The following is a 281,580-nucleotide window of genomic DNA, read 5'->3' on the forward strand; positions in this document are numbered from 1 at the left end:
ACTCCTCGTAGTTGAGGCACCCAGAGTTACTAGTCACTTCTGAAAATTTTGACCTGTCCTATTGAAAGTCAGCGGGACTTCAGCCCTGAGGCACCTAGGTCACTGGTGAGAATGACGCTTGGGCACTTGATTGGGTTAGTTAGAAAGCTGTGCCCTGGTCACGGCCAAGTGGAACAATCCCAGCGGACTCTGTTGTTAAGCCTGGCTCTGGAATACCATTGCTAGTGCACTGAGTCGAGATTTGAGGCACTGAAGCCGATGGCCCCTCGTTGGAACAGGATGGGAGTGGGACTCCCGGCAGAGTGTTCTTGTGGAAGGGACTCTGCTCTGAAGCTTGCATCCTGGTCAGGGTTTAATTTCTAATGAAAGAGGTACCAGGGCTCAAGGAATCCTTTCACTTTTGTAACTGACACAGCAAAGCCGGAGGTACCAGGGCTATGAACTGCCGAGCCTGGAGTTGCGGGGCTCATCTGGCACGAATGAATCACTGATCTTGGTTCAGCAGAGTCCAATGAGTGCTGGGGAGCATCTGATTCCCCCTCGTTAAGATTGGGACCGTCTTGCTGCGCGCACACCTAGATCTATGTTAAAAGGTCAGGATGCAGTAGGATTTTCCTAAGTGTTGCCTGCTCTAGGAAGCCCCGCCCTCAGCACAGGCTGACCTTGGCACCCCTCTTCCCTCCCCCCCACCCCCAATCCAGAGAAGGTGCCACACAGCTCAATCTGGAGGGTCTAGAGTGCTGCCCGTAATGTGCATTGAATTGTTCGGCGCCATCCACACCAGGGATCTCCTGCTGGGCGAGGATGGTTTATCTTCCTGGCTATAAACAGGGCTGATATGAAGCATACTGAAGTCAATGGGAGCCTCCAGCAGGCCTCAAAATGGGGAACTGGGAGCTGCAAAATCCCCTTTTAGAGCCTCTCAGGAGAAGCTGAAGCTGCAGCACTAGTGGGAGGAGTTAGCAGGATTGGAACACCCCTTCCCTGGCCAGCGAGGATTCGAGAGCCGTGTTAGGCCCTAAAGCGATGAACTCCATAAGGGACAAATGTGTGCGGACTGGGTCTCAGACACACAGCCCCTGTGCCACTGCTCAGGGAAATGCAATTGGCACTGCTAGTGGTTCTTATCCTAGTGTGGCTGGGGCTTAAACTGGTGGGGGGAGAATGGTTGGGTTACAGGAGGGTTTCTGTGAGCAATTTGAGTGGCCCGTGAGGGCCTTTAATGAATAAACTTCAGTTCTGGGAGGTAGCAGAGACGAACATTTGGTTTATTATTATTTGACTGTTCTATTGTGCTAACGCCTAGGGTCCAGCTAGATTGGGAGTCAGTTGTTCTAGGCATTGTATAAACCTACCACATGCCCTTTTTGCAATCTAAAAGTATATTGGTGGTGGGAGGAAGCATCAGGAAATTCATGCTGTGGAGTCTATTCTGTTCTATTCTCTGCATTCTTAGACCGCCCTCATCGTCACTGTCGCATCCGAGCACCTTCCAGTCATGTATTAAGGGATGTGACTAATATCTGCCACAGGAGGCTTGGTTTGGCTTTTGCAAAGGCATCTCTGAGTTCCCGTCATGTGGTAGGACCTGATCTCTCACTTGATGGTGCTGTATGCTAAAGCATAATCACCTGCAAATACATCTCACTGCCAACTACACACCCTCTAGACCTGATATTCAGTCTGTCTCATTCCTGAAATCCTCAATCACTGAAAATGGTTGGGTATTCTGTTGAAATCAAACTCTGATTTTAAAATAAGAAATGAATCCACAGCCAGGCAGACTGATGCTGTTTAACCCAGTGCTTCTCCGGCTGCTGGTCTGCGGTGAGTTTCCTCATAAGAGCGTGGAATAAATAGGATAATATGGCACATTGGGGGGAAAAGAAAATGGCCGGTCCCCTACATCAGATGGCTTGAGAAACACTGGTTTAACCTCTTGCAACCTACCCAAATGGTATCTTGATATTTTCTCCAGTCTTTCTCATCTTCTATTACTGGCACTTGCAGACATTGTTTGCTACATCACAGTCCCCTAGAATTAAAATCCCTGTGTTTGCACAGCAGCTCTCATTCTGCACCTTGATCATAGTGGCTGTTAATTGGGCGGAGTGGGTTTCTGATGCTCACGCAGCTTAATGTCAATATTGTGGCGTATTCTTTTAATGTGTGTTTTCCAGGTTCAGTTCTGATTTCACAGAAAGATCACCCATTTTTTTTTTTTTAGTTTTTTTTTTTTTCCCCCAATCAACTGCCACGTGGCCGTGTCACAACCGACACAAGCAATGTGCTAAGTGTTTTCAGTTAAGACTCGACTCCCCTTGACTGGGGATCTGACTAGGCCAGACTTACGAGGCCAAATTTTCAAAATGTTTGGCACCCAACGCACAAAGTCCTACTGAGTGCCTGGCCACTCATTTTGGTGCTTACACGGGAGGTGAGCTCTTCTGTATATCTGGCTGTTTAGTACATGCAGTTAACCTCTGTCCATTGTGTCACAGGAGAAGTCTGTAAGGGGCATAGTGTATGACTGTTCACTGTAGGGTTGTGTGGGCAACGGCACCTGTTGGTTTTGACTGGGAGTATTTGCTGAAGGGAGATAATTGCATCTCTGCTGCTGAGTGTTTGTCAAAGAGACACTGGCGCTTCAAAATGGTTTGCTTCCCATTTCACCTTGACTGCAGATCTACCTGTCAATGCTGCTTTATTTACAGAAATCTGCTTGGATTGTTCCACCCACTCCCTTGTCTTCAGTGGGAGTTTTTTAAAGTGCTGTGGCTGGCCTGCGTCCTCACATAGGTGACTCGAAAGGCTGCAGGGTTTAAATGATGTGTTGTGCCAGTGAGCTGAGTAGAATTGGTCTGTTCTGTGGCAACGAAAGGCCAGATTGTATCCTTAGAGACAGGGATGTAAAGAGGGGCTAACTCTGCTGACTTTGATTGAATTACTAGCTTTCCTCGGCTGCGACTGAGAGCAGAATGGCGCTCTGGCTCACCTAATTCCATATGTGAATCTTTTGGCTCATTCTGACCATTTATTTCTCCATTCCTCCCCCTGCTTGCTGATTAATTTCACAGGCCTCCGGAAGCAGCTGTTCAAGAAAGAGACAGACGTTTGCTTCCTTGAAGCATTGACATTGAATAATTTAAAAGGGAAAGGAGAGCCAGACGGAGCTTATCCACAAGCTGTTTAGATAGTGGCAGTTCTAACACATTGAATGCAAAGGAAATCAGGTGAAAGGGGGCACGTGGACTGCGTGGTGTATGTGTGTTGGAAGGGGTGGGATAATGGAAGGATGATTAATTGATCCATCCTACCGCTAATTCGGAGAGTAAAGTTAGTGGAGGCTAGGGGCAGAGAATGAGCCTATGTTTGATCTGTAATTAATGACTCCCTGGTGGAGAAGCAGGCTATATTGTGAAGACCTTTTTATGATCAAGGTCATGCCCACACTAAGGGGCTGTAGCACCATCATAGCTATGCCGCTATAGCCTCCATAGTATAGAGACAACCTCAAGCCACGGCAGGGAGTTTTCTGGCAGCGTGGGAGTGCCACCTCCCTGAGCAGTAGGCGATGGAAATATTCTTCCGTCCACCTACCTGCATCTACACGTAAAACCTAGATCAGTTGACCAAAGTTTTAAGTGGAGACCAGGCCCAAGATCGAAATCCCACTGCAAAAGAAACACAATCTTCATTAAATGTTGCAGCGCAGTTGGTAATAGAGAAATCAAATGTGACTAGTAATATGGGTGACTCCATTTTGGGGGAGCCTCACCTTAGCCGCCTTAAAAAGCACTTTATTTTTCAGAAAGTGCAGAACCCCCTCTCCCTATCTCCCTGAAAATCAGGGCTCCTTTCAGGCATCTCAAATTGAGAACCCAGAAATAGAAGTGCCCCCAAATTGCTACTCACTTGAGAAAATCTTGGCTGTCAATTTTTTAAGGCTAGAAGGGACCAGTATAATAATCTAGACCAGTGGTGCTCGGGCGCCTCTGTGGCACATGATATTTAAACACTGTGTGATTGGTTAATAACTTGCATTTAATTAGTAACCAATCAGGAGGCTTTTGCTATGTTAACCAATTGTAGTTGATTTAATAATACTTGGTCAATCATTTTGCTTTGAGAATAATATACGAAAATAATAAAACATACTCAAATGAAACAATCAGTTCACGCTACTGTGGCTCTGCTGGGTACTGTTGATTGCTAATTTGGCTCCTGGACCAATGAGGTCTGAGTATCACTGATCTAGACTGACCTCCCATATAACAGAAATGCTAAACGATTTAGAAAAGCTAGCCTAAGAGGAAAGACTAAAAAAAAACTGGGCGTGTTTAGTCTTGAGAAAAGAAGACTGAGGGGGAATCTGATAAGTCTTCAAATATGTTAAGGGCTGTTATAAAGAGAACAGGGAATCTGCTGTTCTCCATCTCCATTGAAGGTAGAACAAGAAGTAATGGGCTTAATTTGCGGCAAGGGAGATTCAGGTTAGATATTAAGGAAAACTTTCTAACTCGTAAGTGTAGTTAAGGCTTCCAAGAGAACTGGAATCCCTTCACTGGAGGTTTTTAAGAACAGGTTGGACAAAGTCCTGTCAGCTTCTAGCTTGACATTTCGATGATTCTAGAACACAGGCTGTAGAATTTCCCTCTGTTTCCTGTGCCGAGCCTAATAACTTCTAGCTGAACTAGAGAATCTGTGTATCAATACTGAAAATCTCAGGCTGACTTCAAGTGATGGAGAATCCACCATGACGCTTGAGGAACTGTTCCAATAGTCAGTTACTCTCACTCTTAATAATGTGCATCTTATTTCCTTTTCGAATTTTGTTGAGTTCAGCTTTCAGTTTGGAAATGGTCTGTGCAGCCACCAGATGGCTGCTTTGGATTATATTCCCCACTCGGGTTTCACCTGGAACCATGGTATAAATTGATGGCAAAGCCCAGTGTAGCCAACTTCAAAAGCCTCTGTGAAAGAGGAAACCCTGGTCCGGTAACTTTTGGTTTATATGGTACCCAAAGGGGTAGATAGAGAATCTTGAGAAATGCCATTAATCAGGGGGTTTGCCTTGTCCGTATTTAATGATTTAAATGTGTAATCACTGAGATCAGTTAGTTGTGTGACCATGTTTACATTCCACAGAAGAGCTTGTTCATTATTACCGACGTCCCCATATTAAAACATGGGACTGACAAAGAGAGGTGGGAAACCAGAGTAGGAGGCAGCGTTACAATGCACTTGGAAGCCAACTTGGCCTGGTTCTGTTGTCTGTGAATTTGTAATAAACAGCCATCTTACGTGATCACCTTGTCTAGACTTTGTGTTACCATGGTTGCTTTTTGTGGGGCTGTATGGTCAAAAAATCACAAGACTGGCTTAAAAATCCATGAAAACCAACTGCCCAAAAGTGTTGGGTTCTTTGTGATTTGGGAGCGTTCAGGGTTTCCATTCTTAAGCATTCCTTTGCACCTTTTTTAATTTTTATTATTATTATTTTAAAGACAGCTGAAAGTCTCGTGTCATCATATGACTCCAGGAGCTGGAGCTTTAAGAAGCAAAACATGAACTATCACAAGAATTGCGGTTGAATCTATGGGCATTGGCAGCACTGCATTAAGAGGGCTCTGCTGGTGTTGTTTGCCCACCAGAGAATAAGAGGTGAGACTATTATCCCACCAAACAAACAATTTGCCTTTAGTAGGGAAGTTGTGGCTTGTGCATTTGCCCATTTTTTTGTTGATGTAGATGGTCGTGCTGAATTTGACTCCTGCTGCTATTTCAGGGAGAAAGAAGTCCTGGGGGCTAGTCGTAACTGTGCCACTGACTTGTATGTCACTTCCCCTCTCTGTGCCCATGTCACCAGCTGTAAATTCGGAGGTAATAATGTTGACCTCCTTTTGTAAAGTGCTTTGACGTCTATGGATGAGAAGTGTATGTGCACGAGGAAAGTTTTAAGGCATGTTTTCTACCTCTTGCTCATTGCAAGAACCTCCAAAGACGACGACTGAACAGACTGCAGACAAAAAGGCTCTGGGCCTGCTTCTCGTTTGCACTGGGGCCCTTTTATATGGCTCTGGCAGTGTCAAGGGGCCTTCAAGTGGAATTAATTCCATTAGTAACTCACTAGTATTAGAGTCAAGGGTTAAACATTGGATTATTCTGTGCGGTTGACAGCCCAAAACGTCAGTTTCTCTCTTCTCCTTGGGCAGTCTGTTTCCTCTGGTGTGGGAGGGGGTCCCCCTCCCCCCGCCCTTTAGCTGCATAAAAATAGGAAAATTTAATGTTTCAGTCCTCCCGTGGGGCCCAGATGCAGGGATCTGCCATTGCAGGAACCTGTGGCTATGAGACCACAAAATTGGCAGGGGGATGTAGAGCTGGTTATGGGACCTGAAACTACTCTAATGCCTTTTATTTAACTGATTGATTGCTTCCAAGTTGATGGTGTTGCTTTAATTGTAAAACCTCTATTCATCTGGAGGTTGCAAGGTGCTGTACAAAGGAAGTCCAGTGTCATCCCTCTTTTACAGAGAAACTGAGACATGCAGGCATAAAGTGACTTGCCCAAGGTCACCCACCAGGCCAGTGGCAGAGTAGAATCCTTGTCTCCTGAGTCCTAGCCCAGTGTGCTGTCCACTACGCTATGCTGCCTGCCTGCCTGTTGAGAGTTGGGATCCAGTCCCCTCTCTCTCTTCCCCCACAAGTAGCTGCTAATGATTGTTGTCTTAAACCTGGGAGAAGAATTGCACAAGCCAAAACAAAAGCTACATTCAAAGGAGCCTCTTGCCAGCCAGCATCATAGAATGTCAGGGTTGGAAGGGATCTCAGGAGGTAACTAGTCCAACCCCCTACTCAAAGCAGGACCAATCTCCAGACAGATTTTTTGCCCCAGATTCCTAAGTGGCCCCCTTAAGGCTTAAACTCACAACCCTGGGTTTAGCAGGCCAATGCTCAAACCACTGAGCTAAGAAGCAGGCACTGTTTGATTTCGCAGAAGCTGGGAAGACGGATTTGCTCACTACACAGGCAGGCGACTGCAGCTTGGAGGTTAGTGGTGGATTTTAGACCATGTTCAGAGAGACTCTTTGGAGCTTGTTTGCATGGGCCACTTTTCAAAGGGAAGCCATGAGAACACATCCTCTTCATGAATACGTTTTATTTGCTCCAGCAGCAGAGTCACGGATTTGCTTGGTTTTGTATTCAGTGCAGATGGAAGGGGTCAGATTTTCCTTTTGAGGCACAACCAGAGGGAGGGGGAGACGAGAAGTGGGTTGTTAAACAGCGGAACTTCTCCACTGCACATGTGGGAGTGGGAGTCCTAGGGCAAGTGACTGAAATTCGTGAATTGGCTCTTTGCGTGTCCTGTGTGTGTTTTCGGCACTCCGCACAACACTGCTGTGTGCCACAAATAAATCAAGGCTGCGACTTCACCAAATGTTCCCTCTTCCCTCTGTTGGACAGATGTAGATGCCATTGTTTATTTGTAAAGGGCTTTACATGTCAAGTATTAATGGTCGAGTCTGTAATTAGTAGGAATACTTCGTACGCCTGTTAGCGAAGTACAACTTAACAGAGAGTTGAAACATAATGGATCCTTAGCCAGAGGCGCTGTCGTTGGAGTGCCGGGTCGGCTTTGAAAGCTTTGGGTGGATGGATTAGTGTGCAGGCTCCTTTTTCGGGTATGTGGGTTTGTGAATTAGTAAAAATGAAGGTCTGAGATAGAAGGGCTCTTTTCCAGAATCTTTAGGCCAGGAGCAAGGTTATTTTGGTGACCTCTATTGTCCAATTCCTATAAAGGTGGGAGAAGGTTAAGTACACATCAGAAGGATCCTGCTGCCTTCCTGTTGTTGCCTTTCTCCTTAGGTAACTGCTTAACTACCTTTCTAGCGACAGTCATCCTCTTTTCTCTCTGTTCCTTTATTATAAATCATGTCCCAGCAACTGCAGGACCTAACCGCATTAAGGCTTTAATCTACAGTCGGGACTAGCCTGGATTCAGCTGCCCTGAAATGGAGACCAGGACATGCAGAGGGTTTGCTTCGGGTTCAGTTAGTGCGAACAGCTGCAGGATTTAGTCTGCACGGGGGGGACAGGTTCATGGAGGTTATATAGGTTGCTGAAGCCCGGATGTTTTTGTGTGTAGGCGGCCTTGGAGATTTTCTTAAGTCATTCCCCTTACGCAGACAGCAGCTGACGTCCTCAGGCTAGAGAGTGTCTCCGCTAAATGCTACTTTGGGGCAAAGCTCTGCTATTAAAACCAAACCCTCCCCTTCACTTCATGTTGGTGCTGCTTGATGGTTTTGCCTCTTTACCCACTTGGCTACTGGTCAGTTTCAATCTCTGGCATCTGAAGCAGGCTGCTCTTCAGCTTTCATAGAAATGGCGGGCTGGAAGGGACCTCAAGAAGTCATCTAGTCCTGTGCTGAGGCAGGGCCAAGCGTACCTAGACCATCCCAAACAGGGATTTGTCTCACCCAGAGGCGGCTCCAGGCCCCAGCACGCCAAGTGCATGCCTGGGGCAGCAAGCCACGGGGGGGAAGGGGGGGGCGCTCTGCCGGTCACCGCGAGGTCGGCAGGCAGGTTGCCTTCGGCAGCATGCCTGCAGAGGATCCGTTGGTCCCGCAGCTTTGGCAGACCTCCCGCAGGCGCGCCGCCGAATTCCTGGGACCGGGGACCTCTCGCAGGCAAGCCGCTGAAGGCAGCCTGCCTGCAGTGCTTGAGGTGGCAAAATACCAAGAGCCGCCCCTGGTCTCACCTGTTCTTATGCCTCCCCAGTGATGATACACATGCAAAATGGGAAAGGACTGCCTCGGAAGGAGTACTACAGAAAAGGATCCTGGGGTCGTGGTGGATCACAGGCTAAATGAGTCAACAGAGTAACGCTGTTGCAAAAAAAAAAGTGAACATCCTTCTGGGATGTATTAGCAGGAGTGTTGTAAGCAAGACATGAGAAGTAATTCTTCCGCTCTACTCCGCGCTGATTAAGCCTCAACTGGAGTCCTGTGTCCAGTTCTGAGCACTACATTTCAGGAAAGATGTGGACAAATTGGAGAAAGTCCAGAGAAGAGCAACAAAAATGACTACAGAAACCATGACCTATGAGAGAAGATTGAAAATATTGGGTTTGTTTGGTCTGGAAGAGAAGACTGAGAAGGGACATAACAGCTTTGAAGTACATAAAAAGTTGTTACGAGGAGGGAAAGGTTAAGAACAACAATTTTTCTGAGGATGGGACAAGAACCAATTGGCTTAAATCACAGCAAGGGGTTTTAGGTTGGACATTAGGAAAAACTTCCTGTCAGGGCAGTAGAGCACTGGAGTAAATTGCCCGGGGAAGTTGTGGAATCTCCATCCTTAGAAATTTTTAAGAGCAGGCTAGACAAACCCCTGTCAGGGATGGTCTAGATAATACTTAGATCTGCCATGAGTGCAGGGGACTGGACTAGATACCTCTCGAGGTCCCTTCCAGTTCTATGATTTTAGCACCAAATGATAGGAGAATCTCTCTGAACTCTACTGTCTGTATCAGTGTCCGCCACATTCATCCCACTCTAAAACCGTCTCCGCGCTGGCTGGGCATGGACTGCGGAGCTTGAATACCTGCTTAGAGTAGGAGCAGTTTACACTTTGCCATAGGTACCTTCTATTTGTCCAGGCTAGAGTCAAGAAAAAAATCAGTGTCTATTTCAGTGCTGGAGCAGACTCCGCAGTCCAGGGGATGCCCTAGGAACATCCCATCCTACAGTTTTAAAGGGGTTGAGCCAGATACACACAGGAGGCTGCGGCTCTTTCTAACCCTGCTGCTTTGGCTTTTGTGGCCTCTGCCTTTGGAGAAACATGCAGCAGGTGCAAAGCAGTTCAAGCTTCTGGCCTTCAGGCTTGTTCCAGGGGAATGAGTCACATCCTGCTCCACCTGGGCCAGGGTGGAGGCAGCGATGCTACAGAGCAGTAGCAGGGGATGTGATGCTTTCTTACCCGGCCTCCTCCAGCCGGAGGATTTTCTAGCCCCCGACTCTCTCTCTAATCACATGCTGTGTCCCCCCACCCGTACATTTATGCCCAGGCCAGTCTTGTGTTACTTGGACCTGCATCGGAGTGCTGTGTGGCATTCCTGAAAGAGGGGAAAGCGGGGGGGGCAAGCAGTGCTCCCTGAGCTATCGGGCATCCCTTCCCTAATTCCAGCTGTCCTGTTCACGCAGACAGTTCCTCTAATTCCTCACCCTGCAGCCTCTGTGATGCTGGCTGCTCACTCCGCCCCCGCTAAGCCTGGCTCCGTTTCGAATGACTAATGTCGGCCCTACTCTTGCAGCAGGAATGCCCTGAGCCCCCATTGCACCACCCTAAGTGAAGGGAAGCCCCAAGCGGGATGGAGCAGACATAGCCGAGTGACTGGACTTGCACCCTCTTAAAACAGCATCTGCTATAGGACTGTGTGCGGTGAGGTTTATGTTAACTCTTTACAGTCCCGTGTAAGAGCGGGAAAGGACATAGCAAACCACGCTGCAAACTTTATTGACAAGCCCCGGCTGGCTGCAACAAGGTGCAACGACTACATTGCTCAAAGTGCAGTGGGAAACGCCGCGACCGCCGGTGGCCGCAGCTGGAGAGGTGGAAATAGGTTCTGTGAGACAGCATCCGACGGCTGCTGCTGTCTTTCTAATTTCAGCTGGCCTGAGCTGATGAAGTCGAGTGGCTGATTTGGAGATCCACCCTGGCTTATGCGTGTGGGTTTTTTGTGCCTGCTTTGGTAGCCAGTAAGGTTTCCCATAGTCCCTTTGGGCTCAAAATACTTGGGAACCTAGCTGCATCCATCATGCAGCTTAGTTTACGAGCACTAGCAGGGTTACGGGATTAGCGTGCTCCCCCCCCCACAACCTTGGCACACCATCTTTTGAGTTGTGAACCCAAGCAGGAGGGGGTCCTTCTTCCGCTGGTTCTACTGTTGGACCCCATGTGGTACCAGCGAGAGAGGAAGGTGGTACGGTCCTTGGAGCCATGGGGGTGCCAAAGAAAATGTTCATGGGCTAACCGAGTAACGGTCTCTTCTGCTCCTCAGCCCAGCCCCTGCTGCTCTTCCTCGGAGGCAGGTGGGATCCGCTGGAGCATGGTGGGGCTTGAGAGACAGTGAATTTGTTGTAGCAAGGAACGGAGCAGGGCAGCCCCTGCAGTGTCACTGATCCTTCTCCTCTTCCTGGATCTTCCTGTGAGTAAAGAATCCAAGCTGCCAAGAGAGGGGAGAGGAAATTGATGGGTCACTGTGAATTTGGCCAGGGAGGTGTATCTATCGTTAAATAGCCTCAGCCTCCTGACCTTGTTCCAGCTGGATCCTGGGACTTTGCAGCTGTTGGGACTCAGCCACACAGGGCCACTCAGACAAATTAATATGAATGAACCTCAGCTGTGAATTTCTGAAGTGGACTAATGAAACCCCATAACATCTCTGTGTAGCTGTGCTCATTCAGAATTAGTGGCCTTAATTGGGTTTAGCTCAATTCACTTTGGAAACGCAGTCTAATTTAACTAACTCCGAAGTGAATTAAGCTAAACTTAATTAAGGCCACTGTAATTCTGAATAAGAGCATGGTTCAAGGGATTTAATAGGGTATTGCTAGTTTAATTAATGAGGTTTAACTTCCTTTGGGGTCCCTGTGTAAACCTGAGCATTTGAAGCCTGAAGGCCCTGTTACATTCCAACTGGCACCTTTTTACCTCGCTCTGCCAGCATAAAGGGGCCTGAAAAGCAGCTGTGGTGGGCAGGGCTGTAACGCAGCCTCTGGGTTCAGGGCACAGTCCCTGGGGCAACATTTCCACACCCACCCTCAAGTTGAAGTCCTGACAGCTGTTAGCAGGACAGCATCTGGTGTGCCAAAGTTCGTGCTACATTTCTACACGGCTGCCTACCTTCCACAGACAGAATATGATCAGCGCCAGTAGCAGGAGCCCTCCGATGCTGCTGCCGATCAGGATCCATAAGGAGATGGGGATGCGCTTGGGCTGGATAATCTCCAGGACTGTCTGCAAAGAGCTGCTGATGTTAGAAGCAAAGCCAGGAGTTCCCTGCCCGAGTTGGGTATTGAGACCTTAGTGAGGGTTAGCTGCCACGGTGAGGGGTATGGTATAAGACCCAAACAAACCACACCTTCTAAGGACTGTTTGCCTAGTGTGCCATACTGCCCATGGGCCAGCTCACATGCGAGTGACAGAGAGAGTGAGTGTGTGTTATTTCATTCCCCCCAAGGCATTTCTAAAGTGGTGGTGACTGAATTTACACAGACAGTGCTGTATAAGGCTTGTCTACATGGAGCAGGGGGGCTTAGCGGAAATGAGAATCGTGCCCTTAGGATTTAACCCTTTCTCCTTCCCCAAACCTACCTATGAACGAACCAGCTTACAAATGAGTGTTAGAAGCAGTGCCTGGCTTCTAGCCAGCTCCTGCCAACCCAGTTAATGAGCCTGGACAGCAGACACGCCACCCAAGCACTGAGACGATGCCAGGGTGATTTCCCTCCTACTAATTGCAGGGCTCAAGGACTCAACCTGCTATCTTTTGCCACTAACAGTCTTGACCAAATCTTGGCTTGTGAGAACATCTAATGCAGCAGCTGCCACTTGGGCAAATTCACCTTTCACTCAGCTGCTCCATTCCACCTGGCCAGCACCTCCCATTCCCCAATGGTATAAATGTGACCCCAACCAAGGCAGAAATCAGGCAGGGGTAGCCTGTCGTTTTTGCCACCTTGACTTTGACCGTATCTGAACGAGAAAATAAGGCTTCAGGCCCAGCTTGTCGCAGGTATTTAGGTGCCTAAATCCCCCGTCCCAAGGTGGGCTGCAGGGGAGGACTAGAATCCCAAACCACAGCACCGTAGGAAGTGTCCCGCTCTGGCCCCTTGGAGGGCTAGAAACCCCACCTCCAGCCTCCCACCCGCTACCTCTCGCCGGTGCGCTGATTCCTCGAGGAAGAGGAAGCTGTTCTCTTCAGTGACAATTGCAAACGTGCTGACGACTTTCACGGTTTTGAATTTTGCCTGTTGGGAAGAGTCACAAGGGCCAGGGATCAGCCTGGCCTGGTGCAGAGTGGAAGCAGGGAGCCATCAGTTTGAGCCTGAGACCTGGTTTATGCTAGAAATGTAGGTTGGCAGGGCTACAACCCTCAGGGGTGTGAAAAATCCACACCTGGGGGCTGCAACTATCCCAGCCTAACCCCCCATGTAGCCACAGCTGGGGCGCCAAGAGAATGTGGACATCAGCCTGAGCACTCCCGTGGTTTGGGGCGGTGGCACGACTCAAGCAATGGGAAAACCCGTCTATCGTCTGGGGTTACAGCAGCCCGGGTGCTGCTCTTGCCCTGTGCTGGAGCCAAGCCAGCGAATAGGAGGGACCGTTGTGGTCAGCTAGTCGGAGCTCTTTTAGGGATGGCCCTGATTTAATCTGAGCATGTCTTTTAAAGGGAACTTGCACAAGGCTACAGGGCGGTGCAGAGAAGCACACTGCTGGCCGTGGGAAACAAAGGGCCGGCTTTTATCCCCACAGCACCTCCGGGCCCTGCTCTGATGCCTCTTAGCACAGCAGAAGCCTCAGTCAAGATTGAAACTCCCCTGTGCTAGGCGCTGCAGCCACAGAGGGAGAAACTGTCCTTGCCCCCCACCCAGAGCATCCAGTCTAGACAAGATAAAGGGTGGAGGGGAGAGAGGAAGTGACTTTGCCCAAGCTCATTGGCAGAGCCAGGAACAGAACCTGGCTCTCCCATGTCCACTCGACCACACGGCTGCTCCCAGAAACGACTACAGTAATGGATCCAGCTACCCTTGCTTGCCCCAGTGCTGTGAGTCTGGGGTGCCGCCGGTCTGATGCAGCCGTACATGCTACAGATTGAGATGTAGATGGGACACTGGCTATTGTAGCTCCCCCCATATCACACGCACAACTGGGCGCACACACCCTCCTGAAGAAGTCATTGTGGATCACCCTCAGCAGATGGATGGACACCTCCATGTTCTTCTCCAGCTGCTCCAGCTCACACCTGACCATCTGGCACCAGGAGTTGCTGCAGTTCTGTGAGGGGAGCAGAGGCGGGGCCATGAGCACCACACTCCGAACTCGCACCAGCTGACCCCCACCATCACCTTAGGCAAGGGCAGGTAGGGGGTGAGGCTGGTGGTGTAGGTGGGGATGTCTCTGCCAGTGCTAGGACATAGCTAGTTGGATGGCAAGGAGATCACTATGGGGGGAATCCGTCCCAGCGCTCTTGACTCAAGCCAGTCTCACCAGCTCCTTGATGCTTCCCAAAAGAATTTGCAAAATTTGTCCCAAGCAAACATTTTTTTGCCAATAAATTGTCTTTCAAATATGTCACTGCTGGGTGAGTTCTGGGCAGGATATATTTTCCTTCTTTTCCCATCCCCCTCGCTCTCCCCACCCGGGTCATTTTTTAAAATAACCAGGGGGTGGAGGAGAGGAAATGGAAAATCAAACGAAGAAGCAAACGGGGTGCGTTCCAACAGCCATGACTGAAAAATGGAACAAGTTTGTAAAGAAAAACCCAACCACTTCACCCAGCTGTAGGGTAACATTTTCCAAAGTGCAGCTGGGACGGGCTCCTGAATCCCCTTTCTCAGGAGAGACGCAGGCACCTGTCTCCCACTCGCCGGCACTGGTGCTTAAGCTTGTAGGGCCTGGAGCCTCAAAGAGGTGCTGCAACAGCTTGGCGGCTCTGCGTCCTAAGTACCCAAGACCTTCTATAGCATTTTAAAAGCAGCAAAGAATCCTGTGGCACCTTATAGACTAACAGACGTTTTGGAGCATGAGCTTTCGTGGGAGCTCATGCTCCAAAACGTCTGTTAGTCTATAAGGTGCCACAGGATTCTTTGCTGCTTTTACAGATCCAGACTAACACGGCTACCCTCTGATACTTTATAGCATTTTAGCCAGCCGCTGTAGTGTAGACGCAGTTATTCTGCTCCAGAGGAGCGTTCTACCGGTCTAGCTGTTCCCATGCGGGAAGGGGAAGAAGTTATAAGGCACCTTTATACCAGCATCACTACATCCACTCTCAAGGTTGGCCTGGCATAGCTAAATCACTATGGCCACGTCTCTACGGTCAGCGCTGCATGGCCCAGCTGTACCGAGCCTGCTGTGCTGCTGAGGATGTCTGGTGAAGACACGCTATGCCACTAATAGAGTTAAACAGGTATAAACACTGGGTGCAGATTAGGCCCTTTGGAAAATGGGACTTAGATGCTTTTGAACAATGTCACCCACTAACCATTATGTTTTGGGCGGGGGGGGGGGGTGGCAGGGCATAGCAACAGCAGGGGGAATTTAAGGAGGCCCAAAGAAATGACCTGAGCTGGAATTCAGGCAGGACATCAATATTCAGGCTGTCTTTGCCAGGGTGTTGGTGGCAGGGGTGGTGTCCGCCAGCTCTTCAGATGAGCACAAGCCGCCACTTTAGCTTGGTTGAGCTGGACGGCACCTCCCATGTTGCGCGGCAACTGGCTTCGGCTCTGCTGACCTCCCCCGGCCCCAGGGGATAGTGCCCCTTTCTGAATGGACTCTCCCAGTTCTGGCACACCCAAGCTTTATTTGGGGGAGATGTCCCCTCCAAGCATGGATCGAGCCCATCTCTGCTTTGTTTGAGGTCCCTGTGTGAAGGGACTAGGGCCGCTGATGGTGCCATGCCACTCACCAGTCTGTCTGCGTGCAAGAGATCTTCAGGGTGAATAGGAATCACTCCAGCCTGGCTCCGTAGCGTTGCCTCTGTCAGGTTTTGCATGACACAGGTAACCTGAAATGAGACAGCACATGGCAGTATGGTCGCTACAGGGCCCGGTAGGAATAGGGCCTAGAGGGGGGATTTGGGGGCTGGCGCTGAACAGACAGACAGCCCGTTACAGGGCAGGGGATCCTACCAGATCTGCCCCCTTCTCTCTCTCCAATTATTTCAGGTGCAGCAGCACCAATGATGGAGAGCACTAGAGACTTTAGACCTGACTTCCTCTCCCATGCCTGAGCCATGAGCCCATTCAGCCCATGCTGCCAGCTGGAGCTGAGTGGGTCTAGCAGCTGTTAGCACATGGGGAAGGGCTGAGGGCTGGCCCAGGGCGAGAGGACTGCTCCTGCTTCTGTCTCACAAGCCAAGGACTCACGTTGTCTGCGATGATGTGTGTGACGGAGAGGAAGTAGCTGCGCCGGAAGGCCATGGCAGGGAGGTACATTATGACGGAGAGGTTCCTGACCGTATAGCAGCCGAGGTTCTGGACCTGCACGGAGACAGGAGCCATGCCGTTCGAGAGCTGGCAAAGGGCAGGGGCCAGCTCCTAGCAGTGCCAACCTTAAGCAGCCATCCAGCCTAGGCTTGAGGTCTATGCACCAGCTGTCCAGGAAAGATCCTGGAACTGCCCAGAGAAGGTTGCCTCCGATGGTTTGCTCTTGGGGGGGGCAGGGCCAGTTGGCTTATGTATTTGTACAGCACCTAGCACCGCCTCTGTGACTGCTCAGCGCTACGACTCTTCATGCACCCTGCTGGATAAAGCCTCCATTGGAGCCCTGGGCTTGGTTCATTAAGGGGATGCTTCGGATTGGTGACCCCTGGAATTCAAAGACCCCCGAGCTCTCCAAGTGGCCACGCTCCACTCCTAAGGGGTTTTCCCAGAGGCATGGCCGGAAGAGGAGCCGACGTGATCTAACCCCAGCCCCGAGAGTTGTAGGGCCCCCCCATTCCAACCAAGCCCAGGAGCTGCAGGAGGCATCCCCCGCTGCCCCTGGTCTCTTGGGAGGAGCTGCCCCTCTCCCCCGCGCATTGCTGGTACCTTGATGGTGGTCTTGAACTCCGGCCCGACGCTGCTGGAGAAGGTGCCCGCCGGGTGCACTTCATAGCGGTTCAGGGCGGCCTCGCTGCAGAGACACGGCATGACTGGGGGGGTGACATGGTGCAAAGCAGATCGTCCCCTAGCGCCCCGACCCTGCTGTCTCCAGACACCTCTAGCCCCCAGATCACAGGGCCTGCCGGAGACTGGGGGAGCCTGGACTAATTTGGGGGCAGGGGAGCACTGTCAGAACAGTCCCTACTCAGGTGGTTTGTGGGGCAGAGAGCCCGATTTATCCCCCGGGAATGGGCAGGAGCTGCAATGTGTCCTCCTGCGGGGACTGGCCAGTTGCAAACAGGCAGGTTTGGTGCTGGGGCTCAATCATCTAACTGGCCAGGAGGCCAAGTCTACTGGAATCTGGCCATGTTTTCCCCGGGGCTTGGCCCTGGCCCAAGCAATTTGGAGACTGCTTGGGACTCTGGGAGGCCCTAGTGCTGGCCTAGTGGGGGGATGGATTTCCCTACATCCCCCTGCAGCAGGGCCAGACTGGGGAGGCGGCGCAGGGTCTATTAGCCCCCCACAAATCAACTCAGACTTAGCCTCGGGGTCCCCTCCCCGCCTGCAGGAGAGGGGTGCCCCAGTTTAACTTCCAGTGCACCTTCAAACCGGTTTAGTTCTACCAATGCCAACAGCTGCGGTTGGAACACTCATTGGGGTTCAAATCAAGATCAAGTTAATTCGAAACAGGTCTAAACTCAACCACGCTAAGTCACTCTTAAACCAGACTGAGAGCCTCCACAGACACAGGGTGTAACGAAACCGGGCTGACTTCACCTCTAAAGCTGTGCAGGTTTCTCGTGTGGACACGGTCGCGGTTCTGGCTGCTTTAATCCCATGCCAACACTCGGGCATCCACCGCCAACCCCTTCCCTCCCCACCGCTCCTGGATCGGCTTCCCCCAGACGGTCTCACCTGGAGAGGAAGAGGTCGGGCTCGTAGGTGACGTAGGCGAAGGGCTGCACTGTGTTATCGTGCAGGGTCTCGTTCATTTCGATGCTGTCGCTGGAAGGAACAAGAGTGGATCGTTACAGCGGCCGGCTCGCGTACCCCGCCCCAGTTCCCAGCAGCTGCCCAGCCCTGGTGAAAGGCCCTGATCCTGGTCGGATCTCTCCCACTCAGAGGTTTAAGGCAAAAGCCCCCTCCGCATTCCTGAATCAGATGCTTGGCCCATCAGGGCCAGCCAGGGCTGATGCGGGAGGAACAAAGGGGGACAATTGTACCAGGGGCCCAAACGCCTCCCCTTCCTTCACCCCCCAAACATCTGTGCAAAGAAAGACATGGGAGGGGGTGAGCCCCAGGCAACATGATGTCCCGAGAGCCCCAGATTTCTCTCCTCAATCCTGGGGCCACCACCTGACTTCCAGCAGCCCCAGGCCGGATGAGGATCGGCGGTTCTCCTCACCACCGCCCCTCACAATCTTCACTCTCCAAGCCCCTCTGCAAGGCAGGGCCGGGCTGGGATCCCCACTGGGGCGCTGCAGCCCAGATCCACACAAGCTTTTCGGTGCCGAACATCCACTGCAGAGGTGCCAATGAAATCCGTGGGCATTAGGACCTTCGCTACCTCTGTGGAGCTGGGCCCGAAGTGACCTGCTCTAGGAGCCTGTGACTTAGCGGGGAATTGAAGCCAGCTGCCCCGCGTCCCCGGCTAGCGTTCTGTCCACTCCTTGGTGGTGATCAGCAGACACATGGAGGTGTGATTGCCCCCCCCCCCCCATCCTGCCCCAGCCTGTTAGCCCAGCGGGCTGGGGAGGGTCAGTTCGGCCAGCCGCTCTTACCTGCTGGCTGTGAGTTTCAGCTGCGCGCTGTTCAGAAGGAAAGAGCAACTGAACTCAAACTCGAGCAGGAACGCCACCTGGGGAAAAACACAGCTTTCAGCCCAGCCCCTTCCCCATCTCTGCAGCAACCCGGCGTGGGCCATGGCCAGCGCTGGGGTGGACGTGGAGACAGAGCACTGGGTGCATGAGGGGACAGGCAGGAGGGGGAGGTCCCATTTTCACACCAGTCCCCAAGGCTCCGGTTCGCTGTCCAGCGGCCTTGCAATGGTGTCAGTGACGGCGGTAGTAGGAGGCAGAGCTAGCGGTTAGGTCTAATTATCTCCTCTGCCCTCCTTTGTTCCAGCTGCTTCTCCTGCCAGGCGTGTGCCGCTGCGTCCCACTAGCCCCAGCTGCTCTCCTTCCTGCCCTTCTCTGGCTGCCTGCCAGATCAACTGCCACGCCCAGGAGTGCCGGGGCCACAATGGGTTAATAAGTCAGCCTGTCGCCTGCGTAAACCAAGGGGGGGGCCTCAGAGGACAGCTTCACATCCCACCCTGCCAGCAGCCCGCCACAGCTGGGAGGTGGAACCCAGGGCTGGAAAAGCGGGGGGCATGGGGTGGGATTGAGGGGCATCGGCAGAGGTGGGAGGTGGAACCCAGGGCTGGAAGAGCAGGGGGCGTGGGGTGGGATTGAGGGGCATCGGCAGAGGTGGGAGGTGGAACCCAGGGCTGGAAGAGCAGGGGGGTGTGGAGGGGCATTGGCAGTTCTCAGGTTGAAAGCGGGGAGGGGGCCAGGACTGGAGCTACACACCAGGAAAGCAGCCGAGGGGGGGTGCGAGCCAGGCTCTCGGCCCTTTAACCAGCAGTACGAATTCACTCAGAGCCAGGACTCTAAGGGCTCCGGCCCCACTCACCTTTGCCAGGGACCTGAAGACGGGGTAGCTCACGCTGCAGGCGCGGGCGTGCGGGGAGGGGGCCGCGCATTCAACCTTCACCTGGGTTTCCCCCTGCGGGAACAGACGAGCCCATCAGCAGCCCTGCTCACCCCCATCCAGCAATGGGGCCTGGGGGGGGGCCAGCCTAGGCCCAGTTCTTGCTTTACCCTGCCTGGCAGGAGAGGCGGGTCGCAGCCCCTTTCCCCCATGCACTAAACAGCGTTAGCCAACGCCTCTGTCGCCTTCCAGTTACAGGGGGCGGCGTGAGGCTGACTCCTGGGTCCAGGCACCCAGATGGGCCCATCCCCGCTGACCTCGCACGGGCAGGAGGCGCGTACCGGACTGGGAGGACCAGTGTTCCAGTCCAGCCCATCCTCATTCCTGTGCCCTGCTCTCTGCAAGGTGCCATCCCTTCCCCACAAATCCCCCGCCTCCAGCCCTGGCTCCCAGCAAGCGACTCACCTTGAGCGAGAGGCTGGAGAAGTGGAGGTTTTTGGAGAACCAGAACTTCAGGCTGGCGTTGTAGGCGTTTTCCTTCTTGTTCTCCAGGACCACGTCCACCAGAACCTTCCTCTTCCCCTTGCGGATAACGTGAGGCTTCTGCCTGCAACAGGAAAGGAGGCGACGATTCAGCGTCAGACTGGGGGCAGCTCTGGCTGGGCGGCTGCTGCGCCATCCTTCCGGGGGCAGTGAGACACGCCTGGGGCGAGGCCTGAACCCACAACCTCGGGATCTAAAGACCCTGCTACCTCAGCTAAATGGCTGAGCCTGACCACACGCTATACACAGATTGGCCTCTAGAGGGGGACAAAGCGTCATCCAGAGGCGCTGAATTTCGGCAGCATTTCGACGGCTGCTCATCCACCACCACAGTCCTTCGTCTGGCGGGCGCTTTAGGGCTTGCAAAGTTCCCTGCGTCTCGGGGGAAGCCAGGCTCAGAGCAGACAGTGGCTGGCCCAAGAGCCCCTGCAAGTCCGTAGCAGAGCAGGGAATAGACTCCAGGCTCCTCCATTCCCAGGGCTGCCATACCTGGAGCCGGCGAGATCTGTGCTAGCCTGGAGCACCAGGTCCGTGACGCACTCATTGTCCTCTCCGCAGTCCTTGAAGAAGGGGATCTGAAAGCAACAGAGAGGGGTCACTGTTGGCTAGGGCTCAGCGGGAGGCACTGGGCTGTTATCTGAAGCAGTGGGGGGTGGGGAAACTGTCTGCAAGGTGGCCGGCTCACACCTTGATGGAGCAGATGAAGAGGATTCCAGCTCATGCATTTTGCCCCACCCAGCTCAGACTCCCCCATCCTCTTCCTCCCGCAGAGCCTTCAGCGGCGGGGCAGTTGGGAGACGCACGGGGAACGCTCTGAGCTGTAGAGTTTAAGGCCAGAAGGGATCATCTTGTCTGAGCTCCTCTGCATCACCAGCTTTAACCCCCCCCGCACCCGCCCACTCAACACAGCCGCTGAATGTAGACCCAAGTATTGCAGCCAGATGACTGGCTTTCAAACCACACCAGGACACAGCCAGAGTCTAGAACTGTGCCCCTCATGCCCCAACAGAAAGTCTAGAACCACCCATCCACCCAGTCTAGAACCACAAACACTAACAGAGTGTCTAGAACCACCCATCCACCTAGTCTAGAACCACAAACACCAACATAGAGTCTAGAACCACCCAGTCTAGAACCACAGACACAAGTCTAGAAGAGCCCACAGGTTACTGGGATCCATTTCCCAAGGGCACCATCCTATGTTAGTTTCATCCTCCACATCTCTCCGTGTTTTTGGAGGCAACCCCCGCCCCTTTCTGCTGTCTACAGGAGGAGCTATCCAGCCTCCAAGGCAGGTGCCAACTGCAGAGAAGGGGGACAAATGGAAGCAAGATTTCAAGTGGCCGTATCCAAAGCCTTGCCCAGCTCCCAATCCCAGGCGGTGGAATCCCGGCCGCCCAGGAACACCGCAGCTTGTTAATGACCCGGAGCAAAGGGACAGGCCGAGCGCTCACCATCTTCTTAACAGTGGTGGATGATCTCTCGTCCAGCACGGGGCCCGGGTCAGAATCGCTCAGGGCAAACTTCAGCGTCATGCTGACCGGCCTCAGGTAGTCTGTCGTGTCCTGCCGGGAGGAAGGAACCTAGGCTAGCTTTAGGGATTCCTTAGCCACCCCCGTCCCCCGGGAAGGATGCCAGCTTTGCTTGAGACCCGCTGGACCGCATGCTTCAGGAAGAGGGTATGGGAACACTTCCTCTGGGGCATTATGGGATTGAGGGGGGTCACCTTTCTCCGAAGCATCCGATATTAGCCATAGCTGGAGGCAGGGTAGCTTAGCCAGGGGAAAGGTGGGATCCCTCTAACGAGATGATGTGACTTACAGATCCCTAAGTGGCCTGGGACTGGCCCTTCTCTCCATGGGCCGTACTCTCCAGCCTGGGTCCCCCTTGTCATAAAACAGGGAGCTGCCGGCCAGGCATTCCCTGGGAGCCTGGAATTTGCTCCTGCTGTGGTCCAAAATAACCCACATTTGGTGATGCTGCCAAAGCCCCCTTTTGGAGCGGCGTTCTGGAGCGGGCTGGAAGCTTGGTGGCTGGCTGAGTCCCCATGACTCGGACGATTTCCGGGCTGCTAAGGCTTACGTTTAATTGTACTTATTGCATAATTCATTATGCTAACAGACCTGGAGCCTAAGCTGGGCTCCTGATTATTTTAAGTTTAAATCAAGAACGAGTCAATAAATAACCCCCGGGCCAGGTAGCTCAAAGATGGGATCAGTCGCGAGAGGAAACTCAAACAGGACGACAAATGCTTTGATCCCCGGTGGCAGGACAGCGCCCCCCCCCTCACTGAGCAATGGCACATCGAGCAAGAAGGATCAGGCAGTCCTAAGGGAGACAGTGTGATCTAATGGGTAGAGCACCGGCCTAGGACTCAGGAGACCTGGAGCAAGATGTTTCCCTGCTCTGTGCGTCCGTTTCCCCTCCCACTCTTTCGACTGCCAGCTCTTAAAAGGGCAGGGACCACCTCTCGCTATGGGTCTGTCTACACTGCACTCGGTGGCGTGACTGCAGCACGGGCAGACGGACCGGTACCTTAGCCGGTTCAGGTACCAATAGCAAAGAAGCAGCCGCCAGGTCCCTGAGCATGCGCTTGATCTGCTAGCCCGTGTTTCCCGGCAGATAACACCTCTGCTTCAGCGCAGCGTAGCTGTCGTAGTATACTTCCCAAATCTGGACCTTAGCGTCCAAAATATGGGTACTAGCATGAATTCCCCTAAGCTTAATTACCAGCTTAGATCTGATATGCTGCCACCAATCAGGAATTTTCCAGAGCCTGATACCCTCTGGTCTCCACAAAACCTTCCCTGGGGACCCCAAGACCCAGATTCCCTGAGACTCACAACAAAGGGGAATAAACCATTCCCGTCCTCCTCTCTTCTTCCTTCCAGCCTCTTCCCGCCCTGGGAACACTAGGAGATTGCCTGATTCAACTTCTTGAATCATCACACCAAGAGGGGTGTTACCTTCCCTCTCACCCAGAGGCACTACAGATTCAAGCTGCATGAATCTAACACAAAGAGAAAATTTATCCTTCCCTTCTTCCCACCAATTCCCTTGAACCTTAACTAGGAGAAAAAAATTAACAGGTCTTACAAGCAAAACTTTTAATAAAAAAGAAAGAAAAAAGTAAAAGGTTTATCTCTGCACTTTAGACGGTAAACAGTTACAGGGCCTTTCAACTTATAAACAATAGAAAGAAACTTTCTCCAGCAGAAACACAATTTAAGCTACTTCCAGCAAGTACACATATGTAAATGAAAAAAAAAACAAATTAAAAGACTATGACCACCTTTTCTTACTTACAATTCTGAATAGATAAGAGACTGTAGCAGGGAGATTGGCAGAAACCTGGTTGCATCTCTAGTCCCGTCCAGGACCTAGAGAGAACAAAGCCAAACCCCAAACCCACAAACAAAGGCTTCCCTCCACGAGATTTGAAAGTATTTTGTCTCCTGATTGGTCCTCTGGTCAGGTGTTTGCAGGTCACTGTTTGTTAACCCTTTATAGGTGAAAGAGACATTAACCCTTAGCTATCTGTTTATAACAGTAGCCTCAGGGTCTGTGTGCAGCGGCAAGGACGCTGGGTGCTGTTGTAAGACTGATGCTATACAGCAGGAGGCAGGATGCTCCATCTCTCCCTTCCTACCCCTCCCAGAGTGGCCCCCCATACTCACGATCACGTGGAAGGGGAGCGGCTCGCAGGCTGCCCTTCCCACGCTGGCTCGGAGCCGCTTCTGCACCAGCTTCTGGGAGGTGTCGTCGAACACGGCCCTGGTGCCGAACTTCCTGTCGTCCAGAGACATGCTGTACGTGATCCCTGCGCCGACAAGGGGGAGGAGTCACGCCGGAGCCTCGGCACTTGCCGCGGGCCCACGGCACCGCGTACCAAGCCGGGGGTGGGCGCCGGGGCCCCACAGCACTCACCGAAATGCCTGTCCCGCTGGCCCGGGGACCTGGAGGTGGCGCGGAAGCAGACGGTGGCCGTGACGCAGAGGGAGTCCTTGCCGTGCCTCTGGCAGTTCTTCTGGAGCACGTTGATGGAGGCGGGGTTGACGGCCAGTGAGGCATTGACCTGAACGATCCTCCGCGACCTGGCCCCCAGGGACCACACATTCAAGACACTGGTTCCCTAGGGCACCCCGGCCTCCCACCGGGGCCAGCTCAGCCCTTCCTCTGCAGCCGTTTGTCCGGTCACGGGGGAAACTAGCGCACAGGGAAGCTAGAACTGGACACTCGATACTTTGTGCCCAGCTTTTCTAGGGTACTCAGCCCCCCCAAATGAGGCCTGAAGGTGGGTGGAACTGCCCCCTCCCGCCCCCCCCCCGAGATCACCCCTGCACGGGGGGCATCCCTCCACTCTCCATGCCTCCTACTCAGCATTAGCTAAGGCAGTGCTGCCTACTGGTTAGCGCACTAGACGGGGCCTCAAGAGCCCTGTGTTCTATTGCCCAGCCCTGCTGCTGGGCGACCTCAGGCAAGTGATGTCCCTGTCAGTGCCTCAGTTTCCCCATCTGTACAATGGGAATAATGACCCTGAGCTCCTTTGGAATGCACCACGGCCGTTGGCTGGTCCAACACACTTGCCACCTGTCCTGCTCGGCCCCTCCGCAGCGGGATGGAGCGACTCACCGCAACACCACAGCGGCTCCCTGGGCCCCGACGGCCAAGTCCACCAGCTCATCCCCATCCAGGTCCATCTGCCCGTCCACGCTGCGGCCGAAGTAGCTCAGACTCGGGTGGAGGGACGAGGCTTCGATCCGCTGGCAGGTAAGTGGGAAGTTAGCCACTGGTGGACCAATGAGCACAGCCAGGTTTAACTCATTCCTCCAAGAGGCAGCGTTGCCTAGTGGTTAGCACATTGGATGGGGACTCAGGGAGCCTGAATTCTATTCCCAGCTCTATCACTAACCTACTGGGTGATCTGGGGCAAGCCACTGTCCTGTTCTGTGCCTCAGTTTCCCCACCCATGCTTTGTCTGGTAGGCTGTTTGGGGCTGGGAGCATCTCATACTAGGTGTCCATGCAGCGCCCAGCACAATGGGGCCCGACCTTCTGGGTGCGCCAGTGTAGTAATAACAACACCCCCCAGGGCCCATTAGCACCAGGCCCCTGGGGAGCCAGCAAGGCGTTCAGGGAGATCCAGACTGCTCTGGACCAGCACCCAGAGAACCCCTAAGGTAGCTTTACACCCACCCACCCTCCTGCCCCAGGAGCTCCAGCTGGGAGATCCCAAAGTCTCTGCCTGGCCAGTGGGGAAGAACCTGTTGGTGTTTCTAACCCTGGAGCCCTGTCTCTTCCCAAGCATGAGGGGACACGGTCACCTCCTGGGACACCCAAAAACTGCCCTTGCTGGACCAGACAGGCGTCTGCATGATGGACAACCCCCCAACCCGCCTCTGCGCTGAATATGAGTGCAGGAAAATCCTTCGGCACCTCAAGGGGTCTAGCCACAGGGCAAGCGAGTGAGTCGAGAGGATTTTGGTGCCACCTGCCACCAGGGGGCAGCCCAGCCGCAAACAAAACCCCACCCTCACGCCTAAGGCTACCCTGCAAAGTTGAGGCTGGCGAATTCCTCCCCCATCGGCCCCACAAGCGGCGAGTGACAGAGTGAGACCCCTACACCCAGGGTCCAGATCCTCGCCCATGGAAATCAAGAAGCGTTAGGCATCTAAATACCCTGGAGCATCTGGGCCCAGATATTTGGTTTATTGGGGCTGGCGTTGGAGGAACGGTGCTTGGTGAGGGGCACTGTGGCAGGTGGATGGCGGGAGAGTCTAGTGGTTAGAGCTGGTGGGGGTGGGGGCTGGGAGCCAGGACTCTTGGATTCTGTTCCCAGCACCAGGAGGGAAGTAGAGGGGGGTGGGCACCAGGAGTCAGAACTCCTGCGTTCTCTTCCCAACCCTGCCACTGACTCACGCTATGACCTGGGTCACGTCACTGCCCCGCCCTGTGCCTCAGTTTCCCCATCTGGAAAATAGGGGTGAACATTACCCAGCTCACTTGGGGATAAGGGGCAAAAAGACTTTAATGAGTGAACGTTAACGAAGCACGTTGAGCTCCTCAGGGGCTAGCGATAGCTGTAAACCTGGCATTACATTATGCATCCATGATTAACAGCAGTTAACCCACTTGTTTACAGTAGGTCCTAGTGTAATGGAAGGATTGGTTTTAGGATCCATACAAGTCTCTGGATCTAAATCCTCCTTATCAGGGCCGGGCTATTTCTATAGGCCAGACATGCCGTGTTCTCGGACACCTTCCGTCCCGCCCAAGTCACTGACCTGCTGGTACTGCGGCAGGATGGTGCCCCGGGAGCCATGGTAAACATACACGGCCCCCCGGTGGCCGTCCTCCAGGGGCGCTCCCACCACCACGTCGTTAAAGCCGTCGTGGTTGAGGTCAGGCACGGCCGCCAGGGAGTAACCGAAACGGGAGTCCTGGGGCTTCTTGTCAGCACGCAGGGTCCCGTTGAATGTCAGGAGCAGCTGGGATGCAGGGAAGGAAGTGAAAGGGCCTTAACATCCTCCAAGTCAGATTCAGCCTCTCTCTGCACCTGCCAGGTCCCTAGCCATGTCTACTGGGAGCCTTTGATCATGTCGCCCTCCTGCGGCTAGCCCTAGCAATTACAACAGCCTACTACTTCCCTGCAGCCAAGAGTTAGCCACATCTACTCTGTCCTGCCCTCCCCTGCTCCACCACATCTAGAGGCCGATGAGCCTGCTACCAGAGTTGGTCTCTTAGATCAGGATGTAGAAACTCATGCTTTAAAATCCCAAGGCCCCAGGTTCAATCCCCCCGCTGCTGACATCCTGGGATATGGTGTTAAAATGGTAGGAGCAGAACTTCACCAGAGAGCGTGTTTGTTTGCGGGGTGAAGGGTGGGGTCTGTCAGCCCCAGGAACCAGACGCACGGCTTCTCTTTCCCCTCTGCAGGCTTGCATTCCCGTTCCTCCCCCTTGCAAGCCTGACAGCATGCTCTTTATATGCACAACCCTGGAACATACCCCACCCACCCACCCATGGAGCAAGGTAGGGCAGGCACTGTAATTTACCTGGCCGACTTTGTAGATATAGACCCGACCTGTTTCTTTGCTCTGACCTCCCAGGTACATTGGGGCGGCGACCAGCAGGACGTCTGTGATGCCGTCCCCATTCACGTCCACAGGGCACACTTCGCTGCCGAAGTATGAGCCGATCTGCAAAGAGGGCAGATTGGGGAAGGGGGCACGTCAGGAGGCAGCAAGCCCTCATTTTCCTGCCTCCCCAGCATGCTCAGTGCCAGCCTTTCTATCTGCACCGCTTAGGCCTTGTCTACACCGTGACGTGGCCTCAATTTAATAATTGGCGCTGAATTAACTGAAGCTGGAACTGGTGCCAGAGGCCATGTAGACGCTCTGTTAAGCCAGACATAAACTGGTTTAACTTCTGTTGATTCTGAGCCAAAATGGGTTCACCCAGATTTAGTTGAAATCAGCTTAAAACAAATCAGTTAAACCGGTTCCGCTTCCTCATGTAGACAAAACCCCAAACTAACCAACCCTCTTCGGGAGATTAACGGGTGGTGGAATGGAATGGAAAACTGCATTATAATGTTCTGCCACTAGGTGACACTGTGTAACTTTACCAGAGCCAGGACTAGCCAGAGTAGCCGTAATTATATCCTCAGGAGAAACCATCTCCATATATCTGGCATTAACGGGGGCAGGAAGGGGAGAATAATTCAGAGTGACGCAACACCCCGGGTGGAACTACCCCCTTTTTTACATGCTCGCACGTGCAATTGTGCACGGCGGGAATTTTTCACCAAATGCTTTTTTCCTTGAAAAATGCAGATTCACCCAACCCCAAACCTGATCCCGAAGCAGGGTCCGGCTCAAGGAAATCAGACTCAAAAAAACCGTTGTGGGGCAGGGGTCAGCATTCGCCCAGCCAGATGCTGGCCTTTTCCAGCTTTCCAATGCCAAGTGGCTTTTCAGTTTGACGTTTAAGCTGATTAGAGTGGAAAAAAGACGGGGCGGGGAGCAAACTTAAAAGGAAATGTTTGGATGGCCCCGGAAGGAGGGAAATGGCAGGTTTCTGGTTTGTGGCTATTTTCAAGTTTTCATCCCAGTCTGAGATGGGAAAAAAATGTCGAACTCTCAGAAATAGTCCCGGGCTGGGAAAACTGTCTTCTGCCCGGTTCGAACAGCCCACGCTTTCCACCTGGCTCCCATAACCCATCCCCAATGCCACAGGCTCTAGATTGACAGGCAGGTCATTGGAGGAGCACAGATTGGCCCCGAGGGGTTTTTCTAGAGAGACAGGCTCAGCTCAACCCCACCCTGGCTGCCCAGCCCCTACCTGCTCCCCAGTGAGGGCCTGGGATATGATCACACGCCCGCTATTGCTCATCTCGAACAGGATAACCTTCCCCTTGTGCTTAAAACGCGGTGCCCCCGCCACGTAGAGACACTTCTTGTTCCGGAGCCGGACCGAGGAGACAGCGTAACCTGTCGCGGAGAGAGGGGAGCCCGTCAGCTCTGCCTCTGGCACCCCGAGACACTCTACACTGCAGAGAACATCAAAGCTGTTCTCTGGGGCGGGCCGTGGGTTCCTGGGACAGGGCAGGCAGCTGGCCAGCTTTGGGGTTCGGTTGGCTGACACAGAGAAGTGGGTTTTACTGATCTGTGGCGCTGCCTCCAGGGGCGTTGGTCTGAAGACGACCCTTCCAGAGAGAGAAGAATGGGGCAGGGACTGTTTCTTTGGTCTGTGTGCAGCGCCTTGCACCGTGGGGGGCAGAAAGGTGCCACCACAATGCAAATGAAAACCCTGGCCTAGTCTTCTAGAGCCAGCCAGTTCTCCTTTTCCTTCAGGGCCCAGGGAGAGATGTGTTTCCCGTGCATTGTTCCCCCCAGTCCAGATTTTCCTAGGCCGTCCTGATTTGGACAGAACTGGGGTACAGGCAGCCATGGGGCACATACCTATTAGGGCTGGTACCTCACCCACTCGTGTCACAGAAGCCAGCTGGCAGCTAACACTGGCTTCCAGACCCAGCAGGGATTGTCCTTTTGTTCCGTTTGTACAGAACCCAGCACCCTGCCCCATGACTGGGGCTCCAGGCGCATCCACAATAAAAGTAATAAATCCCACCATCTTAGGGCCAGGTTTTCAAAGCTATTTAGGCACCTAAAGATGCAGGTGGGTGCACAGAGGGATTGGCAAGAGCAGCTACATGAGTCAGGCACCTAACCCCCTTGGGAAATCTGGCCCTTGCCTTGAGCCGGGCGACCTAGAGGAGACGGGATCTACAGCCCGGTATTGATCCCTCGAGACATTCCACGCCCTATAGCCCATGAGACATTTCCAACCCATGTGCCTTACGTGCTTGGCTCCGCCCCCAAAGGTCACATGATAATGAGAGGTGGGACAATAGAATCCCAAGGTTGCTCAGTCCCGGGAGAAGAGGGCTCGGGCCGATGGCGCCACCTCACCTAGGTAGGCAGCGTGGTTCTTCAGCTCCAGCGGAAATTCCTTCTCGAAGGCTTTCCTGGGCGGGATGATCTGGCCGTGTCTGCTCTCCTTGAGGACAGCACCATCCCAGTCGTACGCCCCGACGGTGCCAAAGAGAATCCCGTCCTGGCAGGAGCATGGAGGAGAGAAGATGGGAAACCGAGATGTTTCTGTTACACCAATCCCTTAGCCACGAGCCCAATTTACTTTCCCCTTTACAGCTCCCCCTGGAAGAGTCAGTTCCTTGTGCTGTTCCTCAATGGAAAGGAGATTCTGATGCACAGAGAGGAGAGGCTATTAGGATAACTTTCCACTTCTGCAATTGTTTTCTAGAGAAGTCCTTTGTAACAGAAGCAGGCAGTGACTGATATAAGGAGACAACATGGTCCAGTAATTGGGACACCTGACTAGGCCTCAGGTGGCCTGGGTTCTCTGGGTGACCTTGGGGAGGTCCCTTCCCCTCTCTCTGCTCCTATTTTGCCTTTGTCTCATCTATTTAGATGGCAAAGCCTCCAAGGACAGGGATAGCCTTTGTATGTACAGCACCGAGCACAGTGGGAGGTTAATTTAATCTGCCTCATTGCAAAGGGATGGATGATATGATTTTGAGCCCCCTTTTAGCCCTACAGGGGGAGAGGGATAGCTCAGTGGTTTGAGCATTGGCCTGCTAAACCCAGGGTTGTGAGTTCAAGCCTTGAAGTGGCCATTTTGGGATCTGGGCCAAAAATCTGTCAGGGACAGTACTTGGTCCTGCTGTGAAGGCAGGGGACTAGACTCAATGACCTTTCAAGGTCCCTTCCAGCTCCATGAGATAGGAATATCTCCATATTAAATTAAGCCAACCAGCAGCAGCCTTACCTCCAGCAGGTGGGCTGAGAAGCCAATCTGGGACATCTCCAGTTCAAAGGAGCTCTCGTTATATCCATGAGTCCCTGGTGGGGAGGTGGGGAGAGAGAAAAAATCAGCATCATTTCAGGTAACACAGCACAGGAAGATGGCCAGGGACATTCAGCTATGAACTCTCACGTTTGTCCTGGATCTTCTAACAGGATGCAGGGCCGGGAATGGCCACTTCACTCTGTAGAATGCTAAGGGGGAAATGGAGAAAGAAGGTCCATGTTTCAAGGAGGACTTAGCTTGGTGTGGGAGAAGGAGGTCAGGAAAGGCTCAGATGTGACACTGGCCTCTGAGCACATAGTATAAAGTTCTGTTTTCTCTTACACTGCTGGCAGCATCTCTGATTGCTAACGAAACAGAACCCACAAGCATAGGCATGGACCCTAGGGGTGTAGGAGGTGCTGCAGCACCCCCACATTTTGTGCAGGATCCTGGCTGCCAGCCCCACTCCTGGGGGCTCCACTGCTGGCCCTGCTCCCGGCTGCTGTCCCAGCTGCCAGCCCCATGCCTGGGTCCCAGCTGCCGGCCCCACACCTGTGGGGCTCTGCTGCTGGGCCCAGTCCTGGCTGCCAGCCCAGGTCCCAGCCTCCAGCCCCTGGGACGCCGCTGCTGCCCCGATCAGCCAAACGCAGTTACCTTCGAGGCTGAAGATCCTGTCCCCTAAGGCATCCACAATGTCATTCAGGGCCGCCTCGTCACTCACGTTGAAGAAGTATTTCTCATCGGGGTCGCTGGCGATGTATTTGATTTCGCTGATGAAGGAGTGGGGATCCTGCTGTCGGCGCATGTAGTGACCTAGGACCTGAGAAGCCAGGGCTGTTGAGGACTGTGTCACCTTCACCTGGTTACTCACTGTCTAACATGGCACACTCTAAAGGGGTCAGACAAGAACCCCTCAACTTGAGCTGGTTGGAAAAATAAGTTTTTCCCCTCTCTCCCAATGGACAATTTCAATTTGGAAATTGCGACCACAGTGGCTCATGGGAATTGTAGTTCAGCTGCCTCTTGCTCCCATTCTCCTCTATAAGCCAGGGTCACTGGTTGGACTACATCTCCTAAGATGCACCACTCTACACTCTTCAAGGAAGCAGTTGCACCATGGGAGTCTTTGGCCATGGTGCAACATGGGAAATGTAGTTTGGCTGCCTCCTGCTCCTCTACAGGCAGGTTTGGCAGGATTAGCTTTTTAGTGGGTAAATGTTGTTAAACGTTGACGTCCCCAAACACACACAAACCATGACAAAAATATTTCCATTGATGATAATTGAAATTTACAGCTGGGTAAAGTAAGAAAAATGTTGCTTGAGAACTTATTAATATTAAATTTAGGGCTATTTACTTTGTATCATTTGAGATGTGATGGTGACAATTTGTATTTTAATCTTTGTAAAGCTGTCACTTTTTCAATCTCCCGGTCATTAAATAATTATCACCTGATCCCCATGTTGTCTGACCCCTCCCAATGTCCCACAACTGTGAATATTTAAATGGCTAAAAATTGAAAAAGTGCTTCAAAATAAACATTGTTATTATCTGTCGAAAGTATAAAAATTAAAAATTGATTTTGGCCAAACCCATTTATTGGCTGGCAGCTGCTGAGTGGACTACATCTCCCATGATGCACCACAGTCTTTCCTCTCGTAGGCAGAAGTTGCATCATGGAAGTCCCTCGTCATGGTGCAACATGGGAAATGTAGTTCAGGTGCCACATGTCCCCGACCTCCTCCGTGGGTCAGGCTCCCATAGTGAGAAGAGTTGACACAGAAAAAGGAGGGAAGTTTCCCCGGATAAAATTCCCCATCACCATCAACCAGTCCAGAGCATGAGAATCAGACAAGCCGGACTGGCGCATTCACGCAGCACTAGCCCGTGCCCCAGGCATATCAAGTACCTGGGCGCTGCCCACTCACCGCAATCGCATAGCGCGTAATGTTGCGTTTCTCACATTCAGCCAGGGCCTCTGGCAGCTCATCCCCATCGTGGGACTCGCCGTCGGTCACCACGATCATGAGTTTGGTGGCTCCTTCCCGGCCCCCCCTCTCCGGGCTGAAGGCCTCTGAGCTGCCACAACAGCGGGAGAAGACAGAATGAGGTTCTAGCCCTGGCTGAGGCAGGGTCACACGCTGTCAGAGACCCAGTTCCTAACCCTGCCCTATAAGGCGCAGGGCCCATTCAGACTGCCAGAGAGTGGACCAATTGTGGTGGTGGACCCCACCGTACTAGGGGCTGTACAAACCCCCAGCGAGTGCCTGCCCTGACAAGCTTATAATCCAAAAAGAACAGACAAAATGAGAGGGGAAACTGAGGCACGGAGACAGGCAGCAACTCACCCAGGCTGGTCAGTGGCAGAGCTGGGCATAAAGCCTAAATCTCCAGAGCCCCAGTCCGATGCCTTCTGTGCCATGCTTGAACTGGGCTGAGACCCAGATTTCATTTCCACTTAGCAGCATGCAGCTCTTCTTCTGCAAACCCACCTTCAGGCCAGCTCTGCACTGCAGATGGGGCTCGGTCGGTCTGGAAGTGTGATCCCCCGACTGACCCAAGTACCCTCGCAGTAGGCACAGCTTACGCCAGCAAAACTGCACTTTGGCCTCGGCAGTTTGCTCCGTTCAGAGGATGTGGAATAATAACCAGGCTGAGAGAAATTTGGGGGCCCGGTAAATCATGTTTGCTGGAGCCGCACCCCCGTTATTTCTGGAGAGCTCAGGAGTTAATTTACTCAGACATTACTGATGTTTTGGGGTCCCTCCGGTCTCGGGGAGCTGGTACAATTGCTGCCTATTAGCCCTGATAACAACCATACTAGCAAAAACACGCCTTTACCCATACAAGCTATATCTACGCTAGGAGAGCGTTGCTGGTATAAGATCTAGCTACCCAGGGCAAAGTGCTCCTGGCACGCACGTGGCTTCAGTCATGTCTCATCCTAGAGGATGAGGTAAGAATGCGTTTTCATAGGCTGATCCCTGGGAATCTGTAGCAAAGGTCCTTCTATACCCCCCGCTCCCATAATCATAATACCTGATCCCCTCCCAATCTTTAACTAATTCATCCTCCCCAGCCTCCTAGGAGGCAGAGCAGGGCTATTATCTCCACTTTACAGTTCAGGAAACTGAGGCACAGAGCTGCTAAGTAACTTTCCCAAGGTCACACAGGGAACTCAGCAGTTGCTTGAACCTGGGTCTCCCCCATCCTAAGGGAGTTGAATTCTTCCTCTCAGTAGCTACTGTCTCCTCTCCAGAGGGGAACAGCGCTCCTGTTACCAGCCTCCCACCAGCTTTCCCTAGGGTCAGTCTCAGCTCCCAAGAGGCCTGGCACTGTAGCCCAGCAAAAAAGACCTCAGAGGATGCACAGGGTTAGCTTTGAGGCTAGAAGAGAGCTCTGTGAGCAGTCCAAAGGCCACACACTTGAGATGCCCGAAGTTCAGTGTGTTGGCGTCTGTGAGGAGTCTTAAAAACTAAATTCCCGTCTTAACAAACCTAAGGCACTTAAGACATGAGTGAGGACTTGCCCTTCCTGGGCTGCATTTCTCCTTCCCCACACTGTTGTGCTGGGTTGTTAACAGTTGTTCTCCACCCCTGAGCTGGCTGCATTTCGGTGGCATCAGGCACACACAGTTTGTGCCGGGTGCTGGGATCCCAGAGCCATATAAGCACCAAGATACTTTGCCATCATCTCCCTGCAAGAGGCCCGCTTTTCTCTGGTTCTGCCAGGGGAGGAAATACCATGAGAACAGGGTATCTAGGAACTTTCTGCTCCTGGAAATTCACCCCAGAATGGATATGGCACCTAAGCAGCTAAGAAGCGCTGAGACCACAGTTAAAAATCCACACACCCAGCTCTCATGAGAAAGCCCTCCCGCCACTTCCCGTACCAGGCCTTGTGGATAGCGAACGCCGTGCGAGTCTCCCGGCCCTCCTGCCGGCTGATGTTCTTCGCTGCCTCCACCACTTCTTCCGCTGTCTGGTAATCCCGGAGGGTCCATTCGTGGACAGCTTTCTCCCCATACTGCAGCACTCCCACCTATAACGGGGGAGGCACGTTTAGTGGTGCTACAGGCAGCTCAGTGCTAAGTTATCCCTTCTGCATGCAGAGGCTGGGGTAGGAAGGGGAGGGCAGTGGACTGGGATTCGAGAGACAAGGGCTTAGTCCATGGCCTTCAGCAAGTCAGTTGACCTTCCCTTTGTGAGTGTATTGAGGACTGTGTTGGAATTGCAAGCTATCACTTTAAGAGCAGCCAGGGGACAGGTGGGGTTCCTGCTTGCGTGCTAGAGGACTCTGTAGCAAAGTGTGGGAGCAGAGTCAGTCAGCACAGCAGGCAGCCAGTTTGAAAAGAGCCCACTTACAGCAAGGTGGGATCAGTCATTTATCACTGCATTAGGGAGCAGCCTGTTTTGTCTCTCTCTGTTTTGGGGTCATTGTTCTGAATTCTAGTCAATCAAGTCAAGTTACATTGCAAGCTTCCAGCAGGAATATGTATGTTTTTATCTAACTTTGTGTATGTGGGCACAGAGCTCGCTGGAGGGGCAGACGTGGCATTGTCTGAACAAGGAAACTACCTGCTGTTTGTTTCTGCCATGCTTGGGAACGGAAGACAGGACTCTGTGCACATATTTTTGTGAAGAAACAAGGATAGCTCTGACTCATAGCACTGACAGAACCCGCCCTGCACGGCCCAGAACACTGGCTAACTGCACAGGCCAAAGGGGCAAACATTTCATCAGTCTGATTAGTTCTAGTGCAAGGTTGTAGACCAGTCTGGGTGCGTATCCCAGACAGGACGCTGCATTGTTTGCCTCTCTCATGAGCATCAAATCCTCCAGCCAGAGGAAATCCTCTCTCCTTTGGCTAATGTACTAGAGCAACGAAGAGCAAAGGGGGCAGAGGGGAGATGCAGTCAGACTCCCAAGTGCTTGCTAGGGGCGGATTGGAACATAAGATCTGTACGCAGAGAGTTAACACAGCCCAGGCAGGGCAGCCATCTGTCCAACACACTGACTGGAGCGGGGGAAATCTGTGGCATCGCAGTCCCTTCCGTTGGTTGGTGGGAGCTAAGCTAGCAATAACAAAACTGGCTTTTGCTTGGATGACTCCATGCCACCCGGTCTAGAATGAGGTTTGGGTTTCAGCCCTGGCCTGTGCTGTCTCAGCAGAGCGGACCTTCTCCACCCCCCTACTCCTCAAACACACACAACAAAGTTCAGGCTCTCTTTCTGCCTCTTTTCTTTACGTTTCCTGTTTCCCATGGGGTGGGATTTCTTGTCTCTCCCCGAGTGGACACAAACCCTGGGGAGTGGAAAAAAACCAGATGCGAACCAGAGCGTCAGTGCAAGGCATTGTGGGACCAGGCCAGCTGGTGCCAGCCACAGGGCATGATGGGACTGGGCTAATGCCAGGGCCAGAGTGAGGAAAGGCATTTTGGGAATACAGCAGAGGGTATGAGCAAGGCATTCTGGGAATGCGCCGATTGCAAAGCCAGAGCGAGACTGGACATTTGGGGAGCAATGTGGGGCCAAAGGCAGGCAGGGCATCCTGAAGAAAGGGGCTGGGTGCAAGGAATTCTAAGAATTCTGGGTGCAGGTTGGGACCAGAGCAAAGCACGGCATTCAGGGGGCAGCAGGGCAGGGTCAGAGGCCCGTTTGCATGGTCTGTCTGGGCTCTGCAAACAGGGAGGAGAGACAGACACCCCAGGGAGCTAGGAGCACCTCCGCCCAGCCATGGCTGCTGATGGCTCAGGTCGGAAGGGGCCCCCCCGGGAGAGGCTCCTGAGTTTGGCCTGCAGAGTATCACAGCCACTGGCCCCGCTGCTGGGAGGAGCTGAGCCCCAGCGCCCGTGGGAGCAGCGTGGGTGTGTCACTCCTCTCAGGATCAGGCCCTTGGAAGGGAATCAGGACCCATGGGAGGGTGGGGGAAGAGGAGGCAGTTAGCCACCACTGTGGCCCTGAGTCAAGCCCGCCTGCCCCCTGTGAATCAGCCCTGTCCCACGGCAAGCCAGCCAGACTCACCGTTTCCTTATTTACTCATCCTGAGGATGTGGGGAGAGGGGCAGGCAGCTGACATTTGAAGGGGAAGCCTGTTTCCTTTGATCTCCTTGTGGGGGGGCCACAGGGAGAGGGCTTTAGGCTCGCCAAGATGCAGACTCCCTGCTTCACTTCAGCCTCAACCCACTCCTGCCCTCCTTACTCCGCATCCTCCCACCTTCTCTGCCCTGCCCCCCCCACCTCCCTTCCTTACGCCCCCTCTCCTTCCCTCAGCTAGCTAATCCCCATCCCAAGATTTATGGGGGTGGTGGATCAGCACTCCCTCTGCTCGTTCCGCCTCTCCCCTTGTCTGTCTTGTCTATTTCAATTGTAAACTTTCTGAGGCAGGGACGGTCTCTGAACAGCGCCTGGCCCAAAGGGGCCACGTTCTCACCACTATGGGAACGCAAATCTGCAGAAGTGAGGCCTTCTCTACACTGGGATGTTACCAGCTGCATCGGTGCCCCCCTAGAATAGACACTGTTTGCACAATTTATCCTGGTTTGCACCAGTGGGCAGTTTATCCCAGTCCGCACCCACATAAACTAGACGAATGATTCTCAGCCAGGGGTACGCATACCCCACGGGGTACACAGAGGTCTTCCAGGAGTACATCAACTCAACTAGAGATTTACCTAGTTTTACAACAGGCCACAGAAAAAAAGCCAGCGAAGTTGGTACAAACTAAAATTTCATACAGACAATGACTTTTTTATGCTGCTCTGTATACACTGAAATGTAAGGACAATATTTATATTCCGATCAAGTTATTTTATAATGAGATGGTAAAAATGACAATGTCAGCAATTTTGCAGTACTAGTGCGCTGTGACGCTTGTGTATTTTTATGTCTGATTTTGTAAGCAAGTTGTTTTTAAGTGAGGTGAAACTTGGAGGTACTCAAGACAAATCAGGCTCCTGAAAGGGATGCAGAAGCTTGGAAAGGTTGAGAGCCACTGAATTAAACCATCTAGGTTATGTCTAGGCTTGGATTTTTATCGGTGAATGTCGAGGAACGTCGATATCCCCCCATGACGAAAACCTATTTCCATCGATCACAATTGAAACATTCAGATAGGCCAAGGACAGAAAATGCCACTTGAGGACTTAACATTTGAGATTAACTTTCTTGCATTTTGACATGTCATGTCGACAATTTATGTTTTAAGGATTACAAAGTTTTAACTTGTTGGATCTCAACATCTGTCCTGAAATAATTATTGTCTGACAGACACACTGCAGGGCAACCCCTCCAGAATTTCCCACCACTGAAAATTTAAATAGTTAAAAATCTCAAAAATGCTTAAACATGAACATCTATTAACCATAGAAATCATTAAAAAAATAAAAACCGAATACTGCCAAGCCTAGTTAAGTCTGTCAGGAGCTTGCCCTCCTGCAGCTATGTTGGCTGCTCAGATCCTGGTGCAGGCAATATTTACAAGATCCCAGTATCAAGCCAGAGTCACTCCATTGAGTTCCACATGACTGCTCCGGATTAAGTCCCCAACTGAATCTGGGGGATACACTCACCTGGATCTGGTTCGGGTCGATGAAAAACTTGCTGAGGATGTTGCTGAGGAAGTTCTGTACCTCGTACCAGGGGTAGATGCTGTTGGAGCCATCCAGGACAATCACTATGTCCATGTAGGTAGAACACCCTGAAACACACACGCCCACATGGCAGGTGGGTCATCAGATGGGAGCTGACCTGGGGGATTGGGGATCATGGCCTTTGTGGCTTTGCTGTGCAGACCTGGGGCTAGAGGGTGTGTCCTGCTTTTGGAATTAGGGAGGATCTTGATTGGGTGGCTGATTTTTACAGAGGCAGTGTGGTGTAGTGGTTAGAGCAGCCAAGAGGATGCTGGGGTGTGGGGAGTAGAGGGAGCCAGGACTCAAGGGTTCTATCCTCAGTCCTGGTGGAGGCAGGAGCCTTGTGGTTAGAGCAGAGACTATTTGTGACTCTAAGAGGACAGAGATCTACCAAGTGTAAGATTCAAGGCAGATTTTGGCCCCTCGGATCCAATTTCTACCCCCAGTGCTTAAATGAAGGGCCCCCAGTTGCACAGCAGGACACTTGGATGAACGCGTTTTGGCCCTGCCGGGTAGGTGGCAGTGTGTAAGAAAAGCCCTCAGACTCCATGTTGTATGGAAAAGCACTAAGAGCTTCCTGAATGCCTCTCCCGGCAGCAGGTCACCACAGAGCCAGATGCTGCACAAGTCTGGACCTAGCACCTGGATGCATTCTGGGAACAGCCGGAGGCTGGTGTATTCTGGTGCCAGAGGCAGGGCATTGTGGGAACGGCCTGGTGCCAGAGGCAGGGCATTGTGGGAAGGGCTTGGTGCCGGTTAATCCCCGACAGGAGCATGGAGGAAACCTTTCTGGGGCATTGCATTAAGGCTGGACACAGCTGAACAGGTGACCTCTCCTTTCTGGCATTGCCCCAGGACTTGCAGACCCAAGAGGCCAGCAAGCCACCCCCCTCCCTGCCCCCAAAGCTGCTGCGATACGAATGCCACAAGTCCACACAAAAAGGATTGGGGGGGGGGAAGCCAGATGGCTGCATTGCTGGCATGCTTGTAACGCAAAACAGTCTCAGGCCCAGGCAGCTTCTGTGGCCCGCCCCAGCTCCATTTCCACGCACACAGCAGCCGGCTCGCCACCTACTCTGAGCCGTGGGGGCGATGGTTTCGGTCGGCTGGAAGCTGCCATCCACCCTGGTGCAGATGCCCGTGCTGAACATGGAGGTGCCGCACTCCTGGGACCAGAGAGGGGCGCAGGCCTGCCGAGGAGAGGAAGATGCAGGTTAAGCCTGTCCCTGAGGAATGGCATATCCCCATCATTCTGTCCGCGGAGCTTAAAGCTCCCCCTCGCCCCTTTACCTAAACAGGAGGCATTTGCCATGCCAGCGCAGGGCAGTGGTTCATCTGGACCCGCCTCCACTGGCACACCCCAGGGGTCTGTCTAGCTCATTACTCCATCTGCAGGCACCCTGGAATAGGCCAGTGCCATCTCCTGGTGCATGGGCAGGGATTAGATGGATTGTGAGTGTCTATCTCACCTCGGACGTGTCCCCCACCCTGCTGTACTGGGATAACCCAGCCAGCCCGCTGTCCTTTCCCTGACGTGACGTGCGTGATGTTAAGTCCTGGCCCTAGAGACCAGCGTCCTCTGGGTCTCAACTTGTACGTCTCCCCCTGGGCTGGGCACGATTGCTGCCAGGCGCAGAGGGGAATTCCTCTCTCTGCCCCGATCAGCCCTCGGTGCTGAAGCTGTCAGTCGAGGGGGTGGTTTCTGAGAGACGGACGCTTGTCTGTTGGGAACTGGCCTGAGACCCACCAAGCTCATGTCACACAGGAGCCGGCAGCCGAGGAACACAGAAGGCCCGGCGTTATGCTTTACCACGCCACCCGAGGTGGGATGTACGTGGAATTATTTAAGTCGAATTAGGCGCCTAGAACCCATTGATTTCAAAGGGAGTTGAGCACCTAAATACCTTTAAGAATCTGGCCTTTAGGGTATGTCTCCACTGCAATCAAAGACCCACCCGACGGTGAGGGAGGGCGTGTCTCAGAGCCGCGGCTCCAGAGCCTGAACAGTGACACTTCTTTTCTTACCCCTGCCAGCCTGAGCCCTGCGAGCAGATGGCCATTGACCCGGGCTCTGAGACTCGCTGTTGTGGGTATTCGATTGTACCTTGGCCTCTCTGTGTGTGACGCAGGGATAACCCGTGTCCCTACCCCACAGGAGTGTCATGGGGCTAAATCCACTAACCACTGGGAAGTTCTCAGCCACTCCGGTCTCGAGAGCCAGCTAAGGACCTTCGAATAGATGGCTACTCCAGGGAGTGTGCTGTGTCCAGAGCAGGGCAGCTGAGGGAGAAACTGATCCCCAGTGGCAAAGGCAGCAGGAATGGGGGAGAACCCAGCACGCCCGCCCCGCTGCCCACGGTGGCCTGACCAGCTCTGGGCAGACGCTGACTCAGTGAGCAAACAAGCACGAGACCACAGAGGTGCAGGGCGGCAGCTGGAAGGGAGCGAAAAGCGACACAGGGCTATATTCATTCCTCCTCCCTCCCAGCTGAATGACAGAGCCAGGGCTGGTTGCCTTCCTAATGCTGCAGGACTGGAAAGGGGGAAGAGGCCATGGCTGGGTGCTCCGACCGCAGCCAGACCCGAGGCAGGCTGAGAGCAGCTCGGATATTTCCTCGCTCTAGTTTAACACCACTCGAATGTCGCTCCTCTCCCACCCCACTCCATCTACCCTTCTGCCCCTTCCCAGCCCTGCCCTCCTTCAAATCTTCTCCTCCATCCACCCCTGTCTTTCCCCACCATCCCCCAGGATCTACTTTCCACCCCTCAGCAGGACTCTGCCAAAAAGCCCAAGGGATTTAGTCGCACACGCCCCACTGGGCCCTCGGCAGGATTTGTGCTTCTCCCTCCCTCAGAGCACTTTGGCAAGTCCTCTCCGCCATGCTGAGGATATTTACAAAACGATAACGTCTCCCAGTATTAAAATGCAGCTTGCTCCAGCAACACTGGACACGTTTTGAAAATACTTCTTTTATCCAAGCCTAGCACTAGTTCAAGAGGCAGTGTGGTCCAGTGGGTAGGGCCCTGGACCAGCAGTCAAGAATTCTGGGTTCCGTTGCCAGCTCTGACTTGCCATGTGACCTTGGGCAAGTCACTGCCCCTCTCTGGGCCTCAGTTTCCCCTCCCACTCTTTGTCTTACACTGCCTTAGATTGTAAATTCTTTGGGGACGGGACTGTCTCATTATGGGTATGTACAGCTCCTAGCACAACGGGACCCTGATCTCAATAGGAGTCCTGAGATGCCACCACAATAGGAAGTTTTTGGGTCTAAGTTTGCGACTGTGAGGCTCACACACAGGATGGTAAAGGTAGCTCACAGAAATGCGGCATGTGGGACTTTTTTCTGCCCATTGCTAAGAAATCTGCTCACCACAAAGCCATTCTCTTTGTTGTCCAGGAGCGTCATTCCAAAGTGCATGTTTCTGATCTGCGTGGAGACGTTCCGCAGGGCCATGTCACCTGAATAAAGTTCCAGGAGGCGGAAGGAAAAGCAAATGGCATTTTAGTGCCCATCTCTGAGGCTCAGACTGAGGTTTTCAGGGGAACTGGGCATTTCAATTGGAGTTTGGCATCTAATTCCCATGAGATCCTTTGTAAACCCTGCCCTTCACATTTACTTTCGAAAGGCTGAGAGGTTTCAAAACCACCCGGGGTGGGGAGTGGGCAGATTTTGACACCCAATTTTCAGGAATGAAAACGCCAGTACAGTTATGAAAGGTACATTCTCATTAGGGTTTGCTGGTGCTTGGTAGATTAGGTGCCAGAGCTCCTGGGTCTGGATGCCAGCACTCCAGTCACCATCAAGCTGAAAATCCCTCAGGGCAGGTTTGAAAATTTAAACCCAAACAGATCCGTTTTTCAAGGTGGCGCCTTCAGATGACATTACCTAGGTTGACCTTGGCACACGCAGAGGTGTTTCTTGCACCCATAACGCACTTGTACACGTCCCCTTTCCGGTTGTCAGCTGTCCCATCCCAGGGCGCCCCAACCAACATCCTGTAGAGGAAACACCAACAACACAGTCAGCAACCACAGTCAAGGGGGGCAGAGATGGGACCTTCCTCCTCAGACCATCAAGAAATACATTGTCAGCAGAGTGGTCATCCTGAGGTTATGAGGTGACAGGGAGAGGTTTGCAGGTAGGTTTTATAGTTAGTTTTTAAAAGTGTTGTATATCAACCCTTCATGGTGCATGGCTTAAACCTGAGGTGAGTAAGAAAGTGCCCCTAAGGGTCTGTTATTCCATAAGTGTCCACTAGGGGGGATTCTTGCACCTTCCTCGAAAGTTGCTGTGATTGGCTACCCTCAGAGACAGGTGACTGCAGACTACCTTGATCCAACAGGTAGTGCCTATGTTCCTAATTAACAATACTTGGCACTTTGTACAGCATAAGCCAGTCTAAAATCGCAACACATTTCACAGCAGAGCAGAGCATCATTAGCCCCACTGTACAGATGGGAAAACTGAGGCACACAGAAGGGGACATGACATGCCCAGGCAAGTCACTGGCAGAACTTGGAATAGAGATCACACTGCAACTGCCAGGGTCCTATTCTAGATGCTAGACCAGTGGTAGGCAACCTATGGCAAGCTATTTTTCAGTGGCACTCACACTGCCCAGGTCCTGGCCACCGGTCTGGGGAGGCTCTGCATTTTAATTTAATTTTAAATGAAGCATCTTAAACATTTTTAAAACCTTATTTACTTTAGATACAACAATAGGTTAGTTATATATTATAGACTTAGAGAAAGAGACCTTCTAAAAAGGTTAAAATGTATGACTGGCACGTGAAACCTTCAATTAGAGTGAATAAATGAAGACTCGGCACCGGACTTCTGAAAGGTTGCAGACCCCTGTGCTAGACAAACTCCCTCACAGAACTGGGCATTGTAGAGCAACAGAATAGGCCTGTGCCCCTTTAAATCGTCCAGAAGACCTCGAGTTTTGTGTTTTAGACACACATCCCCAGAAACCAGCCTGCACAGCAGCATGTGCGCAGCGAGGCCAGGCGTGTTTGCGTGTCCTTAGCAAATACGGTTCTTTGGGGCTGACCGTGCCTGGTTTAACTGGGCTTTTCCCAGTCCTGCAGCCTCCTGGAATCCTCATCACACCAGCCCCCTGCTTGCCTCTGGTCTGGTAACGTAATGAAAATACCTTCGGGGAGATGAGTTCTGGCTCTCTGCTTTAGCTAAAACGCTGCCTAAGTTTATGGCTCCGTGAGTTCCTCTTGGTTCACACGCCTCCGGGTGAAAACACATGTGGAGGAAATTCTCTGCCCAGATGGATCAGGAAGGGAAGGATGTACTAGGCCAAAACTTCAGCTGGTCCAGTGGTTGGGGTGATACCTTAGGACTAGGAGGATGGGAGGTAAATGCCTTGTTCCTCCAAAAACTTGGGCAAGTCACCAGTGCTTCACTGATGCCCAGGAACACAGAGATCTGGCCCTATTCCCACCCAGCAAACAACCCCTCAGCGTTTTAACTGCCTGCAAGTGCTTTTAAAACACCTCAGGGAAAAAAGATCAAGTCAAACGAAGAAGGGGGAAATTAGACGCCATGAAACCGGTCCAGGGAGGCTCTCTGTACTCCCAGCCCCAAGGACGGAGCGCTGGTGACGAGAATGAGCCTGAGGAGGAGTGAAGGGAGAAAGCAGCTCTCGGGCTGAGGATGGGAGATAGGAAAAGGCGGGTGCGGGGTGGGGGGGAAGGCACTTGGATGCAGACTTGAGATTGTTCGGCCAAACTCTGCAACTTAAATCAACCCTCCTCGCGCTGCCTGTGGTTGTTGAGCGTGGCTGACAGAGCTGCAGAGGAAAATGGATTCAGTTCCCAGATCCTCAAAGATGTTCAGCACCTAATTCCTCAGGCGCCAGGTGCTTATCTACGTGCTTAACTTTAGTCCCGTGACATGTCCTGTCACTCCAAGCCTCCGTTTCCCAACTGTGAAACAGCGACAATAGCACTGCCCTCCCGCACAGCTGTAGAACACGGAGTTGGAGATACACATTTTCTTGGGGGTGGGCAGAGGTGCTGTTGTGAAAGACCTGCCCAGCATCCGCAGAGGAGTGGCAATAGATGCTTTTCATGAGGACAGCCTCCCTTTAGCCTACTGGCACATGCTACTTGCCAATTTTGGGAGGGACTGTACCTCAGGAGCCCCTTGGTCAAATGACCCCATATTTGGGTCACTAACCCTCCCCAGTGCTCCCATGAGGCCCCGCAAAATTAAGAACCTAAGAATGACCAAAGGTCCATCTAGCCCAATATCCTGTCTTCTGACAGAGGCCAATGTCAGGTGCTTCAGAGGGAATGAACAGAACAGGGAATCATCAAGTGATCCATCCCCTCACACCCATTCTTAGCTTCTGGCAAATGGAGGCTAGGGACACCATCCCTGCCCCCCATGGCTAATAGCCATTGCTGGACCTAGCCTCCATGAATCTATCCAGTTCTTTTTTGAACCCTTTTATAGTCTTGGCCTTCACAACATCCTCTGGCAAGGAGTTCCACAGGCGAACTGTGCGTTGTGTGAAGAAACACTTCCTTCTTTGTTTTAAGGCAATCCAAGTGACCATGCAGATTGCAGAGCTTTCGAAGAGTTGAGCTTTACAGAGAAAGCTGGTCTAAACCTTAACACTAATATCATCCCTCCTCGTTGCAGCTAAGAGAGAGGACTTGATTCCCTATGGCCTGTTCTCACTTGGGCATCTCTTGCTAAGACTGGCAGCCCAGGGGGCTAGTTAGCACCAAGGAAGATGTGGTCGCCAGTGACCCACCCACTCCTACATTGGTCACCTAATGGACGGCAATTTCGGGTCACCCTCTGAGCTCATATTCAAACCATACAATAACACTCACTCCCAGCTCTGCACAGAGATGGCTGCAGATCCAAGACTTTGCTCCAAACTCCCACGGACCTACTACTTCACTCCCCTTTCCCCTTCCAGAATCCCCACCCCCCATACTATACAGCTTGTTTCCTGTATTCAGCCGACCTTCGTGTCAAACAATTACGATGCACAGTCCCGGCCGCCGCTGGCTCCTCCAGCCAGAACAGTTGGATTTCCTGACTGCAGAAGATTTTTGTTTTTCCCCCTTTCTCCTTCTGTGAGCCATTTTCAAACAGCAGCTGAGTCAGGGCGGCTAGTCATTTCCTTGTATTTTTTTTATAAACTGCTGCTGTGCGCTTGGGGAAATCAGGGATACGGTTCGGACTCCTCGCTCCCCTGCTCCCGCGCATGGCTGCAGTACAGATGCTCAAATTAAAGCCAGAGGGACCTCATCAGTTTCAATGGTGGAGGGAGGGGTCTCCAGTTTTTGTCCCTTTGGTACCTCCGAGCCCTGGCCATGCAGTGCAGTGAGTTTAACCAGTTTCTCCCAGCTTTGAAGGTTCCCCATGTTCAAGAGAGGCAGCATGGCCCAGTTATTAGAGCACTGGCCTAAGACTCAGGAAGTCTAGCTTCCCGGCCCAACTCTGCCACTACCTTGGGAAAGTCACCTCCCTGCTTTCTGCCTCAGTTTCCCCTCGCACCCTTTGTCTGTCTTATCTGTTTAGATCAGTGGTCCCCAAACTTTTGAGCATCATGTCCCCCTTACCCCTGTCTGTGCCCCCGCCTGGAGCCACAGTCGGGAATGGGACTGTGGCTCGGGGTGGGATGACATATGGATGGGGAAAAGGGCCAAGGCTGGGGCCACAGCTGGGGGTGGGTCTGGGGCCAGGAGTGGGGCTGGGGAAAGAGCACTCTCTCCCTGCCACTCCCCCCCATTGGGGCTGGCCTGAGCCCCTCCAAAGGTTCCTCTATGTCCCCCTATGGGGTGCGTGCCCCACAGTTTGGGGACCTCTGGTTTAGATTGTAAGTTCTGTATGGACGAGCACAACAGGGACCTGATTTTGGCTGGGGCACCTAGGTGCCTCTGGAATGCAAATAAATAATATTAGCTCTCCCCCGCCAAAGGCACCGGAACTATGTCAGACCAGAGTTAAACCGGTTTCCAGTTATGGTCTGAAAGTGGATTTGAATTAGGAATGCAGCTGTGCAAAGCACATGCAGCTATTGGCTCGGCTCGGCTCACTCCATCTCACAAGCCCCTGTAAAATTCTCAATGTCCACGGTGGCACGAAGGATTGGCCCCCTGGAACTGCTATGGTAAGTGTAATGCTTTCCAGACTCACCATTTCTCCCCTCCGGCCTCGTGCTGCAGGACTTTGTAACCGAACTGAGCCTCTGGTGGACCCTGGAAGATCTGGGCTCTCTTGACATCAATGTTGAATGACCTGCATAGCCCTAAAGAGACACAGAGCAGAGTGTTAGTCTAACCCAGAGACCCCCAAAGTTGGGAGAGGTGCAAAGACGTAGGGGAGGAGTAGGAGGACAGAGACAAAACTCTCAACCATTCTCCAGAATCTCGGCTTTCATTTAAAACAAGAGTCAAGTCTCCAGATGTTACAGCGGCAAAGAAAAGCTTAAAAATATGACCCAAATAGTAAGTTAGCTGGAAACTTCATTTTGTGTGACACTAAAACCAGCGGCCAATTCGGCGAATAGCTTGGGCCGAAAAAGGAACCAAACACAAAAATTTCAGGCACATTTTGTTCCGAAAGGTCATTCGGAATTGACATTGAAACTGTTTCATGCGGCCCAAATGGAACATTTTCTCTCTTTTTTTTTTTGTTTAGTTGAGGGGGGGAAAAATGGAAAAAATCAGTTTCAATTGAAACGAACCGTCTGTTGTGGGGGATTTTTCAGTTCGGTGGCCAAAGCTGACGCTGCATCACTTACACTTGGGTCATACTCTTTAGCTTTTAATCAATTAGTCGCCCTTTTTGCCTTTCAAAACAGGGCCAGTAGGAGCAGAATCAAGCCAACATTTTCAAAAAACACCTCCCTCTGTGTACATCTTTCATGAACTTACGCGAACTCCAGAAAATTCAGACTAGTGTGTTACTTTAGCATCCCTGATCAGAGCCCCATTGCGGCAGGCACTCCACAAGAGAAAAAAACGTGTGTTAATCCTAGTGTAGACAGGACAGTAGGAGTTTTAACACGTGTTACTAGTCAATTACCTGGACCAGGGTCCAACTGCATCAGAATTTTAACTTGGTAAAACCACATCTTTTTTCTCAGCAAAGATCCAGCTGTAGTAAAACCGCCCCTCTCCCAAATTACTTACAGTCTAAGAAGTTGAAACAAAAACATGTGAGGGGAAACTGAGGCCCAGAGAGGCAGAGAGCCAGATCCTCAAAAGGTAACTGCATTGGGAGTTAGGTGCCTAAATAACTTTGAGGATCTGGGCCAAAGTGACTTGCCCAAGGTTGGTGTTTCAAATTACATGGTTCAAAACAAATCCATCAGGTGATGCAGGACTCGGGGCATGGAGTTTAGAGCCTGGGTATGCAGAAGGTCAGACTGGATGATCACAATGATCCCTGTAGGTCTTGGAATCTGCAAACCTCTGTATCGTGATCTGCTAGGGGAACGGAAATATTTGTGCAGCCTGCGACCAGGTGCTAAAACAACACCCCTCCCTCCCAGGCAGTCCAAGCCCTCAATGAGACTTTCAGACTCTTCCCAGATTGGGTTCTTTCAGGTTATCGGCTGCAAGGAGGACAGGCAAACTGCAGCCAGCAGCACACATGGCCTGGGTTGAGTTTGTGCAGCTGATTCCCCCCAGCCATAGGAAATGTCATTGCCCCATCACCTGGTGGATTTTGTTAGCTGGCTGCCCCTAGAACTCACTGCCAGAACTTGCATTTTGACTCCCTGCTGGAGTCACAGATTCCAAGGCCAGAAGGGACAACTGCGACCATCTAGCCTGCTGCCTGTGTAACACGGGCCATGGGCTATCCAACTGCCTTGGGCTGTAGGAACCGCAGGCCCATGCTGCCCTGTAACGGTCAGCGTCTTGGAGCTTTTAGAACAAAGGGTCAGGGGAGTGAGATACATGGGCGTTTACGCACCATTCCTGGGAAGTATTAGCCTTAGAATGCAGATAGAGAAACTGAGGCACAGAAGGGTGGGGGAAGTGACTTATTCAAAGCTGATAGAGGAGCTGGGACCTTGGGAGGGGAGAGGGGAGTAGCCAGCACCAGGATGTGAACCTGCGACCTCTTGGCCTAGAGGCACAAGAGATAAAGACCCACCTCTGCTAGCTGAAGGCTGTTGCGCCTCTGGGCTGAGCCCTAGATGGAGACAGAGACGCACTGCAGAAGGGTGGGTGAGCGGAGCCGGGTCAGGCATTGGGTGAGCGTGAATTGGAGGTAGAGAGACAGGCTGCCGGGAGCAGTGCCGGTAATTCAAAAGCGAAGTCAGTGCCGCTATCTCCGGAAACCCTTTGCCTGAGAAAGCCTGATGCTATGTCTGACTGCAGCTAGCAGCCCCTGGGCCTGGGTAGACAGCCGCACGCTAGCTCCGCTCAAGCTTGTGTGCTAGGGGCTGGCCACCCGAGCGCAGATCCAGGAGGTCGCATTGGCTTGTACCAGGGTGGCTAGCCCAGGGTGTTGCAAGATCTTGAGCAGCTACCTGCATATGTGGGCTGGGTGGCATGGTGCCTGATACCGTGTAGACATACCCAGAGAGAACAGGAGGATCTGTCTGTGTCCATGCAATCCCCTTTCTACTATTCACACTAGACCTGGTCAACAAAAATATAAACCCAGCTGTTTTCCATTGCAAATAGCGGTTTCGGATAAAATCAAAATATTTCCTGGGAACGTGCTCATTTTGCAATTGGAAGAAGTCAAAAATCCATCGAAATGATGCTATCCAGCTGAAATGTTTTGATTTCTGTTCATGTTTAAAATATCATTCAGATTTTATCTTTCACATTAATGGAGAACAAACGTCAAAGCAAAAAGTGGCCGTGCTACTGAAGCAAAACATTGGAAAGGTCCCAAATCAAAATTTCAGCATTTTCGTTTCGCAGGACGTTTTGGATTTTCATTTCATTGGGAGCAACAACCACCACATTTCTGCATTGCAGGGAACAGAAATTTGAGTTCCCAACCAGCTCTTATAATCCCCAGTCCTGTGTCTTCTCGGGTCCAAGAAGCAAACTTTGTTCCAAGTTGGAGCTAGGAGGTGCTGTGCTGCTGGCCTCCTTGCAAGATGGATGTTCTGGTTCTTTTAGTGTCCCCAGCAGCCCGGAGCACGTTTTAGAAACAGGGGATGAGCCCTAGTGAGCTGGGCTTCTCCCAAAGTGAATTTAGTACCATCTCCTTAAAAACACCTCGTAGTCCTGGGGCTGCTCCCTGTGCCTGCGGATCTCACTGATACCTTGCATCACACCCTATCCCAAAGCACTTTAGGATCACAATTAACCCTCAGGCTTGCGTAGGGAAGAATCAATCCTGCCTTCCTGCAGCTGCACGGTGAAGGGAAGAAATGTGCCCAGTGGTACAGAATCCCAACTCACAGCCTCTTCCTCTGATCCCACAGCCCACGTTCCCCACGCATCCCAGAACTGGGGCCTAGAACCCAGAAGCCCTTGAGTCCAGTGCACGACTAGACTATTTCAGCGAAGCACCTTAAAACCAAATCCAGGTGGAGGAGGAAACGAAACTGACCATGAACCTTCAGGTGAAAGTGACTCTGGGCCAGTGCAACCATTTAGGCGGACTAGGCGGTTGCCTAGGGCGCTGAGATTTGGGGGTGCCAAAAACCACCCCCCAATTTTTTTTTAAATGGTTGAGCAGCCGCTGCTGCTGAGACAGAGTGGGAGTCTGTGCTGCCGGCAGCAGCCGGCAGCCCAGGGTGTCCCCTGGGTCAGGGCGCCGCCGCGGCAGCCCGCAGCCCAGGGGGTCCCCTGGGTCAGGGCGCCGCAGTGGCAGCCGGCAGTCCAGGGGGTCCCCTGGGTCAGGGCGCTGCCCCGGGGCCCAAGGTGTCCGGAGGGGGCGGCAGACACCACTGCGGCACCTCCACCGGAGCCGCGGGACCAGCGCGCAGGGCAGCGAAATTGCCATCTGCCTATGGCGCTCAAACCCCTAGCGCCGGTCCTGAAGTGACTGAATTTATTGCACCAGCCAAAGGCCTAAACAGGAGCAGTGAAAGCAGTGAGCGGAGGTCCGTGCGAAACCCAGGGAGGGCGCATTATTTTGAAATATACAGGGTCTGATTTCCAAGTACAGCCAAGCACTGGCAATCCGGGGTCCTCCTGAGGTGTGGGGAAGTTAACTTGTAACTGACACTTGTTTTTAAGGATGCTTTACACTGTCCTTCATGAAACTATAAAATCAAGCCCATGATGCGGCCAATCTTAAGAGCGTCTGATGCATTTCGTGCATGGGTGTCAGTGAGGATTGAGACTGGAGGAGTTGTCCTGAAATTATACTTTCCAAGCTGAGATCATAACAACCTCCCAGCAACAGGCTCCAGCTTGGCAGGGCAGAGCGGGGCAGTGTTATTTCCTGCCTCTCTGAGGATATGTAAGGAGAGGGCGGAGGCTGTGCCCCTTGCACAGTGACTCCTCTGTCTCGGGAGCCGACCATGCCCCAGATTCGCAGCAAACCTCAGGAAGAAAACAGCCTAGCAATTACACAGGGTGTAGTTTGAAAATAGAGCGCCTTCGCCCCAGAATGGATCACACGCACGCGCTGCAAATTCCTTGCCTGGCTGGCTAGCTAATTACCAGCAGCACGAGAAGCCAGCTTCGGAAATTAGCCCGCATGGGTATTTTAGGAAACTCAAATTAAAGAGAGAAAAAATTCTCATCGTCTTGAAATATTTTGAGAATTGCACCAGCCCAGAGCCAAGAGCATTATTTGTCCCAGCCTGGACCTGCCACTTAACCTCATATGTTATTGCTGTCTTTAAAACTGTCATACAGTTAGATCCAGAAGGCAGTGTCATGATTGTCTGGTCTGACCTCTTGCGTAAAACAGGCCAGAGAAGCTCATCCAGGGACTCTTGCACTGAGCAATGGTTCTCAAACTTTTTTGGGCTCGGGACCCATTTGTAAATGGTTATGGCCCATCGCAACCCAGTAAATAGCCTGAGGGAGGAATAGCGGTTAGCACCTGGCTGGTATTTGATTGGCCTGGCTGGGGTTTTTTAATGGATTTGCCAGTTGCCAGAAAAATAATTTAATCTGCTGGGGGGGGTGGGAGGGTGTTTATGTGGGTCTGAAGATTTGCATTATTATCACAATACACGGGGACATCTACTGTTAAAAGTTTCTGTGTCCAGCTAAAGATGCTGCAGTGTTCCCACGTCCCCAGTGTAAGCACGAAAATGATGTTATCAGTCTTATCTATACGTACAGTGACCAGACAGCAAGTGTGAAAAAGTGGGACGGAGGGGTGGGGGTAATAGGACTCTATATAAGACAAAGTCCCAAATGTCGGGACTGTTCCTATAAAATTGGGTCATCTGGTCACCCTATCCATATGTTACCTGTGTGTGTAGCTACATGCAGCTGTGAAAGTCTTTAGCAGAGGGGGAGGCAGCAGGAAAAGGCTCCAGCCCACTGCACGGGAGGCGCTGGTTGGGTGTGTAGAGACCTGTGTATACAGACCCTAAGGTTCTGACATGTCTTTGCTTGGGATAACAGTCTACACTGTTATCTGTACTCACGCTAGAGGCGCATGCAGTGTGTGTACCCTAGACGCCCCCATCAATGTAGACATCAGAAAGAGGCAGTCCCTGTTGAAAGGTTTCAAGTAGCGCCAGTGAAAAAATTAGGCAGAACAGTTTTCCATTGAAAAATACAGTTTCATTGAAACCTAAAGTGTTTCACGTGAACATGCTGATTTCAGCTCACTTTGTTAATGGGAAAGGCTGAAAGATTTAGCCTGGATTCATTTTATTTAGTAAAATGATACTTAAAATATTAATTTGAGATGTATTAGGCTTACAGAGCGTACAAAATATTAATATGTTATAAATGTCTAAATAGTGTTTCAATATTAGCCAAATTAGATGTTTTGATGGTCCAAAAGTGAAATTTTCTGGATTTTTCAGTCATTTTTGGTATGAATTGGAATCATTTTTTCCCCCAAAATGTCAGTGGGGTGTAACTGGCCAAGGAGCAGAGCAACAGGGAACATGGCCACACAGCCACAAGAATTGTCAGCCTAAGTTTCTTAGAAGTAGCATCCTGCATCAGGGTTGTCTGAGTCTCCAGTACTTCTTAGGGGACATGTGAACAGACCTGATCTCTCTCCACATGGTGTTCACCCTGAAACCTAGTGATGCCCATTTTAAAGTGTGGCCAGAATTGGCCACACTGAGAGTTAGACCTGGGTTTTAGTCCCAGCTCTGTCACCAGCTCCCAGGGATACTTTGGCCAAATTCCTGCCTTTACGTGCCTCAGTTTACCCACTTACAAGATGAAGACACCTATTTTTGCACAGCATTTTGAGAGTTACGAGTGGAAAAGGCTAGTGCAATGGTGCCAAGTAGTGTCTCTTCTGGTTAAAACAACCAGGAGTCCTTGTGGCACCTTAGAGACTAGCAAATTTATTTGGGCATAAGCTTTCGTGGGCTAAAACCCACTTCATTAGATGCATCTGATGAAGTGGGCCAAATAAATTTTTAGTCTCTAAGGTGCCACAAGGAGTCCTCATTGTTTTTGCTGATACAAACTAACACGGCTACCACTCTGAAACCTGTCTTCTGGTTAAGTCTCCTTCTTAACTATTTCCCTGCCAATTATTTCAGCAAAAGCATGACAGCTATTCAGACACTGTAGGTGGAGCTTGGCATCATGGGTGGAGCTTAGCAAGAATACCACTTCTTCCTTCCCTCCTCTACTCAAGCTCCCCTCCTCCGTATACACACACACACAAAGGAAGGGGAGTTTATATGTAAATTAAATGCACTAGCCTGGAACTAATTAGACATGTAGAGAAAAGAGGAACTCCTCTCTATTCCCCTGGATGGAAGAGACTCTCCAACTATGTGTTAAATACAGTATTGTCAGCCACAAGCATTCCAAAATCCCCCCAAATCATGAGATTGGAACAGAAACCTTACGGTTTTTAAACTGTTAAATTAAGTTCAAGCATCTTTGCTTGGAACATTGCCAAATCCTGCTGTTTTATCACGAGTTCCAAGACATTGGTACATTTTCCCCAGAAAACGCCAGCTGCTGGAGTCATGTGAGAATCTTATTAAAAAAGTACGTTTCTAGTAAGTTATAGAGAAAAACTCAGAAATGTGACCTCGGTTTCAGAAACCAGAAGACACAATTAGATTTACAAAAAAATAAAATAAAAAAAAACCACAGGATTTTTTTGTCAGTCATGATTTTTGGGGGGCCTGACTCAGGATTTTTGAATGCTTGGGATTGTGGGCTGCCATGAGGTTTGTGAGCCTTTGTGACTGAACTCAGGTCAGACTTTTCTTTGCAAGCATGAAGGCCAGAAACCATGAAAAAAAAACAAACTGATTTTCACGTAATCACGTGACTCCAGTAGCTGCGGCTTTCAGAAACAGAAACACCAAATACAGCAAGACTGCCCTTCTTGTGCCTCAGTTTCCCCTTCTATAAGCACAAGCTCAAGGTACGTCTTAGACTGGATTCCACCTGGAGAGAAGAAAAGGTGTAGAGGACGAAGAACGACCTATTGTAGGAAAAGGATGCTATAGTCATGGAGACATCTCATGGCAGAGTTACATCACTCTGGACAGACAGCAGTGGGGAAAAGTGTGCCGCTTCTAGACATAGAAGAGTCTAAATTTAAGTCTCTATAGAAGAGAGATACTTACATCTTCAACAAAATTATGAGCTGGCTCTGCCATGAGCAAGTGGCAGGCTTAGGGGCTGTAAGGAAGCCTGAGAAAGTCTCCCTGATTTGCCAAAATATTTCCCTCTTTGAGAAAAAATATGCTCTGGGAATTTCTCAATCACCATAGCTAATGCCTGCCAGTCCCCTGGAGCGGGACGGGGAGGGCATGATGGGACGAGTCAAAGCAGTTCCAGATGTGCAGTGATTTATGCCATTGCTTGCCGGCGGGCAGGGGGGAAGAAGGCCAACCTGCTGCTCAGAGATGAGTAGAGCTGGTGGGACATTCCCCCTCTCCCCATCCCAGAAAAAAAAATCCAGATGCAAAGCTGTTTTTCATCAACATTTTTAAAAGAGCCACTGAAACATTTGACTGAGTCTTGATTTTCCAACGTCACCTCCCAATTGTTTCAGCTTCTGCTTTTGCTTTTTCCTCCAAAAACCTCACTACAAAACACCAAAGTCGTTCCTGGGGAAATTCTGATGAAAGAAAAAAGGTAAAATAAAAGTTTCATCCACGTTTCCATACAAAACCATTGCATTTTCCAGCTGGTTTTCGCCGAGCTTTGTCTGCCCAGCTCAGAGCAACGAAGATGTCCCAGTGCTTAGAGGCTACAGCTGACTGCAGAGTTGCGACTTGAGTAGACATACCCGAGCTAGCGTGGATCCAGCTAGCCCCGGTACCACTAGCAGGAAAGCCGTGTTTTTAGCACAGGCCAGCCTGAGCGATCACCCTGGGATCCAGGCAGTCTGTCTGGCCCATGCGTCCACGACTTCATTGCTCTGGGGACCTTAGCTAGCCTGATTAAAGCCAGCGGGGATCCATGCACCCCATGGCTGCAGTGCAGAAATACCCTGCCAAGGGGATGAGAGAGAAGGTCAGTCAGCAGCATGGAAAGTGTTTTGCTCTGAATAGAAGCTGACACACTCTGATCTGATCCCGGAAGGGTGTGAGGCTATTTGGAGCAATGAGTTTGGGTTGGTCCATTAGGAACCAGCCATGAAGTTCACACCTAAAGTTCCCAAGTGTCAGGAACGGCATTTGGGCCCAGTCTCCAGGTTTTGAATTTGGGAGAGGAGGGTTCAAACTGCCAAGCTCCTCTGGAATTGCTAAGTTTGGGGTCCATGTGACGCTCCCCTGCAGTCCAACCAGGCTTGGGGGCCTGGGCTGGCCTAAAAAGGCTGGGATTTTCCAAAAAAGGCCAGCATCACCTGATCTCAAGAGCTTCTACAGCTTGGTAGGGAGCCCCAAGGAGCCCAGAGGAAGGGCAAGCTGCTCCCCTATTCCTCACCTCTGCTCTCCCCTGCTAAAACCCTGTGCAGATTCCTGCAGAGTCTCTTGGAGCACAGGAGCTAGCAGACGGGATCAGACCCAAGGTCCATCTGCTCCAGTGTCCTGCCGCTGACAGTCACCAACTGCTTCAGAGGAAGGTGTAAGAACCCCACAGAAGGCAGATGTGGGCTAATCTGATCTCAGCAGGAGATGGGCTGAAGCCCAGAAGCGTGAGATTTAAAATCCCTTCCAAACATGAGTTAGCATCAGTCACAGCAACTATTCTTGTTTTCCTTATAAGTGTCCAATCCCTTTCTGAATCTTGTGAAGTCCTTATCCTTGACAGCACCCAGTGGCAATAAGTTCCACAGTCTAATTACACCTTTAATGGGTTTGAATTTGCTACCTTTCATTTCCAGTGAATGTCCATTCATGCTACAAGACAGGAAGAACAGAGTCTAGCGAAGCTAGCTCAGGAACTTTGATTTGTTAATTGAGAGACTTATGCCCCCACTTATCCATCTTTTTTTTAAGGTAACCATCCCAATCTTTCCAATTTCTTAATAGGAGAGGTTTTGCAGATCTGAAGAAGAGCTCTGCGTAGCTCGAAAGCTTCTCTCTTTCACCCACAGAAGTTGGTCCAATACAAGATATTACCTCGCCCACCTTATCTCCTTAATAAACTTTGTCATCTGCAAAGTTTTCCTCCTCATGTCTCACCCACCCTTTTCCAGATGAGCCAATATATTTAACGCTGGACCTCAAATGGAGCCACGAGGTGCTGCCTTGTTAACTTTTTGCCATGATTACAATTCGCCATTTATTCCTAATCTGTTTCTTGTCTTCCAGCCAGTTTTTGATCCATGAAAAAATTTCCATCTTATCCCATGACGACTTAAGTTTCTTGAGTAACTTCTTGTCAAAGGCATTTGGAGTTACGCCACCCTGTTCTCCTTTATCCATTTGACTGTGACATTCAAAACAGTCTAATAGATTAGAGACACGCGGTTTTCCTTTGTGTGCTAACCTGATCGTCTCGTGCTCTTCCAGGCTTTATTCTATGTAACTGTTCCAAACAATTTCCTAGGTACAGATGTGTAGCTTACTGGTCTGTAATTCCTTGGATCTCCCCTAGAGCCTCCTTTTGATACAGGTAAAACATTTGTTATCCTTCAAACCTGCAGTATAGCAGCTGTTTTTAAAAGATGGCGTATTTCTTGCCAGCAGCTCAGCCACTGCACATTTGAGCTCCTTCCGTACTCAGACAGAGACCATCCGAGCCCAGGACTCACTGCTTCCTGAAGTTAGCAGTTCGTTCCAGCACTTCCGTCTCAGATGGAACTGGTGCAAAGGGTCCTGGAGGCATATTTGAAGAGCAGCTATCAGTGCCAGAACGGGAGGGTGGCAGGGCTGGGAGCTTCTGGCATAGCTGCTCTGGTAAGAGTGTATCCTGTGGTTAGAGCAAGGAGCCTGGACTCCTGGGTTCCAATCCCAGATCGGGCACTGCAATTTGGTGGCATGTTGGACAAGTTGCTACCCCTCTCCCTGCTCCACTTGCCCTGTCTGATTCCCCAAGGCAGAGCCTGGCCGCAGACGTGGGGACAAACAGCTCACGACAGATCATCCTCCAGTGCCAGTGGGCTACGTGCCAGCCCTCCGCCCACCGACCCGCAGCCCTTCAGGGCTTCACTGACTCGGGCCTCAGCGTGGCGGAGCCCAGAACGGCTGGGCTTTGGGCCAAGGAGCAGTTGTCCGTGCAGTGTGTGCGGGGGATGCTCGATGGATGTTTGGTTTGGAATATGATCCTCTCCACCTCCTTCACTTTCCAGCATTGGGGTGGAGGGGAAGATTCAGCAGACAGCTGCCTGCCACCTTCCCCCAGTGGCACAGAGAGGCCAGCTGTAGAAGCGAGTATTGTGCCCATTTCACCAGGTAATGAAAATCACAGGAGTTGTCCAGGACTGCAGGGGGAACTGCTAGTAGGAAGCGTCTTCTGTCCTCAGCCCAGGGGATAAGGAACCTGATCGCTTCACCTGGGCAGCATTTGTCAGATGGATGTTGGGACAAGATCCACGAATCATATGTCCCAGCCCCACCAGGGCGCTTCCACACCCCAGCTCCTGGCCCCGGTGCTGAGCAGGCTGCTCTGGCTGTGAGTAGCAGCTGAAGGATGCCCTGAGTGCCCTTGGGTTGCCTACCCCTCCCTCGCCACCACCTGGGCCAGTGCCCGGGGGACTGGGGCTCCCCTCCCATTAGTGCTGATGAGCATGGTACCCATGTACAGCAGCGAGGCCCTCAAAGCACCTCCCTCAGCCTGGGACGGGGGAGGAAATGACTCAGCAAGGGTCACGCAGCGACTCAGTGGAAGAGCTGGGAAAAGACCTCAGGAGTCCTGCGTCCCATCAGCTCCAACCACTAGACCCCACTCCCTTCCCGAGCCCACCGCAGAACCCAGCCTGCTCACCTCCCACGCCTGCCCCCGCTGTAACCATTGAGCCTCTCTCCCCACCCCAAGCCAGGACAGAACTTAGGAGTCCTACATCCCAGTCCAGTGCTTCACTCCTCAGCCCTCCGACTTGCTGACTTTCAGATGCGCCTGGGGGGGGAGACGCAGCCTGTGGGGAGGATGTGGATCTGCCTGATTCCAGCTGAACCCAGGAATCCGAGCGCATCTGCTGAAGTTCTGAGCTGGTTCTTTAATCCCTGACACTTCGCTCATGCTGGAAATACACCAACTCGCTCTGCCAAACGCCAGCTCCCCCAGGTTCTAGCCACATGCTCCCCCTTGGCCACCTCCTGCCCCCCACAGTGACAACAGGCTCCAGCCAGTGCTGGGTGTGCAGCCCCGGCAGAGTCTGCACGGCACGCACACGGGGCCTGCACATTGCAAAGCCAGCTGGGCCTGCGTTTCCGTGACACACTTTTCCTCTGCAACTCCCTGGTCTGACTCTGCACGGCCCGGGGAATGCAGCAGTGGCACCCTCTCCCCTCCCGCAGACCATGTGCAGCCTCCAGAAAGCAGAGTAATCAACGCTTAGCCCAGGAAAGCGAGATGGGCCTGTGGTTAAGACGCAAGGCTGGGGCTCTGGAGAGCTGGTTCTGCCACCGAGTCCCTGTGTGATGTGGGGCAGCTTGACCCATGTCAGGGCCTCAGTTTCCCTCTTCTATAGGAGTGGGGGGATGCCTCCTCCCCCTGACCTTTCTAGACTGTAAGTTTCCAGGGGTCAGAGACTGTCTACGGATTTGCACCCAGTATGATGTAATCCGCGTCCCAGCTGAGTGTCTGGTTGCAACAATAAGACAAAGACCCCAGCGTCCACGCTCACCCGCCCCCAGAACCCGGGGTGCAGGCTCTCACCCGTGCACAAAGTGGCTACATCCCCGTCCTCGCTTGGGAGAGGGGGGTAAGATTTACAAGAAGAACCACCTCATATCGTTTTGTGCTGTGCGTCCTGGGTTCAGCTCTGGGCGTGGCTTGCCGGACATCATGGCAGAACGATTTCGCTGCGGCCAGTCAGAGGTGTGGAGTCAAGGTGGTTCTACAAAACCCAGGTGCAACGCTGCAGGTTCCTGAGCGCCGTCCCTACACCCATGTACAGACCCAGAGTCCTAGTCCTTCTCAGGCCCCGAGCACACGAGCACTTTGGGGGAAGTGAAGGCACCAGCTCAGTTCTTTTTACACTGCAGTAGCCCTCGCAGTGGCTCCAACTGGTTTTTGGACCCAGTTGTGCTAGACACTAGAGAAACCTAGAGCCAGATGGTCCCTTCCTCCAGGAGAGAGGCTGGTGACAACACCCCGCTAACAAGACCATTGTGTACAGCAAAGCTTCATTCTAGAGCAAGTACTCCTGGTTTTCCATCTCACCTGGCACCCCCATACCATGGATCTAATCAGGCGTCCACATACACATAGCAATATCAGAAGGGCGGCGGGAGGGGGTCTCAATACCTGACACCCATTTGCAGCCCCCCAGAGCTGAGACTGCAGAGGGAGCACATCAGTACGCAGAGGGACCATCCACTTTCTACTTTCTTTCTACTTCGTGTCAGCCAGGGTTCATTAGAAGCAGGCGCATTGGAGCGGTGGCACGTTTGCTTGGCGGGTTTATACAGACCAGCAATCAACGGTCTATAGATGACAAGAATCGCCCACCCGGCGCCAATTTCCCATTCCCCCAGGTTGTCCGCTCGATGAGGCAGAATCTTTCTCCCACTCAACGGCTTCTGCATTTGAAGTGTTTTATGCACCCCAGCGGAGCCCGTGCGATTCTCCCATGGCGCTCGGAGAGCCACGTTATCCCTTACCCGGCACTTTCCTCCAGCCTGCCAGCAATGCACCAGAAAAACTAGAGCAACGTTTGCATTCCAACCCACTGTTAACTCCTCAAAGCCCACGGTCTGGGCAGCTGTGACATCCCAGGCTGGGCAAGGCACAAGGCGAGGGCTCTACGGGTTAATTTCGCCTGCAGCACTTATTAATAAAGTGGGTGCTGATTAGGAGGGGAAACTGCCAAAGACACAATGGGTGTTCTGTGGGCAGTTAGGCTGCCCACTGGATGCATGCTGGTGACTTGGAAAATATCTCCTGCTGAAGTAAGACTCAATTCAGTCTTGGATTTCACAGTCCTGCTGGGTTCTGTTTTTCCTTCCCTTTTTATATAAAGAAATTAAGAACCAGCTTCTTTACCTCTAAACAGCAGCAGAATGCAGAGGACACAGAGACGGCGGGCCAGCTCCATCGCCCCGTTAGAGTCCAACCGGAGAGTTTGTTCCGGGAGTGCGGAGAGCCAGACTGGGCATAGTGAGAGCGTATGTGAGCGCTGCCTCAAAGGTTACTCTGTCTTCTGCTGCTTTATTACACGCCACTCATATTTTTTCCTCCTTCATCTCCCAGACATTTCAATTGGCTGCTAAAAATAAATGGCAGGGTAGGGAATTTTTTTTAAAAAGCCAAAACAGCAGAAACAATGAAGGAGCGGGGTGTAGGGGGGGGAGGCAGGAGGGAATAGCAAACTAGGAACCACTAGGCAACAGATGCAGGGAGCTCGCTGGGGAAAGCGAGAGTCTGTAGCATGGCTTTTTGAGGCATGCTTTTCACGCAGCCTGTTCTGAGTGTTTGCACAAAGTAGGGGTGGAAAGCGTGCAAAGATGCTCCCCCTTGACCCTGCCCTGGATTTTTACCCAGCCCCCCCACCACACATATTTGTGCAAAAATACAGGGTTGGATGAGTCAAATAATCCTGTACATTTGCACTTTTTTTGTACACCCTTTCAAACATATGGGACCTCTTACGAGTCCATTCCTGTCTGTTTGCCCTCATGGCCAGGATGGAGTGTGCAGAAAAGTGCAAACACCTAGCAGTGGTGTTTCCATCCCCTGTCGTTCATTCCCAGTTTCTGGCAATCAGAAACAAGGGCCACCCAGAGCACGTGCTTGTCCCTGACCATCTTGGCTAATAGCCATTGATGGACCTGTCCTCCATGAACTAATCTCATTCTTTCTGGAACCCCGTTATAGTTTTGCCCTGCACAACATCCCTTGGCAATGAGTTCCACGCTTGTCTGTCCATTGTATGAAGAAATACTTCCTTTTGTTTTAAACCTGCTGCCTATCAATTTCATTGGATGACCCATTTTTTTTTATTATTTTGTAATGGAGTAAATAACACTTCCTTATTCACTTCCACATCATCCTTATTCACTTTCACGTTTGTTTTCTTAACCTAATCCATTCTTGCATCTTTGCACACCCTAAAGTAAAAGCTGAATAAATATTGCTGCTCTTTGGGGACTCTTGTTAACCCTTTCTTCCGCGCTTCTTTCAAAGGTTTGTGCCCCAAACCATTTCAAAGTAACACTGAAGTCCCTCCGCCCCACCCATTAGCATCCTTATGGTTTGTAGGCATCTGTGTTGTGTGTGGCGTGCATTCTAGAGAAATGTCCCATAGTTCCACACCTCCAACCCTTAGCAACTTTGCCCCTGGCCAAGGCAGGACTGGAAGTGACAGGGACCATGAATTCAGCCCCTGATCAGCCCCCGCCCCCCCCCCAGCTCCTGATCAGCCCCCTCCCCACTTAACCTCACTTGCACGCAGTGTCCGCGATTCAACAGAGAATGTACCAAGAGGAATCGCACTGAGGCAGGGAGCAGCCGGCCAGAGCACGTAACATTTTGTAATTCCTAGCTAGGCACCGCTGGCTCTGAGTGAGCCAGTGTGGGTCTAACCATGGCCAGCAGGGGGTGCTGCAGTGTCATCTTTGACACGAGCACCATGCTTCTTTTGAAGTCACTTTCTGTTGAGGATTCTGGATCAGGCTGCACTACCCATGGCTAGCTGGGGACGCCTGGGATCGCAGGCCTGATCATACACAAAAACACAGGGCCTGTGTAATAGTTTTCCAACCCCTCCAACTAGAACTGAAAGTCCTCTGGCCAGAGCAGGGCCAGCCCCAAGGAGAACCCTCAATGGGTAGTAAATGGGATCCAGTCCCCAGAATGGCCCATTCAGTGCTTGTCCTCCTAGCTGAGGCTGCCAGCAAAAGGGGACGGCTGGTGCAGTGCTGATCCCTTCTGCAGCGTGGCCAGCTGGTGAGACTCATTCCACATGGGCCACCAGCTAGTAGCAGCTACCTCGACTCTCCAGGAGAGATGGGCACTCTGGCATGCACCCTGTTGGTACAGACTGGGTCAGAACAGAGGTCCTGGCACCTCAGCCACACATGGCATGGGTAACCCCTCTGCTCCCCAGGGGTAGCCACAACTGCAAGGGTGGTGACTGCTGCCTTGGTCACAACCCAGGATTGAACCCCTGACTTCCAGAGCTAAAAGCAGCAGCAGCTGCTGCTGCTGCTTGAGCTACAGGACAGAGCCCCCAAGCTGGGAGCACTAACGGATCCCTCAGTGGATCAGGGATTGGGGTGGCAGAAGGGACACACAACATCCTGGACAGAGGTTTCCAGAGGCTGTGGCCCAGCCCGAGTTGAGACCCCTCAAAGCAAGGGGCCTCATATTTAACCCAGTCCCCCTCTTCACCCTTAACAGAATTGCAGGAGGGGGCTTAAACTGGTGTCTCAATATTTAAGTTCCCATAATGGCCGGGGACACCGGACCGCTCCCGGCTCCAATTCTGCGAAGCCTCGGCCTGGTTCTGATCCCTGTCTTGGCCACTCACCCAGGGCCTGGCACAGTGGCCGCATCTCCCCATTGGAAATCCTTGCTGTTGGGTTGCCCTGGAGATGGTGGTAAGAAATTAGAAGGTCTGGATGGAAAACAGCTACAGAAAAAGCACACGACAGCTCCCCAAGCCCTGAATGAGGGCTGACACAGATACACGTGTGGGGGCCGGGGAGGGGCAACTGATCACTGAGCAGCATCAGGCTACAGAGGTCTTCTTCCACCCCTGCCAGCTTTTAAAACACAGCTCAACACAGGCATTCCTGTCCCCCAAGGGGAGCCTGACTGGAATGGCTCTTCCTGTTTAACACCAGCCTGAACTCTATTCCACAAAAACGCGATTCCTGGATTACTCTGTTTTGGAAATGCACTAATCCTTCCCGAACAGAGTGACTTATTCTGGAACAGAGAGTTCCCCAAGAGGAACGGTTCCGGAATCGCTTTTCTGGTCAATTTCCACGTGTAAACGAGCCCCAGACAAAAAATGGTATGTTCTTAGACAGGTTGAAATCTTAAAAGTCTGCCTTCACTGGGGGAGAAAAGGAGGGCTCTGAACTCAAGCTAACACGAGGTAAAACCTTTGTGAAGACAAGGCCAGCTGGAGGCTTTCACAGGAGGAGGTATAGATTTATGGGGGATGTGGGGTTTATCTTTACCTGCCAATACACGTTAACAATGACAAACTGCTTCCTTAGGAGTCCTGATTCCCAGCCACCCTCCTCTAACCGACTAGACTCCCACTGTCCTCCCAGAGCTGGGGCTAGAACCCAGGAGTCCTGATTCCCAGCCACCCTCCACTTGACCCCGTTACCTGAAATTGGGCCACCTAGTAAGCTTAGGGAGGACTAACAACCCACCAGGGTTTGGCAGAAAGCAGCACGTTTATTATACTGATAACTAAGCTCAAAAGAAAGTGGGGGGTTTGTCACATTCACACTCGCATACTCACTTTCCCAGGACAGGCACGGCACTGGAGATGTCAGGATCCTTCAAGGTAAGTGTCTCACAGCTCAGCAATGGATGGTGCGATGAAGGTAAGTCTTCCCAAGGCGCATTGAAATGTGACGCAGCGAACCACTGGCCAGGCAGTCCGGGCGAAGGGCCTTCACGGGAGGTACTGCCAAGCACATGGCCCCTTCCTGTTTTAGGGACCTGCTCCTCATGGCCTGCGACTAGAGATGACTTGGCCATGTCTGGTTGGTCACATTCCACCTCGGGCAGTGTCCATGCATTGGGTGTGTGAGCGCTGCCTAATTGGAGTCCCAGACACCTTGTCTGCCTGGGAGCTCTTCTGATCTTCCAGCTATTCAAGCAGCCCATTCATCCCACAAGCATGCGCAGGTGGGGGCACGGGGGGGGTGGCCACTTCACAGGTATTTAAAGAGGGAGAGGAGAGGAAAGTGGGGGGGAAGGTGTAACAGACCATTTGAGCATGCAGGTTTTACACAGCATACAGCACACTGCTGCTCCTGCAACAGACCCCACTGCCCTCCCAGAGCTGGGGCTAGAACCAGGCATCCTAATTCCCAGCCACCTCCCCACACTTGACCCCATTGCCCTCCCAGAGCTGGGGCTAGAACCAGGAGTCCCCACTGCAAGTGCCACATGTGGTCCAGCCCCTGCACGAAGCCCAGCCGGTGTTAGGGGAAGGCACACGCAGCCTGCCACCTGCTGCAACTTCTGGAGCTGTAAGGTTAGTTCAGGACCATGGTAGCTTTAAAGGGTAGGACTCGAGGGTGCCCCTGTCCTGATGGGGAATCAAAGCCAGCAGCCCTGGGGGCCTCCCTCCTGGGCTGCTACCAGCACTGGCTGCCTGAGCACAGGGCCAGATAGGATGCTGAGCAAGTGTTGGGAAGTGTCTGGGCCGCCGATTTGGAGCCAAGCAAAGGAAACCCAGGTTGCTCTTTAATGGACTCAAGCACCAGGATTTGCAGGCAGTGTCTGTCTCTGGGGATTCCCCTGCGGGGCGCCATACACCTTTCGGTACCCCGCAAGCAGAGACAGCCCCAGAATCATACTGTCCCCCAGATCATGGGACAGACCTGGGGAAACCAGACAATAAAGTGGTAGCACAGGGGATCACATCTGTATACAAAGGCACTTGAGACTGGCACCCTGCTGAGACCTCTGCTGGTTGGGAGCTGGCCCCACCCAAAACATCCCCCTTTTGGAGCCAGCCGAGTTGATTAGCTTGGAAGCACTATGGGCACTATGGGCAGGGACCATCATTCTCTTCTGTTTGTACAGCACCTAGCACACTGGCATCGTACTTGCTATGATAATATACATAAAAGAGCAGGCACCACTCTTTAAAGGGCAAGGTCCTGGCTGGGCTGTGTGGACAGCAGAGATCCCATGGGGTGCTTTGCCTAAGAATAGGGGGGCAGTGCGCCCTTCCCCCCTCGAGATTTCTCCTCTGCGGCACAATTGTGCAGCATGCTGTGTCCTAGCTAGTCTCCACCCCAGAGCCAGCTGCATTTCAGCAGTGGCATGTTGCCTTGTAAAAGAATCTGTGGCCTTCTACAGCAGGCCTGGGTGATGGGAGGGCAGGAGTGCAGCGGAGAGAGACGGACCAGGGGAACGGAGCTTAGCCATGGGCGTTCGCGCTGATCAGTCACATTGATCACATCCTGGCCCTGCCGCTACCCCAGGGCCTCCTCACGGGAGCAGACCTCCCCACAGGCAAGATGAAAAGTTTAGATTCAGTTTCTTAGCTGCCCTCAAAATCAATATACTCCCACTCTGCAGAAAGTGTGGGGGGGGTGGGGTGAGGGTGAGCGTCTGCCACCTGCTGGCCACACAAGATACTGCACCTTAGTTTAACCAGCAGCCCCAATTCCACGGACACTGGGCCTGTCCTGCTAAAGGCAGTGTGTGGACACTGCAGGGGGGCAGGGCAGCATGCAGCACCCTCTGCCAAAAGCCATCAGGTTGCCACCCTGTCCAGCTGCGCACAATGGCTCCCTTCAGGCTCCAAATCAGCCATCAATTGCCATTAAACAAGCATTCAGGGTAGAGGCCCAGAGGGCATTCGGTGCCAAGATCCCACCGACGTTCTGTGAAATAGGGATGCCTAGCGCTCAAGTCCCTTCAAAAATCCCAACCCACTCTGCTGAGAACCCCGAGAGCGCACGACTACACCCGCCTGCCGGTGGCCGTGCTGCGGGAGATACGAGCGCCGTGGGAAAGCAGAGATCGCTGAAGAGTCGCTTGGCAAACGCAGCCCCGGAATGTCAACCGCAGCCTCAAACTCGACGGGCCTGGGCGTTATTCGAATGGGACAGGCAGAGCAGAGGAGGGAGAAAAGATACGCGAGGGGAAATTATATCCACCCAGCCTCCTGCTTCAGGGCATAAGCCAGGCAGCAGATTGGGAGTGGCGGTGGCGGGGAGGCTCACACCAGCATGTGCATTACCAAGGATTTTCCCAAACCCTGGGGCCACTGCCTGATGCATGTGGGCTCAGGCTGTATTTAAAGTGCTCCGGGGAAAAAGTGAGGTTGTGTGTGTGAGGGGCGGGGGGGGAATCTATCATAATCTAATAGCAGCAGCTTTAGAAGACAGTGCTTAAAGTGCACCCTGCTGAGACCTGGCTTGGCACCCCCTTCTACCTCCCTCCCAGCACGGCACTAGAGGCTTGCTCCCTGGAGTCGCAGAGAGGTGGGAGCGTCTCCAGGAGCAGAGAATCTGGGCTGCAAATGAGCAATTGGGATTGTTCCAGGGAGGCTGTTTCCTCTTTTCCTACTAGAGCAGGGGAGGATTTCCCTTTTCTGGGGTGGGGTGGGGGAAGAGGACCTGAGGGAGACAATAAAGTGGTAGCACAGGGGATCACATCTATATACAAAGGCACTTGAGACCGGCAGCTGGAAGGAGACTATACACCCTTCGTTCCAGGGAGGCCTGGATTCTGGCTGCCTCTTACGGGCTGGGCCCCCACCTTTGCTCCCCTCTAGTCCAGTCCAATCCTTCCCACTCCGGCTGGGGCTATGTCCCCCCTCTCTGTCCCCAGCCCTGCTTGGCTTTTAGCCCACTGCAGCCTGGTGCAGAGAGGGTGATGCAACATTGCCCCCTCGTGGCGGACTGGAGCCTATGGCAGTAGCTACTGCTCTTCCCCCAGGGAGGAGTCGGGGTTATTTTCCCAACATGCGAAGGTTTTTTTCCCAGCCAAGTGGGCAGCCTGCTTGGAACAGACACCTGGGTAAACAGGATCCCAAGCCAGACGAGGCAGCTCACACACTTCCTGCAAACCCAGCACTGGGGACAGACAGGCAGCTGCTTTGAGGGGATCTGTGTAGGTCAAGCGGCCTCCATGCCCTTTCCGGCTGCCTCTCTCCACCACATCCCACACATGGCGCAAGCTTCCTCTCCTGTTCCAACCTACCTGAAAACCACTCAGCGCAGGGTACTGCCAGCCTGGCTCTGCTGCCAAACCCTCGCCACCCAGGCACCCGCAAGTTGGGCATCAGGCTGACGTTTAAACACTGAACCTTTAATCAGTGCCACCACCCCCTCCTCTTTAAAAGAGGCACGACCTGTACTGGCGGAGAAGGAATTGCTCCTGTCCCCACATTCGCCTGCAATGTTGCATAGACATAACAGCAGCCAGACTGGGTCAGACCAAAGATCCATCAAGCCCAGTATCCTGTCCTCTGACAGTGGCCAGTGCCAGGTGCCCCAGAGGGAAGGAACAGAACAGGGGATCATCAAGTGATCCATCCCATCACTGATTCCCAGCTTCTGGCAAACAGAGGCTTGGGACACCATCCCTGCCCAGCCTGGCTAATAGCCATTGATGGAACTATCCTCCATGAATCTATTTAGCTCCCTTTTGGACCACTTTCCTTCAAGATGTTAAGACGACGTATTAACACGTACCCCATCCATGTGCACACACACTCCTGTCAGAGAACCATAGAACTGGAAGGGACCTGGAGAGGTCATCTAGTCCAGTTGCCTGCATCCCCCTATATTCGCCCCCTCCATCTCGATCTCCATCCTCACTCAGTGCCCTGTATGTCAGACATCTCCCCCCGACAAGTGCACAGGGCTTGTACTCCCCAAGTCGCTCTCACACACCCCTGACCATCCCACTTTGCATCCAGCTCACTAGAGGCCATCGGAAAGTGTCCCACTTAAACACTGTGCAAACACATTAGGAAAAAGACACCACTCTTTTATTTAATATAAAAAGTCAGCAACATGCTGTACGTCACTTTGAAGGCTGGTGCCTATGTTTGTTTGCACAGACAACAGAGGAAGGCTCCTAGGGGGAGCATTCTGAGACATTTACATTGAAAAAACAAGCCCACAAAGCCCCCCCAGTGACTTCATTTTTAAAGAAGGTGCATTCAAGCATGGGAGAAAGTACTTGAAGTCAGAGCCAGTCTGAAAGCGGGGACAGCTGTTTCAAAGTATTAGCACCTTATATACATCTGTTCTCCCAAGTAGTTATTCCACCTCCTCCTTGCTCCCCCAAAAATCTGTAAAAATGGGGAAGCAGAAGCACCCAGAGAGGATCAGACCCACAAACAGAACTCTGGAGTCGGGCTTCCCGCTTTAGACAGTGCAGCTTGTAGGGAGGCCAACCCCTAATGAAGTCGACGAGAGGGAAAAAGACAGAACCTCGATTTCTGATGTCTGAGTGTAACTTGGAAGAGAGACCCCTGCCTCCCCCACGGGATCAGAACTGACTTCCCAGCTATATTCCCAGCAGCCCCATTCGACTGGGGCCTCTGCCCCACATTTCAGAGAGGCCGGCCTATCTCCTCAGGAGCTCAGTAACGCAGGCCACTTGGAGACCCCAGAAATGGATCGCGCTATGGGAACCCCTCTGCTTTCCATGAGTCGCGATGCAACAGCGGCGAGACTCACAGGAGGCTACTCGACCCCATGGCAAAGATCCCCAAAGGGGCAGGGCGGATTAGTCTCGTGGCATCGACTCGGTGGGCCGAAATGAAACAAGTCACCTCCAGTGGACCCTTGCGGTTCAAAGTACGGCATAAATACATTACATAAACCAGGGCTGCCAAGCGATTAAAAAATGAATCGCGATGAATCGTGCTGGTAAACAATACTAGAATACAATTTATATCATTGTTTTGGGATATTTGTAATAAAAATAATATAAAGTGAGCCCTGTACATTTTGTTTTCTGTGTTGTAATTGAAATCAATATATTTTTAAAAACAGACGAACATCCAAAATATTTAATAAATTTCAACTGGTATTCTAGTGTTTAACAGTGCGATTAAACCTGCGATTCATTTTTTAAAATCACGATTAATTTTTTGGAGTTAATTGTGTGAGTTAACAGCGATTAAAATCAACCGCCCTAAAATAAACACAACAGAAATACGTTCTTCCCCATTCTGGCTCCCCAAATCCTGCTCCGACGGGCTCAGTTTGCAGATTCAAGCACAAATTCTCCCTTCCCCTCCCCACTAGGGACCTCATCTATCCAGCCACATCACTGGGGAGATGGAAGAGTTTGCCATCGGAAGTCTGCTGGCAGTTTTGTCCATGGTATGAGACTCCAGCTCGCTGTGCCGTAACCCAGCCGGAGAGAGTTGGAGGTCAGTAAAATAAGCAGATTCTTGGCAGAGGCATAACTGGAGCAGATAAAAGGACCTATCTCAGTCACTTCTAGTGATCAGAAGAGCTCAGGTTATGGCTGCTGCGGGGACTGATCCCGACAACCACGGTTCTAGACAACTGGAGCGTAGAAACTTCAGTTAACGTCTCCTATGCAGAGGGTGCCGCTCACTCAGGCAAAGGGTCAGCGCAAGCTGCTTGCAGCAGTGATGTCCTTGAGCGGGTAACAGCTGGGACGTAAGTGGCTTGTGCTGCAAAGGGATGAATTTTACTCAGACACTGAAGTGCAAGAGCCCTAGCAAAGTTGTGTCCTTCCATTACAACTTGCCTGGCAATACTGTCGCTGGTTAAACCTTCAGGAGAAACAAGAGGTGGCAAGATCTAGCAATGGACATGTAGGTTGGCTATGTTCTCAGAGTTTGACCTGGAACAGGGGGGCTCCTTACTCCCAGTCCAGGAGCATAGGGCCTCCCATTGCTTTTTGGGTAAATACGATGCATTAGGTAGTACTTAGGTACCTGGATTTTCAAGTGCCTCCAACTTTCAGAAGGCAAGTGCTCAGCACTGTCTAACAAGGAGGCCCCTTTAACAGGGGACTCAAGTTGGGCCAATAAGATCATTGCTCCCTTCCAAAAAATCTGAGTCAGGAGTTTAGCAGCTCAGACCTGGAGCAATGTTCTTCCCACCACATCTGCAAAGCAGGACGTCGGCGTGCGAACGCACAATGCACTGTGCGAGGCGTGTAAATCAGGAGCAGAGGCAGCGGAGAGCTGGAGACCAAGTGAGCACTAACTCGCAGGGCCAGCCACGGCGTCGATGGCAGTTTCCTCTTCAGCCGGACTATCCACAACCTCATCCGAGCCCAACTCCACGCTAGCCAGCGAGACCCGATCCTGGCTGGGCTCGGCTGCTCCCGGTTTCCCCAGCACATTCCTGAGCTGTATCCAGAAGAAAGGCTGCCGGCTGGGCTCCGAAGGCCATTCCAGGTAGGTTTTGGTGCTCAGCATCTTCCGGAGCTTGCAGAACTTGTTGGGCAGGCTCTTGGGATCGATGGCCTCCTTCACCACGAGGATGACGTCCTCGTAGCCCAGCCCGATGGCCCGCTGGTGGGCGAAGTAGAGCTCGTAGTTGCACCACTCGCTGTCGACGAAGCTGCGGGAGAGGACAAAGATGACCTTGTAGCTGTTCTCGATGTTCTCGATGATGTTGTCGATGATCCACTTGCCTGGCGTGAAGTCCCTCTCGTGGATGCAGATGCGGTAGGGGGGGCTGGAGCTCTCCAGCCGCCGGAGCAGCTCCTGCCTCACCCAGTCGGCGTCTGAGCAGCTGTAGGAGATGAAGGCATGGTAGGCGTAGGCCCGAGTGGGGTGAGCGTGGCGGGCGCGGTACTTCGACCGGACGATGCGGTAGGTGGCCTGCAGATACCACAGCACGTCGAACCTCCAGCACAGCACCATGCTTGCAATGATCACAGCGGCCGTGATAGAGACAGAGATGGCCACCACCACCCTCACATCGCACTCCGTCAGCCCCGGGGTGTAGGCCGCCACGCCCATGTCCAGCAGGGACTCTGGGTGGTAGCATGTCCAGTCTCCGGGCCAGTCCAGCAGGGTTAGCTTACCCTTCCTCCGAGTCTCCTGCAGGAAGCCGTAGAGGTCGCAGGTGCAGTGGTAGGGGTTGTTCCCGGCCTTGAGGCTGGTCAGCTCTGGCATGTTGACGAAGGAGCCCTCGCTGATGACACCAAAGGAGTTGCCATCCATGGCCAGTATTCGCAGGCTGGGGCATCTCCACTCTGAGGGAATGAACTTGATCTTGTTCCCACTAAGCTTCAGCTCTTGGAGGTCTTGGCAGCGGACAAAGTAGCTCATCTCCAGCCGGTCCAGCTCGGAGTAGGAGAGGTCCAGGTAGTGAAGGGTGATGGGCAGGCACTTGAAGATCTCCATGGTAACACTGTTGTGGTCCAGGACCAGCCAGACCAGGCCGGGATTCCACTGGCACGCCGTCTCTTTCAGGCCCCCAATGTGGTTGTGGCTGGCATTGATATGGGTCAGGCGAGGCCAACTGGCCGTGAGCTTAGCCACTACGCCCAAGCTGGTCAGCTCATTTTTGGCCACGAGGAACCGCTCCAGTTTGGGCATGAAGCCCTGGTAGTTGCAGCCCTGGTTGTAGATGTAGGCGTCCTTCAACCGGTTGTTGGAGATGTCCAGGGTCACCACATTGCGCATCTCGTCCCAGGTGTCACAAGGCACGAAATTGAAGTTGACGTTGAGAATGGAGAGGTTGGCCACACCGCTGAACCAGGTGAAGGTCCAGTCAAAACGCAGGATGTCGGGGTTGCTGATGTCCTGCAGCAACAAACTGTCCAGGGTCAGGTTGGCGATGCCCGCTTCCGAGCGATTCCACTGGGAAGAGCGGGCGAAGTCAATGGCCATCAGGGAGAGGTCGCGGATGCGGGACTTCTGGATGTTCAGCAGGGCCAGGCGTAGCAGGTTCTCGTTGAACTTCCCCCGGTAGAAGACCAGCTGGCTGGCTCGCACTTCGGCCAAGCCAGAGAAGACATCTGCAGACTCAGTGTAGTAGGTGAACTCAAAGAGGTTGCGGAAGCGGAGATACTGCAGCGGCTTACCCCTCAGGTCCCGCAGAATCATGGGCAAGGCCTTGGGATTCTTGTCCAGGGCCATGTCGCACCACAGGGCTGTGGTGTTCAGCACCGAGAATGCCCCTTTTTGATACTCCAGTAGGCTGGACGCCGTCTTCAGGGCAAACTTCTGCAAGGCTATATCCTTCAGCGGAAAGAAGTCCCACTTGCCAACCGTCTGGATCAGAGACCCGCCCATGGAGAACTCCTGCAGGTTCCTCAGAGTGCTGAAGACCTCGTCCAGAGTTGAGCAGAGGTACAAGTTGTTGGACATCTCCAGCCGCCTCAGTTTCCTCAGAGGCTTCAGGGCCGGCGAGGGGATCCGGCGCAGGGAGTTGTTGAATAGGCTGAGTTCCTCCAGCAGGACATTGGAGGTGAAGGCATCTGCCGCGATGCGCGAGATGTTGTTGTAGCCCAGGTCCAAGCTCTGCAGCTGGGTCAGCACTGAGAAGTCCCCTGAGGTGATCTCTTTGAGCCTGTTATACGAGAGATCCAGTCTGAGCAGGGTGCGGGGAAGGTGCTGGGGAACGCAGTTCAGGTTCTGACCTTTGCAGGTGGCGGTTTTGTTGTCGGTGGTGACAAGACATGGGTGGTCCCCCTCCGCCAGTCCCACGATCACCACGCACAAAGCTATGCATATCCCAGCCAGTGGGCACATGGTCTTCTCTTCACATCTTTGTTCACCTGAAAGATCGAGAGAGAGTAGGACGTCCCCTGAAACGCCCTCGAACGTTACTTTCAGAGACCTGTCCACACGCTAATGTTAACCTATAGAGCAGAGACCTCTACCGCCCCACGGTACAGTCATTCAACCGGCTGAGGCGAACGCTGCACCACGGAATTACCGATGGTACGCTTTGTGGATTGGACATGTACAGCAGCACTACCCTCAGCCCACTGAGACATCCAGTCCAGCATCCTGGAACAAACCATCCGCCTGTAGTCCCGCCCCTCTGGACCCCACCCCTATCCACCTGCCCTACCAGATCCAGCTATTAACCCACTTTATTCCCTCTACCTCCTTCCTGCCATGCAGGACAAGCCGACGGTACCTCTACCCCCATCTCTCTGCTGCCTCAGAGACAGGTCCATCTAGTTCAATATCCCCCACCGCCTACCATTCTCGATTAGGGCACCGTGATCCTGGCCAGAGGTTAGACGTTGGCCACTCCTGTCTGACACTTCACTTCCCACAATCCCATGGGGCCAGTGATCGTGTTCACACACACACACACACACAGGCTCCACAACGGGAGAGAATGCCACTTACAGAGCAAGAGGCGCTGCCCCTTAGGTGACAGATGCGGAGCTGAGCAGAGCACTGAAGGAGGCAGCTGTCCCTTCCATGCCAGCCCCAGACAGTCCTAGATCAAGAGAGAAACAGCATTTTACTGGACGCAGGTAGCAACACAAGATGAATCAACTGGGCTCACCAGCCACCCATGCTAGACACACGTCGGGGAGACACACTGGCTCAGACTTGCTTCCCAAACCAACCCCCACCCCTATCTTCTGTGCAAAGCTAGAGGAACATGGCAGCCTGAGGGAGACTTCGAGAAAGTACAAACGGGAGGAAGATGAATCTCAAGGAAGCCAGGTCAATACCCGGATACTTGCGATGGAAAATGCTCCTGCCGGCATTCTGTGTCCCCGACACTCAGTCACATGGGAAGAGGCTACGTCAGAAAGAAAGGCCTGGCTTCTCCATCACTCGGGACACGTCTTCACTGCAACAGATAACATGAATTAGTCCACTTGATCTACCCTAGCTCAGGGCAGAATGCTTCCTATCTGAGCTAAATGATGAATCCTACATCTGGACAGGGGTTAGGGTCCCTTCTAACCCCATGGCTCTCCAGTTCTACAACTCAAGCTGCCACAACCCCCCTGCATTCGTCACTCGAACGCCAACCTCCTTGCTCCTCCCACGCCAGCCCGTGGGCCGCCGAGCTCAAATCCAACACACCTCCTTACAACTCAAGTGAGTGATTTGTGTGTGGATGGGAGTCGGGTTAGGGCAAACCTCCAGTAATAGCTCAAAGTGACAACGCACTGCAGACAAACCCTTGGCGTCTTTACAGCGAGATGGGATGTCTCCTGGAGACCCGCTCAAGTGGATCCAGAAGTTGCAGTGTTTGATTGGAATAGGTTGATGTGTTTCGTTCAAGACTTGTTTTGGTAAAAGCGATGGGAAACCGAGCAGACAACACTTCCCCTCTCCCGCCCTCACACCCCTGACCTTGAAAACTTCATTTTGGCCAAAAACTTGGCTTTTTTTTTTTTTTGTAATTAAAACCAAAATCAGGTCAAGAAGAACTGACTGAAAACAACGTTAAACATTTCCTGACCATCTGCAGGTTCAAAAATCACAGGTGAGATTTTCTGGTCTGCGCTATGCTACAGAACCATATACTAATCCTCTCTGGCCTTGAAATCCAGCTGCCCTGTCTGCTTTATGTCTGGAGAGGGCATTCACCTTAGGGTTTCTATTGCAACTTTCTTCCCAGAGGACGGCAAGTTGTAAGCACTCCCAGAGAGCCCAGCAAACTGACGCATTAACTAGAACTGATTCCTGAATAACTCCATGTGCTGATTCTTATTCCAGAATAAGTGTTTTGTCCCTGTTTAGCTTAACTTCTGGGTTTAGCTACACAGGAACAAGGCACTCCTGTTCTGGAATAGGAGTATAGAGCACCTGGCACTCTTCAGGAACAGCTGTATCATGTGCAAGCCCTTAAACCACCACTGAAATGCAGCCATCTCTGGAGTGGAACAAGAAGGGGGGGAAAAACAGCTATAGAAATCGCCTGTGTAATTGTCCAAGCTTGCCCTTCTCCTGTATCCCTCACCTGCCCTACTGTTTGTTCTACACTTGGTACATGTTTTTACAGCAGGGATGGGAAAACTACGGCCCAGGGGCCGCATCCTGCCCTCCAGACGTTTTAATCTGGCCCTCGAGCTCCTGCTGGGGAGCGGGGTCAGGAGCTTGCCCCGCTCCCCACATGCTGTGGCTCCATGCGGTTCCCTGAAGCAGTGGCATGTCCCCCCTCCGGCTCCTACACATAGGGGCAGCCTGGGGACTCCGCATGCTGCCCTCAAGCCAAGCGCCACCCTCACAGCTCCCATTGGCTGGCAACCACAGACAATGGGAGCTGAGGGGGCGGCGCCTGCAGACGGGGCAGTGTGCAGACCAGCCTGGCCGCGCCTCTGCATAGGAACTGGAGAGGGGGACATGCCGGTGCTTCCAGGAGCTGCTTGAGATAAGCACCACCCGGAGCCTGCACCCTGACCCCGGCCTGTGCCCCAACCCCCTGCCCCAGCCCTGATCCCCCTTCCACCCTCTGAACCCCTCAGTCCCAACCTGGAGTACCCTCCTACACCCCCAACCTCTCATCCTCTGCCCCAGCCCAGAGCCCGTACCCCCAGCCGGAGCCCTCACCACCTCCCGCACCCCAACCCCCAATTTTGCGAGCATTCATGGCCCGCCATACAATTTCCATACCCAGATGTGGCCCTCGGGCCAAAAGGTTTGCCCACCCCTGTTTTAGAGGGTAAGCAGTGTGGGGCAGGGATGAGCCACGTGCTAGCTACTGCACATATACACTGGGATCCCTCCCAAAATTCTGAGAGCATCCCAACGCCTCTAGTCACAATATCAGTTAGCTTTACTTCGACTTCAGTTTCGTTTCTTTAGATTGCAACACCCATTCATGCCATCATAGTAAATTATGCTGGGCAGCGACATGGGGGCAGTGTCTTGTTTCAGTATCTTACAATGCTGCCATAAAAGACTTGGAACAAGTGGTAATGTCCATCATCATGTCTACTTTCACAATAGTTCAGAAGGCTCTGGCTAAAATCCAACGCCAGTAACTCTAGTAGGCCCATAAATCTTTCTGGAGTCCTCGGCAACGAAAGCCACTAGACACGATTATGTTATGAATAAAAAAAACGCCAGGAAAGCGTTCACTTCCATTAGATTCGACTTTCACACCTAAAACCCTACATTACCTTTCCAAAACTAGTCCCTCCCCCATGTGACTTTTTTTTTTAAATCAAACCAAAAACATCAGCCGTGTCTGCATAAAGCAGAAATATTGCTAAAGCTATTTAGTCAAAAATCGAGTTTCTGGAGGCAGGAGGGGGAAGCCGTTGAGGTGGAAAATGTTATTAGCACCAATATTTCTATATCACAAGTGTTACGTGATCAGGAGATTTTTCACCCCAGCTCTCAAGCCATGTGGATACAATTTTTGTCGATTTCATTGCAGGACACTTGAGGATTCTAGTAAACATGCATAATTTGTCTAGAGAGGCCCTCTAATACAGAACTGATTTCAGTTGCCAGCTAGCTGAAAGCAAACACCATGGTTTCAGAGGACCCAAGACTGGTACACCAGGGGAGACAGGAAAGGAAACAACAGGCTGAACATCAGATGAAAATAGCATGAGGCTGCAGGACGGTCTTCGGGAGACATTTAGCACTAGACGGGAGGCAGGAGAGCCCACCACACTGGGGTCAGGAGTAGGGTGACCAGATGTCCCGATTTTATAGGGCCAGGCCCAATATTTGGGGCTTTTTGTTATATGGGCTCTATTTACCCCCACCTCCCATCCCGATTTTTCACATGCGCTGTCTGGTCACCCTTGTCAGAAAACAGGCTTCTATTCCCAGATCCGACATCTGGGGCAAGTCACTTCCTCTGCACCTCAGTTTCCCCATCTCAGCACTCACCTGTGCAAAGCGCTTCGTGGTCTCCAGAGAAAAGTCTGGGGGTTTTTCTTACATAATTCACTCTTACAAAGGTGCTGCAGGCAGGGATCTTCTATTGGCAGGGAGCTGGCCGGAACAATCCCCCCACCCCCTGCCTGGTTTTCAAGGCACCTTTATCTCCTGGAGTCAGGATCCAGTGGGACCAGCATACCAATGCGGCGTGTAAACGCTTCCCCCCCACGCCCCCCCACTTCATCTCCAGTGGCTGGGGTCCGGGGCGCACACGCCAGCTCCCCCTTCAGCAACTCCAGGGCTCTCCCAACCGCCCCCCGATGAGCCCCATTGCGAGTCCCACACCGAGACCAGAATCCGTCCAGGGGGTGGTCCAGAAACCCACCGCAGCTTAAACCCTGGTGGCGGCAGCGGGCAGGGCGAAGGGGGAATCCGGCAGGTCCCCCCCGGTCCTAGGTGATCACACGGGGCTGGGGGGACTTGACTTGGGTCCTTCTTTGGGTACTTTCCTGTAGTCCCCCCATACAGCCCAGGAGGCTTGGCTGGTCTATCGCACCCCTTGGCTAGGTCCCGGGGGGCCACCAGCCGGGGCTCCCCTCTGGCCCCACCGCGCCACTCATTCTACCTGGCCCGTCCCTCGGAGCGACTGAGCTGGCTCGTATACGAGGAAGATTTCCAGGCTGGGGCGTCACCTCCCCTTAAAGAGACAGCGCGCCTCGAGGATTTGTTTTCTCTTCTCTTCTCCTAAACACCCCAAAACCAAACCGGGAATTAACTAAGCACCCTGGCTGCAAACCGGGGTGATATTTCTCTGCTTCACGGGGCTGCAAGGCTCAGCGCATTCTTGTCTGGGTGGCACTTTCAGAGCCTCCCATAAAAGCACTAAGAACCTGCCAGGTTAGTGTTCTGGGGTGTGGTAGCTCCTGGGGGCCCTAGTCGTGGGATCAGGCTCCACTGTGCTCGGAGCTGTACAGAGATAGGAGTCCTGAGGAGCTCGGGATGGAAATAGGGAGGCCAGAGGGGAACAGGCACAGAGAGGGGAGGTGCCCAGCTGAACAGAACACAGCTCCCTTGTGTCCCATCTCAGTGCACTAGCTACTAGGCTGTTCTACCCAATGGTCATTTCCCTTCCCCACTTACAAGAGAGAGATTAGGGTGTATTTCTGGCCCACTAATTCACTGGATTAATGGCCCAGTATCCCATTTCTCCAGCGCTGGCTGCTTCGAAAGAAGGAGGAAGATCCCCAAGACAGGCTCACCTGCCCCCCCAGGAAGTTTATTCCTGGCTCCCTTCCAGTTAGTGGTTAGCTCGTGCCTGGGAACATGGGGGCGGGCTTGCAGCTGGCACAGGGCAACTGACCCCTTTCAGGGGAGATGGACCCAGACCAGGTGGGCCTGGCACATCAGGCTGGGGTGGCATCGATTCTGTCGTGAGCAGGTGAGCCAGGCCTGCAGCTCACAGTAAGTTTTATTAAAAAGGGCATCCCTCTAATGATGTGTGTGTGTGGGGGGGGGTTATATGGATAATCCTTTAAAATCTCCTAAAGGCCTGACCTGAACCATATCCTGCTGCAGGGTGTTCCACAGATTAATCATGGACTGTGCATACTAATTCCTTTTCCTCCAGAGCCCTCGGTAAAACACTCTGGGCTCTACTGCCGGACAGGGCGCTGTTAAGAGCTGGGTGTTACGACTTCGCTTGTGAGCTCCCTGGAGCAGGTTCTGTCTCTTTGCTCTCTGTTTGCACAGCCCCTGGCACTAAGGGGCATGGTCCGTGGCACCACCGCAATCCAAATTAAAAATCCCTGGGTAAATTGTTCCACTGGCCAATTACACTCACTGTTGAAGATCTGCATGGCAAATGGACAATGAGCTCAGGGTTAAGAGGCTGCAAAACCTACACTCTGCATTGAAAGCCATAAAGAACTGTTTACCCAGGGTAGCACTGAGACCCCAGGACTGGACAGAAACCGTAACAGCCACAGAGATTTAGCAGGAAGCTGTCTCCACTCCCAAGAGGAACAAACAAATTAATTCATTACCGGAACTGAGACTGCCAAGCAGCAGCCAATAGCTGCTGTCAAAAAACTATGTAAGGAGTGAATGCTTGTTGGATTCACCCTTGGCCTTTTCTGGGTATAAATTCCCTACATTCCTTACCTGCATGGTGGCGTGACAGAGCACGATGCCCAGTGCCCAACCCTTATTTAGACCAACTGTTTCAGCTTGCCCAAGCCAAGGTCTCGGGTCTGCCAGTTGGAGCCCCCTGTCTCTTGTTTAACTGGGCGTGCACTAGCCTGCAGCAAAGTATATGCTTTTCTGAACCTGTCTTGCTGTAAAAGACATCCTGGGAAGCTGGGCCTGCCAGCCCCAAATCCACCACATCTCAGCCACAGCAGTTTAGCACTCACAGCTAACATAGTCCTTTAGCTTGGGCTGGTAGGGCTTGATTTTTGAGTGTGTTTAGGCACCTAATGCTGCAGATGGGCACCTGACTCCCACTGAAATATATATGCCATCATGTGCCAGCAATGCCCCTCTGCCATGTACATTGGCCAAACTGGACAGTCTCTACACAAAAGAATAAATGGACACAAATCTGACATCAGGAATCATAACATTCAGAAACCAGTGGGAGAACACTTCAACCTCTCTAACCACTCAGATACAGACTTGAAGGTGGCAATTTTGCAACAAAAAAGCTTCAAAAACAGATTCCAAAGAGAGACTGCTGAACTCGAATTAATATGCAAATTAGATACAATTAACTCAGGCTTAAACAGAGACTGGGAATGGTTGGGTCATTACACTAATTGAATCTATTTCCCCATGTTAAGTTCTCCTCACACCTTCAATGGGTTGTCTCGATTATCACTTCAAAGGTTTTTTTTTTCTCCTGCTGATGACAGCTCATCTCAATTGATTGGACTCTTACAGTTGGTAGGCGTACTTCCACCTTTTCATGTTCTCTGTATGTATAAATATCTCCTGTCTGTGTGTTCCATTTATGCATCCGAAGAAGTGAGCTGTAGCCCATGAAAACTTACGCTGAAATAAATGTATTAATCTCTAAGGTACCACAAGTACTCCTGTCCTTTTTTCTAGGCGCCCAAAGAAATTTTAAGGCCCAGCCCTCGGTGCGGATGGTCCTTTTTCGATCCCTGCTGTCGATTAGAGTGGGCGCACGTGTTAACATGGTCATTGTATGTTGGCAATTCTTGGCCAGCTAAACCTAGCATCCCGGCAGCGACTGGCATCGTCCCCAAGGAAGAGAGAAAAGGGTGAGGATTCGCTTTCTCCTGGAGGACCGGAGCCATTTAAGACAGCAACCTAGTTGTGTCTCTTCAAATTCCAGCCAGGGTGGGATACAGCCCCAGGGAGGGGGCAACCGTCAGATGGCTGGTCCCAGTTTCTCCTGGCTATCCCACAAGCTAATTTCTGGTGTGCTGGGCACAGAAATCCCCACCACACTGGGTAAAGCATTGCAGTGAGAAAGTGTTTTGGTTATGGAAGGGACTCCAGACTTGGACAACCCAGGCTGTGGGAAAGTTCAGAATCAGAGCCCTGGACTCCTCTCCGGCGCCATGCGCCAGTCTTGTGGGGACAGGACATTGGCTCATCTTACTAGTGAGAAGCTGTTTCTGCCACTGGTCAAACTTTAATCAAGTAGCAGCCAGCAGGGCTTTTTTTGTTTTGGTTTTGGACACGCTCAGCGCCCAGAGAGACTGCAGGACTGCCTCAGGGAGCTGTTGGGAATGCCAGTCCCGCATTCCCAGTGTCATAGCTAACAAATACCACAGCACACCAGCGCCACAATCGTGTCTCTTGGTGCTGGCAGAAGGGACTAATTGAGAGTGGAGGAGGGGAAGGAGGAGTTCTGAGGAAAACAGCAGGCTTTGCACAACTCCTCATTCACAAAAACCCTTCAATTTCACCCACCTCCCAAAGCCAAGCTATACAAATAACATCTATCTCCTAGGGAGATTTGTGCAGTGCAATTCACTCCCCACCCAAAATTCTGTTCCCAGGACTGCCACGAACTAGCTGTGGGCCCTTCCGGGGCTGCTCTAACTTTTTTGCCACCCCAAGCAAAAAAAAAAAGAGTGCCACCCCGTCGTAACACCCCCCTTGTGACCGCCATGCTGCCGAACCCCCCCAGCACTGCGCCACCATAGCCCTGCCCCTGAACGCCACGCCGCCGAAGCCCCCCCAGTGCCACACTGCCCAACCCCCCACCCCCCCGAGCGCCGCACCACCGAAGCCCCTGCACGCCCGAGCGCTGCACCTTCCAAAGCCCCCCCGAGTGCCATGCTGCCCAAACCCCTGCCCCCCGGAGCGCCGCGCCACCTGAAGCCCTCTCCCCCCCCAAGCACCATGCTGCCCAAGCCCCTGCCCTCCCAGCGCCGTGCTGCTGAACCGCGCCCCCTTCGAGTGCCGCCCAGCAGAAACCAAAACCAAAACCCAAACCCCTTCAGCGCTGCCCCGCCAAACCAAACACAAAAACAAAAAAAACCAAGCGCCGCCCCACCCCAAGGTGCCGCCCCAAGCATGTGCTTGTCGGCTGGTGCCTGGAGCTGGCCCTGGGGCCCTTGATCAAGTTGAGTCACCTCTCTGCCTCAGTTTCCCCACCTGCTAAAATGGGGATGTCACAATGTTGGGTTTCATCCAAAGCCTTCAGTCTCCAAAGTTCATCTAGTCTAGTTACTCCCTTATCTTAGCTGGGTTTCACTATCCCAGAGGTGCTTCAGAAAACAAAGACACGCAAGACCAAAGTTAAACTACTTTACAGAGGGAGATTCTAACCTGGCAATAATTAACTTGTGGAACAGCCGGAACACTCTTAAAATGTATTGGTTGTCTCACCAAAAAATATGCCATTGTGCTCTGACCTCTGCAATCAATCCAGACCATTGCAAGGGTGGAGGCCAGGTCTTGGATAAACATGTCGTTACCAAGGGGCCTGCATTTACCAGATTTTTTCCATGCCACACACAAGAAGAAAGACTACACTGAGCTGTTTGAGGGTGGAATGGAACTATTGATCTGTGCACGTGGCTGGACCAGGAAGCCATGAGATAGGAGGGGGAAAGCAGTGCCAGTCACCTTGGGCAAATCAGAACCAGGAATGGAACCAGGTCTGACTCCTAATCTTCTCCGTTCCGTCCAGGCCAGGGACTGATGTTTTCAGTGGGTAGGTCAGAGTCCTGCCCTGACCCACCTACACCCCCATTGTCCAGTAAACCCCCTAAAGCTCTTGGTAATAAGACACACATGGCTGCCTCCCCACAACACAGCCCGGAAATGGGCCAGTTCACCGATAATTGTGACCACACTTCAAGATCAGTGATATGCACAAGTCTAAGCAATTCACACAACACGCCCTGGGGAAGGGGAAGAATGCTGGCCAAGCTATTCTAGGTACTTAACTGACTCCCTCATCCCCATTGTATCTCCCAGTCTTTAATGTATTTATCCTCACAACCTGCAGGGCTGTGCAATTATCCCCATTGTACAGATGGGAAAACTGAGGAACCAAGAGACTGAGTGACTTGCCCACATTCACAGAGTGGGTACTTAAACCCAGGTCTTCAATGGGCCAGGTGAGGGCATTTACCACTAAGCCATCCTTCTCCCTAATCATTCGCAGCTCCTGGCAATCTGGAAATGGGACAAATAGAGCAGGCCTGTTTTGTTCAGAGACATTTGACTTCCATCCTTCGCTCCATCTCCTGGGAGCCAGGGCCAAGATAAACACATATCTGAAAGAACCCATACACGCTGTATTTGAAAACACTCATGTTAATGGATCATGGAAACCCAGACAACAAATTTAAGATGACAGAGGAGTTGGCCCACTGTCTCGGGCAGCTAATTCAGCCTTCAGTATGCTTGAAGATTCAGCATTGGAATGTAGCCTGGCACATCTTGGGGCAGCTGCAGGCTGCCTATTACAAGTTTCAGTAAATAACTCGCCTTCAAACAGCCAGCCAGATTCCAGTTGGCTCCAAGTCTTCAGAGCATTTGAGACCAGTGCTGAATGCAACCAATACTGCTGGGAAAAACCTCAGTAAGATTTCTTAAGAGCCAAGCCACTGTTTTTAGGATGATCCCCAGTGCTGCCTTGTAACAGGACAGGAGACAAACACCCAGAGGTAAAGAGTTACTTACATTAGTCATTGAAAACACCACACTGCAAAGGGCTTATAGATGAGTGACTGTTCTAACATTGATCACTCCCTAAGCGTGCAAGCGCCATGTTCCATCCCAGGAGCTCTTAACCACCCTTAAAAGTAGCGAAATACTTAGCCCATTTTACAGATGGGGAAATGAAAGCCTCGGGAGCGAGGAGAGTGATTTGACCACAGTGATAGCAAGTCAGGAAGAAAACAGAAATCTCTACTCCCAGCTCTGCCACTGACCTGTTGTAAAGCTCTGGGCAAGTCCCTTCTCCCTCTCTGGGCCTCCATTTCTCCTCCCATCCCTTGTTTGTGCAGACGCTAACAGGGATGGCAACCGGCATCTCAGGCCCAGCACCTAGCACCATGTGGCCGCCCAGTTTCAAGCGGTCAACTGTAATTCAGGTGCTGGTCTGTAAAAGGCTACATCACGTCAGAGCAGTAGCACAGTGCACCTGCTTTGCACGGAGGTGAGGGCTCGCCCAAGGAGCAGAGCAATGGAAATCAGAGCCTTGTCCACCCCCAGACTCACACCAGTGCAAGGCTGGGCCGACCCATGTGAACACCGCATTTCAGCCCGAGCAGCTTGTTTTGGCAGGACCACTCCAGCTGGACCCCTAGATCCCCTTCCTGGTCCCCACACCTAATCTGGTGACCTTCCAGACACACTTGTGCAGGGTTTTGCAGAGAGCTGTGTGTGAGCCTCCTGGGGACGGAGCAGCAGGAAGGGGTGTTCGTAGGTAGGTGGCCGGCTGGGTGTACGTTCCCGCTGCTGTTACTTAGCTACATTGCTAGGAGGACTGTGGTAATGAGAATCACTAGTTATTTAAATTATTTTGGTTTAGCTTCCACCGGTTCCTAAGCCACTAGAACAAGACTGAAGTCAGCCTAAACTGAAGTCAGTCAGTTTAACGAGAAACAGGCGCATTCATACAGCCTTTTGCATCAGTTTAACCCAATAGGTTTAACCCTCTCCCCTGCACATACACCCCTCACATATCATAAACCTGGTGCAACTCGTCATGGAGACGCCCCATCCGATTTTGACTAGCTTAGCAGGAAGCGAGCAATCCCCAAGTCTCGGTTGAACATACAATTCCAGGAAGGCTCATTTGGTCAAGGAAGTCAGATCCAAAGGAAAAACAAAGGATGACAATTAATGATCAGATAAGAGGATACCTGAAAGCCCTATTGCAAGCACTGGTTGCACATGCAGACTAGGGTAAAGTCTGTTTCACTGCGAAATCAGAACCCTCCATCGCCATGCCAAAGAATGGCCCCTATCACCGCCATGGCCTGGTCTGCCCATGCAAGCTGGGTGGCTGTAGCTCTGCCCGTCTACTTAACGTATCACCACTTGCCTACAATTAACGTCATTATACTGGTCTAAAAGGTGCTTATGTGGGTGTCGTTTTCTCCTGTGTGGAAAGGGGAACACGCTGTAACAGCACCTCTGTGGACAGCAGCCACACAACGGATTGTACAGCTTTAAAAAAAATGGTCCAGTGCCTAGCAGACGTATGGGAGAGACAAGGTGAGTGTGGTAACAGCTTTAATTGACCACCCGGGGACCAACGCTGCAGCCAACAGACGTACAAGTACCGTGCGTAGGCCTGGGGCAGGGAAGCACATGGAAATCACAGATACACCGTCCAGGCAGATCAGGGCAAAGCGTTGGTTAAGGTACCTTTTTTCCAGAAGCAGCTCATATCGGCAGGTGCCTGAGGTTTTTGGGGCCTGGTTAGAGTTTGTCTCCCCCCAGAATTCCCTTACCCTTGGGGGTCAGCCTTCAGGAAGTCACTTTGCCTCCAGGGAGCCAGTTTCGCCATTACGCCTTCAAAAGTCCTAACAAGCATTAGATGGCTGGTCCGGTGAGACCCCTGCCTGTTCTGCTGTCTCATTGTGTGCCCATCGGTCTGTAGCCACCTGCTAGCCCCCGTCTGCTTAGATAGGCAGCTTTTGGGGGGCGGGGACTGTCTGTTGGCTCTGGGTTTGTTCAGTGCCTAAAACTGGCGGGTGGCCTCTGGTCCAGGACTGGGGCTTTCGGCACCACTGTGCTACACAGAGGTGAGTAGCCTGGAACCAGAATTTGGGCAGCATCTAGCCTTGCCTGGACACCTAGAATCATAGATTATCAGGGTGGAAAGGGAACTCAGGAGAGATCCAGTTCTAACTTGCTGCTCAAAGCAGGACCAAACCCCAGACGGTTCCCTTAAGGATTGAACTCACAACCCTAGGGTTAATAGCCCATACTCAAACCACTGAGCTACCCCTCTCATCTCATAGCCACCCTGAGTTATTTAGCAGTAGGAGCGGATCCAGACCTAGCAACACCTTGAGTGCCCCTGATTCCCCCAGCCTGGCGACTCAGCTCAAGGGTCTCCAGATTCGCCGGCCCCGTTTGAAAGTCTCGGGCTCCATTTATTTACTTTGTTCCAAAACAAAGGCTCCATTTATTGTGCAACTTTTCCCTTCAGCTCGTACAGCCTCACGCTTCCAGCTCCTGAGTCATACCCACTGCACAACACCCCCACCCCCCGGCACTGCAGCAGGAGTCTATAAAGACGCTCAATGTGTAAATAAGACGGTAGATAAGATACGAGATGGGCGGGGAGGAGAATATTTCTGGGGCCCCTGCAGTCCTGCTCCTTGAAGCACAGACATCCATCCCTGACCCAGCACCTGCAGAGCCAGTGGAAGGAATGCGCAGGATACCTGCATCAGTCACAGCACGCAGGGGAGTGGGAGAGAAAGGAAGGGAGAGACAGAGCAAGCACGAATGCCAAGCCGCAGGAGGTGACAATGAGGTTAAACAGGCCCTGGATCAGACCCAGAAAGGAACTTCTTTTGCTCAAAGTTTACCTGTTTGCCTATGCTTTATCATTCAAATACAGCCTGGCCCTGCCACCATCTCACTCGGCCCCTCTTGCTAGGCCAAAGTTACACGTGTAGAGGGGGCTGCTAAATTATCCTGACCACAGGATCCTGTAAGAGGGTCACCGGCAAGGGTGCTGACTGAGCGCCAGGCTTTTCTTGGCACTGAACACAATGGGTGCAGTGGGAGATGGGAAAAGCAAGGTGGGCCTAAGGCTGGAGTGTGGGTGAAGGTCATGGGCAGAGTGGGACTCTAACCCCTCCCAGGGATGGAGGACAGTGGCAATTTGGCCATGGGATGTCATCCGGTAAGTCTCTGCCATGCATGGAACTGCTCTGAGAACAGCCCCGTGTCTTCCTCTCACCCAAGTCTCTGGACTGAGCACACTCAGCAAATACATCAGAGGCTGCTTGCATGCTAGCTGGCCATCGATAACGCTGTAGGGCCCCCCACCATCATGCCTGAGCACCCTCCAGACACTGAGTTAATAGTCCAGGCAGACTAGCCCTGTATTACAGATGGCAGGGCATGGAGACAGGGGAAGTGATTTACCAAGGTCATGGGAAGGAATCTGTAGCAGAGCCAGGAATTGGGCCAGGGGAACGAAGCTGGCAAACTAGGTCTTCAGATCCGACAGGGGCCAGGATCTGCATGTGTGGTCCCTTGGGGCTACCACAAGTGAAAGTGAGGGTGAATTTGGCCTGCTGAATCGCTACCGCTGGTGGTGATGGTATATAAGTCATGAGCTGGACGTAACCTGGGGCTGGGGGAAGTTAGAATGGAGGGAAGGGTGGAGTTACGAGGCCTTGTAGTTAAGGCGGCTGGACTGGGACTAATCTGCTCAGGGAAGCAGCGGTAGCCAGTCAAGGAGAAACAGCAAAGACTATTCAGCAATCTGCGGGGCTGTCCGTAACCCAAGGGAGACAGCGCGGTCGAGCGTGTCAGGCGCTGGACTGGAAATTGGAACTCCTGGGTTCTGATCCCAGCTGCAACTGACAGGCTGGGTGAATCTGCCCGAGTCCCTTCCCCTCTCATGCTGTGTCTTATCCGCAGCACTTACCCAAGCTCTCCCCAGCCACCTGGCTGACTCGCCTCTGCTGTCATGAGGGTGGCCACATTGCCAAATGCTGGAGCTGCCCCGAGTGATTGCAGTAGCAGCTGATAGGCTGGTCCAGCTCCTGCTGCGTAGCCCATCCCAGGGGCCAGCCAGCTCCCAAAACACTATCACGCTCTCTCGAGATGGTAAGCTGCTCCAGCCAGATGCTGTCTCTCCCCATGCGTCTGTATAGCACCATGCCTGGCCTCGCAGCGCGTTAGCACAGGCAGGGGCGGCTCCAAGCCCTAGCACGCCAAGTGCGTGCTTGGGGCAGCAAGCCACGGGGGGAGCTCCGCCGGTCGCCTCGAGAGCAGCAGGCAGGCTGCCTTTGACGGCTTGCCTGCGGAGGGTCCGCTGGTCCTGGGGCTTCGGGCTGCGGGAGGTTCACTAAAGCCGCGGGACCAGCGGACCCTCCGCAGGTAAGCTGCTGAAGGCAGCCTGTCTGCCATGCTTGGGGTGGCAAAATACAGAGAGGGCCTGGCTTACACGCATAGGAACTACCCACCTGAAAGCAGCATGATCCCAGATGCTGCAGCCATCACCCTTTGGTCCTAGGGTCACGTTTCTCAGAGCCGAGACTAGACAAGGGGCAGGCTATAATGTATAGCACAGGCATTCTTCATGGATGCTGATGGATGCAAAGAGATCCAGTAGTTCTCCAGCTTCCATCTCATCTCACAGCAGCATTGAAGTGGAGATCAAGGCTCCATTGTGCCAGGCGCTGGACACACAGAGAAGCAGGCACCGTCCTTGAGCCACAGAGCTTTAGGCAAAGGAAGTTGTTCTCTCATTTTACAGCTGGGGAACGGAGACCCAGGAGCGGCTAAGCGTCTTGCCATGTGTTTTACAGGAAGGCCAAGGCAGAGGCAGGACTAAACCCCTAAATCCTAGCCTGGTGTCTTAGCCTTCGCTAGCATTTTCTGAGCATTAGCTGAGTCTCACGAGCAGGTAGATCAGTGGGGAAACTGAGGCACGGTGCAGGGAAGTGAGTTGCCCAGCAGCGGTGGCTGAAGCAGGAATAGAGCCCAGCGGTCTTGACTCACCCACACGTGCTTTAAAAACAAGTCTGTGCTCCCTCCCTGGAGTTGTGATGTCACAGCTCCCACTACCGCGAGGCAATGAGATTGGTTCCACTGAGGAGCCCAGCAGAGTGTCACCAGGGGGTGTTTCACTGAGCCCAGGCTGCTCAGCACCCCAGCATGTAACACAGCCCTCTCCGCACGCTCCGCACAGGTCTCTCTGCTGCAACTCTGCCTGCCCTGATGCACGAATTGGTGCCTGGCCAAAGCTCATGATTTTATTGCAAGCCTTGCAATATCTGATGTTTTTTCTTAATGCCCCAAAAGCAGAACATTATGGCTGTTCCCTGCTTCCCAGGTGCCATAGGAGGCCAAGGGAAGTAGAGTGTATGTTAGAGCAGCCCTGGGGCCACTCTCACTTACACAGGGGGCAGGGCAGCTCCACACCAGCTTGCACAGGGGGGATTCTCAGAGGGTCATTTCCACCTATTTTAAGGCCCATTAAGGGCATCACTGAAACCTAAAGAGCCCCGAGTGTGACTGAGAACCAGGCCCCTCCAGCACAGACCGGAAAATGGTCCTATTGTCGAGTGTGGGTCAGGGTAGCAGAGTTCAGAAGGGCAAGACAGTGATGCACCAGAAAGGGGCGGTCCCCACTCAGGGTAGGAAAGGGCCCCTCTCGGGCACAGGGTGGCAGGTTGCAGTGGACATTCTTCAGAACAAAGCAAAGAAACTCCAGCTTAGTAGAGCAAGACAGGACAGGGGTTAACCCCAGAATCACAGAGCTGCCCTGACAAGATGGAAATTGCCTGCTCAGGTGGGTGGGAAGTAGATGTCCGAGGCTTTCCACTAGGAGCAGCAGAAGACACCTAAAAGTGTGTGTGTGGGGGGACCCACCTATGCCCGAACAATGGCCCCTCCCTCTTCCCTCAGGCTCCGCCCCCACACTGCCCGTTCCCTGTTCCCTGCAGCCCCGCCTTCATATTGTCCCATCCCGAGACTCCGCCCCCACGGTGTCCCTTCTCCCCAGGCCTCACTCCCACACTGCTTCTTCCCCCCAAGAACCTGCCCCTCGCTTAATTCTGATAAAGAAAACTAACCCCAGGCCCAAAAGCCGGGTCTTGATCAAGCTAATAATTACATCAAGGCCATAGGCCTCAATCATACTAACATACTAACTCGCCTGAGGCTTACTCTCTGATTTAATACACTATCACAACACTATTAAATGCTGCTAAACAATAAAAATGCTGCTATAAGGGGTTAAAAAAAACTGACATAAAATCCCTTAAATAACCCATCCATCACTGCCGGAATAGACTAACAGCTGCTAGGTCATTATAGTTTATTAAGTAGCCCATGCAAGCATAAAAGATAACTCCTAATAACTTGGCCAAGCGAACAAACATGTATTTTTGGACCCAAGTTCCTCAAAATTCGCTTCAGAACACAGCTGCTGAAACCGCAAGTACAAGGTAACCGAGTGTCAAGGTCTTGGCAATAGCAAGATCTTCCTAAGAGGAAGTAAAAAGAAACAAGCTTTGCAATTTTAGCTCTTTTTGCAATATATAAAAATAATTAATAGCAATTGTTTTAAAAAGATGTCATATGTTAGCCAAATAAGATATCATCGGATGTATAAGCTCATGTAATAATTTGCGGTTTTCGGCTTTATAAACCCAGGTATCACTGCTGTAAGGTAGAGCGACTTATCTCTTGCTAGAGGACCTGTCGTCTCTCCATGCATATGCATGTATTCTCTGATTAATCAATAAAGGAGCCTCAGTCTGTCTGATCAACTCAACTCGGTGGTGGTCATTTTCCACGACAATTCTCTCCCCGCCCCAGTCACTTACTCTTATGGCCTTTTAAAAGGCAGGGCGGGGACATGGCCACCTGCCCCAGCCCCGTTTTAGTGCCCCAGCTTTCCACCTCCTGCACACAGCCTGTGCCTAGCGCTGTCCTACAGGCACCGAGTCAACCAGATTACACAGCGCAATAAGGGGCGTATTTCCGACAACTATTAAGCCCTAGGGGCAGCACCCCGTGTAATTTTGCTGCTAATCTGAGCCCTGCATATAACCTCCTGTGTCAGAGATGGGAATTAGCTCTTCTAGCCTGGTCCCCATGTCCCTCCTGGACTCCGGCACCCTTTACCCTGGGGTTCTTCCCCAGCAGTACCCCCACAATCTGGGTCTCCCCAGCCCAGGGAACTCCCAACCCTCTATTCCCACCTTGCCTCAGTGGCTACTGCCAGTCGTCATTTAGCCCCCGCTCACTGGGGCAGACTGCAGTCTGTAAACCCCTAATCATCTGCAAGGGGGTTAGACCTGCTGCCTCTGCCTATTCCTGGACTGCCCCTCTGCAGCCCTAGTACCCTTTCTGTGGGCCTTAACTCAGCCTGCAGTCTGGGGCTTAGCTAGGCTGGAGCTCCCCAGCTCCCTCTGCCCTTCCCCAGCACTGCTCCACCCTAGGTACCCTCCTTGGCTTCCCAGGCAGCCAGGTCCTTCTCTCCCTAAAGATAGAGAAAGAGATTGTCTTCCGGCCTCTGGCCCTCAGCCCTCTTATAGGGCCAGCTGTGGTCTGATTGGGGCTTGGCCCCACCACCTGTCGCTGCTTCTCCCAATCAGCCTGGATTCCGCCCCCCCCACCCCTCTCCCAGGGCAGTTATAAGCCCTTCAGGGCAGGAGCGGGGTGACCACCCTGCTACACTACTGTTATAAGAATCATAGAATCATAGACTTTAAGGTTAGAAGGGACCATTATGACCATCTAGCCCAGGGGTAGGCAACCTATGAAACGTCTGCCGAAGGCGGCATATGAGCTGATTTTCAGTGGCACTCACACTGCCTGGGGGGCTCTGCATTTTAATTTAATTTTAAATGAAGCTTCTTAAAAATTTTAAAAGCCTTATTTACTTTACACACAACAATAGTTTAGTTATATATTATAGACTTATAGAAAGAGACCTTCTAAAAATGTTAAATGTATGACTGGCACGTGAAACCTTAAATTAGAGTGACTAAATGAAGACTTGGCACAGCACTTCTGAAAGATGCCCACCCCTGATCTAGTCTGACCTCCTGCACAACGCAGGCCACAGAATCTCACCCACCCACTCCTGTAACAAACCCCTGACCTATGTCTGAGCTACTGAAGTCCTAAATCATGGTTTAAAGTTCCCACACTGCCCTTTCTAAGCAAGCAGTTTTATTCTTAAGAAAAAAGCATATTTAAAATGATCAAAGAACCTCCATGCATGCTACGAAACTCACCTGAGTTCACACCCTCACTCCAGCAAGGGCTCGGGTTGGTGGGAAGTCCTTCAAACCCCAACACAGGGGTTTCACCTGTGGTTGTCCATTCATACCCCGTTGACTCAGAACTTGGATCTGAGCCTCTCTTCCTTTCATCCCGTGGGGCTTCCAAGGCACCATGACTAGGTCATCAGCCAGACAATGGGTTTCTACTCAAGGCTCAACTTCAAAAGAATGGCTCCAGAGGTGGGTCATTTGCATGCCCCTCCTCCCATGGATCTCCTGGGAATCCTGCTACTTTGTTTGTCTAACACAATGGAGCCACTAATGGCTCTTCAATGAGTCTCCTGCGGCTCTTTGCAGACTTGACATTAAAACATGGTGTGATTTAGTTATTACCCAATCTGAGTTATTAGCCAATCGGGATGCTTTGACTATATTATTAGCCCACTAAGCCATCAACTTGCACTAAGGTATTAACTTATTTGCTGTGAGAATAATACATATATTGACTATGTCCTTGGTCATTCCCTCTCCTGGGGCTATTTTGGGTCACACTGATCACAAATTTGGCTCCTGAATCACTGAGCAGTGAGTATCACTGGTCTAACCCCTTGTTTCAAAGCATCCTTTGAAGGATATAACACATCCCGGGTTTCCATTAGCCAAGACTTCTCCTTAAAGAAGGTCCAGACAATCCCATGTAACACACAAACATTTGGATTTTTAATGCAGTGAACTCCAAAAACACTCAATAAAGTTTGTCGCTGGCAGCAAATCGCCAGAACAATCACATCTTCCGATTTACGAGAGTGGAAGAGCACATCCAGCCTGCAAACTCAGGTGTGATTGTAATGCAGACAAGTATAACCACGCTTGCTTTCATCCAACTAGCATGCATAACAATAATGGCAAAGAAATGGTTGGATGGACGACAATGTAGGTCGGCAACAAGGGTCTGGACCTGGGGTCCCTGGTTGCAAGCTCATACTGAAGCCTTGGCTGTCACATCTTCAGTACTCACCCAGTGGAGCCGACTAGATTGAAGCTAGTCTGGGAATGGCCACCTAAGCCGGAATCATACCTTCACTTGCAGTACAGGCATATCCTGAGTGAGAAGCGAATTGGGCCCTAGATTTGAATGAGATTAGAAAGATTTATGCACCGGTTCGCCTAGATGAGAAAGGCGCAGATATGTTGAATGGAATTTATGGGAGAGGCTGCAGTACATTAAGTCTACAGCCTCACTGGTGGGACGCAATCATTCTCAGGTGGTGCACTTTGCAGCTCACACACTGACACAACACTAACGGCCAGCTCAGGGCAAGAGGGCTATTCAGGGATTGCTGCCACATCTGGCAGCTCCTCTGGCAGAGAGTCAGAGTTCCAAAAGCCAGGGCAGCCTGTGCCAGGACTAAGTCCTTCCCATGAGCCGGGTTATGCCAAACCAGGGGGTGGAGCTGCGTTCTTCAGAGAGAGCAGGTAGCAGGACATCAGATGTTCTCCATGCCAAGGCAGCAGAGATGCTCCTATCTAGGCCTCTCATTCTGGGCTGCTCAGACCCCATTGTTGTTGTTATTTGTATTTCAGTAGGGCCTAGAGGAGGGCCCCTTTGTACCGGGCACTGTATGTGATCTAAATCCGGGGCACTCTGCATAATGGAGCAAGCAACTCCAGCTTTGCCCTGAGATGAGAATCTGGCTTCGGAGGGGAATCAGAGGAGGAGCTGGGACTAGTCACAGAGCACTCACTGTACAGCTGGTTCGACTTGTTCAGACGCTTGAGAGTTTATATGTTCCCCGATGCCACAGCAACAAGCTGAGGAATGAGACTGAGGAATGAGTGTGCCTCCCAAGGGAACCCTTCCTTTGTTTAAACAGTAGTACCGAGGCGGGGGGGGGGGGGAGGGAGTGATGGGAGCATAAACAGTCACCACCAGGGCTGCATCAGGCCGAAACGCTTATCAGCTGAGCTATGCTGGGAATACAGAGGGGAGGCCTTCCACCCAACAGACGGCTGCCTCACTCCCCCATCTTCAGATTTCTCCCTTTAATGGCTGCTTCCACCGCTGTTAGCTGCTACCCTGCTGCCAATCATTAAGGCGGGGGAGCCTGGGCTAGCCAACAGCACAAGGGTAGGGGTCCTACCTGGCGGGCACCTGGTACGTTCATCTGCACAGTGATCCCCAGAGATCATATTGGGCCCTTCGCACAGGAGTGAATTGCAATCCCAGAACCGACCTAGGACTGCTAGCAGTAGGCTAGAAGGCCTCCAATTGCAACACCTGCTCAATGCTCAATGTGCCAATAATCAACCCAGCATGTGAGCTGCACATTGGTTCCCGCCGATGAGAAGAATAATGATAAACGATGTGGCTTTGTGCTGCAAAACATCTCTTGGCTGAGTGCAGCCTCCCTGCCCCGCCAGCACCTGATTTTCGGTGCAAGGCAGATACAGGCACCTCCTGGATCTAGCCAGCTTTCACTTGTCTGTTGCTACACCTACAAATCTGACCCTTGGGTAATAGCCTGCGGCTTTCTTTTGCCCATCGTCTTTGATACCAAAGGGAACAAATTCCTTGGCTACTGTCTCTGGGCTTTCCTGCAGTTCTGTCACCACCTGCTGGCTCCTCGAGGCTGAGAGCTCTGATTGCTACACCACCGTAAGTTACAGCCAGAGGCAGCCAGACCATGTTAATGTTCCTAGAGGAAGATGGGGCATGTGGGATGCCCGCTGTAAGGTTCCACATGAAAACGATGCCGAAAGGATGTTTGCAGTGTTGTTAGGGTGACCAGATGTCCTGATTTTACTGAGACCATCCTGATATTAGGGGCTTTTTCTTATATAGGCAACTATATCCCTTTCCGGGGAAAAAAGTGTCTCAATTTTTCACACTTGCTATCAGGTCACCCCAAGTGATGTAACTATGCTGGTCCCAGGATATTAGAGAGACAAGGCGGGTGATGTAATATCTTGTATTGGACCAACCTGTGGAACTCCTTGCCAGAGGATGTTGTGAAGGCCAAGGCTATAACAGAGTTCAAAAAAGAGCTAGATAAGTTCCTGGAGGATAGGTCCACCAATGGCTATTAGCCAGGATGGGCAGGGATGGCGTCTCTAGCCTCTGTTTGCTGGAAGCTGGGAATGGGTAACAGGGGATGGATCACTTGATGATCACTTGTTCTGTTCATTCCCTCTGGGGCACCTGGCACTGGCCACTGGGGAAGATAGGGTACTGGGCACTTTTGGTCTGATCCAGTAGAGCCATTCTTATGTCCTTATATTGAACTTCTGTTGGTGGAAGAGACAAGCTTTTGCGCTACACAGAGCTTTTCTTCAGGTCTGTGGAAAGAAATCCCCGTGTCTGAGCTAAATTCAAGCTGGGGCAGATAGTTGAGCACAAAGGGTAACATGCCGTGGTGGGAGGTCCCCTGGAGATGAAGTGGAAACAGGCTGTTAAGGTTGTAAAGAGAAGAATGGAAAAAGTAAATTCCAAAGTTAAGGCTGCACAATTAAGCTTAACCCTGCCCCCTTGTGGCTGTAATCCATGATCCTGGACTGTTTCTCATATACTGCACAAATTTTGCTACAGCCTTAGACACACCTGTCATCCCTCGCCCCATTTCAGACCCACGGAGCCATCCACATAGGCCGTCCACACACTCAGCCACAAACACACACACAACCACAGTCATGCACCAAGATCTACAAACACATATAGACTACACACGCACCTAACCACATAGACACACTAACATAGTCTCCCACACACTCTCACCCAACCTGTGCACACACTCACAAACATCTACACACACACTAACTGTTAACACACAGTCTCCCATACACTCTCACCCAACCTGTGCATACACCCACAAACACCTACACACATACTAACACACAGTCTCGCATACACTTTAACACAACCTGTGCATAAACTCACAAACACCTACACACACATTAACACACAGTCTCCCATACACTCTAACACAACCTATGCATACACTCACAACTTACACACACACAAACATACTCATTCACACACATTCTAACACAACTTTACAAACACATGAACGCACACAGACCCATCCAAACACAGACACACGTGCAGCGAGCCAGATACACACACACCCAGCCAAATGTGCAACTACACACACACTGAGTCCCATCCACACAAAGCCACGTACGCAGACACATGCACACACTTACACACAGCGCTGTCGCTCTCTGCACAGCACATGTGCCCTGCACACACCGACCAGGAGCCGGGCACACAGGCATCAGAGGCACCGAGCATTTGTCACCAGTCAGAAGCAGCTCCCCACCCCGAGACCTAATTAGCACACGCAGCAGAGAACGCGGGCGACACAAAGGACAGCGCTTGCCCAAGCTGAGCATCACATGCCGAGCAGCGTGGAAGGCACGAGAAGGCAAAGGACGGGAGACGCCAACCCAAATTCGGCAAAGCTTGACCCGCTCGCGACACTCCCCACCATCCCCCCAGCACCTGCTCCCAGCTTCCCAGCTCACATGCACTTGTCTGGAGGTAGGTATGGCAGGCGTGTGAGAAACAGCTGCAAGGGCTGGTGGTCTCATCCCCAGCACTGAGACCGGCCCTTATAAACACGAGCCTTGTAGCCTCCCCTAGGAGGCAGGTCAAGATCTTTATCCTTATTTTCAAAGTGGGGAAACTGAGGCACAGAGCTGGGCAGGGCCATGCTGCAAATCAGTGGCAGAGTGGGGAATAAAACCCAGAAGCCCTGGCTCACACTAGCCCACAGTTTCCTCCCGGAATAGGCATAGAAGAACACAGGAGTCCTGACTCCCCATCCCAGCACACACCTCGCCACACACAACTACAGAGACGGGACAGGAATCCCATCTCCATTGTGTTATCCCAAAGGCCTGGGCCTGATTCTCAGTCACACTCTGGCCCCTTTGTGCCACTCCGGCAGGGTCACGAGGTCTTCAAGTGGCTGGGAATGGCTCCCAGAGCGCTCCCCTCCCCTGCAAAGGCCTCCCCAACCCCCGGCTTAGGGGAAGGTTCGGGGTGCTGGCCAGAGCACGCTGCGTGGTGACTCTTCTCCACTCCCTGGGGGCCATGAGGCGCACAGCATCAATCAGAACAGCTCGGCTAATACTAATTGGCTAGAAATCACTTTAAGTTCGTTTATTTCCTGGCCCCAAGATGGCAGCAGCATTCCTGCCTTTACCAGGCGCGCAGCGTCTGCTGTGGAGCCCAGCTTCCCAAGGCTTCTACAATGAAAGAAAAAAGGCCAGGAAAACTGTTGTGTAGTAAAGACGCACTTCTCTCTCTCCATCTGCACCCCGGCTCTCTATTCCCCCACACCCCATCTACTTATCTAGCTCTTCCAATGCCTCTGATCTATCCCCACCTTACTCAGCAGCAGGGCATCTGTCTGTCCAGCTGTTGTCTAACCCACCCAGCAGGGGGTTCAGAGATGGGTGGTGGAATTAGGAAGAAAATTCCCCAATGGGCAGTTAATTCCACCATTGTCCCCATGAAACTTATTTGCACCTGCCTCTGAAGCAGGGCCATTGGGAGTCAGAGACCTGGCTTCTGTTCCTAGCTCTGCCACCAACCTGCTGGAGGACCATGGGCAAATCACTTCCCCACTGTGCCTCAGTTTCCCCCTATGTCCCATGTCTCGTGGGCACTGTCTGAGACAGGCTCTAGCCATTCCTAATCCCCCTAGCTCAGTGGTTCTCAAACTTTTGTACTGGTGACCCCTTTCACATAGCAAGCCTCTTAGTGCAATCCCCCTATAAATTAAAAATACTTTAATATATTATAAATGCTGGAGGCAAGGGGGTTTGGGGTGGAGGCTGACATCTCACGACCCCCCATGTAGTAACCTCACGACCCCTTGAGGGGTCCCAACCCCCAGGTTGAGAACCCCTTCCCTAGACTATGCCTCTTATTGTGGTCTCTGGGTGTGCTTGCATCCTCCTAGGGGCTAAGGGCAGGAACGGCGCCAGGGTTTTTGGCACCCTAGGCGGGGGTCCTTCCGCACTCCCGGTCTTCGGGGCACTTCAGCGGCGGGTCCCGGAGCAAGTGAAGGACCCACCGCTGAATTGCCCCCGAAGACCCAGAACGCGGAAGGACCCGCCGCCGAATTGCCCCCGAAGACCCAGAGCACGGAAGGACCCTCTTCCGCCGAATTGCCCCCGAAGACCCGGAGCACGGAAGGACCCTCCGCCGCTGAATTGCCCCCAAGACCCAGAGCGCGGAAGGACCCTCCGCCGCTGAATTGCCACTCCCTCAAATCCTGGTGCCCTAGGTGACCGCCTACGTCGCCTAAATGGAAGTGCCAGCCCTGGCTAAGGGCCAGATCTTCAGAGGTATTTAGGCACCTAACTCCCATTGACTTCAATGGGAGTTAGGCACCTCAATACGTTTGTGGAGCTGAGCGCCCCTGGCTGGGCAGCAGAGCTGTAGGTGCTGGGGCTTCCAGCTGGGAAAAGGCAGCTGCCCAACCTGCTACATCCTTACAGGCCTTCACCCCGTCTTCAGCCAGGGGAGCCCAGGGTGTGAAAAGGACTCTTGCAGGCCCGGGCGTGACATGGCTTCCTGGCCGGGCTGAGCTGGAAGGAACCGTTCTGGATGGGAAACAGGGAGTCCTGAGGGCGGGCAAAGGCAGAGAGGAAAAGGAGTTTCCATTCAGCTCAGTGTGTGCGTGTGTCTGTGTCTGAGTGTGCGTGAGAGAGCGAGTCGGTGTATGAAACTGTGCATGACAGAGATTGTGTGTGTGTTTGTGCACACAAGAGTCTGTAAGCAGGTGTGAGATTCTCTGCGTGTGCATGTGTGAGAGCATGAGATTGTGTGTGTGTGTGTGTGCACATGAGTGTTTGTGTGTGTGACTGTCTGCGGGTGTGCGCAGGAGATTGTCAGTGTGCACACACCCAAGGGAAAGAGAGAGTGTACAAGGGAAAGCAGGTACCTGTGTGAGAGCGTCAGCATGTGTTTAAGTGTCAGCGTGCCAGGGAAAGTGGGTGTGTGTATGAGTAGGCGTGCAAAGGAAAGTGAGTGTGTGCATGCAAGGGAAAGTGTGCATGTGTGTGAGCATGTCTCTGTGTTTCAGTGTGTGTGCAAGGGAGACAGTGTGATAGGACAGTGTGTGAGCACTGTGGGTTTGCCAACTGCTTGTGCATGTGTACAAGTGTGTGAGGAACAGTTTGTAATTTTGTGTCTGTGTGAATATAAGTGTACCTGTATGTGTATGTGTGACTACATCTCTGCAGGTGTGAGCCTGCAAGTGTGTAGGAATGTGTGTGCCTGTGTGAAACTGTGTTGTGTGTAACTCTGGGCGAACTTGGGGTTGGGGGGGTTATACCTGGGTCAGCTGCGTGTCTGAGAAAACTCAATAGCTGTGTGAGCGTGTGCGTGTGAATACCTGTGTGAATGCGTCTGTGATTTGTGTGCCTCTGTCTGTAAGAATGCCCTGGGCTGCGTGTGTGTTGTGAATCTGTGAAAATGAGTGCATGCATGCGTGCCTCCAGAGTCGGGTGCGTGTTGTAAATCTGTATTCGTGTGTCTCCCTGTGAAAATAAAGCATGCCTGTGTGTGTGCACCCTGGATTGTGTGTCTGTCTGCGTGCTGGGTTCTGTGTGTGTGTGTGTGTGTGTGTGTGTGTGCACCCTGGATTGTGTGTCTGTCTGCGTGCTGGGTTTTGTGTCTGTGTGTGTGTGTGTACGCGCACGCCGGAGGTTGGGGAAGGGGGGGCAGCGAGCCGTCCCTGTGTGTCCGTCGCTCAAACCCCGGCTCCGCCTCGTCCCTATAAACCCGGCTCCGGCGCTGCCCGGGCTCAGAGCAGCAGCGCCCGCCCCGGTCCTGCCCTGCGCCCCGGGATTACAGATGGTCGTTCAGCTCCGCCCCGAGCCCCAGCTGCCCGGCAGGATGGCCGAAGGGAGCCAGCCCAAAGTGGAAGCCAATATCCTGGTGCTGGGAGCGGAGAAAGTGGGGAAATCCGGTGAGTGTTGGGCACCCCACAGCCCCCCTCCTCCCGTCCGATCCCTGCCCCCTTCCCTCCCACTGCCCCCTTCCCTCCATCTTCCCACTGCCCCTTCCCTCCACCCCCCGTCCCGTCCGATCCCTGCCCCTTTCCCTCCCACAGCCCCCCTCCTCCCGTCCGATCCCTGCCTCCTTCCTTCCATCTTCCCACTGCCCCTTCCCTCTACCCCCCCTCCCGTCCGATCGCTGCCCCCTTCCCTCCATTCCCTCCCACTGCCCCCTTCCCTCCATCTTCCCACTGCCGCTTCCCTCCACCCCCCTCCTGTCCCATCGCTGCCCCTTTCCCTCCCACAGCCCCCCTCCTCCCGTCCGATCCCTGCCTCCTTCCTTCCATCTTCCCACTGCCCCTTCTCTCTACCCCCCCTCCCGTCCGATCGCTGCCCCCTTCCCTCCATTCCCTCCCACTGTCCCCTTCCCTCCACGCCCCACAGCCCCCCTCCCGTCCAATCCCTGCCCCCTTCCCTCCCACTGCCCCCTTCCCTCCATCTTCCCACTGCCCCTTCCCTCCACCCCCGTCCCGTCCGATCCCTGCCCCTTTCCCTCCCACAGCCCCCCTCCTCCCGTCCGATCCCTGCCTCCTTCTTTCCATCTTCCCACTGCCCCTTCCCTCTACCCCCCTTCCCGTCCGATCCCTGCCCCTTTCCCTCCCACAGCCCCCCTCCTCCCGTCCGATCCCTGCCTCCTTCTTTCCATCTTCCCACTGCCCCTTCCCTCCACCCCCCCTCCCGTCCGATCGCTGCCCCTTTCCCTCCATTCCCTCCCACTGTCCCCTTCCCTCCACGCCCCACAGCCCCCTGCCCCCTTCCCTCCCACTGCCCCTTCCCTCCATCTTCCCACTGCCCCTTCCCTCCACCCCCCCTCCCGTCCGATCCCTGCCCTTTTCCCTCCCACAGCCCCCCTCCTCCCGTCCGATCCCTGCCTCCTTCCTTCCATCTTCCCACTGCCCCTTCCCTCTACCCCCCCTCCCGTCCGATCGCTGCCCCCTTCCCTCCACGCCCCACAGCCCCCCTCCCGTCCAATCCCTGCCCCCTTCCCTCCCACTGCCCCCTTCCCTCCATCTTCCCACTGTCCCTTCCCTCCACCCCCCACAACCCCTCTCCCGTCCAATCCCTTCCCTCCCACTGCCGCTTCCCTCCACCCCCTTCCTGTCCCATCGCTGCCCCCTTCCCTCCCACTGCCCCCTTCCCTCCACCCCCCACAATCCCCTCCCATCCAATTGCTGCCCCCTTCCTTCCATCTTCCCACTGCCCCCTTCCCTCCACCCCCCTCCCGTCCAATCCCTGCCCCCTTCCCTTCCACTGCCCCTTCCCTCCATCTTCCCATTGCCCCCTTCCCTCCACCCCCCCCACAGCCGCCCCTCCTGTCCGATCCCTGCCCCCTTCCCTCCCACTGCCCCTTCCCTCCATCCCCCCTCCCGTCCGATCACACCCCCTTCCCTCCCACTGCCCCCTTCCCTCCACCCCTCCCACAGCCCCCCTCCTCGTCCGATCGCTGCCCCTTTTCTCCCACTGCCCCTTTCCTCCACCCCCCCGCAGTCCCCCACCCTTCCATCCGATCGCTGCCCCTTTCCCTTCATCTTCCCACTGCCCCTTCCCTCCGCTCCCACAGCCTCCCCCAGACCCCCACCTTCCCGTCCGATCCCTGCCCCCTTCCCTCAACCCCCCCCCGTTGCTCCCTTCCATCCATCTTCCCGCTGCCCTCTTCCCTCCACCCCCCCATAGCCTCCCTCCACCCTCCCGTCTGATTGCTGCCCCTTTCCCTCCACCCTCCCACATGCTGTACCCCATGCATGTGGACAGCTGTTCGGAGTTCTCATTCCGGCTTTGCCCACCACCCTGATCCCACTGGGATCATGCAGGGGTGAGGGGACGCGCTGGGAGGACCCGGAATGGCTTGCAGTCCTGCCGGGCGATCTAGGTTCAGCTTGGTGCCAGCCTGAGTAACGCTGGGTTTCTTATGTTCCAGCTCTGACAGTCCGATTCCTCACCCGGAGGTTTATTGGTGAATACGGAGATATTGGTGAGTAGCTTTGGGTTATGATCGCTTTCTTTCTTTCTTTCTTTCTTTCTTTCTTTCTTTCTTTCTTTCTTTCTTTCTTTCTTTCTTTCTTTCTTTCTTCCACACTCTCTTAATGGTCCCTCTTTTTTTCCCCCTTCCCATGCGGCTCCAGAATCCGTTTACACGCACAACGTGATGGTCGGAGGCAGAGACGTTTGCTTCAGCATCTGGGACTCCACCTGCCCCCAGGTGAGAAATCACAGCCCGCAGCGTCCAACCCAACCCAATGGGCTTTTGGGACAGAATGGATGGAATGAGTTTGTTGGGACTCAGGCCAGCTCCTAACAGGACAGATGTCCTCCCAGCAGATGGAGCCAAGGCAGCTCATCCCCACCCCGTCTCCTCCTAGAAGGGCACATGGGCAAGGACAAACTTGCTTTGGTTCTGCAGAGCCTTTAGGAAACCCCTCTGCCCTCAACAAACATGGCCCCCTTGGCTTCCACCTGAGGCTGAGAAGTGGCACCCAATTCCTTTAATAATGGAATTACTTTTTGGGGGAGGGAGGCTGAATAAAGACCAAGTGGGGAAGGCGAGAGCATTGCTGACAGAACTGACCCTCTCCAATGCCCTGGCACTACTGCTGCAGCAACTAATGTTGCACTCACCAGCGTCTTCACCTGCCCACAACAAAGATGGCTGCTTCAGCTCTTCCCCAGTAATGGCCAGGCCCTCCTTCCCCTCCTAGTTGGTCAGTTGTGCCATGCGGCACCTGGAGGGAAAATCCTTTCCTGACCCCCTCCCCCCTTCTCCCCAGCTGGGCTGGTAAGAGAAGGGGTGGGTTGATCTGATCACTGTGGCGACGTGATGGCCACTTTGCCTCCGCTAATTCCTGGTTTTTGTCCCGCTCTCTCTAACCTACCCCCACTGCCTCCTCTCCAGACCGCCGAGCTCCAGGGCTGGGTGAGTGAGAAGCAGCTGCGCTGGGCGGACGGCTTCGTCGTAGTCTACAGCATCTGTGACCGCTCCAGTTTCCAGCTGGCCCGCCAGCAGCTCCAGCGCATCCGGCAGCTGAAGCGACGGAGCGGTTCCGAGAAAGTGCCCGTCATCCTGGTGGGCAACAAGCGGGACCTGCAGCACCGGCGGGCCGTCTCCAGCGAGGAAGGGCGGCTCCTGGCCCTCTCCACGAACTCGGGTTTCTTTGAGATCTCGGCCGCTGAGACGTACCACGGTGCCCTGGTGGTCTTCCACGAGCTCCTTGACCTGGTGCGGGACTCCAGGAGCTCCGGCAAGAAGGCCGTGGGCATCCGCGGCATCGTCCGCACCATGTCGGCCGTCTTTGGGAGGAGGAGGACAGACTAAGTGAGGAGGGGTCCCACGAAGAGAGCTCGGATCCTGGGGAAAACGGAACGTAGCCGGAATCACGCCCCAGTGGCTTGGGTGTCACTGGTTCCTCGGTCTGGCATGGAGCGTGGCATCAGATGAGCCCCTTGGCAAGGGTCCATGGCGAGAGCCAGGGGGAAGCAGTTCTGTGTGTGTGTCGCCAGCCTTCTCGGGTGGGAGCTCTGGCTGGGGTCTGTGATATAATCGGGATGGTAATTACATTCCACCTCCCTACCTGTTCCCGCTGGCAGTTTCCACTGGAGGAACGATTCTCCACCTGCCCCTTCCTTAAAATTGTGACCGTGTGGCTGTTAAAGAGCTGCTGCGCTCTGCCCCAGAGGTGGGTGCATTTCATGGGGTGGGTGAATGAGCGATGTTTACAGTGAACCGGGTTTGTCAAGTGAACATTGGGTGCCCAGGTCTCCCCGATGCCTGTGCAGAGTGGGCGTGTAACACTAGCAAACCTGAATGGCAGCATTTTACGGGCACTTTGACTCCAGAGGGCCAAAATCCCTGCTGGAGGAAATTTGCACTGCTCCGTGTAAGTGCACCAAATTTGGAACACAAGGCAGTGGCGAAGCTGTCACCCAGATCCCATATTTGGATGATATGGTCAGTATATGGGACCTGAGCCTGAATTCAGGCTGAACTCCCATCGAGAATCAGATACCACAGCGAGGGGCAACCTGTAAAACCTTTGCTTGACGTTCAAGCATTGGGCCCTCTTAACCAAAGGCACGACTGTCTGCAGCAACCTAGAAGCCATACGTACTTTTAAGGGGCCCATATTTGAAAACTGGGCTCTAAACCCTCGGGTGGTAGAGAGGATTACAATTGTGGTAACGAAATAATGGGGCTTACTAGAGTTTGAGTAGGTTGCACTGGGCTGCACTGGTTTTTCTGCTGGGTTTCCAAATTAATTTTCCTGCTGAAAGTTATTGGGCCAGTTTCTGATCTCGGTTCTGTTGATCTGAACCCATGGACTTTAACAGAGGCACTCTGGATTTACACTTGCTTTAACTGAGAGCAGAATCTAACGCATTGCGTGACTCGTCAGCTACACCAGTGTAAATCCACGTCATTCATTAGTCAGCGGAGTGACTCTGAATTTATTTCAGTGTAACTGATGGCGGAAATCTGGCCCTTTTATTGCACCCTGTAAGCAACAACGGTGGCATTTGTCATTGCATCCAGTGAAGGCTAGTGACAGAAGTAAGGCTCAGGACTCCGGGGTTCGATTCCTGGTTCTGCCACTGATTTGCTGTGCAACTTTGGGCAAATCATGTCCCGCCCTGTGCCTCAGTTTCTTCATCTGTAAGATGGGGATAATAATGCCTACCTCACAGTTTGTGTGGTCTGAGGCTTCATTAGTTGCAAAGTGTAAACTATTGATTTTTTTTCCCCAAAGCCAGATTCTCAACCTAGAGTATTAGAAACATGGAACTGCTGAGAGATAATGCTTTTGCTGTTTAAGGCAGGGTCTTTTTAAATGCCACCTGTCCCAGGGTGAGTGGAAGATGTTATGGTCTCCAGCAGCTGGAATACAAATTCTCCCAAAATAAAATGTGAACTGTTGTATATTTGTGAATAACATAAATATTTAACTTATTGGAGCGAATGTTTACATCTGGAATCTTTTTTTCCGGTTAAAATATTCTACTTGCACATTAGAAAAAATAAATGATTGTGAAAAAAATGTTATTTTTGGAGGGGCAATAAACATTTGTATGTTATAAAAAAAAATAGTTGGATGCTTTCACTATGACTCTTCGCCCTTGGAGGAAAATGTCAAAGGAGCTAGATTCAGTTCCTGGCTTTGCCACGGATGCCCTGGGTGATCTGGGCAAGTTACTCAGGCCCAGCTATTACAACAGAAAAAAAAACCGAGGGGTGTGGGTCATCAGACTTCTAAGTAATGAACAGACAATAGAGGGGCTCTGGCAATGATCTGTTACCTAGTGGATAGAGAACTGGTTGGGGGACTCAGGAGACCTGGATTCTATTCCCAGCTCCGCTGCTGGCCAACTTTGGGCAAGCCAACAGCCCCACTGTGTGCCTCAGTTTCCCCATCTGTAAAATGAGGTTGATGATACCTCCTTTGGAAAGCGCTTTGAGACCTGCTGATGATAAGAGCGAGTGGTTATTATTATTTAACCCACACTACAAAGCCAAAGGGACAAGCAGCAAATGGAGTGGCAGGTCCTTTCTGCACAGAGGCAGGCAGCAGGCTGGTGAGGACTGTCCTGAGGTCAGAGCAGGCCCCAGTGTAATGCGTTGTTGTGCCCTGGGACACTTGTCACAGCACACAGACATAACAAGGGGGGTTTCTTTGCAAGTTGGGTTCTAGTGAGCAGAATAAGGGGACTCCTGGGACCCATGTCTAGGAGGGAGTGTTATCTGGGTGGTTAGAGCAGGGGAGTGGGATCCAGGACTCCTGGGTTTTCTCTGTGTGATTGACCTCAGAGGAGTCACTCCTGCTCCAGCTGTCTCACTGCAGTCAGTTTTCCCTTCCTCCCTGCACCGGGTGAAGCCATGCAGAGAAGCGCTCACACTGTCACAGACACCAAACAGAGGGAACCGGCTGATCTGCAGCCTTGCAGATGGGCGGAATCTATGCAGCACTTGGGGCCATCCTGTCCCCTCCCCAGCCATGAGGCAGAAGCTGTGGCTGGGAAGCAGATGGTGGAGGGAGGCTGGCGGTGCTATTTGTGAAGCTGAGTAGGATGGGGGCACGGAACCAACATCCATGTGCCACAACAGTCACCATCCGTGGGTTCTTGGGATGCACCTTCCCCAAAGATAGGTATTTGGCAGCGTTACCCAGCGTCCAAGCAGAGCGGGTTCAGCCAGAGGCTGCCTGCAGCACTGACTCACATGGGGACGTCTGTGGGGCAAATTCTGGGGTGGTGTAAATGACACACGGGGCCTGAGCCTCAGTCACTCCTCCTAGGCTGGGAGTTGGGGAAGGGGGGAAGAAGGCATTTAGTCCTTTATTCTGCCCAGCCTCCAGTATAAATCAGAGTGGCCTCAGGGCTGCTCTAACTTACACTCTGCTAACTAAGGGCCCTCAGCAGCAGAGAACACTCACAGTGCAGTGTGCTCTAGTCGTGCCCTGATTCACCCCCTTGCTCTTATTATCAACCACCCACAGACATGAGTTGAGGAATCCACTGTGGACTGAAGGGAGGATGAAGTCCTGAGTTTATATCCCAGCCCAGGGACCACAATAACCCTGGAATCCAGCCCTCTCTACTAAACCAATTGGTTCAGTCATAGAGCACTGGGCTGGGGCTCAGGAGGCCTGGCTTTGATGCCTAGCTCTGCTACAGACTCCCTGTGTGACCCTGGGCAAGTCACTTGAGCTCGCTCTGTGCCTCGGTTTCCCCATGTGCCGAATGGAGATAAAGACCATTCACAATTGTACGCTGATAAGGGACATTATAAGGACCTAACAGAGAGTTAACCCCTTGTTTGCCAGTGCACAAGGGACTCTGCACTCAGGCACTGAAGATGGAAACTGATCTATTCTCCCTGGGACTCACATGGCTACAATAACCCTGCAAACAACTAGACTCTCTGGGACAGTGCAGGTGTGAAGCTTGCCCTGCTGCTACCTGTTCTGGGTGGATAAACAAAGGGCTCTAGCACCTGGGATGCCTCACACCAGCCCTGATCTCTGTTTGGTTTTACACCGGAGTCCATACACTGAAGCAAATGCCCTGGAATAGCACTTACCCCTCCGTGTGGCAGCCCACACATTCTCCCCCGAGCCCGCAGGCTACAGTGTGACCCAGAGCTCTGGGAACTGAGCGAGGGCAGAGACCATGTCCCCTTAGTCAGCATCAGCTCAGGAATCTGCTAACCTCCCAACTGGCTGAGCAGTCACAGAGATGCGGTCACTTCCCTTTGCTGGGGGCAACACAGCAGAACAAAGCTCAGCTCCCGGCATTTCCAGGATGTTACAGAAAGGCTCTGGATTTGGAAGAGCGCAGTAGCAGCTACAGGCCAGGCTCTGATCTCTCCCATACTGGCGTAAATCCAATGCAGAGAGTGACTCTGGGTTTGCCCCAGGGATCAGAATCTGGCCCAATCTCCTAATCCAATAGGGACTGGGGTGTGTGAGATCTGAGGCTGTCTCTAAACGAGGACTGTGCAAAGAACATTATAAAAAAATAACATGCAAGGAAAGATAGACGTTAAAAGCAGCTCAGATCACATAAAAAATGTAGGGTCCCATCCTGGTGCTGATGGACATATATTTGACATCCCTGTTCACCAATTCCCCCAAAGCTGCCATATCAAGAAACAATGGGCCCTTTTGGATCATGGGAGGTGAATCAAAGGATCTGTTCTATCTGGTTTAGGGCATTAAACAGGAACCTTGTATGGAGGTGCAGAGCTACTCTACTGACTCACCCTTTCAGCCAGACCAGGTGGGGCCTGATTAAGCCTGTTCAACAACATAAAGGCTGAGAGTCTGGGAGTGAAGGGAGCACTAGAAGAGGGCCTACAGGGATGAGATGTAATGAGCCTGCTGTCATAAACAGATAGCTAAGGGTTAATGTCTCTTTCACCTGAAGCACCTGACCAGAGGACCAATCAGGAAACCGGATTTTTTCAACTTTGGGTGGAGGGAATTTTGTGTCTAAGTCTTTGTTTGCTGTCTGCCTGCTTTCTCTGAGCTTTGGAGAAGTAGTTCTGTTTTCTAATCTTCTGTTTCTAAGTGTAAGGACAAAGAGATCAGACAGTAAGTTATATGGTTTCTTTTCTTTGGTATTTGCATGAATATAAGTGCTGGAGTGCTTTGATTTGTATTCTTTTTGAATAAGGCTGTTTATTCAATATTCTTTTAAGCAATCGACCCTGTGTTGTGTCATCTTAATACAGAGAAACCATTTGTATGTATTTTTCTTTCTTTTTATATAAAGCTTTCTTTTAAGACCTGTTGAAGTTTTCTTTACTGGGAAATTTCAGGAAAATTAAGTCTGTACTCACCAGGGAATTGGTGGGAGGAAGAAATCAGGGGGGAGATCTGTGTGTGTGTTGAATTTGCTAGCCTGATTTTGCATTCCCTCTGGGGGAATAGGAAAGTCCTTTTTGTTTCCAGGACTGGGAACGGAGAGGGGGAGTCACTCTGTTTGGATTCACAGAGCTTGTGTCTGTGTATCTCTCCAGGAGCACCTGGAGGGGGGAAGGGAAAAAGGATTATTTCCCTTTGTGTGAGACTCAAGGGATTTGGGTCTTGGGGTCCCCAGGGAAGGTTTTTCAGGGGGACCAGAGTGCCCCAAAACACTCTAATTTTTTGGGTGGTGGCAGCAAGTACCAGGTCCAAGCTGGTAACTAAGCTTGGAGGTTTTCATGCTAACCCCCGTATTTTGGACGCTAAGGTCCAAATCTGGGACTAAGGTTATGACACCTGCTTAGGAGGGAGGAGGGCTAAGGTTTATCATGATAAGCACAGGCCTGCCTGAGGGTTTTGTTACCTTAATGAAAGAGGATGACCAGCAGTGGGGAAAGGTGAGCTTGGACAATGTCCATCATGCATGTGCTGTGTTAGGAGCCAAGCACAGAGGGCCACTGACCACGTATCGTGCCCAATAAGTATCTACTGACCTACCAGGAGTTAAAGTGGAATGCAATTCTGGGTAAACAGCTGGGTGCATGGGGCTCTGGCTTCCCAGTTACAAAGGGGCCCCTAGCTCTCCAGACACTGCCCTGTCTAGCAGCAGTCATTACCTCCCATACACCAGGGGCCTGAGTCTCTGCACCAGACGCTGTCGTTCATACTACGCAGAGCAGGTGTGAAATGCCACAGGCTCAGAATGGCAGCATTCGACAAGCACACTGCACTGGTGTAAATGACAGCACCGAGGGCAGCGGGATGGAGCCTGGGCCTGGAGTCAAACACCTCCAGGCTGCGGGGAAGTTCAGCAGGTGGCCCTCAACTCCGGAACGGGCTGAAACCCAACCCTGGGGGGAGTCCGGATTTGGATCTGAATTCTGCAGCTCCAGTTCACCTCTAACTCCACTGTAACATTTATGGACTGGGGTCACCTCCACCTGGCCCTACCAGGAAGGGTCGAGCAGCCTCTGAACAGGGAGATAGAGAAGAGGCCTGGGGCTTGCTCTTTAGAGAGGCTGGGCACCGACAAATGCAGCTGAACTCAACAGCTGCTGGGAGGATTGAGGATCTTGGAAAATCAGCTCCATAAGGCAGATCTCTGGAAGACTTCAGGCAAATTAATTGATCAAAAGGCCTCCTGCAGTATGGAGGTAACACCAGTCCTGTGTCCGCAGAGACACCAATAAGCATCGGCTTCTGTGCGCTCTCGGCAAGGCGGAGATTGAAGGAGGCTCGAAGAACTGAAAAGGAAGGACAGCAGGGCGACGAACAGAACAGAAGACTCATTTAACAGCAGGTAAGGGGATGCCAGACTTGGCAATCAATAGCCTCGCTACTGAGACACTGGGCTGGATTCTCCACTCGCTTTCCCCCGTGTCAAAAAGGAGCAGCTCTGCTGCAATCAATGGGGCTATGCTGGTGGGAAACCAGAACGAGATCAGATTCTGGCCCTTGTGCTGCACCTGCTGGCTGCGGGGCAAGTGAAAAGTATGTGTGCGAGCTAAGGGAGGGCCGGAGCAATTCCACAGTGGTCTCGCAGGGCCCGATTCGCACCTCAAACTGGCATAAGGCAAGGGAATGCACACAGGAGTCACTGGACTTGTCCCTGAGGGGAGAATCAAGCTGAAGAGGGATACATATTTTGCAAAGCCACAGTCTGAGGACGCATGCGGTGCACACGGCATGCGTATCGCCACTCGCATGGGCCTGGAGCCTGCAGCCACTCAGCCTCCTTCTGGAACTGCAACGGAAGGGAGGAGAGACAAGGCCGTAAGCCAGCCTGAATGGGAATGGCAGGTTACTTAGGACAGGTGCACCTGTTTAGATACAATCCAAAGTGTCCCCCAGCTCCCAATCTATTGTTTAAACGCAGACATGAGGAACTAGCTGCAGGATGCTTATAGCAGGAGGATGCAAGTTCCTGGTCCTGGGAGCAACATGGTCTAGTGATTTAAACCGGGGGCTGAGAAACAGGACATTCTATGTCTGGCTCTGGGAAGAGAGCGGGGTCTAGCAGTTAGAACTAGGGAGCTGGGAGACAGGACTCCGGGATTCCATTCCCAACACTGGGGAGGAGAATGTTGTGTAGGACTGGGATTTAGGATTCCTGGAGCCTATTCCCAGCTCTGCTACTAACGCGCCCCGTGATGAGTCACATAGTCTCTCTGTGCCTCAGTTCCCCCACCTGTAAAGTGAGGGTTAATACCCATGTGCTTAGCCTGTTCTGAGAGTCTGCACTAGTGATGCAAGAACCAAGGATTGCTCTTTCGGAGTGAACTGTGCCCGCTTTCAGACCCAAGAGAACGGCAGGGGGACGCAGCCCTGGCTCCAGTGAACGTGGCTGGGTTCATGTATTTATTTTTTTTAGTACATTTTACAGAACACAAGCACAGGAAGGGAAATGCGAGAGGGAGGGGAACCTAGCTTCACAGCAAAACTGATCAAAGCTAATTCACGAGGGCCCTGGATTGAGGGAGCCTGTCCTGCTGCAGTGTCTTTGAAGGCGATGACTCGGTCATGTGAGAACCATAAAGGGTTCTTGTGCAGCAGCTACCACTGGAGCCGCCTCCCTGTAATGCTATCTCTTCTCTCTTCCTGGCTTCTCTAGCTCCACCCTTACACGCAGGCCGGCCTTTCTCAACGCAAGAGCCTTCTCCAGGGCAGTTTCGCTTCCCTGGGGCAGCCGTTCTGCATCTTTCCTCCCTCACCAGTGCCTCCTGGCAGACCCAGGCCCTCTCTGCTCTCTATGATTTATCTTCCTAACTCCATAAAGCCACTTAGGGTGCACCTCGCATGGAAGGACAGGATACAAAAGCGAGGGCCCCCTTTTGCACACTGCTCCTGCGTATTTGAAGCCAGAGGGAGCAAAGGGTGCTCTGCAGCTGGCAGGACTGGGTGCTAATGCTAAACTGGAGGCATGTAGCCAGCTAATCGGTAATCCCAGCACTTGCACTGCCCTGGGGGTGTTTTGCATGTGAGATTTAGCTCTGGCCCATCTTCTCTATGTCAGAGCAAGCCGCTTGGAAGAGCTGGAAATGCACGAGAAGCAAGACTGCGTTCAGTAAGCGCCACTCAGCTGTGGGGACCGTTACTGCCCTGGGGAAAGAGAGGTCTTTTTGGAAGCACATTTGTGGTAGTTGGGGAAGATGTGAAGGGGTGTCAGTTAATAGGGGAGGGAAGGCTTGGCAGCTGCCAGAGATGGGGTTAGGCTGGCATGCTGGTTGCTGGAGAAGATGCCTTCCCTGGGGGGTGGCTGTCGGCATGGTTACCACTGGGTGTGTTAGGGCGATTAACCTGCAGAACTCCCAGCTATGGGATATTAACTGAGGTTATCCTGTGGAACTCTCTCCTGCAGGATGATATCTGAGTCTACCCTGTGGAACACCCTGCCACAGGATATTAATTGAGGAACTTCCTGCTACAGAACAATGTCTCAGGTTAACTTATCAGTTTAGCTGCAGGGTATTAACTCGTTCTGCTCAGCCCCTCCAATTCTATTCTATTCCTGGCCTAAAGCTTCCCAGCCCAGAACCAGAGACGTTTCATTTCGTCCTTATCATTTTGACTTTATAATATAATAAATATACTATTAACCTAGTGCTTATATAGCATATTTCATCCATAGACTTCTAAGTGCTTCATTTCCCCCATGTTACAGATGGGGAAACAGAGTGGGAAGTCTCCCAGCAGATCACTGGCAGAGCTTGGAATGAGCCCAGATCTCCTGAGTCGCTGGTCAGTCCTCTAGCCACTAGGACACTCTGCCTCCCTATATAATAGGTGAAATGATAAAGTCGAAATGAAACAATTTCGATAAGGTCATCACGCATGATTTCATATTATTTCATTTTGCAAAAGATTCCGAGATTTTGATTTTCTGCCCAGATCTGCATGCTCACATCTCTTTGCCCAAGGAGGAGAGGTCCCTGCCCTCCCAGAGCTGGCTGGCCACAGGGGATGAAGAGCGAGTCTTCTTGGCAAGGGCATCCCGATTCAGGGTGGCGGGGAGCCCTCTCCGGATTAGCGACGGGGTGAACCTGTGACCGCTCCCATCCTGGATGCTGTGCTTGCTGCTTGTGCCTCCCTAGCTCGATCGCCTCCTCTGGATGAGCTGGACGGGGGTGGGATGCTGGGGGAAGCCAGGCTGGGGGCTTGGATCTGAGTCACTTGTCTCAGTCAGAGCAACCAGAGCGCGGTGGAGTCGACGTCTCAGCTGGATGGGAACAAGAAGAAGAACCTGGAGAGGTCACCGGCAGGGAATCACACTCATACACCCCCGCCACCAGCACCTGTCCCTCCTAACGTCCTGATGTGAGTCTATTTTCCTCCCCACCTATACGAGCCATTAACGGCTCTTATGTAAGACCCGGAAAGCACAGGGTCACCTTGCTCAGATGTGATTAGAAAGTGCTGCTGGGAACAGTCCCTTCTGGAAGCTGCTGCCTTCAAGCCAGTCAGGCCCTGTACAGATGCCTGGCATAGCTGGTCTTACCGGGCCGGCCTCCTGGTCTGGTGAGACCCCAGCTCCCCCCTGGACCGGTTCCGGGCCAGTCAGTGGGGCTGGGGAGAAGACTGGGCTGTAATGAATGGAAAAGGGGCTCTCACCGAGTCTGGTGGACACATACAGACGCTGTGGTTCTCTAACTCCCAGCTCGTGCTGCCTTGGGTTCAGGGGTGGCAATAGGTATTTTGCCGCCCCAAGCACGTCAGGCAGGCTGCCTTCGGTGGCTTGCCTGCAAGAGGTCCCCAGTTCTGCGGATTCGGCAGCACGCCTGCGGGAGGTCCGCCGAAGCCGCTGGACCAGCAGACCCTCCGCAGGCAAGCCGCCGAAGGTAATCTGCCTGCCACCCTCGCGGCGACCGGCAGAGCACCCCCGCATGGCTTGCCGCCCCACGCACGTGCTTGGCATGCTGGTGCCTGGAGCTGCTCCTGCGTGGATGCACAGGGTCTACCTAGGCTGACCCCTCCATAGGGAGCACCCATTCTCTGTCTATGAGAAGCTGGATCTTCACTGCGGGGGAAACAGAGGGACTTACACAGGCATACTGGGAGAGTTTACAAAGGGTTAACCGCCCCTCTGCATCCTCAGCCAAATCTCCCCCGTGGCTACCATCAGCCAAGATTTTGGTACTACATGAGGGAGCTACCCCAGATGGAAACATTCACCGTTCACTGCACGAGTGGCTGTTTGAAAAGAACAAGGAGTCCGGTGGCACCTTCAAGACTAACAGATTTATTTGGGCATAAGCTTTCGTGAGTAAAAAACCAGACTCCTTGTTGTTGTTTGGCTACAGACTAACAGGGTTACCGCCTGATGTTTGAAAAGAAACGTTTTCAGGGCTGGATCTGTGCTTTCAGAGTCCCTTGAGCTCCCAGGAACTCCACAGGTTTTACCTCAGTTAATAGCCTGCAGCCGTGCACTCTGTAGGTTAACCTCCATTACTGTCACACTGGGATGGCTAAGCAGCAAAGAATCCTGTGGCACCTTATAGACTAACAGATGTTTTGGAGCATGAGCTTTTGTGGGTGAATACCCACTTCACCCACGAAAGCTCATGCTCCAAAACATCTGTTAGTCTATAAGGTGCCACAGGATTCTTTGCTGCTTTTACAGATCCAGACTAACACGGCTACCCCTCTGATACTGGGATGGCTGTAACAGGGGCTGGAGGCACTCGGCACTAGAGCTGGCCAAAAAAAGCAGAATTCCCATCTCCCAGGAAATGCAGAACTTAGAAATGGTGTCTACACTCGTTTGGGACCCCAGGCTAAGGAAACCAGAGCTCCAGTGTCTACACTGCATTATGTGGGCACATGGCCAACCACCATAACCCAGACTTTCTAGTGACCTCCCAAAACGTGGCCGCTCCAGTCCTTCATTCGTGATGCAATGCGGGAAACCTCGACTGTCCACCAAACCTGACTGTCCAGAGGACAAAGAACCTGGGGCAGCGGGATTATGGGATATTTTTGGTGGACTCCCAGAGTATGAATCCAGTGTGGCTGTGTCTACACTGCAAAGCAATAAGGCGTGGACCCTGAATCCTGACTTGACTCAGGCTCAGACCCTCTGCTCCTGGGAGATGCAGGTGGGGAGGGGTCCTGAGGCCTGGGTTAGTGTGATTTGTGTGTAGACAAAAGCGGGGTTAGGTATGAGGCTGAGTCAGCACCCTGGCTGTACACTACAGTGTAGAAATGCTTTGGAGTACCTTTCCCAGACCCGAAGAAGAGCTCGGTGTACTTCAAAAGCTCATCTTTCGCTTGCTATCAGCAGCTGGTCCAATAAAGGATATTACCTCACCCACCCACCCTCCCCCAGGGTGACCAGATGTCCCGATTTTATAGGGACAGTCCTGATTTTGGGGGCTTTTTCTTATATAGGCTCCTATTACCTCCCACCTCCTGTCCTGATTTTTCACACTTGCTGTCTGGTCATCTGCCCCCTGCTCCTCTCTTACAAATAATTAAATAGCCCTTGGGCCAAAGAGACAGGCCGACTCTCCAGCCCAGTGGTTGCATTCAAGTCCTTGCTCTGACTCAGACAGAGAAGAGATCCAAGCCTGGGCCTCCCACGTGCCCGTCTTAACCAACAGGCTGTTGGCTATTTTGGGGCAGGTCTCTCTCCCTCTAGGCACAAATTCCATCCTGGGCCTAAGCAACCTTCCTGGCAACATTTTCATCTAAACCAACGTACTGTCGGGCACGTTCCCTGGAAACCGACACATTCCCCCCGAAACAGCATTTTGCAAAGCAGAAAATTTTTTTGCCTGCAACTTTTTTGTCCAGTTACAACCCCACCCCCACCCTGAACCAGCCGTTCGGCTCAGGCCCCCACAGCACGAGAGTTACTGACACTGGATCTCTCCGCTGCCCCGCTGATGCCAGACAGCAGAGAGCTGCTGAGCCCCAGACCTGCCCCACTCCCCAGTGACCCCTGGCTGCTGTACATCCTGCAGGCCTCACACATGAGTTCATTGTCTTTCCAGAAGGTATTTACTAGCTTTGTTTTAGGAGGCAGCTTACGGGACGGCACCCGGCTGTCTGGAGAAGCCGGACCAGGCGAGCATCTGGTACGTAACGGTGACTTTCACCCAAGCCACAAGAATTGCGGCCCCTGGAGCAGGCTTATGGTCCATCTAGAGTGCGGTACCCACCCCCGCCAGTCAGACAGTAGCTCCCCCAGCTCACTTATGCCCAGGCCATGCTATATGGGAGAGAGTCTGGTGACTGGATGGAGCCCTGCAGCATGAAGTTGAAGACCCCTTCCTTTAGGGTCCTAGCAGGTGCAATCCTTATTGATACAAACATCTAATTCTTTTCTGAATGTCACTGAGCTCCTTGGCAGGGTGATATTCAGTAGCAGTGAATCCCACAGGTTAACCTCACTAACATCCTGTAGCAGAGAGTTCCACAGGCAAACCTCACTAATACCCAGTAGCAGTGAATCTCACAGGTTAACCTCACTAATATCCTGTAGCAGAGAGTTCCACAGGCAAATCGGACTACTATCCAGCACGTTAAATCACATTAAAACCACTAGTTAACCACAGTGATATCCTGGAACAGAGAGTTCCAGAGGCAAATCTCAGTAATACACAGCAGCTGTGAGTCCCACAAGTTAACCTCACTAATATCCTGTAGCAGAGAGTTCCTCAGGTGAACCACATTAAAACCCAACAGCAGTGTGTCCTGCAGATTAACCACAGCAATAGCTCATCGTAAAGGGTGGGTCTCACTTTGTTGGGTTTATTTTCTGTCTACCAGAGACTGTGAAACAGGTAGCAGAGTGGGAGCAAGACAGAAATAGAATATCTCTGGGGCAGGGCCTGTCTCTTTGTTCTATGTTCATACAGACCCCCTAACACCATGGGGTCATTACTGGGGTTCTCAGGTGCTACCATCAGACAAATATAATAAGACCAGTAAAACACTGAATCATAGACTCATAGACTTTAAGGTCAGAAGGGACCATTATGATCATCTAGTCTGACCTCCTGCACAATGCAGGCCACAGAATCTCACCCACCCACTCCTGTATCAAACCCCTAACCTATGTCTGAGATATTGACGTCCTCAAATCATGGTTTAAAGACTTCAAGCTGCAGAGAATCTTCCAGCAAGTGACCCGTGCCCCACACCGCAGAGGAAGGCAACCCCCCCCCCCCCCAGGGCCTCTGCCAATCTGCCCTGGAGGAAAATTCCTTCCCAACCCCAAATATGGCTATCAGCTAAACCCTGAGCATGTGGGCAAGACTCACCAGCCAGACACCCAGGAAAGAATTCTCTGTAGTAACTCAGATCCCACCTCATCTAACATCCCATCACAAGCCATGGGGCACATTTACTGCTAATAGTCAAAGACCAACCTCATTATACATCCCCTCCATAAGTGTATCAAGCTTAGTCTTAAAGCCAGATATGTCTTTTGCCTCGACGACTCCCCTTGGGAGGCTGTTCCAGAACTTCACTCCTCTGATGGTTAGAAACCTTCATCTAATTTCAAGTCTAAACTTCCTGATGGCCAGTTTATACCCATTTGTTCTTGTGTCCACATTGGTACTGAGCTTAAACAATTCCTCTCCCTCCCTGGTATTTATTCTTCTGATATATTTGTAGAGAGCAATCATATCTTACCCCAGCCCTAGGAGAAATTAGTGGATCTCGTGTGACTTCTGACAATTCTGGGCCATCCAAACTGAATCTACTCAGCCCTTTTGTTCATGATCCAGAACCAAGTGCCAAATTGACAAAAGGCTTTGCAAAAATCACCTCCGTGAGCTAGGTACCTAACTCCCATTGACTTTCAATATGAGTTAGGCACTTGACCGCCATAGGCACTTTTGTAAATCTCACTAAATGCACCTCTAGGTACCTAACTATTGCCGTGAATCTGCTCTCAAATCTAGCAAAAGGGTTTTGCTATTTGATTCGGGTCCGGTTCTTATACAGCCCTCACCACTGTGTCACCTGAGCACCTCCCAGCCAACACAACGAGCACTTGTAGCATGCAATTCCACCCAAGGGGAAAATCACAAGAGGGTTTTTTGTTTCGGTCGGATGTACCCATTCTATGGCTGTGTTCTGTGCTCGTTATTATAGGCGGTGGGTCAAAGACGTGCACCTCGCACTCGGAACAGAAAGTAGTAGTGTCTGAGGCGCTGCAGCTTTTATCCTGGCCCCAAAAATTAAAGGGCTGGGTTAGGAGTTGAGGTTCTGACCCTTGTCCCAGCCTCTAATCGGAGCCCTCCCCGGTCCTTCTCCAGACTGAAACACAAGGCCAGGAGATGAAAGTAATATTATTTTCAAGGACATAAGTGTTGAAGACTGAAATGTAGGGGGGGAAATTAGATGATGGGAGAATTCAGGCCAGATTCTGATGCACGGCACCCTTTCTGCAGTTACTGGAGCTAGGGGCAGGTTCTGATCTCCACGAGACTGATGTGAATCTGGAGTCACTCCATTGTAGTCAATAGAATCGTGGGCTGATTCTGATCCCCATTATACCACTGTAAACCCAGAGTAACCCTACTGGAGTCAATGGAGGTAGGGTCAGATTCCCAGTTACATTGGTGTATACATCCATGGAAGACAAGGGATTCACTCTGGATTTGCACTGGTGTACCTGAGATCAGAGTCTGTCCTTCAGGCTTCTGGGAACAGAACATGCTTTCAGGAAGACATATGAATAATGTCCTGTTGTCAATTTCCCCCTTTGCTTGCTACACAAACTGCCCTCCCGGCGCTTCAGACACCCCCTTAACGGTTTCGGAGACGCAGCTGCGGCTCGGCTCATTGACTCGAGCAGGGCGAAAACGCTTTAGCGCTTTGATTTGTCAGGGTAATGAATGCTCCAATGACAAAGCAGAGAAGGAGCCTGGGGAGGAGGAAGAGAAATCACATCTAGTTCTTCTACTCTCCTGTTCACTCTACTGTCATAGTACAGACTGTTCCGAGTGCCCTGCACTTTGCCACTAGCAGCATGGCCAGCCGACAGTGCATGGCAGAGCCAAAGTAGCCCCCGGCCATCGCCCCTGTTCAGGAGAAGTGCAATTCCCTCCTGGGGGAAATCTGGCTAGAGCACAGGCCATGCCAGGGGAGGCTTTGTTGCCAGCAGAGGTTGGCGTGACGGGAACATGGCTATTGCATTAAGTCACGAGTGGTTCACGAGGCCCTGAGGTGCTTTGGAAGAGAGTGACCTGGCCATTCATCTTCTGGTGGGCCCCATGGCTTCAAAGAGAGGCTGTCTGGAACTGAAGGTCTTACGCCGCGGATACACAGAGACATAGGCAACGCCAGCCTGGATCAGACCCAGTGTCTGCCTAGTCCAGTGTCCCGTCTCTAGCACTGATCAGCACCAGATTCTTCAGTGGAAGAAGGAAGGAACCCACACCCCAGAAGCTGGGGCAGCTGCCAGAATGAAACTTCTAGCTAGAGCTTCATTCTTTGTACATCAGTAACATCGCAGGGGTCCAACTGAGACTGGGGCCCCATTGTGTCAGGCGCTGCCCAGGAATCTATAATAGCAATCCTGCCCCAAAGAGCTTACAAACACCACAGACACGACACACAAAGGAAGGACTGTTCTCAACAGCTTACAGGTGCGGAAACTGAGGCACAGTGATTTACTTGTCACACACAGGGAGTCTGGGGCCAGGAATTGTACCTTGAATCACACTGCAATGTTTTAACCACAAAACCATCCATCCTGTTTAAATCCCCTGCCCTCAATCGGAGCTATCGGGAGGGCTGGGGGCGAGGGGGGAGGGGGCGGGAAACAAGATGCAAAGCAGAATCAGGTCCCTGTAGCCGAAACCCACAGCTGCTGTCTGACACCCTTAGCCACATGGACACAAGGTCGCTTTAAACCCCCAGCCTGGCCTGACTTCAGCTGTGCCAGGAGCTTTGCTTCAATAGGCACAAGAGCTGGCGGTCAGGGATAGCAGTTGACTTCACGCAGCACAAGCGTGTGTGAACAAGTGCCAGGGGACACAGGGGATTAAGGGCTCTTTGACTGCACGCCTGGGACGATGGCGAAACAGGGCAGAACGTCCTGTGCGATAAAAGCTCACGGGGGACCCTTAGCCCAGGAAGCTAATTAACCAGAGGGGAAATGAGACATCCCGGGCCCCTTCCTGCTTCATTAACTTCTCACACCTCGGGCCTCCCATCAGGAGCTGGGGTTTGTTAGTGCACGGCCTCTGCCCGTGGGCCAGCTCCAACCTGAGCTCTCTGCAGATCCCTGTCCTGTTCTCTCACTCCCCCAGCCCCTTTTCCTCACCCTCCCCTTCCTCACACCTGGCATCTGCCTTGCTAGTGCCACTGGCTGTGGATGGAGGCATCCAACCCTGGCTTTTTACTGATTATTTGGATTGCCCTAGCCCTGGGGTAGGCAACCTATGGCGCGGGTGCCGAAAGCGGCACGTGAGCTGATTTTCAGTGGCGCTCACGCTGCCCAGGTCCTGGCCACCGGTCCGGGGGGCTCTGCATTTTAATTTAATTTTAAATGAAGCTTCTTAAACATCTTTAAAACCTTATTTACTTTACATACAACAATAGTTTAGTTATATATTATAGACTTATAGAAAGAGACCTTTTACAAACGTTAACATGTATTACTGGCACGCAAAACCTTAAATCAGGGTGAATAAATGAAGACTCGGCACCCCATTTCTGACAGGTTGCCCACCCCTGCCCTAGCAGCTGGCAACCTCAGTCACGGACCAGGCCCCCATGGGGCTGGACAGCGGCCCACAGAGCTGCAGGACACCGCGTGCTGCTCACTGCTATAGGAGACAGGATTCTTGCTGAGGGTGTCGTGACGATCAATAAAATAAAGATAGTGAGGTGGTCTCAGATACTGCAGCGATGAGGCCCGCTAAGCACCACTGAGGGATAGACAGTATCCCATTGTACAGATGGGAGACCGAGGCACAGAGAAACTAAGAATCACACAGAGAGTGTGCAGCAGAACAAAGAACTGAACTGAGGCCTACAGCATCCCCCAGGCTAGCACTTTAACAACCTGCTACCCGATCTGTACTGACTGAATTTCTAACAGCAGCCGTCTCTGGCCCATTGAAGCCAGCATGGCTCCAGGGTAGAAACCAGGGCTGCCCAGACTGGGGGGGGAGGGGGGATGTGGGGCAATTTGCCCTGGGCCCCACAGGGGGCCCAGTGAGCCCTGGCCCAGCAGTGGTCCGAGTCTTTGATGGTATTTTGGCGGCAGAGGGCCCTTCAGTGCTGCCGAAGACGCAGAGCGACTGAAGGGCCCCCCGCCACTGAAATGCCGCCAAAGAAAGACTCAGACTGCCGCCGGGTGAGTACAAGCACCGCATCTCCCCTGCTTTGCCCCAGAAGCCTTGAGTCCTCTGGGCGGCCCTGGTAGAAACTGGATCCCAGCAAGAGAAGGTGGATCCAAGTGCCACGTGATGGAACTATCTCAAAGACATTCAGTTTCCCTAATGAGCTGAAAGGGCTCTTTGCCTCTCTTACAATTAGCCTCTTCCCGGAATAAGCACCTGGAGGAGGGAGAGATGACCCTCTGAGTCACTAACTTATTAGGGCGCTGAAGGCTGCCAGCCTGGAGCTCCATCTGATTCATGCGGGGGAAACCTTCGGTCACTTGGAAGATGCTGTTACCGTCAGCTTTCCCTCCTGCCCTCCTCCCATTTCGGAGCAGTAGGAGACCTGAGATTCTCTCAGACTTAGTAGAAGCTGGTGGACACAGAAACTGCCAGCCTGAATCAGAACCATAGAGAGTGGCCAGCCTCAGCTGCTCCTGAGGAAAGTGCCAGAGAACCTGCTTCCCAGGGACATTTCTTCCTGACCCCATCAGAGGCCAGAGCTATACCCTGAGCATGAGGTTATCTATCTCAGGTCCTTTCATGGTCCCATTACCCATAGTATTGGAGCACCTCGTGACTTTCAATGCATTTACCCTCAGAACACCCTCTGTGGAGCAGGGCAGAGATGTTAGAAATGGGGAAACTGAGGCAAAGAGACAAAGTTCCCAGATCCTCAATGGGAATTAGGAGTCTAAATACTAAGTGAGTTGCCCAAGGGCACACAGAGTCAGTAGCACAGCAGGGAACTGAGTCTGGCCCCCAAAGTCTCAGGCTAGCATCCTAGCCCCTGGACCCTCCTTGAGCAACCACAGATGCCTGTGAAGTTTACCTCGTTATAAGCTTGTCCTGTCACCATGGTATCTGAGCACCTCCTGAACATTAATGCATTTACCCAGGAGGAAGGGAAATATTGTCCTTCCCATTTCACAGATGGGGAAACTGAGGCACAGAGGTTTTGGGGTTTTTTTTTTACTGTCTCACCCAAGGACATGCAGGGAGCCTGTGGCACAGCAGGGAAACACACCCAAGTCTCCTGCACCCCAAACTTACACGCTATCCACTAGGTCATGCTGTCTGCATTATTACTACTAGTAAACTGCTTCGATACTAACAGACTCCAAGATTGTGGATCAGGCTTCTCACGGCTAACAGCTGTGGGGAATTTACTTGGTGGTGGGTATGTGGGATAATGTTCCTCTAGCATGAGCAGCTCAGCCGGTGTGCAGGAGGTGCACCCCACCTGCAAAGACAGAGCATTTTTGGGAGGTCAGGCTGCTAATATTGCAGCCCACCTCCAGCGCTACCTGCAAAATCACCCCTCATGCCAGTGGACCTGCTGGAGGCAGGTGTGACAGAGACCACAGCTTCATGCAGTGCAACAGGGGGGCGCCGTATTAAATGTGTGAGCGGCTTATGTCTGATTGGTTTCTGCTTTGCAAGGGGGCTTTCCCACAGCCCCTCCGGGAACTAAAACAATGGAGGGGCCACCCCGCGGATTGGAAAGGGCTTTGGATAATTGCACCCCCTGGCCTCGTTTGCACAGACTGGGACTGAGGCTGCGTTTTTCAGTGATTAGGAAACCAAGCGAGGGCTTGAGCTTGAATGGACTGGCAGGCTGCCTTTGACTCCAACAACCTGCCAGGACCTCAGGGGACCCCAGAGTGGGGAGACAGGGACAGTTGCCATATGCCAGGGGACTCAGCAGCAGCCCCACAAGGAATTGTTCCCCAGACACATGGCTCTTGTCACTTCAGCTCTGGCAAGAATACAATGAGCAGGTGGATAACACGATTAGCGGGAGCCACTGAGAACAGAGAAGCCTTTGCTTCCTTAATGATCCCGCTATGGCAGGAAGGTAGCTGAGATCAGTGGCTCATGCCCTACTGTTCAGCAGAGGGCCATGCTAATAATAAACCGCTCATCACAGGCAAGGATGGAGGAGCAGGTTAGGTAACACGGTGGTGGAGGTGACGGTGGGGAATAATAATGAGCTCTTATAAAAGACGCAGCTCTCAAAGTATTTTGCAAAGAGGGGTGTCATTACCCTGCTGACGATGGGGAAACTGAGGCACCAGGAGGGACTGGCCCCCCAACGTCTACACTGCATCTTGGAGCGAGCCTCCCAGCCTGGGTTCGCCAGCAATGCTAAAAATAGCCTTGCAGATGTCACGACTGGGGCTGGAGCTGGTGCTCTCAGACCTGGGGTTAGGATGACCAGATGTCCCGATTTTATAGGGGCAGTCCTGATTTTGGGGGCTTTTTCTTATATAGGCTCCTATTACCCCCCACCCCCGTCCTGATTTTTCACATTTGCTGTCTGGTCACCCTACCTTGGGTGGGGTCTCAAAAGCCAGAGCCTGAGCATCAACGCGACGTCTAGACAGCTGCCAGATGCACTGCAGACGGACCCTAGGCCTGATGAACAGTGACTGAAGCACACGCCTGTCTGGAAATGGAGTGAAGAATACAGATGCGGTCCCCGAATTGGGGCCCTAACTGAGGGCCACATTTTCCAAAGGGCTCCAAGCTCCCGCTGCGACTCTGAGGAGCAGATTTTCCAAGGAGTTTAGTGCCGGGGGCTTTGGAAAAGTGTCACGAGTACGGGAGCTGCTTGGAACAGAGCGCCTTTGGCAACCTGGTCCCTTTGCAAAATCTAGTGCCATGGACAACTAGCGACTCTAAGCCCACGCCTGCAACTGGAATCTGGAGCTGCGACCCCCTCGTGCAGACAGTTTGCACGGGTGCAACATGATTCTGCACTGGTGCAGCTTCTCCCCAATGTAAAGAGTGCTTAGAGGTTTGCACCAACATCCATTGCAAACAAGGTCCAAGGGCTTTCTATAATGACGATCACCATAGCATGTAAGTGCACCTGGTACCTATGCAGCTATCACAGTGTCTCTATCTCCCCATGGACATCCTAAAGAGACTCTCACAAACTTGGCTGGGGTTTTCCCAGGAGCCAACTTCATAGCCCTAATTTGGAGGTTCCTTGCAGGATCAGGCCCTGTCGCATTTTCCATCCCCAAAACTTGGGAAGGGAGAAATGCAGCCAGAGCAAACGCTGCCCCCATCCTCAGCCTCCAGGAAGTAGAGGATGCATCTGGTCATCTACCCATTTCCTTTCCAATATCCCCTTCCCTTCGCTCTTACGCAGGGAGCACTCAGTCCTGCAGGGCTCATCTCCGGCGACAAGAAGTTATTTCCTTGTGCCACCCACTGCCTGATTCTCCCGGAGGGATTAAGAGCGTGGCAGGAAGCTGACTCCTGAGAGATCAGACCTGCAACCTGACCCTGGTCCCATTACCTGCCCACACCCCACCCATCTCCTCTGGGAAGCGCTCTGGCTGTCAGAACTGCACTCATAGCCAGCTGATGGAACAACTTCGTGGCTACTTAGGGCTGCACATCTGACACTGTACAACATCCCATGGCTGCTTGGAACACCACAGCACATGGATAAATATAACTCAAGTGCTCCTGCTCCAAAAACACAGGCTTCTGCCATCTGAGTGACGAGAAAATCTCCTCCAGCTATTAGCAACACAGGGCCTGTGACACACATGATATTATGAGCACTGGGCTATGTTTCTTCTCAGTTCAAAGCTTCAGCACTCTGAGGTATGGGAGAATCTCCGCTAGCTTTTAGCAGTATAGGGCCTATGACACAGAGACCATGTGACCACTAGGCTAGGCTTCCACAGTTCCAAAGTGACATTCTTGTATGTCTCTCTCTTTCCATATTTTTGTTCCGACAACAGCTGATGGGCTTTAACCATTCACTGTGCCTATGAAATACAGAGTCGGATGGGATGGGGGTGTGTGTCACAGATGGATTTAATGTTAAAGATATCTTGCAAGATGTTGCCAAAGGAGCTAGTTGCTAGACAGGTTAGACAGACACACCCAGCAAGCTACGAGTGCAGGATAAAGCATTCATCTGATAGATTAGACAGTCCTTGTCTGAACGCAAGAAATTAATTTAAACCAGTTTAAAAAGATTGACTTAACCTGGCACAAATCCCCCGTGTGGATGCTTTTAATCTGGTTTAGGAACAGGTTTAAGCTAAACTGAAGTGGCTCTTTATTGACAAACTGAACCAAAATAAACCCAGTTTCAATCCAAAATAAAAGCCTGCACACAAGGGTTAAGGAAATCATTTTTTTTTAAATCACCCTGGCATCGTTTTCTTGTGTGGACACCCTTAGATGAGGTTACACAAATCCTACGAGGCTATGTGAAGGGAAGTAATAGCTAAATCAAACAGATGACCCAGCTCATTGTGATCTGCAGAATATAGCTAGTGAAGGAGGTTAGCATGACCAGCTGCCTCAAGCCACTTCATACATTGCTGATGCTGCTACCGACTCAGGCTACGTGAAAACTCCCATCGGAGCATTCCTCGCTTGGCCCCCTCAGCCCTTCTCGACACGGCTCTTCCGAGCTGACGGGCCTCGTAACAACTTCCAGCAAGCATCCAGCGCCGATTCGTTTGTCCTTCAAAAGAACGACCTCACGCCACCTGACGTTATCCCCAATCTATCAGCTCTTCAGCTGCAAGCTCTGTTCCCCTGAGAGAACAGGATGGGCAAACTGAACTCCCCAGCCTGAAGTGGCCTCCAGACAAAGCCCGCAGCTGATCTAGTCATTCTTCCCTCTGCTCGGCTCTCTTCTCTGAATGAGGGAGCTGGTTTGTGATTTATTTATTCAATCCCTCGTTTTAATCCCTTTTCTCGTCCCTGCCGGGATGCTGTGCTGTCAGCAAGGGCAGCAGGCCCACGTCTTTTGATCTGGGCGGCCGCTCTTTCATCGCAGCCCTTTGCCCTTTCAACCTACCTCGTTGCCCCTTCCAGAAAGCTACGCTTCTTAATACAGAGCTAGCTGGCAAAATTCCATCCCGTCACCTGTCCGTGGGGCCGAAACCACTCTGCAATTGTTAACCAGCTCGGCTGGATTGCTTCACAGGGCGATCTGCCTGCCTCCCAAACGAATTTTAGGTATGCTGCCTCCGCCAGGGTCAGTGTGCAAGTCTCTGGAAGTAAGTTCAAGAGGAGGACGTTGCAATCTCTATGATTTTCTGGAAGTATGCTGATGAGTGTGACTATAACGTAACTAAAATCTGCTTCATGCAAAAGGTCTCTCGTAAGGTATCATTACAAAGCTTATAATCTACTGAATGTGATCATCCTATTTGTATAAATGGATCACTCTCGTACAGATGCTCCCTGGGTTAGGCAAGACCCAGCTTACGCAAATCCGGACTTACGGAAAAAATTCCATAAGCTTTTTTTTTTTGGCGTAATTGTTGGGTATACGTTCCTGACTTACGCAAAATTTGACTTACGCAAGGCATTCCGGAATGCATAAACTGGGGAGCATCTGTATCCAAAACGAGAAATATTTCCTAGCATAGCTTCAGTACCATGGCTTGGTGGTTGGGTCTCCATAGATTATAATGGGCACCTTGGGGGTACACAGAGGTCTTTGCGGGGGTGCATCGACTCATCTAGATATCTGCCTGGTTAAAAAGCCCTAGCCAAGTCAGTACCAGCTAAAATTTCATACCATGACTTGTTTATACTGCTCTAGAGGCTATACACTGAAATGTAAGTGAAAGATTTCTATTGCAATTGATTTCTTTTATAATTATATGGTAAAGAGGAGAAAGTCAGCGAGTTTTCAGTAATGGCGCTTGTGACACTTGTGTATTTTTAGGTCGGATTTTGTAAGCAAGTCGTTTTGAAGTGAGGTGAAACTTAGGGGTATGCAAGGGGTAAACAGCAGATGGCCACATCTAAGCAGCAAGGTTCTAGCCCTGGTTCTGCAGGAGCGTGGGTCTGCGAGTTGCAATGCAACGGGGTGTGTGGGGGTGGATTACAGCCTCTTTGTTAAGCCTGCAAAGTACCTTAGCAAGCTCATGTCCGCCCAGCACCTGGTTTAGGTCACATCTACAGGGTCACATTAATATCAAGTTACATGGCAGCTCCTGCCTGGCTTCTCCCAACCCTCCCCTCTTTGGAGTAGGAGAAGCAGCTCTATATTTTTCCAGAACATGAAACCTGAGTGTTTGCATTCCCAGTCCTCCTGAGTAGGTCAATATTTAACCACTAGGAACCCAGCCAAGAACCCCCGGCTTCTGCGGTGCTTTTAATCTCTCGGGGAGGCAGCTAATAGTACAAGGATCCTGTTTGGTTTATACTTGCCTTGGATTGCACAAAGGGCATTTAAATTCCCTCCCCTGCTGGGTTTACTGCCCCTGCCTGGTGAGAAGAGTCAGCTGGAGTCACACCTTCCCTACTGTCTCTCACATGGTGTACGTGCAGCACCTTGCACAACGGGAACCTGATGGCGACTGGTGTCATACAGGGAGTCAGTCTTTAGAGCTCTATGCACTACTGTCATACTAATTAACAGACCAGGAATAAGGTCCTAACTAATTTGCGATACTGCGGAAATTGCGGATCCTGTAATATTAGGCTTCTGCTGCAAATTTGATTTTAATTGGCTTACTTTGCACAGTTCGCAATTTTGCACATGTTTTTAGGTTTGCAACACACACTTTTCCCCCCCATTAGTACAGTAGAACCCCACAGCAGCTGGAGCTCGGACTGTCAGTCCTGCGTATTGACTAATCTAGTTGCAGCAAAATATCTAGTATTCAAAAAAAAAATTAGCAGGCATAACATGGTACTTGAGTGTTTACATTTTTCCAGCAAATTTTTCTTAAACAAATAGATCTTCTCTGGCTTTTTCAAAATGCCACAATTAAAAAAGGTCAATTATTACTTTTCCGTTATTTTCTATGTGTTGTCTGCAACTCAGATGCAATTATTGGACAATCATCTTGCGATTCAAGTAGGGCCTTAATAATGAGTAGCAATCATTGCATAGTCTGTGATTACAAGCTGGGACATTATTAAGAGGACTTTAAAATCCTCTCATTTCAGGGCATGAACTGATCTGTATTTTCCATATGCAACAATGTGTCCTTCAGTGCAACTGACTTATTTTAGATTCAGAGCAAAGAAAGAAAGAACCAAAATAAAGTCCCTACCCCCACACCCACCCCACCACTCCCATAACTGCTGGACTCCGCCTCCCAAAATAGCTGCCTGTCCCTGCAGTCTGGCAAGTTCTAGAGATTTAAAACGGCAGGACACAGAAAATGGAATTATACCAGTGACACACTCGTTACTCATAGACTTTAAGGTCAGAAGGGACCATTATGATCATCTAGTCTGACCTCCTACACAATGCAGGCCACAGAATCTCATTAACCCACTCCTGTAACAAACCCCTAACTTATGTCTGAGTTATTGAAGTCCTCAAATTGTGGTTTGAAGACCTCAAGGTGCAGAGAATCCTCCAGCAAGTGACCCATGCCCCATGTTGCAAAGGAAGATGAAAAACCTCCAGGGCCTCTGCCAATCTGCCCTGGAGGAAAATTCCTTCTTGACCCCAAATATGGCGATCAGTGAAACCCTGAGCATGTGGGCAAGACTCACCAGCCAGCACTCAGGAAAGAATTCTCTGCAGTAACTCAGATCGCACCCCATCTAAACATCCCATCACAAACCACTGGGCATACTTACCTGCTGATAATCAAAGATCAATTGCCAAAATGAGGCTATCCCATCATACCATCCCCTCCATAAACTTATCAAGCTTAGTCTTAAAGCCAGATATGTCTTTTGCCCCCACCGCCGCACAGGTTGGGGAGCCAGCCAGAAATCTCCCAACCTGACACAGCATTGCAGAGGAGCGGCCATCCCAGATCAGATCGATGGTCCATCTAGACCACACCCCTATCTCAGGTAGTGGCCAGAACCAGTTGTTTCAGAGGAAGGTGCATTCTAGAAGCGGGGCTATTAAATCAAATCCTCCCAGCTGTCAGAGACAGGCCATTGGACTGCCACTCCAGCAGTTCTTAGGAGCTGCATATTTCAGTCTCAGCTTACAAATTATTTTAACACAGAAAAGAAACACTGGAGAAATAACCCCTGGCTGCCTGGAAGGAGAAATAGCTCAGCTTCATCACATCCACCTACGCTTATGAGCAAATTTTCAATAAGGTAACAAGTTTTTTCCCCAAATGCCAGCAAAGGCAGTCTTAACATGGGAGCAATGGGAATGGAGGCCAGAGATGCCATGGCGAAGAGGAGACCTGCCTACTAAAGGAGAAGGGGAATTCAAGGTTTCAAGCATTCAAAGAGACAGGACAAGGGCAAAATGCTTCCGATAGCCTTTGGAGTGCAGTAGAATTCGGTCCCCGGTGCCTTGCTTAGTTTTGAAGAGAGCGGGTTGGAAAAATTTCGACAGCAACTAGCAGTTTTGACAAAATCTAACCATCTTGCCAGATTGTGATGAATTTTGTTGACACACCAAAGTTGAAGCGTTGTGTTAGTGTCATTTTGATTCATTTTGACTTTCATAGATTCATAGATTCTAGGACTGGAAGGGACCTTGCGAGGTCATCGAGTCCAGTCCCTTGCCCTCATGGCAGGACCAAATACCGTCTAGACCATCCCGGATAGACATTTCTCTAACCTACTCTTAAATATCTCCAGAGATGGAGATTCCACAACCTCCCTAGGCAATTTATTCCAGTGTTTAACCACCCTGACAGTTAGGAACTTTTTCCTAATATCCAACCTAAATCTCCCTTGCTGCAGTTTAAGCCCATTGCTTCTTGTTCTATCCTTAGAGGCTTAGGTGAACAAGTTTTCTCCCTCCTCCTAATGACACCCTTTTAGATACCTGAGAACTGCTATCATGTCCCCTCTCAGTCTTCTCTTTTCCAAACTAAACAAACCCAATTCTTTCAGCTTTCCTTCATAGGTCATGTTCTCTAGACCTTTAATCATTCTTGTTGCTCTTCTCTGGACCCTCTCCAGTTTCTCCACATCTTTCTTGAAATGCGGTGCCCAGAACTGGACACAATACTCCAGCTGAGGCCTAACCAGCGCAGAGTAGAGCAGAAGAATGACTTCTCATGTCTTGCTCACAATACACCTGTTAATGCATCCCAGAATCACGTTTGCTTTTTTTGCAACAGCATCACACTGTTGGCTCATATTTAGCTTGTGGTCCACTATATCCCCTAGATCCCTTTCTGCTGTACTCCTTCCTAGACAGTCTCTTCCCATTTTGTATGTGTGAAACTGATTTTTCCTTCCTAAGTGGAGCACTTTGCATTTGTCTTTGTTAACCTTCATGCTGTTTACCTCAGACCATTTCTCCAATTTGTCCAGATCATTTTGAATTATGACCCTGTCCTCCAAAGCAGTTGCAATCCCTCCCAGTTTGGTATCATCTGCAAACTTAATAAGCGCACTTTCTATGCCAATATCCAAGTCGCTGATGACATAGTCTATTAGTGTATTACAATAATACAGTATTTTTGTTACCTCTAATGTGATGTTTAGGCTAGTTGATATTTGAAATGCAAATCAAAATGAGCTGAAATGACACGGGTGAAAGGAAATGTTCCAATGATCTTGAATCAACATTTTTCAGGATTTTTGTTGGGTGGAAAATTCCTACAGTTCTGCTTTTTGTTCCAAATGGAAGTGGATTTTCCCCCCCCAAAAAATGCTAGACTGTCCCCTGCAAGGGAAATGCCAGTTCCCAACCAGCACTGGTTTCCCAGACTTGCTCTAAAAGCTTTGGCCGAACCCAGTGTTGAGCCATCGCTCTTCAGCGGCAGCCCAGGGAGGGAGTTATTCCAGACATGCCTTCCCAAGGCAAGCAGTCAAGATCAGATCATCAGCATTGCACCTGCTTAATTGCCCAGAGAGGGAGCAGGGGCTTTATCTCCCTCATCGACCCCCCTTGGGCATTGCTGCAGCCTGACTGTGCATAGCACCAGCGAGGTGGGAGAGCAGGGGTTGCTTCCTGTTGTTGTATCTACACATTGGGTGGCTACTGAGAGAAGGGGAGGGGACTGGATGTGACCGTTCACACCTTCCCTGCCCTGTCATCAGTTGTTTAGCTTTGCAGGGGGCTCCTCAGGAAGGAAGCTGAAGACACCCAGCTGCGTGTGAACAACCATGGAGAGTGATGCTGTTTGTTTTAGCAACCCTATCCCCGCTCGGCCCTCCATCAGCAACCCTACAATACCGATCCAGCCACTGCAGCCCAGCCCCTCCTAGTAACCTACAAAAACAGTCCACTACTGTGTGCAGCCCAGCCCCCTCTAGCAACCCCACAGTAATAAGCCAGTGCATGCCTCCCAGCCCCTACTAGCAACCCTACAATAACAATCCGGGGCATGCAGCCCTCGCTAGCAACACGATACTAAGACAGCGGTTGCGGTTTCACTGCTCTGGGACCTGCGCTAGCCCAATTAAAGCGGTGCTCATACCCCATGATTGCAGTCTAGCCATACCCCCCAATCACTTGGTGTCGTCGTTGCAGTGAAGACTAGCCTCTAGAGCAGTGGTCCCCAACCTTTTCCATGTGGCGGGCGCCGGACAACTAGCCGCCGAGGACCGTGGCCGCTGGACAAGCAGACACGGAAATGATGCCGAGAAGCGGCAACATCAAGAAGTGTGGCTGCTGAAATGCCGCCGAGAAGCAGTGTCCTCAAGAGACGCCGCCGAAAATCAGCGGCATTTCGGCAGCAGCGCTTCTTGACGTTGCCGCTTCTCAGCAGCATTTCGGCGGCTGCTTGCCCGGCGGCAAGTAGGCAGGCGCACATAGATGCTTCGCAGGCACCACGTTGGGGACCACTGCTCTAGAGCAACAGTTCTCAGCTGTCCTCTCCCCACTCCCCCAGGCATCAAACTTTCGGGGGGTGGGGTGGGAGCCTTCCCACTCAGTCATGGGGTTGCAACCCTGCTCCTGAAATTTGGGGCGGCTGCCCCCTGTCATGACGGAGGGGTGGCCAGGACGAATTTGAGCGAGTGGCATTTGCAACCCACCCAGCGCATGGGCTCACCTCCACGCCCACTAGCACCCTCTGATCGTGCTGAAACTGAGAAACAACCCCCTGATAATCCTGTAGCTATTAAGGTTCGTGGTTTGTAGAAGGTTTCCTAGCCTGGGCACGGTTAGACAGCAGGTTCAAAGGCCTGATTGATTCCAATCAAAGGGCATTTCAATCAATGTATTAATGGTCCCAGCTCCATCTAGATTACACTGGAAAATCCCATTTTGTAAAGGGGCGGTGATGAAAAGCTAAACAATAAAATAAAAAATAGAATCACTAAGACACCCCCAGCTTTACGAACCCTCCCGCCGCCCCCCAGAGATTAAGACCGCACTAAGGCAGTTCACAGGTTACCCTACGCTCCAGCGCAAAGGCTGCCTGCCCAACAAGCCACCCTGTTTGTTTGCCAGCCTCAGGAAACAAAAATTAAAATATTCCCCCCTGCTGAACGGGGCATCCAGTTTGCTCAGCAGTAAGGCAGCCGGATTCCTGGCCATGGGGCAGCATCTACCTGGACATTCCTAACATTCCTTGGCCAAGGCTGCTGGTGGCGAGGGGGGAAAAGGGCTCATGACACCAATGACCGTACTAAGCAACCTGAATGAGGAATGTTTCTACTGTACAGCACTGGAATTACAAATACCTAAGCAGCAAGAAAGCCTGGCCCAGTGTTAGAATGCTCTGGAGACCTGCATTCAATCACTCCTCCGCCACAAATTCCTTGGCCAAACCACTCTGGGCCTCAATTTCCCCATCCGTAAAACAGGAATAGCAGCCCGCATGGGGGTGTGTGTGCGTGAAATGCTGAGATCACGGGGACCATATCAAATACCCGATAGACTGTTGGTTAAGAACAAATGGATTAAAACCATAAGATTTAAAAAAAAACAAACCAAAAATAAAATTGTTTGGTCTCATCTCATCTAAGATCCTTAAGCACATGCAAAATTGGTCCCTACAGAATGCTGCTCAGTGCTCAGGTCCATAACGAACATGAGCACTAATTGAAATTCTGCCCTCACTGGCACAAATGGGGAGCCATGGGAAATCAGAGCAGAATTTCCTTTGTATATAAAGAGCTTCACAGGCTGAGGCCGACAGAGTGAACATTGTCTGCTGTATGGACGCCCGATGGATGGGGAAACTGAGGTACTGAGCAGGAGAGTGATTTGCCCAACGTCACCCAGGAAATCTACTTGCAAAGCCAAGAATAGAATCCAGGAGTTTTAAACTCCTAGTCTCCTTTATTCTGGACACCACTTCTCCTCCCAAGCCAGGAATAGAACCCAGGGCCTAATATTTTCAAAGACACCTAGTGATTGTGGGTGCCTCTGTTTTTGGAGGTCCCACTCTGAGATGCCTTATAAGGGGGCTGATTCCCAGAGGATGAGCACTCAGCACTCACTGACAAATCAAGCCCCTTTAGAGTCTCTCCCCAAATCACTGGTTACTTTTGCAAATCTTGGTGTGTATCTATAGAGACAGCTGAAAGTGCAGCCACCTCTGGGGTGGAGCACAGCAGCTGGTTTGATAACCGCACGGTAACCATACTGACCACAGCAGGATTCTGCAAAGCTTGTGAAATCCAAGAGTATCTCCAGCCCAAGGAGAGACTGATGTTTAATATATATATTTTCCCCCAGTGGAAAGATATCAATGCCTCCTATCCAGCGATCGCAGCGCAGGCTCAGCAAGGATGCATGCCACACCCATCTGAGCTAAGCCAGGTAGCCACGGCGCTTCATATTTGACACAATATTTCTCCAGCCCTAAGAACAACTAACCTTTCTCTGGAAGCAGCGATCCCATTACACAATATTCTAGGTCACTGCTGCAGTACTCATGGTTGGATCTGTAACCACGTGTTACAGGGAGGATATACGACGTGCTATCATTTCTCCTCGGCAAGCTGCAAGACAACGCCGCACTGGGAAAGCAGTGAGCCAAATTCCCCTGGTATAATCCCACTAAAAACAATGGGGCCTGAGCCCTGGCTTCACAGCGGTTCTACTCTGACTTCACTGAAGTTACTCCTCATTTACAGGGAGGGGATGTGAAAAAAGAATCAAGCCAGGGGAGTCTAGTAATTACAGCAAGCTCAGCTGGGAGTCAGGATGCCTGGATTCTATCTCTGCCACTGACTTGGTAAAGCTATCTCTGCTTGGCCATAAAACAGAGGTAACACCTATTTTGGGGGAGAAGGTTGTGATTAGCCCGGGTCAAAAACACGGGGCTGAAAAACAGGCCAGCACCCCAGCTGCTGTAACACAGCTCAGCTCCACTGAAGCTGGTGTGGATCCACTCCTGTGCTATTTATACCATCCGAGGAGCTGGCCATATAAGAATCTTGATCCACAGAGGCTCAATGCTTTGTTAAAATGCCTTTGAGTATTAATATCCTAGCCGGCCCAAGATGCAGCTGGGACTAAAAGCTCAGCACAAAGGCAGTTCTTTTCATTGCTCCGAAAAACATGTTTCAATTTCTCTTTCCTGCTGCCTTTAATGGCTCTTGCTCCTTCGCTCTGTGCAGCGGGATAGAAAGCGTGGGGAATGTGGGGGCTTCTCTTTTTAGTCTTTGCAAGCTACCTCTCCACCAGGGACGTTGTTTATTCTCCTGAATGCCTCAAATTGCAACAAAGAGCCCTCATGCTCCCAGCAGCGCCTTCCCACGCTAGCGTGTCAATTTCTCCACAGAGAGCTACGGTTTGCTAACTTACGAGTAATGTCCATGGGCAGATTGCTCCCTCCCTTTCCTCCTCCACATCTGTGATCCGGACTTTGGAACATCCTTAAAACCAAGATAACCCACCCTGCCTGCTCCTTCTGGGGTTTTTACACACTCCCAGGTTTCCCACCATCCCCTCTGCATGCTGGGAGAAGGCTTCGGGGGTCAGATCCTTGCTGTACAGATGCTCCTGTGTAACTGACCATATTTAGGTTGACAGCCAGATTAGAACCCTAGACGTTCCATACTCTGAGCATGAGCGACCGCCGTTTGAGCTAACAAACTGAAGCCTGCTAGATAGCAGCCTCAAACCTTTTATGTTATGTGGACCTGCCACTAGTGGAGGATGAAGACTCTCCCAGCATTGGTTGTGCATATAGAATCCATTGAGCGCCACTAGTCTCCCTGCACCCGCTTCAAGAAAGGGCATCTCTTATGGGACTTGCTTGCTTGTTCACGCTGTAGCAGCACGTGCCTTTATCTCTGGAGGTTCACCAGCTCAATCTCAGCTGTGTTGGCCAAGGCAGCAGCCATCCCAAATACTGTGCTGACCTGATCAAAGAACATCAGGGTTGGAAGGGACCTCAGGAGGTATCTAGTCCAACCCCCTGCTCAAAGCAGTTCCAATCCCCAATTAAATCATCCAACAGATTTTTGCCCCATATCCCTAAACGGCCCCCTCAAGGACTGAACTCACAACCCTGGGTTTAGCAGGCCAATGCTCAAACCACAGAGCTATCCCTCCTCCAGAATGATGCACCTCAGTGGAACTCCCCGTAGCTTGGGAAGCAGCTAGGAAAGATTCCTTCCTGACCCATTGCCATCGGCCACTGAAGCATGACCATGAGAGGTGACAGTGTTGATGCTCTGCCAGCCTGAAATCCTTTTCAGGGCAGTTTAACAGCCACGTCTGTCCCATGTGGCACAGAATCAGGGCTTGTCCTGCAGAAATGGACTGGATAGGTGACTGCCCGCCTCCCCCCCCCCCCACAATTTGGGTGTAACCCACATTCCATCTCAGTCCGGATACAGCTTTGCCGGGCATAGAGAAGCCCAGTCCACACTAAAGAATTCCACTTTAATCCATCATCCCTTTCGGCTCCCAGAATCCTTTTCCCACAAGCTGCTTTGCTGGTCCCGGGAGCTCAGACAGGGCCTGCAGGAGAGCCCTGCAACACTGGATTAGAGCGCCTCATGTGGACGCGAGGTGTAACTGCCACCAGACCTGGATAGCGAGAGCGGGTACGCTGCACCATGGCTAGTCACACTGCTCCCAGCAGACACAGCAACCCCTTGCACTCCTCCTCCCCCATCTGACCCATCCCCAACAAGCCAACCCTCCCTCCCTCATGTCCTCCAATATCTACATGGCTCTGCGGCAGACTAACCACCTTGGCAACGTGGAATAGCCACACAGGGGCCGGTATGTCTTTTACCAACCATTGCGCCGCTAAGCAGGATTAATGAGCACCCGTCACACCCCGACCTGGCTCGAGAGATTCCACGCAAACCTCATTAGAGCGAGACGCACGCCCCAACGACAGCCGGTCCCGCTTGGCTGACAGCGTCCCCTTTGACCTCCTCGCTGACGCAGGCCACGTCAGGACCGTTTTGGAGACCAAGATGGGATTAAGCTGGGAAGGAGCAATTCATCAAAGGGGCCGAACAGAGCAAAGTAAAAGCACCGCGGGGGTCGTGGGTGGGGGAAGCCTGTTTGGAATCAACTCGCAAGGTCAGCAGCTGTTGAAAAGAAAATTGGAAGGCACAGTTCTAGTCCCCTCTCAGTCCGATCACAGTGGGAGTGTTGCACTGCTAAAAACGAAGAACTAATAATTATTTAAACTGCAGCAGCACCCAGAGGTCCTACTCAGGATCAGGGCCTTGCCTGCTAGGTGCTATACAAACACCTAGGCCTGCTCTACACTAGCATTTTTAAGATTGACAGGGTTTATTATAGGTGGGATTGGTATTAAGATTGCCCACCACTTCTCATTACAAGCCTCTGTTTTCAGTCACTTATAGCTTCACCAAACTTCAACCCTTTGGGGAGGGGGGAGGATTTTCCTTGCTGGGTGTCTGCTTCAGGCTGACCTGTTGTGGAAAGTGTCAGCCAAAACATTTCAGCTGTTTCTGATAATGAAACTAGGGGAAAATATATTGTTTTGCCCATGTTAAAAAAATCTGGCAACGTTTTCTTGAGAGAGCTCACGGCTTTTGGAGTAGGGTCCTGAAATTTGGCAGGAGACAGGGTGGCCTTTGTGTCAGGGATGTGCCTTTTGCTGTGCCAGTGGAAATCCACTCAAGTTTGGTCAAATTATGAGCCTTTTAAAAGTGTCCGGTTGCATGTGCTCATTAGAGATTTTTTAGCTTTTAAGCAGCTAAATTCCCAAAGATTTGGTCCACGTAGAGCCAGCCTGGCACTGAGCAAGCCTTCCCCCTGCAATTGCAGCTCTGGATTGCTGCAGTTCATGCCGGGTCCAGGCACCTGGTCAGAAAGCAGGGAAACACTCTCTCCTGTGCTCTCAAAGACCCCCTGCTAGAACTCTAGAAGAGAAAGCTGTCTGATTTGAATGCAGGAGGACAAGAGTCAGACCTTTAACTGCATGTCCACACATTATGCAGGACCCCTTCCACATTCGTTGCCCAGCATGGACAATGAGGCAGGACAGTGCAGCAAGAGAAGAGACGGTTTCACAGTTAAGGCAGCTGAATGCTCCTCTGGAGGGCAGGATTCTGCCCTTGCCTTTGCCACAGAGTTCCTGTGTGACACGGGGGCAAGTCACTGGCACTACACTTTTCCCACTAATTGCACGTTCCTCATTTCCTGGGTGCCCGACCTGAGAGCTTGGGATCTGACATGCAGAAGCGCTGAGGGCTCCCAGCTGCAACTGAAGTCTTGGCAGCTGGAGCTGCGAACAGAGAAGACGCAAACAGGAGTTTGCTGGGGAACCGTCCGAGAGAAGCTATGGTGAGTGTGGCACGGGGGGGCTGTGTTGTGAGCTGGTGGGGTAAATATCCAAGGGTCTGTCTGCTCATGCTCCAATACATCTGCTAGTCTATAAGGTGCCACAGAACAGAGGTAAGAAACCGTTTTCAGGCTCTCTGCACAGATACTATGGCAGAGAATGGTTTGGAAGAGTCATCTGAGGGAAGGAATCAGGAAGAGATGAAGGCATGAGGTACTTTGTCCTAGGGATGGGGGTTCCATGACCACCACTCCCAAGAGGAGATGGGTAGTGGTGGTCGGAGACTCCCTCCTAAGGGGGACAGAGTCATCCATCTGCCATCCTGACTGGGAAACTCGAGAAGTGTGCTGCTTGCCTGGAGCTAGAATTCGGGATGTGATGGAGTATCTGCCGAGATTGATCATGCCCTCGGACCACTACCCCTTCCTACTTCTCCACGTGGGCACCAAGGATACTGCCAAGAATGACCTTGAGTGGGTCACTGCAGAGTACGTGGCTTTGGGAAGAAGGATACTGGAGTTTGAGGTGCAAATCGTGTTCCCTGCTGAAGGAAAAGGCCAAGCAGGGACCATTGAATTGTGGAGGTAAATGTCTGGTTATGCCGGTGGTGTCAGAGAGAGGGCTTTTTTTTTTTTTTTTCCCTGGTCTTCACAGACAAGGTCAGCTCCCAGGCTGCTGCACTGGGCAGCACAGTATGGGGAGGGGGTGAGCAGCCCTCAGTGGGGAAAGAACAGGTTAAGGACTATTTAGAAAAGCTGGACATGCGCAAGTCCATGGGGCCAGATCTAATGCATCCGAGGGTGCTGAGGGAGTTCGCTGATGTGATTGCAGAGCCATTGGCCATTATCTCTGAAAACTCGTGGCTATCAGGGGAGATTCCGGACGACTGGAAAAGGGCAAATATAGTGCCCATCTTTTAAAAAGGGAAAAAGGAGAATCTGGGGAACTACAGACCAGTCAGCCTCACCTCAGTCCCTGGAAAAATCATGGAACAAGTCCTCCAGGAATCGATTTTGAAGCACTTGGAGGAGAGGAAGGTGATCAGGAACAGTCAACATGGATTCACCAAGGGCAAGTCATGCCTGACCAACTGATTGCCTTCTATGGTGAGATAACTGGCTCTGTGGATATGGGGAAAGCAGTGGACGTGATATATCTTTATTTTAGCAAAGCTTTTGATATGGTCTCCCACAGTATTCTTGCCTGCAAGTTAAAGAAATATGGGTTGGGTGAATGGACTATATGGTGGATAGAAATCTGGCTAGATGATCAGGCTCAACGTCTAGGTGGCAGCCGGTATCAAGCAGAGTGCCCCAGGGGCCGGTTTTGTTCAACATCTTCATTAATGATCTGGATGATGGGATGGATTGCACCCTCAGCAAGTTTGCGGATGACACTAAGCTGTGGGGGAGAAGTAGATAAATTGGAGGGTAGGGATAGGGTCCAGAGTGACCTAGACAAATTGGAGGATTGGGCTAAAAGAAATCTGAAGAGGTTCAACAAGGATAAGTGCAGAGTCCTGCACTTAGGATGGAAGAATCCCATGCACTGCTACAGACTAGGGACCGAGTGGCTAGGCAGCAGTTCTGCAGAAAAGGACCTAGGGGTTACAATGGAGTCAGCAGTGTGCCCTTGTTGCCAAGAAGACTAACGGCATATTGGGCTGCATTAGTAAGAGCATTGCCAGCAGATGGAGGGAAGTGATTATTCCCCTCTATTCGGCACTGGTGAGGCCACATCTGGAGTACTATGTCCAGTTTTAGTCCCCCCACTACAGAAGGGATGTGGACAGATTGGACAGGGCCCAGCAGAAGGCAACGAAAATGATGAGGGGGCTGGAGCACATGACTTATGAGGAGAGGCTGAGGGAACTGGGCTTATTTAGTCTGCAGAAGAGAAGAGTGAGGGGGGATTTGATAGCAGCCTTCAACTACCTGAAGGGGGGTTCCAAAGGGGAAGGAGCTCAGCTGTTCTCAGTGGTAGCAGATGACAGAACAAGGAGCAGTGGTCTTAAGTTGCAGTGGGAGAGGTCTAGGTTGGATATTAGGAAACACTATTTCATTAGATGGTCCTGCTTTGAGCAGGGGGTTGGACTAGATGATCTCCTGAGGTCCCTTCCAACCTTGATATTCTATGATAGTCTATTCTATGATATTAGGAGGGTGGTGAAGCACTGGGATGGGTTACGCAGGGAGGTGGTGGAATCTCCATCCTTAGAGGTTTTTAAGGTCAGGCTTGGCAAAGCCCTGGTTGGGATGATTTAGTTGGTGTTGGCCCTGCTTTTAGCAGGGCGTTGGACTAGATGACCTCCTGAGGTCCCTTCCAACCCTAATCATCTATGATTCTATGATATACATGAAGTTCTATATAACGCTATGTACTCTGAAAACAAACCAGCATCTCAGATCGGGCACCCAACATTAGTGGCTACGAATGTTCTGTACCTCGGTTTTCCATCTGTAAAATGGGGATAATACCACCCCCCTGCCTCACAGGAGTGTGGGAAAAATAAACTTGTCTGGGAAGCGCTCAGATGCTACAGGGGTGAGTGCCCTAGAGAAGCCCATGAGAAAATGAATCATTCCCTCTTCAACGCAGGTTTTGAAGAGCGTGAAATAAATAAAGCCTGCAGCCACCTACTGAACAATAAGCAGAAAAAAAGAGATAATTAAATAGCCACTCTGTAAGTGACCCACTCCACCCTGTGCACTGAACGGGGCCAGGCTTTGTTGGGGGGGAAAAAGGAAAGACCATCTCCATGCATAGGCACAAAGGGGTGGAATTAAGGATGCGCCGGCAGCTTTCCTTCCGGCATCTCCTGACCTCCGAGTGCTGGACTTTGCAACCTTCATAGTGTTCTTTGGACATGTTTTTTTGTGTGCAATTAGTTATACTGCAATAGCACTCAGAAATCCCACGCAGGATTAGGCCGCTGGTGCGTTAGGGGCTGTACAAGCACCTGGATCTGCTCCGCACTAGCATGGTTGGCGGCAACAAGCGGGAGCGCTAGTCTGGACAGAGTTAACTTACGGAGTGGCTGGGTGGCCCTGCCAGCGTAGGGGCTGTCCCCAGGTTCACTCTCACTGCATAATTCGAACCCAGCTGCCTAAGGCAAATCTCTAGTCAACCCAGAGGAGACCATCTGTCAATGCAGAGGAGACCATCAGTCCTCTCCAGCACACATGGGGCAAAGGGGTCAGAGAGGCCTAACGAAGCAGGCAGGATCTGTGTTTTAAAGAACACACACACACCCCTGCCAGGAAAACACAAGCACCCAAAGATGACATGCAATGCACACGCCTACACCCACACATACTGCAAGTGCACACACACACACACTATACATTCACCACACGCAGACACCTGATTCCACACACACAGACACACACACACACACACACCTGCCTGCAGGCCAGCTGACAGACTGACACACACACAAAGCTCTGAATGCAGGTACATCAATGGGAAATACACACAGCCATGTAAAATACCCACATGCAGGACCAACCGCACCACTGCTAGAGGGTTAACAGTTGAGGCTGGACTGAGATTTGCATTTATAGCTGTGTGCATCCCCCCGACCAACACACAGGTATGTACACACTCTCCTCTGCCCAGACACGGTGACGCACATGCAAAGAGGTGGAAATACCCACGTGTCGTCCCCCCACAGCCTGTCCCTTCTGGCCACCAGGGAGCCACAACAAAGGCAGCTTTTCTCCCAGCTCGGCAACCCGCGCCAGCCTCACAACTCACTGTGCCAAATTACAAGCAGCGGGGCTGTCGTCAAGAGCAGGAACATTACCTGTCATCATCGCTGCCGCTCAGGGGTTGCACATGGCAGAGCACGGGGCCCCACCCCCGTTCTCCTCCCCCGGTTCCTGGCTACAAGGGCCAGATCCTGCCAAGCTGTGCCCCCTGCCAAGCCCCTGAACTTAACAAGGGTGGATCTTTGCTGTCACTTGATTGCTGCCTTTCAAAGCACCGTGCTCTCAGTCCAGGCCCCTGGAGGCAGTAGGGGATGAAAGCCACTCGGCTAATCCTTGAGGGGAAATTGCAGGGGAGAGGTATGAGATTTGTTATTATTTTTGGGGACAGGAAGGGGGAATACCATGTGCATTAAGTGGGAGCGGGCTGGGTTGAGACCCCTGTGGGCCAACATCCTTCATGCTACATTTCTCGGCAGAGCAGAAAGGACAGCCCAATGGTTAGGGCACTAGCCTTCGAGTTAGGAGACCCAGTGTCAATCCTGTCCTCTGACACAGGCTTCCTGTGTGACCTTGGGCTAGTCACTTAGCCGCTCTGGGCCTTGGCTCCCCATCGGTGCAATGAGGATAACAGCACTGCCCCATAAGGGGTGGGGCGGGAGGATAAATTCATTCAAGAGGGTGCTCAATTATTAGAGTGCTGGGGGGCCAGTCAAGGCCCCGCCCTGACTCAGTCCACACAGGCTGAGGCCCCCCAACACCCTCATGCAGCGCCCCACCTAGGCTGGATTGGAACCAGCGGCCAGGACTCAGGAGGACTGGACCAGGGCTGTGGTCCCTCTCGCTCGCACCAGCTGCTTCGGAGGCAGGTGCAAGATCCCCTAGCGCTCTGGGCTGAGCTGACTCCAGGCGGGTGGAGTGGGACTCATGCCCAGAAGACGCAGAGCTCACAACGCTGGCTGGTATTTACGAGTCTCGCTCTGGGTGGTCTTGTGGATGTGGATATCCTAGTCCCAAGCTCTCAGAATGTCAGGGCTGCTTCATATGAAATGTGGTCTAGCCCCTGGGCCAGAGCCCCACCTGGTGTAAATCAGTCATAGCTCCAGTGGAATCCACCCGGACGTCCTCTACCCTCACAGCAAGTACAGCCTGGCCCGCAGCAGCATAAGCTCCTCTCTGGCCACACACGTACGCACTGCTCCCTGAAAAATCTCGCTGCTCCTATGGCCCGCTCACCCTAGTGTCCGAGCACCTTACAGATGAGTGCCACAACTACTTTCAAGTGCCAGGTCGCAACGCCGCTCGAGTTTGGCCTGGCTGCTCTCCTGCCATGCCCAGGGGGAAAGTCAGGGCCAAATCAGAGCGAGTGGTATTGTGACCTGGCGCACGGGGTCACAGCCCTGCTCAGGTTTGACCTGGCCACTCCTGTCGCCGTCGGCAGAATCTGTGGCCCAAGGCAGCTGCCTAGTTTGCCTACAGCTGGACAGGCTGCAGAGCAGGTTCTTGGATAGACCAAATCTATGTGCCCCCCACCCCCGCAACCCCCAGCTTTAAATGGTGCCCCACAGCCCCAGCTCACAGACATTAACGAATTCACCACCCCGGGAGCTACGGTGCATCATCCCCACTTTGCAGATGGGCAACTGAGGCACAGGGACTATCAAGACATATTCAGATTAGAACTAAGTCACAAATTGTTAGCCTGGAGGGGGAGTAACCACTGGAACCAGGTGCCAGGGAAGTGGCGGATTCCTCCTCTCTTGGTGTTTTCAGATCCAGCCTGAATTCCTTTCTGGAAAGGATGCTTGAGTCACACACGAGTTCTTGGGTTCCCTAACTGGATGTAATTCTCTGCGCCGCGTTACACAGGGTGATCTCAGGGTCCCTGCTGGCTTTAAAAACTGACGCAGCTAGAAGTGACTCGTGCAAGGTCAGCCGGGGCAGAGGCAGGAACTGAACCAATCCAACGCCCCCTTCTGCCCACAACATCACTCGGTCAGTCTGTGTCCCATTCGCACCAGGGCCATTCTAGATGGGAGGGGTCCCCCTCTCCTTGGATCTGGGCTGAGAACCTGCTAACTCATTTCCCCGCCTGCCAGAGGATGTGAAACAGCCGAGGCCCGTGGGGTGGATAAGACAAAGCCAGCCTGCTTTTGCATGTGCAGAATGTTCAAAGCCCCGCAGAGGAATGTACAGAAGCAGTTGGAATAATGGCAGGCGTCCTAGCAGGGCAGACAAAGGTTTGAAGGCCGATCAAATTGCATTCAGAAAGGGGTTCATTACAGCCCTTGTAAACACTCAATGGCATATCTCCCTCATTAGATCCCCCAGCAAGACGTGCAAGTAATAGTATTATGTACAGCCAGCCAGCCAGCGCTGCCTTGAAAGCCCAGCTGCAATGGGGCTGTCTCTCTCCCTACCCCAAGACAGACGCCTCCTCAGGGCTCAAAAGCACTCGGGATTGCAGCCCGGGTGGGGGAGAGCAGGACTCAGGTTAGCTCACGCTGGGCGCGGAGCAAAGAACCTGACCCTGCAGATTCAAGCGATTTCTTTGTGAGCCCCGGGCCAGAACAGACTCTGCACAGCTGTGCTGCATGGAACAGGTTGACAGTAGAGAAGCGCTGGATTTTTTTGGGGGGGACCTGGAACATTCAGGAGCTTTAGTGCTGCCACAAAATCAGCCCCATCAAACCCAGTGGCAGGGGCTGGGTTACATGAGCCGGGAAGGGGTCAACGCCTGATTTTGTCAGATCCACATTAGGAGCAATGAGATCCAGCGGCTGTCCAGCCATCCGGCCTCGTTAGTAGGCTCCTCACTAATCCAGAGCCACACCCTGGCACATGTGAAGGGACTGACCTGAAAGAGGTCTATAAAATCATGCCTGGTGTGAAGAATGTAAATCAGGAAGTGTTATTTACTCCTTCCCGTAACCCACGAACTAGGGGTCACCAAATGAAATTAATAGGCAGCAGGTTTAAAACAAACAAACGGAAGCATTTCTTCACACAATGCACAGTCAACCTGTGGAACTCCTTGCCAGAGGATGTTGTGAAGGCCAAGACCATAACAGGGTTCCAAAAAGAACTAGATAAGTTCATGGAGGACAGGTCCATCAATGACTATTAGCCAGGATGGGCAGGAATGGTGTCCCCGCCTCTGTTGGCCGGAAGCTGGGAATAGGCGACAGGGAATGGGTCACTTGATGATCACCTGTTCTGTTCATTCCCTCTGGGGCACCTGGCATTAGCCACTGTTGGAAGACAGGACACTGGGCTGGATGGACCTTTGGTTTGACCCAGTATGGCCATTCTTATGTTCTTAAAGATTCAAAGGACTGGCTTTTCCCTCCTCATCCTCCAGTTGGGGACACCCCCTTCCCAATACCACAGGCTGTAAAGCAGCTTGGATCTCTTTCAGTTCCTCACCCCTATACCCTGCATCTTGCCAATGGCAAGGCCAGAAACCTGGGTCACAGCACCTGAGAGGCAGCCGGGCAAGCTGGGAAGGGCACTGAACTGGGAGCCAGGAGACCTGGCTTCTACTCACGGCTCTGCCACTGATCTACTGGATAACCTTGGGCAAGTCCATGTCCCCTCTCCGTGCCTCTGTTTCCCCTTCCACCCTTTGTCTGTCTGACCTACTTACAGTGTATGCTCCATGGGGCAGGGACCCTTATTATATGTCTGCACAGCACAGGGCTCCAGATCGCTAAGTGCAGCCCTAAGACAAATACCCTTGGCTCCTCCGTCAGAAGCCGAGAGGTTCCCGGGGTCTGTTTTGCTAACAGCTCATTTGCTGGCTTTTTTGGGTCACCAGTGTAACCAACCACGTTCAGCGCCACAACAGATGATGGGAAGCAGCACGAAAGGGGCCATGGCAGAACTGGGGTTCCTGTGTGTCCCGCAGCCATTGGGGAATCCCATAGCTAACCCTAAGTAATAAATCCATACCGTACCTCGACAGCAAACTCCAACAGCTGGTTCAGGGCCCGGAGCATCAAACGCCATAGTTCTTCTGCATACGACCACGCTCTCCGGTTTGCTCGCTGGGCAGAGGTAGCAATCACAAGCTGCAGCCGCCTGGCATAGGTCTGCTCGCTTTCTGGGCTCTGCTTCACGCCTCTGAGGCTTGGCACCTGCCTTCCTGTTTTTTTGGGGGAGAAGCAGGGTACAGGGATAGATGGTGAGATATGGTGGAGGGGGATGGGCAAAGGTACCAAAAGAGGATTGTGCCCCTGAAAATGAGGTACAGTCTGCAGGGGGAGGGGAGCACATGCCCCACTGCCCCCTACTGGATGGAATCAAAACTGCTCAACTGGGTATCAGAGAGCTTCATGTCTCATGAAGATTCTCCAAGAGTTCAGGTGACAGGGGCAGAAGAGGCTTAACTTCAGTATGCTTCCCCTGCTCCCCCTCCCCATAGGCTAGGGTGGCAGATTTGGCTCATCTCCCTCATGGCAGAGGTGGGCCAAGTGGGTCTCAAACTTTTTTATTGGTGACCCCTTTTCACATCGCAAGCCTCCGAGTGCGACCCCCCCCAATACATTAAACACCCTTTTTAAATATATTCAACCCCATTCTAAATGCTGGAGACAAGCGGGATTTGGGGTGGAGGTTGACAGCTCTCGACCCCCCTTGTAATGACGTTGCAACCCCCCCCCGACTCTCAGTTTGAGAACCCCTGCCCTAGCCAAACTCCTGATCCAGCTGGCCCTTCTGTCTACAAGCATAAACCCAAGATCCAGATCCCCTTCCCAGTTGGTTAGGGTTGAAAGTCAGGATCCAGAGCCCGCTCCTCAAATCCCCAGCTTGAGCTAATCCCTACACTGGGGCAACCCCTGAAGATCTGTCCTGCACAGACAGCGAGCAAGGGGTTTCCGAGGGACTGCTGAGATCCCTGTAGGACCTTGAGCAGGGCTGCCAAGGGGCCTGGCTAACCTGAGTTTGCACAGGGAGATTCCCTGACCCCCGACGTCACCGGGGGTTTGAGAGCTCAGCTCAGGGGCAGCGGGAGCTCACTGCAGAGCGACTGCAGGCTTAGGGGAGGCCCAGGAACGGGATGTTTAGACAGAGCTGAATGTTGGAGAAATGCTGCGAAGCAGAATTCTGCTCCAGGTCATTGAGCAGCAAAGGCCCAGTGGCGCTGGGGGAGCTCGGGGCAGCAAACTGCCTTTGTCTGCTCAAATCCCTGTGCAAAGCGCCGCAGGGTTTTGTAGAGGCTTTTGATCAGCACAACGGGTTTAACAGTCCCGGCGTGCAGGTCAGTGCTTGGTTGCTGCCCTGCAGGGGGCAGCATGTGCAAAACAGTGCCCATGGGCAACCCTACAATAACAAACCAGGATGTGCAGCCTAGCCCCCATGGGCAACCCTACAATAACAAACCAGGATGTGAACCCGACAATAACAAACCAGAGTGTGCAGCCTAGCCCCCATGGGCAACCCTGCAATAACAAACCAGGGTGTGAACCCTACAATAACAAACCAGGGTGTGCAGCCTAGCCCCCCATGGGCAACCCTACAATAACAAACGAGGGTGTGCAGCGTATTGCTTACAGACATCTCTGCAGTAACAAAGGCTACGCAGCCCACTACTCACAAGCAACCCTGGAATAGCAAACCCTGTCGCAGCGACCTCCTGTTAACAAGCCAGCACATTCCGCCTGGCGTTCAACCAACCCCCAGCTCGTGCTTGTAGCTCTGGAGGTCCCTGGCTCAATCCCAGGTGCGCCACGCTCTCATGGAAGGAGTGAGGCCTGGCGGCTGGATTCCACCCCGAGTGCCGTGGTGGTGAGCTAAGGGATATCCACCTGCCCGCCAGCGATCCCCCTCTCTGGAGGCCTGGAGCGCCGCAGGTCACACACGCAGATACAGCCAGACCACCAGGCCTGGCAGGCAGTCTACGTGCCAGAGCCCCTGTAGCCTCAGAGGGAGTGCGGGTGACACAGCAGCCAGAGGTGTTTGCAGAGCGTCACCAAGCCCAGGGGAAATTGGGAATGACAGCAGTTGAACAGACAGCAGCCCCCTGCCCGCCCCCAACCGGCACATCAGCACCGGGGTCACCTGCAGCTCAACGGACAGGCAGGAGGAGGCTGGGATGCATGGGAAGGAGGGTTGAGAGGTTAGAGCAGGGGGCTGGGAGCCAGGATGCCTCAGCTTCACTCCCAGCACCAGCAGGGGAGCGTGGGCTAGTGGTTAGCACTCCAAGTACCTCCTGAATTGGCTCCGTCTAAAGCCATGCTGCATGCAGCGGGGGGGCTGCCTCTGGGAATCTGGGCTTTGCCATTCCCTCCCACTTCTGAACACTGGCAGAACTGTGAGTCATGCTGGCCAACGGGCAGCTTGCCAGCAGGCCCCCCAACCTGCTGCTAGTGTCCACCTGGGACTGAGGGGGTTGGGGGGTTTGAGAGTGGGAACAAGGCTGCCATCATTCCTCTGGGGACCCCAACAATGAAGCTGCCAGAGAAGGGGGTCTGGTGGGAACCCCAATATCTCAGCTAAATGCCAAAGGAAGTGACAGACTGAGGGTACCGCTGTTACTCACTGGTTTCTTCCTCTGTGGCAGGGAGATAGTGGCTCGCGATCTGCTCTACGCGGCTCAGAGCTGCCTCGGCCCTGGGCTCCAGCACTTGGCCAATGACACTGGCATTCAGGACGATGTTCACCCCCAAGGCCGCAGTGCCCATCACGTCCTCCACAACCCTGCTGGCCCGCTCCCTCAGCCAGCCCACTCGCTCAGCGGTGCGGGCCTGCAGCTGCTCCATGCCGGCAGCCAGGCTGCCTCGCAAATTCCCGAGGACCTGGGGGCGACAGGGGCGCAGGGCCGGCTTTAGGCCAATTCCACCAATTCCCCCGAATCAGACCCCATGCCTAAGAGGGCCCCGAGCTGCTGGGGGGTGGGGCAAGTGGTCGAGAATCCCTTCCCTGGCTAGAGGCTCCTTTTTAAGTTTTACTCACTCGGCAGCGCTCTGGGTCTTCGCCGGTGGGTCCTTCACTTGCTCCGGGTCTTCAGCAGCACTTCGGCGGCAGGTCCTTCAGTGCCACCGAAAACTCAGAGCTAGTGAAGGACCTGCCGCCAAAGACTAGGAGCGCCGCCCAGTGAGTACAAGCCCCACGTGTTTTTTTATGTTGTTTTTTTTTACTCATCCCTGCTGGGGCCCCATTGAAACTGTTCGAATCGGGCCCCGCGTTTCCTAAAGCCGGCCCTGCAGGGGCGAACTCACATCAAGAAGGGGGTCCATTGATTCACAGGTGGCACCGTTACACGGGGGTTGGGGCAAGCAGAGGGTTAAGTGTTGGGCTGTATAGGGAGAACAGTCCATTCGAAGCCCCCAGTAGCATAAGGGGGAACAAGGAAGAATGAGATTAAGGTGTGGGTAAGCGTGAGGGGAAGGTAAATTTGGGGAGGGGGGTACAGGAAAATTTGAGGTGAAAGTTTGTGGCGAGGATAAAGTGTGCAGGAACATTTGGAGGGCTCGTTGGCATGAGTTTCAGGTGCAGGGAATGGTCTGAGGAGGGTGAATTTGAGAGCAGGGGGTGGTACATGGGGCTAGGGAGTCACAGAAGGGTCGGAGGAGGGGCACAGTGGAAGGCTGCGGGGGGAGTTACCCTGCTCGGTGGAGGTTTCTGGGGGACATGGCACATGGGCACAGTGGCCTGCTCAGAGCAGAGCTACGGGCAATGCAGTCTGGTGCAGCCAGGCCGGGGACCAGGAGAACCAAGCGCTCTGCTCTTCCTGCAAGGCTCCACGTCTCCCTTTCTCCCAGGGCAGCCAGAGGGAGAGGAGATCTCTGACTGGCAGCCGCATCCTTTGCCTCTGGGGCCCTGGCAATGGCTTTCAGCTGCAAAGAGCTATCTGGTGGCGCCCTCCGCTGGCAATGCCATGTATGGCAGGTGTGCATGCCACCTGGATACATGCTTTTGGGAAAATACCCTGGCACAGTTACCTCCCCCATCGCAGCCGGGGCAGTCTGTATGGCAGCAAACTGGCCTGCTGCTTATCTGTAATGAGAATGCCCACACACTCAAGTCTATCAATAACTTTTTTATGTACATCCAAATCAGGGTGCCAACAAGGATGAAATTGGCAGCTTCTTTCCCCTATATTCGACAATGGGGGGGGGGGGAGGGCTTCTCTTAGAGCTCCCAGAGTACTTTACAAGCACAAACAAACAAAGGATCATCTGCTCCCTACAGGGCAGCAGAAATTATCCCCCTTTTGCAGGTGGGGAATCTGAGTCACAGAGCTGGGATGCGAGTCGCCCACGGCTACACAGCTGGGAATAAAAAGCAGGAGTCGTGAATTTCAGCCCCCCCATTCTCTAACCACTAGACTCTACTCCCCCCTCCTAGAGTTCAGAATAGAATCCACAAGTTATGACAAGGAAAACGGGATGGTTCTGCGATTGTTTTCTTAGTCACAGCATCCACGGCACCTCTGTCAGATCTCAAAGCATAACCCCCTCCAGCAACGGGTCTTTTACCTCGTCCGCTGACTGATCCAGAATGGGGAATCTCGCCTCCAGCTCGGCCACGCCTCTCAGTGTGTAGCTATTAACTGCAGCTACTGGGCAAGAGAAAGCCATATGCATATCACAAATGAGCACCCAGATCTCGGACTCAGTAGGGTGCCAGCCTACATGGGATGGGTTGGGGATGTCTGTGAAATCTGGATCCAAATCTGGGTTCGAGTTTCAAGTTAGGGCTGTTGAAAACTTTCTGTCAAGCCTGGTTTTCAATGGAACCTTGAGTTACTGAGTAAATTACATTTTTCACAAAAATTGTTTCCCTCTGGCAGAAACTTCAATTCTCTTTCAAAAAACCAAACGCCCCCAAGCCAAAATATTGCAGTTCTGAAATGCTGCAAGGCAAGGCCAGTGCAAGGATGTTTCGTGCCCTAGGCGGAACTGCCACCTTGCGCTCCCGCCCTGAGGCACCTCCCCCGCGGCAGCTCCCCCCCTCCACCCTGAGGTGCCCCCCTTGCGGCAGCTTCACCCGGAGGACCCCCCCAGCCCCAGCTCACCCCTGCTCCGTGCACAAGCACCATGGGCACACTGTCACTGCTTCACTTCTCCTGCCACCCAGGCTTGCGGTGCCTAAGCTGATTGGCGCCGCAAGCCTGGGAGGCGGGAGAAGTGAAGCAGCCATGGCGTGCTTGGGGAGAAGGCAGGGCAGGGGTGAGCTGGGGCAGGGAGTCCCCCTGTGTGCTGCCTGCCCCCACTTACTTGCTGCAGGCGGCCCTCCCCATGCCCCCCTGCCCCAGCTCCCTCTGCCTAAATGCCGGCAGCAACTGGGGCGGCCGAAGATCTGGCCACCATGGTCGCTGCCAAAGAAAATGGTGCCCCTCCAAATCCCAGCACCCTAGGTGACTGCCTAGGTCGCCTAAATGGTTGCACCGGCCCTTCTGCAAGGGGATCCAATGGGAGTTGTAGTCCTGGTGCTCCATGCTTCCATTCTCCTATAGGAGTTGGGCTCCCCTGTTGGACTTCATCTCCTATGAAGCACTGCCTCTCCTTGGCCAAGAAGGGATGCTGTGGTGCATCATGGGAGCTGTAATCTGGCCAGGGAGCCCCACCTAAAAGGAGAATGGAGGCATGTCGCATCCGAACATTCACTTAAAATTTGCTGCTTCCATAAATATTCCTGCCACTAAAAGCTCATCCTGGACAGTATTTGCAGGAAGTGAACACAAAAGGGGCATGGGATCAGGGTAGCTGGGTTGACCTGAAACACCTCACCTTAGTAGCAGGATTCTAGTCTGTTATGAAAGTGTTAACGGTGTTTGCTGAGCTGCTGGTACAAGTAGCTCATTACCCTACTTGGACAGAAGGGAGCTGGGAGTGGCTTTCTGGGGAAAGAGGATCTAGGGTGTGAGCTGAGTAGTCCTGTGGGAGGAACCTTAGGAGCCACCAAGCCTGGGGAGAAGATTTGAGCTGAACTTGGTTATCTTGATGCTGTTTGGTTTGCAACAGAAGACCAACCCTGGTGAGGGGGGATGGGTTTGGATGCCATGTAGAGGGTAGACTTCCTTTGTAGAGCAGGTTGGGAGGTGGCTGGACTCTTGCGCCAATGCTTTGGTGCCATTCTGCCTTCACTTCAGAAGTGGAAATATGAAGGCAGGGCAAAGAAAGGGCCATTCCCATGCCGCAGTCTGACCAGTCCTAGCAATGTCACACAGGAAGCCTCCCCCCTACCCCCCCAGTCATACTCACTTGGCACCTCCAGCCTCTGCACGACAGGAGTGGCTGCCATCACAGCCACCCCCACCATGGTGCTCACGCTGCGCTCTGCCATGTCATGGAAGAAACCCACCACGGGGTGGGTACCTTTTATGTCCGCGTAAGTGAACACAGCAATCTGATAAGCCGAGTTGAACAGAGGGATACTAGCGATGCGCCCCAAGGTGTTGTCCTAGAGAGGAGGAAAATGGGACTCACGGGAGTCTGGCTTGCTGGCAAGCATCTTTACAGAAGCATGTCAGTGTCGTTGCCTTCAGGCCTGAATGGCAGCTATCCAACCGCATGATGGCAGCTGCTAAGCACAGCCCTTAAAGTCACCCTGCCATCCTGGAAACCCTTCGCTGACTTCCAATGCATCAAAGACAAACCCACTGTCCTCCCTACAGGGCTTTGAAAGTCTCCCCACCCACCTAATACAAAGTAACATTATTGGGAAGTTGCAGGCAGTTGTTAACAAGTTCTATTTAACTGAATGTATCGGCAGTTAGATCCTGGAGGAAATGCTGTATTGATAGCTGTGTTGCAGTTCTTTTTTGATCTCTGACTCCTGCCTACGTCTCTAGGACTGACCCACATGCCCTATAAATGCCATTTAACTGAATGGACAGGCAGCAAGATCTTGGAGGAAACACTATATTAATAGTTGTGGCCATGTTTTGATTTTAAACCTCTTTCTTATCTGAGTCTCTATGACGGACTCTTTTGTAGGTGCAGAGTCACACCTGCACGTTCCATCTACTCCAGCAGCTGCCCCAGGATTACACACATTGGTGAATACCTTCTTTGCACTGGTTTCCTCTCTGCTGCCGGCGTTCTTCCCATTCCTTTCTCCTCGCTGCTCTCGTTGGGGACAAATCCCAAAGCCCTTAATCAGGAAAGACTCCCACTGGCTTAGTACCTCAGATCATTAGAGTGAGGAGATCAAAACTGCAGCCGCCACCCCAGCCTGCTCAAACTCCTGCTTCTCCGCAAGATTTTTTTGCTCTTTTTGTTGTTTGCAGCCAGGGCTGTGCAGAGCCTCATCTCCAGCTGCCCTTCGGTGAAGCAGTCTTATCCAGGCCTGCTGTACATCAGCCCCCTAAATGCCTCATCCTCCAGGCCACCGCAGGCCCTGCTCCCTCTACAGTTTAGCAAAAGGCTCACCCCAACCCCGGTGCCCTCAGAGCGTTCCCTGTCGTGTCCAGCCCGAGCCATGGGCCATGCAGACTATCCAGGTGTGCTGTGCCCAAAGGAACAAAGAGTGACACGGTGCAACCACAACATGCTTCCCAGAGCCTAACCTTAACAAACAGCTTAACCCCCCCCCATCTAAAGACGTTTCTCTCGCCCAGCATTCTCGTCGGCATTTTCCACCATGCCTGTTGAGTCCGTCTTTGCACAAAGGCCACTCGCTGTCCATTTTCTTCCTCAGTGAAGGGCGCCGGGGGTCTTCTCCCTCCCACATACAAACACAGCAGCGCAGACCTTTGAAGTGCACCTCAAGGTCTCCTCCCCCACCACACCCACGCCTGCTGTTTTTCCTCTTCCTGAAATTCTCACAATCATTCTTTTGCATTCAGTTCAGACTGGCGGCAGGTGACCCCTCGTGAACCAGACCACACGCCGGTTAAATGGACACAGGTGGTGGGATGAAGATCTCAACCTGGTTTTTGCCCACCCGCCCTAGACACAGACGATCCAAACAGTTTTTGCAGTATAGAGACATGACCTCTCCCCTCGCACCCGGAGACACGTTTCACAATGACACGGGTGACCTGCGTGAGACCGGCTTTCATTTGAGACATTCTCTGGGGAACAAAAACGTACATGCCAGACTCAGGAGATTCCTGTAATGCACCTGCAGTTCTCTATGCCCATTCCAGGTGGCAGTGAGATGCTCCCGGTCAGACACTGATTCTTCCCATTAAAACAAACGGGGGGTTTTCTCCTCCCTCCATCCCAAGTAGAGACGGAAACAGAAAACGTGAAACCAGGAGATTTGCCCCAGTCTTTGCAGTCAAATCCTGCACCCTCTGCTCCAGGGCTAGCTTCTTATCTAGGGCCCGATCCTGCCCACATAACTCCACTCCCATGACTAATCCCCTTGCTTTTCACAGCACTCCTCAAAGGAGTCAAGGCTCAGGACTCACACCTGCAACTCTCTACAGGTTAAAAGCGATGTGATAACTGCTCTTTTTTCAAACTCGTAAGTAACACCGGCCCTTTAAACTTCGCTGCAACCACATGAGTCAGTAGGGCACTTTACGTGGTAGGGGGGATGTTAAAACCATACTGCAGCCTTTGTCCAGACTTGCGCACTGCTATAGAAAGCCCCAGGGCCTATGGCGGGCGGGAAGTCTGACTCCATTACAGCGGTTCCTTTGGGCTTTATAATCTATGAATGCAAAGGCCCCACATTTGTGTGACTGAGCTGGTGCCTATTATAAGCACATGTTGTCATTATGGCTGCTACTGAGCTTTCTCTCCTAATAGGTGAGGCGGGGAGTGGGGGAATACACAAGACACAGCCGTGGAGTACCTTCCTCTGCAAAGTTCTCAGAGCACTACAAAAGGTAACTGTACACAGACCACACCCAGCCTTAGGACCGTTACCTACTGCTATAAAGCCGGCATGGTAAATGACAGCAGGTCAGTGGCAGGCAGGTACAGAACCCGGGAATCCTGATTCCTGGCATCCAGCTCTAACCTCACCATGCTCCTTTCGGCATAGCTGTGATGGGCACTGAAGTTACTGACACCTTCTGAAAAGCTTCCCTGCGACATGTCTGTTGTTTCTGACAACACCCAACCGGGAGATGCAGCGCGGCTACATTTTGTCCTCACTTACACCCATCCCCAAGCATAAATGAGGGCAAAACGTGCCCTTGTGACACCCAGTGTGTGTGTGTGTCAGTGGGAATAATGAGCAGCACGGATATCAGCTTGTTGGCCAGTCTCCATGGAGATGCGTCCAGGGGTCAGTACAGACTGCGCAGGATGTGATAGGCATACAGGCAGAATGGAGTTGATCCTCAGCTGGCGTACACTGGGGGATGACCACTGAAGCCATTTCAGCTGTGGCCATTTATACCCACTGAGGTTCTGGGCCCAAAGTCTGAACAAATTGCTCTGCAGATAGGGTAACCAGATGTCCCGATTTTATAGGGACAATCCTGATATTTGGGCCTTTGTCTTATACAGGCACCTATTACCCCCCACCCCGGTCCCGATTTTTCGCACTTGCTGTCTGCTCACCCTATCTGCAGAACTTGGGGGCTTTGTCTGCATACACCACCTAGCACAACAGAGTCCTGGGCCATGCATGGTGCTCCTGGGTACTCCCATAATACACCTAATAATAGTTCCACAGGGAGCATCCATGCAATCTTTCTATTTAACATAACCAAAAGGCAGAAATGTATTGTCTATGTGGCATGGCCTCCCGTGTGCCTGCCTGAATCTGATGGGCAGGGATAAGAGAATGAACACGATGAAATCTACTCACATTCTTTAAAGCCATGCTTCCCGCTCAGCAAGTACAGGGGAAATGGAGAACGCTGGAATCAGCTGTCCTGCGGTACCACGAGGCTGCTCTTCTTCCTAGAAACCAACCAGTGGGGGAAAGAAAGTTTCCACTGAGCAGCTTCTATGTTGGAGAAGTCTCCACCCCTTTGCCTTCGATGGCTTTAATTGTTTGCTTGTTTGTTTGAAAAGGGAGATGAGCCCTGACACACGTTCATGTGACCCTGATGCGTTCCGGCGGTCAGCGCTTGCCCCCGTGTCAAATTTCTCTCTGAGGGCATCTGCAGAGATGTTGCTGCTATGGGAAGTCTGCAAAACAGCCTAATTAGGAATGGATTCAGGGTGATGCCCGGAGGGACCCTGGGAAGATGGGTTTGTTATTTTGCAGGCCCCTTTGCCTATCTGCCAATTGTTTTTGAACCGTACCTCTACATATCTGGGGATAAAGCTTGACTGCTCTGGGTCCTTTTGCCAACACATCGAGAAGACACGAATTAAAATCCAGTCAAGAGTCGTATCTCTCCTCAGCTTACCAGCCACTCGTGTGGTGCTGGTGCTCCAACCTCATGGCTATCTACCCAGGTCCTAAATACCGCACCTGCGAATGCAGTGCGGCAGCTTGGAGCTCCAGTCATCATTGTGGCAAGCTGGACTCCATGACCAACACTTTCCTAGTGGGACCCAGACAACTCCAGTCTCCAACCTTCCACTCCTGGCTCGTATTGACCCTCCTACGACAAGGCTTGAAGGCAGAGCCCTGGCCGCATGACTGCACAGAACTACCTATCAGAACAGCACATTTCACGTCATCTCAAAGCCGCCTCAAAAATGCTGGCAAAAATCAAAACGCTCCTTTGCTGAACTAGTTGAGCCTCTCAGACAGTACATCAGATGCAACTTTTCTAAGGAACAGTGGCAACAGGTGGTGAATGCCATGCCCAGTCCCGGGCCCTACTCACTGGGTATGCTCTGCCACTGACTTGCTGCAGCTGTGAACAAGTCACTTCCCTTCTCTTTGCCTTCTTTTCTTCTCTCTAGTTCTCATGAGCTCCAGTCCAGTGGCCAATCTGCTGGATCACACCTGCTTTGCAATGTAAGTGCAAAGCCTAATCAGCTCTGCTATGCTAAGCCTTTTATCCATAGCTCACATAAGATCTACGACTAGCCAATGTTTTGCCTTTGGAATGGACTCAGCTGTATGCATGAGGAGAGATTAGTAAGATTGGGACTTTTCACCATGGGAAAAGAGATGACTAAGGGGGGGGCTATGACAAATGTCTATAAAATCATGACTGTTGTGGAGAAAGTAAACAAGGAAGTGTTATTTACTCCTTCTCATAACACAAGAATTAGGGGGTCACCAAATGAAATGAATAGGCAGCAGGTTTAAAACAAACAAAAGGAAGTATTTCTTCACACAACGCAGAGTCAGTTGGTGGAACTCTTTGCCAGAGGATGTTGTGAAGGCCAAGATTCTAACAGTGTTCAAAAAAAGAGCTAGATAAGTTCCTGGAGGACAGGTCCATCAATGGCTATTAGCCAGGATGGGCAGGGATGGTGTCCCTAGCCTCTGTTTGCCAGAAGCTGTGAATGAGCGACAGGGGATGGATCACTTGATGATCACCTGTTCTGTTCATTCCCTCTGGGGCACCTGGCATTGGCCACTGTCAGAAGACAGGACACTGGGCTAAATGGACCTTTGATCTGACCCAGTACGGCCATTCTTATGTCCAAACCGTGCTCCCAACTGGAACTCCGCTGTAATGGCTCCAATCCTCCTTGCCCTTGTAAGTTACCATGTGAATGCTGCCTCCTCCAACAGAAACATCTGTTGCAAATTAAGAGACACAAGATGACAGGAAAATAGTAGCAGCTTTGCTTTTTAATTCATTAGTTTGCAAACTGCCCTGTGTCTTCTTAAACCTGAGGAAGAGCTTGGTGTAAGCATGAAAGCTTCTCTCTTTCACCAAAAGTTGGTCCAATAAAAGATATTACCTCTCCCACCTTGTCTCTCTTTTTAAACTATTTACTAGTTAATTGTACCATATTTACATCAAACTGACAATGTGATTGTTAGAGACACTTTGCGGCTGTCTATTGTACATTTTAAGCGTCAAGAAATTTAACAATATTGCTCTAAAATGTCAAAACCTTCATGTTAACCTCATAAAGAAGCTGCTAGCAACTGGGTTTGCTAATGGCAGAGTGTGTGTTAATAAACAGACTAAAAATATCACTATAAATTTTCACTTAGCGTAACCCCCACCCATTTAACTGATTTATGCTCGAACTACTCTCTCCTTCACCAACATTAGGAAGTGTCAGAGCGACATCTAACATTATGCAACAATGGCACTTAACGGCTAAATTATTCTTACTGATATGTGATCTTCTACAGGCTCTGTACTCAGCCTGAGATTAGCACCTGCATAATGCATATGGGTCACGGATAGCCACAAAGACACAACTCTACTTACATTTTACCTTGACAATTTGAAACATCTTCATTTCGCAAGCGGTGGCAGAGCTGTGACCCAACTGAAAGTCTGGAGCCCAGTTCCTCTTATAATCCCCTTGCTATCTGGTTAACAAGCCGTCAGTTTTCTCTTGCTATAGCTTATCATACTGCAAAGCAGCTAAAATCCAAGTTACCCGGTGAATGAAATATTTGTGTATGTACGTGCACAGCCGGGTTTTTCTTCACTAGGGCAGGTAGCAGTTCTCAATCTTTTCCATACTGGGGTCCATCCATTCCATCCCTTTTAGCACGAGGGGAGGGCAGCATGGCCACAACCCCTTGGCATCTGCTCACAAACTCCAGGTTGAGAAGCCCTGAGATAAGGTAAACAGCTGGGGTTCTAGAATACAGAAAGACTACACATTAAAAGTGAGTCAGTTAAGGAGCAGTTCCTGCTAAAAGGGTGCCTACATAAAAATGGCCTCCGGTTACTCAGATCTCTGCTTCCTGAACGTATGGAGCTCCCATTGCCGATGGAAAAAAAGATCTTCCTTCTGCTAGGTTAGCAGGAGCTAATACAGCTGCAGGAGAGAGAGCTGGAGTCCATTCTGACTCTTGTAGCACCAACAAAATGGTCAGCTAAGAACCTCCTACAGCAGTGATTAGGTCAGAAGCTGACCAAATAGCTGGGTTTTCACATCACGACTGGGAGTCTCTGGCACCAGCAATTGGAGGAATCGTCTTGACTTGCGAACTAACAACACTTGATCTACTTTGATCTGTTAAAATGACCACTCTGTTCCATTCAGAGAAATTAGGTTTTGCAAACAGTGGGTCATTAGATATTTGACGGATCATTTTATAAGGTATCTTTGTCAGGATGCACAGATGGTAGAAAGGATTATTTAGTGGCTTAAGTAAAGGGCTGGGAGTCAGGACTCCTGGGATCTAGTTCCAACTTTGCCACTGCCTTACTGGGTACTTTGGGGAAAGTCACATCATCTTTCTGTGCCTCAGTTTACCCATATGAAAAATGGAGATACCAGCTGCTGCCAAAGGTAGTTTCATACCCTCGTGGACTAATTTTTAAAGGTGCTGAGCAGCTGCAGCCCCTGCTTATTTCACTACAATTTGTGACTGCTCGGCAACTGTTGAGAATCAAGCTATTATATGCTGTACTAAGGCGACAAATGATGAAGGGGGGGATGAGTTTAATAAGCTACAACAGCTGCTCTGGGTACTTCTGGGGGCCACTAGCCCTTGATCCCCCAAGGTTCAATTTTCCATCGGGGTGCCCTTTTCCGGGTACCAGTCCCCTTCTCCCACAGGGATCTTTTCCAGCAGTCCGCCCCCAGGGTCTTCCAACACCGTGGCCTGCAAGGGCCCTCAGCTTCTTCAAGGAGGGATCCTTCCACTTGCTACTCAGTCTGGAATTCAGCTGCTTGTGGGGTGCAGCCCTTGTTGGTTGTGCTTCAATTTCCCCACCACAGGGCAAAGGCTCAGCCCTCTTAAACCCTGTTCCTGGTAACTCACTAGCCCCACTAGAGTTTTCCACATCCTCTGCTGGACGGATTCAATTGGACTGTGCTGTGACCTTCTAGGCTTGAGGGCCCTGAGAACAGCCTGTGCTGTGTTCAGACACACAATAAACCTTTCTCTTTTATGCTGGCTGAGACCCACTGCGGAGTGGCCCTGAACACAATGGAAGTATAACCTCATGGATTGATAGCAAGCTTGTTATGTTGGACAGCAGACGACAGAGCTCTGTGCCACTCAGGAAACTTAGGGCTTGGCTACACTGGAGAGTTACAGTGCTGGTGGCGGCTTTACAGCGCTGTAACTTACTCCCCGTCCACACTGGCAAGGCACATACAGCGCTGGTTGTACTCCACATGGACGAGATGAATAAAGAGAACAGCACCGGCACCAGGGCCGGCGCTTCCATTTAGGCGACCGCCAGGATTTGGAGGGGCGGCATTTTGCCGCTCTCAGCAGCGGGGGGTCCTTCCGCACTCCGGGTCTTCGGCGACAATTCTGCAGCAGGTCCTTCACTCGCTCCGGGACCCGCCACTGAAGTGCCCCGAAGACCAGGAGCGCAGAAGGACCCTCCCACCGCAGAATTGCCGCTGCTGACCGGGAGCGCGGAAGGACCCCCGCCTAGGGCACCAAAAACCCTGGCGCCGCTCCTGGCTGGCGCTGCAGCGCCAGTGTAAACAGTGATTAATCTTACTACGCTGTAACTGATCTCCGGAACCTTCCCATAATGCTTTTAACTAAAGAACTCTGTTTTGTTATGATGCCTCTCTGTTTTGTTGTGAACTCGGGAGGGGCTGCGGGAGCTGCTTATCTAAAAAACAAACAGCAATTGTTTGCCGGAGCAGAGGCAGGCAGGGAATGTCCACAGCTAGTGTTTGCTTGAGGAGAGAAACAGGGGGCGGGAGTCCGTCAGAGCAGCTGCTTATCTGGTCTGAAGGCTGCTAGTTGCATTTAAGAGTGAATGAGAGAGGGGTGGGGGAAGTGGTCGGAACTTGCAAGGCAGGGAGCTGACACAGTGTGGGCTCCAAAAATCCACCCCCACGCTCCCTGTCACACTCCACTCCACCCCCCTCTTTTGAAAAGCACATTGCAGCCACTTGAACGCTGGGATAGCTGCCCATAATGCACCACTCCCAACCAGAGCTGCAGTGTGGCCACACTGCAGAGCTTTCCCTACACAGCTGTATGAAGACAGCTGTAACTCCCATCGCTGTACAGCTGCAAGTGTAGCCAAACCCTTAAAGAGACACTGGGCTGGATTCTCATTTAACCTTAAGGCCCCTTTACAGGGCTCTGGCTGCGTATAAGCACCGTAAAGGAGGCCATTCACACTCACTTTAAGGGCCCTTTGCAACAGTGCCTGAGTGGTGTGAAGGGCAATGAGAATCAGGTTCAGCAAATTACTCTTGATTCATTCATTGCATGATGATAGCCAGAGAGCAAGTTCTCAAACCCTCTGACTCGAAGAAGTGGTCTCTCTCTTAGCAGGCTCTGGCCACAGGGATTTTGGTGGGGTTGTAGTTGGCACACGAGACCTTGCACACACAAACTCCCGTCTCAAGGATTGAACCAGCTTCATTCAAGAGAGCTGGCAAGGTTGGAAACGTATCAAGTACTGTGTTTGTGAAACATGCAGGCTTGCTTGGCTGGTCCCTGGTTAAAGACTGCTAGCACACCCCTGCCCTGACTATATCAGATGCTTACCTGGCCCATTTCCCATCTGAGCACCTCACACTCTAACATAAAAAGAACAGGAGTACTTGTGGCACCTTAGAGACTAACAAATTCATTTCAGCATAAGCTTTCGTAGGCTACAGCTCACTTCTTCAGAAGCATCATTGCATGCATGCATCACTCACGCATCTGAAGAAGTGAGCTGTAGCCCACAAAAGCTTATGCTGAAATGAATTTGTTAGTCTCTAAGGTGCCACAAATACTCCTGTTCTTTTTGCGGATTCAGAGTAGCAGCCGTGTTAGTCTGTAACACTAACAAATATTTATCCTCACTCCACTCAAGGAGGCAGGGCAGGGCTGTCAGCCCCCTTGTATTGTTGTAAAAGCAGCAAAGAGTCCTGGGGCACCTTATAGACTAACAGACGTATTGGAGCTTGAGCTTTCGTGGGTGAATACTCACTTCGTCAGATGCAAGTGGGTATTCACCCACAAAAGCTCATGCTCCAATACGTCTGTTAGTCTAGAAGGTACCCCAGGACTCTTAGCCGCTTTTACTGATCCAGACTAACACGGCTCCCCCTCCGATACTTGTATTGCTGGGGACCTGGGGCACAGGGAGGCTAAGTGACTTGCCCAAGGTCACATAGAACGTCTGTGTCAGAGCAGAGAACTGAACCTAGCTCCCTGGAGTCCTGGGCTAGTGCTCTACCCACTGCACTATCTACCTCTCTGATCGAAGACAGGCACCTTGCGTCTACAGAATTACAGCACAAATCAAAGTAAACCATCAGACACTGTTAAGTCAGAAATATTAACTGATGGTGCTGATATTTTAAGCTGCCGTTCCAGGAGGGGGCAGAGGGGTGTCTTTAAAATGTTCTATTTAAAGACAATTTTGTCCCTGTCTTTCATTGCTAACCATGGCTGCATGTGAATGAGATCTTTGTTCCTTGTTAGTTGTATGTTCCTGCTGCTTCAGGCCTTGACCAAAGGCAAAATTCTCTGTTGGAAGCATGGTAATCCACTCTGCAATATGTGACTGGATACCACCAGCAGAGGACTGGGCCTTCAGGTGAGGAACAAAGCAGCCGAGAGCTTGGCTTCACATTAATACTACCAGCAACCAATACAAAGCAGAAGGAGCGAATTATACAGAGAATACTGTGAATTCTCCCGCCGTGGAAGCTTTTGCGAGGTACTGATGAGGCATCAGTGGGATTTTAATGTTTAGGGGGGTTGGAAAGAACGGGCCAACTTCTCAGCTGATGCAAGTCAGCGTAGCTCCACTGAGGGACCACCACCCATTTACACCAGGTGGAAACCCGGGTCAGAATCCTCACGCTGTCACGAAGATCTGGGTTCAATTCCTGGCTCTGCCAGTGACTTGTCTACCCTTGGGTGGGTCACTTCACCTCTCTGTGCCTCTGTTTCTCAGCTGTAAAAAGGGAGATACTAGACATACCTCAAAGAGGGGTTGTGAGTCCTAATGCAGCAATAGACAAAGTGCTCTGGGATGCTTGTAAGGCAGGGTGGGTGAATGCAGATGAGTCCTGAAGGCATGGAAAAAGAGCACTGATCGCTAACAGCATCCATGCATACAGCCCGCAACAGTTTAAAACACAAGCAAGATCATTCTCATTACCCTACATACATAACTAAAAGGGATCACCGAAGAACGCAGTGGCTTTAGATATAAATGCAGTCCTTGGTGATAAAGATCTCTCTGCAGCAAGATCAGCCATCAGTCTGGAGCGCAGTGTTGATGATCTGACTTTGCACAGAGAAACAGAACTTGATAAACTCCTGTAAAGTGGTCAGATCAGCACATATGTTTATTACGAAAACAATCTCAATACAGATTTCCATTCAAAGTTAGCACTGCACCATTTGTTTTCTCCTCCTCTCCAGTTTGTTAAAGTACACCAAAAAAGCCGTTAAAAAACAGCAGGGTGAGCATTTGGCTAGCTGAGTGAACAGGAGTGCAGGCACAAGAGGGTAGGTCTGTGTTATTCCTACTTTACAGATGGGGAAACCGAGGCACAGAGACATGAAGGTCCACAGTCATTCAGGGCAGAAGAAAAAAAAAAACAGAACCGGGGTCCTCAGTCCTGTCCCTGCGCCGAGATCACACCTCATCTCACAGTCTCTACCCATTGCTGCAAATTGGTGTGGATCATGTCAGTTTCACCTACCCGCTTTCACAGGTCACCATGCTCCATGCCTGAACGTCCCTACATGCTTTGAAAACAATGGAAAAATAGAGCCAGACTGAAACAGATAGGAAAGGTAAGAGGAGAGACTGAATATTGCTGTTTACCTTCGTTTTCCTACCATCAAACCTAACCTAATGTTGCTGCCAGGGCAGCAAGAAAATCCACGGTTTCCAGGGGTGTCAGAACTGGGGACTGCATCAACAGGAAGAGCTGGGAACACTGCAGCCTGCACTCTGCCAGCGCACACAAAGACATGCCATGTCATGTCATCACCATTAAGTGCTGCTACTCCGCGAGTTTCCCCGGCACCCTTCAAAGTTACTTGGCATGCCCAATAAACTGGGGCTCAGCAATCCATCTCAGGAGTCTCTAGCCACAAACTCCAGGTGCTTGTTACTCACAGTACTTCAAGGGTTATATTTAAAACGGGACTTCCACGTGCCAGATGGACAACCGTGGAGACCAAAGTAAACTCCGTATCCATAGACCAAGTAGTACACGGGCAGCAGCTACAAAGGCCTCCTCCCCTACTTGCTACCTCCTGGCTTTACAGGTGAGGAAACTGAGGCACGGAACACCTGTAGGGACAAGAGGGGAGCTCAGTCTCCACGGTTCATCCAATCCCTGGCTAAGGCTGTGAATTAGCATCAGTTCTGGTGGTGGACCGCGAACACTTGTCCTATCATAGTATCAAGCCCCCGCCCCTAAATTCATTGCATACCAGCCACTGGATGGTAGCAACTTTGGGCCCCTAACATCCTGGGCTGGCCTTGAACCAGTAACAAAGGCGAAGGCTCCACATCCCTCTACCAACCAGCCAGTCCTCCCAGTTAAGGTTTAAGTTTGAGCCAAGGGTGAACGATGGTGAGGATAGAGAGGATGGAGGAGGTAAGGCCACACAGCCCCACAAAGCCTGGGTTGGTCTTGTACAGCCCCAGCTTGTCCAGTGGGATGAAGATATCGCAGGCGTTTTTCACCACGTCCACAAGCAGAGGAGGGTTGCTCCTCAGCACGTGCACAAGAAGGTGGAGCTGGACTTTCAGCCTCAGCACCAGCTGCTGGAGACTGCTGTCTGCTCGAAGCGCGTGCCTGGTCTTGCTGCCCTTTGGATGCTTCCCGCACACCTCACGCTCCATCAGGAGCCGGATCTCGTAGGCATCCCGGCTTAGGTTCAGGATCAGAGCAAAGAAGTAATATCTGAAAGAAAGAAGGGGGAAAGAGAGAGGGTTTATCAGCTAATATTTACTGTCTACTAAAGAGATGAAACTCCCGCTGACTCCAACAAGAGTTATGAGTCAGCAATGTGCCCTCATTGCCAAGAAGGCTAACGGCATCTTGGGCTGTATTAGTAAGGGCATTGCCAGCAGATTGAAGGAAGTGATTATTCCCCTCTATTCGACACTGGTGAGGCCACACTTGCAGTATTGCACCCAGTTTTGGTCCCCCCACTACAGAAGGGATGTGGACAAATTGGAGATAGTCCAGCGGAGGGCAAAAAAAAAAACGATCAGGGGGCTGGGGCACATGACTTACGAGGAGAGATTGAGGGAACTGGGCTTATTTAGTCTGCAGAAGAGAAGAATGAGGGGGGATTTGATAGCAGCCTTCAACTACCTGAAAGGGGGTTCCAGAGAGGATGGATCTAGGCTGTTCTCAGTGGTGGCAGATGACAGAACAAGGAGCAATGGTCTCAAGCTGCAGTGGGGGAGGTCTAGGCTGGCTATTAGGAAACAGTATTTCACTAGGGGGAGGATGAAGCACTGGAATGGGTTCCCTAGGGAGGTGGTGGCATCTCCTTCCTCAGAGATTTTTAAGGTCAGTCTTGACAAAGCCCTGGCTGGGATGATTTCATTGGGGTTGGTCCTGCTTTGAGCAGGAGGTTGGACTAGATACCTCTTGAGGTCCCTTCCAACCCTGATCTTCTATGATTCTAAGCACAGGGTGCCCCCCAAGGCTACATTACTGCAGCTGGGGTGTGGTTCTATTCCAAGTGCTGCCACAACCTTGCTGTGTGCTGGCGAGGGGAGGGGAAGGGCGAGCTGCTCTGTGTCTCAGCTTCCTCGTGTATAAAAGCACAGAAAATGAGACCCACCCACTTCTGTGCAGCCCTGAGATCTGCAGACGCAATCTGCTGTGTTAAATATTATCATTGCTGCTAATAAAGAGCCCTGGCCACTTTTTCTTGCAAGCGTAAGGGAGCTAACTCCATCGCCTTATGCAAATTCAAAAGTAGGTCTTTATATTCTGCCTTCTAGCACTTCAAGGAATTTCTATGGCTATGCTTCAATGAGCTGCGGCACAGCGCTGCTGCGGGCTGTTGAACCATGCCCCCGGTCCACCCCAGAGGTGGCTGCAGTTCCACATTGGGCAAAGTGATTCCTGTATGCAAGGTTAGCAAGGTGCTTTGGGATGGAAAGTGATAGGGACCAGGGAAAAGGCAGTTTTATTTCTGTTGCAGCACAGCTATCATTCGCAAGGATTTGTTGGAAACTCCTCCCTCCCCACTCACCAGGCAGGATCATCCCTTACCAGGAAAAGTAAACAGCACTAGCCCAGCCTCACCTGAAGGACCGCTGGCTCCACTTTTCCTGGTCCATGTGAGGGAGGAGGCCTGACTTCCCCGCCCACAGGATGTTGTCGCAGGCGAAGTACATCGCTCGGTTCAGGTTGCTGACGGTGACGCAGAAGCGCAAGACCACATCCGACAGGTGGATGGCTCGCTTTGCCGACTCCAGGGCATCCGCCGAGTTCCCCAGCCGGAACACTGGAACATCAAGCGGGTCGAATGAGGAGTCAGCCAGACACTCCCTGCTGTTATGTCACTACTAAGCATGTCACTGATGCCAAATGGGCCAGGGATCTGGGATAACTGACATCCCTCCAGCCTTCCACGCCAAACTGCAGGGCCACAGAACACCCCCATCCAGCACCATGACACAAAACTACAAACAAAGGTAATTAGCGAAGTAAGAAGAACTCGTTTTTTCTTGTTCAGAGACCCTGGAAGCCTCCCATTACATCCCCTTGAGAAGATGATTTCACTTACGCTTGCGCCCCAGACTCATGTGAGCCTCCAGCTGTTTGATCCTGGTGAGGAAATCAGCACTCACTCCATTCTTCTGCAGCGTGTAGCCAAGCAGAGTGCAGGCATACTGAGCAGCTCTGAAAGAGACAACCGAGTATAGGAACTGCACCTAGCGAGACAGGATCTGCCTTAATGGATCAGTCCAGCAAGCCCAGCCTCCTGCCTCCACCAGTGGAAGATGAAACACCCTCTTCCTCCAACCCTGGTTGGCTAGCTATGGAGTACTGCCCAGGGCAGGGAAGAGAGATTTCTTCCTGACCCCTGCAACTATCGTTATACTGAAGTATGAGATTCAATTACCAATATTACTGGTCAGGACATTCCTGCAGTATGGAGTTCCATAAGTTGGCCACAGGCCGCTTTAGAAAGTGGTCCCTTCAATGGCATGTAAAGCTTACCGTTTCTACCCTACATCCAGTGACTAACCAACGAGGAGAATAGCTCGCCTCCCAGCCCTACAAAACCCAACACACACAAGTCCAACTAGCTTAATTCATCTGAAACTTGTTAGACCCAGAAGAGTTTACGTTAAAAATAAAAGCATAAAGGATCTCATGGCTAACTAAGTCTGCCTGGGACCTCCCCACTCCCTGCCATGCAGAATGTACATGCTCTGAATATTTAACGCTTTCCCATTGCAGCTGCACATCTTTGGATAGCATTTACAGGGCTTTCAAATGACCCAACATGGGCCAGTTTCTGGAACCAGCTGACAGGACTGGTTTCGGTTCTGCTAAGAAGATAGTTCCTGGAGCGAAGCAGAACTCTCTCTAGACTCAATAGCTTCCAACTTATTTTCTTTCCTAGAGGAGAGGGGTAAATTCCCTCCCCTCTCCCCTTCCCTGGCTTTCAATTTTGAGGTCAAATTTTTCAAGTTTGGGAACCTAAGTTAGGCACCTAAATAAGACCCTGATTCGGCAAGGTACTTAATGCATGGGAGTTGTTCCAGTGAAGCCAGCGTTTAAGTGTCTCACTGTATCACGTCCTAAGTGGGCTGATTTTCAGTGCAGTTAAGCACCTGCAATGCAATGATTTCCATAGGACATGTGGGTTTTCAACACCTCTGGAAAGCAGGCCACTTATTTAGGGGGCTAACTAGGGGATAGAAAGGCCTAATTTAGGAATACAGGCCTAGGACTGAAAGAGACTCCTGGGTCCTTGCACCCAGGGCGTGCTATCACGGCCAATTCCCTCATCCCATCCCGTTCAGAAACTGATCAAGCTCCATTTTCAAACAGCACAACTCCTACTGGGAGGCTGCTCCAGAACTTTACTCTTCTGCTGGTGAGAAATCTCATTCCCAGCCTATATTCCTGGCCAGTTCATCCCTGTTCATTCTTGCGCCGACACTGTCCTTTAGCTTAGATAGCTCTTTTTCCTCCCTGGGCTGCATTTAGAGAGCACAACCATATCCCCCCCCCTCAGCCTCACTTTTGCTAAGCTAAAAAAGCCAAGCTCTTTTAATCTCCCCTTGTAAGATTGGTTTTCCATTCCCCTGATCATTCTAATAGCCCATGAAGGGCCCAAATTACCACTTAATTCTGTGGTTGGGAAGCAGTTAATTATTTTTAGTCATATCGCAGTGGAACCTGGGGATCCAAATCAGGGCCCCATTATGCTAGATCCTATATTATTATTTATTTGTATTACCTTTACATTAGGAAGTGAAACATTTCGCATGAGCATTTGCTAAACATTTCATGGGTACTGTCATGCCTCTGGATGTCCTTCCCCTACTCTTCTGGAAAGGGCACACAGAAATCAGAACACAAATCATATGCTTAACTTTCAGTATGCGGAAAAAATAGGAGATTCTTAGCAAACTTCAGTGCACGTGACTTCTTAATAAACAGCCCCCTGTTTCACCATCCAGCTTGGTATGAAATTGCAGATCTGACACTTTCATCTCTGCGTAAAGCCAACATATTTTTAACCTAGATAATAAATGTCAGTGAAGTAGGACAGGGGAAAGTTGTGCCATCATAAGATTGTTTTTATGCCTATGGAAGATCTGTCCTGGAGCTTAGATACCACAGTGTGAACTGCCCTCACAACACCTAACAGACACAAAATGGTTTTTGAATAACAAAAATTAGAAATAGGTTCTGAGACGCATTTGATCAAACACTGCACATGGGAATGATGCAAAGACACACTGAAGACTCTGATAAAATCTCAGCGGACTTCTACAGATTGTCTCCTTGTAAAACTTTTGGCTGGAAAATGTTACCTCCCCTAGCCTAGCTTTAAAACATTACTGCCTGATCCTGAACTGCTCTTTCGAATGAATTCAGTCCTCCCAGAATGTCACATCGATATCCATGATTTGATCTGCTGTTTATTCCCAGAAAAAGCTCAGGTTGTCCCTTCTCCCACCAACGAGCCTCAATTCCACCCTGGGCAGCAATGTCTAATCTCCATAATCAATTCAGTTCCCAGCCTCTCTGCTGAGAAGGGGGCCCATTAGTGCCAGTTGTGGTCATGAGTTGTCACTCCTAAAATGAACCTAGGAAGATCCCAGACCCAGCCATGTTCAGCAGGAAGGAATGCAGCTGCAACAGGTTTGAGGGAACAAACCTAAATAGGGTTCAGGAGAGAAAATGAGAGGATCCCCTCCCCTGCATCTTCTGACAATGAGGTTTCTCCTGTTCAAATCATGTGATTCCAAGGGGCTGCTTAAGGAAGAGGAACCAGATGAGGCTGGAGCTGGAGGGGGTGAGGAGCGAGGCAGAGCAATTGGAAACACTTCAAGCAGATAAACATCATCTGAATAAAAGCAAGCAAAGCCAGGAACAATATGTAACATGTCTGCTGATCATGCTTGCGTTAGACAGGGAAAAAAGTGTACGTTCATGGAGAATTCAAGGGAGGAGGACAAAACATTATGGAAGCAACTCAATATTAGATCAAAGTGAAATGAGAGTGTCTCACAAATAATGGCCTCATTGTGAGTACAGGAACAAGGTTTGATATGAAAAGGAGACTGAGCGCCCCAACTCCCAGAGACTTTAATGCTGCATGTCTCAGGATCTGGCCCAAACCTGCAAAGGCCAAGGATCCATGAGGGTCATGGAAACAGGACATCACTCTTTGTGGAAAAGCAGGATTGAGGCATGTTTGCAGAGGGAGGAGTGACAAGGTTGCCAACTCTCACGAATGTTTTGCCAGCCTCATGGTTTTTGCTATATTCCTTCAAGTTCCAGCTCCAGGAGTCTTGGGATTACGGGAGAATCTCAGCTTAAAATGTAAAATAAAAAGGAAGTTTCTAGCTCTAAAGGCTCAGAAAACCAGATAGCAAATAAAAAGAACCCATTTCCCCCCCCTTAAATCTCATGATTTCTATGACAATTTCATAATTTTGCAGGGACCAGGCTCGTCATTTTTCAACACTGGAGTTAGCAATATTGAAGACACTTCCCACTAAGATGTAGTCTACACTTTGACTGTGAGAACACCTGCCGTAGATTATTAAAACAATACAACAAAAGTTGCTTCATGCTAGATTTCTTCACTAACCCCATTCTCCCATCACACCCACTTTGTCTGCTTCTTCCACCAGCTGCATCTTATCACAACCCTTGCCAGTGCTCTCTGCAGCAGGGACTGTCTTCACTCATTTGTATAGCACCCCTCACAATGGAGCCCTGGTCTCAGATTGGGCATTTAAGTGCTGTGTGACACAAATAAGAAGTTTATTGGACAGTGAAACTAGTTTAACCTGTTCCACTGGGTTCCTTGTGATCAGGCTCATTGCTCCTGTGTGGAGCACCCTACTTTGCAGCGTAGCTCAAACTGTCCAAGTTAGGAGCTGACACTCTATATACCACTGAGACCTGGTGTGGTTTAGTGGATAAAGTCCTGGGCTGGAAGCCAAAAGACCTGGGTTTTATTCCCAACTTTTCCACTGACCCCGAGGCAAGTCACTTCCCCTCTCCTGCTCGTTTCTCCTCCCACTCTGTGTCTTGTCTGCATGCACAACGCCTGGCACTACGGAGTCTGGATCTTGGTTGAGGCGAGTAGGTGCTACTCTAAAAGAAATAAAATATTAATACCACAACCACTGGAAAGTTAAGAATCCCAGCTCTCCAGAAGAAAACCCAATGGTCTCTAGACCCAATAGCTCATCATACCTTTAAATTTGTCTCTGTCTCCTGGGTCTAGCAATGATTTTTTAGCCCAGCTCTGGGACTGACTGAACAAAGCAAATCAGGAATTATTTTGGGGACATTCTAAGGCCTGTGTTATACAGGAGGTCAGACAAAATGATCACAATGGTCCCTTCTGGCCTTGGAAACTACGAAATCCTGAAATCGATGAAATCAGAAATTTTAGGTCTTTGAACATCTGCTTCATGCAGGAGTAACCTGCTTCTGGAAGGTATCTGCAATCACAACCATGTGGCACTGAAAACTCTGATGTCAGATCCTGTGCAAGCCAGAAGCTGCCAACTAACTTTATAGCAAAGCAAAAACAAGTGTTTCAATGCCTTGGACTTAAGGGTTTATTAGTCATTTGTCCGGAGGGGATTATCAAACTGTCTTCTTCATGGTTTTCATCCCCACCCAGCACTCAAAACAAATAATCTTTTTGAGATACTAGTTTGCACGAGCTAATTCTCCTCCTTTAAGAGCACCTTTCTACCCACCAATCCCAAAGCACTTCACAATGAAGCATTACAACATCCTGATGGGTATTATCCCTATTTTACACAAGGGGAAACTGAGGCACGATACAGTTAAGAAACTGCAAGAAATCACTGATGTCAGGAATAGAACCCAGGAGTCCTGGCACCCAGTACTCAGTTCTAACTACTAGCCAACATTCCCTCATGGAACTGTGAACAGAAATCAGGTGGCCTAATTCCCCATTCTATACTCCTTTTATTAGACCACACACACACACACACACACTTTTCCCCAAAACACCCTACATAGCTTTTTCCTAATCTAATCTAGAGGCTTTTCTTCCACATAAACTGGTGTCCATCAAACTGATTCTGTTTGATTTAGACCTGGAGGTTAGGCTTGTTTTTCCTCTTTGGTGGCCCAAGAAGTTTTCCATTGTTTATCAGGAGATTAAACTAGTCACAGAATTGGTGCTATTAATAATGTAAGAAGAGAATCTGTTTAAAACTACATAATTATCTTGACAGCAGTCCCCCTACAGGGGTCTGATCCAGCACACACTGCTTTTTCTAGTGACTAACGGGAAACTTTGCTGAGTATTTGTCAAGCTGTAATAAATAATATTTATTATTTGCAATTCAGTAGCACCTAGGAGCCACAGCCATGGATCCCATGCTGCTAGGAGTGTACAAAAGAGAACAAAAAAAAAAAAAAGACAGTCTCTGCCCCAAATGCAACATAAAGCTTCACCCTCCTTTGATTTGCCACAGAATACAAGTCAAAATAAGCTACCAAGAAAAAGAATAAACTTTTAAACATTTCTCATCTCTGGCTGGCTGAAAAAGCCCACATATCTCAAAACTTGCCTGCCCCATTGGGGAAAAAAATGCTTCTTATTAATTACCAGAATTTAAATCTAACCCCACAATGATTATGGAAACTTTTTTTTAAAAAATGAAAGCCCAAGTTGTCCAGAACATCAGGAAAAGCACGACTGGTGAACAGATTTCACAAGCACAGAAATCCTCTAAGCATTCAACCTCTCTCTAGGCTGGGACAAGAGTTTACAAGGGGATATGTAAGACCAATGCCGCTTCCAGGCAGGAAAACATAGCTTCCTGCTGTTTACTTACAGGGCTTGCTATTCCTTGGCCTTCTCTATATACTGCTTAACCAGTTCACTACAAGGTAATAGAAGAACATGACATTATGGAAAAATAGGATTATTTGGCCTGTATAGGAGGGGAAATCTAACAGAGGTGCATTATATAACATAACTATTGCCCAGCAAAGGTATTTTGCAGGATTACAAGACCAAAGAGACACTGAAAACTTTAAAGCAACACATTTAAAATAGACAAACAGAAATATACGTGACATAAAAAAAGATCAGCCAGTGGAACTTGATACTGTAGGGAAGTGTTTCTCAGCCGGGAGAGAGGCAAAAGACAATCAGGGAGATGGCGAGGCACTGAAAAAGTGTCATTACAGTCTAAAGCAAAGCAAATCTCATTCCCCCACTAACCTCCCCTTCACAGGCAAATATTCTCAGCCTCTCAAAACACACATAAATCAATTACACAGACTTAACACTATACATTTTTTACTCTTATTTTTATTGTCAATATAAGGGAATTTCAAATAAGGGGTTGCCAGCCTGAACAGGTTTAGCAACACTCCTGTAGGTTTGGTTGTTTTGTTGCCTTCCCCTCCCCGACAAATAGCTCATGTTTCTTTTTTTAAATATTAGGTGCCGATCTCAAAGATTTGTTGCTATAGTAAAATTTCATCTATTGAGTCTCATTCTTCAGGGCACGAGCTGGGAGTCAAGAAGGAAAGTCTTTCCCAGAAGCCCAGAGAATAATTTGGCACATGACCATTCCCTGGGACATTAACGATAAGATGCCATGGGCATTGGGAAAACCAGACTTAGGCCTGGTCAACACACAGGTTGTTGTACCAGTATAATTGTTGGTTAAGAGTGTGGTTTTTAAACAGGAAGTTATACCGGGACAATCCCCCGAGAGGATGCAGTTACACTGTTTTAAAGGTGCCTTATGCTAGTATAACTTATTTCTAGCTTATTTCCCTTCCCATAAGCTATACTGGTGTAACTGTGCCCACACTACAGTGGTTGTACATGTTTACCATACTAGGACAGTTAAAGTGGTAACAACTTTTTGTGCAGACAAGTCCTTAGACAGGACTATTGGCCTGGCCAAATTCCCAAGACACTCGTTGATCATCATACAGGCAAGTTTGCCTCTGTCCCGCACAAACCTCAACCCTGAAAATATTTCTGGGCTTCTTAGTCACCCTGCAAAATCCATGAAAATCACAAGGGTTGGAGAAAGAAGGCAGAAGCCAACTGCTCTAGTGAGCCAACAAAAACAGCAAGTGATTAGGATTCTGCAGGGACTGATGCCTTCTCTACGCTAGAAAGGGTTTGCTGGCTAACCTTCCTACTGGAAACATAACTTACACTGGCAAAAAAGATCATTTGCTAGTATAGTTTATACTAGTTTCCTGAATGAAACAAGCTGCACTGACAAAGGGAACGTCTATGCAGCTTGCAACAGGGAGCTTTCCAGCCCAGATCAACAGACTCATGTGTGAGGAGTTCACACCAGCACCCTGAAAATAGCTGTGCTGACAGGATGGAGCATGGGCTCTGAAGCCCACCCTCACCCCTAGGCTTCAGAGTCTGAGATGCAACTACAAAGCACGGTCTGCACAGTGTTTCAGAGTCCTAGCACCACCACCCCACAACCTCCCGTCTGTTGATCCTGGCTGGGAGGCTTGCTGCTGCAGGCTGCGTAGACATACCCAAAAGGACTTTTTTGCCACTGTAACTAAATCTACACAGAGTCTTTTGCTGGCATAGTTAGGTGGGTTCAGGGTGCGTTTTCCCCCCCCCCCCCCCCACTCTCCTGATACAGGTATGGCAGCAACACCTTTAATCGCAGACCAGGCCTAATGCTAGTGGCACATTTACTGCAACAGGTAACTGTTTGGACACTGATGTCACAATGGAATTTCATAGGCCCTGGCAATTGAATTTAGGTACCATTCCTGGGATGATCCAACAAAGCCAGCAACTCTGGGCACAGATTCATCCTGAGATCACCTCAATCCCTTCCCTCTGGCGCAGGGCCAACCTGCTACTCACCAGCAAACCTTGGCTTGTTAGGCCCCAGATTTCCCCACATATTTTGCGGGGCTGATACGCACCTGAAAACCCGCTCCTTGGCTTGGCTCTGGGCACTGAACTGCACCCAGAAATCCATGGTGCTGGTGCCACTCCTCCAAGCACAGCCGGGCAAAAGGTCTTTGTGCCTTCCTAGGTGAGCTGATTACAGGGTCCTCCCCCTCCTCCTCGGCTCCTTCCGGAGCAGCCCCGCCTGGCGCCCCTCCGCCTGGGGCCTCCCGGTGCAGCTCCGCCCGGGGGGGGGGGGAAGAGAGAGGCTCCGCCTGGGGCCTCCCGGTGCAGCTCCGCCCTGGGGGCGCGGGGGGGGGGAGAGGCTCCGCCTTGGGCCTCCCGGTGCAGCTCCGCCTGGGGCCCCTCCACCTGGCGCCTCCCCGTGCAGCTCTGCCGGGGGCAGCAGGGGCTCCGCCTCGGGCCTCCCGGAGCAGCTCCGCCTGGGCCGGGGGAAAGGCTCCGCCTGGGGTTTCCAGGTCTCCCGCCTGGGGCCCCTCCACCTGGCGCCTCCCGGTGCAGCTCCGCCGGGGGCAGCGTGGAGGGGGGGCTCCGCCTTGGGTCTCCCGGAGCAGCTCCGCCAGGGGCCCCCCTGCCCTCGGCCTTCTAGTCCAGGAGTCTAAACCGGGGGAGAACGGAGGAGGAGGGGTCGCTCCGTTCCTGTGGGGAGGGGGCGTTGAAGTCCCCTCCGGTCACAGGCGAGACGGACACAACCACTTCCGGGAATGAAACGGTGGCGCCCAGGGGTCAAACTTAGAGAAGCCACCCAACGCGATATGGCTGCTAGAGCCCCCTAGAGGCCAGCAGAGGAAGGGCAGCAGCTGTTCTTCCTGTAGCTCCCGGCCTGCACCCCTTCTCTGCCTGCTCTCTGCACAGAGAGGATTCTCCAGCAGGCCCACACCTGGGCGCGGACCAGAGCCTCCCTTCCCCTAGCTCATATCTCCCAGTCCCCCAAATCAGTGCCCCCTACTCCAGCAGTCCACCCAATCCTGCACCTCTTCTTCCCTCAATGACCTCCCAGCACCCCCAATCCCCTCATAACTCAGCACCTTGCCTCCCCTTGCACCCCTCAATGGCCAGGGACTCATCTGTGTAACTTCTGCAAGATAGCACACCTGTGTCCCCTTTGCTTCTTCCCCAGAGGAAATGATAACACCCTTACAGTTAAATGTAAATAATTTACTCCCCAAACTGGGAGGAGTGGTAGATAAGCTGGAGGGTAGGGATAGGATACAGAGGGACCTAGACAAATTAGAGGACTGGGCCAAAAGAAACCTGATGAGGTTCAACAAGGACAAGTGCAGGGTCCTGCACTTTGGTTGGAAGAATCCCATGCACCGCTACAGACTAGGGACCGAGTGGCTAGGCAGCAGTTCTGCAGAAAAGGACCTAGGGGTTACAGTGGAGTCAGCAGTGTGCCCTTGTTGCCAAGAAGACTAATGGCATATTGGGCTACATTAGTAATAGCATTGCCAGCAGATGGAGGGAAGTGATTATTCCCCTCTAGTCAACATTGGTGAGGCCTCATCTGGAGTACTGTGTCCAATTTGGGGCCCCACACTACAAGGAGGGTGTGGAAAAATTGGAAAGAGTCCAGCAGAGGGCAACAAAAATGATTAGTGGGCTGGAGCACATGACTTACGAGGAGAGGTTGAGGGAACTGTGATTGTTTAGCAGAAGAGAAGAATGAGAGGTGATTTGATAGCTGCTTTCAACTACCTGAAAGGGAGTTCCAGAGAGGATGGATCTAGACTGTTCTCAGTGGTGGCAGATGACAGAACAAGGAGTAATGGTCTCAAGTTGCAGTGGGGGAGATTTAGGTTGGATATTATGAAAAACTTTTTCTCTAGGAGGATGGAGAAGCACTGGAATGGGTTCCCTAGGGAGGTGATGGAATCTCCTTCCTTAGAGGTTTTTAAGGTCAGGCTTGACAAAGCCCTGGCTGGGATGATTTAGTTGGGGATTGGTCCTACTTTGAGCAGGGGGTTGGACTAGATACCTCCTGAGGTCCCTTCCAACCCTGATATTCTATTCCCTGTCGAAGAGTCTCACAGCTCTATTAACATTAATGAATTAACATGCTCACAGCCTCCCTGGAAAGGGGGTCAGTATCACTGTCCCTATTTCACAGAGGGGAAAAGTGAGCCACTGGAAGAGGGGAAGTGATTTGGGTTAGGGTTACACAGCAAGCCAATGGCAGAACTGGAAATAGAACCCAGGAGTTCTGAGTCCCAGTCCCCTGCTCGCACAACTAGACAGACTCCCCCCTCAAACTGGGAATAGGAACCCTGATCCACAGACCCTTTGCTTTAACCACTACACAATGTTCCCTCCCTAAAGGAGTATGTTTTCAGGGCTGTCTGTCCAGTTGCCACCTGTCTTCAGTAGTAATGTAAAGCCAACCATAATAAAACCTGCATGTTACTCTACTGATCATCTTCCGCCATTTCACACAAAGTCTCCTTCTGTTACTTTCGTGCTGCTGCAGAAACGCTCTAATTTAAAAATGTGCTGAGTAACCATTCATGGTGGTGAGAACATAGGAGAGCCAGTGGGTGCCCTTGCTTGCGTCAACTGTCAATTCTTGCCAAACAAAAGGGATAGCCAGAGCATGGTGCAGAGGGACAACAATTCTTAATTCTTTCTGCTCATTCCACTGAACTATATCTAATTACAAGCTCTGAATAAAGGCTATTTGTTCCAGATCCTCTCTCTCTGCAACTCCATGGGGCCCTTTTACTACACTTCACTAAAAGACCATTTTATTTTCTACAGTGTCTTTCATATAAATGGTATCCCAGCACGCTTCAGAGTTAAATAAATAACAGCAGAAAGATGTGAGAAAAGAGACATTTTCAGCTGAGATCAGAAAGCAAAATCGATGAAGCAGAAAGATACGGGTGGGGCTGTTCCAGATTGCGGGAGCTGTAAAGAAGGAGGGTCTTGCCCAGCATAAGAGAAGACAGAAATGGACACAGGTACTCAGGCGATAGGCATGGTATAAAGATCTAGACATATAAATTTTAGATAGCAGACTAAATACAATTTGGTTTGATTTGATTCTTAGATTCCTGTAAAATGTTCAGATACTTGATAGAACAAACACAAATGCAAACCCTATCCTGGGCACATGATTAATATATCACAACTTCTGCCACATACCCGAGCTCTCTATCTTTTCCCACACGTTGATGACACTTCTGTTAGCTTGTCCTGTGGATGACATATTTTAAATGGCATCAACAGAAAAAAAAAAAAAGAGAACATGACCATCCTGCTGATTCAGCATAATCCAATTACAAGTTCATCTGTAATAATAAGAACGAGGAGTACTTGTGGCACCTTAGAGACTAACAAATATATTTGGGCATAAGCTTTCGTAGGCTAACACCGACTTCGTCGGATGCATGCAGTGGAAGATACAGTAGGAATATATATATAGACAGAGAACATGAAAACATGGGTGTTGCCATACCAACTATAATGAGACTAATCAATTAAGGTGAGCTATTACCAGCAGGAGAAAAAAGCTTTTGTCGTGATAATTAAGATGGCATAAGTACTCCTTGTTCTTTTTGCTGATACAGACTAACATGGCTACCACTCTGTAATAATAATGATATTAATAGCATCCAGTGATGCTGCTTTCCCACTTAGCCCCGCCTCTAGGGGACCCATGGCTCGTGAGGGTGTCGGAGGGTTTGGATGCTTGTGAATGAGAAAGGAGTCATTTGCTGGGGATTGATCATGGGGAGGGTAGGTCTAAATTAAGGGGGGCAGATGAAGTGGCAGATAGTGAGGGAGGTTAAGTGGGAAGAATGGAAGATCCTGTGAGTGCTCCCTGCCATGATGCGGTGGGGACCAGCCTAATCATCCCCTCTCCACAGCCAAAGACTGGAATAGAACCCAGGGGTCCTGGCTGCTTGAACCCCTTGCCCTGTGCCACACTTTTCCAGGATACGTGGCCACACTACCAAAATCCTTACCCCTTGGCCAAACTCCCAGAATTCCTTGCACTTGCCCACACTCCCAAGGTCCACTGCGCTAGAACAGGACTGTCCTTCTCTAGCAGGAGATATGCGGGTTCTAATTGGTTAAATCCCATAGTCCCCGCCCCCTGACAACACAACCTGGGCTGTGATTGGAGTATTATCATGTTTCTCGTCTTTTTTCCAGTGAGGCGTAATTTAACTGTCTAGATTTTCATTCCCCGCCCACTTTCTTCCAGACAGGCTGCTGGTTGGGCAACTAGAGAAGTCCCGCCACCTCAATTGATAATATGCCTTTTGATTCGTTCGCTCTTCAGTCATCGTTAGCGATAAGAGTTGTGATTGGGTATAAATCTTCAAACCCCGCCCTCCCTTGGGAATACTCTCTTTTGATTCGGCTACCCTCTCATATTCTTCAACTCTCGGAAGACGAGCTTTGATTGGACGGATCACTTTCAGCCCCCGCCCACTTCTTTGGGAATCAGCTCTGTGATTGGCCAAAGTCTTCTCATTCTCCGCCTCTTCCCCGGAGCTCTGCGCTGCGATTGGCTTCTCCATCCTGCAGGGCCCGCCCTCCTCCCCAGCCCGCCCGGTGAGTGGCAGCCCCGAGGCTACGCAGCCCCCTCCTCGGCTCAGTCGGGGCAGGCTACGGAGGCCGGCAGGCGGCGGCGATGATGATGGAGTCGGTGCGCGCCCAGCGGCTGCAGCCCGGGGTGGGGACGCTGCGCTCCCTGCGCCCCGGGGTGACCGGGGCCCCCGCGGCGGCAGCCTCGGCCCCTCCGCCCCCCGCTCCTCCCCCGCTGCCGGCGGCGCCCCCGGCGCTGGTGCTGCCGCCGCCTCCTCCGGGGCTGCCGGGCCCGGGGGCCTCGCCGGGCGGAGCGGGGCCCCCGGCCGTGCTGCGCGAGGCGGTGGAGGCGGTGGTGCGCAGCTTCGCCAAGCACACGCAGGGCTACGGCCGAGGTGAGTGAGGGGAACCGGGGTGGGGTGGGGTGGGGTGGGGGGGGCCCCGGTGCCCGCCACCCCAGCTCGGGTGGGCAGGGCCCCTGGCACGTAGCGCTGCCGCCGGGCTGCGTGAGGGGGCTGGGACCCCCAGCCCTGGGGGAGCTAAACCCCTTGTACACAGCGCTAGGGCCCGGCTGGGTGAGGGGGGGACTGTCCCCCTGCCCCGAGCACTGGGATCCCTAATAGCTCCCCACACGCACGTACAGAGGGGATCCCCAGTCCTATCACATGGATCAAGGAAGTGGATGGAGCCCCCCCACTGCAGAGCTGCCTTGTCCCTGGGTCTCGGCCCCCACAAGCAGTGTGACTGTTGAAGTGAGAAAGGGGAGCCAAGAGAGCCCCCCCCACTCCGCTGTCCCTTCAGAGTGGGGACTCCCTGTGCTTGGGGATAGAGTGAAGGTGAGGAAAGAGACCTGCTACTCCATCCTGACTTCTAACTGGGGGCTCCTGGCGCTGGAGATCCCCTTACACTTAGGGATGTATGTGGCAGAGGTGAACCAGCAGATTGGAAGTGACCAGAAGACATTGGTAATGTGTTTGCTCTTCTCTTATAATGTCTTTTTACAAAAAAACAAACCAAAAACCACACAACTTGTTTCACTGAACTTAGGGGTCACTAGTAAGGGACAGCTCTTTTGGCAAACAGCTGATCGTTCTGTTTCACCACCTGCAGTTGATAGTACTTTGCATCATGTCAGCTGCACTCTTCCCCCTGTTTGGTCCTTTGTTTTTGCCTGGGCTTTGCCTGGGTGCCCAGCCTGAGACACCTAAAAGGGCCTGTATTTCACACTGCACTGAGTCATCTGCTGTCTGAAAATCAAGTCCCTTTAATGTGTCTCAGTTTGGTCAATTGAAATCACTAGTTTTTGAAAACTTAGGCCTGGAAAAAATAGGTACATGTCACTTTAAGACTGGCCGGGGGGGCAGGAATGTTGAGAAAGGGGATTAGGTGTAGGCTCTAGAACAATTCTTTACTATGTTTGAAGATAGGTAGGTTTCAAACTCCTGGTGCTTCTGTAACTTGCTACGTAAATGTACGCCAGTTACTAATCTCCCTATCAGAGGAGTAAGGTTTTGTTTGACAGCTCTGTGTCTGTTAATGGTTGGGTCCTGAGAATGTGTATGAGACCTTTACTGTCTGGTTAGTGCCTGACAAAAGGCTCTTTCACACCCACAGGACAGCTATGATGGGTGTTTTGCTGGCCATACCGATGGTTTCCATTTTTCCCACCCCCACGCTTGCATTCTAAGTGACGGTATTTTCCGTGAGAGCCTGCTCAGCTTACCTGCAGCTACAGGCGATTCTTTTCACCACCACAGTGAGTGGAAGAAGTGACTAGCTGTATGTCTGCACTAAAGTGGGTTGCTGTGGGAGAGCTAACTACACCACACCCCAGCCTGAGGACGCCAAGTATTGCCTCAGATGCTCCCAATTCATATGAAAGCACTCCCAGGAAACCTCACAGCTGAGTCTCCTGCACATCCAACCTGATCCTCAAGAAATGTGGAAGCAGTAAAGATGATTCCACCTTTGTGCCAGTAAAATCTGAGGTTTAAGTATCCTTCTCCCTACCCATCTGGAGATGCTTTGCAACTGTTTTGAGTTCCCGAGTTCCGGTTATGGCGGCAGGTCCAGTAGATGCAGTTGTACACATCTTAACTGATAAATGCTTGGCAGACGTTATGTGAGTTGAATGCAATGGAACTGCTGCTATTCTGGCTCAGAAGCATTTCAGCACCATGTGGAATCACTTACTTTTCCTTATTTAATATGCGAGTCAGATGTGCTATCATATACACAATACAGGGACCAGGGTCTACGCGCTAAGGCAATAAACAATTGATATGACTGATGGCCAAAGCACTCTATATATGTATGAGTGGGCTACATCTCTTCGTGTCCTGGCTTTAAGTAACAAAGCTAAGTGGGAACTGCTGCTTTTCTACTGGTTAAGTTTTGAAAAAGGAGAAAAGCTTTTGCTCCATGTAGTACTCTGTAGATTCAGTGCATTTCTCTGGCTGGGGGGCATGTGCACTTGGCATTTCCCATTCCCCCATGGGTGATGGTCATAAATGCTGAAAAGGGATTTTGACTGGACCTCTTGCTGCCAGTGTCAGTGTTAGAGCTTGTTGACCCAGTGTCTGCTGTTCTCAAATGTGTTAAAATTCCTTTGGCTAAGTACTGGTGTCTTGTATGCAAGATGGAAGTTGATACATCATCTGCCTCGCAGCCCCTCTGTTCTGTCAAATCCTTTCTCAAATCCCAACAATCTTCTTCCTTTTTCATTTCAAGATGCTTGTATCTTCTCAACCCCAAGTGCTCTGCTTTCCTTCACATTCTCACTTATATGGTAAACTGTTCTGGGTGTGGGAACATGTCCTAAAGTTGTGAAGAGCCATGTATATACTCTATCACTATTAGTGCAATAGGATCTTAGGGCACTTTAAATATTAAAATAAACCTGGCAACCTGCTGGTGACATCCCTGGTTAGAGACAGGGAAACTGAGGCATAGATTGAAAACAACCCTCCAGGGTCCTACAGCAAGTCAGCAGCAAATATAACTGAGTTGTCCTAACATGATCCCTTGCACTAATCACGACACATCATTTCTGCACTAAATTAATGTACCATTTGATTCAGTTGGCCCTCTCTCTCAGTCAAGCAGTGTCTCAAATGACTACTTTTTCTATAGTATTCTGGCTGCCGCTAGGAGTCTTCAAAAAGCTGATCTTAATGATGCTTTCCACTGTCGAACCTAGTCATCAGACGTTGTGAGCGGGGCTGGGCCTGCTCATAAGTGTTAATATTTTAATGGAAAACTGGACAACTCAACATCTTCAGTTGTTTCTCTAAGGGTCACAGCCAAAATACGCATCCAACTTCTGGCTTGCAACACAGATGTTATTTTACATCCTCTTTGGATCAGAACCTCCAGTCATCACATCTTTCCTTGTGGCTTTTGATTTTTCCCGTCTGCCCACTTCTTCTCCTGTTAACTCACATGGCAGCAGCAGAACTCTGAATAGGGTGATCAGACAGGGTGAAAAATGAGAATGGGGTGGGGGGTAATAGGAGCCTATCTAAGAAAAAGACCCCAAAATCAGGACTATCCGTATAAAATCGGGACATCTGATCACCCTAACTTTGAACAATATGAATCCACCCATTTCAAGCACGGTCTCTTAGGGAGGATGGGGGTGAATCGGTGATGTGTTTTGAGAACTCTAGTCAGGCAGAGAGCTGAAGATTGCTACCCAGAACAAATACAAGATGGAAGTTGTCTCTCCCCCTCCTCCCCCAATCCGTATGCCACTGTAAACAAATGCGCTTGTCCGTCTGACTGGCTGAAAGATCACTCCGCTGGCTAAGCACTTATTACCTGATAAATATGCATGGTGGCGTGGCCTTCATAGCGCTGTTCAGCTGTAACTATGCTGAAAGGGAAAAGACAGATAGGAATATTCTCTGTGCATATTCAAGGAATACTATAAGCTCTGATACTATTTTTTTTTAAAGTCTTTTTTTCCATTCACAGCAACCAGGCTTGCCGAGTTTCTCTTGCAGTTTTTTCTTGAAAGTATCTTTGCCGAGTTCCAGTTACTTTTTTAACTCTCCCTTCTCTCTTTTTAAATCACCCCCATTCTCTGTTGGGCTGGAAGCACTGATTTCAGTCTGTGAGAGAGAACCTCTTGGATGCTCCTCAGCTGCCAAACCTAATGAACCAGTTGCTAACAAAGCACTCTGCAAAACAAATGAGCAGTGTGCAACATAGAAAGCAGCTTGTCTCACACTGAAAACTCAAGTCCCATGCACTGGCTAAACAGTGTCTCCTTGTTACCTCCTCTCAGGCGCTCAGCATCCAGTTTCTTGTCTTAACTAAATTAACAAACTTTTTATTGTTTTGAATGTTCCTAATAACAAGGGGGTGATTTCAGCCTTTTCATGATGCTTGAAGTGGCGTAATTTCAGTTTTTCATTTGCGAAGTTGCTGGTATTCAGTCATAGCTGCAAAGATTCAGTTGCCCTGTGCCAAATGGGGTGTCAAACTGTTTGTTGAATAAGGCATTGTCTCTGGCTCCCCATGGGAGATTATAGGCATGATTTATCTTGTCAGTAGAAAGGGAGTCTGCTTGCCCATGTTTGAATTCCATGCTCAGGCTGGTGTGCTGTCAGGGCTGGCCAGGAACCACATAGATTGTATATGTTTCCCTGTGACTCTCGGGTTTAAAACTGCCCCCATGTTGTGTATTTAAGGAAAAATCCATACTCCAAACTTGAAAGTGATCCAAGCCAAGTGCTCGTTATTAACTAACTCCCTGAAACACTGCATCTGAGGCAGGCGGGCAAAATGTTTTAGTAAGAAACTTTGGGTAACTATCCTGTTGGTTCCATTCTACAGGAAGCTAATGAAACTAATAACTTTAGAGGCAATAAGATAAAGTTAGTTCTCTTATCCTGAAAACTGCATGGCTGAAAACCTAAACTGTTACTCACAGCACAGTTTGTGGGCTAATAAAATGTTTAGCTGGACAGCTTGAAGTACCTAGCATGGTACTCTTTGTGTGTCACCAAACTGATCTTCCGTCTTGTCACATTCCCATGGGGGGATTTCTGTAACCAAGGGAGTCCTCTTGCTTGTTCTGTCTTTCTGTAAAAGAAACTGGAATAACTCTCTAGCAGGATTCCGCATGGAAGGGCCTAACTCTTCTTTCCAGTAGCATTTTTTGTGCACAAAATGTTGCTCTAATTCATTTTGTACATTGCTTCATTTCAAAGTGATAACTGAGGTTGGAGAAGGCCCAGAGAAGGGTAACGGAGATGGGTTAGGAGAGGATTTTCCTGCAGCTAGATTTCGCAAAACCTAGAATTATTTAGTGTAGAAAATAGCTTAGAGAGAATTTTCAGACTCAGGATTTTGATGGAAGCTGTGGGATCCCTGCAGTGGCAGGAGGAATTGCTCTAATGTTAAGGGCAGATAAATTTAGAACAAATAAAAGGAAATGCTTCTTCCCTCTCAGCACCTGAAATTCAGAGCTGCAGAGAATCCTGGATAATGTTGATGACTGTAATTCCTGTGCGTATGCAAAGATAAGAGTAATTGACTCTTATGGTCCTGGCCACAAGTTTATCACCACAGAAGGTAGGAAGCAATTTTTCTGCATTGTGCAGCCCTGCACAGTTAGTTGGGTGCGTAGTGGGATTTTTGCCTTCTCTGAAGCATTGGGGTATTGTCCTTAGGCAGAGGCAGGATATCTGCTTGAATCTAGTATGGCAAATGTTCTACTTGTTTAGGGAATATCTAGAAGACTGTTAAAGACTGGCTCTTATCCTGAAAGGACCATAATTGGCAAAGTAAGCCAGGGTTAAAGCTTTAGACTCTGGTTTCCTGACATGAATGGAAAAAAAACAACAAAACACGTCTACTAAAAATGATATTCCTTATTTTAGTGTGTGATTCTCCATTCAGTTATACCTCCTCCCATTCAGAAAGGCAGTCATGATTCTTAAATGAGGCCTCTCCATTCCCACCCAAATGTCAGTGGAATTAGGTAAGGATTGAATTGGGCAGCCCATGCCTTTTCTGAATGAGCCCTCTGTGCAGCTCCATAAAACAGTGACCACCTCAAACTGGACATGAAATGTCTGACTTAAGGGCAGGTGATTTCTTTTGGGCATCTTAGTTCTAGGGCAGGTCAGTCAGGTTGTTATTGGCTCTCATTAGCCCTGCCATCTGTTTCACAGTGCCACTTAAACACTGCAGAATCTTTTGTGGTCTTAAATGTCTGAAGAATCGCATCCAGTCCGATTCCTGACACTGACAGCCCAGCTAATTGGCCCAAGCAAGGGTCAAACACATCACTACCAATATAGATTGCCTTTAGGAAAAAGACATTGCTGATTTCTTCCTTATTAACTCAGATCTCTTCTTTAAAATACTCTTCCAAGAGCCTTTCGGTCTTCCTACCCTACCAGCTTTCTCTGAGAGGAAAATTTCACTAGCTAAAGCCTTGCCTTTTAACTCACTCACTCTATGTTTAGACTTTTGTGTCTCAAGATTAGAACCTGGGTCTAGAGGTGCTGAGCACGTACAATTCTGCTTGAAGTTGACCATTCTCAGAATTGGGCTGTTAGCTCCATGGGGAGGGACCCTGCTGTCATATTGGTACAGTTCAATGTGTGTTAATATGCAAGTGACTCTCCATTTCTGTAGACCAGCAATCGCAAGTGGGGAGCAGTAAAACCAGTTTCTCAGGCTTAGTTTCCTGCCCACAGTTTTTGTGGTATGAAAAGACCATTCCTTTCTCTGATATCCGTCCTTAACGTTTTTTCCCCTGACTTCTGTATCTTCAGTGAATGTTGTGGAAGCTCTTCAGGAGTTCTGGCAGATGAAGCAGTCACGTGGTGCTGATCTGAAAAACGGAGCCCTGGTGGTGTACGAGATGGTCCCTTCCAACAGCCCCCCTTATGTCTGCTATGTCACTTTGCCTGGGGGGAGCTGCTTTGGCAGCTTCCAGGTAGGACCACATGGCTACAGAGACTGGAGTGGCTCTAGCTACGGAGCTCGTTCTCTATAGAACTGACCGAGGGGAGTCTATCAATTCCCTCAAGTCCCCATTCTAATGGAATCGCTGTGGGGGGTGGGTGCTGGAGATTTTCTGGGAGCCCAAAACACAGAGGGATCCAGACCGATAGTAGAGGGATATATCCAACCCAACTTAGTTCTACATGGTAAGTGCAGTGGTTGTCTTTAGCTTGAGATTTGCTTTAGCTATGTTACCCCAGGATTCCATACTCCCTACACTCACTGCAGGGAATTAATAGGGATTCTGCAAATAGTGAGGTTGTATACATGGCATCTAAGGCAACTGGCAAGTGTTAGCATAACTGTTGTATAGCAATATTTGCCTTAAGTTAAATGCCTTATTCTGTACAGGGTTAAGTAGTTGAGTATGGTTACAGTGTGAATTCTAGAGACAATGAACTTCAGTAGAGTTTCAGTCCCTAATACAGCTCTGAATTCGACCCAGTGTCTCCTCCCAAGATGCTCAGAAAAGTTTGGCAGCAAAACTAATAAGGCTTGATCAATAGCCGCTGCCTTTCCTTTGTTGCAAAGGAAAAGGTCCAATCCAAATACTTAACCAGAAAGATTAAAGTCCAAAAATCACACAGGGTTCTGATTGCGTTTCGGATTCCTTTCCTGACGTGGCTTAAGGCAGGGTTATGTTCTAGTCTTGGTTTGAAGAAGGCATCCAAAAGAAACAATTCCAGCAGCTGAGCTGCCTCCCCATCCCGCAGCATAGCCCTCGTGTTTAGAGAAGGATGGCTTTGTTTTGGTTTTAAGACAATTAATTTTGTTGGCAATCCAGCTGGTGGTATTTCTATGTCCACATAGTATGTGCTGACTTCAGTTTCCAGTTTAACTTTTTGCATTCAGTATGGCTGGGCTTGCTGTGGTTTAAAACACACTCCTAATGACTTCAGGATGTCTGCGAAAATAGCTTTCCAGCACTCCACAAACACTGCCGCTAAACAGCCATTTCGTGTATGTGGGGAGAACTTTGGAGTGTGTCGGCCTCAACTGATCTCAGCCGTCTCTGCTTTCCTGTTCTGACGGTATGTACATCTGTCCCCAGTTCTGTCCGACCAAGGCTGAAGCCAGGAGGAGCGCTGCGAAGATTGCATTAATGAATTCTGTCTTTAACGAGCACCCCTCCCGGAGGATCACTGATGAGTTCATTGAGAAGAGTGTCTCGGAAGCCTTGGCATCTTTCAACGTAAGGGCTTTGAATGTCTTGACTGTCGTAGTTGATAGGGACAGACTGGTTGGAAAGTTTCATAAATCTATGGGAAGGGAAATTTCTTTTGCATCTGGAAACCCTTATGACAGGTTTTCCAGTGATTCTTGGAATGATACAGAAATACTAAAAATAAAAATAAACTGTTACTCTAATTCTTGTTTTCTCCCAAACTGTTGCCTTCCTGGATTCAAACTCCCTTCTCCAGCTGTCCTCTCAGCCTTGCACTTGGAGTTAAATCTGCACCCAGTTAGAGCAGCAGACTTACTTTGGACTGGTGTACTGGAGAGCACCTTTTAGCCCTTAATGTTTTCAGCATTCCCACTGTTGAGGGCCTGTTAACTCCAAACTTAATCTATTTCCAGGAGAAGCACTTCACGCCCTTTCCTACAATTCTGGCCAAGTTTCTTTTAAATATAAAAATGTGTCTCTTGTATAGAACTGCTTTTATTTGAGCTAAAATGAAAGACTGGCTTACTCAATGCCTGCCCATGTCTGGTACTACCAGTAACCCAAGAAAGATTGGCTTGATAGTCTCTTATTTTTCTTCTTCAGAAGATAAAGGTGAATAATAACTTGCTGGAGTATAGTGGGTTCCATGTAGTATTACTTGGAATGCCTGCAGGATGGGATTGTCAAAAGAGCCTAAGGGAACTAGGCACCAGCTCCATTGACTTTCAAGGTGATTTGTGCTCTGAATCCCATAGAGCTTTTGAAAATCTTTCCCTGATTCATGGTGATGGGGCTTGATGACAGAAAAGTGGAGCATGTGATTTAAAAACAGGAGCATTTTATTACATGGTGACTTCTCTGCCATAGATGTTACAATCAATGTAAGGTTGCCACCTATCTGGGATCCTGTGTACTTTTATAGGGATAGGCTCTGAAAAACAAGACTGACTAGGTCTGAAAGCATCAAAAAAGTTTCTCTAAGTGCATTGAGGGGGAGAGGAGGAAAATTGTTAGGGCTTTACAAGGCACTGCTCCTCCAAAATGTAACACATAACAGCTTGCTGTTTCAAAAAAGGGGTCTGACTTCCTGGTGCTCACTGGGCCTGGAGCAAGATAATTCCTTTCCATTACTGAGCCTGCAGTGTTCAAGCCTGATGAACTCTTGGGGTGTGGATCTTCTCTGATCAGCCTGTTATTGTGTGCAGCCTCATTATTTAAGCCAAGTGCATTACAAAGCCGTACCTGTTTAAATACTTGGTGGTAGGCATGTTAAACTTCCTAGTGCCAAAATTATACTTTGTCAGAATGAGTTTTTACTGTGCGTTCAGACAGCACCTAATGGAACCCAAACTACTCTGTGAACCTTGAAACAATCTTACAATCCTAAATGTTATGGAAAGATAGCATCTGCTCATAGAAATGTAGCGCTGGAAGGGACTTGGAAGTCAAATTCAGTCCCCTGTCTTGTGCTAAGAGCATGAAACAATTTGCAATGAAATCATGGTCAAAATTTGCATAGATCCTATGAGGCGACTGGCTAATATGCTATTCAACAAGTACAAGATACAACAGGCATGCACAATGTGACCTCTAAAACCTGTTACCTCATCAGGTACTGAAGCTAGGAAAATACTACAGAAGAACATAAGAATGGCTGTACTGGGTCAGATCAAAGGTCCATCTAGCCCAGTAACCTGTCTACCGACAGTGGCCAATGCCAGGTGCCCTAGAGGGAGTGAACCTAACACCTAACCTACTGCTGTATATCTCCTGGAAAGCTGGTATTGCTGGACTTCAGTGATGATCCTAGTGGTCCAAAAGACATTGAAATGGTCACTGGTCCCTCACACTAGATAAACATGAAGGCTTTTAAGAACTGGTTGGACAAACACCTGTTAGAGATGGTCTAGGTCTGCTTAATCCTGCCTCAGCACAAGGGAATGAAGTAAATGGCCTCTTGAGGTCTCTTCCAGCCCTACATTTCTATGATTCTTGAAAATATAAGCCCTCATAGTTCACACAGAAGTCTGTGGAAGTATGTATGAGGAAATCTGCCCTGAGCATCAGGTCACAGATACTACATTTTCTGGGTGTTCCAAGATTCCCTGCTCAAATCTCAGGTTTTGCATTGTCCACCTGAATCCAGTTAATTCCAGAGCACCTCTGAGTGCTCCTCATCTAGCTATGGTTGCTGTAAAGTATCATCATGTTTCTCCAAGATGGAGACAAGTCATTGGCTTTTGTCTTGTCCTGATCGCTTCAGTCCTGGGACGTCTCCTAGCAAGAGCACACTGTTTACTGAGAGCTGGAGGAGTTCAAAATCTCTCCCATGTTTGTAGAATCTGTGAAACATTCAAGGTGGTTAAAGTTTGCCTCCTCAAAGTACAAACAAAGTCTGTGGAGCCTGAAAATGTCTGACTAATAGCAGCAGAGCCATGTGGGAACACCGCTTAGCAGCGTGCCAGCTCTGTGGTTGCCTTGTTCTGTTTAGGGGTTGTAATTCTTTACTATTACTCATTGTTGCAGGGTAATCGAGAAGAAGCCGATAACCCGAACACTGGAATTGGTGCTTTCCGTTTCATGCTGGAATCCAACAAGGGAAAATCAATGTTAGAGTTTCAGGTACTATTCATAAGTTGATCCCCTGCTCCAGTCTTGATAAAAGTGTTTAAAAAAAAAAAAAATCTTCTAGTTACATCATTCAGTGCTACAGAAGGTACCAGGTCTGTGCATTCAGAAAGCATGTGCTGCTATGGCTTTTGTGATGCTATACCCTTAGTGCTAGATAGGAGCTCCAGCCACAGAATCCAGACCAGGATTTTTCAAGCCTTCCAAAGTTCAACGATACCTGGATTATGCAGTGTTCTGTTTTGGGCTCCCCTTTGATTAAAACAGCTCTTGACACGCTCACATAGACCAGTATTGTGGAAGGGGTTGTGCATGCTTCATGTGCAGTGCCTTCGGTATTGGAATATATTGGTAATGCAAGAAGCAACATGGTCTAGTGGTTAGAGGACTAGGAGTTCTGGGTTCTATTCCCAGCTCTTCCACTGATTTTCTGACCCACGTTGGGCAAGTCATTTCACCTGTTGTCATTTTCTCCTCTCTGAAGATAAATGGGCTAGCTATTTCCAATTCAAAGCACCTGAAGGTACTTGGATGAAAGGCACTATGTAAGTTTATAGAATTAGGCATACTGAAGTCTTGAAATCCTTGAGATCATCTTAGTGGATTACTTGGGGTACGTCTGAATTTGCAGATGTAATCTCCAGCTTGGGTAGATATGTGCGTGCTAGCTTTGATCGAGTCAGCATGCTAAGAATAGCAGTGTAGCCAATACGTCTGTTAGTCTATAAGGTGCCGCAGGACTCTTTGTCGCTTTTTACAGATCCAGACTAACATGGCTACCCCTCTGATAACATTGTAACCACAGTGGCACTGGTTGGTCAGGCTAGGTGCTCGAGTACGTATCTGGGGTCTTTATTGGGACTGTAGCTTGTCCCACTGTCGTGGCTACACTGCTGTGTGCTAGCTCAATCAGAGCTAGCGTAATGTACATCGCTTGAACTGGGAATTACATCTCCAGCTCCAGTGTAGACATCCCCTCATTTCAGTTACACCTTTAATCAATGTAGATGATGCTTTGGGAGCTGAGGCTTTTCTGGGGTTTATTCCTTGCCATTAGGAGGGAGGCTTGTGCAATGGCTTGAGCAGTGGGCTCACAGAATTGGGACTCTGTTCCCAATTGTGCATCTGACTTGCTGCCACATCTTTCTGCATGTTCTCTTCTCTGTTTGATGGGGCCATCTACCTCTCGAGTATTCTGAGGTTTAATTGTTTTTTCAAGATCCTTGGGGGGGGGAAGACCCTTTGAGATCCTTGGGGGGGGGAAAGACCCTTTGTGGAAGTACAGATATTACTATCACTGGAAACCTGAAACGGACTCTCCTCTCCCCCCCCCCCCCCAGTAGCTGATTTGTCTGGATTCAGGAATATGATTCTCAGAAGGGGAGAAATAGACCCTACTTTCAGTTGCCAGATGCTCAAAGGAGCTTGCAGCTTCATGCATGTAGGCAGGCGCCTTAAGCCCGTAACTTATTTTTTTATTTGGAACTCTCTGCTGTAGGCAGACTTTCCTGACACGGACTTTTTGCCCTGCTGGTCTCCCTTGAATGGTAACATTCTGTAGGCGGAGGATAAAAGTGTTTATATTAATAGCCCTGTTTACACAAACTGATGCCACATCCTGTCTAGTCCTCTGGCTGCATTGTCTGTGGGAAGCCTGACTTTCTGTGGGAGTTTATGGAATGGGGTTTGTGCGGCCATCAGAGAAATGTTTGCCTGGTTTCCATTACAACCAAGATCTGCACTATCACCAACCAGTGTCTGGTGCAATAGCTCCTGGGATAAAAATGGCATAGGAAAGCACCAACAGAGGATGTTACGGCACAAGAGGTATCATAAAGATTTAGCAGTCTGAAGGATCTTTCCCATCCCATCACTGGTAGTGGTCTTCTGTCTAGCTGTGCAAGGCATGGGCATTGCCCTGGGCTGGTAGATCAGCCTATACAATAACATCTGTCCTTTTTAAATAGTTGTTCCATGAATGGCCCTTTTCATCTCTCGGTACTGTAGGACTTTATCAGCATGGCCTCAGCTTTAAATAAGCCTGCTGTGATCACTAATCTATTTATATTGCAATAGTGCCCGGTCACTAGGGCCCGGTCAGTCTGGCGTCCACTGTGGTAGGACTGGACAAACCCATAACTCTGTTCCTGCCCTGGGAAGCTTATTGTCTAAGTAGCAGTAATGGCTTCTAACCTGTTTCACTCAAGGAGTTCAAAGCACTTCACAAACTTCCCGATGCTTCGGCTTCCTGTGAGGTGGTTAACTTATGGGTGAGGGAAAAGATCTAGAAAGATGAAGCCACTTGCCCAGGATTGCAGATAAGAGAATAGAACTGGTCTGTAAATGCCACATGGTGACCTGCAAATATAACCCTGGAGTCCTGGCTCCCAGTCGTCTGCTCTAACCACTAAGCCCTCCCTGCTGCGGGCTTAGTAACTCAATGGGCAACAATGTAAGTGGAAGGAAGGACTAATTCGCTCCTGTGTATCTTCCCCAGCTTAGCCTGTCTTTTAATCATAGTCCACACCTATTACCAGCCGTAGCCCTAGCACTTCTTAGCAGCTGATCTCTAAGCACTTTACGGAGGAGGTCAGTATCATTATCCTTATTTTAGAGGGGGAAACTGTGGCAGCAGGAGGCAAAGTGACTTGCTCAAGGTCACAGTAGGTCTCCTGTGTCCCAGTCCAGTGCCCTCCCCACTAGAGAACACTGCCTCCTGAGGGCTCTGTAGTACAGAAAGCAGGCTTTCAGCTGTATGCTAGAGAAGCATTTTGCCTGTGTACATTGCGGTCCCTCCCTTGATTCGCCAGTTCCTTCCGTTGACACTCTTGCCCTTCAAAGCTGACTGCCATTTCCCCTCGCAGGAGCTGATGACCGTCTTCCAGCTGTTGCATTGGAATGGCAGCCTCAAAGCCATGCGAGAGAGGCAGTGCTCACGGCAGGTAAGGCTGGCCTGGGCACTGGCTGAGTGCTGCTTTGGCAGCAGCACTGCAGGTGCCTAAGGGATTCTTGGACCTTTTGCTTCGGTGCTCATCCAGACCTGTCATTCATTTCCCATTGTGTGCAAGTGAGCCAGATGCTACTAACTAATGCGCGTGTTCTTAGTGACTCACCATTCATAAGCTCCCATCATATTTCTTCCTACTAGGAGGTGCTGGCTCACTATTCGCACCGTGCTCTGGATGACGATATAAGGAACCAGATGGCCATGGACTGGGTGAACAGGGAGCAGAGCACCCCAGGAGTCCTTTCCAGAGAGCTGTCCTCGACGGAGAGGGAGCTGGATGAAGCCCGACTAGCTGGGAAAGAGCTGCGTTTCCACAAGGAGAAGAAAGACATCCTGATGCTGGCGGCTGGCCAGCTGGGGAGCATGCACTCCTCCAACTGCTAGACTCTGCACGCAAACTGTTCAGCTTCTCCATGCCTACTAACAATTCCACATTGAAGGGATCTGTACAGTATCACTTAGGGCACATAGCTGCCTCTTTTTTCAGAGTCGTGGCCCATTTGCACATTTTTTTAAGAAGATGTTTTTAAAAGTTTCTGTACAGATTTTTACCCTTTAGTATTAGCCTTTAGATTACTTTTCAGCTTTCAATCTGCTAAAGAATTCCTTCGCTTTAAAAGTGCATTTAAAAAAAAAATGCAGCCTTTCAGTGTTAACGCTACTCTAAAGACCTTCGTTCAACCTAGGTACTCTACGGATGACCGTATTCAGTGGAAATGTAGCATTTCCCCAGGGAGATCGGGATTTGAAGAGATCCAGATGGCATGTTACGCAAAACTGCCTTTCCTTCTGCTTTTGCAGTCTGAGGGGTTTAGTCAAACCCCTCTTCTTTTTGAAAAGCACAGCACCTAGCAATATGTTCTGCTCCTTTGTACTAGTATTCATGCTCCAATGGAGAACACCTCAAAGCACATACATGGAGTTTCAGATCTGGGATTTTGATTTGCTCCATTATAGAAATATGGGGTCAGTCTGCAAAATTGCCATCTGCATCTGAGATCAGATTGAAAACTCCACGAAGTGTTACAGGATGGGAGGTTTAGATCTGTTTTTAGCTTCAATCTTTTCTCTCTTGTACAGAAAGAGAGTCAGCTGGCGACATATGTTCAAACTGCTTCCTTAATACCAAATTACAAGACTCTGGTGGTGTTTAAGGGATTGGCTTTGGTATTAAGGAATTGGGCTCAGCTTTTTAATTACGTCTGTACTAGAGAGAGCTCCCAGCCCTAAGAGCTCTGCAGTCCCCCTCTTGAATCCCCTTTGAACTTTCATGGGATTTGCCCCTAGCCCCGCAGGAGTGGATGAGCTTGGAATGCCATTCCCTAGGCTGACTAGTAAGTGGTGCTATGAAGATGCTCGACTTCTAGGAAAGTGTACTGTCCACTTCATAAGTTACTTAGTCTCACCTAGGCTGGGGATGCCAGAGTTCTGAGGCTATCCTACCACTTCTGGTGTCATGCTATTGTCTCCATGCTAGCAACCTGGCTTTGGGTTGCTTTTGAACACAATGTCGGACTAAACCTTTTTCAGGAAGACCTAATAAACACTTGCCAGATATTTAGAACTGGCTAACGGAAACATTGGGGGAACTGTTCCAGATGTAGCACCAAAGGCCCCGTGTTTACTACCTTGTTGACCAGAACTGTATTAACCTCTTGAAGCAGAACCTGGATCCAGCTGGTCCCCAGCAGTGGAAGGTCAGATCTGGATCCAAACCTTGTGGTTCAGCCTCAACTACACTTGGTTTCTTTTGACCAGCGTAGAGAGGTCTGAACCAAGTTATAAACAGGGCTGCACCTAGGCTATAGCACACTAACTTGTTTATAATATGGGTCAGATCCGTCTTGAGGATGCCAAGAACAGTCTCCCTACATGGTTTTACTCCCTAAAAGGTTTAGATTACCCATGCAAAATAGTAGGCTGCAGAGGGCTGCATTTAATCTCCACTTTGGAACTTGCTCTGTTTGTTATAGTGTTGCTTGAACAAAAGATTCCTGACATGTAAATTTATATCTGCACTATTTTTTTAAACTGATAGAGCCCTGCACTTAGTATAAATATTAGCCCTGTAGTACAAGTAGCTTAAAAGCATCCTTTCAAATACCCAGATGTGTCTGTCATTCAGATTATAGCAGAAAGGGGAAAAAATGCCAGCTGCAGAATAGCAGCACAAAAGGGAAATCCAATCTAGACAAAAACTGCATTCCCAACTCCTCTCTAGGGTCTGCTTATCCCAGGGATTGACACTGAGCTTTCCTAACAGGCTAGGCACTCAGTTGTGAACCGTTTCTTAGTTACCTAACTGCCCTAAGAAAGTTGAAAGAAATCTACGGGGGTTAGTCCATTTTGCCCAGGTAGAACCCTCATGGTCAGAAATAGTTTGTGGATGTCTATGTCATGGGCAGAAAAACTGCTGCTTTGTGGAGATGGGGGCAGTTGCGAGCACTGTTTTAATCAGGTCATATTTACTGAAGATGTAATCAAAGCACAACCATAGAACTGTTTGATTGTTGGCTTCTACACAGTTGTTTTGGGGGGGGGGGGGGGGTGGAGGCAGGGGAAGGAAGGAGTTAACACCTTGGGCACCCCTTACTTCTTCTTGGCCCTCAAATGATTCTAGTCCGCTAAATTCTCCTGTGCACACAGATGCCACTTCAATGCAAGCAGGTATTCATTGCTCTGGTTACAAAATGAAAACATCTCACTGCTTGCACCATGGAAAAATGGGAAGTCATTGCAGCCCAGCCCATCCAAGTCCCTGGATTTCTGATCTTTGTGCATCTCTGTGAAACATCTAATGGGCATTAGGGAGCCCATATTTCATATTTTGCTGTGGGGCCTTAGCCCAAACTTGCACTTTGATCAAAGATCCAGATCCATTTGGTTCTGCTGAGTTACAACTGAATATTAATGCTCAAAAAGCAAAATTGTAGCTTCTAATATTCTCAATAGAAAGTCATACTCTAGTGTTTCCCATTTATGGCAATAACTGATCTCTCAGATCATAACTACCAAACCTTTTTACCTTTTATCTAGTGACTTGTTGATTTTGTAAGCCTGCTGTGCAAGGCATTTATTTGAAAGGATGTGGGACTCTTTAATCTCGTATCCTGCTTGTGAGGGCTTGCTCGTGTCTGATTAGTTTTGTAAAGGAAAAGTTTACAGTATTGGGCTCTCTCCATTAATAGCAAAGTCTGAATCTATTTTTGTGGTGACATAAATGGCACAGGAATTGATGGAGTAGGAAGCCATGGTACAGAAAGTATCTGTCAGCTATGCCCACACTGTAATGGGACTAGTTTTAAGCTTGCTCGTAGCTCAGTCATCCAAGGCCGTTGTCATTTTAGACTCTTCCTTTACAAAGTAGGGGGAAAACTGATGTTTTGTAAAACAGCCACATGGTACATTTCCAGTACTGTTTGATTTGCAACATGTAGTGTGCAATGCAATAGATTTGCTTGTAATTCAGATGAGATGTCAATCACGACCTCTTGGCTTTTCCTCTAATCAGCACTGAAGAGGTAGGAGGCCTCAGGCAGTGGGGAAGAAGAGGGTAACAGTTGAGCACTTTGTGCAGTGTTTCATATTCTCAGTTCACTAGTGTAGTTCAGGTTAAATAGCCAGCTAGAGCACGACTCTTAGACAGTGCAGTCTAACAAAGCAATGATTTGCTGGTGCACAAAATAATCTTCCTCATAACACTTTAAAGCCTTTTCAGTGTATAATCCAGAAGAGCTGATGGGATCTCTTGTGGGATCTTGAGTCAAAGGCTGTTGTTTAAAAAAAAAAATAAAAAAAAAAATGTTCTACCACTTTGGGATCCTTGTGGATCTCTTCTCACGTTGGCTCTTGGTGTCTCACTAATTGAGACTAGTCTCTGAGGTCCCACTCTGAGAGCAGGAGCCTGCCACAGTTTGGGTATCTCCACAGAGATCACCTCTCAACTCCACTCCATCTTTCTAAGGAAGCCTCTTGCGGAGGATGTTTCAACTAGTGGCATGTGGATATTGAAGTAATGTTCTCACAGGAGGGAGATCAAGAAGCAACTGCGTTATTCTTAGGCCTTCTAATGTTGTATTCTAGTCCTAACAAGCCTATGTCTGATGGTTTTTATATGTATATATATTTTTATATGCCACCTTTTTACCTGACAGTATTAATGTTTAATGCATTTATAAACTTGATTTGTAAATGGCATTTTTAGTTCTTGTGTTCTTGTTTTTGTTTTTTTTCCAGATTGGTTTCTTGGTTTCCAGACCGTTACTAAGACGCTTAATCATTTCCTTTCTCTAGAAACAGCGCACAGTCTTAACTTTCTGCTGACATTTCCACTTGTGTGTAGCGTTAAAATAAATCATGTGACACTGACTTGTCTAAGGATCTAATCCTGCAGATGCTTAAGACCTTGAGCACCTTCAAATGAGAGAGGTGGCGTTCACAGCATTAGAACCTGAAGTGTGTATCTCCAGAAATGTTACTTCCAGTTTCTTCTTTATTTTAAGGCCATCTATATGTAAAATGCTACAGCGGCAGTGCTTCAGTGGACACTTATTACAACAATGAGAGGGGTACTCCCATTCTGTAGGTAATCCACTTCCCTGAGCGGCAGTAGCTAGGTTGATGGAAGAATTTTTCTGTCAACCTCCCGGTGTCTATACCAGGGGTTAGGCTGGCTTAACTGCATCACTCAGGGGTTTGGATTTTTCACACCCCTTACATGTAGTGATGCTGATCTAACTTTCCAGTACAGAGCAGCCCACAAATTTACTTTCTGAATAATGGACCAGATTGTACCCCTTTGGCAGAGCAAGGTGGCCGAATCCAGCCCTAACTGAGAATTAACCTGTCATGGGGATGTTCTCACTTAATCAGCTCTTGTGCTGACTGGCCACCACACTCCTTGTCCTGGTGTTGGTCAGGATGGAGTGCAGTTGCGTATAATCCATAAAGACCTCGGCTAATTGGCATAAATTAGAGCAGCCCCATAGCTGCTTGAATGTGTCAGTGGGCCAGAGCTGGCACAATTCCTCCATGAGACTCATAAGATGCTCCCTGAGTTGGACACCTTCCTCCCACATTGCTTGGTGCAGGGCAGAATCTGGACCTAGACCTCAGTTCATCCATGTTGGATTTTTTTTTTTTAAATTGGCTAATCTGAATTAGTGTTAACTCTACTGCTGACACAGGGTGGTGCTGCAGAAGTCACATTGCATTAGAAATTTCCTCACTTAGCCGAACATAGGCTGCGTTCCCTGTGACAGCTGAATAATCAAACTCTTCCCCTTCTGAAGTCTGGCACTTCAGCTTCCAGCAAGCACTGGAAACTTCTTAGGGCCTGTCTGCTCCTCATTTTGGTGCTAATTACAGATCTTTTCAAGATATATATATTTTTTTGCTTATGTGAGACCTTAATCATTCTCCACTAAAACCAGAAATGCTAACTCTACTCAATCATCAGCACAGTGTTATACTCTGAATAGTAAGGGATATATTTCAGATGCTTTTTGGTACCAAAAATGGTAACAAATATAACCTTGAATCAAAGGTTTGAAACAAAACAACCTATTTGTCAGAGAGTGGAGATGGATGGCAAGAGAGATCACTTGATCATTGCCTGTTAGATTCACTCCCTCTGGGGCACCTGGCATTGGCCACTATCGGCAGCCAAGATGCTGGACTGGATGGACCCTTGGTCTGCCCCAGTATGGCCATTCTTATGTTCTTAACATAACCTTTTTAAGGATTACATGGTTTCTGTGATCAAAGGCTAATTCTCGTTAATGGAACTTCTTTGCAGTAGGAGAGGCATATAAAGACTTCATACACAGCAGTTTGTTTAAAAAGGATGATATGTTCGCGTACATCAGCCTTATCCAATTCTATTCATCCATTCACACGGTGAATCTTCTTCCAGGCGAGTTAAACATCCCTAGTTTCCTCACCTGGGTTAAGGTTTGGAAAGGTCTGGGCAGGCTCTCAGACCTTCATGACGGTTGTGGAGGTAGTTTTTTATATTTATATAATAAAATCTGTCTTTATAAGTAGAGCCACGCCAGAGAATTTGCCTGTTTCTGCTAAGCTAGCAGTCTAATACTGTGAACTAGCTAGAGCTCTGGCATCTCATTGCAGACACTCCAAGAACTGATGCGGAGCTGTAGGACGTTGCCTCATGCCTCCTTCTACTGGGGTTAGAGAAGAGGATTTCCTGGGCAGGACCCAGTTTAGCTTTATTATAAATAGCAACAAGTGTCTGTGAGTGTCTTTCCTGCGCCCCTGCCCCCGCCCCCTTCTAATCACAAGTTGTCTTGAAACCTCTATCTATGAGCTTCAAGGGGGAAGTTTGGCTGTTGATCTAATCTGTAGTACCAGTATTATTAATATCCTGGCTTCCTAAGCATCCAAAATCTCTTCTTTCCTGCCTTCATGCTGTATATTCCCAATCAAACACTACAGTAAGATAAATCACCTTTCACCTGCTGTCTCTGCCTTTGTTCCATTGTATCATACAATGTTCAGTATTTCCCAAGCATTTCGTATGTATAATTTTATACAATAAAATAGATTTTTTTGAGGAGCTGGTTTATCTTTCCTTCCTAGGGAGGAGTGCTGGATTCACAAACTCTGCAGTGTGCATTGGTCTAGAGCCCCCTAACCAGGTGCGCCATGTGCAGCAGCAGTGCGTGCATTTGAAAGCTAGCTTGAGTGTGTGCCATGTACACTTTACAGTGGAAAAAGGTCAGCGGACTGTTGGCTTCTTAACCGGCATCTCCCCTGCTCCACTTTAGTAACCAACTAAAGACAGACTCTAGCCATGGGGGTAGGAAAGACTAAACATTCCAGTCTTCCTTCTGCCTGTTTTATGGGCTGTTACTCTGGGGTCTAAGCCAGGCTGGCCTGAGCTGTAACAACTGGCAGCAGAAGCACCTGGACTGCTGGGCTTTCGTTTAAAACACTAAACATTGCAGAAGGAATGGCTCTTCTGCAGCCAAAGGGGGACTGTGAATGGCGAGAACACCTTTCAGCCTTGTGCTACCTCCAGCCGCCCTGAGCTGCTTTCCTGCTGCTGTTTATGCTCCCTGCTGGGTGCTCAGTGCATCTGAAGCCTCTTGGAATAACTCCCTTATCCCCTTTGGCTGCTTGCTAATGAGTCCCTGCTGGCTGGAGTATCTGCAGGGTTTCTGATTTTGAGTTGATACACAGTATTTCTGTTGACCTATCTTTCCTGGCACAGAGCCTGAGCCCTGTTAATGTCACGCAGGCTCTGCCTTGCCATTACCTCGCTAGCTGGCAGGCGCAGGCCAGATCTCGCAGCTGCCACGTCACCCCCTCCTTACAGAAGGGCCTTTCCACAATGGGGAGTTGGATGGCTGCAGTCCTCCAGAGGCAATACTGCCGTCTAACGTTAGCTGTTACGAGCAATGGGGCGTGTGGCTCTGCAGTGGGGCAGGCCATTGCTCCTCTGGCCTGGAGCATCTCCGCTGAAGGCACTGTCAGGGTATGTCTACACTACAAATGCTACAGTGGCACACCTGCTGCTGTAGCGTAGACCCCTACTACAGTGACAGAGGGTTTTTTCCCCATCGCTGTAGTAAATCCACTTCCTCAAGGCACTCACTGTAGGTAGGCTGCCAGAAGAATTCTGCTGTCGCCCTATCTTGTCTACACCAGGGTTTAGGATGGTTTAACTATGTCTCTGGGAGGGGTGAATTTTTCACCCCTCCCCAAGCAATGTACACCTATACTTTAGGTGTAGACCAGACCTAAGTCTTACTACCTCGTATCCCAGGCACTTGTAAATCAAAAGCAGTTGTCTTCTAGTTCTAGCACTCAGCTCTGTCTGAGCAGGGAGTGTAATAACTGAAGGTCGGCTCGGGGTCTTGCTAAACCAGCCTTGGTTTAAATCTTTGTGACAAGAGAATGTTTGCTTTGCATTGCTCTCATTGGCCTTGTTGAATTAGAACTGTGGGGTGGAGGAGTTAAGTAGCTATCTCCAGACCACCGCCTCTCTTATTTCTTTCCCTCTTCTCCCCTTGCCCCGCTTCACACGGACATTCTGCGTGGTACTGTAATCTGTGTAAATGCACTAGAACAGGAACAGCTACCCTAATCAGTGAGTACATAAAACCAAATTTTGTAAATGGTAGCTGAACTATTTTGTATTTCTGTTGCTCTGACCATTCTCCATGAATTAGAAATAACGCTTGATAAGGGCTGTTATGCTTGTTCCTACTCTGGTACTTTCCATTTGAGTATCTTCCAAGTGTTTTTAAAGCACTTAACAGCTTGCACTGGGCAGGTATTAGCCCAAGCTTTACAGATGGGGAAACTGAGGCAAGGAGGCATTACGGGATGGCTGTAAGAGAATTCAGATCTCCTGACTGCTCATGCACTGCCCTGTCTGCTACTACATGCAGTGTAAAGGGAGAACAGGCGAGAAGCTTTGGCTGAGAGGGGAAGCTTAAAAGAGCAACTCCTTGGCCTAAATTGAATAAGGAAAAATGGGGTTCTTCTTTACTTGTGACTGCATAGGGGAGTAGCATATTCCGTTCATGAGGGGAGCTGCGGGGTCTAGCCTTCAGAGGAGCGGCACAGGCAGTTAGCAACCATAGCGTGGGCTGGGAGCATCAGACGCTGGAAACATTACCTTAGTTCAGTTTCCAAGTATGTGTTCTCTCTCCCAATCTCCTTGGCTGTTGCTTCCTGCCTGTTGCTTCATGCAGTGGCTGCATCATTTCAACTCCACGGCCTTTGGGATAACTTATTTAAAAGAACTTGAGCAAAGCAGTTTTATGTTGCACTTTCTTGGGGGTGGGAAGGAGGCAATATATATCATAACGTACCTGCCTGCTGAAAAACCAGGTGACAAGCCGCTCCCAGTGGGACGTATGGTAAACTTCCACTCTTAAAAATAGATGAAGTAGCAGCATTTGATTCCCTAATGAGGCTTTGTTTTTAATCTGGAAAAAGGGGACAAGGCTCATCCCGCTGGCAGATACAGCATCTGCTGCACATGGAATCAGCGCTGTCCAAAACTACTTGGCCTTCCTGAGCTGTTGGAGAAATGATTGTCACTTGGCAGCCCCCCATGTTAGGGATCAGATGGAATCTCCATACGTCGCTGTTTCAGACAAGAGCTGAGCCATGAAATTGGGCCAATGTACAACAGTGGGTGAAGTTTGCTTCACCTGTAAATGGCCGGTTTGAATTTAGCGAATGGCAGTAGTGATGTCATTGGTGGGGTGGATGATCCTAGTTCCTGCTAAACTGGTGTCCCTATCAGCAGAGCCCTATTGCAATTAGCACTTAGTTGTTACCTCTAACATGGGGGGGGGGGGAATTAACATTTCAAAGGTGGTAACCCCAGTGGGGGTGGGAGGAGTGGAGTGGGCCCGCGTGGGGCAGAGAGGAGAAGCCCAAGGCCCAGATGAGGAGGGAGTTGGCTGGTTGCTGGGGGGAAAACATCTGACTACGAGTGGCCGGGGGAGGGGGGGCTGCCTCCTGCCCTTCTCAAGATGGCGACTACGCAGTGATGAGAAATATGGACTTTCCCAAGATGGCGTCTCCGCGGGGGGAGGGGTGAGACCAAGTGACTCTATCAAGATGGTGGACGCCGGAGAAACCCGCGTGCCCTTCCCAATATGGCGTCCACCTCGCTATTCACATGATTGGAAGGGAACTTCCGCCCCACTTCCCGGCGTGCAGCGCGGTCCCGGCCCCGCCGGCTTCCCGTTCGCTCTGCGCCCGCCTCAGCAGCAGCCGCGGCGCAGTCAGTCACGCAGCGGCGGCAGCACAGCGGGCAAGATGGCGGACGTGCTGGATCTTCATGAGGCGGGCGGCGAGGACTTCGCCATGGACGAGGATGGGGACGGTAATGGGGGCCCGGGAGACGCCGGGCCGAGCCCCGCCCCCGTTCCGAGCCCCGCCCCAGCCCCCCCCCCCCAACTGGGCTTTGTCCGGTTCCGACCCCCAGGCCCGGGCTGGTTCGGGCCCGTCCTCCCGTGTCCTGCCCCGACAGGTTCTGGCCTGGCCTCCCCCCGTGCCCAGGTCACCCGGTTCTGAGCCCTGAGACCCGCCCCCGCCCCCGACAGGTTCTGACCCGGCCTCCCCCCGTGCCCAGGTCACCCGGTTCTGAGCCCTGAGACCCGCCCCCGCCCCCGACAGGTTCTGACCCGGCCTCCCCCCCGTGCCCAGGTCACCCGGTTCTGAGCCCTGAGACCCGCCCCCGCCCCGACATGTTCTGACCCGGCCTCCCCCCCCCCGTGCCCAGGTCACCTGGTTCTGAGCCCTGAGACCCGCCCCCGACAGGTTCTGACCCGGCCTCCCCCCGTGCCCGGCTCACCCGGTTCTGAGCCCTGAGACCCGCCCCCGCCCCCGACAGGTTCTGACCCGGCCTCCCCCCCCCGTGCCCAGGTCACCTGGTTCTGAGCCCTGAGACCCGTCCCCGCCCCCGACAGGTTGTGACCCCGCCTCCCCCCGTGCCCGGCTCACCCGGTTCTGAGCCCTGAGACCCGCCCCCGCCCCCGATAGGTTCTGACCCGGCCTCCCCCCCCGTGCCCAGCTCACCCGTTTCTGAGCCCTGAGACCCGCCCCCGCCCCGACAGGTTCTGACCCGGCCTCCCCCCGTGCCCGGCTCACCCGGTTCTGAGCCCTGAGACCCGCCCCCGCCCCCGACAGGTTCTGACCCGGCCTCCCCCCGTGCCCGGCTCACCCGGTTCTGAGCCCTGAGACCCGCCCCCGCCCCGACAGGTTCTGACCCGGCCTCCCCCCCGTGCCCAGGTCACCTGGTTCTGAGCCCTGAGACCTGTTCCCGTCCCCGACAGGTTCTGACCCGGCCTCCCCCCGTGCCCGTCTAACCCGGTTCTGACTCATGTTCCTCCCTGCCTTGGGGTTGTTCTGAAAGCTGCACCATCTGGGTCGAGCCTGGTTCTGATCCAGTTACATTGCACCTCCCCCCTTCTGCCCCAAATGGCCTGTTTCAGACCTCCTTCCAGTTGACATTAACACATTGAACTTCTCTGCAGAAAGCATCCACAAACTGAAGGAGAAAGCAAAGAAGAGGAAAGGCCGAGGATTTGGCTCAGGTGAGGATCTTGTTGTGAACAGATGAGTTAATCTGTGAATCATGGGGAGCCTCCTGTGCCGTGTAGCTAACTGGAATTGTCTGGCTACTCACTGGAGTCGTCTGGCTGCTTCTAAACAGAAACTGCCTAATGGCTTAAGCCCCAGAAGTGTGTTTTAGGATGAGAATCAGGACTCCTGGGTTCCATCCAGGACTCTGTCACTGACTTGCTCTGTCCTTTGGCAAGTCACTTCACTTCCCCAGTCTGTGAAATAGACCCCTCCGGCTTATATACAAGGGTGACACCACTTGACCTGGGTCACCAGGAGTCTGATTCTTATCACTGTTTTAACTACTAGGCTTGTGTCACTCTACAGAATTTTATGTGCTGTAAAGCTTAAATGCAGGAACATATGCGTGTGCCTAGCAGTGCTTAAAACAGCTAGACTACGTAGCTAAATATATTTAAACTGTAAACCCTTCAGGGCAGGAATTATGTGCAATGTTTAGCACAATGGGGCTGCATTCTTGGCTGGTCCCTAAGAATTAGCATAATAAATGTTTCTAGTCATCTAAAAAGATCTTTGTTTGCCCCCATTGTGTGGCCAGAGGAAGGTTCGAGGGCCAGAGTACGTGAGGACTATGACAGCGTGGAACAAGATGGGGATGAACCTGGGCCTCAGAGATGTGAGTATCTGCTGGAGATGTTTGGATTAGCATGTGTGGTCACCCAGCCTTGGCTGTGTGGGGTGCTTGCACAGGACATCATGCTGTGGGATTGCTTTAAAGATGGGGAGAAACCAGTCTATTCCGAGAGAGAGTGAGGTGTAGTGGATAGCGCACTGGACTGGGACTCAGGAGACCTAGGTTCTGTTTCCCAGCTCTGCCACTGGTCTGTGGGATGACCTTGGGCAAGTCACTTCAACTCTTTGCGCTTTGGTTTCTACTTCTGTAAAAAAATCTTTGCGATCAACTGATGAAAAGCATCATATACAAGCTAAGGATTATCGTTACAATGGCATGTATATTGTACCCAGACCATCCGCACTGTGTGGATAAACAGAGTGATTGTCTCCAGGGCTGTCAAGCTGCCTTTTTACTGGGGCTAGATTCAGTCCTCCATCCATTCCGTACCTGTTTTCATTTAGCCCCTTGCTGCCAATGGGTTCCAAGCTAAGCAGGGGGTCTGGCTAGGGTGTTGGGAGGATCCCTTTCCATCCTGCTTGTGTAGATGCAGATGTTGTGTGCGCGCAGTGGGGTTTGCGTACCGAACTGAGGTGTGCGCCCTGTCTTCTGTTTAATGAGCGTTGCTTTTCCCTGCATGCCGTGGCTACAGCGGTGGAGGGTTGGATTCTCTTTGTCACTGGAGTTCATGAGGAGGCCACTGAAGAGGATATTCACGACAAGTTTGCAGAGTACGGCGAGATAAAGAACATCCATTTGAATCTAGACAGAAGAACAGGCTACCTGAAGGTAGGACGGGATGGATGGTCTAGTGGTTAGGATGTTCCCCTTTTCTCAGTTCCCTCCTCTGCCACATACCTGGTGTGTGTGACCTCGGGCAGGTCACTTAGGCCCAGATTCACAAAAGTATGTAGGCTCCTAACTCCCATTGGTTTCAGTAGGCGCAGGGCACCTGAACACTTTTGAAGATGTGAGCCTTAGTGTCTTTGTGCTTCATCTGTGTAATGGAGATTGCAACACGGCCCTACCTCGGGGGAGGGGAGGGGGCTGAGGATAAATACCTTACAGATTGCATGGGGCTCGGATACTCTGGTAATGGGGACCAGGTAAGCTGGGGAGACATGCAGATGAAATTACCCCCATACAATTGAGAGAGGAAAAGAAAGAGCTGGGAGCCAGGAGCTCTGGGGTTGTGTTCCCAGCTTTGATGGGGGAAGGGTAATCTGTTGGTTAGAGCAGGAGGGGACTGCTTGGATTCTGAATAGCTGTGTGACCTGGGGTAGGTCCCTTCAGCTCTCGGGGCCTCTGTCTCTAAGTTGAGGAGAATACCACAAACAAAGGCCTGTGAGGCTTTAATTAATCTGCTTAGTCTTAACTAATGTGTTTTGAGCCCACCAGGGAAGCCCTACAGAAGAGGGGAGGACATATCAGTGTAATAGTTAATGCCCCCTTCTCTATTAAATCCCTTTCTAGTTAAAGCTAACAGTTCAAGGCACTAATTTGGGAAAGGTAGGTGTGTGTGTGTGTGTTTAATTGAAAATCTCTATTTACGGTAGGGCCCACTCTATTTACTCCACTTACAGCCAAATCGGTATTTCTCCTGCCACTGTTGACAGCGTTCCTGATGCCAACAATGGAGCTGAGTGTACTGGAGGCTCTCGATCGGTTTCTGTGATCTGCTCTCAAGGCTGGCCCAGCTTCTGGCTTGTTCGCTACGCTCCCCACTGGGCCACTCGCTGACTGAGGCTTGTCTCCTTGCACCCCACAGGGATACACTCTAGTAGAATATGAAACATACAAAGAAGCTCAGGCGGCGATGGAAGGTCTTAACGGACAGGACCTGATGGGGCAGCCAATCAGCGTGGACTGGTGCTTTGTCAGGGGGCCCCCGAAAGGAAAGAGAAGGTAAGATACTGCCAAGGTTGAGGGCTGCATCTCCGCTGACACCAGCTTGGTCCTCAGCTTGGCAGTTTCATCAGAGGTACCGAGGATTAAGTGAGTCATGGAGTCTGAGCTGGCCTCAGGCTCCCTCACAAAGGGAGAACCTCCACGGCAGTGGGGAGAACACTTGTCTAGGGCTTTCTAGTGCTGGTAGAACGTGATGGATTGAGAGCCCTGAAGCCACTAAATAACAAACAGGATTTTAAGTTAGACCAACTGGAAATTCTTTCCCCCAGAGTGATTCTCTCCCTCTTTTACCTGGAGCTGCTGCGTGACACTCTTGAGTTCCTGCATTCAGTCCATGTGCATGCTCAGGGACTTTCACTGTAGCCTCTGTGCTTTTCATCCAGAGACGATGGGAACTCCATTTTGAAATTCCTGGGAACAGATTTTCCCAGAGGAAAATTGTCTTTGTGCCACAGACAAAGGAACTGCCTGAAGCAGGGCAGGAAATGTCACAGAGTCTGTGCCGCCTACTTCCAGCTCTCTGGGAAACACCCTGTAGTAAAACGATGCTTTAGAGCTCCTCCGTGGCTTAAGATCCTGATGTTTCTGCTGAGAGGTGAAACTGAAGGCCTGATCTCTTGAGATCACGAAAAATTCAACAGGAATGTTAACCCTGGGCTAAATTTCCAGTGGATCATGAATAATTCTCGCCAATCGGGAATTCTGTTGGATTGTGTTCTTCAGTTCTTTAATGGTCTGAGCAGGAGGTTGGCACTCAAGGGATTTTACTAGTCTGGACCCAGCCATTGACACATGTGACTTTGGGCAAGTCATTTATGGGCTCTGTGCCTCGGTTTCTGTAAAACTGGAACCCGACTTACCTACTTTTAGTGAAGTGCACTGAGATCTGTGCATGAGCTTTAAGAGAATATTTTCCTTTTGCTCTGCATTATTAAACACATGCCGGCTTCCACTCCAGAACTGGCTGCATTTCTTTGGCAAGGAACATGGTCCTTGTGCATAGAAGTTGTCGGTGGCTTTCAAATCTTTCGAGATGTTAGCTCAGGCTAGCATATATATAACTCTGTCCCTGTCTGTCTGTCTTCCAGGGGCGGGCGTAGGCGAAGCAGGAGTCCAGACAGGAGACGACGCTGATCTCACATTTCTCCATTTCCTTTTGATGGTTCGTAGGTGTAAATTCTCCCTGCGTAGCTCTGGAAGCAGGAAGTCTCTTGTAAGCTGTCTGTGCAGACTCCTGCCTCGATCCCTTTCTGGGTTTTTAATTGTGCTGCATTTTTACCTATGAGTTCTTGGTCATATTTTTGACAGCATCTGTAAAGTTCTTGATTTGTGTTAAAACTCTTAATCTCCTTTTGACCTCAGACACTTCAAATGAGAGAACTCATCCAGTGATGCTGAAGGGGACTCTCATTTTGAAGGAGAAATGTTACTCATAAATACTGAATAAAAGTCTGCTTTTTTTTAAAAAGCCCTCTTCTGTTGACATCTGCCCGTATCTGTAAGGGAGACCTGTGTTCCAGTTGGTGGGACATCAGATGCCTCGGTTTCATTGTCAAGCAGAGTTTAGTCCTTGCCCAGCCTATGGTTAGAGCATATGGTTTTAGATTTGAATGGATAAGCACCCCTAGCACAATCAGAAGTGGTGTTGATCTGGTAAACACCGGAAATGGTTTTCAGTATAGTCTGCACCCCTTGTCCAGTGCACTTTGTACAGGTAACATCCCTGCTCCCTGGCTTGCATCAAGGGCTCGTCTAATGGAGCAATAGTGTGGACGACAGGGAGTGTGATTCCTAAGGCACGTTAACGTGTTACGAACTAATTGGTGTGTAGAGCCTGCTGGGGCGAAACAGTACTTTGTGTACCCACAGAGACGGAACCCTGAAAAACCAGGTAGAGCTCAAAAATCACTAAAAATAACCCTCCAGAAATGAAATGAATAAACCCCAGATAAGAAAAGCCCTGCCTATAGGGCATGGAGATTTATAGGTTCTATCTAAGGTCCTCATCTGGCATCTGTCACTATAATATCTAAAAACCTTCATTGTATCTCTTTGCACAACCCTCCTGGGAGGCTGGCTGGGACTATTAGCCCTGCTATACACAGGAACTAAGTAAGCCGCACGAGCCCACACAGGAAGTTGGTGGCAGAACAGGGATATGAGCCCATGTGTCTTGGATCCTAGACTAGTGCCATAACCACTAGACTATCCTGCCTGTCAGTTGCTGGGTTACTCTGCCTGGGGCAAACAGTTTCTTTTCTACCACGAGAGCTCATCAGTTTCCTGCTGCATTAGACTTAAAGATGGGAAAAGACTGAGGTGGCACCGCCAGGGTACGTCTACACTATGGTGAAAGATGTGGGTCAGCTGACGTTGGTTCGCAGGGCTATAAAATTGCAATGTCGACATCCATCTCTGTTACTGAGGGTGGCTAGAACCCAGGAGTCCTGTCATCCTCCTCTGACCACTAATTCACACACTGACCGATGGGAGTTATTGAGTAAGGGGAACCACTTGGAAATGTATCAGGACCCGGCTCCCCCTTCCCTGTTTCTGGTGGGGGAGCAGAAGCTTTCTGCACTCAGGAACCAACTGGTGTATTCGGTGGGGGACAGTATCATAGAAGTGCAAAGTTGGGGATCCCCTCTCAAGAGCAGGAACCCAGGTTCCTTTGTATGTGTTTGAGTGGGGACGCGGATCTGGAAAATAACAATACTCCCTAGCTTTTGTCTTCAGTAGATCTCAAAGCACTTTCCAAAGGCTTCTCCCCATTTCACAGATGGAGAAAATAAGGCATAAAGAGGGCAAAGTGACTTGCTCAAGGTCATCCAGCAGCTGAGCTGGGAATAAACCCTGGGTCTCCTGAGTCAAGGATGTGTCCACTAGACCACACTGCTAGCAGACTTTTAGTGGCGACCTTTCAAAGGAGCAGAAGCCCACAGCAGTCCACTCTCTGTGTCCACCTCCACCCATGCCAGCTGGGGAGCGTGTAGCCTAGCACAGCTCTGGGTAGCGAGAGACTGATGGGCACAAAGGGAGGAGATCAAGGAGAGGCCACTAGCTGAGAAAATAATCTGAATTTATTGCTGGGTGCTTGAGTGAAGGAACAATTGCCCAGTAGCCCCCACATTATGGGGGTCCCACTAGGCTCTCTCCCTTGCTGGGAAGCAGAGGTGAGTCCGGGCGTGGCAAAGATCCACTCATATGAAGCTCTCCACTGTCTTCTTCCTGCACAGTTCGCACCTCCCAGTAGGCAGGGCCACGTTAGCCGTCACCTCCAGTTCGTACTTGCCCGAGCCCCCCTGGTCCTCCCTGGCTCTTCTGATGGGTGTGGCCGTGGTGGAGGCCCGGAAGGAGCCAATCAGCGTGGAGGCCTGCTCCTTCCTGTGGTGGGTGCAGCAGCAGACGCACCTGATCTCCCTGCAGAAGTGCATGGTGAAGAGGCCATAGATGAGGGGGTCCAGGCAGGCGTTAAAGAGGCCGAAGAGGAAGAGGATGTGGCTGAGGGATGGAGGCACCTTCTTCCGGCTCAGCATCTCCGGGGAGAACCAGTACCAGAGGCCCAGCAGGTAGTAGGGAGTCCAGCACAGAATGAAGGTCAGCACGATGACAATGGACATCTTCAGAGTGCGCATCCTGGCCCGGGGGATGTTGTTGTAGGAGCGGCGGAGGTGGACCTCCTTGGAGGAGACTGCAGGACAGAGGGAGGAGAAGAATGAGAGAGAGAATAAGAAGGGAGGGAACAGAGGATGAGAGGAGAGACATAGAGGGAGGGAAATTCTGCAGGGTGAAGCAGAGCACTTGGAAGAGAGCGAGGAAAGGGAGAGCAGGAGAATGAGAACAAGAAAGAAACTGAGCAGAGGGAAGAGGGGAAATACGATGAGAAGGACAGAATGGGAAAGACAGAGGACAAAAAGAGTGAGGGTCCCCATGTTCCAAGCCAGTGTGTATGTGAGTGCTGGCACAGGTCCCTGCAGCCTCCCAGAGCTGGAGAAATGTCCAGAGTGGAGGGCAGCTGGGGACTGGTTCCTGGCTGCCTGGGTTAATGGGCCGTGGCAGGCCAGCCATGGCAGTGGGTAGCGCCCAGGGGGAAGCGGGGTGTTCTGCATGGGGCACCGAGCCAGGGCCTGCCACAGCCGGAGTGCGGGGGGACATGAAGTGGACGGTTCTCTGCAGCTAAGTACTGGGGGCTGGGATTGATTTTCCCTTGGGGAGAGGCAGAGGAGGAAGACGGATGGAAAGATGTGTGGGGATGGATGGATAGGAAGAGGTGCACACTCATTGGTGTACGTGGTGCATACATGCATGTTCTCATTCACACACACACGCTCCCACATACACATGCTTGCACACACACAGACCAGTCCCACCATGCAGACCCCCGCTGCAGTGAACATGCACATCCATGCACGTTGCCCGCGGACAAGGGCCAGGGGACACGAGAGGCAGGCCGGGCTCACCGCAAGCTCTCTTCATCTTGCCGGAGATCTCGATGAGGATTCGGGAGTAGCACAGCACCATGATGAGCAGCGGTAGCAGGAAGAGGCAGGAGAAGGTGAACATATTGTAGAGCGTCTCCTGCCAGTGGGCTTGAAAGCTGCCCACCGTGGCGCACTGGATGAAGTAGATGGGCTGGGAGCGGCTCACTGCATGGAAGACAAACATCTGGAAGAGAGACACACCCCACCCGGAGAAACAGTTAGATCTCGGCACCCGTGCAGGAGCTGCACCCTGGACACAGCACTGGCCACCCAGCCTCATATTCCTGCCCATTGCACCGGTGCTCCAGCATCCCTGCTTCTGGCCCATACTGGATCCATCTAGCTAGGCCACCTCCAGTCCATACTGTATCTGACAACTAGTCAATCTAGCTCATCCTGTGCCCATCCCAGATCCATTGCCGGCAGGCTGGTGTCCTGACTGTACATCATCAAACCATTGGCCTGTCTCGTCTTATATCCCTATAGCTCAGGGGTTCTCAAACTGGGGTTGAGACCCTACAGGGAGTCAAGAGATTATAACATGGAGGGTCATGAGCTGTCAACCTCCACCCCAAACCCTGCTTTGTCTCCAGCATTTATAACATATATAAATTAAAAACACTTTTTTATATATATGTGTTTTTAATTTATGGGAGGGGGGGTCGCACTCAGAGGCTTGCTATGTGAAAGGGGTCACCTGTAAAAAAATAAAATAAAAAAAGTTTGAAAGCCACTGCTTTAGCTGATCCATCTAGTTGGGTAGCCCACATCCTGCCCATACTACATCAGGTCATTGGCCCATCCACACCACAGTGCATCAGAGGCCTGTTCTACCTAACCAGATCCTGATAGTACCACAAATGCTATGGCAAAAGGAGGCTGCATCATGGGAAGCCTGCCCTGGGTCCATTCCACGGTCCTTCCCTACCTGCGCCATTACCATGGTGACCTACCTGAGGTAGTGCCAGCAACACGCTCAGGGCCCAGGCCACGCACAGCATGGCCTTGTTCTTCTTCTTGGCGTCGCCCACGCTCAGTGGGTGCAAGATGGCCGCCTGGCGGTCCAGGCTGATCACTACGGTGATGAAGGCTGAGGCATACATGGCCACCAGCTTGAGGAACATGAGGGCCCGGCAGGCCAGGTCGCCCGCATACCACTGCACCGTGATGTTCCAGGCTGCATCCAGGGGCATCACCACAAAGGTCACCAGCAGGTCGGCCGTGGCCAGGTTGACAATGAGGATGCGGATGTGCGGCCTCTTGCGGTACTTCTGGGTGACGGTCCACAGCATGGCGATGTTGAAGCAGGCGGAGGAGAGGAAGAGGACGAAGGTGATGGCCACCCGGACCTTGGCGGCGGTGGAGAAAGTGGGCAGCAGGAAGACCTCACTGGGCAGGCTGGTGTTCGCTCCACCGCCAGGCGAGAACTCCACCCCCTCCCAGGGCTGCCCACGGCTCTGGTTGACCATGGCGGGCGACCCCGGCTCGAGCAGCTCACTGACCTTGCGGAAAGTGGCATTCATATCGGAGGCTTGGGCATTCCCACCCAGAATCTGCACCGCAGCCTTACAGAGATGTGAGCAGCCAGGACCCAGGGGGCCAAATCCGGCTCGTCCCCGGGAAGCCAAGCTCCTCCTACACTGTGGCAGGGCTCGGAGACCCTGAGCATGTTTTGCTGCTTGGATGGAGACTCTGCTAAACTGGAGCTGCCCGGCTTCTGCTCTGGATTGAACAAGAACCACCTTCTTCTGACTCAGGGAACTTTATTCCTTCTTCACAGAGCGGCAGTTAACTCCTTCATGGCTTGTGCTGGTGAGACTCGATAGGAATGGCTCCTTCGGGGACAAATATCTCCCAGTTACAGAAAGGGTTCAGGTCGACTCTGGCTTCCAAATCTCCACTGGGAGGAGCTGGCAGGAAACGTGGTTCCCCTCTGCTTTCCCAGTGGTTCCACTAGCCCCAGAGGTGGGCCAGATTCACAGGGGTGAACAGGTACCTGCGAATCTCTGATCAGTCAGTCAGGATTGGTTCTGAGGAGGTAACGATTCTAGCTTGCATCTCATTGGCCGGCTCAATTTGGTGGCTGCCACCTCCCCGGCTGGGAGAAGTGTTCCTGTAGTTGAATTCTGCTCTTAAAGACAATCTGTTGCTGGTGTGGGTGGAAGTTTAATACGGAGCCTCCAGGCTCTTCCGTGCCGTGACTCCAAATGCAGGTGCTCTTGCCGTGGCTCCAAACGCGGGTGCTCTCCTTCTGGGGTGCAAATTAGGCCTTAGCCCTGGCTGTTGCATGGTAAGATTCCCCCCCGAGGGCTTTTCACTCCCTGACAGCCAGCAGCATCTAAGGATACAGCCTCTCTTGCATGGTATAAGTGGATGCACGTGGGTGAATTCCAGCCCACCGTGGCTCTTGCAGAGCAATGTGTGCACACATCTGTATGGTGCGAGCTGTGTTTTACAGGGTGTGCATCAATCTCTCACTCCCACCCCTGGGATGCGACAGAGCAGCCGGCGGCCTGAAGATCTGGCCTCTGTTTCCAGGGATCTGTGAATGGACCAAAAGAGATGCGTGTGTTAGATAGCTGCTATTTTTCTACCTGCCACAAAGGGGCAAAAGGCAGGTCCAGTCTCCAAAGCCCATTCTATTGGGCCCTCTGCAGAGGGTGCCCAACCCTGGGGGGCAGTTTATGACTCAGAAGGGTCAACGCTGCCCTTGGCTGATGATCAGAGCTTGAGTGCCCCGTGGCAGAGCACGGGACCAGCCCTCTGGGACTGACGGTAGCAGGGGCCGCTGGTGGTTTTGGTGAGGTGGGAACTGGCATGGGATCAGCATCTCCAGGGCTGAGCAGTCCTGGACTAGGAACTGGAGTGCCAGAGAGAACCATAGGGCCGGGCTGAGGCCAGAACCTGTTCTTGTTTGTGTCCATTACAGCCTCCGCTTGTCTCTTCCTTACCCTGAGGGATACTTTGGGCACAGGTCTGAGACCCACCAAACTCCCCTCACTCGGGCCGCCAGATGGGGTCATCCTCCAGCCACTGCTAACCTGGATGGGAATGGGTGCTCTAAGGACAAAGGCTCCAGATCCTAAAGTGGCTTTCAGAGCATGGGCCTGTTCCCTGAGGACTGCTCTTCCAATGGCTAAGAAGTCGCTGACCACCCTTGCCACGTCCAGATCCTGGCGATCTATAGGTGAACTCAATCCAGCATCCATTGGAGCCAAGGGACTGGCTCAGTGACAAAAGAGGCTGACAGTGGCCGGCTGGCATCGATTCCTGTTATGCCCTGGTAGTTGCAGGCTCATTAATCAATTATGGCCCGTGTTGGGGATCTTCTGTGGCTCCCAGGGGACATGGCTCCTCCAATTCTTGCTCTGTGTCCATCCACAGCTCCCCATGCCTGCCAGCAGCATCTCAATGTCTTGCGCCCCAGCCACTGCTCCCCAGCTGCCAACAGCTCCCCATCTCTCCTGCCCCAGCATTCTCCCATGAGTGCAGCTCCTCAGAGATTAACAGACAGATGGCCCTACTCAGTGTTGGCCGGAGGTGCTGGCAGGAGGTGCCAGCCTGAGCCTCGGAGACCGCAGGTCAGCCCAGGCAGCAGCAGGGCAAGACATCGCATGGGAATGGTGCCCGCACGGACTGCGAATCGGACAAACCCTGGACTCCACTAGCCATGCAAGCAGCAGTGTCGGGCCCGGCTGGTTCATGGGACTTGCAGTCTGCCTCCCCCGGAGCTGGGGGAGCAGCAACTAGGTCGATCCAAGCCCAAAGGGGCTGCCTGTCTCCTGGCAGATTCCAAGCCGGACCCCGGTGCAGGCTCTCTGCATGCCGGCCTGCTTCTGAGCACATCGCCGTATGCCAGTCTCAGACACCTCACCCTGACCCGTCTCAGCCACTTTATTTTTAGCTCAGCTGCGGGGAGGATTTGCCGGCGGCTGATTTATTAGTTGCTTGCAGGGAAGAATAAAGAGGAGCCAGTGATAAGAGGCAGAGGGCTGGAGCTATTTCCTGGACAAAGGAATGCAGCTGCCTCCCAGGGGCCTGGCACAGAGACCTGTCCCACATTCTCATGGCGGAGCTGTCGCCAGGGGGTTTCCCTAGTGGAATACCCTGGGATTTCCCTTGGAGTTCGAGCCACTAACTGGGGCATGTGTTGGGATGGGGGAGGGAGGCTGAGTTTCAGTTATACTCAGGCCCCTCTGGATGATGCTGAAGTAGAGATGGTGAGTGATGTTTCGGATGCCCCCCAACCCCCAAAAATTGAGTGGGGCAGCTCCGTCCTCTCAGGGAGCTGTTTGACTACCAAACCCTGGCCCGCGGTGGGGATCCAGGCTACATTTCATCCATAGTTATCAAAGCGCTTGACAAAGGAGGTCAAGATTATTATCCCCATTTCACACTGGGGAAACTGAGGCACGGGAAGGTGGGAGAAATTACTTGCCCACGGTCATCCAGCAGGCCAGTGGCAGGGCTGGTAATTAAACCCAGTCTTCTGAGTCTCAGTATGGTGCCCTATCCCCTAGGTTACACTGCACAACAGGGTGAGGGTGTAAAGCAGAACCCCATCCACCCCCTCAGCTTGTAACTTGTGTTCACGTGACTTGCTGACATGTATCTTAGACCTGGTCTGCCTGAGGCAACTGCGCCAGTTTAACTACAGCTGTTCCTTAAACCTGAGTCAAACCAGAGCAGGATTCGGTCTGGATGTTATTTCAAGTTAACAGTTGCTTATTTCAGTTTAGCTTCAACCTGTTCCACAGTCGAGTTCAGCTAATCTGATGGCATCCTGCGCTGGTATCTGGGTGAGCCCCCGGCCGGCTCTGCCATTGTCCCGACACTGTGGGCAGGTGCCAGCGCACCGAGGACACCTGTCATGGTAGCTCAGCCCACCTGCCTCCCTTTTGTCTCCCTTTAGTGTTTAGAAGTAGGAATTGCCCTGGACTCACTGCTGCTCAGTTCAGCAGGCATCAGGCTCCAGTACAATTCCCTTCCCAGGGCTGCTCCCCGTCCGGGTTTTCTCAGGATCGTCCCTTGTTTGAGGGAGCTGTCCCAGGACATCTGGAAGGGGGCCTAGGACATGGCCAGCTGGCCAGTTTTATAGGCTCAGGGTCACCCTAGGTGTCACGGGGTTTTTTGTACCTCAGAAGGGGAGCAGCTCCCAAGTCTCCTGATTGGGATTTGGTTCTCCTGGGAGCCCCCCTCCTCCCCTGATGGGAGTGCAGCCGAGACACAGGAAAGCAGGGCAAGTATTCGGCTCCATTTTCCCAGCAGTTATACAGCTAACACCGAGCTCCTCGCTGTAGCCACTAAGTAATGCTGGGATTGGGGGAAAAAGCTGCATTCTCGGAGGGAAGGCAGTGTTTCCTAGGGGACAGCACAATGGACTAAATCTTGGAAGACCTGGGTTCTAGTCCTGACTTTGCTAGTGACTTTGGGTAAGTCACATCCCCTCTCAGTGCCTCGGTTTCCCTTGTGTATATAGATGGTCAGCTCTTTGGGGCAGGGGCTGCCTCCTGCTATGTGTATGTACAGCACCTAGCACCATGGGGCCCTGATCTTGGTATGAGGCCTCTGGGTTTCACTCCAATATAAATAATAGCGACCATGGACCAATGTGGGAGGCTAATACTTTAAGCCACTAACCAGTCGCAAAATTGCCTGTAGCTTCTCTTTGGCTGTTGGTGTTGGCTCGAGGGGCAAAGCCCAGCAAATCTGCTGAGTATTTTGGCTCCAAAGGGTGTTTGAGGCTGGGTTTTTTTTTACTAGTACATGGTGCATTTTTTGCCTCATCCAGTCTGGGAGGAGAACACAACAGCTGGCAAGCCTGGCTTTCTCAGCCCTGGAGAAGCTTCGTCTCCAGCGCCTGTCCTGCTCTGAACCTCCCAATGCCTTCCAGAATAGGGAGTCCGGGGAGTCAGGGCTCTTGGAGCTTCTAGTCCATGGGAAGGGAGTGGGATCTAGAACAAGGAGAGCTGGGGCATCAGGACTCCTGGGTTCTGTGCCCAGCCCTGGAAGAGGAGTGGGGTTAGAGTGGGATGGACCGCACTGACTCCCCTCCTTGGGGGGCATGTCCTCAGCTCCCCCTACCCCACTCTGCCCTGAGCGATGGCCCTTCCAGTCTGCTTAATGGGCCGTTGTACCCTGTGGCTCTTCAAGAGGGGAGCCCAATTCCTTGATTCCTGTGGGGGGAATAAGGGAAGCTGGCAGCTGGGGTTGGGGATCTGCCCTGGATCCCCTTCTCTGCTAGGGGAGCAAGATGCCAGCTGCAAAGGAAGGAAGTCATTAAACAGTGAGGGGCACCCAGCAGGCAGCCAAGGGAGGTTGACCTTTTAACCCCTTCCCTTCCGGCAACATTGCTGCACCCCCTTGTCTCCCCCCTCCACCCAGCCCAGATCTAGCCCTGTGAGTCATACCTGCTGGAGAACCTAGCCTAGATGTGGCAAGGCTGACTGACACTTGGCCACAGCCCCTGATCGCAGCCCTGCCCCCTCCATCCCGCTGCCATCCATCTGTGTTATATGGGGAGGGGGTCAGACTAGGTCCCCATAGGCCCGTCTGGCATTGGAATCAATAACCCTATGGATCCATTATCCCTGTCCCGTCTTCTGCCCCCCGGGGGGATGACGGGCTTGGTCCAGCACAGATAGAATGACGGGATCTTTGCTGGAAAGGTCTCTGCACCCACCTCCTTGCTGTCTTTCGCTGCCACGCACTAACCCACAGCGAGCAGGATCGGCTGGTCCCAGGAGCTAGTCTGGTCCTAAGGGCCGTTTCCCAGGGCGCTGAGTCTCTGCTGCCTGGCACCTGATGCAGCGGGGGGAAGTTGGTCCCATGCTGGCCTGGCCTGATGGTGGTTCCCCCACCCCTTGCTGTGGTGATGTAGATGAAGGCACAGGGCGATCAGTCCCCAAGGGCTTGTCCTGGTCTAATTTGAAAAGTCCCACTAGGCGATGTGGGATCTGACAGGGAGACAAGGCTGCAGCCTAGGAGATCTCACTCTCAGGGGTGATCTGATCCTATATTTCACCCCAATATTCCCCATGATCCCCCCCAATACGTAACACTCCTGCCCCATCCCTGTTTACACACTCCAGACTCTCTCACACTCTATTCAGCTCTTTGAATCACCCCTTAGAAATAGATCTCTCCAATCAAATTTGCAGCTTGCCTCTAGCCCCCCGCCCCCAACACCTGCTCCCGCTTTCCCTGGCTCAGAGCACGGCACGATCCATTTGCCTAGCGATGCCTCCTTCGTTTGCCCGCTCCCTCTGCCCTGTCTCAGGGCCGCCCTGCACAGCCCGCGCCGGTGGAACTTCCCTTACCATCCCTGTGCCTTTGCCGCCTCTGCAACCCTGCACAGCAGCTCGACTGCTGCAGAAAGATCCTTCCAGCGGGGGGGAGGAAGAGCGTTCCTCAAGCCCCTTGGCTTCTTCCCAGAGCTGCACCCTGGCTTCTTGGCAAAGCCCTCCGCTGCAAGGCTGGATCTCCTGTCTCCGCGTCCCGTGACACCCCGCCGGTTAATTACTCAGCGCTCCGGACCTGTTCCTCACGCTTCTGGAGGTCACTGCAGTGCCTGGTTGCCTTCTGCTGCCTTTTGTTGCTGCCTTACCCGCCTCCCCTCCACCTTCACCTCTCCCGGCTATTTAAAGGTGCACCGCTCCCCGGCCGGCTCCGCGTCAGGCACCCAGCTTCACGGGGCAAGAGGCTGTTATCCCCAAGAGATGCCAGCTGAGCAGCAGCAGCTGGCTCTTGTGAGGCCGCGCTAGATGGATGGAAACGTCAGGGTCCTGTAGAGGCTGAACTGGAAAGCGGCGCACAGGACTTCATTTATTGATGGGCTGGCAGGGCCCTGGGCAATGAGGACATGCTTGTTGGCTCAAGGAGTTGGGAGCTAAGGGAGACACCCTGGGAATTCCCAGACTGGACCAGCATCGCCCACTGCTTCAGAGGCAGGTGCAAGAAATGCCCCCAGTGGATAGTTATGGGGCAGCATTCCCTCAGAGAGTTACAAATGAGAGGGAGTTTAGCAGGGTCCTAAATCCATCTACTCCAGGGTATAAACTAACCCCTAGTATAAAGAGCACTGGGCTGTGATTCAGGAGAGATGAGTTCTATTCCTGGCTTTGCTGCTGGGGTAAGTCACGTCTCTGCCTCAGTTTCCCCATCTAGAAGGCAGTGATAAGAATACTGTCCTCCTTTGTAAAGTGCTTTGACAAACGCTAGATAACAGCTCTTCACTTTCCCCCCAAAGAGATTTTTCTGCAGCAGCTACATCGTTGTGCAGGATCGTTGTTAACATTTGGTCTTTTCCTTACATCACCAGCTCCTGGAGTCATGTAATGATGTGAGACTGAGATGTGACGTGCAACATGAGCTTTTGTTAAAACATACAGGTTTCTAGCTGTGAATGTTGCAGAGAAAAGCTCGCAAGCCTGACCCTTAAATGCTCCAAATCCGGAAGTTGAATTAAAAAGGCGGCTAGTGATGATGATGACTGATGATGATTTTTTTTAGGGGTCCTGAATCATGATGTTGGAATGTCTGAAGCTGATGATGTGACTGCAGCATTCTCTTCACCTGTCTCTGCTGGTCAAAAAATAGGTAATGCATGTTTGGGGGAAAGGTTTTGAAAATTTCAAAATCTGGCTGTTTTTTAAAAAAAGAAACGATTGTTCATTTGATGGAAATCTGGCACAGAAACTTCCGTTGACATTTCAGGCATACCTTTTTCTAGGATATTTTCAGTTTCGAAAAGGGGTGTGGAGGTTAGATTTTATTCCTTCCTGTTTCTCCACACCCCCATCCCCCGCCTCCATTTAGTGCTCATAAATGAAGATGGAGGAAGGGAAAACTGCATTATTTTTTTTTTGTTCTGGAGATTTGTCCAGAAAAAAAATGAGAAGTGAAAAAAAAATTTGCAAACTGTTTCACTTTTGTAAAAAGGCCATTTTTAAAAAATGAAAATTTGGTTTTGTTTGTAAAATTGCAACCGGGTGTCCTCAGAAGCAGCCCACCGGGTATTGGGTCAGATGCACCATTCATCTGACAGCTTCTCTCTTCTTAGAATTTCTCTTATTTTCCATTGGCTTTTTTAAAATTGTTTTTATTTTTAATAGTGAAGTTGGGCGCTGCACAGTCACATAGGCAGGCTATTTTATTATTATGTATTATTTGTGTGACCATAGCATGTAGGAGTCATGGGCTGGGCCCCATTACGCTAGGTGCTGTACAGTCACGGCAGAAAAAGATGGCCCCTGCTTAGGAACTGCCAGTTCTTGCACGGTGCTAGCCTGTGGCCAGGCTACAGAGGGGTCATGTCAGTGGCTGACGCAGCAAGTTCGCTCCCCGTAGGCCCTATGCTGCCAGTCATGCTGGCTAATTCGTCGGCTGAGCACCACCACAGCCCAGGGAGGGGTTAGCAGAAGAATTCAAGCTCAAAGAAGCTGCATATTTGTCAGAGGGAGGGTGACTCACAGCTGGATTCCCAAAGGACACGGTGGATTGGCCGGCACTTGGAGGCTTTAACTCAGGACCAGGTGACTGCCTATGAGAAATCCATGAGCCATGGGGCTTGACGCAGGAATCGCTGGGAGAGGTTCTCAGGCAGCAGGTCAGACTGGATGATCTGCTGAGCCCTGCTGGCCTTAAAGCCAGGACGTTTCAAAGGGGACGCTGTGGACACAGCCAGCGGCAGCCAGCCTTGGAGCCCAGCTTGACAGACTGGGGATCTGCTAAAAACAGCTGTCTAGCCAGATCTTTGAAGTACAACCTATGCTCCTAAGCGGGAACTCAAGATGCAGCATCTGTCCAGCTGCGTGAGCCTGTCAGCCTGGAGGCTTGCTGCCAGGGGCTGGGGAGATGTACCCTTAAAGCTCAAGGAACTGGTAGATCACTTAGTCTGATCTGCATAGCACAGGCGTTGAACTGCACCCACTTACCCTCTGGGGAGCCCATCGGGAGGGTTAGACTGAAGCTTTTCGGTTCTTGGGAGGATAAACAGTCACATACCCACATTTGAACCAGCAACCTACAGCCCAAAGGATCCTACTCCCCTGAGCTACCAAGCAAAGCTTGCCATAGCCTGCTGCTGACCCCAGTTCTCCCTATTGGTGCTCAGTGCTGTCTTAATTAGCATGATGGATTTTTTTCAGCTGGGCCCTTTAGCCCTCGTTCCTGGCAGATTAAACCGCCCATGTTAGCATCTGCAGCCAATCTTCCTGTCCGCAAGCATTGTGGGATGCGGGACTCTCTCCGATCAGCTGTCTGGAAGAGGCCAGAGAACCTGAACGTGCTAAGACAAATGGTTCATGACTCTTTTCCCTTCAGTACCGCAAAGTACTTTACAAACACTGCCTCATGCTCTTAGCATCATCCCCAGTTCTTAAATCTGGGGAAACTGAGGCACAGAGCGTTGGCGTCCCATTCAGCACATCAGCGGCAGATCTGAGACCAGAACTCAGGATTCCTAGGCTCCTGATCTAAGCAACTGATCACATGCTCTTCTAGAACTTGTGGTAAAATTCAGGACTCCTGACTCCCAATCCAGCCTTTTTCCCCCTTTCTTAGAACCTGACCTTGGAGCATCAAAGCACTTAACAAAATGTTAAGTAATTGGGACTCTCATCCCAGCCACTTGGTGAGGTGTGTAAGGGACAGCTTCACCCACCACTGAAATGCAGCCACCTCTGGGATGGGGTGTGGCAGCTATTTAATGTCACCCAGCAACACTGCACAATCATTTAGGACTGAAAGGAAGACGAAGGCTGCGTCCAGTTGAAAGGTGAATGGCACGTGGCCAGGATAATGGGGGTTAACGCCCCTTATTATGGGATGAGCTGTGGGAGTTTGAATAAGCAAGAAGTTGGTGCACTGAAATGGACATCTCTTCCTCAGCTCTTCTCTGAAAGGATCTATAGAAGGGCAAAATCTTTGTATTAATTTGCATTGATTTGAAAGCCGGTGACGTGACTGGCACAAACCCTGCAGCCATAATAAAATGAATCGGCTATTGATAGCATGTAAAACGCTGCCAATCGGTTCTAACTTGGCACTGGCCTCTCTGGCTGCATTCTAACCAATGCATTCAGAGCCAGGGGGAAGGGAGATCGTATGGGTGGGTGTGTTGGGTCTTGCTTTCTGAGCTAGGCTGCCTGGGTGCTGTTCCTAGCCCTGGGGCAAGTTCCTTTTTGTTTTCCCTGTGTCTGTCTTCTCTGGTTAGACTGTAGGCGCTTTGCGGCAGGGACTGTCTCTCGCCAGGTGGCTGCACAGGGCCTGGATCTCGTTTGAGGCAGGGCTGTAGTAATGTCTGGCGTGTGCCCCCTGCTAACGCATGGCGCTTGTTCAGAATGTCTAAGGCCAGATGGGACCGTCCTGATCATCACATCTGATCTGCTTAACCCAGGCCAGAGAACCTCCCCTATTGATTCCGGCACCAAGCCCATGGCTTCGGCTTCAGCCAGAGCGTCTCTTCAAATGAGACGCCCAGTTGTGATTTAAAGAGGTACTGTGACGGGGAATCCACCACGTCCCTTGCCCAGGCGTCTGATGGTTAAATGTTAAACATTTGTAGGTGCCGCTATTAAATCAGCCCGTGATCTCATAGCACTTTACAAAGCTGGCTGAATAGCATTACCCCCCTTGTCCAGATGGGGAAACTGATGCATAGAACCCTGCCTGTGTGGTTATATGGCAGAGCTCCCTGCCTTAGTAAACAGTCTCCGGCCATGTCTACATCTAAAATTTTGCAGCGCTGGTAGTTACAGCTGTATTAGTACAGCTGTATAGGGCCAGCGCTGCAGAGTGGCCACACTTACAGCAACCAGCGCTGCAAGTGGTGTTAGATGTGGCCACACTGCAGCGCTGTTGGGCGGCTTCAAGGGGGGTTCGGGGAACGGGAGAGCAAACCGGGAAAGGAGACCAGCTTCGCCGCGGTTTCCTCTCGCGTTCCCCAACCCCCCTGCAAACCGCAGGGAAGGAGACCAGCTTGCTCGGGGTTCGGGGAACGAGAGAGCAAACCGGGAAAGGAGACCAGCTTCGCCGCGGTTTGCTCTCGCGTTCCCGAACCCCCTGCAAACCGCAGGGAAGGAGACCTGCTTGCTCGGGGAACGGGAGAACAAACCGCGGCGAAGCTGGTCTCCTTTCCCGGTTTGCTCTCGCGTTCCCGGAGCCACCCAGCAAACCGCAGGGAAGGAGACCTGCTTGCTCGGGGTTCCGTGAACGAGAGAGCAAACCGGGAAAGGAGACCCGCTTCGCCGCGGTTTGCTCTCGCGTTCCCGAACCACCCTGCAAACCGCAGGGAAGGAGACCTGCTTGCTCGGGGAACGGGAGAGCAAACCGCGGCGAAGCTGGTCTCCTTCCCCGGTTTGCTCTCGCGTTCCCCGAACAAGCAGGTCTCCTTCCCTGCGGTTTGCAGGGTGGCTCCGGGAACGAGAGAGCAAACCGCGGCAAAGCTGGTCTCCTTTCCCGGTTTGCTCTCTCGTTCACGGAACCCCAAGCAAGCAGGTCTCCTTCCCTGCGGTTTGCAGGGTGGCTCCGGGAACGCGAGAGCAAACCGCGGCAAAGCTGGTCTCCTTTCCCGGTTTGCTCTCTCGTTCCCCGAACCGCCGAGCAAGCGGTTCTCCTTACCTGCTTGCTCGGGGTTCCGGGAACGAGAGAGCAAACCGGGAAAGGAGATCAGCTTGATTACCAGAGGCTTCCTCCTTCCACGGAGGTCAAGAAAAGCGCTGGTAAGTGTTTACATTGGATTACCAGCGCTGGATCACCAGCGCTGGATCCTCTACACCCGAGACAAAACGGGAGTACGGCCAGCGCTGCAAACAGGGAGTTGCAGCGCTGGTGATGCCCTGCAGATGTGTACACCTTCAAAGTTGCAGCGCTGTAACTCCCTCACCAGCGCTGCAACTTTCTGATGTAGACAAGCCCGGCGGCCTCCTGCCGAGATCTCTGTCACCTCCCCTGCAATACAGCTGCTTAGAGGCTGGATTATAGGGTCATGTTCTGGCCCATTGTCAGCCACTCAGTTTTCCTGACAGACTCCATTTCCAGTGCCCACAGTGTCACATCTGCAGCTGCCTTGGCCCTTGGGGCCGCTGGACACAATCGGGCGCAGCTCACCAGGGATGTGAGTTTGGTGGGTCGCTCTCACCCAGTCCCACTTCTGCACATGCCCCAAACTGCTATGCCTATAGCTCCAGCTGTGCAATCTCTCCTCAGAGGGCCCAGGAGTGAAGGAGGCTGCAGGCTGGGAATGAGGCTGCATCAGCGCAGCGAGGGGGTCGGGGAGGAAATCCCAGGATTGGATTAAGAGGGAAACAGCAGGTTAGGGCAGCCTAGGAGTGAAAGGGTGTGGGGCTGTGAGTCAGGATTGAGGGGCAGTGAGAGAGAAAACTGGATTTCTCCCCCTCACCTCAGCAGCGAAAGGTGCCAGAGCTCCACCTGCTCCACCGTGTGGCTCTGAAAAGAGAGAGCTGGGCCGGCGCCAAGGGAATTGCAGCTGTGTTTCCCAAACCAGTGCTTTGGAAGATACAAGGTCTCGTGCAGTGAACGTGGGACTGGAAGTCCACCCACAGAGCTGGACGTGATCTAGAGCCTAGCAGTGTGATCTGGAGCAGGGGACTGGGCACCAGGACTCCTGGCTTCTGCTGTTGGAGCTGGAAGGGAGTGTGATCCCTAGCCGTGGTGCCTACGAGCCCAGTCATGGACCAAGACCCGACAGTGCTAGGTGCTGTATAGATGGAACAGAAAGCCAGTCCCTGCCCCCCACAGAGCTTCTCATTTTGGGTCAGAGCAGAGGGCTGGGGTCCAGGACTCCTGGGTTCTATTCCCAGAACGGGCAGAGAGCGGAGCAATGGCTGAGCGAAGAGTTCGTGTCTCTGTCCTGGCAGCTGGATGGTCTGGTTCCTGGGTGGGTTCCAGAACAGAACAGCTCGAAGAAATGTCTGAAACATGGCACAGAAAGGAGGCCAGGAGTGCAGAGGTGAGGGCCGCCCTGCTGGCTCTGGGTTTCCCCCTTAGCTCTGCACTGGCACCTACCCTGTTAGCAATGTCTGTAGCTTCACGGCGCTCAGTAGCCTGGGCCCAGCGTATCTCAAAGAGCCTGAAATGCTGAGCGGGGGGCTGGGGCTGCCAGTTCTGTTCCGCAGGCCCCAGGGGCGCTGGAACAATGTGTGTAGTGGGGGTGCTGAGAGCCATTGAACCAAACTGTAAATCCCGTATAGGATGGAAACCACTTCAAGTCAGGGGGTGCGGCAGCCCCCCAGCACCCCTAGTTCCAGCACCTATGGCAGGCCCAGTGGAACTTTCTACCAGCAGGGAAAGCTCATGTGGAAGATGGAGCTTTCCCAGGGGCCGGTCCCAGACTGTGGGACTCACCCTTCTGGGGAAGAAAGATTGTCCCAAACCTCACCTCCCCCAGCTCCAACAGCCCTCGGGTGCTCCTCTGACCAGCCTTTACTAATATAAACACAGAGCAGTGCATTGAAAACAAGAGAGACCCTACCAAAATCATTCCATTGCACACATAATTTTTCCCCTGCCTCAGTTTCCCCAGGGATAATTCTCCCCTCCCTTCCTCTGTTTACATCAGACCATGGTCTATTGGTCAGAGAAGGGGGCTGGGAGCCAGGACTCATCCAGGTTTTTGTTCTGGCTCACTGTGTGGCCCTGGGGAAATCCCCTCATTACTCTGGGACTGCAGAAGTGTCACCCCAGGGGTGGATTTAGCCTAAGAGGCCTCAGTTTCCCATCTGCAAAATGGGGATGAAATTTACCCACCTTCCCACACTACAGCAAAGTGATGACTTCTGTGTATCGACTTCCAAGCCCTCACATATTCATTATGGAAACAATCCCCCTAGATAAGCCAGGGCCAGCCTGGTGGCCAGTCCCCAATCTCCATAACAGGCAGAACTGAACTCCTGGATCCAAGCAGCTCCCATGTGAGAAAGCTCCTGTCTCAGCCTTCTGAGTTAGTCTCTGCCCCGAACCAATTAATTCTGTGTCAGGTCATTCGTATCAAGTAGCTGTGAGTCCCGTGAGTCCTGTTCCCTAATGGATCCCACATCAATGGCGGTTCATAATGAGGGTTTAAATCCCCTTCCATCGACACCGGGTTCTTGGCAAGAGCTAATGTACCAAGTCGGGGGGGAGGTGTTTGTGTGGTTGCTAAGCTGTATTGATGAGATGAAATAGTGGTGGATTTCAGTGTAATGGCAATATGCACATGAATGTATTCCCCCATCATGGACAACTTAGCGCAGGCCAGAGCCAGCGTCCTAGATTCAGACATCACGACCTACGGGAAAGCTCCGATCCCCATCTAAGTCCCGAGAACTTGTGACACTCCTTAGCAATTGATGTCCTTTCTGCCGCGGCTCAGCTGCTGTCTGTGAACCTCTCTTAGTGGCCAGGGCTGGTGGAGTCCTCCCCACATGGACCTGACTTCAAATGTGGGGAGGGGGAATGGGAAAATCTGAGATGCCCACAATAGGGTTGCATTGAAACCACGAACGGTGTTCGGGATGTAGCAACCCCGGTTAGAGCCACCAGATGGCAGCATGACTCAAAGAGAGAGGAATGGTGTGGCAGGGCCTTACTGGTCCTGGAAGGGACATGCAGTGATGGGAGGAGTGGGCACGGATTTTATGTGGGTGCCTTGGTCTCCCTGTTCCCACCGAGCCAGTCAGGGCTTGCTGTAGGAGCCCCAGATGGACAACACCAATCAATGCTGACATTCGTGCAGTAACATCCATTCCATTTGGCAGACACCAAAAGGCAGCCACCTCTGGGGTGGACTGCAGCAGCCCTTTAACAGCCTCCCAGCCATGTGGCCCAGGGATCACTCCCCCAGTGTTGAAATGCAGCTGCCTCTGGGGTGGAAAGCGTCAGGTGCTTAGTTGTGTTCACCAACAAGAGGTGAGGATTTAGGGCAGAAAAAGAAAAAGAATCCTGCATACAAATGAAACAGCAGGAGGGGTTTTTGGAGGCCAAACAGTAGCATAGCTGGTGGGATTCAGTGAAAGCAGCTGCTTCTGCTCAGGCCGGCAGGCGCAGAAGCGGCGCCTGCTGGCCAGAGGAGCCAGAGGGCAACAGCAGCAGCCCGGAGCGGAAGCTGCGCCCGCCAGACGGCGCTGCCTGCCACAGAGCCAGAGGAGCTGTGGGGCGGCAGGCCGGCTCGGAAGCGAGTGTGGGGGGGGCGGTCCGGTCCGGTCCGGTCTGGGGGCATGGCCAGAGGGGGGGAGCCAAGGGGGCATAGCCAGAGGAGAAGTGTCTTTTTTATGTTTTTTGCTCCCCCTACCCTGAAAACCTGGCTACACTCCTGAGGCCGAATGGAATTATCCAGGCTGGAATCAGGACAGGGTGCCAGGCAACTTATCTCTCAGGAATAGTGTCTTGGGTTTATCAGCCTCAGACAATCCGGGCCTTAGCTTTGTGCCTCATTCTAGGGGTATGCACGGCTGTTACAGGAGGACAGCTGTGTGTCGACACTTCTTACATCCACAGAAGGGGCTTTCCCAGAGCCAGTGAGGTCTGGCTATAGGGAATGTCTCTGCTAGGCAGGCAGAAGGGAGCGGGGATCCAGGCAGAGACAGAAGCCCTGCATTGTCCTCTCTGCCTTTTGCTCTTGGGTTCATAGAATATCAGGGTTGGAAGGGACCTCAGGAGGTATCTAGTCCAACCCCCTGCTCAAAGCAGGACCAATCCCCAGACAGATTTTTGCCCCAAATCCCTAAATGGCCCCCTCAAGGATTGAGCTCACAACCCTGGGTTTAACAGACCAATGCTCAAACCACTGAGCTATCCCTCTCCCCAGCCTGCTGCTAAGTGGGTTGTGCATTAGGGAGCAGCATTGCTGGCATGGACGAAGCAAGAGAGGCACTTCTCCATCTCCATCTCACATTGCAGGTCTCCTGCCAGGAACAGGGACTTTTCAGTGAGAGCTGGATCATTCTACGATGGGGAGGGAGGGTTTGGGGTTTTTTTGGGGGGGGCTTTTAGTTCCCCAAAACTCTGCTATGCAGAGTCCCCCGGGGTTGCTGCAGCGTGTTGCAGAGGAGGTGCACACCCTGCGTTCTCCCTCTCACACAGGTGTTTGGAGACACAGTACACAGGGAACCCACATCTACCTATGCCAGCTGTGATAATGGCTTGGGGAACCAGCATGCTTCAGGGCCTAAGTGGGACACATGCCGGGGTCAGCCAGGATTTGCCTTTTATCCCCATGTGTATAGCTGTGTATTGTGGGCCAAGGGCAATTTAAACCTTCCTCTGAAACACTGGACATTGGCCACTGCCAGAGGCAGGGACACTGGCCTGGATGCACCAGTGATGGGGGTCTAGTGTGGCAGGTGGAGGGATGCTTGAGTAGAGGGAGCAGTGCTCTGATTCGGTGCAGCACGGGAGAGGATACAGGAATCGATGGGCCAGTTATCTGAGCCAGTGCAGGGAGGATATGGGGGGGTCTAAGGATTGGTCGGGTTTGATCTGGTGCAGCAGGCGGAGGAATACAGGAATAGATGGACTGGTTATCTTATCTTGCATAGGGAAGAAACGGGAGGATACTGATGGACCAAGGAACCCCGTGGCACCTTAAAGACTAACAGATTTATTTGGGCATAAGCTTTCATGGGTAAAAATCCCACTTCTTCAGATGGTGCATCTGAAGAAGTGGGGTTTTTGATGCCATTGGGCTCCTTGTTGTTTTTGTGGGTACAGACTAACATGGCTGCCCCCTGAAACTAGACACGGATGGACCAGTGGCCTTCCCAAAACCTTCTGTTCCAATACCAGGCCATTAGGTGGCAGAATAACCCCCACCCCCAGCCCCAAGAAGACGCAGGTGCGAGCCAGACTGAGCGATGTTGGGCTTTTATTCACTGCTAGGTAAAGACCAAGAGATCCCCCGACACCCCCGGCTGGGAGAGCAGCTGGGGCAGGCTGGAATTGCTTCTCCCAACCGAGTTCTTTTCCGTTCCCATCTCTCCTCCTCGCCCGCCACGCCCCAGTGGGGACAGGAGCACCCTGGCCAGCCCAAAGGAAGAGCACAGCGGGGAGGGGTGTGGGCCGGGGGTAGAGGAAGGAGATCAGACACCACCAAAGGCAGAGACAGCAGGCAGCCTCGCCAGCGCAAATCTCGCCACCTTTGGGGTGGAACGGTGACCACACTCACAAACATGACTCACTTCGGCTCAGAGGGGTTGCCCCACCACCACCTCGTTCATTAAATTGGGGAAGGTCTTGTGTTCTAGAGCAGAGATGGTAGGTGTTCACACATTAGCTACTCAATCCTACGGATGGGTCAGGGTCATTAGCCCTATGGTGCATGTGGGGAAACCGAGGCACCAAGCAGGGCCGCAGCTCTTCAAAGGTTATGCAGTGAGTCAGCGGCAGAGCCAGGTGTCCTGATGCCCAGTTCCCTGCTCTAACCACTAGATAAGACTCCCTTTGGGGCATTGGGATGATCACCCGGGCATCCTGACACCAACTTCCTCTGCGCTAACCATTAGGCAGCACTCCCTTGTGGGATGGGGAGGTGGACCCAGGAATCCTGCCGCCCTGCCTAGCTCAGAGGCCGGTCTGAGAGCTGACGGATCAGCAGAGCATATGAATATGCACAGAGGAGTGTGTGAGTCCTCTGCCTGCCTCTGGCCCTTTGGCAATATTATCCAGCGATTGGCTGAACTGACAGCTGGACCCTGTACTAACCTAGCACACAGCCCATCGCAGCTGCAGGGGCCTGTGCATATTCACCCAGCTCCATTTCTAACAGGGAGAACTCGCTGTACGCTTCGCCTGTGGACTTTCAGCCCATGGGGCCCCGGAAGCTCCTACACAAGCTCTGTGCAGAGGAGTCGCTTCCCCCAGCCCCGAAAGGTGCCGCTGCACATGGGCCTTCAGGGATGGCCTGAACACTGTGGGCCTGATTCCTGGTATTCATCAATGAGCCCCGGTCACTTTTGTCCTGGCCACGTTTTTGACCTGCGTTGGTCACATGCTTCCTCTTTGCATCCTGCCCTAAATGGTTGCACAGAGTTGCTGCTGCGCTGCTCCCCAGAACTGGCAGCATTTCAGCCTGGGCAGGATGGGGATTTCTGTCTATATTGCAAATAGCATTGAGATCTAGTGGGATGAAATGGAAAATCATTTGCCCCTGCTGATAAGCCAGGCACTGCGTTATTTCCGATTGTCCCTTGCATGACATGGCAGGAGCTCTGGTGGTGACTGGAGCTTGTGTCTGCTGAGATAATAACCCCACGTACTCGAGGGAGAGGGGGTATTTTCAAAGGGCCTTGTGGTTATTTAGGTGCCTAATTCCCCTTGAAAGCCAGTGGGAATTAGGTGCCTTGTCAGGAACTTCTGGAAATCTCACCCTTAGTGTAAAGGATTTAAAGCTGGACTGAAGCATATGTCTGGATCCAAGCTTCCTCCTGAGTCAGCAGCTGCTTGGATTGGTTTTTTTAGCTCAGCTCTGACAAGGACAGAGACCGTGTTCCTGGGCATCTACCTGCCTGGGGCTGAAGTGGTCCCTGGAAGCAGCAGCTGGTGCCTGGACTCTCACCCCAGGTGATTTCTCTGGGTGTCACCAGCGCTGGGATGGGATGAGTGAGCTGCCCACCCCAACAGTGCTCTGAGGCCTGGCCTGCCAGACAGAATTCTCTGGCTAGCTCTGTACTTACATGCCCCCACATCACCTCTGTGTCTGGGCAGCTGCAGAAACCAGCTTAGATTATTAGGGTTGGAAGGGTTGACCTCAGGAGGTCATCTAGTCCAATCCCCTGCTCAAAGCAGGGCTGATCCCTGACTAAATCTCTAAATGGCCCCCTCAAAGATTGAACTCACAGCCCTCGGTTTAGCAGGCCAATGCTTAAACCACTGAGCTATCCCTCCCTCCTGCACTAAGCAGATTCTGATCTGCAATAGCACCCACGCTGCAGCTTCTCTCCCCACCTGTGACACAATGGGATTTCACTCTGGTCTCATGCCTCCCGCTCTAAGCGCCGGAGCTTGGATGAGAACCCAGGCGTCCTGCCTCCGCTTCATCTGCTCTAACCATAAGGCTACATTTCCTCCTAGGACTGGGAATGGAGCTCAGGAGTCCTGACTCCCAGCCCCCAGGCAAAGGGGAACAGAGCCCCAGGAGGACACGAAGGCAGAGGGCGACTCCTGGAATGGAGTTGGGGCAGTGCTCCCGCATGGACAGCTGGGAATCAGGAGGACTGGTGAGCATAGTTACACACATCTGTCTGTGGTTTGCAAGACAACCAGGGGGAGTCATGACCTACCTGCCCTTCCCACATTGCTAAATGCAGACCTGGCTAGACAGATCTATAACCACCATCACCCTGGCATCTGGGCAGCCCCAGAACCAAGCTCGGGCTCCCTCTAGGGAAGGGTAAGTGGGGGCAGGGTTCTGCTATGGAAAAGACTGAGAATCTCTGAGCCTGGATTGTCGGGGAGGATGCAGCTCAGAGACACACGCAGGGACTGAGTTATGGGAAAGGGTTAAACTGATCATATCACAATATGCATAGGATGTAGAGACCTCCTGGTTGGCCACAGTGGTTGGGATGCCACCCAATGCTCAGGAATATTCCCCACGGGCTACTTGATAAAGGAGTAAAAATGCCCCTGGAAATTGTTTCAGTCAAACATTCCCTCGTCCGTCAGGTTTTGATTTAGCAAAACCCAAAGGGACCAGCCACCTGGTTTCATCCAGAACTGTACAGGCGGGGGGATGAGCTGAGAAACGGACCCAGTTCTGCTTCGTTATCTGCAACTGATTTAAAGCAAAACCTTTTCTGTGGCTGCCTTTATGGGGACGGAGGGGTCAAGGAGTCACACACATGCACACAATATACCCAAGGCGGGAATGGAGAGGTCACACACACACACACACACACACACACACACACACACACACACACACACACACACACACACGTTCCTTTTGTCCATACAGACCACTGTTGCTCAGACTGAGGCTTGGAGTCACAAGTGACTCTTTAATGCGTCTCCTGCGGCTCTCTGCAGCACATGATATTAAAACACTGGGTGATTTAATTATTAACCAGTCAAAGTTATTAACCAATCAGGAGGCTTTTGCCATGTTACTAACCAATTGTCGTTGATAAAATAATAATACTCGGTCAGTCATTTTGCTGTGCAAATGAAATATATATAATAAGTGAAACAATGAATTCACACTCCTGTGGCTCTGTTGGTTGCTAATTTGACCCCTGAGCCACCGAGGTCTGAGTATCACTGATCTAGAACCTACTACCTAAAAGCTATAAGACAACCCCTGGCTAGGAAACCACCGCCCAGCAGTTTGTGCATTTGGCCAGAAGGGGGCAGCATTCTGCTAGTGTCACCATAGGCACTGGGAAAGGGGCGTGGTACTGGTTGGGAGACCCTGGGGCAGGCTTGTTCCAAGAGCCTTGCTTCTTAAAGGGTTAATAAGCTGTGTGTGGTTACAGATTCATCAAGGGATCTGTCCAGGCCTGCTAGAAATACATGTGTGTGTTCCAGGTGTGACAGCTGCTATTTTGGGCGATATCAGGGCTTGAACCAGGGACTTCCAGAGCTAAAAGCAGGAGCTGCAGCCTGAGCTAAAGATGATACCTGGGGGTGGGGGTGGGGCTACAGCTGCTGGGGATTTCCCATCCTCAAACAAAACTTGCGATTTCAAAAATTTTCTCATCCCAAATTGAAACCAAATTCCAAAATCTCAACATTTTTTTTTTTTTGCAAACCCAGTTCCCAAAAATCTTTTTCGCTGATTTTTGTTTGGGTAAATCTGAAACATTTCATTTCAATTTTGACCTTTTAAACGTTAAAACTAGCAAATAAGCTATGCTGCCAAAGGAAAACGTCATTCTGAGCTGAGAAACGGAAACGTTTCGTTCCGAGGCTGGCGAAAAGGGACATTTTGACATTTTCAAAACGTTTTCATCTCCATTTTTTCTAAATGAAAAATTCAGCAGAATTGACACATTCCCATAGGACGTTTCGGTTTTGATGAATCGGCGCTTTCTGAGGGCAAATCGTTTTCTGGAATAAGTCCCACCCAGCACTAGTCCTTAGCTGGGGCTGCAGCAGACAGGTCCTCTGTGAATCAGACACAGATGGGGACCTGTAATGGACACTCACCGGTGGCTTATAGCCACACATATACTGGAGACAGATGTGCTCAAAGCAGTTTTGATAACCTCTGAAATCGCAACGTGAATTGGTTCCAAATTTCACAGTTGAACTCCAACCTTCTAACCTGCTGACTGAAACCCCCAGGTCCAACCCTACAAGTGTCCCAGGCCATGTCTACATCTAAAATTTTGCAGCGCTGGTTGTTACAGCTGTATTAGTACAGCTGTATAGGGCCAGCGCTGCAGAGTGGCCACACTTACAGCAACCAGCGCTGCAAGTGGTGTTAGATGTGGCCACACTGCAGCGCTGTTGGGCGGCTTCAAGGGGGGTTCCGGGACCGAGAGAGCAAACCGGGAAAGGAAACCAGCTTTGCCGCGGTTTGCTCTCTCGGTCCCGGAGCCAGCCAGCAAACCGCAGGGAAGGAGACCTGCTTGCTCGGGGTACCGGGACCGAGAGAGCAAACCGGGAACGCCGCGGTTTGCTCTCTCGGTCCCGGAGCCAGCCAGCAAACCGCGGGGAAGGAGACCTGCTTGCTCGGGGTTCCGGGACCGAGAGAGCAAACCGGGAACGCCGCGGTTTGCTCTCTCGGTCCCGGAGCCAGCCAGCAAGCCGCGGGGAAGGAGACCTGCTTGCTCGGGGTTCCGGGACCGAGAGAGCAAACCGCGGCGTTCCCGGTTTGCTCTCTCGGTCCCGGAACCCCGAGCAAGCAGGTCTCCTTCCCCGCGGTTTGCTGGCTGGCTCCGGGACCGAGAGAGCAAACCGCGGCGAAGCTGGTTTCCTTTCCCGGTTTGCTCTCTCGGTCCCGGAACCCCGAGCAAGCAGGTCTCCTTCCCCGCGGTTTGCTGGCTGGCTCCGGGACCGAGAGAGCAAACCGCGGCGAAGCTGGTTTCCTTTCCCGGTTTGCTCTCTCGGTCCTGGAACCCCGAGCAAGCAGGTCTCCTTCCCCGCGGTTTGCTGGCTGGCTCCGGGACCGAGAGAGCAAACCGCGGCGAAGCTGGTTTCCTTTCCCGGTTTGCTCTCTCGGTCCTGGAACCCCGAGCAAGCAGGTCTCCTTCCCCGCGGTTTGCTGGCTGGCTCCGGGACCGAGAGAGCAAACCGGGAAAGGAAACCAGCTTGATTACCAGAGGCTTCCTCCTTCCACGGAGGTCAAGAAAAGCGCTGGTAACTGTCTACATTGGATTACCAGCGCTGGATCACCAGCGCTGGATCCTCTACACCCGAGACAAAACGGGAGTACGGCCAGCGCTGCAAACAGGGAGTTGCAGCGCTGGTGGTGCCCTGCAGATGTGTACACCTTCTAAGTTGCAGCGCTGTAACTCCCTCACCAGCGCTGCAACTTTCTGATGTAGACAAGCCCTCCAGATACAGACCTGAAACCATACTCACATCATGCTGTATGTTCTCTGACATACACAGCCGGAGAGGGCATTTGCCCTAGTCGAGGAAGGCCCCATGTATCTGCAGCAAACTAGCCCCCAAATCCTGCCGCAAAAGGCCCCAAATCCTGCAGAAAACTGGAAATCCCAAACAGCATCAGATACACTGAAATAATAAGATTTCTATGAAACTAAACAGAGCAGTGCCTAACACAATCAGCACGGGATAAAGTGTGCTAGCTAATCCTCTGGCCAATTTAATCAGATGCTGCCCCTGCCATTTTAAGCTCAAATTCTCAGCTGATGTCAGTCAAAAGAGGCATCAATTTACACTAGCCAAGAATATGGCCCTTCATTTTCAATGTGCTGCAGAATTTTGTAATAAAAAAGGCATAAGCGCTTAGCAGGAGCAATCGGGAGAGGGAGTGGGGTGGCAGTTGGGGACTTTTGGCATCTGGGGATTTAATTGGGAGTTGTGAGAAAAGCACAATACAATGCAACATTTCTGCTAAAATCAGCAGTGGAATAGTTAACAATGTTGTTGTCTGTTTGGTAGTCAGTAGGTTTCAGAGTCAACACCCATTTGGCATCAAGGGGTTCACATCTAGAATGATCATTGTAGGCTGTCTAAAGACTAGGTCAGGCCACATGGCACCAGATACATGTCAATCAGGGCTACAAGCGTATTTCTGCAAATAGAAAAGGAAGCACAGCCAGGGGGTGGGTTCTGCAGAGTAGCAGATACATGGGGCCCTGATTACAGTCTCCTTGTGCTTATAGGGAGACCTGTGCAAATGTTAACTCCCTTAGTTAACTTGGACTTTGCAGCATCACTCAGGGAAGTGCAAGGAAACCTGAGCACTCTGCAGATTCATAGCTTGGTAACTAGGGGCCAGATCTTCCCGCTGGGAGTCAGGCACCTAAAGACCTTTGAGGACTTGGGGTTTGTTTGCACCACTGCAGTTGTGCAATGCACAATGACAGTGCACAATTCCACAGCTTCCCCTGGTGGAAAAGCAGGGTAATCCACGCCAGTGCACTGGGTCTGCACTGTAGGGTTGGCAATGGGTGTCTATGCCTATTTACACTCAGTGCCCTCACTCCCCCCTGAAATGGTTTCCCTGCTGCATCAGTGATGCTCTGCTCAATCCTGCACCTTGTGCCTAGAGGGTTTATTCCAGCCCTCCCACTAATGTTTGGGGGTAACTTCTTGTGCGTCCCCAGTCATATTGCTTTGTCTAGGGGTGCGGCTCTGCCAGAGACCAATGCTAAATAAATAACAAATAGGACGTAGCATTTCTAGAACACGTCTGATCTCCAAGTGCTTTACAGACAGAGGTCGGTATCATTCCCTCCATTTGCCAGGTGGGGGAGACTGAGGCACGGGGAGGGAGCGTCACTAGTCCACAGTTACCCAGTGAATCAGTGGCAGAGACAGGCAGAGAACCCGAGCGTCGTTAGCGCCCAGTCCTCTGACCACTAGACAACACTCCCCCTCCTGGAGCTGGGAACAGAGCCCCGTGCCTAAAGTGTGTCTGTTTTTAAGTGCTCCCATCTGAGATGCCTCGAAGGGGCCTGGTTTCCAGTGGGCATTCCAAATCACTAGCCTTTTTGCAAACGTAGCCCCAGGTCTCCTTTTACTGTGCCCGCCAGACAATGCTGCCCCCTCAGACGTGGGGCGCGAACCCAGGAGTCCCGACGGCGTTCACACTAATCAATAGGATATTGCAGGGAGCAGCAGGTGGGGTGCAAGGCCACCGGGGGGGGGTGTGTGCCTGTCTTTAGGATCGCCGCTGCTGCCTTCCAGGTCGGAGAGCCACGCAAACCGAGCAGGGCTGCCTTCGGCTTTGAACCTGGATCAGGCAGAAACCGTTGCTGGAAATTGGAAGAGGCTCCGGCTGGCCACGTTCCTGATCTCAAACCCAAATCGACCCTTTCATTCCCTTTTTCTTTCCCCTCCTCTGCATCTCCAGGCCGTGCCCGGCAGGACCCGGAGGGACGGGACCCACGCGCCTCCCCTCTGGTTTCCTGACTGGCACATGGGAGCAGCCGTTAGAAGCTGTCACTGTCCCACCCCCAGCATAGGCCAGGTTTCCCAGCGCTCTGTGGCCATGTGGCACAGTCACGGGCGGTAATGCTTCGGGGCGTTCTGCTGCCAGGCCGCAACATCCAGGCCTCCACCGAAGGGACCCAGTGGCATCCAGAAGTTGGTTGCGTGGGGATCCTGGCCCACTGGAGTGCTCCTGTTCTGGTCAGATTCCCTGGACCCTGGGCGCGGCCCGTCGCTAGGACAGATACACAGCAAGGCGGAGGATACACAGCAACCCAGACACAATGGGCTCGCCACCCAGGATGGGGTGGGAGAGATGGGATGGGCGGTGTCTCCAGCTCCTCCCCACTCCAGGAGCAGCAAATGGGATGGGGATAGAATAAATCTAGGCCTCTTTTCCTTTCCCTTGTTGAGGCTTCTGTCCCTTTAAGTGGCTGGGTCGCCCTGGGCCACCAGGTTCTGGAAATTGACCAGCTGTTTGATCTGTTCCGTCTGCATAGAATGCCTTCTGAACAGCTTCTTCTTTGCCTTGGGGGAGCTGGGGGCCATGGGGACGAGCCCCCTGTGCACAGGCGAGGGGGGCCGGCCGTTGGCCCGGATGTCAGGGATGGGAGGGTGGGGGTTGATGTTGAGTGGGGGCAGGAAGCCAGGCCGGGTGTGGGCAATATGATCCAGGAGGAAGGTCCCCGATCCCCTCCTCTCCAGCAGCCCCGGGGAGCGACGCCGCCCCGTCATGGGGGACACGGCGCTGGGGATGCTCTCTAGGGACTCCCGGGAGGAGCTGGCTGGCAGGGTCAGGGGGGAGGCATTGTATTTCCTTCTCTCCAGGGAGATGCGGCCTGAATCCGGGGAGCCAGGGATGGAGTCCGGGCAGAGGTGCGCGTCCGACTCGCAGTGCTCCATGCGGGCCAGCTTATGGTGGGCCACGCCCCGCAGACCGGGCGCTGGGCCGCCCCCGCTCTCCTGGGCCTCGGGGGCTGTGTTGCGCCGTGACAGAGGCTGGTGGAGGTGGCCGAAATGAACCTTCTCGGCCCAGGATGCCTCCAGACCCGGGGTCTCTTCCCCAGAGCCATGGGGGGCAAACATCTTGAAACCGGGGGGCTCCTGGCCCTCGATGCTATGCCTTCGTGACAGCACAGACCTCTTGGTGATGCTCAAGCCATTCATCTCAGCCGTGATCCTCTCCTCCGGCGTCCGGGCCTTCTCTGGATGGGAGGCGGCCAAGGCGGAGGGCGCCACCAGCCCCCATGGCTCCGAGTTGAGTCTCTTGAGTTGCCTGGGCCGGCCCTTGGGCGGCGGGGCTGCCGGCAGCTGCTCCGCGGAAGCCTCGGCCTCCAGGCCCTTGGGGAGAGGCGGTGGGGGGCAGGTCAGGCGGGTGGCCATGGTGAAGTTGAAGACGTCCCTCGCCTCCTCCTTCTCGCTGGCCCCGGGCGACTGGGTGGTCTTGACTTCGATGTCAGAGGGCGACATGCACAGGGCAGGCGACTTCTCCAGGCCTGGGGAAGGGGGTGAGTTCAAGTACTGCTTGGTCTTCTTGGTGCCCGAGGGGGACGTGTCGGTGGTGATGATGATCACCTCCTTTCCCTTGGCCTTGCAGGCGTCCAGCAGCACCTGCAAGGTCTCCCGGTCGCCCCGGTTGATGGCGTACACCAGGGCCGACGCCCCCGCGTAGTCCCTGGCACTGGGGTCGGCCCCATGCTCCAGCAGGACCGAAGCCACCGAGGGCCCGGCCTGGTCGGCGCAGGCGTGCATCAGGGCCGTCTTACCCATCTTGTCGGGGATGTTGGGGTCGGCGCCATTCTCCAGCAGGTAGCGCACCATGCGGGGCTTGTTGTGCGGGTCGTCGTAGTGGGCCAGGCAGGCAGCGATCAGCGGGGTCTCGCCCTGTGCGTTGCCCTCGTTGATGTAGGCCCCGCCTTCCAGCAAGAGGCGAGTGAGGCGGAACTTGCCCTGCCACACGGCCTTCAGCAGGGCATTCCCCTCCGCGTGCAGCATGGCGGCTGGGTCGTTCATTGCCAGGTGGGGCCTGGGGCCAGGCGGTCTCGTGAGGGCAAGCCGGGGTTGTGGGCAACGGGTCGGGGCATTGCACAGGCAGAGCACCTCCCTGGACAGAGAGAGAGAGAGAGAGGGAGAGCACATCATGAAATCTTACCCTGCTCCAGCATCGTTCATCGCCAAGCAACCCCTTCACCACCGAGCTGCTACCTCTGGGCTGCAACGCAGCAGCAGGTTAACAGTCGCACAGCCGGGCTTCACAGTGACCATGCAGCCGGTGCTGAAATGCAGCCTGCTCTGGGGTGGAACATGGCAGCTGTTTAACAGCCACACAGCAACACTGCAGAGAGAGCACACAACCACTGCTGACATACAGCCAGCTCTGGTTTGCAGCTGCTTAATAGACCACGGCCATGCCACAAAGGATCACTCACCCAGCATTGAAAAGCAGCCAGCTCTGGAGTGGAACAGGGCAGTTCTTTAACAGCTGCACAGCCATGCTGCACAGGGAACACTCACCCAATAATGCAGCAAGTTCTGGGGTGCAGCATGGCAGCTGCTTAAAAACCACAGCAACGCTCCACAGGGACATTCACCCAACACTGGAATGCAGCCACCTCTGAGGTGGAGGACAACACCTGTTTGATGACCACATAGCAGTGCTGCACAGGGATCACTCACCCAACACTGAAGTGCAGCCAATTCTGGGGGGAGCTGCTTAATGGTGTACCGCAAGGCTGCACAACGTTTAGGACAGGAAGTGAAGGCTCGAACAGGCAAAGCTAGGCAGGCAGAATCTCCTTATTCATACTGAAATTGGGCCCAGCTAAGAAGTGCCCTGGGATTTTTAAGGCCTCTTTGGGACATGGCCTCAGTTTCATACCCACGTGTCTGGTTTACAGGCCCCCTCCTTCCACCTCACCTCTGTGTCCATGTTCAGACTTCTCAGAGAACCAAGGCAAAAACAGTTGGGAATTCAGCAGCTTCTGCCGCAGAAAAACCCACCTTTGCCCCACCCTGTTGTCAATGGAGGGGGTGGCAACAGAACAACCCTGACAATATTAATCTCTCTCTCTTATCACCGGTGGGTCTCAAAGGAGGGAAGGCTCATTACCCCCATTTTACAGATGAGGAAAACCGAGGCATGGGAGTCTTGCCCAAGGCCACCCAGCAGCAGAGCTGGGAATAGAATCCAGGTTTGCCTGAGTCTCACTCACCCTGCACTCATGGCACATGAGACAGCTCCGGGGCATTGTCCTGCATGTCTCAGATATAGCTTTACACGCTGTCCATTAATCCAAACCAGGATCTAGGCAGACCCTCTCTGGTGGTGCTAGGTGACTTCTTCACACCACGCACAGTCGACCTGTGGAACTCATTGCCAAGGGATTGTGTGAAGATCAAAACTATAACGGGCTTCAAAATGCATTAGTCACGTTCATGGAGGGAAAGGTCCATTGATGGCTATTTGCCAAGATGGGCAAAGCGGCGACCCATGCTCTGGGCGTCCCTAGCCTCGGATTGCCAGGATCTCGGTGTGGACGATGGGACGGATCACACAATGGTTGCTTGTTCTGTTCATTTCCTCCGAAGCACCTGGCATCGGAAGACAGGATACTGGGCTGGATGGACCATTGGTCTGACCCAGTCTGGCCGTTCTTATGCAGCACGGCCTGCTCCCTTTCGCTTCACCACAGCCCAGGCTAGATTCTTGTCTGCTGTGAGGGATGCTCCCCAACAGCCACTAGCAGGTCGCCAAAGAGTTAAACGCTTAACTCACACGCGAGTGCCGTTAAAAATGTCACCGAGTGCTGGCAGATCCCCCTAGCTTCCCATCCCAACCTGCCTGCCTGACTCAAAATCCTACCAGCTGGCGCCCGCGTGGAAAAGGGTAATTAATTCAAAGCTGGAAAAAAACAAGTTCACGAATCAAAAGGAGTTTGGCTGATGAGCGCGTCCTCCCCCCCCTCCGCCCCCAGCCCCTTCTGCCCTAGCAGCTGGTGAGCTGGTTGGCTGGAGGGGCATTGGAGAAGGGTTGCCTGTCCTGCCTAATTTACCGGAAATATCTCACTCGGGGGTGTAGGTGACACAGTGTCTATTGGTGCCAGCTTGCGGAGTCCGATGCAAACGGGACCAGCTTGCCCAAAGAGCTGCAGGTTGGATTCCCGAGGGCTCAGACCTCCCCCCCAAAATCAGGGCAAGCTGCCAGCGTCGGCACCTGAATAAATTCAAATTTCCCAAAGGCCTCTGTGTGGGTCCCACTGGGACACACAGATGGGCAGCGGCTTTTCAGAAAGGCCCCGCTTCCGGCCTGGGCAGCTCTTTGGAAAAACCCAGCCATGTGTTCTGCTGGTTTGATTCACGCTGGCTCCCACCTGGGCCCACGCTGGGAAATGGAAGCCAAAAGAGAGGCAAGAGGGAGGAAGCAGGGGGAGGAGAGAAAGGAAGAGTGCAGGAGAGGAAGAATGAGATAGATGGAAAGAAAAGCAATGAGGGAAGGTAAAGAATGGGGGAAGGAACAAAAAGGCCAGGAGGAGGAGAAGAGGGAAGGCACGGGGGGGAAAGGCAGGGGAAGAGGAGAGAAAAAGGGACCTGGAAGACTGAGGGTGAACAGAGGGGACGCAGAGGAGAGCTGATGAGCAAAGTAGAAGAGAATAAAAGAGGTGTGGAAAGAGAAGAGGCAGGAAAGGGAAGCTAATTAGCAGGGCTAATGAATGAGCAGCATCCTACAAATCATCAGAGGCTGGCGCCATCCCCTGACCCGGTGCCCTGGGAACCAGGGCCTGATTGAATCACGGACGTCGAGCGCGGCAGATTAATGGCACTGAATAATCAGCCTGCTCAGAGCCCTTCCAGTAAGAGGCAGCAGGCTAAGAAGGTTGATTGGGGTTATGGCTTAGATGGGAGACCCCCTGCCCCCAGTGGTGTTGGTGACTCGATGGGGGGTATTCTTCTTGGAAGGCCTCACCACGTGTGGTCATCAGCAGTCCACTTCTTGCTAAAGCTGGTGGCCTGATTGAGGCATGACTGGGGTAGTCACTGGCCACAATGATCTTTGCTTCCTATCCTAAAGTGCTTGGGAGTATCCTGTCTTGGAGAGAGTGTTATGGTTAGAGAATGGTTAGAGCAGGAGTCTGCGAGCCAGGATGCCTGGGTTCTGTGCACAGCGCTGGGAACGAGTGGTTAGAGTAGCTACACTGGGAGCTTGGAAATCTGGTCCAATGTGACATTACAGAGGTCACCCGGGGAGTCGGTGACAGAGCTGGGCACTGAATCCCTATCTCCTGGTGAACATGTAACACAGTGAGCATCTGTGGATGTGTAAGAGGCAGACAATGTTTCTGTAGGTACCGAGGCAAAAGGTTTACGCTCAGGATTTGTCTCCTGAGCCTACTTGTGGGCCAGGTCAGATCCTGGCATATGAACTGTCATTCTCACGTAGCCTTCTCAAACCCTTCTAGGAACCAAACCTGTTCTCCCGCAAGGATGGCCGGGTCATTAATTCTGCCCAGGACAATTAGTCTGTGTGGCTGGCTGGACCTGGGAGTGAAGCTGGAAGAGGCCAGCTCAGCTCAAGAGCCCTGGCTGATGGAGGAGAAAAAGGGGAAGATTGAAAATAGATGGGCCGGCATTTTGTGTGGGATTTGGATGGTCAGTTCCCAAAGAAACTAATAGGAACTGGGCATCCAAATACTCTCAGCAACTTGAAACATCTGAGCTTTCTTCTCTAATCTTCCTATCTATCTACCTAATCTTCATCTGCATCTCTCTCGATCTATCTGTCTCATGCAACATGTCCTACGGGCTTTCAAATTAAGCATATTAGAAAGGCTGGCACGTCCCTCTGAGCCAGTGGAGCATTCCTTTTGAGAAAACACTAGATTAACTTGCAATGACTAGCTCTGTTAAAGTGTCATTTCAAAACCCATCCATGTGCAGCAATACAAAGCCGCAGGAGGGCCCTGGAATCATTTGTCATTTGTCAGACAATGACTGAGCTGCCAGCTAACCCACACTAAGTGACCTGCTTTATCTGTTTTGTTATTAGCACCCAGTCATTTCCTCATTACTTCTAGATTTAACTCAGCGTCCTCAGAGCTTTCACGGGTGGCGGGGGGAGAGAGGGGAAGGAATCTAGTATGGTTTGAGCATGGGCCAGGGCATCAGTGGGTTCTCTTCTTGGCTCTACCAAATCAGTTTCCCTAACTATAGACCGGGGAGCACAGCAACATGCCCACCTTTTTCAAAACACTTTTGCGATATCTAGCAGGAGGCGAGGGATTTTCAAAGAAACCAAATGAGTTAGGTGCCCGCTATGCCCAGTGGTCTCCTAAATCTCAGAGGCCCATTGAAAAGCCCAACTGAAAAGTGTCACATAAGGGCCTCCATTGAAGTCAGCGACAGCCTTAGCAGGCTGCGGATCAGAACTGAAGTGCGATGCCCTCTGATGGGGATTTTATTTCTGACGGATTTTATCCTGAGCAGCCGCCAACATTTCAGTAACACCAAAAGGCACGCAAGAGAAAACAAGTCAATCGATAAGAAGCAGTAAGTTCTATAATTTCTTCACATCTTCCATTACAGAAAAGCATCTAGCCCCTAAGATTCCGGAGTCAATATTGACCAGCAAGACGCTTCAAAAATGAGGAGCTCTCCTCCTGCATCAGTTTCTCTCCTCTGGACCTCACAGTCACAAGTCTGGAAGCAAGAGAATGCAACCAGAGTGGGATGCTTTTGTTCCTCTCGGGAACAACCCCTGTTCCCTCAATCCCCCCTATTGAGGCCTCCGTGAATATACCTAAAGCTGTCAGATTCACCATTTAAAGCTCAAACCCCGCTCCTTATTTTATATTATTTTTTCTCTTGCTGCTATTTTCTGGGGGTTTTTCAAGGGTCTGGTGCTGGCAGGGCCTCTTGGGTGGATGCTTGTTATTATTTATTATCTGTATCTCAGTAGCATTTAGGAGCCCGTTATGGATCAGGTCCCCCTGGGTGCTAAGTGCTGTATGCACACAGAGCAAAAAGCCAGCCCCGGACCCAGAGATCTTACAACCTATGTTTGTATCACCGGTGACTGCACTATTGATGGCTCATTAACAGGCTCCCCAGTGTGGGGCAGGGGGGCTTTAGAAATAAAAAGAGGTGCTTGTGTCAGATCCCCAGCTGGTGGAAATCAGCAGAACCCCGTTGGAGTCAGTGGGTCAGAGCGCCATGGAAATCAGTGGGCCAAGGTTCAGCTGTTGTCAATGAGCATTGCTCGAGTGACTTCCCCAGAACTGTCCTGATTTGCACCCACGCAGGATCTGGCCCATTGTGTCGCTAGCTTGGAATGTCCATCCCCTCCTTCCCCCCCCATCCTTTGCCAAAGGGAACCCAAAATGACTTCTGGGCCCAATCCTGCACAACTTACCTGTGCCGACCCTGACGGGAGCTTGGCTCCGGCAAGGCGGGCAAAGTTGGGCTCTTACAGGCTGAATCTGCTGCCCTTGATCCCACAAGTAATCCTTACTCGCCTGAGTAGCCTCGGCCACTTCTTGGGATTCACCAGGATCGCTCACCCGAGTGAGGGTTGCGGCAGCAGGAGCCTCGGGCCCTGATCCAAAGGCAGGGCCTCTGGACTGACTTCAGTGGGCTTGGGCTCGCTTCAGTGTGAGTCTCCCCTTCTCCCCTGGGGTTAATAGAACTGCTCAGGGTTCATAGGTTTTTAAAGACCACAATGGGTCATTTACCATCGCCATAGGATTGGACCCCTTCTGGCTTAAACATCTTAGAAAATGTCCTCCCCTCTGTCTATGTAGCTTGCCCTCATCAGCATCCCATCCGTTCTCTTCACAATCAGAAATGGGTTTTAGCCTCTCCTGGGGATTATCCTCGTTTTAGGTGGGAAACTAAAGGCCCAGGAGAGATGAAGCAACTTGATCAAGGTCACACAGGGAATCTGTAGCAGAGCCAGGAATTAAACCAGATCGTCTGGGTCCTACTTGAGTGTCCTCCCTGTGAGACCATCATCCCTTCCACCCCAACTACTGTCTCCGTTTCAAGCCAATGTTGATACACTGTCTTCCACATTGCTCAGGGAATGAATGAGCAATTACCTCTCTCATTCCTCCGGTTTCTTTCCTGAGCTCCACCTTAGGAAATCTATGAGAGCCCTATATCATATCAGAAAAATCCATCTGTCATGCTGGGGTATAATAAAGCAGGCAATTTCATCTCGGGAATCCTGTAAACCCTTCATCATTTATTGTCCAGGAATGCAGGCTAAATAAGCTACGGTCTGGTAAGATCTCACTCTGCTTGTCCCCATAGGACCTCTAAGTATAAAAAGCCATTTTACCTTTGGAATCTTTCAAAGACAAGTCGCGTGCTTTTGGGTGAAAAAAAAACATAGCCCTTTTTCAGATGAAGCTGTTCCTTTTTTTCATTTAAAAAACCCAGCTCAAATCCCTGCAGAGCACTACAGATTTAGGAAACAAAGGTTTAAAGCTCTGACAGCGATGCTGAATATCGAGGCAAGCAATGGATGCAAAAAGGAGACAACAAAGAGGGAAAAGACGGATCGATTCTTTGCCGCATCTTTGCATTTGGGGGTTGCAGCTGGAAAAGGAAGAGATTCGGGTTTTGGCAAATTGCTACGGAGGTGAACTGGGACTGCCTAGTGGATTTCAGTGTAGAAATGGTCTGAGGGGAATTTATTGGAAGCAGAATTCTTCTTGGGATCTTTTTTTCCTGGGATTTCAGATGCAAAGGGATTTACTTGTGGGTGATAAGTGAAACCTAAAGAAAATATTCTAGTCTAAATTAGCAAGAGCTTTCACCCACGTCTGGTTACATAACCACATAAGAATGAATGCAACCTACTGAACGGAGAGGAAAAATTTTATATATATATATATATATATGGAATTTAAAGGAACTTGTGATGCTCAATATTGTAGTTCAGGATGGGTACAGCGAGTGAAATACATTTAAATCAAAGGATAATCCTATTCCTGTTCTAATTCTATTAAACAGGTGGATTTAAAGCAATACACCAACTAGTGGCAATAAAACCTGATTAGATTTTAATATAAAACAGATTTCTGGCTTGGTTTGGATCAGCAGAATAAAACACCAAAGAGACCAGAACGGGTAAGAGCAGAAAGACACCTGAGTGGATATATAGCCACAGAGAAATTAATGATCAGTCTGATGAAAAAGAAACACATTTAATAATAATAAACAAATCATTCATTAAATAAGTGCAGCCAAAGAATCCCAGAGTTCCAATGCAAGCTGAGCTATTCGGGAAACCAGCAGCAATTGGGCAATGGGATCTTAGGACAAACTGACAGTGAATGTGACAGATAGACAAGATCTTCATACTGTCCAGGAGACTTTCGCTCACATCCCCGTCTGCATTTTAGCCTAAGCTCAGGGCCCATGTGCGGATCCCCGGCCAGAAGCAGCGGTGGTGTTTTCTCCTTTCAGCACCCATTAGCTGCTATGTCATTCTGGAACTAGGGGGGCTGACGCACCCCCTGGCTTGAAGTGGTTTCCATCACATACAGGGTTTACAGTTTGGTTCACTGGCTCTCAGCACCCCCACTACACACATTGTTCTAGCCCCCCGCCGCTCTCTTCTTTTTGAAAAGCGGTATCGTACCTGGCGCGGTTGGACCCTCGCCCGTCACCTGCCACCGGCTCTTCTGGGCCACATGCTTCCTCCTCACCCCTGGGAAAGCGGAGCAGAAGCCTGCAGAGTTTTCATGGCTTGAGACCTTTGCTCTTCTTTTGTGCACTGGGTGCGTGCGGGTGTTTAAAGGAAATCGACCCCATTCAGCTTGAGACAGGGGGATAAACACAGCGAAGCTGAATAATTCAGTCCATCAAAGCCCTTCTCTGCAATTTTTTTAGCAGCATTTCCCTCTCTTGCACGCCTCTCCTCCCTCCCCACGCCAGTTGCAGCCCTGTGGATAGGTGCCTGAGCGCCGGTGTTTTCCACTTACTGTCACAGCCTGCCCGGCTCTTTGCAGAGACAGAGCCAGGCTGCTATTTTTAAGCTGCCTTCCCATAGACCAGAAGTAGCTATTCCATTCAGCTACACAGAGCAATCACACTGCACCAATATACATGGGAAAGGGGCCCGCCTCTTCCACTCCCCCCTCCTCCCCTGCCAGGGCTTATGAATTATGCTCAGTCCTGGTCTAATCCCTCGATCTCTCTCGATAGCAATTTGGTGGCACTCTCCAGGGACACCGGAACAATGTGCATTGTGCTGAGAGCCCCCAAACTGAACCGCAAGCCCTGCAGATGATGGGAACCACTTCAAGCCAGGGGGTGCGGGCGCACCCCGTGTTCCAGCACCTCCAACACTGTCTGCTTAGGATGCTGGGGATGAGTCCAGTGCATGCTACTGTACTATAAATACCAGCCCCTGCCCACTGCAATGCTGGGCACCATTAACCCTTGATCCTCCGCTGCCCTGCACCTTTGTGTCCCCCTAACACACCTCGCCAAGTCGCCTTGTTTTAGGAATATTAGTAACCTGCATGGCAGCAAGGCCTCCAGGCCTCAGCGGGGATCCGGGCCCCATTCAGTGGCAGTGTTAGGCCTCTGCAATGGCAGAGGGGCCCCCAAGCAGCAAGGGGGCCCCCACCCGCATGGTGAGTCAGTTACTTGGCTCTGTTGACAAAGCAAAAGCCAAGGTGAAGCGTAACCCCCCCTCCCAACATGATGATGCATGGACAGACGCAAACCGTGTCCAGCATGTTGAACAGGGCCGCCCAGAGGGGGAGAGCAAGTGGGGCAATTTGCCCTGGGCCCTGCAGGGGCCCCCACGAGAGTTTTTTTTGGATCCTGGAGCAGGGTCCTTCACTTGCGCCAGGGGCCCTGGAAAACTCTCACAGGGCCTGGGCCCCTGGAGCGTCTTCTGCTCCGGGTCTTCAGCAGCGGGAGGTACTTCCGCCCCGGGACCCGCTGCTGAAGTGCCGGGTCTTTGGCGGCAATTTGGTGGCGGGGGCGCCCTGCCGCCGAAGACCCCAGGCCCCCTGAATTTCTCTGGGCAGCCCTGGTGTTGGACAGCAACACCGGCAGACCCCAGTCCCACAACTGAGCTTTGCGGGGGGCTGCTAGAGGATAAACCGGGGGGCCGGATCAATGTGCATAGTGGGGGTGCTGAGAGCCATTGGACCAAATTGTAAACCCTGTATATGATGGAAACCACTTCAAGCCAGGAGGTGTTCCTGCCCCGGCACCCCTAATTCCAGCACTTCAGGGATAAACGGTGCCACTGGCCCCATTGTGCCGGGCACTGCACTGACCCAGAGCGAGAGACAGTCTTTGCTCCATAGTGTCTTACAAACCATCTAGACCAGACAGACAATGGGGGGAGGGGAAACTGAGGCACAGAGTGGGGCCGTGACTTGCCCAACATGACCCAAGCTGGGCAGTGGCAGAACCAAGAAAAAAGCCCTGGTCTCCCCACGTTTCAGACCAGTGCCCTACCCACGACCCCATGCTACCTCTCACGTGGCAGGGCTGTAAATGACTTCACAAGTCGCAAAGCAAGGGAGGGGTGTAAGATACTCAGCGTCCTCCAGGGTCTGTCTCCACTGCTTTGTCAAACTGGGTGTGTGGCATCCGGGCTTGCAGACTCCATGGTGCATTGGTAACCTGGGCTAACAACTGCTAGACCCATAACTCACTATTACAGCAACGGCGCCATACTGCGCTACGCAGAGCTTCTGACTCGGGTCTGCAGCTTGAGTTGTGTCCACACTGCAAAATGACGGGTCTTGGACCCGAGTCTCAGTGGGACTAGGACTCAGACCCCGCCCCCTGCTAGGCAGGTCCTAGGATTCAGATCTTGAATGATTGCTGATCCATCACATACAGCTTTGTGTGTAGGTATTACAGGGGGTGGAGGTTGGGTTCAAACCTGAGCCTAAGCCCAGGTTTATGGTTCAGTGTAGACATAATCCCAGTTTCCCCACCCCCATACTTGCCTCAGAGATTCATTTTGGATCCCCATCAAGGGTGGAGGTGAGAAGTGTTGGCTAGTGGTTAGAGCAGGGGACTGGAAATCTACTTCTGGCTTCTACCTCCAGCTCTGCCATGGGCTCCCTACCTGCTCTTGGGGGAGTCCATCCCTTTCTCCATGCCTCAGTTTCCCCACCTGTAGAATGGAAAGACTGGCACGGACCCGCTTGCATGAAGCACTTTGAGGACGGAACCTGCTCCGTGTTTGTATGGTGAGCACTGTCTCGGGGAGTTGCATGAGTGATATCTCACAACCACTGCCAGCTTCTTGGTGCCTACGCCGGGAGATTCACTCGTGCTAAGGGAAGAGATGAAAAGTGGCCAAGGTCTGAGGTCACCAGGTATAATGGGCACATGGGGGGGAGGGATAGCTCAGCATTAGCCTGCTAAACCCAGGGTTGTGAGTTAAATCCTTGAGGGGGCCAGTTAGGAATCTGGGGCAAAAATCTGTCTGGGGATTGGTCCTGCTTTGAGCAGGGGGTTGGACTAGATACCTCCTGAGGTCCCTTCCAACCCTATGATTCTATCTGTGGGTGCGCATGTCCATGGCTGTCCACACAGGGACAGCACTTTTCATAAGCACCTCTTCAGAAGGTTTTGTAATCCCTTGTGCCTGCCCTTCACGGTTGCCATGGTTACCTTGACTAATTGTATTCCTATCGCTCCCTGCCCGATTCCAAATGTGCTAGGTGTTAGCAGGGAAAAGTCAGTTTCCTTCATAATTCTTCAGCCCCAGAAGACCTTTGACCTCAGCCAAACCCAGGCAGTGGATTGGTGAAAATTGAGTTGTTGCTGTTATTGCAATAAGGTCAACTGAGATCAGGGCACCATTGTGTCAGGGGCTGTACAGACATTCAAGCCAGGAATGCTAGGTGCTGGACAGACATACAATTTTTGGACCGGTATAACTATGTTGGCTACAGAAGTGATTGTTTTCCAGTATAGTTAGGGTGACCAGATAGCAAGTGTGAAAAATCAGGATGGGGGTGGGAGACAATAGAAGCCTATTTAAGAAAAAGACCCAAAAATTGGGACTGTCCCTATAAAATCAGGACATCTGGTCACCCTACAACATAGTTAGTACAGCCCCTACTGTGTCCACAATTATACTGTAAAAAGGGGCCTTATATTAGTATGTTATTTCCCTTCCCATACAGGAATAAGTGATATTTAGGCTTTCAATGATTTGATTTTTATCGGTAAACGTCAATTTCACTGCACTACACACAACCCCCCCCCCAAAAGTCCTTCCATTGATGACTGAAATTCATGAAATATGAAAAATGCTGTTTGACTGCTTCTTGGAGTTTGATCGAAGGAGAGTTACTTTGCATATTTTGCAGCAGATGTTGGCAATTTGAGTTTTAACGGTCATAAAGCTCTAAGTTCTAGAATCTCAAGGTTGACTGTCATGAAATAATTATTGTCTGACCCCTGCCGTTGTCTGACCTCCCCTCCCAAAATTTCTTCCAACTGGAAAAATTTAAATCTATAAAAATCAGCAAAAAATGCTTAAAAACAAATGTTAATATCATCCATCAAAATTATAAGAACATAAGACTGGCCCTACTGGGTCAGACCAAGGGTCCATCTAGCCCAGTATCCTGTCTTCCAATAGCGGCCAGTGCCAGGTGCCCCAGAGGGAATGAACGGAACAGGTGATCATCAAGTGCTCCATCCGCTGTCACCCATTCCCAGCTTCTGGCAAAGCCCACGTCCAGACTACCCCGCCGTATCGGCGGGTTAAAATCGATTGCTCGGGTATCGATATATCGCGTCTAGTCTAGATGCGATATATCGATCCCCGAGCGCACTTACATCGATTCTGGAACTCCATCAACCCGAACGGAGTTCCGGAATCGACACGGAGAGCCGCGGACATCGATCCCGTGCCATCTGGACGGGTGAGTAATTCGATCTTAGATATTCGACTTCAGCTACGTTATTCACGTAGCTGAAGTTGCGTATCTAAGATCGATTTTCCTCCCCTAGTCTGGACGAGGCCAAACAGAGGCTAGGGACACCATCCCTGCCCAGCCTGGCTAATAGCCATTGATGGATGTATCCTCCATGAACTTATCTAGCTCTTTTTTGAACCCTGTTATAGTCTTGGCCTCCACAACATCCTCTTGCAGGGAGTTCCACAGGTTGACTGAGTGCTGTGTGAAGAAATGCTTCCTGTTGTTTGTTTTAAAATAACAAAAATTGAGTTCTGACAAGCCTAGCCATGCTGGTATAAGCAGACTTATATGGGTATAACTCCACCCACAATCAGGGAATTGTATGGCTTTAACCGTATTGGTAGAGTTAATGCACTACAACTGTTGTATGGAGAAGGCCTTTCATTGTGGGTTTAAAACCGAGTTGTTATTATTATGGAAGTAATACCAGCAGAGATTAGAGCACCATTATGCTAGGTGGTGTGCAGACACAGTGCCGGCCCTGCAGAAGTTATAATCACGAGAGAAGTGATTTGCCCAAGGTCACACAGTCGGTCAGTAGCAGAACTAGGCATCAAAGCTAGGTCTTCTGACTTCTGATGTAGTCTCCAGCAAACAACCTATAGGCTGACATGTGAGAAAGAGAGGCCCTGACTTTATAGGTTCGCAGCTGGAAAGTTCATTTCCCATCAATTTCTTGGCTTCATTTGCCTTGCCTTTGCTGTGTGATTTGGCAGGCTTAGTTGGTGTTATTTGGTTCCCGTGGCTTGATGCAGGATGGGCTGACACCCACCACAGTGACCATAGCCCTACGACCATCTGTAAAGCAGAGTGACACTATGAAACACATATGGCCAAGTTGGGCCAGCGGGGCTTGCACTATAGGGATGCTATGTATTAACTGATTGCCCTGGTGAGTTACACAGAGGCAGGGGGTAGGAGAGCTGGCTTAGTGGAGAGTGGGATTCAGGAGACCCGAGCTCAAATCCAGTACTGCCACAGTCCTCCTGTGTCATCAAGTCATCTTGCACCATCTGTAAAATGGGTATAATCCTTCCCTGCCTCCCAGGGATGTTGTGAGACAGAAGCCTGTTAATGCCTGGGAGATGCTCAGCTGCCACGGTGAAGAGGGACACAGGAATGCATCATGGACCTTTTCAGCCGTGCTGTGCACCTGGAGCTCAGCCCCACCTCATCTAACTGCCAGTGTGGTCCAGAACTCAGCCACAGCACAGAACTGCGCACGGGTAGCACCGCCTCTTGGTAAGATTCCATTATAAGACCCTGTTTTCAGTTGCTCCTCTGAACTTTGCCAAACTTTAACCATCTGGGCTGGAATTTCCCATGCCCCAGTGTCTGCCTCCAGCTGATTCTATGGTGAGAGACATTGTCGGTTAAAGCCACCTGGGCCTTTCAGGGAACGAGATTAGTTACAGAAATGTCTACACTGCTATTTTTAGCCCCAGCATGTGAGCCCCGGGAGCTCGAGTCTGTTGATCTGGGTGCTGACACTTGCTGCCCTGGGGTGGTGGTTGTTTTTTTTGCAGTATAGATGTCAAGGGCTGACCCCCACCCTTCTCACTAACACCAGATGGACTCCGGAGCGATTCCCACTGAAGCGGATGGCATGGTGCCGGAGCGAGAGCAGCATGGGGGACTGCAGAGTCTGGCTGGGTGCCTGCTCGCCGTGAGAGCTAAGATCAAGTGTAAATAGTCTGTCAGCCTATTGAAGGCTACGATCAAGTGTCTTGATGTATTTGGTCTTTTGGTCCTAAGATGAAAACCTTTTCTGTGTCTCTTGGACTATGAAGCACAAACATTATCTCCTAAGCCAATATCTGTTCTTATCAGTTGAATATCTGATATGTCCTTTATTTGAGGATGGTATATTAAATTGATTTTTGTGAGGACTTCACAGTATCCAAACCCTACAGCTCCGCCCTCCCCCCTCCCCCCAGCCCCGAGCTCTTCCATGGCTATTTTCAAAGGGATCCAGGTGGCTGCCTGCCAGTGAAATTCAATGGCGGTGAGGTTCCTAAGTCCCTTGGGCCCCTTTTGCAGCTGACATTCAGCCAGGTGGAGAGAGGAATGATTTATTCCAGGACCATAGAGAGGAAATGAACTATGAAACTGGGACAGCTGGTCAGAGGAAGGGGACTCTCTTTCTAGATGTTGGTCGCTCTTTCTTTCTTTCTTTCTTTCTTTCTTTCTTTCTTTCTTTCTTTCTTTCTTTCTTTTCCTCCCCCCCAATCTATCTTGGTTGCCATGGCAACTTCACAGCTGGGCCTGCAACACACAGGCTCCCAGAGCCCTGCTTCTGCTGCAGATTGAGAATAGAATCCCAGCTTCCTGGGAGCAGGAGGCTGGAGCCAAGCGCATTTTCTCTCTGCTTCTCATCCCGGCACCAGCCAGGTGCTGGCAGTTATTTTGGGTTTCTCCCTCCCCCCTCTTTGCTATTTTCGGCCGCCCTGTCGGAATCGGGGTGGAGGGGAGAGGGAGATGAGTCACCCCATCTGCAGCGCACCCAAGGAGCCGCTCGGCAGAAAGCATCCTCTGGGCGGGGGGCTGGCGTCAGAGGTAGCAGGGATGCTTCATCATGGTGCAAACAGCAGCGCAGCGTGGCTGGGATCTTTCAAAGAGGTACCTGCACCCGGGGCCTGGATCCTCCAGAGGAATCAGCACCCAGCAGTTCTCCCCGGGGCAGATTCCCACACACTGGAATTCAGTGTCCAAATGAGAGCTGAGCTCTTGTGAACATTTGGTCCTACAGCAGAGCTTTTAGAAAACCCTCCAATATTAATATAATATTCTAGACACACACACACACTCTCGCCCTTGTGTGTGCGAATAGACTGTAGGCCAACGCTGTTGTGTGGGCTGGAATCAAGCTACATGGCTGGAGTCAGGAAGCCCTGATTTCATGCTCTAGTCTGGCACAGGCACCATTTCAGAAAAATTCAGAGGAGAGGGGAACTGTGACAGCCTCTAGAATATTATATTAGATTGGAGGGTTTTCTAAAAAGCTCTGCTCTGGGAATTATTTCGGGGCAGGTGTCTGGCCTGTGCTCCGTGGGAGGGTCAGACGAGATGATCAAAGTGGCCTTGTAATCAACGAATATGTGATTATATGATAACCTGCAATGTTGGGGGCGGCGGGGGCAGGGGGGAAGTGGAGGACACAATGGAGCCTATGGACCTATGAGAAGGCCAGGGGGTGGAATGAGGTCAAGGGGCCTGCCCCATAGCAAACGACACCCCTATAGTCTAGGCCAGGCTGACAGATCACACAAGCACACATCTGTGTACACACACACACACACACACACACACACACAGAGCTGTGTACACACAGAGCATCAGGAGAGTCTCAGCTCACAGACCCCAAGTCAGTTTAGCTGTAAGGGGCCCCCCACACAAGCCCTTGCCTCCCGTATAAAGGATGGAGCAGCCCTGGTCCAGGGAAGGGAGATCTGGATCCTGTGGAGGTGTGAAAGCTTTAACCAAGCAGCTGTGGTCCCTGCAGCTACCCTGCTCTATGCGCCACCTGCCTTAGCTGCCAGAGGCTTGTTCGTGTGCTTTTCAGAGCAGTGATCCTTTGGGGTGGGGGGTCTTGCTGGGGTGGAATGGGAGCAGCCAAAGGCTCCCGCAGCTCCCCTTCCAGCATGGAGTCCCCTTCCTTCACACCGTGAAACCTTTAGTGGCGGCAGCCAAAGCGCCATGTGCCTGGCGTGAGGAGGCCGAGGTGTGAGATGATTTGCTCACCCCAGCAACTTCCCTGTTGGGTCTGACATTTACCCCCCCCACCTCCCTCCGCGCTGCCTGGGGACAGAAGCTGCAGCAGAGAGAGCAGCTTCAGGAGGAACAATGTATGTCTGCAAGGAGCAAGCCGGAAGGGAGGGGGTAGCCTCTCCTTGATTCCCTAGAGAAAAATAGCTGCAACCTTTTCTGGGCCGGCCCACTGCGGTTGCCAGCTGAGCGGCCACCAGCCCATTAACCCTTCCTCCGAGTCAGCAGGACCCCCAGGAGTAGCTGGAGCTTCCTGTTAAATGGACCCTGTTATTCTAGCCCTAAGCTCTTTTCCCTCAGCTTTGCTGATACCCCTCAATCCTGACCGACACTTCCCTGGCTAATCCATCCCTGGCTTCCCGATCCCCCAGAGCTCTGGCAATGTACCTCAGTCCTGACCTGCAGACTCCATCCTAGTCCAGTTTAGTGTCAGCCGATCTACTCCAAGCTCTGCTTATGCCCCTCAGTCCCCCATATTAATTCAGCCTTGGGCTCCCTCTCCCACTGGCTCTGCCAATGCACCTCCAATCCCAATCCGCAGCCTCCCCCCCACATATTCCAGCCCTGCCCTGGAATCCCCACCCCACAGCACTTCTCAATCCCAACCTGCAGCCCCCTGCTCTCCCAGCCCTAGTCCTCCTCCCTTACCTCTTTCTCCTGATTTGGGAGCACTTTCCCAGTTCAGATATATCTGAGCGCCAAGCCCCACTTGAGCAGAGACAGTTGATTTGTGTTATGTGGCTAAACATCCCCAACAGGTCAGCTAGACACCCACACGATCTCATCCCAGCCTGCAACCTGAGCAGCATTTAAACCTACAGCAGCCACACAAAAGCACTAATCTCTTATTAGAAAACGGGTCCAGCCTGACTCGGTCGATGGTGTTGCAATAAACTCCTCTATCTGAGGTATTTATCCCATCCCAATTATTGTAGTATCAGCTCATCTCACAACCTTTAACACATTTATCCTCACACCCCTGCATGTGAGGCAGGGCAGTGCTGTTATCCCCATTGTGCAGACAGGGACACTGAGGCACATAGCGGCTAAATGACTCGCATAAGGCCAGAACTGAATGCAGGTCTCTTAAGTTGGAGGCCAGCCTCCTAACCATTGCTCCAGCCTTCCTCTCCCAGTCTCAAAATCATTCTTTAAAAGTCAAGAAGATCAGTGGCCTGTTTATTGCGAGGGACTCGTTTGCATGCAGAAGCAAAACAGCAGGGTGCTGAATAATCAGAGGAAGAGGGAGAGCAAAATTTTATCTTAGAACAAGGAGTACAGAAGAGCCATTCCTGAAAGCAGCCAGTTCTTTGCTATTTATATCTGTGTAACTTGGAGCAGATCTGGCTCCTGAGATAGTGTAGGGTGGAAAATCCTTTATAGAGCTCCATATTGTCAGGAAACGGATGTTTTTGTTCCTATTGTAGAGGCAACTTTAGGAAAGGCTGAAGAGAGGAGCAAGGGGGGATAGCTAGCTCAGTGGTTTGAGCATTAACCTGCTAAACCCAGGATTGTGAGCTCAATCCTTGAGGGGTCCAGTTAGGGAACTGGGGTTTAAAAAACAAACAAACAAAAACTGCCTGGGAATTTGTCCTGCTCTGAGCAGGGGATTGGAGAAGATGATCTTCTGAGGTCCCTTCCAACCCTGATATTCTCTGAGTCTAAGGGAAAGCAATGGAAGAGATGCATCTGAGGTCCTACAAGGTTGGGTCTAGCTAATGCTTGGATGGGAGATCTCCCCTAGGGGCTTGTGCCAATGCACCACACACTAGTATCTCTCTAGTTCCAACAACCTGTGTCACTGGCAGCTTTGCAAGGCCCCATGTCATGTAACGGTTATTTGTCCCAGTGGAAGGGGGCAGGAGCTGCCTTAGCTCTGAAGCCCTTTGTTTTACTGTCAGAGGTCATCAGCCTTAGGGACCAATGCCCTTGGAGTCAGCTCTAGCTGGCTGGGCAGTAGCAGTGAGGCAGAGTTGAGGATCTAGGCTACCCAGGGAGCTTTGCATACTCAGCTGTTAGGGTAGAAATGCCTAGAGAGCTGGCTCCAGGTCAGACCATGTTGTCAAACCTGCCACTCCAGGGAACCCCAGTTCTAGAGGCCCGACCTCCAGGGTAGGTTTAACAAGGTTTAACATAACTCCCTGGCCAATAGGGAATCAGGGGATTTCTCCCTTTGGGGCAGTCCCAGCCCAGCACATGGCAGGTCCCTCCATCCACCCTAACCCTCTCCCCATGCTCACGTAATCCTACGCTGCCCCCATGGGGTTCCTGTGCCCCTGGCTAGCAGGGCAGAGCAGTGTGGGGGGAGAAAGCGGGGCAGAAAGAGCGCTGGGGGCTTGAAGACCCTCCTGGACTGTGCAGGGCTCTGCTCCACCTTCTTTGCTCCTTCCACACCCCCCTACACTTCTCTCCCCCTTGTCTCTCTTTCTCATCCATCCATTTTCCCCATCCATCTTTTCTTTCTTTCTTTCTTCTCGTCCGTCCATCCCTCCCTCCTTCTTTCTTCCTTATCCATCTTCAGCTCCTTTGTCTCTCTCCAGCGAAAGTCTCAGGCTCCGCCCCTTGATTGGCCGCGGCGCGCACCACTGAGCGGCCGCCTTTGGGCCACGCCCCTTCGGAACGTTGTGTATCCGAGTCGCTTCCGGGCGGAACCCACGTGGAGTCGTCGGGGAGGGCGGCGCGAGCCGGACTCTGTTAGGCGGCCCGGGTAAAGCGCCGATTCGGTCCGGTCCGGTCCGGTCCGCGGCGGCCCAATGGGAGGCGGGGAGCGGCTGGCAGCGCCCCGCCCCCACACACCCCTTCCCCGGGCCCGGGAGCATTTTAATGAGCATCGAGCCCTGCTTGGCCTTGGTCCGGTGCGCACTGGGCCTGGCCTCGCGCCCGAGCCCTGCGTCCTCGGCATGGGGCCTGGCCCGGTGTCCTGCTGGGCACTGGGTCCTGCTCTGCAGCTCCTGTACCGTGCATTGTGCAGCCTGGGGCCTGGCACTGCACTCGCTGTCCTGCACTGCAGCTCCTGTACCGTGCATTGTGCAGCCTGGGGCCTGGCACTGCACTCGCTGTCCTGCACTGCAGCTCCTGGGGCCTGGCACTGCAGCTCCTGTACCGTGCATTGTGCAGCCTGGGGCCTGGCACTGCACCCGCTGTCCTGCACTGCAGCTCCTGTAGCGTGCATTGTGCAGCCTGGGGCCTGGCACTGTGTACCATAGGACCCCGACCCTGCACCACATACTGTCAGTTCTGAGCCCTGTCTCACACACACTCTGGGCCCTGTGTTACTTACTGAGCTGCTGGAGCACTGGGCTTGCACTGTCTGGTAGGAGCCATTCATTGAGCGCCATGCACCCTCAGCTTGAGCTCTACCCTAGATACCATACGTGCTGATTTATGAATCCAGCTCCACGTACTCTGGTTCGTGCCTCATCCACCCTCAGTTCTCAGCCCTGGGTCCCGGATTGCGCACCCTTGTTCTGTACCACATCAGGGCAACTTGTGTGGTTGGCTGATGCACAGGTTGGACACTGTTTAACCCCCCTTAACATGCTGCTAGATGTTAAGAGGATGGTTGCAGTGAGTTGTAGGCCAAGCAGCAGAAGGGTGAGTAAACCCGACAAAATGGAAGGTGTGTTTCCCTATTAGTGTTGGAAGGAGCATAGAGCAGTGGCTAGCATACTGTTCTAGGCTACGGGAGATCTGGGTTTAAGGCCTTATTTCCCCATGGCTGTCTGAGTCTCCATCCCCAAACTAGGGTCAAGCACCGCTCTAGAGGTGTACAGAATAAATCAGTTGAAGCTTTTTGAGGTGCTGAGATTAAACTAACTTCCTCCAAGCGAGGTGGCTCTCATGTTATTAAGTGCAGGGTGTTCCTAGCGTGGAGCTCTGTCCCAAGGCCTTCTGGGACGGTGGCTTTGGGAAGATGCCATTCTCTAGGTTCTTGAGGATCAGAAAAGGCTCTCCTATCCCCTGTGCAGGTCTCGGCTGTGTTGGATCCCAGCTCTATGTCCACCTCTTCTCGCAGAGGGAGCCATGGCTGGAAGAGGAGGCAGAGGGAGGGGTCGGAGCCAGATGACCTTCAACGTGGAAGCTGTGGGCATTGGGAAAGGTGACTCGCTGCCCCCATCCACCCTCCAGCCCTCACCACTCTTCCCTGTGAGTCTGTCGCGTCGGGGTCCCGTTAAACACACAGTCACTGTGGCATGGGTGAAAGGTGCTGGATTGGCAGCACTGGGGCAAGGAGGCCCCTGTGCACAGAGCAGGGAGAGCAGCGGAACAAACGTCCCCCGCATGCTGCCCTACCGGTGCCCTTCTCTTGACCTGGGGGGAGTCTATTTGGCCTTTCAGCCCCCTGCTAGCAAGGCGGCCGACTGGTGCCAAAGGGGAATGTGGAAGTGTGTCCTAGGAGCTGAGACCCACCAACTCATGGCTCTTCCCCAGCCATCAGGAGGGAGCAGCTTCTGGTTGCTGCCAGCCTGGAATTTAAGTGAATCCAGGCTGTAGATCAGGGGTTCTCAACCTTTTTCCTTCTGAGCCCCCCAACATGCTATACAAACTGCCTGGCTCACAACTACTGTTTTTCTACATATAAGAGCCAGGGCCAGCGTTCGGGGGTAGCAAGCAGGGCTGTTGCCCAGGGCCCTACGCCACCGGGAACTCTGCGATGCTAAGTTGCTCAGGCTTCGGGTGGCGGGCCTTGGGTCACCGGCTTCAGCCCCATGCACTGGGGCTTTGGCTTTCTGCCTTTGGCCCCAACTGGTCTAATTCCAGCCCTGCTTGGCAGAGCCCCTGAAACCTCGCACCTCCCCACAGGGGACCCCGGACCTCTGGTTGAAAACCACTGCTGAAGCGCACTCCATAAAATCTCCATAGCCCCACCCCCCTCACATCTGTATACACAAACACACGCATCTGTGCCTACACTCACATACAGATGCACACACCAATGCATGTGTACAGGCACACCCATCCGTATGTACGTACCTATTCACACCCGTGCCTACGTATGTACACACACGTGCACCCACGTGTACGTATATACATAGATAGCCATGCATATGTATGTACATACACACACCCATGCATACATCTCTATACACAGACATACACTTACACCTATGTATGTACACACATACACACACAAAGGTACATACACATGAGTATGTTTATACATCAGAGCTGCGCTCAAACCAAAGCCCTGGATCCTAACTCCCTCCCCCAACTTTAAGGGGTTTGAAATCCAGGTCTGGATTTCACAGCTGGGCCCCTTCTCTCATGATGCTGGACCCCTGTGTATGTATCATCAGCTTGGCAGCCCCAGCTTTGAGCTGATACTTGCTTCTCTCCCGTCCTGTCTCTGTAGCCCATGGAGTACAAGCCAGTCCCTCTGCAGACCGGTGAGGAGGTGGAATACATGCTGGCACTGAAGCAAGAGCTGAGGGGAGCCATGAAGAATCTGCCATATTATGTCAAGCCGGCCGCCCCCAAGAAAGGTACCAGGGGCAGCTCCAGTTGATTTAGGACCAACATTTTAACTGGTTTTGTTTCCCCCCCTAAAAAAAAAAAAAAGAAAAAAAAGTACTTTAGGCAGCTTAATGCAAATGAAAATACTGGGCCTGAATTTCAGTGATGCTAAAGTCCTTTTACACATGAGGCGGTGGGACCCAGTGGCTGGTGCGCATGGCTAGGACAGATGAGCCCTGGGTTCTATTCCTAGCTCCTTCACTGACCTGCTGGGTTACTGTGGGCAACTCACTTCCCTGCTGTGTGCCTCAGTTTCCCCATATGTAAAATGGACCTACTGGTGATAAGCAGTAGGTTTTTTTTTATTATTATACCAGTCAGCAAGCATAAAGCAGCCTTAAATATAAGTTATACCCATTTTAAAGCCCCTTTATGCTTCCAGATTGGTATAAAGGGGCTTAAACCTGGTCTGTGCTTAAAACTTATACTGGTATAACTCTGTTGGGCAGTGATGTGATTTTTTTTTGCCAATATCATTATATCAGTGCAACTCCTAGTGCGGATGCAGTTTTATCGGTATAAAGGTGCCTTCTACTGGGCTAGTTTATTCTGGTATAGCTGTACTGGTATAAGCATTTTATATTGTGTCCACACTACAGGGGTTGTATGGCTTTACTACACTGGGTTAGTTAAATGTGTAGACAAGGTTTGAGTTTAACTAAGCCCTGGTCTACACGGAGGGAGGAAGGATTGATCTAAGTTATGCAACTTCAGCTACGTGAATAACGTAGCTGAAGTCGACGTACTTAGCTGGACTTACCGTGGTATCTTCGCCGTGAGTCAGCTGCTTCCACTCCCCCATCAACTCTGCCTGTGCTTCTCACAGTGCTGGAGTACAGGAGTCGAGGGAAGAGGGCTCAGGGGTCGATTTATCGTGTCTAGACTAGACATGATGATCCCTGCTGGATCGATGGCTGCCCGCCAATCGGGCGGGTAGTATAGGCATGCCCTGAGAATTCAAGCCCATTTATATGCTTATTATAAAACTGCAGTTTTGACCTCTGTTTGTATGTTTCTTTTCAGATGTTGAGCGCTACTCGGATAAATATCAGATGTCCGGCCCCATTGATAATGCTATTGATTGGAACCCAGGTATGCATGGGAATATTTTACAGTCTAACCCTTGCTCACCTTTCTCTTCAGAGTTTTATTCCGGGAAAACTGTGATTCACAGCTGTGGAGAATTGCAAAAGACACAGCTAGATTTATCACCTTTATAACAACACCAGAGACACAACAATATGGCAGGGGACAGGAGATCCAGTGAAACTGAAAGGCAGCACATAAAGAAGTGGTGAAAGAAATGTTTTTACATAGTCTGTGGTACTCTGTGCCACAGGATATTGCCACAATAAAAAGCATAGAGGAGTTAAAAGAAGTTTAGACATTTATGTGGATAAGAACATCCACGGTTACATTAGACAGATTGCTAAATAAGAACAAATAATGATAGGTAGTTAGATAAATGTATATGGGAATGGATAGATGAGTGCAGGTGTGGATGCACAGATACATAGATTATAAACCCTCATACTTCAGGGCACAGACCAATCACTAACTAGTAGGACGGAAGAAACTTTTGTTCTTCCATCATTGTCCACTCAAGGGTGATTGCACCTTCTGAAGTAGCTGGTTCTGGCCACTCTCAGAAATGGGCTATTGGAGTAGACAAACCATGTGTCTGACTCGGTGTGGTGATTTCCTTATTTGTCTTTGCAGATTGGCGGCGCTTACCGCGGGAGCTAAAGATCCGAGTTCGAAAGCTCCGGAAGGAGAGTGAGTATTAAAGAAAATAATGATTGATGCAAGGTCACCCAGCAGAGCAGGGATTAGAACCACAGCTCCTGAGTGCCTGGCCAGTGCCTTATCTACCAGGCTACACAGATTTGATAGTGGCTGCATTTTATTCTTAACAGAAGAAAACAAACAATCCTTAGCCTGTGCTTGCTGTTCCCACAAGAGCTCCTATCTGGCTTCCTCCTAGCTCCCTTCTGGTCCTCTCATGCCCAGAACTGGAGGCAATGAGCCCCACCTGGTCTGGTTTCTAGCCTGAGTCAGCAGAATAGCCCTACCTCCTGCCAAAACCCAACAGGGTGACCTCGCACATAACCCAGAAATGTAGCCCAATAATTAACGAGGTGTGTGTGACAGCATCAGGCCAAGCCCTTATCCCAGCAATGGGAGCTTGGCCCGGTGGCATGTGGCAGGGCTTGGAGCACGTCAATCAACTGCAGCTTTATCGTGATGCATGAAGGTAATGAAACTAGCTCTCCCACTGCCCATCGCATGCTGTCCCCCAGGAATGCCCCATTATCTGGCTGTGTTCTGACCTCCTCTCTTCCTCTGGGATAGGAACCACCATTCTGATCCCCAAGCACAAACAGCGGCTCCCGGTGGACAAGGAGGAAGCCATTAAGAAACTGGAGGTAACAATGGTTTCCCTCTGATTTCCTGTGTGGGGAATCCTTCTGCGCCACGGCACTGCTGGGCATCAGAAGGGTATTATTTCCACCCTGGATTGCTGAACTACCCCTCTGGCCCCGTCCACCCCCCACCGCCATTCTGTGACACACTTATTCAGGTAGCCATGAGGGGCAGCTCCGGGGACATCACACTTGCCATTACTCACTGGGGCATGCGGTACCCCAGGATACACGTTGTAGGTGGCTGTCCGTGCCCGGCTGTGCTCTGGGTATTTGGCCAGAAGTAGCTGCATTACAGCATGGGTCACCGGGGAGCTGAAGTGGGAAGTGTCAGGCTGTCAGCTGACGGCTCTGCAGGGTGGGCTGGAGCCAGCGGGACGCCAGGGCGGTGTTCGCTCTCCACCAGCCTGGCTTGATGCAGGGAATGGCACAGGAGCGTTGCTGCTGCTTGATCATCCTCTGGGCTTTTGTTTCTTATTAAATCCCAGACCCTTGAGAAGAAGGAGGAGGAAGTGACATCGGAGGAAGAAGGAGAGAAAGAGGAGGAGGAGGAAGGCAAGGAAGAGGAGGAAGAGGAGTATGACGAGGAGGAGCACGAAGAGGTGAGGCGCCTCTGCAGAGGCCGGCCGGCCACGCTCTCTGTCACTGAAGTCTCTGGACCCCCTTCTGCATCCGTTGCTCTCAGTGGTGGGAGCTTTGGCTGTGCAAGAGACTGCAGGATCGGGGCCTTTTATTCCCATGGGAAGCAGCTGGCTCAAGGGTTGAGTTGTTCAGGTCTGATCCCAGTTCCCAGCGGGCAGGTGTCCACGTTGCAAACGTCATCGTCCCAGTTGGCTCCAGTCTCGGCAGAGAGGCTGAGCGAGCGGTTTGTTGTCCCCTAGCGCAGGTCCCTCCAGGGCGGGGTGAGGAACGGGGGCAACTTGGGGAAGCCACGGCCTGTTCTGCGAATGTGCCAGTCGCTGGTCCTGTTCCCCAGCATTGTACTGCAGTGTCTTGGCCTAGACCGGCTAGTTCCGTCCTACCTCCCTGACTCCCCGTCCTCGTGGCTTCCATGGGACATGTCCATCCCTTCCACTTCCTGTCCCAAACTGCAGCGTTGCTGCGCGCTGTTAAACAGCTGCTCCTTCCCACCCAGCAGCGGCTGCACTCCCGGCAGGGGAGATGCCATTGCTTGCCCACCTGGGGCCGTTGACCTTTGCCCTCTGGTTCCATAGGAGACGGATTACATCATGTCCTACTTCGACAACGGGGAGGAGTTTGGGGCTGACAGTGATGACAACATGGACGAGGCGATATACTGAGGGGAGCTGGGTTGCTCGGATACCAGAGTGGCGTGGATGGTGCTCGGACGCCTGGGGCCGCAGACCCCAGCCGTCTGCCCGCAGCAGGGACGGACGGGTGTGCCACGGTGCTGACGGCCGATCCCTCGGGGGAAGGAGGGGCCTTGTCTGGGCTCGCTGGGGACACCCCCATCCTTCCTCCAGCTCGGTCACCATTTCTGTCCCCGCAGTGGGAGGCTTGGATTCAGATCAGCCGCTGGGATGCGGCCCTTTTCTTCCTGCCTGGCCTCCACCTCCCTTGGATTGGGCCAGCTGGGGGTGCTGATGGGTCCTCACCTTGGAACCCTCCAGAAGACGATCTCACGCTTCACCCCTAGGTGGTGCTCTTGATCCATTTTCCCAGCAGCTGCTTCTTGCAGGGGGATGGAAACTTGTGCTGGGAGGGATAGAGAATTGAACTAGGATAGAGAATTGAACTCTGGCTGAAATAACCAGCGTGTCCGAGTGACAGACATCCTCTGCCTTCGGACATCCCACCCACGCACCCCCAGCTACCCCAGGGGGTCCGGCTAGCTCAGCTGCGGGAGAAACTGACCAGAACACCACCATCCTGGGACTGTCATGTCCTGTGTTAATCGGCATCTGCCCCGAAGGAGGAGGTGAAACCAGCATTGAAACCCAGCAGGGAGTGGTGAGCGGCTCCCACTCCCACCTCCCCGTCATTCGGCCTGCTTCACTCCCACCTGTCTCCCCCTGCGATCTGGAACTGACCTCCGTTCCAGCTGTTTGATCTGGGCACACGGAGTGGGTGTGTTAGTCCAGGGTTTTAATAGGAAATCTCATTGCACCAGCAGGCTCGTAGAGTTCCAAGAGGGAACATGAATGGAGCTGTTCTCTAGACCCACATCCCTTCCCAGTCCTGGGCCTGATTCTCCAGGGCCTGACGCCTCGTGCAGCCAGCTGTTTTGCACCACTGTGAGCGGCCTGGTGGGGTGCGAATCGGGAGGTTGCACCAGCGTTTTGCATGGGGGGTAAACAACCACACCAGATGCAGGGCCTCGAAGAATCGGGTCTTTTTGGGGGGTGGTTCACAGAGGATCTTAAACTCATTTCAGACCCCGGGCAGCCACTCGATTCTCTGCCTCCCCTTGCCCTGAGGAGTCACCAGCTGACTTTGAGGGATCCAGCCCCAATCCTGGAGGTGCCCTATACAGGTTTCTCATGTGGCTGGTGTCCTGACATCTCCTGAGGCTCATCTCAGAATGGGGTCCATCCTGCTTCACATCAGTGACTTGGATCTCCCCAGTCTGCAAAGTTTTAATAAATGAGGGTGTTTTTACTGTCACTAGAAAATATTTTAGAGCAGATGGGTTAATGAACGAGGGAACGTCTCCCTCCCCCACAATGATTTTATGCTGCTCAGTGGTTGAGAATGGTTGTAATGTATTCTTCCCTACCACATCCTGCCTAGCTTATAACCCCCAGGCCCTACAGCCCCCCACTTCCAGAATTGAGCCAGGCTGCAGGGACAGGTGTCTGGAGGAGGGGCAACCCCTTGGTTTAACCCCCTGTTGAAAGAAACTGGTGAATGCCCCCCAAATGTATTTGGATGAGTTTTAAAGAAAGATTCTGCACACAGAATTGTGTGTGTGTGTGTGTGTGTTGTGTTTGTATACGGGGTGTTTGCACATGTGTTGTGTTTTGTTGTGGCATTTGTGGCATTCTCGCGTATGAATTTGTTGAGTTTGTGTGTTGTGTGCTCCTTGTGTGTTTCTGCATGTGGCGTTTTTGCATGTTTATAAGGGTGGGTGTTTGTTGGGGATGGGAGCTGTGTTGTGTATGTGTCGATTGTATGTTGTGTGCTCCATGTGTTTGCGTCTCTGGTATGTGTGTGGCACGGAGGATGTGCGTGTCTGGTGCCTGGGCATGGGAGATGTGCAGGGATGTATGTGTGTCATGCATATGTGGCACGGGACGTATGTGGATGTGAGAGTGAGTAGGCACGGGGGATGTCCGTGGATGTGTATGGTGTGTGGGTGTCTCTGGTGTGTGGCACGGGGGATGTGCATGGCTGTGTGTGTGTGGTACAGGGATGGGTGTGTACATGTGTATGGTGTATGCGTGTATGGTGTGTGTGTGTGGCATGCGGGATGTGCATGTGTGCACGGGGGATGTATGTGGGTGTGTATGGTGTGTGCATGTCTGGTGCGTGTGTGGCACAGAGATGTCCAGTTTTGGGCCCCCACTACAAGAGGGATGTGGAAAAATTGGGAAGAGTCCAGCGGAGGGCAACAAAAATGATGAGGGGGCTGGAGCACATGACTTATGAGGAGAGGCTGAGGGAACTGGGATTGTTTAGTCTGCAGAAGAGAAGAACGACGGGAGATTTGATAGCTGCTTTCAACTACCTGAAAGGGGGGTCCAAAGAGGATGGCTCTAGACTGTTCTCAATGGTAGCAGATGACAGAACAAGGAGTAATGGTCTCAAATTGCAGTGGGGGAGGTTTAGGTTGGATATTAGGAAAAACTTTTTCACTCAGAGGGTGGTGAAGCACTGAAATGGGTTACCTAGGGAGGTGATGGAATCTCCTTCCTTAGAGGTTTTTAAGGTCAGGCTTGCCAAAGCCCTGGCTGGGATGATTTAGTTGGAATTGGTCCTGCTTTGAGCAGGGGGTTGGACTAGATGACCTCCTGAGATCCCTTCCAACCCTGATATTTATGATTCTATGTCTACACGGATGTACGTGTCCATGGTGAGTGTGTGGCATGGGGGATGTGCGTGGGTGTGTATGGTGTGTGCATGTCCATGGTGTGTGTGTGTGGCATGGGGATATGCGTGAGTGTGCGTGGCACGAGGATGTGCATGGGTGAGTATGGTTTGTGTGTGTCTGTGGTGCGTGTGTGGCATGGGGGATGTGCGTGGATGTGTATGGTGTGTGCATGTCTGGTACGTGTGTGGCATGGGATGTGCATAGGTGTGTATGATGCGTGTCTGGTGTGTGTGTGGCACGGGGATGTGCATGGGTGAGTATGGTTTATGTGTGTCTGGTGCGTGTGTGGCATGGGGGATGTGCGTGGATGTGTATGGTGTGTGCATGTCTGGTGCGTGTGTGGCATGGGATGTACATAGGTGTGTATGATGCGTGTCTGGTGTGTGTGTGGCACGGGGATGTGCATGGGTATGGTGTGTGCGTGTCCGTGGTGTGTGTGTGTGTGGCACAGGGATATGCGTGGGTGTGTATGGTGTGTGTGTGGTGCATGTGTGGCACAGGGATATGCGTGGGTGTGGTGTGTGCGTGTGTGGCACGGGGGACGTGCGTGGGTGCGTATGGTGCATGGGCATTCCAGGTTTAGACTGAATCCCGGCAGACCAGCCATTGTTCACCCTCGTTCCCTTCAGAGCCCTCCCAGATGACACCCCCTGTGCATCTGATTCCGCAGGGTGGGCCGGTGGCTTTAGGATGGTCATTCCTGAAGGAGCCTGTAGCCCATGGCCAATGCCTTAAACACTGAAGCCCTTGCCAGGGGGCCTGTTAGCTGCTTCCCACCCCTCCTGCAAATGGGCCAAAGAAATTGGTTTTACTGGGAGCTTGGGGGCTAGGATCAGGCAGCGGGAGGCGCTCTGGATTTTATTAATTTCCAGAGCCCTGAGATCCAAATTCTCGTTTTGGAGCCATAAGTGCAAGTCCATGGAGTTGAAATGAGCAGAATTGGGTCCCTGGGGTTAATTGGAGGGAAAGGGATGGGTTTGGAATGGAAATGACATAAAATGAATGTACCTAGATTGGAAGCTCTTTGGGGCAGGGCCTATCTCTTCGTTCTGTGTTTGTCCAGCACCTGGTGCCATGGGGACCTGGTCCATGACTCCAGTGCTCATAGGCACTATGCAGTATAGACAGTAGAAATAACAGGGCCTGATTCTGAGCTTACTTATTCTGGTATAAATCAGGAGTCAGTGAAGCCACGTAGGTATCAATCTGGTGTGAGATGAGAGTCTAAATCTTGAAGAAAACGGAGTCACCCAAGAGACTAAACTCTCGCCAAGTCTGAGCTGAAGCCCTTTGAAGTCAATTGAAAGGTTACGTTGATTTCACCGGGCTTCAGATCGGGCCCCCAGAACAGCACAGCAGCCAGAGATAGGAGGAAATCATGTGGATTCCTCTCTGCGAAGCTGTCGTTGAGAAATTCGAAAGCAAGGCTTCTCCTTTGCGTCCAAGCAGAGGGGTGTGTGTGTGTGTGTGTGTGTGTGAGAGAGAGAGAGAGAGAGAGAGATAGATATTGTTAGGTGTCGACAGAGTTGCAAAAGCAAAACCCACCAAAGTCCACAACAAAACAAAACACACCAGTTGGAAAAAAAGCCTTTATGGTACGGGCTCTGCCAGGTGTTTTTAAAGTAGCAGCCTTTGTTGTCTGGACTCGGACGGTAGGTGGCATCACAGTCTGGTTGACTTGTTGCAGCTTTTTAACACTGTCTCTTTTTAACCACGTTGGTTGGAATAAAAGGATTTGTCTGTTGCTAGCCCAGCTCGTTCTTTGCGGTCCAAGCTGGTGGGATCTTCCCCCAACCACTGCTGAGTGGGATTTGAATGATGCCTAACCCTATTCCTGGCTTGTGCTGTGGACCCTGGGCAACTTCCCCCTCTCTGTGCCTCAGTTTCCCCTTGCACCTTCAGTCTGTCTTTCTTTACAGGGGTGTCTCCATGCAAAAGGGGAGCTGCTTTACTGAGTCTAGTTTAATGGGACAGTGAAAGCAGCCCAGTCCCCCTGAGTGTGGGTGCAGTCATACCAGTATAAAGGTGCTCAGACCATCCCGAAAAGGGGAGAAGCTATACTGGGTGGTTGTACCCCTTTAACTATCCCAGAATAGCTACAGTGGGACAGTTTTGTGTCTAGTCCAGGCCCTAGACTGCAAGCATGTCAGGACGAGGATTGTCTCAATCAATGTCTGCTTCTTCTGTAAGCCCATTCGCGAGGGTTTGACAGTGGAGTGTTCCTGGCGGCCCTCCAGTCGCAAACCCTCCTAGCGGAGATCCATCTTCGGCTCTTGCTGGTATCGCTTATACCAACTCCCCGATCAAAAGCAGCTGCGTTTATGCTGGGGCTGTTGCCAGCAGAGTCAGGTGGTTCCAGGAGCGTATTTTTCACACTAACCAGCTGATCTATGCAGGCAAAACTTGTAAGTGTAGACCAGGTTTAGGAATAACAATGTGTTCCTAACTCAAGGTAAAATGCGCGGGAAGACGAGGCAGTTTGCTGTTGTCACATGGTTGGCGGGAAGAGGGAAAACCTACGTTCCCCTGTAGTCTTTAACTCGACCTGCTAACTGGTGGGACAGCTGCAAACTGCCTTGTCTTCCCTCGGACCGGAACGGGCGTTGGGAGCGCATCTTTGTCGCTTGGGGATGTAACTTCCAGTGCCAGCTCAGCGTAGCCTGACTAAGTACCGAGTAGCTCGCGGTGGCTAGCCGTTAGTGCCAGTGTGCCTACGCTGCTGTGGTGACTGTGCTCGCTGGATCACAGTTCCATGCGGGTACGTCTGCTCCAGCTGGAACGACTGAGGTGCGGGGCGATTCAGACCCACCCAGGCCCTCCTGGATCTGGCTTCTAACCCCAAGGCTCGGCTGTGGGACCAAGCATGCGTGTGAAATTCATCCCGGGTTGTTTGTCTCCCTCGCTGAGAACAAGTCCCTGCAGCCGGGCCTGCACTTGATCGACCGCCAAAGGCTGGATTGTCTGGCTGCAGCTGTCTTGTGTGCGCGGGCTCTGGCAAGTTGGAGCTGGCTCTAGCCAGAGGTGGCAGTTGGGTGGGAAACGGGAGTTGTTTACAGAGCTGCGCATGCCTTTCTCCTGCAGCGCCCGCTGGAATGTCCTCTCAGCCCTGTTTTCCAGCCGCTTTCCAAGAACTCTTGTATTTAGCCACTTCCAAGAAGCAGCCAGGCATGGGTAAGAGCAGAAGAGGGGAACCGCCCCTTTTCCGGGGCTTATTTCACTGTGGAAAAACAGCTGATGCTGGGACAGGGAGTGGAAACACGGGGATGAGGCGAGATTTCCACAGGGCACAGAAAGAGTGCAGGGTTCTCTGCCTTTGCCCCAGACCCTCAATTGGCACCAGTGCCATCAGTCACTGATTTACATCAGCACAGGATCTGGGCCCATTTACCAGTGGTTAATTTTGCCCGTTTATCCTCTCTCCCCTCGTTCGTTTTCTCTCTTCCTTTCTCTCCAACTAAATTTCTTTTGCTTCCCTGGTTTTGCTCTCTCAGGTCTTGCCTACACTCAAGCCGTCCCCCTGCGGCTCTTCCAGGCTAGTTAAAGCAGCATAACCCCTAGCACGGCAGCTGTTCTAGTGGTAAGAAAGTGCCTTGGAGCAGTGTAGTTCATTTCCACACAGGAAGGAGCATTGCATGGAGAAAGCCAGTGGGATTTAGGCACCCAAGTCACCTAAGCTCATTTGAAAATGTCGCCGTTTGCCCACTTTGCAGTGGGGTGGGCAGCTGCCCAAGGAGCGAGGCAATGGAAAACGAGGCCTGGGCCGGGTAAACCTTGCACCGTGCTTTGGGTAATATTTATCTTGCCCTTCAGTAGTGCCTTTTGTCTGAGGCTCTCAAAGCCCTTTACAAGCAGAGGGCTGGTTTAATGTGTCTCACATCCATGTTACCCCATTGATGTCAATGGAATTACTCCACTTTTACCCCAGCATAGGTGAGAAAAGAATTGGGCCCCTAATGCCTCCCAGTGAGGTCAGATCATCCTCCCTGTTTTGTAGGTGGGGAAACTGAGGCACGGAGTGGGTCCATGACTTGCCCATGGTCATAGAGCAAAGCAGTGGCAAAGCTGGGAGTGTCCAGGCTCTCTCCTGACGATGTCACGGCTCCTCTGTGACGTCCTGTTTGGATCATACCTCTTTCCAGCGCCCTGTCCCTAAATCCAACACAGTCCCTGCTTGTGCTGCTCCACGGCAAAGCCAAAGAGTCTCAGATGTTTTCCATGCAAAGGGCTTGAGGGCTTGGCAGGCGGCAGCTGGAAGGGGCAGGTGTGGGGCAAGGCACCAAGCTGGGATTTTCAGCGGCATGGAATTTTCCTTTGGCCTGCCGTGGCCGGAGAGGGGGAGTTGGGATGACGTCCAGGGACAATTGGCAGCTGTCGAATCTCTGGGCGTGGCACGGTCACTGGGTGACCTGTGGCTATTCAGCAGGTGATTTGGCCTCACCTGGAGATGCACAGCCAAGCAGCGCTCGGAGTAGGACAGCAGGTAGCCTGCAATTCATTGGATTAAGGGCTGGTCTAATGGTAAACGCAAAGTTGTAACAGTTTGACTGAGGCCTGGTGGAGCTGACACACAGATTTTTGCCCTAGTCTAACTATGTCAGTTAGGGGTGTGATTTTCACTGACAGTTACACCAGTACAACTCCTGGTGCGAACACAGTGTTGCTGGTATAAAGGTGCCCTATAACATATCAGTATAGCTTAGTCCTCTCCCCCAAGAGCTCTTCTGTTTTGGCCTGGTCTACACTGGGGTGGGGGGATCGATCTAAGATACGAAACTTCAGCTATGAGAATAGCGTAGCTGAAGTCGACGTATCTTCGATCGACTTACCTCCCATCCTCACGGTGCAGGATCGACGGCTGCAGCTCCCCCGTCGACTCTGCTTCTGCCTCTCGCGCTGGTAGAGTCCCGGAGTCCACGGGAACGCGATGGGGGGTGGATTTATCCCCGATAGATCGATCGCTACCCACATGTTTATACTAGTACAACTGCACCAACACCGCGGAGGACTGTACAGTACCGCTTTCCTTACACCGAGCTAGCTACACCCTTGTGTGTATAGACCAGGCCTGTAGGCCTGATTCTAAACCCACTGAAGTGAAACCGATGCAACCCTGTGCACGGATGTCTTGAATTGGTTTTCAGTCTGGCTTGTTGCCATTCAGCTCACCTGGATACATTTACAGACACAAGCTAAAGCTATGCTCTGGTTCAAAAAGGAATTAATTCAGGGAAGGCCTGTGGTAATACAAGGCAGGTAAGATGATTACAGCTGCCCCTCTGGTTTGATAGTCTATGACATGTTACTACGTACCACGCTTATCGCCGGAGTCTCTGAGCTCCTTCCAGGCGTGCGTTACGCAACGTGACTGCACATCTCTCACGTGTTGTTTGCTCTCTCATCCTCTCCCCAGAGACAGAGAAAGCAAGAGAATCTACGAAACGGAGGGAACGGAGTTTAAATGGCTTGAAATAGCCAGGCACAAATATGCACCCATTTCAACTGCATGGTTTTTACACTGATTTCCGTTAATTCAGTGCCACCTCCACCTGTAGGAAATAACAGAGAGCCCCTTTCTGTGGAAAGAAATGTGGGAATTGTCTGTGCTCCAGTTAGAAGGTGCTGGATTCCCTGCGTTCGATTACTCCACAGGGCACCAGGCAGTAGTGTAAGCTGCTGCCCTCCTAGTATCGTTCATCTCTGCCCTTGCACGAGAAAGGGGGAGCTCAGCCTCTGTTTGCCATCCAAGAGGCCAGCGAGGGAGGGCAGTTCGTGCGGAGGGTAGTGGTGGTTTTGGGGAAGTGGGAATCCAGCTGAGACATCCCCTGCTCCAAAACTCATCGCAGCTAAGAGGGGGACAGCTTTAAAGCTCCAGCCTCGCTCCTCGCCTTGTCTCTCGGGAGCCTCCTCGGCCCACTCATGGGACGGGGGAATCTGGCTGCACAGGACAGACGTGCTGCCTTATCCACACAGCAGCTGGCCGTGTTTATGTGCCCTTGTGCTTGCGGCTCAGGGAACAGGGTGAACGTCAGGAGCTGCTCAGACTGGTCGGGTTCATGGAAACCGTCCCGCCCTTCCAGGGCCTGTCGCCGTTGTTTATCCCAGGCTGCTGAGAGGGAACCTACGTGCAGAGTGTTGTCTTCCCAGGCGGGGCGCTAGGGAGGGACTAGCGAGAACACGATCTCCTGGCTCACTGTGCACAGCACAGCCTGTTCCCAGTGGGGTTTACGAATCGGAGCCGTCTGCCCCAGCCTTGGGATCTCAGCCCCTGCCCCCTGGGGCCACCTCCTCCCAACTATCTGCCTCGAGATCGCGCCCCATCCCTGCCAGGTCACCTCACCTACTCCTGGTCCCAAGCACGCCCAGAACTGGTTTGTTATTGTCAGCACACTGGTTGTTATTGTAGGGTCACTTGTGAGCAGTGATCAGCACACTGGTTTGTTATTGTAGGGTCACTTGTGAGCAGTGATCAGCACACTCTGGTTTGTTATTGTAGGGTCTCTTATGAGCAGTGATCAGCACACTCTGGTTGTTATTGTAGGGTCACTTGTGAGCACAGACACATGCTGGTTGTTATTGTAGGGTCACTTGTGAGCAGTGATCAGCACACTCTGGTTGTTATTATAGGGTCACCTGTGAGCAGTGATCAGCACACTCTGGTTTGTTATTGTAGGGTCTCTTATGAGCAGTGATCAGCACACTCTGGTTGTTATTGTAGGGTCACTTGTGAGCAGTGATCAGCGCACGCTGGTTGTTATTGTAGGGTCACTTGTGAGCAGTGATCAGCACACTCTGGTTGTTATTGTAGGGTCACTTGTGAGCAGTGATCAGCGCACGCTGGTTGTTATTGTAGGGTCACTTGTGAGCAGTGATCAGCGCACTCTGGTTTGTTATTGTAGGGTCTCTTATGAGCAGTGATCAGCACATGCTGGTTGTTATTGTAGGGTCACTTGTGAGCAGTGATCAGCACACTCTGGTTGTTATTGTAGGGTCACTTGTGAGCAGTGATCAGCACACTCTGGTTGTTATTGTAGGGTTGCTCATGCTCAATGACCTGCTCCCGCCAGTTGGCTGTAGTGTGAGATGTGATAACACTTCCCAGCATGCTCCAGCCCAGCCATTTGCGCTGAAGAGACGCCGCTTTCATTCCTTTCCCCTCAATGCCCATACAGCCAGCCCGGTAATTACACCATCCCCATCCTACTGTCACGTCCCTGATGGCAGGCAGTTTATGGGCATTTGGAGCCCTCCCTGATGCTGGAAGCAGGCAGCCGGGGGGATGAGTTCTGTGGCCAGCGGTGTTGGTGCATTGGTGACACCACCGACAATCACTTCCCACAGGACGGGGACAGGAAAAGCCCAGTGACCTCGACCCCCGCGGAGCCGGCTGAGGCCAAGGCAGCACTGTCCATTGAGGGTCGGGTTGGCATCTGCAGCCCGTCTCCCTAGGTGAAGCAGGGCACTGCCCCTTCAGAACCTGCCTGGGGGAGACCAGCTAGGAAACCCCACAGAGGGGCAGGGAAGGGGGTTGTAAACTCAGCGGGGGTTGCTCTCCCTTCTGGGCCAGTGCTGGTCCCAAGGGGTGCTGTGCAGTAGGATGGCTGGCTTGAGGCACCCTTGCTCCATCACTGCTGACCTCAGTGCCCCGGCTGGGCCCTAGACGGTTCTGCCTGACAGGTGGCAGCACCTCCCTATGGAAGGCCACAACCCTGCAGTGTCTTGACCTTTGGCCTTCAGGCTCAGCTGGACCCATGTGCGATTTGAAACCTCTCGTGCGGCTGAGGCTGTTTTCCAGGGTGGAGCGGGCACTGGGGTGTAAATGTGAATGTTTTCACTTGCAATCACGCCCTCAGCTCTGTCCTGGGCATCCCCCTGCCCTGGATGCTAGCGCTGCTTGGGCAGGCCAATCTGTGCTTCACCCACTCCGGGCTCTCCTTGCCCCAGCTGGACGTGATCACAAGCACCCAGGGACTGGAAGCTGCTGTCGACAGCAGACGTATCTTTTGCTCAGGTACTGGGCAGGTTGCCCTGCACGTGCTGAACCAGGCCAGTCCCACCTTGCTGGCACCAGTGGAGCTGACACCAGCCCCAGGCTGTTTGCAGGTTCTTTTTGTTCGAGTGCTGGGCTGCTAGGAATGACACCATGTAACAAGAGATTATTATCGGAGGCTCTTGCCCCAGGGGCGGGGGTGTGTGTGTCAGCACTGAAAGGTGGCGGGGGCAATTGGAAAGTGTTTGCACATGGATTACCTTGTCCCTGCGCGTGTGGTGCTGCAGTCAGACAGGTGCACTGTGGGGTTGGCTTATTTCTGCCAATTAATGGAAGTGTCAGGTGTTAACGGCTTCTGGAAGGCAGGTACCGTGCCACATGGGACCTCCAGGCTGATCTGATATAGACAGGAAGCAAGGTATGCTGGACTGCATCGGCTACGGGTTTGATCCGGCGGGCTAACCACCGTCGAGTGTTTTTGTAGGCATCTTGGCAAAGACACTAGGCTCTTGGCCATCTGGAAGCAGAGCCAGAGTGGGCTCAGAGGGGTAGCCACTGGGGATGCAGGGTCTGCCCCAAAGAGATGCCTTGACACCTGGCAACGCTCTGGCCTCTTTGGCCTGTGGAGATATCTGAAGGCCTGTCTACAGACACGTAGGCCCTGTTCACACCAGCCCAGAGCGCTGCACTTGATCAATTCCTTGCCATTGCGGGGCCTCGAGGGTTGGTTTAACTCGGTCTCCTCCATTCTCCGCCTGTGGCACACTACAGCTGTGTCTCCTGAGGGCTGTGAGACTTTGATCTCATCCGGGTAGTCTGGCTTGGGTGGTGTCTGGTGGACCATAATGTGGAGGAGGTCAGACTGGACAATCTGACCGCAGACTCTCAGATGATATGACTAAGGGCTACCTGGGGCACAGGGGGAGAGAGGAGGCGTGATGGGGTAGGTACCATTTCTCAGTGGTCCTTGTTATTCCCAGACCAGCTCGCCCCTAGGAGAATAAATGGGGCTGCACCGGCACAGTGCCATGAGGAAAGGGGCTTGCAGCCGGTTAGGCCAGGATCTCCTAGCCCCTTGCTGTGGGACGGGGCTGCTTGCGGCTGCCTGGCCCTACTGCAGCCTGTTTCAAGTCCCCGAGCCCCAGGCCTCGAGGAACCTGATCTGGTTACAGCCCAAGGATGCTTCCCAGCTGGGATGGCCACGGAGGCAGATCCCATACGGGCCTTCCTGTTAGAGATTGGCAAAAAAAATGAAATTAAAAAAAAACGGCAAAAAATCCAGACACGGCGACACTGAAACGTTTCACAAATTGGCACCAGTTTCATCGAATTGTTCATGTAACACCCTCCCCCCTTCCAAAAAAAACCCCAACAAAATCAACCTCCCTCCAAAAAAATTCCGAAAGAGGCCGGCCATCTTGATTTTCTTGACTTTCTCTTTGAAATTGATTTCAATTTTATTTTTCAAACATTAAAAAAGCTCCTGGATAGACTCCCAGATTCCGAGGCCAGAAGAGACCACTGTGATCATTTCATCTGCCCTGCTGGCTAACACCCGCCACAGACCTGCCCCGAAAGAATCCCTAATAAACGGCTCAAAACTCAACACGCACCATTTCATTTGGAGTTGTACAAAATGCTTCGTTTGACTTGAAGCTATTTTTCCCCCCAACTTTTCTATTTGCCATAAAAAAATTTGGGGGAAAAAAATCTCGTTTTCACATTAACACCAAAGAATTCCACCTCCCTCAATTCCTCCCCCTCCACACTTTTCAGAAGTGCTCGTCAGCTGAAAAAGCAGCTACAGACACAGCTCTTCTTCCAGGGCACCCTGGACCACAATTATAGCCCAGTCCCATGGCGGTGACTTCCAGGAGCGGCGCCAGGGTTTTTGGTGCCCTAGGCGGGGGTCCTTCCGCGCTCCTGGTCAGCAGCAATTCTGCGGTGGGGGGGTCCTTCCGCAGCTCCCGGTCTTCTGGGCACTTTGGCGGCGGGTCCCAGAGCGAGTGAAGGACCCACCGCAGAATAGCTGCCAAAGAGCTGGAGCACGGAAGGACCCCCTGCTGCTGAATTGCCTCCGAGGGTGGCAAAATGCCAGCCCCCAAATCCTGGTGCTCTAGGCGACCCTGGTGACTTCTCTAGTCAACTCCACCACAGAGCCAGCCCCGTTTCTCCATGTGTTGTTTCCACATGTACTGCTGAGGTGCTTTGCACAGGAAAGAACATGTTGTTCTGGATGGAACTTTACTTCGCCTTCCGGAGGAAGCCAGCTCTGCAGCACAGACCAGGAAGCGGCTTGTGGGCTCGTGATGCAAGGTGCTGTGTGGGCAGAAATGGGTTTCTGTGCTGAGATCTGGCATTTCAGATCGCTTGCGCGGAGACTGGGCCAGAAGAAATCAGAGGTGAAGAGGGTGGGGAGGCAGAGTGGACGGACCCTATTGTCGTCTTGGCAGATGGCCTAATGCCTCTAATGGTATAGTTAGTTCAGTGACGGATGCCTTGGGGAAAAAATCGTATACAGATATGAAGTTAGAGTATTGTGATAGCTAAGTATCTTCCTAAGCATTCATTTGCCTGTCAACCAGAAAAGTTTGAAGGATTAGCCCTTTGTTTCTGTACTGGGGACTGACTGGATACCTATCTATTACTAAGGTCTTAGCATCCATGATCTCCTGTAGCAGAGAGTTCCACAGATTAACTATGTAGCTAAGGTTTTTCCTTGTATCAGTTTTAAGGGTATTGCCTTTTAGTTCCACAGCAGGCTTCCTGGTGAGGATTCAAACCCAGGCTCCAGATGAAGAGAAGCATGAATGGGGGAGAGGGAGATCTTTCTTCTGGGCCACACCAGTTGGCATCATTTGCCCTGGTTTATACCTCTCACCAGGCCTCTTCCTGGCAAAATAGCCACAAGGACAGTGACAGGACAAGCTTCACCCACCAAACTTATTTCACACAGGTCACCTAATGGCCTTCAGGTGGGAATGAGGTTACCAGTTGCTTCCAGGTTAATTCCCATCATTACCAACCCAGGCTGGATTTGACTAGCAAGCTGAGGGGCCAGATCCCCAGCCAGTGTAAATCGGCCATAGCTTCATGGAAGTCAGTGGGCAAGATTTTTAGCTGGTGTTAATTGCTAGGACTCCATTGCAAATATGATGAGTTAGATCACCTGGTGATCAGGCCTCGGGAGATGCGACCTTTAAAAGTCTCTGCAACCCACTAGAAATGCCAAGGGCTACGAAAGACTCCTGGTAGACAGCTCCTCCGCAGCCCCCATCCATCACCCCACCCCCTACAAGAGCTTGGGTTGCACTTGGGACGTTGCTCCCCTTTCATTTGTTACATAATGTAATTGCAGCTCGCCTCCCTCCCTCACTAACTTTTGGGGCAACTCCCCCAAGGCAGCAAGGCTGGGTGAAAGTAATGAGCAGTTAGGAGAGTGAAGCAGTGAATGCACACGCACCAACCCCCCCCCCCCCCCCCCGCCCCGAGTCTGGCTGTGCGTACCTGGGGCACCTACTGCTTGTTAACGTCACTCGCTGCTTGTAATTCACAGGCACTTTGACGCCTCTGTGGCTGAGACAGAACATCCTGTGCTGCACCATTTCACCCTCCAGCTACCTCTCCCAGGGCCAAGGAGCAGAGGAGGGGAGCTGGCACAGACCGCAGGGGCATTTACTCCTGGCAGCCCTTTATCTAATGGAATGGGACAGGTTGGTGCTGGATTCACTCTGGATCAGAACCAGTGCTAGGCATAAGTAGATTCATCAATTGCTTATAGCCCTGACTAGCTCTATTAATTATTAGTGTGTGTGGATCCCCAGATATTCCTGCTTCGGCCCCCAAAGGATTAACACCGGCGCTGCTCTGGATCCCTTGTATATTATGATTTTTCTGTTTTCTTTCTTTCTTTCTTTCTTTCTTTCTTTCTTTCTTTCTTTCTTTCTTTCTTTCTTTCTTTCTTTCTTTCTTTCCCATTTGTGAATGCCCATCAGAACCTCAGCATTCCAGTCGGCTAACCCTATTCCACCTTTCCAGAACGCAGATTCATCCTGCTTAGCGTGGAGCTATGACAGGGCTTTCCATCGTCCAAGCCCTCTGCGAGCATTACCCGGCAAAGCCACTCAGCCAGTGTGATCATGCTGTCAGTGCTTCTGCAGAGGATCTCGAAGTGCTGGAGGAACCTTCTTTAATTAGGCCTTGCAATATATCAGTGAGGTGCAGTAGAGTTGTTAACATTGTCCCCAACTTACCGATGGGGAAAGAGCATGAGTGTACGCACGTGTGTGCATGTGGGTATGCATAGGAGTGTGTGTGTATGTGTGTGGGTACACATGTGCATGTTTATGGGGGGGGGCGGGGGGCTGTATACATTTTGTTAGGATATAGATATTCAAGCCTGTCTGTAAAGGCCTATACTTCAAGAATTTAGATATATGTTTATCATTTAGCTAGTTATAGAGGTATACAAGAAAGAATCCGTGTAAGAGCCTTCTTTCACTCGATTTAAGCTTGCCGGAAGTTTACCCCAATAAACATTGAATGGTTTGCACCTTCAGACTTCGGGTATTGTTGCTCTCTGTTCATGCGAGAAGGACCAGGGAAGTGAGAGAGCGAAGGAATATGCTCTCTAACACGTGTGTACATGATTATGCGTGCATGGGTGGGGCTGTGTATGTACGTGTATGTGTGTGCACAGGAGCGCGTTGGTGTATGTGCACGCCAGTGTGTGTGTGTCTGTGTGTGCAGATACACGTGTGTGCATGTTTATGTGGGTACAGTATGTGCACACGCACATGTGTGTGTACGTGCCTGTGTGTGCGCGCGTCTGTGTGTGTGTTTGCACATCCGCAAGCCCCCATGTCATCGGCCTCCCGAGGGCCGAACAGCAAATGTTCCTTGCTGATAACCACTTTCCCAGCTGCACTCAGGAGACCTGGTGGCCGAAGTAGGAGGAACCATTCCAGGCTGGCTGCAAATTCTCAAAGCCACCTGCCAGCCCTTTGTGATGAGTGAGGTGAGGGAGTAATTGCCTGACAGAAATGATCAGGGACAGACACCTGGCTGAGCAGGAAGGCTGGGAAATTGTTCCTCTCCCCAGCGCTGCATGTCCCACTTGTCATGAGTCAGTCAGGCACTGTAATAACCTGTGGAGAGGGAAGCTTTGATACCCCCCAGCCCCCTGGGTGCTGGATTAACCCGCAGAGCGCTGGGCTCAGCAGCCTCCAGCCTATTCTGAATCACGTGCTGATACCCATGGCTGGGGTGACCAGACAGCAAATGTGAAAAATCGGGACAGGGGGTGGGGGTAACAGGAGCCTATATAAGAAAAAGACCCAAAAAGCAGGATGATCCCTATAAAATTGAGACATCTGGTCACCCTACATGGCCCCCTGGGAGCAGAGAATTGTTGCAGCCCATGTGCTCCAGCCACACCCCAAGCCACCCCCTACGCTGGGGGGGGTGGTGCAGGACCCTTATGCTAATGGATCCACACTGGCCGGGGAGGCGCAGGGGGGATTCTCAGGGGGGCATCCTCACCCGCTCTCAAGGGGGCCCTCACGCCGCCAGAGAAGCCAAGAGGGGCCTGGCTGTGTCTGAGAACAGGGCCCAGAATGTAACCAGAGAATCAGGCCCTGTGGTGTGACTCAGAATCGGGCCCTTGTGTCTCCAGGGCTGTCCCTGTCACCAGCCTGTGTCTCCCTGCACAAAGATGATGTCCCAGGTAGGCCGCTGGAGTCCCGGTCCCACTCCCGCCCAGGCCCTGTCTGTTCACGTGCTGCCAGCTGCCCTCCCTCGGAGCCAGTTACATAACCATGGGATTATTCCCCACCCCTGCAGCGGCATGGATTTCACAGCCTATGACTCAGTGCGAAAGGAAAACATCTCCTAGGACTTTCTCCGAAAGACCAACAGGCCAGATTCGGCCCCTTTTTCTCCTGCCCTCTTTGCCCACAACGAGGTTTTTTTTCGTTTCACCTGGGGGCTGGAGCTTGTGAAGCAGATCTGGGTGGATGCAGCCCAGTGCAGCTGGGTACGGGGCCATGCCGGGTACCCATGAGGCTGACCCCTTCAGCCCGGCAGGGAGAGCTGGAGGTAGGGACGGTGACGGGGGTTGGAATTGGTCAGTCTGTGGCAACTGAAACGTTCTGCGCAACGGAGCCGATTGCCATGAAATTCTGCCAGAAAATGGACAGGTTTCTGGTGGAGCTGATTCCCTGCCTTAGGGTGACCAGATGTCCCAATTTTATAGGGACAGTCCTGATTTTGGGGTCTTTTTCTTATATAGATTCCTATTATCCCCCATCCCCTGTCCCGATTTTTGACACTTGCTGTTTGGTCACGCTACCCTGCCTGCTCCTCTGGCTGGGAACCTGGAGGCCCTGAGAGTACGACTACACAGGATAAAAAAACCCATGGCTGGCCAGCAAGGATGGAGGGTCCCAGAACTCGGGTTCCCAGCCCAAGCCTGAACGTCTACACAGCAATTTTTAGCCCTAGAGCCAGAGTCAGCTGACGCAGGCCAGACATGGCTGTGCTGCGGGTCTTTTATCCCTGTGTAGATGCACCCTGTGAATCCTGGCTCCCAGCTCCTCAAAGTCCCAGACTCCGAGGGCTCCAGTTACCCTGTCTCTGAGGGAACCCGCCATGTGACTGTCCCTGTTCTGTCAGATGGAAGGGCCCACTGCTAGGCGCTTACCTGCCAGCTTACCCCGCAGTCTAACGAGTGCATCTGGGCCCAATTAAGCCTCCAGACTGGCCCAACTGCCTGACTGGCTGAGGGGATCAGCACACCTGCTCTTAAGAGCAGCAGCAGGAGGGTGCTGGCTGTTTAAAATATTTGTAGTAGCTTCTGGCTTTGGCCCAGTCCTGTTCCTGCCTTCTCAGATTCTAGGTAACCTGGTTTGGCCCCTCTCAGTTCTGATTTCTGGTTCTGGCTTGGCCTTAACCCTCAGTCTTGTTTCCCTGCCCTGGATGCCTGCTCTGACCACTAGGTGAGACCCCCCTCCGCCTCCCAGCCCCTGCTTCCTAGTCAAAATGGGTGAAGAACTTTGAAATTGTTGGTGTTTGTTCCAAATAGGAATGAAACCAAGTTTTGAAATCTCAAAATCTGATGGAATTGCTGTTCCTTACCCAGCTCTAATTCATGTCGGGGGGAGTAGTTCCATAAATTAACCTCAGTAATCCTCTGCCTCAGTTAGTTCCCCAGGTTAATATCATGAATAGCATGTGGCCAGGAGTTCCACGGGTTGTTTATGCTGTCTCCCCATATCCAGTCATTGTTACTCTCCCTCTAGCTGCTGTCACTGCAGAGTCTGTTCCTCTTCCTGTAACACGGGATTCAAAAGAAGAGGCTGCCGAACCCTGTTGAACCCCTCAGTGTCATATTTTTAAACTGCTACTCAGCAGAAAGGGGCTGTTAAAAGTTTCCTCCTCCGCTCTCTGCAGCGAGACATGCTGAGCTAAGCGAAGCTGTAGGATCTGTGTTTGCAAGGGCTCCGCAGAGGGCTTCAGTCTTGTGGTATGACAGGAACGCCTGGGAGAAGGGAACATGCTGTTCGCAGCCTCGCAGGCCAAGGAAGTGGTGCTGTGGCCGGTGAACACGCAGCATCAGCTCCTTTAGCAAGGCACGGGGTTGGTGACGCTGGGTTATTTACACCGTTTTGGTGAGGACTTTTACAGCGATGGGCCTGAGACGGAGAGCAGGGACGTTTAGAGATTAAAATTGACTTGCTCTTATGCAGGGCCGCCCAGAGGATGCAGGGGGCTTGGGGCAAAGCAATTTCGGGGGCCCTTTCCATAAAAATAAGTTGCAATGTTATAGACTACTATAGTCTCGTGGGGGCCCCTGCAGGGCCTGGGGCAAATTGCCCCACTTGCCCACCCTCTGGGCAGCCCTGCTCTTATGTAACGTCTTCCCTCTGTACATTTCAAAGCGTTTCACAAAGGAGGGCAGTATCTTATCTCCATTGTGCCCCAAGGGTCGGTCCTGGGGCTGGTTTGGTTCAATATCTTCATTAATGATCTGGAGGATGGCATGGACTGCACCCTCAGCAAGTTTGCGGATGACACTAAACTTGGAGGAGTGGTAGATTCACTGAAGGGTAGGGATAGGATACAGAGGGACCTAGATAAATTACAGGACTGGGCCAAAAGAAATCTGATGAGGTTCAACAAGGACAAGTGCAGAGTCCTGCACGTAGGACAGAAGAATCCCATGCACTGCTAAAGACTAGGGACCGAATGGCGAGGCAACAGTTCTGCAGAAAAGGACCTAGCGGTTACAGTAGATGAGAAGCTGGATATGAGTCAACAGTGCACCCTTGTTGCCAAGAAGGCTAACATTGCCAGCAGATCGAGGGACGTGATCTTTCCCCTCTATTTGACATTGGTGAGGCCTCATCTGGAGTACTGTGTCCAGTTTTGTGCCCCACACTACAAGAAGGATGTGGGAAAAATTGGGAAGAGTCCAGCGGAGAGCAACAAAAATGATGAGGGGGCTGGAGAACATGACTTATGAGGATTGGCTGAGGGAACTGGGATTGTTTAGTCAGCAGAAGAGAAGAATGAGGGGGGATTTGATATCTGCTTTAGACTACCTGAAAGGGGGTTCCAGAGAGGATGGATCTAGTCTGTTCTCAGTGGTAGCAGATGACAGAACAAGGAGTAATGGTCTCAAGTTGCAGTTGGTTTAAATTGAATATTAGGAAAAAATTTTTCACTAGGAGGGTTGTGAAGCACTGGAATGGGTTACCTAGGGAGGTGGTGGAATCTCCTTCCTTAGAGGTTTTTAAGGTCAGGCTTGACAAAGCCCTGGCCGGGATGATTTAGTTGCGGATTGGTCCTGCTCTGAGCAGAGGTTGGACTAGATACCTCCTGAGGTCCTTGCCAACCCTGATATTCTATGATTGTACAGATGGGGAAACTGAGGCTGAGTGACTGTGGCCAAGTCCCTGCGCTGTGCAAGTCAGTGGTCTGAACCGCTACCTGGAGCCAAACAGCTTTTGGGGTATGTGAAAGCATTATTGCCTTTGCCTTCCCTGTCTTCAGCCCGTTTGCAGAGACGGCAGCCGCTCTGTGTCCCCCAGGGTGGCTGCACCCCATTACAGAGCAGGCGCCTGCACCAGGCTCTTGCCTGGAGACTTGACATTGGTTCTTTTTTTTTTTTTTTTTACACACCAGGACAAAAGCCTCTCCCCTCCTCCTGGCCAGAGGCCTTGCTGCCTCCTTGCCTGTGGAAACACCAAGCGCCATCATCCTCCTATAGACTGAATTAGGAGCAGCTTTTGTGTCGCTATCTGAAGAGCAGGAGTTTCCTGTCCTGTCGTCCTCTCCCTTTCCTCTTCCTTTGCCCAAGGTTTGTTTCAATTCTAGGGAGGCGATTTTCCTCTGCTAGGTGGAGGCTGGGCTGAAATCAC

At 51.6% G+C, this 281,580-nt stretch overlaps 9 protein-coding genes across 27 annotated transcripts; 4 read left to right on the forward strand and 5 right to left on the reverse strand.

The window, feature by feature from the left end:
• Positions 1–10,162: 10,162 nt before the first annotated feature.
• On the reverse strand, positions 10,163–90,761 carry ITGA10 (integrin subunit alpha 10). 9 transcript variants are annotated; one of them, XR_003997676.1, is made up of 32 exons: positions 76,235–76,434; positions 73,105–73,226; positions 72,770–72,863; positions 46,277–46,388; positions 41,990–42,099; positions 41,474–41,562; positions 39,178–39,292; positions 38,043–38,170; positions 34,365–34,513; positions 32,401–32,551; positions 31,127–31,292; positions 30,452–30,525; positions 29,575–29,719; positions 28,445–28,593; positions 27,157–27,300; positions 26,386–26,589; positions 24,735–24,865; positions 24,030–24,196; positions 23,780–23,922; positions 21,557–21,667; positions 20,592–20,677; positions 20,025–20,166; positions 19,542–19,634; positions 18,650–18,726; positions 17,784–17,873; positions 16,815–16,899; positions 16,152–16,265; positions 15,692–15,790; positions 13,945–14,058; positions 12,936–13,031; positions 11,905–12,014; positions 10,163–11,224 (listed from the first exon to the last, which is right to left on the reverse strand). XR_003997676.1 is itself a non-coding variant. In XM_030542281.1 (32 exons), the coding sequence occupies exons 2-32, from the start codon at positions 73,138–73,140 to the stop codon at positions 11,174–11,176; spliced, it is 3,579 nt and encodes a 1,192-aa protein (XP_030398141.1). In that variant the 5' UTR covers positions 73,141–73,226; positions 90,667–90,761; the 3' UTR covers positions 10,163–11,173. The 9 variants fall into 9 exon arrangements, 7 of the variants coding, with proteins under 7 accessions (XP_030398141.1, XP_030398142.1, XP_030398140.1 ...); XM_030542281.1 differs by lacking the exon at positions 76,235–76,434 and adding an exon at positions 90,667–90,761 and having other exon boundaries at positions 11,905–12,018; XM_030542282.1 differs by lacking the exon at positions 76,235–76,434 and adding an exon at positions 86,878–86,934 and having other exon boundaries at positions 11,905–12,018.
• A 7,735-nt stretch (positions 90,762–98,496) lies between these two features.
• Positions 98,497–102,051, forward strand: LOC115639403 (ras-related and estrogen-regulated growth inhibitor-like protein). Its single transcript, XM_030542111.1, has 4 exons — positions 98,497–98,636; positions 100,643–100,696; positions 100,848–100,924; positions 101,615–102,051. Exons 1-4 carry the CDS (start codon positions 98,522–98,524, stop codon positions 102,032–102,034), a joined length of 666 nt encoding a protein of 221 aa, XP_030397971.1. The 5' UTR covers positions 98,497–98,521; the 3' UTR covers positions 102,035–102,051.
• A 1,836-nt stretch (positions 102,052–103,887) lies between these two features.
• LOC115639402 (perilipin-2-like) lies at positions 103,888–157,895 on the reverse strand. 8 transcript variants are annotated; one of them, XR_003997655.1, is made up of 9 exons: positions 156,071–157,895; positions 153,570–153,664; positions 150,059–150,257; positions 148,331–148,413; positions 146,392–146,647; positions 143,807–143,994; positions 121,852–121,967; positions 120,572–120,761; positions 111,306–111,390 (listed from the first exon to the last, which is right to left on the reverse strand). XR_003997655.1 is itself a non-coding variant. In XM_030542109.1 (7 exons), exons 1-7 carry the CDS (start codon positions 156,092–156,094, stop codon positions 103,908–103,910), a joined length of 876 nt encoding a protein of 291 aa, XP_030397969.1. In that variant the 5' UTR covers positions 156,095–157,895; the 3' UTR covers positions 103,888–103,907. The 8 variants fall into 8 exon arrangements, 3 of the variants coding, with proteins under 3 accessions (XP_030397969.1, XP_030397968.1, XP_030397970.1); XR_003997654.1 differs by having other exon boundaries at positions 156,064–157,895; XR_003997653.1 differs by lacking the exon at positions 153,570–153,664.
• A 3,170-nt stretch (positions 157,896–161,065) lies between these two features.
• PEX11B (peroxisomal biogenesis factor 11 beta) lies at positions 161,066–173,103 on the reverse strand. Its single transcript, XM_030542290.1, has 4 exons — positions 172,409–173,103; positions 164,514–164,629; positions 164,030–164,231; positions 161,066–162,664 (listed from the first exon to the last, which is right to left on the reverse strand). Exons 1-4 carry the CDS (start codon positions 172,462–172,464, stop codon positions 162,298–162,300), a joined length of 741 nt encoding a protein of 246 aa, XP_030398150.1. The 5' UTR covers positions 172,465–173,103; the 3' UTR covers positions 161,066–162,297.
• A 3,921-nt stretch (positions 173,104–177,024) lies between these two features.
• On the forward strand, positions 177,025–194,947 carry LIX1L (limb and CNS expressed 1 like). The gene is made up of 6 exons (XM_030542051.1): positions 177,025–177,322; positions 183,719–183,882; positions 185,002–185,142; positions 187,642–187,737; positions 190,608–190,685; positions 190,892–194,947. Exons 1-6 carry the CDS (start codon positions 177,034–177,036, stop codon positions 191,132–191,134), a joined length of 1,011 nt encoding a protein of 336 aa, XP_030397911.1. The 5' UTR covers positions 177,025–177,033; the 3' UTR covers positions 191,135–194,947.
• Positions 194,948–200,454: 5,507 nt separating this feature from the next.
• On the forward strand, positions 200,455–205,872 carry RBM8A (RNA binding motif protein 8A). The gene is made up of 6 exons (XM_030542276.1): positions 200,455–200,618; positions 201,772–201,831; positions 202,419–202,496; positions 203,146–203,282; positions 204,262–204,398; positions 205,490–205,872. Exons 1-6 carry the CDS (start codon positions 200,552–200,554, stop codon positions 205,533–205,535), a joined length of 525 nt encoding a protein of 174 aa, XP_030398136.1. The 5' UTR covers positions 200,455–200,551; the 3' UTR covers positions 205,536–205,872.
• A 1,322-nt stretch (positions 205,873–207,194) lies between these two features.
• Positions 207,195–210,425, reverse strand: LOC115639464 (gonadotropin-releasing hormone II receptor-like). The gene is made up of 3 exons (XM_030542275.1): positions 209,836–210,425; positions 208,862–209,066; positions 207,195–208,092 (listed from the first exon to the last, which is right to left on the reverse strand). Exons 1-3 carry the CDS (start codon positions 210,403–210,405, stop codon positions 207,602–207,604), a joined length of 1,266 nt encoding a protein of 421 aa, XP_030398135.1. The 5' UTR covers positions 210,406–210,425; the 3' UTR covers positions 207,195–207,601.
• Positions 210,426–232,383: 21,958 nt separating this feature from the next.
• Positions 232,384–244,512, reverse strand: ANKRD34A (ankyrin repeat domain 34A). Its single transcript, XM_030542323.1, has 2 exons — positions 244,086–244,512; positions 232,384–236,549 (listed from the first exon to the last, which is right to left on the reverse strand). The coding sequence occupies exon 2, from the start codon at positions 236,456–236,458 to the stop codon at positions 234,872–234,874; it is 1,587 nt and encodes a 528-aa protein (XP_030398183.1). The 5' UTR covers positions 236,459–236,549; positions 244,086–244,512; the 3' UTR covers positions 232,384–234,871.
• Positions 244,513–254,816: 10,304 nt separating this feature from the next.
• POLR3GL (RNA polymerase III subunit G like) lies at positions 254,817–263,044 on the forward strand. 4 transcript variants are annotated; one of them, XM_030542333.1, is made up of 8 exons: positions 254,817–254,893; positions 256,155–256,332; positions 257,540–257,669; positions 258,724–258,792; positions 259,420–259,476; positions 260,053–260,126; positions 260,612–260,725; positions 261,338–263,044. In XM_030542333.1, exons 2-8 carry the CDS (start codon positions 256,210–256,212, stop codon positions 261,422–261,424), a joined length of 654 nt encoding a protein of 217 aa, XP_030398193.1. In that variant the 5' UTR covers positions 254,817–254,893; positions 256,155–256,209; the 3' UTR covers positions 261,425–263,044. The 4 variants fall into 4 exon arrangements, with proteins under 4 accessions (XP_030398193.1, XP_030398195.1, XP_030398194.1 ...); XM_030542335.1 differs by lacking the exon at positions 254,817–254,893 and adding an exon at positions 254,948–255,594; XM_030542334.1 differs by lacking the exon at positions 254,817–254,893 and adding an exon at positions 255,616–255,780.
• The last annotated feature ends 18,536 nt before the right edge of the window (positions 263,045–281,580 follow it).

Source organism: Gopherus evgoodei, chromosome 24, assembly GCF_007399415.2.
Source record: "Gopherus evgoodei ecotype Sinaloan lineage chromosome 24, rGopEvg1_v1.p, whole genome shotgun sequence".
Lineage (NCBI taxonomy): Eukaryota > Metazoa > Chordata > Testudines > Testudinidae > Gopherus > Gopherus evgoodei.

Bases quoted from the DNA above. Each gene is read 5' to 3' on its own strand.
- ITGA10 (XM_030542281.1), bottom strand. From the start codon at position 73,140: ATGCCGGCAGGAGCATTTTCCATCGCAAGTATCCGG. The intron at 20,678-21,556 runs GTGAGCGCTCGG...TGTTGCTTTCAG, and splicing joins CCACCACTGTTAAGAAGATG to ATCCCCTTCTTCAAGGACTG. The intron at 13,032-13,944 runs GTGTGTGCGCCC...TCTTCCCAACAG, and splicing joins ACAATGACTTCTTCAGGAGG to GCAAAATTCAAAACCGTGAA.
- LOC115639403 (XM_030542111.1), top strand. From the start codon at position 98,522: ATGGTCGTTCAGCTCCGCCCCGAGCCCCAGCTGCCCGGCAGGATGGCC. The intron at 98,637-100,642 runs GTGAGTGTTGGG...CTTATGTTCCAG, and splicing joins GGAGAAAGTGGGGAAATCCG to CTCTGACAGTCCGATTCCTC. The intron at 100,925-101,614 runs GTGAGAAATCAC...CCTCCTCTCCAG, and splicing joins GGGACTCCACCTGCCCCCAG to ACCGCCGAGCTCCAGGGCTG.
- LOC115639402 (XM_030542108.1), bottom strand. From the start codon at position 156,094: ATGAAGATGTTTCAAATTGTCAAG. The intron at 146,648-148,330 runs GTAAAAGACCCG...TGTCGCCCCCAG, and splicing joins TGGATCAGTCAGCGGACGAG to GTCCTCGGGAATTTGCGAGG. The intron at 143,995-146,391 runs GTGAGTAACAGC...CCAAAAAAACAG, and splicing joins TGCCACAGAGGAAGAAACCA to GAAGGCAGGTGCCAAGCCTC.
- PEX11B (XM_030542290.1), bottom strand. From the start codon at position 172,464: ATGGATTTCTGGGTGCAGTTCAGTGCCCAGAGCCAAGCCAAGGAGCGG. The intron at 164,630-172,408 runs GTGCGTATCAGC...TGTCTCTTTCAG, and splicing joins GCCAAGGAGCGGGTTTTCAG to AGCTGCTCAGTATGCCTGCA. The intron at 162,665-164,029 runs GTGAGGCTGGGC...TCTTTCTTTCAG, and splicing joins TGGAGCCAGCGGTCCTTCAG to ATATTACTTCTTTGCTCTGA.
- LIX1L (XM_030542051.1), top strand. From the start codon at position 177,034: ATGATGATGGAGTCGGTGCGCGCCCAGCGGCTGCAGCCCGGGGTGGGG. The intron at 177,323-183,718 runs GTGAGTGAGGGG...CTGTATCTTCAG, and splicing joins CACGCAGGGCTACGGCCGAG to TGAATGTTGTGGAAGCTCTT. The intron at 183,883-185,001 runs GTAGGACCACAT...ATCTGTCCCCAG, and splicing joins GCTGCTTTGGCAGCTTCCAG to TTCTGTCCGACCAAGGCTGA.
- RBM8A (XM_030542276.1), top strand. From the start codon at position 200,552: ATGGCGGACGTGCTGGATCTTCATGAGGCGGGCGGCGAGGACTTCGCC. The intron at 200,619-201,771 runs GTAATGGGGGCC...ACTTCTCTGCAG, and splicing joins CATGGACGAGGATGGGGACG to AAAGCATCCACAAACTGAAG. The intron at 204,399-205,489 runs GTAAGATACTGC...TCTGTCTTCCAG, and splicing joins CCCCCGAAAGGAAAGAGAAG to GGGCGGGCGTAGGCGAAGCA.
- LOC115639464 (XM_030542275.1), bottom strand. From the start codon at position 210,405: ATGAATGCCACTTTCCGCAAGGTCAGTGAGCTGCTCGAGCCGGGGTCG. The intron at 209,067-209,835 runs GTAGGTCACCAT...TCTCTCTTCCAG, and splicing joins TGTTGCTGGCACTACCTCAG to ATGTTTGTCTTCCATGCAGT. The intron at 208,093-208,861 runs GTGAGCCCGGCC...TCTGTCCTGCAG, and splicing joins CAAGATGAAGAGAGCTTGCG to TCTCCTCCAAGGAGGTCCAC.
- ANKRD34A (XM_030542323.1), bottom strand. From the start codon at position 236,458: ATGAACGACCCAGCCGCCATGCTGCACGCGGAGGGGAATGCCCTGCTG.
- POLR3GL (XM_030542333.1), top strand. From the start codon at position 256,210: ATGGCTGGAAGAGGAGGCAGAGGGAGGGGTCGGAGCCAGATGACCTTC. The intron at 258,793-259,419 runs GTATGCATGGGA...TTGTCTTTGCAG, and splicing joins TGCTATTGATTGGAACCCAG to ATTGGCGGCGCTTACCGCGG. The intron at 260,127-260,611 runs GTAACAATGGTT...ATTAAATCCCAG, and splicing joins AAGCCATTAAGAAACTGGAG to ACCCTTGAGAAGAAGGAGGA.